Raw genomic sequence first — 255180 nt, forward strand, 5'->3', positions numbered from 1 at the left:
GTGCATTTTCATTTGGACGGTGTGGTTAACAAACAAACTGTACGCTTTCGGGTTACTGCAAGTCCAGATGTGCTTCATGAACGACATCAGCACACTCTTGAGTATTACAGTGTGGGTCACAATTTCCGGTCACAAACTGACTGGATCTTTTTTCTTTGAAGAAACTGAAAAAGTGTGTGTTATTTGAGCAGCTCCACAATAACTTCATTCCACAGTTTCTTGCTACTGTGTTGCTTTCCAACACACACCAATTTATGCAAAATGGAGCAAGGCCACATACTGGAAACAATGTGTTCAACACGAAGGTCATTTCATTCAGATTTTCATGTCATTTCTATGAAAGCCAATTTTGGCCTCCGCAGTAGTCCAGATCTCAGCCCACTTTACTTCTTTCTTCGGGGGAATCTAAAGGAAATAATTTTCCCAAAATGTACACATAATTTAATGGAGCCCAGACACCTTATTCTTAAACTTGCAGTGAAATCACATCAGACATGTTGCAGGGTTGTCTCTAACATCAGTATTTCTGTGAAGGGAGTTAGGAATCAAAATGGTGGATGTATTGAGGGTGTACTAAGTTAGAACAATTCTCCACAGAGCATTTTCCATGGTAGTATATATATATTCCTTAGAGTTTGTCTTAATTGTAAAATGTTTATTTAGAATCAAAATGGTGACACCTTGTGTGTGCCACAGTGTACGTCTTCACCTCACTGGAACCCACATTCAAATCCTGTTCATACAAAACCAACCAATAAACAATGATGTTGTTGTTGTTGTTGTTGTCTTCAGTCCTGAGACTGGTTTGATACTGCTCTCCATGCTACTCTACCCTGTGCAAGCTCCTTCATCTCCCAGTACGTACTGCGGCCTACATCCTTCTGAATCTGCTTAGTGTACTCATCCCTCTACGATTTTTACCCTCCACACTGCCCTCCAATACTAAATTGGTGATCCCTCGATGCCTGAGAACATGTCTTACCAACCAATCCCTTCTTTTAGTCAAGTTGTGCCACAAACTCCTCTTCTCCCCAATTCTATTCAATACCTCCTCATTAGTTATGTGATCTACCCATCTAATCTTCAGCATTCTTCTGTAGCACCACATTTCAAAAGCTTCTATTCTCTTCTTGTCCAAACTATTTATCGTCCATGTTTCACTTCCATACATGGCTACACTCTATACAAATACTTTCAGAAACGACTTCCTGACACTTAAATCTATACTCGATGTTAACAAATTTCTCTTCTTCAGAAACGCTTTCCTTGCCATTGCCAATCTACATTTTATATCCTCTCTACTTTGACCATCGTGAGTAATTTGGTCCCCAAATAGCAAAACTCCTTTACTACTTTAAGTGTCTCATTCCCTAATCTAATTCCGTCAGCATCACCCGAGTTAACTCGACTACATTCCATTATCCTCGTTTTGATTTTGTTGATGTTCGTCTTATATCCTCCTTTCAAGACACTGTCCATTCCGTTCAACTGCTCTTCCAAGTTCTTTGCTCTGTCTGACAGAATTACAATCTCATCGGCGAATCTCAAAGTTTTTATTTCCATACAGATTGAATAACATCGGGGAGAGGCTACAACCCTGTCTCACTTCCTTCCCAATAAATAATAATACCCACATTTTTATAGCATTCACTCCTTCCACATCATATGCTCCCTTTCGAAAAGCCTATGCATCCGAGGCAAATATATCGGTTCCAGCACCAAACCCCTTAACACCTACAATCTGCCCCTTTGCCACTTCCCTAGAAACGTTACTCACAAACAAATCTCTCAGACAGAATCCCTCTCTCACCTTCTGATTATTACAGCTCCCACTTCCAAAATCTCACAAGGACATCCATCGTTACACACTATTACCCAGACACTGAGTCCCTCTATAGTTTACTCCACAAAGACTACAACTTTCTCGAGTCGATTCCTGAAATGAGATCCTCCCCCCGATATATCTCTGTTGTTCTCTTTTTTCTGCTTTACACAACTACTTGTTCTACTCTGGTATGCAAAGAGTAATATCTTTACTGGAAAAATTGTACAATGGCAAAATAACTTGCGAGACAACGCATGTTGTTATACTGATTAACTTGTGTCCTCTGCACAGTATTTTATACAGGGTGATTTTTTCCACTGTGTACAAACTCCAGGGATTGATCAATGAGACAATAGAGAACGAAAAGATGTAATGAATTTATGTTCACAAATGCATGGTTTCCATGCTAGAACCATTTATTCAATCATACATTGTTACAGAGACTGTGGATTACTAGGTGCTGTACCATGCAGCCACAGTTACAGTACGTGTTAAAAATGGTTTCCACGTGCCTCAACACACACGTGTATGCACTGCAGCGTGTTCTGTCTCTCACGCTCACATCAGCCAGGCGGCATCTGAATGGTGTGAAAGGCAGAATGAATACCGTATTTACTCGAATCTAAGCCGCACTCGAATCTAAGCCGCACCTGCGAAATGAGACTCGAAATCAAGGAAAAAAAATTTTCCCGAATCTAAGCCGCACCTCAAATCTGAGACTTTAAATTCAAGGGGGGAGAAGAGTTTTAGGCCGCACATCCAAATCGAAACAAAGTTGGTCCATTGTAATACAATTTAGGTCGAATGAATGACGATACAGCTACAGTAGTTTGGTTCGAGTTTTAAGCTTAGCAGTTAAGCTTTACCATGTAGCCATTGCTAAGCGTCAGGTGCTCTGTCCGTATTTATACGGGTACCCTTCCTTTATCACGTGCTTCGTCTGGTTTGAATTGATTGCTAACTTTTCTTTGATCTGGCAAGTGCCGTTCTCTTTGTTATAGGTGTTCATGTCATTCTAACCTGAAAATGCATTACTGTACTGTGTCATGCATTGTTTGTCGCATTCTGATAATCAGTGTTAACGACCTGCCGCCGCTCGCGGCATGGCTTGCTTTTGTGCGTGCAACAGTCGCTTTTCTAAAAAAAAAAGAAAAAAAAAAGAAAAAATAAAAAAAATAAGAGCAATCGTCTCATTAGCGGAACAATGGCAAGAGACTGCTTGCTATTTGCTGTTACTTACACTGGTGCTTTCTTTGATAATGATCAACAAGAACCAAATAATAGACTGAGTATGACAGAAGATGTTCTGAACGAGAGCGTAGCGAAAATTTTTCTCCGGTTGAAAATCTTTGCAGACGCCTCTGTAGTACATTACATTCTGTACGGAAATTAGTCATCTTAGATTTAAAAATCTTGTCAATTGCCGTGCTTCATTTCTGACTGTATCACTATTAGGCATAAGAACAATATGAATATAAACATGACATGATATGTATATTATTCCGCGTTTGCTGTTGTCTCACTCTAGTTTCGTAGTTTATTAGGCAGACAGGATTTAAATGAGATAGCAGCAAACACGAAAGAATACATGGCAAAATGTTTATATTCATATTATTCTTATGGTGAAGAGAATACTGCAGATGATTCACAATTCATAAAAGTTCTTATTAGGAATGATCTCATGTCCCAGGTAGGAAAAAATTCAAACAATCTTGCCAGTTGGATTTTCGTAGTATGCTGAAATGCTGCTACATTCGGAACAATACGGAATTTGTATTTACTTCGTTGGATAATGTATGAAAATGCAGTGGTTGAAACTCGGGGTGGTGAAAAAAAGCTCGTCTTCCACTTTTTTTTTTTTTAATTTACTGACGCAGGGGTTTTGTCGCCAGTATTTATCTTTGTGCCTGCAAAGCATACCTGTGTAGCGCTACATAATTCAACAGAAGAAGTTGTGGCGGCACCTACCAACATTTTTCAGAACTGCCGCTTACTTTGCACTCGATTCTAAGCTGCAGGCGGGTTTCTGGATTACAAAATCTGGAAAAAAAGTGCGGCTTGGATTCGAGTAAATACGGTACGCTGCTCCAGTGTCTCCACATCTGGAATTGGCTCTGCATACACGATACCTTTGGGATGGCCCCATAACCAGAAATCAAATGGGTTGAGATCCGTTGAACGAGCAGGCCATGCAACCGGACCCCCTCGTCCAATCCATCGACAAGGGAAGACACGATTGAGATGCATCGGGACATTAATGGTGAAGGGCGCCGGAGCACCATCATACACCAGGGTCACTCCAAAAGAAATGCACAGTATTTTTTTTAAAATCCATCTTTTATTCTACATGTTTGAAAGTTTTACAGTGTGTAGATACATCCTTTAGGAACAATATTTTCATTTCTCCACATAATTTCCATCCCTCTCAACTGCCTTACGCCATCTTGGAACCGGCGCCTGTATACCCGCACGGTAAAATTCTGGACCGACCTGTTGGAGCCGCTGTTTGGCAGCGTGCACAAGGGAGTCGTCATCTTCAAACCTTGTTCCATGAAGAGAGTATTTCAGTTTCCCAAAGAGATGATAGTCACACGGAGCCAGGTCAGGACTGTAAGGTGGGTGTTTCAGTGTTTCCCATCCAAGTTTTGTGATCGCTTCCACGGTTTTTTGACTGACATGTAGCCGTGCAGTCTCATGCAACAGCAAAACATCCTGCTTTTGCCGATGAGGTCGAACACGACTCAGTCGAGCTTGAAGTTTCTTCAGTGTCGTCACATATGCATCAGAATTTATGGTGGTTCCACTTGGCACGATGCCCGCAAGCAAGAGTCCTTTGGAACTGAAAAACACCGTAGCCATAACTTTTCCAGCAGAAGGTGTGGTTTTGAAATTTTTTCTCTTGGGTGAATTTGCATGATGTCACTCCATTGATTGCCTCTTTGTCTCTGGTGAAAATTGATGGAGTCATGTTTCATCACCTGTCACAATTCTTCCAAGAAATTCATCTCCACCATTCTCGTACTGTTCCAAAAGTTCGCTGCATACCGTTTTTCTTGTTTCTTTGTGAGCCACTGTCAACATCCTGGGAACGCACCTGGCACAAACCTTTTTTAACGCCAACACTTTCAGTAATCTGCAAACACTTTTTTCCCCTATCCCAACGTAGCATGACAATTCGTTCACTGTGATGCGTCTGTCAGCAATCACCAATTCGTTAACTCCCTGCACATTGTCTGGAGTGTGTTTAGTACGAGGCCTGCCGCTGCGAGGACAATCCTCAATATTGCCGTGCCCGCTTTCATCACGTAACCTGCTCGCCCACCGACTAACTGTACTGCGATCGACAGCAGCATCTCCGTACACTTATTTCAACCTCTTGTGGATGTTTCCCACTGTCTCGTTTTCACAGCACAGGAATTCTATGACAGCACGTTGCTTCTGACGAGCATCAAGTGTAGCAGCCATCTTGAAGACATGCTGTGATGGCGCCACTCACAGGGACAGGTTGAACTAAGTTTGAAAACAAGTGGGAAGGATTTATCTACAAACTGTAAAACTTTCACACGTGCAGAATGAAAACTGTACTTTTACAAAAATAGTGTGCATTTCTTTTGGAGTGACCCCCGTAGCAGCCACATAACCTACGAATCATCAAAGGCACTTCTTCTAACAAGGGAGGCAAAGTCATCCACAAGAAATGCCTACAGTTCCAGGCTGTTAGGCAATGTGGAAGGAAGACTGGTCCCAAAATACGGTTGCCAGTTGTCCCGGCCCACCCATTCCAGCTGCACTGATGCTGAAGATTCACTGTCACCGTACCATAGGGGTTCTGTATATTAACCCGCAGATGACTGTTATGAAACTTCAAGATACCACTCCGTGTAAAGCTGGCCTCGTCTGTGAACACGATGGATGACACAGATTCTGGAATTGTGGTTGTCTGGCGAAGAAACCAGCGACAAACAGAACTGATCCCAATGTGGGAAGTCTGTCACTAGTAAGCCCTGCACCTATTGTAGGTGATAAGGATGGAACAACTGTCACGGAGAATGTTGCACACAGTCGTCTGGCTTACCCTGTACAGGTGGGCCGACAGCCTGGTACTGACACACTGGTCACCTTGCACAGTGTTAATCACATTTTACTCACAAGTCTCGTGTCTGAACATTTCAGGTACGTTCTTCACGATTCCTGCTTCCTCAAATGACGCTGTCTCAGACAAACGGTGAAACACTGGTACAAATACTGAATGCTGTGATTGTTATCGGCAAGGATAGGTCTCCTGACGCAACCTTGCTGCCTGCTGCCCATTGCCATTTGCCTTTCTGTAAGTGAACACCATGTTTTCAAGCTCTCAATTCGAATATGGAACCTTTGTATACAAAGCTGTATCGCATCCACCACAAGGTGAGTCAACAAGAGAAGTGAACTGGACACAAAATTATCAATTACTATGGCAAGAGAGGGACTAGGGCACGACATATGAGAAACAGTAACACCCTCCAGGAGGAAACCATGCATACTGTAACTGTGGCTATGGCTGCATGGTACGAGGTGCATTCAAGTTCTAAGGCCTCCGATTTTTTTTCTCCGGACTGGAAAGAGATAGAAACATGCGCATTGTTTTAAAATGAGGCCGCGTCCATTGTCAATACGTCCCAAAGATGGCAGCACCGTACGGCAGATGGAATTTTACCGCCAGTGGCGAGAATGAGAACTGTTTTAAATACTTAAAATGGCGACGTTTTCCTTACTTGAACAGTGTGCAATCATTCGTTTTCTGAATTTGCGTGGTGTGAAACCAATTGAAATTCATCGACAGTTGAAGGAGACGTGTGGTGATGGAGTTATGGATGTGTCGAAAGTGCGTTCGTGGGTGCGACAGTTTAATGAAGGCAGAACATCGTGTGACGACAAACCGAAACAACCTCGGGCTCGCACAAGCCGATCTGACGACACGATCGAGAAAGTGGAGAGAATTGTTTTGGGGGATCGCCGAATGACTGTTGAACAGATCGCCTCCAGAGTTGGCATTTCTGTGGGTTCTGTGCACACAATCCTGCATGACGACCTGAAAATGCGAAACGTGTCATCCAGGTGGGTGCCACGAATGCTGACGGATGACCACACGGCTGCCCGTGTGGCATGTTGCCGAGCAATGTTGACGCGCAACGACAGCATGAATGGGACTTTCTTTTCGTCAGTTGTGACAATGGACGAGACGTGGATGCCATTTTTCAATCCAGAAACAAAGCGCCAGTCAGCTCAATGGAAGCACACAGATTCACCGCCACCAAAAAAGTTTCGGGTAACCGCCAGTGCTGAAAAAATGATGGTGTCCATGTTCTGGGACAGCGAGGGCGTAATCCTTACCCATTGCGTTCCAAAGGGCACTACGGTAACAGGTGCATCCTACGAAAATGTTTTGAAGAACAAATTCCTTCCTGCACTGCAACAAAAACGTCCGGGAAGGGCTGCCCGTGTGCTGTTTCACCGAGACAATGCAACCGCACATTGAGCTAACGTTACGCAACAGTTTCTTCGTGATAAGAACTTTGAAGTGATTCCTCATGCTCCCTACTCACCTGACTTGGCTCCTAGTGATTTTTGGCTTTTTCCAACAATGAAAGACACTCTCCGTGGCCGCACATTCACCAGCCGTGCTGCTATTGCCTCAGCGATTTTCCAGTGGTCAAAACAGACTTCTAAAGAAGCCTTCGCCACTGCCATAGAATCATGGCGTCAGCATTGTGAAAAATGTGTACGTCTGCAGGGCGAATACGTCGAGAAGTAAAGCCAGTTTCATCGATTTCGGGTGAGTAGTTAATTAGAAAAAAAATCAGAGGCCTTAGAACTTGAATGAACCTTGTACAGTGCGTATTAGGCTGTAGCCTCATGAACAGAGTATGATTAAATAAATAGTCTCTGGTATTGAAACCATGCATTTCCAGACATACGTTCATTAGACCATTTTTATTCCATATCCTCACATGGATCAATTTCTAGAGTTCGAACACGGTGGAAAAAAATCACCCTGTATAGTCGTGACCACCATTAAACTGGCTGAGTACATTAACAGACATAAAACAACTATCTGCCTTGGGGACACTGAGTACCCAATTGTCGAGCACGCTCTACAGCTCGGCTCGAGGTGTTTCAGAGCCTGTTACACCACACACTGTATTTTGATCTTCCCACCCCATACTAGTTTTCCTGAGCTCAGATAATGTATGCTTCTTTCTCTCAGCTGATTGCAGACTGTGTTCGAAAAATGAACAGTTTAGAAGAAGTAGTGGTGACAGTTTCTGCAGGACCCACCCATCATTTTGCAGGACAGTGCTCTGTCACATGTGGCTCAAGATGTGACAGATTTTTTTCGATGAATAGGGCTGTGGAGTGATGTACAATCCACCAAACTCCCCATACTTCAGCCCTCAGAACTTCACCTCGATTCCTAAACTGATGGAAGCACTTCACAGGATTTGCTGTAGAAGTGCCACAGAGATACTTCGAGCAGAGGTAGACGGTTCCATTCAAATTACCGACACAACATGCACTGCTAAGTGTATCCTATGACTTTCACATGACTGGCAATGCATTATACACAATGCTAGTGACAACATTGAAGGACAGTAAAACTTTGAAACATATATCTATTATGTATAAGTTGTACATAAATAGTTGCCATTATTAAGCTACAAAACTTGAACAACACAAACAGAAAGGATCCCAATACACTTCCCTTGGGCACACCTAAAGTTTCTTTCACATTTGTTGATAATTATCCATCAAAAATAACATGCAGTGTACTCTCCACCATGAAATTATCAACCCAGTCACAAAATTCATTCTATCCCCGTATGATTGTACTGTCTTTAATAAGCACATCTATGGTACTGAGTCAAATGTCTTTTGGAAGTTATGCACCTACCTGACTCCCTTGATCTACATCTACATCCATTCTCCGCAAGCCACCTGACAGTATGTGGCAGAGGGTACTTTGAGTACATCTATCGGGTCTCCCTTCTATTCCAGTCTCGTATTGTTCGTGGAAAGAAAGATTGTCGGTGTCTTTCACGATTATTAAATGATCCTGTAACGAAGAGTGCTGTTCACCGTTGGATCTTCTCTATCTCTTCTATCAACCCTATCTGTTACGGATCCCACACCGGTGAGCAATATTCAAGCAGTGGGCGAACAAGTGTACTGTGACCTACTTCCTTTGTTTTCGGATTGCATTTCCTTAGGATTCTTCCAATGAATCTCATTCTGGCATCTGCTTTACCGACAATTAATTTTATATGGTCATTCCATTTTAAATCACTCCTAATGCCTACTCCCAGGTAATTTATGGAATTAACTGCTTCCAGTTGCTGACCTGCTATATTGTAGCTAAATGATAAAGGATCTTTCTTTCTATGTATTCACAGCACATTACACTTGTCTACATTGACATTCAATTGCCATTCCCTGCACCATGCCAATACGTTGCAGATCCTCCTGCATTTCAGTACAATTTTCCATTGTTACAACCTCTCTATACACTACAGCATCATCCGCAAAAAGCCTCAGTGAACTTCCGATGTCATCCACAAGGTAATTTATATAAATTGTGAGTAGCAATAGTCCTACGACACTCCCCTGTGGCACACCTGAAATCACTCTTACTTTTGGGAGACTTCTCTCCAATGAGAATGACATGCTGCGTTCTGTTATCTAGGAACTCTTCAATCCAATCACACAATTGGTCTGATAGTCCATATGCTCTTACTTTGTTCATTAAACGACAGTGGGGAATTGTATCAAATGCCTTGCGGAAGTCGAGAAACATGGCATCTACCTGGGAACCCGTGTTTATGGCCCTCTGAGTCTCGTGGACGAATAGTGTGAGTTGGGTTTCACACGATCATCTTTTTCGAAACCCATGCTCTGATTCCTATAGTGTAAATTTCTAGTCTGGAGAAAAGTCATTATACTCGAACACAACACGTGTTCCAAAATTCTACAACTGATCAACGTTCCAGATATAGGTCTATAGTTCTGCACATCTGTTCGATGTCCCTTCTTGAAAACGGGGATGACCTGTGCCCTTTTCCAATCTTTTGGAACGCTACGCGATTTTAATTGTTTTTCTATCCCTCTGTCATCTATTTCGATATCTACCATTCTGTCACCTGTGCAGCAATCTAGAGAAGGAACTACATTGCAGTCTTCCTCTGTGAAACAGCTTTTGAAAAAAAGACATTTAGTATTTCGGCCTTTAGTCTGTCATCCTCTGTTAAGTACGATTTTGGTCACAGAGTGTCTGGACATTTTGTTTTGATAAAATTTCTTAGGATTTTCTGCCAAGTCAGAACATAGAACTTTACTTCCGAATTTATCAATGGCTTTCAGGATGTTATGTCGAGAAAAGCATAAGCCAGGTTTCACAAAATCAATCTTTTCAAATTCAATGGTGGTCAGCATTCCATTCATGATATCCGATTTCTTTTGAGCTCAAATTATGCTCACTGCCTGTTTTCTCTGTTGTGCCCTCACCCCCCTGGCCCCCTTCATACATTCCATCTCTCATCCTCACTACAGGTGGCTTTCTATCTTCCTGGGGTTTGAGCAACTTGTCCTGCCTTTTTAAGCTCCCCAAAATCATTTCTCTCCCCTCCCAGTGAAGGAATTATTCTTTCGGTATGATAAAAAATTTGGCTTTGAATATCTTTTGTCACAAGTTTATTACTGGGTGTTCACCATTTTCACATAATACATTTTTGATGCAAGAGCAGCAGTAATTATTTTGGGATTAGCGAAAGTATTTTCAAGCAGTGAAATTAGTGAACCAGCAGTTTGGCTAAACAAAATGAGTATAATTCTGTCCTTTTTTTTATAGCTGTACTGGAAGATGAAACCAATTTAGATGATTTACTAAGAAGCAAATTGAAGCAAAACAAATTATTGCAATGATGGTGAAGAGCACTGGAGCACGATCCTTTATCACCTTGAGTAAAACCTTTTTTTATTATTTCTGGTTTACAAACTAAATCATCTGAGTAGAACTGCTGCAGATTTGATGAAGGCAAAGATGTAAGCTGCGACTTTATTTTAATTCTGGCTTACCAGAAGCAAGGTGCTGTGAGTGCACTCCAAATAAATTTTACGACATATCATAACCGTGCTGTTCCAAAATGTTTTAAACAGTGTTACTGTGCTAATCAAACTACTCTGAAAGAGTTTTGCATGCTATACTCACAGTTCGTAAATAACTGTCACAGTACATGAAGCATTTCCATTTCACAACAGCAACCAGAAGATACCTCCTTTTTATTATGTAGTAGGTACTTTTTCACAAAGGGAAAAGAACTTCTTTTCTTATCAGTTTGTTACTGGGCAACAAATATTCTGTTGGGTTTAGTTTGTTTGCTTTTATTTGTTGTGTAATATCTTTAAATGTTTGCTATCTGCGTATAGTCTGAAGATAGCTTTGAAATTCGCCTTATGATAAGAATAAATAGTATTTCAGTATTGTTCCCAATACCTTTGCATCCGTGATATTACATCAATTACATAACGTGACATTTTGACACAAATGCATACAGGATGTAAAGGAGCAAATTTTCTTTGGCCACGCGAGTGCACACGACATTCGACGCGAAGGCACATATCATGGCCGCACCTTGCCCTTTATTATAAGTTTCGGCAGGAATGTGGTGAGCCGTTGCAGTTCCTCCTGTCCGACACCCCGGCACCCGTAAACGGTGAGTGTCTCGAGTTCAGACAGCCGTCCCACCGTCTCCTGCAGCGGCACACCCTCCAAGTCGGACCCGTGCAGGTCGAGGTGCCGGAGGCCGGACGCGTGCCGCAGGTCGGAGTAGGCGGCGGGCGGCAGGCCGGCATTCTCGCCCACGTCCAGGGTGCGCAGCTGTGGGCAGTGCCGCAGGAACGACAGGTCGCGCACGCCGTCCCCCGTACTGCCGCCCAAGCCCGACACGTCGAGTCGCTCGAGAGCGAGGAGGTGCGGCAGCAGGTCCGTGGCCAGCTGCTGCCAGCCGACTACACCGCCGCAACGCGAGAGGCGCAGGGCACGCAGCCGCCCCAGGTGCCGCAGCTCCCGCACGACTGCCGCGTCCACCCACGCGCACCACGACAGGTGCAGCTCGGCCAGGCCGGGCGGCAGGCTGGCGGCACACGACTGGCCCCCCACGACCGACGTCCCCGACAGGACGAGCTCCTCCAACTGCGGCAGTGACCCCAGCACGGCGTCCAGCGAGACGTTGCGCAGGTCGCACCTCGTAATTAAAAATTATTTAGTTTTATTAAAAAAGAGTTATAACTGAAAATATTTTCTGTTAAAATGTTAACATTGAAAGCATGGAATAACTTTATAGTGCATTATCTTTTAAGTCAGGCTGTTCGCACGAAGATGTGTCATGCCACATGTGTTTGTGTTTGTGTTTGTGTGTGTGTGTGTGTGTGTGTGTGTGTGTGTGTGTGTGTGTGTGTGTGTGTGTGTGTGGCAACTAGTATGTTAGGCCTCATAAAAACTGCTCATACTGTGAGAACAATGGAAAGGTCGAATCAAAGCCTGAAGCATTTCCTTTAAATGACACATGTAAAGAGTCCTAAAACCCAAAAACAAATTTGCAAGTACGAATATCATTCTATTAGACTAAAAACTGTTTCCATCCCACCCTGCAAGGGTTCCTCTTTCACTATTTCCCTTGCCCTTTTCACTCCTCATCCTGCGTCTTCTTGTTACTCCAATCCTACTTCAAAGGAACTTCATTTCACATGCGTGTAATCTGTTATATGCTTACATCTCTTTTCTTTATTTCCCATGTTTCAGACGCAGAGATCAGTATTGGGATGCAGTAACTTCTACTTTCTTTTTTGTGTGTGTGGTTTCAGTTGCCCAAGACTGCAGTCGTGTGTATGTGTGTGTTACTTTGTTTTTTGTACTATGTCTTTGTTCCAAATAGGCTCCAAACACTTCGCAGGAATGCTTCTGCCTGTCTGCCACATTCACTGATCTCTCTCATTTCTTCCATCTTCTTCTATCACACTTCACAAGTACTTGATACTCTCCATTTCAATTGTTCACCTGCAATTCTTATTCTGCTAGTCAGTCTGTTTCTTTCTAGTTGTAACCAGGAGGATCTCACAACTGTTTACATTAAATTTCATTCCTTACTTTCTCACAGTTTCTTCTCAAGCATCCAGCTGTTCTTTAATCTCCTCCTTCCTGTTTCCCCAGATCATCAAGTCATCCACAAGCACCACTGCTTTCATCTTGTCTTTGCCAGTTTTTTTATTTATTTATTTTTGCCACCTTAGCCATTATCTCATCCATGACTGCAATGAAGAGGAGACATGACTATGCACTGCAATGTTTAACAGAATTTGTTTGCTAAACCAATCCATCCTTTTATTTCCCACTTTCGCACAACTCAGACTTCCACAGCACATCTCCTCCACTCTGCTTATTGTCTTTTCTCCACTCCTTTTTTTCTTCTAGTGCTTTCCAGACATTTCTTCTACACACTCTGTCGAATGCCTTAACGAAAAAGACCATCACGAGGTCTTCCCCAAATTCATAGTTGTGCTCCTTGAGCTGCCTCACTGCAAATGTGAAGCCAATAGTTGACCTCCCAAGTCTGAAGCCATGCTGTTCCTCTATCAATTTGTTCTCAATGCTTGTTCGAATTTTGCTCTCCAGGATTTTCTCATATACCTTGGCACATTATGGTATCAGAATGATTCCTCTGTAATTTCTACTATCCTTCCTATTTCCCTTCTTGAACACAGGGGCAGTTAGTGCCCTCTTCCAACCTTCTGGAGTCTTCTTATTCCACCAAACCGCATGATACAACCACTGTTTTGCAACTTCCCCTGCTGCCTTCAACATTTCGACATTTGTTTTTTCTGCATCTGGTGCCTTTCCACCTTTCATCTCGTCCAGTGCCATTTCTATTTCTTTCCATGTCATGTATGTATGTACAGGCACTTAAAGAAGATGGAAAGAAGAAGATACATGAAATGGAGATGTGAAGGAAACGACTAAGAGGAAGAAAAAGGAATAGATATCAGATGGCTGAAAGGTGTAGAGGAGTGTGCTCAAAAAAGAGGTGAGTACTGGACTAGAGTGAACACAAAAAGATGGTGGAAAAACAGAACTAGATGGCGAGGCTTATGTTCCAAAGAGACGCAGCCTGGGGCTGAAAACTGTTGAAGCACTATTTGTTGCTAATCTTTGACAAAATTTGATGTAAACAAACTCTCAGATTTCTGTGAGCTTTGTTAACTGAAAGAACTTTTGTGAACCACAATTTTCATTGAAAATGTGCCATATTAGTAAATAATTGTTTGATGTAAGCTGTTTCTTGGTATTTGCCTTAAGAATTTTGCTCTTGGTAGTAGTTTATTTTACAGACTAGTTTCAGACATTAGCTGTGGTGTTTATGCATATGCGAATTTCATATCATTATACTGCCACCTGCCTTACATATAATGCCTTTTAGCATATGCAAATGAAGATATTTCATAATAATCATGCAGAATATGACTATAGGATCAATCTAAATCTACATCTACATCTATACTCTGCAAACCACCTTGAGGTGGTACATCCCACTGTACCAGTTATTTGGGTTTCTTCCTGTTCCATTCATATATGGAGCAGAGGAAGACTGATTGTTTGAATGCCTCTGTGCGTGCAGTAATCATTCTAATCTTTCCTGACATTTCCTGTGCGAGCGATACATAGGAGGTTGTAGTATATCCCTCAAGTAGCCATTTAAAGCTGGTTCTTGAAACTTTGTTAATGGACTTTCTCAGGATAGTTTACCTCCATCTTCAAGAGTCTGCCATTTCAGTTCCTTCAGTATCTCTGTAACACTCTACCATGACTAAACAAACCTGTGACTATTCGTGCTGCCCTTCTCTGTATATGTTCAATATCCCCTTTTATCTGGTATGGGTCCCACACACTTGAGCAGTATTTTAGGATGGGTCACACAAGTGATTTGTAAGCAGTCTCTTTTGTAGAATGATTACACTTCCCCAATGTAAACCGAAGTCTACTATCTGCTTTATCCACAACTGAGCGTATGTGATCATGCCATTTTATATTCCTACAAAGTATTACTCCCAGGTATTTGTATAAGTTTGCTGATACCAACAGTGAGTCACTGCTATTTTAGTCATAGAACGCTATCTTTTCTCATTTTGTGAAGTGCAAAATTTTACATTTCTGAACATTAGGGCAAGTTGCCAGTCTTTGCACCACGTTGAACTCATATCACAATCTGACTGAACATTTACGCAGCTTCTTTCATTATAGATAAGTACATCATCTGCAAAAAGCCTGATTTTACTATTTTCCGCAGTGTCATTAATATATAAGATGAAGAGCACAAGTCCCAACACCCTTTCCTGGGGCACACCCAAAGTTACTTCTACATCTGATAATTACTCCAAGATAACATGCTGTGTCCTCCCTACCAAAAAATCCTCACTCCAGTCACAAATTCTGCTTGATACCCCATATGATCATACTTTTGACAATAAGCATAGGAGTGATACTGAGTGAAATACTTTTCAGAAATACTGCATCTATCTGGCAGCCTTTATTCAAAGCTTTCAGTACGTAAAGTGAGAAAAGTGCAAGCAGGTTTCACACGCTCAGCCTCTGATTTGATGTGTAGTGCACACTGACCCATTTAGGGGGAGCCTGCAGTTTTCAACCCTATGGCGCAAGTCCAGGAAGTAGTAGCCTAGCTTGTCACAGAACTTTTGAAGTCTCTGGTTCAGTCCTTCCGCTCAACTCAGAAGCAAAGGGCCACGATCAGTCCTGGGAAGAACAATGCTGCAAATTATGAGCTTCATTGCAACTCCACACACAGGGCTAGTATTCTCAACCATCTCTGCCAATCACTGGAATGACCCAAAAATGACTTGGGAGCCCAGACGACAGGTATCATTTGTTCTGACCTGCAGCACAATCTGCAGCTGGATGCACCCCGTTCCCTCAATGGCTGCTGAAATAGCCTCTTCAACATGTTGAATGAGACTCCCAGCCATACACACCGAGTGCATCTGGTGTCCTTTTCTGTCCCTTGCTGCCTTTTCCTGAAGGAGGAATATGTGTATGTGTATGTGTATGCAATCAGTGTAAGGTATGTAATATACACAATTTCCATAGGCAATTGCTGCACATGCAAAAATTGCTATGTATCACAGAATATATATAATGCTACACATCTAATCTGTATTACCTCTGTTAGCAGAACAAAGAAATGTGTTGTCATTAAAAACTACTAGTGAAATTTTCAGCAATTTTTTGTTTATTCAATTGGCCTGTTCACTTTAAATAATGTTTCATTATACAGAAATTACACGCGGCTAAATTAAAAAAAAAAAAAAAATAGTGTGGTGGAAAATATAATTTCTTACTGCCAGAAATGATTGTGTTGGCACCGGATGACTTTATGGGAGATGCACAACAAATGATATCCAAGTAATTTTCTGCCCTTTTGATCGCAGTGCTGAGTTAGCTGTGTGCAAATGAACACGAGTTTTTCCCACGTTGAACATGTGTTCATTCTTCAAAGTTACTTCAACTCAAAATCTTTCTCAAAATGTCAGGGAAACTTTACTGTAGCTTTTCCTAAAACAAGGCTGCCTAACAAATCAATGATTTCGCACACAGTAGCTTGTTTCAGAATGACTGACAATTGGAAGTGTGTATGAATGTGAATGTTCTGGCCGGACTTCAGTCTTTAGCGATGCCTCATTGGAAAATAATGAGCTTCATTGTTACTTTCACCATGGAAGTCAATATGAAGACTGTCTCAGCAAACTGGAATGTCTTACAGGAGTGTTCACAAAGCAACAAAGAAGCTGAAACTCACAAAGTAGCTGAAACTCTGCCTTGTCGCTTTCACATTTTGCATGAACTTCCAGAACCCGATAAGCGGAGAAAGTCTACATTACTGTCAATGATTCTTGCACCTTACTCACAACAGTGTTTTGGTGATGGATTCTGTTTTCTACTCTGATGAAGCATGGTTTCATCTATGTGGCTATGTAATCCATCAGAAGGACGGATATTGGAGTTCAGGAAGTCCTCATGTTTTCCAAGAGACCCCGCTACATTCACAGAATGTTGGAGTTTGGTGTGCAATTTCATCCAAAAGAATTGTAGGCCCAACTTTTTCTTGGAAATAATAGCAGCTGAACTTTACCATGACATGATCATGCAGTTTACTGCTATGTTAGTGGACAATGAATGATATTGTTGGCTGCAGCAAAATACTGCAACAGTGCACGAGGTGAATAGCAGCACGATAATGTTGTGCAAGTTCTTTGGGGGGACGTTATTTTACATGATCTGTGGCTGCCTAGATCCCCAGATTTATCTCTCTGCAACCTTTTTTTCTTTGGGGAAAAGTCAAGGATACTGTCTATAATAACAGCTTTCACACAACTGACCAACTGAAGCACAATGGAAAAGGTGTAATATACCGCATAAGTGTAGTGACCATCCAAAAAGTAGCAGCTAACATGAAGAAACGTATTGAGATGTTTGTTCCAGGACATGAAGGACATTTCCAGCACCTATTACGATAAAATATATATTGCGAGTACACTGATCATTCAAAACATTGTAACCACTGCCCACCACGATGTTGGATGCGACCTGGTGTCATTGCGGGAACATAATGCGGTAAGAAAGGTATGTAAGTGGAGCAGATCTGGACGCAGAATCACCCGAGTGGAGATACGGGCTACAAACAGGGAAATCCATTGAGATAAGTGTCTTTGACAAAAGGCAGGTTATTATCATTATGCAGAGACTGTCAAAGAGTATCTCAAAAATGATGAAACTGGTCAAATGTTCACAAGCTACTGTAATGAGCACCTGTGGAAAGAGGCAGGAGGACAGTGAACCTACCACTAGGTGCTAAATGGTGGGATGTCAACAACTCTTCACAGAATGTGGGTTTCGAAGGCCTGTCTGCCAGTAAAGTAGGATAGCTGGTGATCTGTGGCATCTCTGCCAAAAGAGCACAATGGTGGTGCACACACAATTGTTTCAGAGCACACTGTTCATCGTACACTGTTGAACGTGGAACTCTGCAGTAGACCACCCCTACATGTTCACATGTTGACCTAACGACATCATCAATTACAGCTGCAGTGAATTGCAGTGGGTACAAGACCATCAGGATTCGACCATCGGTCAACGGAAACATGTCAGAATGAATCATATTTTTGCTACATTAGGTTGACGGTCGACTCGACAAATGCCACCACTGAGGCGAATTGCGGCTCGAAACGTGCAGCATGCCACGGATGCAGTCTGATGAGAGCAGTGTTATGCTGTGGGAGATATTCTCCTGAGCTTGCTCGGGACCTGTGGTAGTAATCAGAGACATGCTGACAGCTGCAAACCACCTGCTTCCCTTCATGCTCAGTGTCTTCCCCAACAGCGATGTCATCTTCCAGCAGTATGATTGTCCATGTCTTGGAGCCAGAAACGTGTACAGTCATTTAAGGAGCATTATAGTGAACTCAGGTTGATATCTCGGCGACCAAATTTGTCTATACTGAGGCCGGTGAAACTTTGCCCTTGATATGTGTGTTTCAGGTTGGCAGGATAACAGTTTACCGAGTGAAGGTTGAGAAGCATGTGGTGCCAGGTGTGTGGCATGAATCAGTCCCAGTGCAGTAATCACTTCCTGTCATGACGTCAAAGCTCCCGCATTGCTGGCTTTGTTTTGTGTGTACATAAGCAACATATATTGTGGTTGGTTTCTCCTGAGTGATTGCATTGTTCTATGCTTCAGGAAATTCTGACATGAGAAAAAAGCCACAGAAAAGAGATCATTCGTACAATATGTTGTGTCAAGATGTGCCGCTAAACAGCCAGGCACTGGAGTTATTACAGAGAACTATTGAGTTTTATGAGCAGGGAGAGAATATGTAAGTATTCACGGACGGCCATCGGTTCCTGCCAATAAAGTAGTAAAACACACAGGAAAAACTCTTAGACTTATTGGAAGAACAGTAACAGGTAAGGGGGTGATACTGCAAAAGTTGAGAGATGGAGATGCAGGCCGTAATGATTCAGAGGCGTCTGGATTGGATAATGTAATTTTACTAACTCCTGGAAAGAAGAAAAGGCAGCCTCACCCCCCCCCCCCCCCCCGCCCAACAGACTTGGATTCCTTTCAGAGTGATGGTATTTGAGTCATCTTTATGCTTACTGCAGCAGGCAAGAGTAGCCTACCATAGCAAAGTTGCAATTATCGTTAAAAGAAAGTGAACTTTTCAGGGGTGGGAAAACTTCATTGAAAATTGTGCTGAAAAGTATGGGTTTCCATTACAAAGTGCTAGATGGATGGAAAGTCCTGTTAGAAAAGATGCATACTGTAACAGTTCAAAGCATATTCTTGCACAAAGCATAGAACAATGCAATCACACAGGAGAAACCAACCACAATATATGTTGCTTATGTACACACAAAACAAAGCCAGCAACGCGGGGCACAGACATTAATTCCATAATATGGCTAGACAAAACATGGGTTAATGCCAGGGAAGCTGTCAGTAAATGATGGATGCATGACACTCCAAGCAGTAGTGGTCATCACACAATGGTAAGAGGAGCTAGATTAATTGTGGTCCATGCAGTTTTTTCCATTGGTTTTGTTCCTGACACACTCTTAGCTTTTTGGTCGAAAAAGACAGGTAGTTACCATGAGGACATGGGTCACACATGATTTGTTGAGTGGTTCAGGAACCTTTTAAAACATCTTCCTATTTTCGTGGCACAAAGACTGTTCCATAAAATTTCAGGCATGCAGTCACATATTAGAAGAAGCTCGAAATTTTATGGAACACCTTTTAAAATAGTTTTCAGTTCCTACAACAATTGTGATGGACATTCAGTGATAATGAACAAGGCCACAACAACAAATGACCACAAAGAAGTTATGGTGCAGTGGTTACAGGCACAAAATATTGGTGCAGATATCAGCATGACGAAGTTTTTGTTATATTTGCTTGTTAATGAAAATAAGCCAATGATGCCTACTTACATAGTGGACGAAATCACCAAGGAGCAGCATCATACTGTAATAAGGATGCCACAATATCACTGCCATTTCAATCGCATTGAGTTAGTATGGAGTGATGTGAAGACATATATAAAAAACAATAATAAGTCCTTTACAATACTAGAGGTGGAAACGCTGTTGCATGAAGCTCTTGTGACTGAGGATGCAGCCTGATGCAGAAAAAAAGGTCGAGCACATTGAAAACTTATTCGAGCAGCACAGACATTGGAAGGTATCACTGGTAACCATGAACAGCTAGTGATTTATCTTGGTGATGACAACGATGAAGATGGTTTCACCTCTGATTCCAACAACAGTGATGATGGGGAGCTGGATGCAATTGTGTCATTGTCACCATAAATTGATGAGTGAAAAGCTATGAAAATTAGTTATTTATTGCATCAATGTCATAATAAAATGTAGGGTGAGAAGCTACAACCTCAGTTATTATTTATTTTGTAAACTATGTACCATACTGTTTCCAAGATATCGGTCATCATCAAACGTTTATTTCCTGTATTTCTTTGCTCCATTATCGAAGGTGTGTGCAATGTTATACTTGTATCTACGGTATAATGCAGTTGTTTATTTTCTGTCTTGTGGTAGCAACTCAAAAACAAATTGTTATTGCCCAGTAGCGTACATTTACGAGGTGGAATGGAAATCTGTATCGTCTGCTATGTATGTAGAGGCTGCTGTTGCAACATTGCTATTGCAGTATAGCCAACCTAACTTGACATAATGTGAACTGTCAAGTGCAATGTTTTACTGGCTCAGATATAATGTAAATCCTACGGAACCCATCTGGGTGGCCATCACCATGTATGAAAATCAATGGCCCATTATTTACACGAATTACATGACCTGTGTGTAGACATCTGATGCCACGTACCTCCACAAATAAACTATCGGATCCCTGACATGCAGAATCAGTGATGCATTCATTCCAAAGGCAGACAACTTTACGTTTAAGCACGTCATGTCACCAGAGGTTGAACAATGTCCTCATTTCTGTCCTTGTATTCTTTTCACTCTTTCTTCAACAACCAAGTCTCTTACAACACTTTTACAGACTGCATTGTGAGACAGTGTTGTCAAGACTTCTCTTTCCACAGTGGTTATTGTGTGGGTCCTACCTCCAACAACTAAAAATACTGTTTTCACCACCACAGGAGACTTCTCACTCATTACAAAATCATAACTGGGAAAAGAATGGTCAGATCAATCATCTCTGCCCATCTTCAAAGTAAAATTAATAATCACATTTGGTTTAATTATTTCTCCCCTTTCCTTCCTTTTCCCCTTTCTATAAGTGAACACTGAGTTATCTGCTTTTGTAGAAAGCATGGCAACAGTTTGTTTATCCTCCATGCCAGAGCCATCATTTTGTAATAGAAGAGGCATTTTATCTCATGTTTCTTTATATGTACAACTCCTTTCTTGATCATAGCTGGAAGATTCTTGTTATTGGCCTGCATCATTCCTGTGAGTTGCACATTCTGTTTCAATGGTTCTGTTAAAAACTGTCCTGCATGTTTTTACACTTTTGTAATGCCATATTCAGTAGCACACCATGGAAGCATTTCATTTCTTCTGCAGTAACGTTTCTCCAGTCCCACCATACTGAACACTGTGGAAGCAGGGTCACTATTGTTACTTTTACTGTAGCATACCTGTTCATTTTGTCTGCTATTTGTTGAAGTAGGTCATTTGTAAAAATTAAGTGAAACCAACAATATTATTACATTCCATGCTCAATTTTTCATTGTTTGATTTTAACTGAAACTAACCAACTCATGATGATGAAAGAGGACTAGCTTCACTGAAAACTCTCAGATCTATGACACTGCATCAAAACACTATTTGAAGCCATACCTCTGCAGAACACATCGTGCCTTGCTGGTAGTTGTGTTGCAGTAAGGAAGAAATACTGGTGGCCTGACCTCTTCCACTGACTCATCGAGTACCCTCTGCCTTCCCCTTTCTTCCATTTGTCTGCTTAAGGAGTGCTTTTAATCTGGCACTCGGCTTGATGCGTTCTGCCTTCTTACCCTCCCAAGACCTCTTCATAAATTCATAACACTTTTTCATTCCATTCCTCTGACTCTAATATTAAGGCTTCTCCATAAATATGTTTTTCATTATCAAGTGCTCCAGAGGCTAGATGATTTATAACTGTTTTTACTGTGATGATCCTGTCTTCCAAATCTCCCCTAGTTTCAACTCGCCAGTTGATTTTCACTTTCTTAGGGATAATAATGTTGAATATTATTGTGATAGATGTATTTTTGTCAATTCTATAAATGTGGTCATAGAATTTTCAGAACCTCTTTTGTACAGTGTTAGTTAGCTTCTCTATTCGCTAGTCAGATGTTCTTCTCTTCATCCAACTTCCATTTCCTTGTGAGGATCCTCATATTTTTCTAAGTATTTTCCAATTCTGTAACTTTACAGTGCTCTCTCATGGCTATGGTCTCTGATCATATAGTGCCCCCAGAATTGTAATGTCACAATTTCAGATTAAGTGAAATTATTTGTTTGTTAGAGAGTTGTTCCACATCAAGTGGGTCAGTGGCCCACAGCTAACCATTTGCAAACTGATGAAATTTTGCACATATGTTCTGTATACAATAAAATTGAACTTTGCATAATTTTCCCTCAGGATACACAGAACTTGTGGTTTCACATGGCTTTCTGTAAATGGCTCTAAAATATTATGTGAGCTCTAGCGCAATTGGGACAAATTTAAAGTGACTTAAAATTTAAACTAGTAGTAACACAAATAAGGTACACGGATCAGATGCACAATGTTTTGTGCTCCACACAATGTTAAAATTTCAAGACTGTGTGTGCTATGTGAGGTGAAAACTGGGTAAAAATAAATTGTGGCAATTTTTCAACCATTTTATGACTAGTAATTTTTTGACAAACAACTTATGAGTGCCCTTTAGCAATTATGCAGAGAATTTACTTGTGATCAATTCTACCAAAGTGATACAGTCTTGTAAGTATTCTGGAAGATATTAATGTGTTCTCATGGTTTTCTTCAGCAAATCTGTCCATACTGTAAGGTCACATTGTTAAATATTATCATGTCCTATTTAAGGACAGCAGTGATTAAAAAGGGAGTGTGACAGGGCTGTAGCCTATCCCCAATGCTATTCAACTGGTACACTGAGCAAGGAGTCAAGGAACCAACAAAATACAGAGTGTCCCAGGCGGAATGGTCAATATTCAGGGTTTGACAGGAATAGCGATTCGAAACAAAAAAGGCTAGTAGCCATGGGCACTTGTTCAGTACAAGGGATTTGTTTCACAATCATGAAGATGAACAAGTACTCGTGGCTCCTGACTTATGCACTTTAGAGTCAATCTTTACTACATTTTTTTGCTCTGGACGAGCATCTTATCATCTCCCTGAACACTGATGATTCCTTGTTAGAAACCATGTACATAAAGAGAGAATTAAAGTTCCAGCAGAAAAGATAATAAAAAAAAAAAATTTGAGACTAACTGATGCCACTGTTATTGTGTCACAGATATCAAAGGACTCGGCAGAGTGGATTAATGGAATGGTTGTTGTTGTTGTTGTTGTTGTTGTTGTTGTGGTCTTCAGTCCTGAGACTGGTTTGATGCAGCTCTCCATGCTACTCTATTCTGTGCAAGCTTCTTCACCTCCCAGTGCCTACTGCAGCCTACATCCTTCTGAATCTGATTAGTGTATTCGTCTCTTGGTCTCCCTCTACGATTTTTACCCTCCACCCTGCCCTCCAATAGTAAATTGGTGATCCCTCGATGCCTCAGAATGTGTCCTACCCACCGATCCCTTCTTCTAGTCAAGTTGTACCACAAACTCCTCTTCTCCCCAGTTCTATTCAATACCTCCTCATTAGTTATGTGATCTACCCATCTAATCTTCAGCATTCTTCTGTAGTACCACATTTCGAAAGCTTCTATTCTCTTCTTGTCCAAACTATTTATCGTCCATGTTTCACTTCCATACATGGCTACACTCCATACAAATACTTTCAGAAATGACTTCCTGACACTTAAATCTATACTCGATGTTAACAAATTTCTCTTCTTCAGAAACACTTTCCTTGCTATTGCCAGTCTACATTTTATATCCTCCCTACTTCGACCATCAACAGTTATTTTGAAGCTTCCTGGCAGATTAAAACTGTGTGCCCGACCGAGACTCGAACTCGGGACCTTTGCCTTTCGCGGGCAAGTGCTCTACCAACTGAGCTACCAAAGCACGACTCACGTCCGGTACTCACGGCTTTACTTCTGCCAGTATCTCGTCTCCTACCTTCCAAACTTTACAGAAGCTCTCCTGCGAACCTTGCAGAACTAGCACTCCTGAAAGAAAGGATATTGCGGAGACATGGCTTAGCCACAGCCTGGGGGATGTTTCCAGAATGAAATTTTCACTCTGCAGTGGAGTGTGCGCTGATATGAAACTTTCAATATCCTTTCTTTCAGGAGTGCTAGTTCTGCAAGGTTCGCAGGAGAGCTTCTGTAAAGTTTGGAAGGTAGGAGACGAGATAGTGGCAGAAGTAAAGCCGTGAGTACCGGACGTGAGTCGTGCTTTGGTAGCTCAGTTGGTAGAGCACTTGCCCGCGAAAGGCAAAGGTCCCGAGTTCGAGTCACGGTCGGGCACACAGTTTTAATCTGCCAGGAAGTTTCATATCAGCACACACTCCGCTGCAGAGTGAAAATTTCATTCTGGAAACAGTTATTTTGCTCCCCAAATAGCAAAACTCCTTTACTACTTTAAGTGTCTCATTTCCCAATCTAATTCCCTCAGCATCACCCGACTTAATTCGACTACATTCCATTATCCTCGTTTTGCTTTTGTTGATGTTCATCTTATACCCTCCTTTCAAGACTCCGTCCATTCCGTTCAACTGCTCTTCCAAGTCCTCTGCTGTCTCTGACAGAATTACAAAGTCATCGGCGAACCTCAAAGTTTTTATTTCTTCTCCGTGGATTTTAATACCTACTCCGAATTTTTCTTTTGTTTCCTTTATTGCTTGCTCAATATACAGATTGAATAACATCGGAGAGAGACTACGACCCTGTCTCACTCCCTTCCCAACCACTGCTTCCCTTTCATGTCCCTCGACTCTTATAACTGCCATCTGGTTTCTGTACAAATTGTAATTAGCCATTCACTCCCTGTATTTTACCCCTGCCACCTTCAGAATTTGAAAGAGTATTCCAGTCAACATTGTCAAAAGCTTTCTTCACGTCTACAAATGCTAGAAACGTAGGTTTGCCTTTACTTAGTCTAGCTTCTAAGATAAGTCGTAGGGTCAGTATTGCCTCACGTGTTCCCATATTTCTACAGAATCCAAACTGATCTTCCCCGAGGTCGGCTCCTACCAGTTTTTCCATTCGTCTGTAAAGAATTTGCATTAGTATTTTGCAGCCGTGACTTATTAAACTGATAGTTCAGTAATTTTCACATCTGTCAACGCCTGCTTTGTTTGGGATTGGAATTGTTATATTCTTCTTGAAGTCTGAGGGTATTTTGCCTGTCTCATACATTTTGCTCACCAGATGGTAGAGTTTTGTTAGGACTGGCTCTCCCAAGTCCGCCAGTAGTTCTAATGGAATGTTGTCTACTCTGGGGGCCTTGTTTCGACTCGGGTCTTTCAGTGCTCTGCCAAACTCTTCACGCAGTATCGTATCTCCCATTTCATCTTCATCTACATTATCTTCCCTTTCTATAACATTGCCCTCAAGTACATCACCCTTGTATAGACCCCCTATATACTCCTTCCACCTTCCTGCTTTCCCTGCTTTGCTTAGAACTGGGTTTCCATCTCAGCTCTTGATATTCATGCAAGTGGTTCTCTTTTCTCCAAAGGTCTCTTTAATTTTCCTGTAGGCAGTATGTATCTTACCCCTAGTGAGATAGACCTCTACATCCTTACATTTGTCCTCTAGCCAGCCCTGCTTAGCCATTTTGCACTTCCTGTCGATCTCATTTTTGAGACGTTTGTATTCCTTTTTGCCTGCTTCATTTACTGCATTTTTGTATTTTCTCCTTTCATCAATTAAATTCAATATTTCGTCTGTTACCCAAGGGTTTCTACTAGCCCTCGTCTTTTTACCTACTTGATCCTCTGCTGCCTTCACTACTTCATCCCTCAAAGCTACCCATTCTTCTTCTACTGTATTTCCTTCCCCCATTCCTGTCAATTGTTCCTTCATGTTCTCCCTGAAACCCTGTGCAACCTCTGGTTTAGTCAGTTTATTCAGGTCCCATCTCCTTAAATTCCCACCTTTTTGCAGTTTCTTCAATTTTAATCTACATGGAATGGTTAGTGTCTTGAAAAGATATTATAAGATGAACAGCAAGAAAAGTAAATGAGGGTGTGGAATGTATGGTCACTTTGAATCAGGTCATGCAGTGAGAAAATGAAACACTAAAACTAGTAGATGAGTTAAAACATTTTGGGCAGCAAAATAACTAATGCTAGCTGAAGTAGAGAGGATATAAAATGCAAACTGGCAATAGTAAGAAAAGTGTTCCTGAAAAAGATGAAGTTTTGAATGCTGAATATATGTTTAAGATTTAGGAAGTAATTTTTCTGAAGGCATTTGTCTGGAGTGTAGCTTTGTACGGAAGGAAAATGTTGACGATATGCAATTCACACAAGGAGAGAACAGAAGCCTTCAAAGTGCAGTGCTACACAAGACTGCTGAAGGTTACATGGGCAGATGGCATAGCTAATGAGGATGTATTGAACTGAATCAGTGAGAAAAGAAATTTGTGGCACAATTTGACTAAAAGAAGAGATCAGTTGACACAAAACATCTTGAGGCATCATCAGCCTGTTAATTGTGGGGGGATAAAAGCTGTAAAGGGAGACCTCGGCTGGACTACAGGAGGTAGGTACAAATGGGGTTATGTTGCAACAGTTCATTCAGCGATGAAGAGGCTGGCAGAAGATAGACTACCATGGAGAGTTTCATCAAAGCAGTCTTCAGACTGAAGCAACAACATCATTTTTGTTTCAATACAAACCACGTGTTTTTGCACTAGAAAAGGTTTTTGTTTGTTTTGGAGACCCTCCGGATAAAGGTTAAAGGAATGAACTCTTGATAAAGAAAAAGCATCCAAATGAAGAAAGCTCACAATAACTGTGTCCATTCTGCCAGAATGATGTTCATGCGAAATCTGTTGCTCTCTTACAGTCTTGAAAGGCTTCAGATGCCGACAGTGTTGCTGACAAACAGATGGAAACTGCAGAAAGGGTCAAATCAATTTTGCCAAGCCTTCTCAGAGGTTTGATAGATGATACATTTCTATAGCAAAATTGAAAAGCTTACATCTGAAATACATTTGTACCAGCTTGGACAATATTTGATACTGAAGACAGCTCATTTGTGGACCCATATCTACTGGGACAATTTTGCTTCTTTCACTCTAGTCAGTTTATACTATTAGATATGATTAATGCCCAGATTTACATGCAAATGTGTGACGCAGCCACGTTTGCACGATTTTGCCATTTGGGGAGTAAATGCATATTCTGACAATTTTGGCGACACACCTGCATGAAGTTAGACAGTTATATTGCATACTGTATCATTTATCTGGCCTCAGAACATACACTGCAATAACTTGCATGACAGCAAGATTATTAACATTTTTGCTATATGAATTATGCTGAAAGTGCGAAACATCAGTAATTCTACAAATTTTTGTTGCAGTCTGTTAACTCGTAATGAGCTTGAGCGCCCCAGGTTCAGATGGGTGGATGTCAATGGAAAACAATACATTTTGTGTCAAAAAATGTAAATGAAAGTAGGGTCATACTGTAATTAAGTGATGCTGTCTCATATATTGTTACGGTAAGGAACATAATTATTTTATCCTAATACACTAAAGCATATTACATGTTTAGCCCACATGATACACTGTTTAGCTGACACAGTGACTCTAACACATGACAATGTGAATAAGCTGATATCCTCGACAAATAAGGTAAATAGACACACAAAAACAAAGGTTTGATAAGTCAGACAGCATTAATTAAAATCACGCGCTGACTTTTTTCCTACTGAAGGTATCCTTAAAAGCACCTGCACCACCGCATCCTATTTTAACCAGATGGAGTACCTGAATGAATCCCACCATCTTTTACTATGATAATTTTGATGAAGATAAGTTGGTAAGAAACCATAAATACCCACAAATTTATTGAAGTTAACACCTGTTTGCTTCATTCTACTGAAAAACATTAAATGCAGTTTGTGGAAGTGGCATTCAAGAAAACACCTTTGAAGAATGACCCAACTTACATCAAATCAGATTTTGTGCATTTGTCAGCAGCAATACATTGGAAGCCACAGGTAATTGGTGGAATTCCAACAAGTATCGAAGAGGTTGAAAAATCTTTGCAATCATTCCGTGGAAAAGTGAGTGTTGCAGCAAAACATAAAAAATAAAAGTTATTACATCAAATCCTGATTCTGAATTTTTGAAGTTAACAAAAAAATATAAGCGCTCCTAAAATAGTGTAAAACATCTTGGATTTATTTTATGAGCATAACATGGAGTCATACGAGCAATGACATACACGACATAAAAAATAGTCCATAAAATACTTGAAAATGGCCTAAAGCTGAAAGTGTACAATTGTTGTTGCTGTTGTTGTGGTCTTCAGTCCTGAGACTGGTTTGATGCAGCTCTCCATGCTACTCTATCCTGTGCAAGCTTCTTCATCTCCCAGTACCTACTGCAACCTACATCCTTCTGAATCTGCTTAGTGTATTGATCTCTTGGTCTCCCTCTACGATTTTTACCCTCCACGCTGCCCTCCAATGCTAAATTTGTGATCCCTTGATGCCTCAAAACATGTCCTACCAACCGATCCCTTCTTCTAGTCAAGTTGTGCCACAAACTTCTCTTCTCCCCAATCCTATTCAATACCTCCTCATTAGTTACGTGATCTACCCATCTAATCTTCAGCATTCTTCTGTAGCACCACATTTCGAAAGCTTCTATTCTCTTCTTGTCCAAACTGGTTATCGCCCATGTTTCACTTCCATACATGGCTACACTCCACACAAATACTTTCAGAAACGACTTCCTGACACTTAAATCTATACTCGATGTTAACAAATTTCTCTTCTTCAGAAACGATTTCCTTGCCATTGCCAGTCTACATTTTATATCCTCTCTACTTCGACCATCATCAGTTATTTTACTCCCTAAATAGCAAAACTCCTTTACTACTTTAAGTGTCTAATTTCCTAATCTAATCCCCTCAGCATCCCCCGATTTAATTTGACTACATTCCATTATCCTCGTTTTGTTTTTGTTGATGTTCATCTTATATCCTCCTTTCAAGACACATTGTATCTGAAATAAAAAGAACCGCAGCTGAGGGCATCATGAAATTTTTCAAAAAATTCATCACAGGTGCAGACCCTACCACAGTGAAAATGATATGACTTGTCCAAAATTTCTTCATTTCAATACACATCTGTCAGTTCTTGTGATATAGAAAGGTCATTTTCCATGTACAAAAATGTTCTGTCTGAGAAATGCAAGAGACTACGTGGCAAAAATTTGGAGAAATGGCTGTTGTATCCTATTTTAGAAGAAAATAAAAACAAATAAAGAAAGTTATTTTCATACCAAATATTTTTATTGTTTTGCTGCTACAATGTGCATGCTTAAATATGAAATACTGCTTGAATGCAAGCACATTTTAAGACTTTACCATCTGTAAGAATACAGGTTCTAGTTATGATATATCATGGATACTGTACTTAGTGTCAGTAATGACAAATTCAAACAACCAGTTCTTTTATTTTTCCTTATTCTATCATAAGAGCATTTTGCAATGCCATAAATGGTTTCAACCAGCAAGTGATCATGTTTAGACTAAAGACACTGTGAAGGAACATTAGTGTTCACTCACAAAATTTTTATTTTACGTCTTCTTTTTCATACTAATAAGCTATGGTTTTCTCTTCCTGCCTGCAAGACCATATTTGATTCATATTTTATAATTTTGTATTTCATGACAATACATAGTTAATGCCAGACCAACGATGTGGTGGTGCCTCATGTGGGCAGCAATGACAACTGGAAGAGTATGATGGATTGACAGAATGGAGCCATTGGCTGACAGATGGCACTAGTGGACTGGTAGCATCAGGCAGTGATACCAACAGACATTAAAAGGCATAAACTGTGTTAAAAAGAATAATCTCTCTTTTGTGAGATGGAAAAGACAATACTTTATACATGAAAAAAAATGTAACTTGAGATGCTCGGCCATTTTGTCAATGTATAAAGTGTAATTTAGTGTTAAATATGAAAGATACAAATGTATTGTTTTGTCTCTGGCATTCTCTGTACAGAAAAAGGAATGGTATGTCAACTGTACTGAAATTTGTGACTATTGCACCTTGACTAAAAAAATATAAAAATTTATTCAACACTGCTGTTTTCTATTAAATAGAAAATAATCCAGGTAGTTACTGTTGGCATATTATCAGAGTCTGCAAACTGAGTAGAAATTAACTTTGAGTTTTATTTGCAGTAATATTATTTCATGACAAGTTAGACTACTGTGAAGACTTATCATCGTACAGTGCACTGATTTTTTTCCTCTCTTCACTGACATTGCCAAAAATGCACAAGGGAAAAAAACCAAGGCTTTTCCATACAGCACATTTGTGGCAAAATGAAAATTCTAAAAGTAGCATGAAGTTTTTACTGGCAAAGTTTCCTTACTGCTTAGCTGGATAAAGCATCTCATGAAAAATTAAATAGCACTATACTAACATGATACATGGAAGAACCCTGGAGATACTAAAAGGTATCAGACAGATTATATAATGGTAAGACAGGGATTTAGGAACCAGGTTATAAATTGTAAGACATTTCCAGGAGCAGATGTGGACTCTGACCACAATCTATTGGTTATGAACTGTAGATTAAAACCGAAGAAACTGCAAAAAGGTGAGAATTTAAGGACATGGGACCTGGATAAACTGAAAGAACCAGAGGTTGTACAGAGTTTCAGGGAGAGCATAAGGGAACAACTGACAGGAATGGGAGAAAGAAACACAGTAGAAGAAGAATAGGTAGCTTTGAGGGATGAAATAGTGAAGGCAGCAGAGGATCAAATAGGTAAAAAGACAAGTGCTAGTAGAAACCCTTGGGTAACAGAAGAAATACTGAATTTAGTTGATGAAAGAGAAAATATAAAAATGCAGTAAATGAAGCAGGCAGAAAGGAATACAAACGTCTTAAAAATGAGATCGACAGGAAGTGCAAAATGGCTAAGCAGGGATGGCTAGAGGACAAATGTAAGGATGTAGAGGCACATACCACTAGGGATAAGACAGATACTGCCTACAGGAAAATCAGAGACACCATTGGAGAAAGGAGAACCACTTGCGTGAATATCAAGAGCTTTGATGGAAACCCAGTTCTAAGCAAAGAAGGGAAAGCAGAAAGGTGGAAGGAGTACATAGAGGGTCTATACAAGGGCGATGTACTTGAGGACAATATTATGGAAATGGAAGAGGAGGTAGATGAAGATGAAATGGGAGACAAGATACTGCGTGAAGAGTTTGACAGAGCACTGAAAGACCTGAGTCGAAACAAGGCCCCCGGAAGTAGACAACATTCCATTAGAACTACTGATGGCCTTGGGAGAGCCAGTCCTGACAAAACTCTATCATCTGGTGAGGAAGATGCATGAAACAGGCGTAATACCTTCAGACTTCAAGAAGAATATAATATTTCCAATCCCAAAGAAAGCAGGTGTTGAAAGATGTGAAAATTACCGAACTATTAGTTTAATAAGTCACGGCTGCAAAATACTAACACGAATTCTTTACAGACAAATGGAAAAACTGGTAGAAGCCGACCTCGGGGAAGATCAGTTTGGAATCCATAGAAACGTTCGAACACGTGAGGCAATACTGATCCTACGACCTATCTTAGAAGATAAATTAAGGAAAGGCAAACCTACGCTTCTAGCATTTGTAGACTTTGAGAAAGCTTTTGACAATGTTGACTGGAATACTCTCTTTCAAATTCTCAAGGTGGCAGGGGTAAAATGCAGGGAGTGAGAAGAAATAAAAACTTTGAGTTTCGCCGATGACATTGTAATTCTCTCAGAGGCAGCAAAGGACCTGGAAGAGCAGTTGAACGGAATGGACAATGTCTTGAAAGGAGGGTATAAGATGAACATCAACAAAAGCAAAACGAGGATAATGGAATGTAGTCGAATTAAATTGGGCGATGCTGGGGGAATTACATTAGGAAATGAGACACTTAAAGTAGTAAAGGAGTTTTGATGTTTGGGGAGCAAAATAACTGACGATGGTTGAAGTAGAGAGGATTAAAATGTAGACTGGCAATGGCAAGGAAAGAGTTTCTGAAGAAGAGAAATTTGTTAACATTGAGTATAGATTTAAGTGTCAGGAAGTCGTTTCTGAAAGTTGTTGTTGTTGTGGTGTTCAGTCCTGAGACTGGTTTGATGCAGCTCTCCATGCTACGCTATCCTGTGCAAGCTTTTTCATCTCCCAGTACCTACTGCAACCTACATCCTTCTGAATCTGCTTGGTGTATTCATCTCTTGGTCTCCCTCTACGATTTTTACCCTCCATGCTGCCCTCCAATACTAAATTGGTGATCCCTTGATGCCTCAGAACATGTCCTACCAACCGATCCCTTCTTCTGGTCAAGTTGTGCCACAAACTTCTCTTGTCCCCAATCCTATTCAATACTTCCTCATTAGTTATGTGATTTACCCATCTAATCTTCAGCTTTCTTCTGTAGCACCACATTTCGAAAGCTTCTATTCTCTTCTTGTCCAAACTATTTATCGTCCACGTTTCACTTCCATACATGGCTACACTCCATACAAATACTTTCAGAAATGACTTCCTGACACTTAAATCTATACTCAATGTTAACAAATTTCTCTTCTTCAGAAACACTTTCCTTGCCATTGCCAGTCTACATTTTATATCATTTCTGAAAGTATTTGTATGGAATGTGGCCATGTATGAAAGTGAAACGTGGACGATAAATAGTTTGGACAAGAAGAGAACAGAAGCTTTCAAAATGTGGTGCTACAGAAGAATGCTGAAGATTAAATGACTAGATAACACAACGAATGAGAAGGTATTGAATAGAATTGGGGAGAAGAGAAATTTGTGGCACAACTTGACTAGAAGAAGGGATCAGTTGGCAGGACATGTTCTAAGGCATCAAAGGATCACCAATTTATTATTGGAGCGCAGCGTGGAGGGTAACAATCGTAGAGGGAGACCAAGAGATGAATACACTAAGCAGATTCAGAAGGATGTAGGTACTGGGAGATGAAGAAGCTTGCACTGGATAGAGTAGCATGGAGAGCTGCATCAAACCAGTCTCAGGACTGAAGACCACAACAACACATCTCTGGGATTTGTGAAGACAGCTGCACAAAAACTACTGTGTGTCATGCACATGAAAATGAACAAATCTGTAAAGAGGAGATGCACCCCATTAGTTCCATCAGCTACCACAACACAGTATTACAAGCATTACCAACAACAAATGAAGATGCCATTGTAATGGATACAAATGATGTAGAGTAAGCAGTATTTCACAGTTCACTGCTCAGTATAGATGACATTTTCAGAGGAACAACAAGTTTTGTTGTTGAACAGTATTTTTCCAGTCACTGACATGCACGTGTCATAAACACATTTTCTGGTAAATACCCATATGCCACAGTGACCGACAATTCAACAGTTACAAAATTAATCATCTATTTCTGTGACTGCAGATCAGTTACATACGAGGAGAGAACCGGAAGGCTAGCCACTCTGAAAGATGCTAAATAGGCTGAGATGGAGGATGCATTCACATTCAAAATGTTGAAGACAGTATCTGCCCAGTCTCAGATATTGATGCTCAAAAAGAAGTTAAAACTTCATGAATGTTCATGGTGTACATGAATTGATGGCGCATGGTTGTTGTGTATCAATACATCACTAAACAGTTCACTTTGTTTCTTAAGGCAGATGAACAGGATTGTCAGTTACTGCACTGCAGTGGCAGCTGTCACTTTTCTAATGAAACAACACATTTGTCACGTGAAAATTTTGGTGATCGAATAATCTCCAACGGATTACGGACCCCACGTTCTCCTGATTTAACACCTCAAAGCTTCTTCCTGTGGAGGCTACCTTAAAGGATGGGTCTATACCAGTGGTTCCCAAGAGGTGGTCCACAGACCCCCAGGGGTCTGTGAGCTATGCCAGAGGGGTCCGCAAGATGCTATTAGAATAAAAATTATTAAATATATTTCATATGATAACAGATTTTTTGTTATGGTCGCTTCCTGCACGAGCAGAGCTTTAGCGAATGCTATCTTCTGCGTCTAGCATCTTCCTAGAGCCAACTGACACTAACACACTCTAGTGCAAAACTAGAATTTAATAGAGGCAAATAGTTCTGCTGTATGCCGTTAGACAGCGTGCGCTGCCTTTTTGCAGCTGACAACTGACAGTCACTTTACACAGAAACTCGCATTTCAGATGACAATCGGCCATTGTTAATTTATTGCCAGTGCTTTCACAGACCATGTTGTTTACATATTTAATATTCTGTATTAAAACAGTAGTGTTTGTAAAGTGTTGTTTTTCGCGGAAGCTATAGTTCGCGTAATTAAAAATGGACCGTTGGTTAAAAAGTGACTCGTAAAAACGAGAAAGGCCCACAGAAACAAAGGACTCAAAGGTCAGACTGAACTCATCTCATTAAGAACTGAAAATTAAAACTAACTGTGTACTGATGGAGTACTCTGTTGTAACTGCATTTTTTCAAATAAATAATACCTTGTATGAAATTAGTGTTTTCTTATTTTTCACACATGTCTACTCAATGCAATCTCAAATGTAGTACACTTGAAACACCAATACACTCAGTTTTAATTTTTTTCGTGTCATTTTCAGTTCATACTCAATTTTTATTTTTTCAAGGGGTTTGTTATACTAAACACCCAGATTTGAAGACAAAGATTTTGAGCAATAATCAAAAATTTAACAATAACAATGATGGCTAAATTGAAAAAGTTTTAAGTTCAATATTTTTTCAATAACGAATATGTCAATGTTTTTTTCTAAGTACAAAAAATAGAAAACGTATAAAAAGACTCTTAATTTGGCTTTTTTAGGTACTTGATACTGTGATATGACAAGGTACCAATTGTGCCCGATGAGGGGGTCCTCGAGAAAATTTTGTTGGGAATCCCTGGTCTATACAGAGAGCTGCACATATTGGCAGAATTGAAAAAGCAACATGGCAATGAAGATTAACAACATCAGTAATAATGTGCTGCGCAAAAAGGCTTCAAGCACAGGAAAGTGGGTTTGTGCATGTGATACTGAACAGGGCAACAAATTTCGAGTACATGTAATAAAAATTTGTGTGAAGTTCTGAAATAATATACATAAATTACTTTATTTCTTTTTATGTGGACAACTTTTCAATCACCCAGTACAAGGCATACAGAAAAATGACGTTGGCAGCTAAAGCTTCTTTCCAAGTTTCAATTCATAATGGACACTGTGGAGAGCACACCACTAGGGAGCAGGTGTGTCGGAACATGTACACGAATCATCTGCTCTGTACGGTCACACCAAATAACTTTGCACCTGCAGACAGGCAACTCAATGAACACCTTTCCAAAGTGGGCTGCTGCCGTTGCAACTCCCAGGGTAGCAGCAGGTGACATCTGCCATGTCACAAAATGGTTCCATCTTGAACACCTGTAATGTGCAGTAAAAACTTGGAGGCATAATGTATCTAATGATATATGTCTGTTTTCTGTACGTCTCGTACTTTGCACGCAGCCGTCATCTGAAATCTGGGGGTACTTACAAATAACCCTGTACATGAACACACTTGATAAATCACTTAATGTCCACACACACACACTTTGTGATTTTTCCAAAATTTAGACAAACTCTCTTCAAAGGGACAGAAACAAGGTGTGGAAAGAGGTACCTGCAAAGATTCAGAGACCGGAGCTGCCCGAGGAACCCGAGGGTGCCGAAGGTATCCCCGTCGAAGCTGTCACAGTCCGCGAGATTGAGAGTGCGGAGGCGCACCCAGGGACGGAGGAAGGAGAGGTCGCGGAGGCGCCGATTGCCCGCGAGGTTCGCTTCCTCCAGCGAGGCGAGCCGGCACGCCGCCCCGGCCAGGCGCTCCCCCTCCAGGGCGCAGCCGTCCAGCACCAGCCTGCGCAGGGCGGGTCCCGCGGCGAGGCCGTCCAGTCGCACGCCGTGACAGCGGGACAGCTCGAGCTCCTCGAGGCTGACCGGGAGGAAGTCGACAGCGGGCAGTGTCGCGACGGAGCTGACGCGCAGGCGGCGGAGGTCGCCGAGGTCGGCCAGCCCCGCGAGGCCGCGTGCGCCCAGCCTCTCCGTCCACTGCAGGTGCAGTCGCTCCAGGTGCGGGCAGCCGCGGCACGCCGCCAGCAGGGGACCGTCCATCTCGACGCCCCGACTGCTCGCGCCCTCCACCGTCAGCGAGCGCAGCTCCGCCAGCAGTCCGGAACCCAGCAGCCGCGCCAAGGCGTCCGACAGTTCCGCGGACGGCCAGTCTGTCACGCCGTTGTCGACAGTCAGGGACCTCAGCTGGGGCGTACACCTTCCGGACGTTAAAGGTGAACCGTTACAGCCCAGCTTTGATACTACAAGGATACACTTGAAACTTCCTGGCAGATTAAAAATGTGTTCCTGACCGAGAATCGAACTCGGGACCTTTGCCTTTCGCGGGCAAGTGCTCTACCACCTGAGCTACCGAAGCACGACTCACGCCCGGTACTCACAGCTTTACTTCTGCCAGTATCTCGTCTCCTACCTTCCAACTTTACAGAGGCCCTCCTGCGAACCTTGCAGAACTAGCACTCCTGAAAGAAAGGATATAGTGGAGACATGGCTTAGCCACAGCCTGGGGGATGTGTCCAGAATGAGATTTTCACTCTGCAGTGGAGTGTGCGCTGATATGAAACTTCCTGGCAGATTAATTCTTCTTTCAGGAGTGCTAGTTCTGCAAGGTTCGCAGGAGAGCTTCTGTAAAGTTTGGAAGGTAGGAGACAAGATACTGGCAGAAGTAAAGCTGTGAGTACCGGGCGTGAGTCGTGCTTCGGTAGCTCAGATGGTAGAGCACTTGCCCGTGAAAGGCAAAGGTCCTGAGTTCGAGTCTCGGTCTGGCACACAGTTTTAATCTGCCAGGATGTTTCATATCAGCGCACACTCCACTGCAGAGTGAAAATCTTATTCTGGAAGGATACACTTATTTTTGCAACATGTCAAGTAACTAGCTCAGATTCGTGTAGGAGTATGTGAGATTAGATTAGATCCTGTTTACACTCTATGCACCCAAAAATGAAGGAATTCTTGTGGTTGTGGAACACGTCAGAAAGTATATCACAAAAAACAAAGGACATCTGAATATAACAGTCACTTCCCTGATCACCTCTCAGAAGATTGTCAAGATACATGAATACGTTACAATACACTGGAACCACTAACATTTATAGAATTAATACACTGTCAGTATGAAATCTAGTTATGCACTATTAATAAATTTATCATACACAAATTAGCTAATGTTGATTGTTGTGACCAAGCGCTGACAAAACTGAAATCTAGAAGACATTTTTACTTAAGGTGCCCTAACAATCCCTGCTTTCATTTATAGAGTAGCAGGTGTTCTCTACTAAAACGTCTTTCAAACTCCGTTTAAACTGTGTCTTATATGAAGCTAAGTTTTTAATGGTTGTTGGTAGTTTATTGAAAATTTGTATTCCTGAGTATTGGATCCATTTTTGGAACGAGGTAAGTGATTTTAGGTCTTTATACAGATTGTTCTTATTCCTAGTGTTGACACTATGTATTGAGCTATTGGTTGGAAACAGGCACATAATATTTGCAACTAATTTCATCAAGGAACAAACATACTGAGGAGCAGTGGTTAGAATACCCAGTTCTTTGAATTTGTTGAATTTACACCACTAACAAGACTTATACGTTTTTGCACTTGAAAAACTTTTGCTTGGTTTGACGAGTTACCCCAAAATATAATCTCATATGACATAATAGAATGAAGGTAAGGAAATGTTTGGTAAAGCACTCACTGCACTGTATCAAGTATTACACTATAATATATTTCCCATTGTGTTTATTTCTTTCACATTTATCACCTGTTATCCAACACTAACTGAAATTTGTAGGACGTGATATCATCAGGTAATAGACAGATGGTGATCTGCATTACTTACTACAAATTTTAATTGCTCAATCACAATATTTTGTCATAACAACTAAATGATAATGGGTTTCGATTGACTAGCGACAATCTGTAATTGTTACCAAAGTACAGTACTAACCACAGCTAATCCGTCACTAAGTGTAACTTGCCAATATGCATAGGCTGGTCAAATCCTGACTCTTAGCATAAAAAACAATCAAGAGACTAATCGCTGTGTGTGCTTGCCCATGACAACCACAATTTAGTAATTATAACTGACAGGTGGTGCACAAAGGCACACAGTTCAAATTTTGAAACACTACAGGAAAGTTCCATCATGATGATACTACGAGTGCAGTTCAATAAGTAATGCAACACATCTTTTTTCTGAAACAGGGGTTGTTTTATTCAACATTGAAATACACCAGGTTATTCCCCAATCTTTTAGCTACACAACACTATTTTTCAACGTAATCTCCATTCAATGCTACGGCCTTACGCCACCTTGAAATGAGGGCCAGTATGCCTGCACAGTACCATTCCACTGGTCGATGTCGGAGCCAACGTCGTACTGCATCAATAACTTCTTCATCAACCGCGTAGTGCCTCCCACGGATTGCGTCCTTCATTGGGCCAAACATATGGAAATCCGACGGTGCGAGATCGGGGCTGTAGGGTGCATGAGGAAGAACAGTTCACTGAAGTTTTGTGAGCTCCTCTCGGGTGCGAGACTTGTGTGAGGTCTTGCGTTGTCATGAAGAAGGAGAAGTTCGTTCAGATTTTTGTGCCTACGAACACGCTGAAGTCGTTTCTTCAATTTCTGAAGAGTAGCACAATACACTTCAGAGTTGATCGTTTGACCACGGGGAAGGACATCGAACAGAATAACCCCTTCAGCGTCCCAGAAGACTGTAACCATGACTTTACCGGCTGAGGGTATGGCTTTAAACTTTTTCTTGGTAGGGGAGTGGGTGTGGTGCCACTCCATTGATTGCCGTTTTGTTTCAGGTTCGAAGTGATGAACCCATGTTTCATCACCTGTAACAATCTTTGACAAGAAATTGTCACCCTCAGCCACATGACGAGCAAGCAATTCCGCACAGATGGTTCTACTTTGCTCTTTATGGTGTTCGGTTAGACAATGAGGGACCCAGCGGGAACAAAACCTTTGAATATCCCAACTGGTGAACAATTGTGACAGCACTACCAACAGAGATGTCAAGTTGAGCACTGAGTTGTTTGATGGTGATCCGTCGATCATCTCGAACGAGTGTGTTCGCACGCTCCGCCATTGCAGGAGTCACAGCTGTGCACGGCCGGCCCGCACGCGGGAGATCAGACAGTCTTGCTTGACCTTGTGGCGATGATGACACACGCTTTGCCCAACGACTCACCGTGCTTTTGTCCACTGCCAGATCGCCGTAGACATTCTGCAAGCGCCTATGAATATCTGAGATGCCCTGGTTTTCCGCCAGAAGAAACTCAATCACTGCCCGTTGTTTGCAATGCACATCCATTACAGACGCCATTTTAACAGCTCCGTACAGCGCTGCCACCTGTCGGAAGTCAACGAAACTATACGAGACGAAGCGGGAATGTTTGAAAATATTCCACAAGAAATTTCCGGTTTTTTCAACCAAAGTTGGCCGAGAAAAATAATGCGTTGCATTACTTATTGAACTGCCCTCGTAATAAAATTATATATTTTTGTTCTTGTCTCCATATTTTTTAAGTGTTATCATAATGTTAGTCTTTTTTATATGTGTTTTTCGAGATCGTAGCTGTGTGCCTTCCTGTACTGCCTATCAGTTATAAATAGTAAACTGCGGTGGTTGCAAGCAACTGTGTGTAGCAATTCATCTCCTACTTGTTTTTTTATGCTAACGGTCATGCTTTGACCAGCCTCTGGCCATTGCCAAGTTATGATTAGTGTGGTTAATTGAGACAAGTTATTGAAATTGTAAGTAGGTCCATACTTAATAATCTTTAACATATTTTACATGTTATTTGGTTATAACACTAACTGTGGTTAACTCCATAGTTTGATAGCAATTATAACTTAAGCATGGCATGTTACTATTAACGTTTTAATACTTCTACAAAAATGTATGTTGTGAAAATATTCTTAGGAGGTTTTGACATTAACTAAAAGGCAATTTTTATGTCGCTTTCTTTAGATCTGGGGATGGGTGCTATTTAATTGGTACCATGTTTGAGGAAACTGAATGTGCTCTGTGTATCGAAGTTGGATACATTATTTCATTTCCAGGATTACAAAACATGATAATCTGGATTTTGTGTATACACACTCCACTGAAATAAAAATTTGCAATCTAGAAAGATGATAATTCAGTCATGTAATCCAGCTTTTGCATGAAAAATGGAAAACTGTCAAATAAAATTTCTAGAAAGAAATCGAGACCAGTTATTAAAATTGTTCATATGTCCATACTTGCACATTTCAAAAGCAATTGTTTAACATTCATACCTTAAGAACTTTTGCGGAAGAAATTGTATTAGAAAACAAATGGTGTCAAACATTTTTCTCATTATTCATAGGATAGCACTTTGTAATGTTCTGCAAAACTATATCCATTTGGTCACAAAACAGCTTCCTGCTTCTTAGGCCATCTTCAGGTGACAACTGAAGGTCACACACACAGATAAACATGATATTATCTGTATAGAAGGTACAAAAATGACAGAGTGTTTACATAGGTAAACATTACTTTTTGGCATACAGAAATAATTATAGTAACTTAAAAAGGAGGAATGGGTAGGAAGCAAAGTTTTTATGTGGAGGTACATTTAACAACAGATGAGAAACAAGTTGAATTTACAGTTTGACTCTAGTATTTGTAATGAAAACTTAATTTAACAAAGGGGGAAACAGGAACAGAGTGTGAACCTTCAATACTAGGTTGGTAGTCTGTGTGATGTGTTTGCTGATTCTCAATATTTCTAGTAGGCTCATCTTTGCTCTCTTTTTTTTTTTTTTTTTTTTTTTTTTTTTTTTTTTAATTTTTAGGAACTTAAAACTTCACATTCTGCCTCATATGCATGGTTTACAGCTAAAATATGATCACAAACGTTGAATCATTCTTTCCCAGTTTCCGGCTTTTCTAATGTTCACATAACCTAATTGCCACAGCTGCACCTGACTGACCAATAGACACTATTATATACTGCTTGCAAGAGATTTTATATACACCACTCCACGCCAAGGGTTTTAAAGATTCAAACTGTAAATTCAGCTATTTCTCATGTGTTGTTAAATGTATCTCACTTTGTTCACACCCCCTTTTTTAATTATTGGAATTATTTTTAAGTGAGCAAACACAGTGTAATGTTCTCTTATGTAAACACTCTATCATTTTTGTTTATTCCAAACAAATAAAATCTGCCTAAGTTGCACATGATGTTTGTCTGCTTTTGCGACATTCAGCTGTCACCTGAAGATGGCTTGAGAAACCGAAAGCTGGTTCGCAGTCAAATAAATATAATTTTTCCGAACATTAGGAAGTGTTTTCTTTTCAATCATCATCATCATCATCATCATCATCATGTTCTGCAAGCACCAATGGAAGATTCAGTTACTTTTTCTCATTATTGTAAAACTTAATGTTACACTTAAAGTTTACATGAATATATAATTTTCCCACTATAATTTTGCAAAACTATTAATAGTAGCAATGAACTTCTCAATGGGCTGTTACATATAAAGGCCAGTGCAATGACAAGTGAGTGCTATGAGTTCTTTTTACTGTTGTTCAGGTTGGAGTTGTTTGCTCAGTTGTTGTAAAAGATTGATACAAAAAAAATGTACAAGTTATTTAACCAGTCTCAAATTATGTGTATGAATACATGTTTGAAGACAGCACATTACAAGACCACGTGAGCTAAAAAATCAGTGTTTTGTTCCATAGTTTTAAAATACAACATTATCAGCTCACTTAAAAAAAAAAAAGCATTGGGCCAGTTTCCTCGAATAAGTCTGTTTTTTTTTTTTTTTTTTTTTTTTTTTAATTCAACATACTCCCCTTGCTGTAATGTAAAGGACATAATATGATTACTTTGGTTAATCTGCACCGTGGTGTGACTGGAAGCAGGAGGAATTATATCTGAAGTGCTTGCCATTACAAGTGAATGTCAAATTGGCTTGAAGTCCATGTAGTACATGCTTGAACATGCTATTATTTGCATTCCAGCACAACTGCATATATTATGTAAGAATAATGCCATCCACAGGATATCCAACGAAGAAGACCCCGATTTAAAAATTGAATATCTTGAAAACTAAGACTGACATACAATTGCAATTAACATATGTTTATTGTGAAAGCTATATAAACTTTATACAGAAGTTTCGAAACAGATGCTAACAGATGGTGCTGCATGTCTCAATGCAAATAGATTCAGAAACCACACAGCCGGACTGAAGTTCACCCACTGTGACGGGACGATTCTGGCAGACAGCGCCTTCCCATGTGCCCCACAAAAGGAGTCAGATCAGGCAAATGAGGAGGCCAATTCATCAGTGCACCAATAAATTTGCAAGAGACCAATCTAACGACTTTCTTCCTGAAGTATGAGGTATGTTTTTTTAAGTAAGTACCATTTGAAATTTAAAAATGATGTGCTAAGATATGTCAATAATTTTATTTTTACATCAAAGCCTATAACTTAATCTACTTTACTGCATAATGTCCATCAATATTGAGGCACTTTTCATAACTTTGTACCAGTTTTTGAATACCCTCCTCATACAAGTCTGCCGCCTGACTTGTTAACCACTGCATCACCACTGTTTTGACTCCGTCAACATCTTGAAGACGCTGACCGCCCAGGTGTTACTTCAAGTGCAGGAACAGATGGTAGGCACTGGGCACTAGATCGGGGCTGTACAGAGGATGATCTAGAGTTTCCACTGAAAAGACATGATGAGATTTTTGGTCTGATTCGCCACATGCGGATGGGCATCGTCTTTTAGCAAAACGATGCCCTTTCTCAACTTGCCACATCTTTTGTTCTGAACTGAACGGCGCAGATTATGCAATGTCTTACAGTAATCTGCTGCATTGATTGTCTCATTATGAGGCAGAAATTACACAAGCAATACGCCTTTTCTGTCCCAAAAAACTGTGACGTTATTTTCCGGGCAGAAATTATTTGCTTAAACTTCACTTTTCTGGGTGAATCTGAATGCCGCCATTCCGTGGACTGTTGCTTTGATTCTGGTGTGACGTAGGCCACGCGTGTTTCATCACCTGTAACAATTTGGCTTAAGAAATCATCACCGTCGTCGTGGTACCGCTCGAGGAAAGTCAGTGCACTGTCTAAATGTTCATTTTGTGCACATCCGTCAACATTTTCGGTACCCAATGTGCGCACAATTTTCGGTAATTCAAGTGCTCGGTCACAATGCCATACAAAACACTACGAGAAAACTAGGAAAGTCATTCTGCAAGGAGGAAATCATAAAGCATCTATTTCTCTCACCTTATTGTCCACTTCCTGTACCAAACTTTCATTAATGACCAAAGGACATCCACTCCGTTGTTCATCGTGCACATTTGTGCAGCCATCTTTAAATACTCTCACCCGCTTTCTTACCATTCCATCACTCATCACTCATAATGTTTTCTCCGTAAACTGCACAGATCTCATGATGAATATTGATTGCTTTCAGGCCTTCAGCACTAAGAAATCTTATAACAGACCGTACTTCACAGTCGGCAAGACTCACGATTATCAGAGGCATCTTAAACACTCAGTACACAATGTAAACAAGGAAGAATCAGACTGTAATGGCGTCAGTGCATAGACAACAGATGTGGGTACCCAGTGTGTATGCGCAGAATGCCAAGTGCAGCGCTGCGGCTACGGTGTGGCAACATGGTACTTACTTAAAAAAACAAGCCTCGTATTCATCAAGAAAGCAAAACACTTGTCCGGTCTCATCTCGCAAGAAGAACTCTGTGCCTGGGCAATCCTCCAACGCTAGCCAAAATTGCAATGTAATGTTCACCAGTGATCATTTCTCACATGAAAAAAGGGTAAGTAATGCTTCTACAGCACAAATTTTAAGTTTGAGAGAATACAGTGGTTTGTTTTCACACAAACGGGGTTTACAAAACTTCAAAATCGCCAGTTCTGTTTATTCACCACTCGGTTCAAGCGGAAGTGTGCTTCATCTGCAAACCAGATGCAGCCAGCATCAAATCCTCCACTATCCATCAGTAAGAGAATCTGTTTCTCTAAGTCAGACCTCTGTCCCACAGCTCATACAGGTACAGAATGGGGGCTTTCCATTCTGAATGGAAACACATGTAAGTTCTGAGTATTTTCTGCATTCTAAAACACTTCAAACCAGTCTGTGTTGCAATTCATCAGATGGATTTCCTCGGATTTCACCGTATAATTCCAGAAACCTCAGTGACATTTTCAAGTGTAATTATAGTTTGCCTCAGATCATCATTCCCTGAGTAAGCGAAGGAACTTGCCCCCCTTCTTGCAGCGGTGTACCGTAGGTCTCTAGAAGAGCGTAGCGTTCGAGTCCTTCCTCGGGCATGGGTGTGTGTTAGTCCTTAGGATAATTTAGGTTAAGTAGTGTGTAAGCTTAGGGACTGATGACCATAGCAGTTAACTCCCATAAGATTTCAAACACATTTGAACATTTTGAGCTATTCGTCCATGAGACTCAGAGGGCCATAGACACGGGTTCCCAGGTAGACGCCGTGTTTCTTGACTTCCTCAAGGCGTTCGATACAGTTCCCCACAGTCGTTTAATGAACAAAGTAAGAGCATATGGACTATCAGACCAATTGTGTGATTGGATTGAGGTGTTCCTAGATAACAGAACGCAGCATGTCATTCTCAATGGAGAAAAGTCTTCCGAAGTAAGAGTGATTTCAAGTGTGCAGCAGGAGAGTGTCGTGGGACCGTTGCTATTCACAATATACATAAATGACCTTGTGGATGACATCGGAAGTTCACTGAGGCTTTTTGCGGATGATGCTGTAGTATATCGAGAGGTTGTAACAGTGGAAAATTGTACTGAAATGCAGGAGGATCTGCAACATATTGACACATGGTGCAGGGAAAGGCAATTGAATCTCAATGTAGACAAGTGTAATGTGCTGCAAATACATAGAAAGAAAGATCCTTTATCATTTATCTACAATATAGCAGGTCAGCAACCGGAAGCAGTTAATTCTGTGAATTATCAGGGAGTAGGTATTAGGAGTGATTTAAAATGGAATGATCATATAAAGTTGATCGTTGGTAAAGTGGATGCCAGACTGAGATTCATTTTTAGAATCCTAAGGAAATGCAATCCGAAAACAAAGGAAGTTGGTTACAGTACACTTTTTCGCCCACTGCTTGAATATTGCTCACCAGTGTGGGATCCATACCAGATAGGGTTGATAGAAGAGATAGAGAAGATCCAACGGAGAGCAGCGCGCTTCGCTACAGGATCATTTAGTAATTGTGAAAGCGTTACGGAGATGACACATAAACTCCAGTGGAAGACTCTGCAGGAGAGATGCTCAGTGGCTCGGTACGGGCTTTTGTTGAAGTTTCGAGAACATACCTTCACCGAGGAGTCGAGCAGTATATTGCTCCATCCTACGTATATCTCGCGAAGAGACTAAGAGGATAAAATCAGAGAGATTAGAGCCTGCACAGAGGCATACCGGCAATCCTTCTTTCCACGAACAATACGAGACTGGAATAGAAGGGAGAACCGATAGAGGTACTCAAAGTACCTTTCGCCACACACCGTCAAGTGGCTTGCAGAGTATGTATGTAGATGTAGATGTATCATCAGCAGCACTGCTCGTCCATTGGAATTTGGCGAAGAGCTTGCGTACAATTTTTGCGTTGGGTTCTTTTGAACTGCACCTTGTTACTCTAGGACTGTGTTCTAAGCTATGGTATTCCAGAAGCACCATGTTGACCAATGGAATACAGGATCTCAACTCCTCCTTTTGGTACGCTAACCTCCTTTCAGATTCCAATGATGGAACTGATTGCTCTGAACTGCGGCACACAATTTACAGGCACTATGTATTGCAGTCATAGTGCCGTCTGTTAGGGGGTTTCCAAACTATTTCTGAACTTCTGTACAACTTCTTTATAAAAATTTTATAGCTTTCACAGTAAACATACCATTTGTGGCAGTTGTCTACCAATCTAAGTCTATGAGATACTTAATTTTGAAATGAGGTCCTCATTTACTGGACACCGTCATTCTGTATGTAAAGAAAGATTACAGAGCAGGTTGTTCATTCGGAAATTGCATTTCAGTGTTTTGTTTCTGAGAAGGTTGTCTTACGCCTCACATACAAAGAAGTAGCATCTATTGTAACACGAGTCAGTCTGCGAGCTTTGAAACTGGCCATTTCCATGAGCAGCCAAGGGGGCAGGACCGCCATTCGCAGAGCCTCACACTTCACGAACCACTATGCCGTCACCACGCAGCTTCCGTTAATCCGCCTACCGCGACCTTGCCGGACACTATCTGCCTCACGGCCTCGACTGTCGCCGGGCACTGCTGTCGCACACCACAGACCCGTGCCTCATCGGACTTGGCAGTGGTTAAGCCGAGACTCTGACTGAACCTTCTTACTGGTGGATACAATGGAACTTTATTTCTAGTTGTCTAGAAGTGATTTTATTTTCCTATTACTAAGGCTTCATGTTTACTGACTAAATAAACTGTTGTTCTTCATTACCAGTGGCACATCAATCAGTGATTCCCCCTTGTCGTCACAGACGTACGAGGTATGTTCAAAAAGTTCCGGAACATTCATAATTTCGTACTCAAATGGCTCTGAGCTCTATGGGACTTTATATCTGAGGTCATCAGCCCCCTAGAACTTAGAACTACTTACACCTAACTAACCTAAGGACATCACACACATCCATGCCCGAGGCAGGATTCGAACCTGCAGTCATAGCGGTCATGCGGCTCTGGACTGAAGCGCCTAGAACCGCTTGGCCACACCGGCCGGCCACAATTTCGTGCCAACGGTGTGTTGGAGAGAAATGCATTTGGCATCCCTGCACACGTCTGTGTTTAATGTGCAACTGCCGGAAGTTTCATTATTGTATGTCTATTAGTTATTGTTCACTGCTATGTTGAGTAGAACGTAGTGTCATATAGTTTGCAGATTTCGAGATGGCAGAGTTAAAGGAGCAATGTGTCTGCATTACATTTTGTGTAAAACTCAAGAAAACCTTTACAGCGACACATCAAATGATGCAGGAGGCCTATGGTGATGAGTGATTAAGCCATACTCGATGTTACAAATGGTTCACACAATTTAAAAATGGCCAAACGGAAGTTACGCATGGAACAACGTGGGCAAGAGCCGTTTTTGGAAGGTGCCGTGGCTCACGGTCGGCAGCCCTCCGGGGCTATTGATATCCGCATGTAGAAGACAACTCTTGTTCAGGACTCTCTTCAATATCTACTGCCGACACCCGTCTCAGGAACGTCAACAAAATTGTGATTGCCAATCGAAGACAGACTGTCTAAGAGATTGCAGAACAATATAACATTTCAGTTGGGTCATGTCATGAAATCCAGACACAGCATCTCGGAATGCAACGTATAGTTGCCAAGGTCCCACAGGTCATGACTCGAGACCAGAAAGACAGTCACCTTACCATTCCCCTCTGCAGTCATCCTCCGTAATCTCCAGACTTGGCCCCAGCGGACTTTCTTATATTTCCAAAGTTGAAAACCGGTGATGGTGATGCGTGATTAAGCCATACTCAATGCTACAAATGGTTCACACAGTTAAAAAATGGCTGAACAGAAGTTATGCATGGAGCACCGTGGGCAAGAACCCCATTGAAAGGACAAAGAATTAATGACAGATGAGATAAAAGAAACTTCGCAGATGACACTTCATGCAATCCAGCAAGAGACGTACCAAGACCGCTTCCAAAGTGGAAACGGCATTGGGAGTAGTGTGTCAATTGTGGAGGATATCAAAGCAGACCATATATAATAAGTGAAAGATAAAAAATCAAACAACTGAAAATCCAGGATGGAATGTAACAACATTATGAAAAGGAAAGTTGCCACTCAGCATATGGCAGAGATGCTGAGTCACTGGTTGGCACAACAAAGAGACTGTCACAAATAAAGCTTTTGGCTCGGGAGACCTTCGTCACACACACACACACACACACACACACACACACACACACACACACACACACACACGTAGCTCACACAGTGGCTATAGTTGCCCGAGACTGCAGTTGTGTGTGTGTGTCCCCCATTAGAGTGAGTGAGTGAGTGTGTGTGTGTGTGTGTGTGTGTGTGTGTGTGTGTGTGTGTGTGTGTCTAGGGCCAAAAGCTTTATTTTGGGACAATCTTTCTGTTGTGCCTATCTGCAACTCAGCGTCCAGCGTCTCCACTACATGGTAAGTGGCAATTTTCCTTTTCATAATACTGTTATAAGTAAAAGGTACACGTAGAAAAATTTTGTGAACAAAGTTCTGGAATTTTTAGAACAGATCTTGTATAAATTCATACACAATTTATGAATGTGAAACTCACTGCATACACTGGGTTGACCAAAGTCATGGAATACATACTTTTGCCCAGCACAGTAAAGCAATTCAGCATCACATGGACTCAACAACTCGTTGGAAGTCCCCTGCCTCTACAGCCCTCCATAACTGCAAAAGTGTTGCTGGTGCAGGATTTTATGCTCAAACTGATCTCTCTATTACGTCCCATAAATGTTCAGTGGGCGCCCAAATAATTCGCTCTGTCCAGAATGCTCTCCTAACCAACTATGAGCAACTGTGGTCCAGTATCAGGGCACACTGTCATTCATAAAAATTCCATTGTTGTTTGGCACCATGAAATCCATGCATGCATATAGTCTCCAAGTAGCCAGAAATAAGCATTTCCAGTCAATGATCAGTTCGGAGTACCAAGTCCATTCCGTGTAAACACAGCCTATGCTATTACAGCACCACCAGCAGCTTTCACAGTGCCTTGTCGACATCTTGGACTCTTAGCTTCATGGGGGCTGCACCACACTCTAACCATACAATCAGCTATTACTGGGATCCATCTAACCAGGCCATGGTTTTCCAGTCACCTAGGGTTCAACCAATATGGTCACGAGCCCATAAGAGGCGCTGCAGCCAACATTATGCTGTAGCCAACGTCACTCATCTGCTGCCCTAGCCTGTTAACGCCAAATTTTGCCACACTGTCCCAACACATATATTCGTCATATGCCCCACACTGATTTCTGTGGTTATTTCATGCAGTCACGCTTGTCTGTTAGCACCGGCAACTCTATGCAAACGCTGCTGCTCTGTCAGTAAATGAAGGCCACTGGTCACTGCATTTCCCACGATGAAAGGAAATGCCAGAAATTTTGTATTCTTGGCACTGTGGATCTCGAAATATTGAATTCCCTAATGATTTCCAAAATGAAATGTCCCAAGCGTCTAGCTCCAACTACCACACCGCAATCAAAGTCTGTTAATCCCCCATGTGTGGCCTTAATCCCATCGGAAACCTTTTCACATGAATCACACGAGTACAGATGACAGCTCTACCATGCACTGCCCTTTAATACCTTGTGTCCACAACACTACTTTAATACCTTGTGCCCACAACACTACTGCCACCTGTATATGTGCATATTACTAACGCATGACTTATCACTTCAGTGTAATCTTTCCTTGTAAGCACAATGTGTTTCTCCTACCCAGTGCTTGATAAATACCCAGTAGTGTGACCTCCTGCAGTGCAGAGGGGAGGGGTGTGGCAACGGGAAGGGGGGAGGGCTGAAATTTGTTATTTTAACTATTCTATGTATTTTAAAAGTGCAAATATACCATTTGTACTAATAAAAAATAAAGTTATATCATACCAAATCTCAAAATTTGCAGTTCTGATTTTTTCTCATCTTGGTGCGTACTATCACAAATCAAGCACTGCTCCTATCTACACTACTGGCCACTAAAACTGCTACACCATGAAGATGATGTGCTGCAGACACGAAATTTAACCGACAGGAAGAAGATGCTGTGATATGCAAATGATTAGCTTTTCAGAGCATTCACACAAGGTCGGCGCTGGTGGCGACACCTACAACATGCTGACATGAGGAAAGTTTCCAACCAATTTCTCATACACAAACAGCAGTTGACCGGTGTTGCCTAGTGAAACGTCGTCGTGATGCCTCATGCAAGGAGGAGAAATTCGTACCATCACGTTTCCGACTTTGATAAAGGTCGGATTGTAGCCTATCGCGATTGTGGTTTATTGTATTGTGACATTGCTGCTCACGTTGGTCGAGATCCCATGACTGTTAGCAGAATATGGAATCGGTGGGTTCAGGAGGGTAATACAGAATGCCGTATCACTAGCAGTCGAGATGACAGGCATCTTATCTGCATGGCTGTAACGGATCGTGCAGCCACGTCTTGATCCCTGAGCCAACAGATGGGGACATTTGCGAGACAATAACCATCTGCACAAACAGTTTGATGACATTTGCAGTGGCATGGACTATCAGCTCCGAGACCGTGGCTGTGGGTTACCCTTGATGCTGCATCACAGACAGGAGCGCCTGCAATGGTGTACTCGACGACGAACCTGGGTGCACAAATGGCAAAACGTCATTTTTTCGGATGAATCCAGGTTCTGTTTACAGCATCGTGATGGTCGCATCCGTGTTTGGCAACATCGCGGTGAACGCGCATTGAAAGCGTGTATTCGTCATCCCCATACTGGTGTATCACCCGGCGTGATGGTATGGTGGGGTGCCATTGGTTACACATCTCGGTCACCTCTTATTAGCATTGACGGCACTTTGAACAGTGGACGTTACATTTCAGATGTGTTACGACCCATGGCTCTACCCTTCATTCGATCCCTGCAAGACCCTACATTTCAGCAGGATAATGCACGACCACATGTTGCAGGTCCTGTACGGGCCTTTCTGGATACAGAAAATGTTTGACTGCTGCCCTGGCCAGCACATTCTCGAGATCTCTCACCAATTGAAAACGTCTCGTCAATGATGGCCGAGCTACTGGCTCCTCACAATATGCCAGTCACTACTCTTGATGAGCTGTGGTATTGTGTTGAAGCTGAATGGGCAGCTGTACCTGTACACGCCATACAAGCTCTGTTTGACTCAATGCCCAGGCGTATCAAGGCCATTATTACGGCCAGAGATGGTTGTTCTGGGTACTGATTTCTCAGGATCTATGCACCCGAATTGCGTGAAAATGTAATCACATGTCAGTTCTAGTATAATATATATGTCCAATGAATACCCGTTTATCATCTGCATTTCTTCTTTGTGTAGCAATTTTAATGGCCAGTAGTGTATTTGGAGTGGTTATGCAGAAATGCATGTCTTTTGCACATCCAAGAATGTAGTGCACATCCTGCCAATTTGCCTTTTGTTGTCAGCTGTCCTCACAGGTTTGCAATTTTAATGACTAGCAGTAAATAATTCAGTCATTTTATAGCAGTTTTATGATCAAAACTGCTTGATGCAATGGGTGATTATGACTGAATACAGTACCATTCAGAATAGGATGAGACCATAGGAGTACTACAGTTGTCCTTTAGAGCAGTCAGTGAAAGAGAGAGCAGCTTATTCTTGTACTGTTGTAACAAATCATTTGCTGCATATGCCTGCATGTTAGTCCTGTTTCATACTGTGGTCACCGCAACCAGTTTCCAGCTGAAGGAGAAAGCAGGTGTTCGTCTGGCCTGAAGATGATCATCTGGTCTTACTTTAGTCCTTCTGAATGGGTGGTGGTCAGAGCCACCTAGCCTGATTTCAAATTGAGTGATTTTCCTACGATGATTGTTTTTCCCTACGTCCATTCCAGAGAAAATGACAGGAAGCAGCACCCTACAGAAGTGCTGTAAGTAGGAGCAGGGTACAACCAATAATAAAATGCCTAGATTATGCTTCTCTTTATGATTGGCTGGAAGACCTAAGTGTTAAACAACTTCGTGGAGCAGTTTCGAGTCCACAAAATGAGGGTGTTGGCCGGCAGTCCTCATGAGACTGAGATAGAGGGCTGTGGACCCACTGGGTTGGAGTTTATGTTGTCAGGCATTTATCGTTTCAGATGTCTGGAGATATTTTATATGCATAAATGACCTAATGGATAGGCCAAGCAGCAATTTACAGCTCTTTGCTGATGATGCCATGGTGTGCAGTAAAGAGTCATCATTGAGTGACTGTATGAGGCTATAGGATGCTTTAGGCAGAATTTCTAGTAGGTGTGATGAATGGCAGCCTGCTGTAAAAGTAGAAAAATGTAAGTTAATGCGCATCAGTAGGAAAAACAACACTGCAACATTTAAATGCAGCAATAGTAGTTTGCTGCTTGATACAGCCACATCAAATAAATACCTAGGTGTAATGTTACTTTCTAACATGAAATGGAAAGAGCAAGCCAGGTTATTAACAGGAAAGGTGAATGGTCAACTTTATTTTATTGAAGAATTTCATGAAAGTGTAGCTTATTTATAAAGGAGACAGCATATAGAACACTAGTGCTATCCACTCTTCAATATTACTCAAGAGTTTGAGAACCTCATCAGGTACGATTAACAAAAGATACTGAAGCAATGCAGATGCATGATGCTAGATTTGTCAGTGGTAGGTTTTATCAGCAGCAAGAATTACACAGATGCTTCGTGAACTCAAATGGGAATCGTTGGAGGAAAGACGACATTCTTTTCTCGAAGCACTATTAAAAAATTTTAAGCACTGACAACTGGGGCCGACTGTAGAATGGCCCTACTGCTGCCGACGTACATTTCGCGTACAGACCTCAAAGATAATATGAGAGAATTAAGGACTTGTATGAGGGCTTATAGACAGTCATTTTTCTCTTGCTCTGTTTGCAAGTGGAACAGAAAAAATGACTAGTACCAGTATGTGGTACCTTCCACCATGCATCACATGGTGGGTTGTAGGGTAAATAGGTATAGATGTAGATTTTGGGATGCCTTCACGGTTCACGAGGCTGCTGTTTTGGTACAGAAAACCTACAGAGTATTCAAAAGTGTGTTCCCATGTGTGGCCCTGGAATTCTGCTTGGGCACTTGGCAGATTTTCTCATCGAATGTCGCGAATTGGTGGGCACGGACTGGTTTGATATAAAGAGATCTCAGAGCAAAGCGCAGAGTAATTAGCTGGCTGGAGATGATGTTGCAGCAGTGGTGTACCGTAAGTCTCTAGAAGAGTGTAGCATTCCAAAGGATTGGAAAAGGGCACAGGTCATCCCCGTTTTCAAGAAGGGACGTCGAACAGATGTGCAGAACTATAGACCCATATCTCTAACGTCGATCTGTTGTAGAATTTTGGAACACGTATTATGTTTGAGTATAATGACTTTTCTGGAGACTAGAAATCTACTCTGTAGGAATCAGCGTGGGTTTCAAAAAAGACGGATGTGTGAAACCCGGCTCCTGCTATTCGTCCATGAGACTCGGAGGGCCATAGATACGGGTTCCCAGGTAGATGCCGTGTTTCTTGACTTCCGCAACACGTTTGATACAGTTCCCCCAACAGTCGTTTAATGAAAAAGTAAGATCATATGGACTATCAAACCAATTGTGTGATTGGATTGAAGAGTTCCTAGATAACAGAACGCAGCATGTCATTCTCAATGGAGAGATGTCTTCCGAAGTAAGAGTGATTTCAGGTGAGCAGCAGGGGAGTGTCGTGGGACCGTTGCTATTCACAATATACATAAATGACCTTGTGGATGACATCGGAAGTTCACTGAGGCTTTTTGCGGATGACACCTGTAGTATATCGAGAGGTTGTAACAGTGGAAAATTGTACTGAAATGCTGGAGGATCTGCAACGAATTGACGCATGGTGCAGGGAATGGCAATTGAATCTCAGTGTAGACAAGTGTAATGTGCTGCAAATACATAGAAAGAAAGATCCTTTATCATTTAGCTACAATATAGCAGGTTAGCAACTGGAACCAGTTAATTCCATAAATTATCTGGGAGTAGGCATTAGTAGTGATTTAAAATGGAATAACCATATAAAATTAATCGTCGGTAAAGCAGATGCCAGACTGAGATTCATTGGAAGAATCCTAAGGAAATGCAATCTGAAAACACAGGAAGTAGGTTACAGTACATTTGTTCGCCCACTGCTTGAATACTGCTCACCGATGTGGGATCTGTACCAGATAGGGTTGATAGAAGAGATAGAGAAGATCCAACGGAGAGCAGCGCACTTCGTTACAGGATCATTTAGTAATTGCGAAAGCGTTACAGAGATGATAGATAAACTCCAGTGGAAGACTGCAGGAGAAATGCTCAGCAACTCGGTACAAGCTTTTGTTGAAGTTTCGAGAACATACCTTCACTGAGGAGTCAAGCAGTATATTGCACCCTCCTATGTATAAATCGCGAAGAGACCATGAGGATAAAATCAGAAAGATTAGAGCCCACACAGAGGTGTACCGATAATCTTTCTTTCCACGAACAATACCGAGACTGGAGTAGAAGGGAGAACCGATAGAGGTACTCAAAGTACCCTCCGCCACACACCGTCAGGTAGCTTGCGGAGTATGGATGTAGATGCAGATGTAGATGTAGATGGGCTTACCTAGCATTACTCATGCCATTTCTTTCTGTGCAAATTTGAGTCTAGTGTTTGCGTGTGTCTTTTTCCCTACTGACATTAAGCTGTATTTCTGTATTGTTACCATGGAAACTATCACGGAGGATTGCTTGGAGCTAGTTGGAGGCTGTGATGTACGAGGGTGGTTTGAAAAGTTCTTGGAATCAACACGAGAGGTCAGCACTAGCGCAATGAGTTGTTCACGTGATATTCATTGGACTATTGCCTGTAAACACGTGCCACATCAATGCTCTTGGAAGAGAGCTGTGGTGGTTACGTGGCTCTGTTGTTGTTCCCGCGTAGAGATTAGCGAAGATGGGGGGGGGAATCGAGATTCGAGCAGTGATTAATTACTTCGTAAAGAAAGCTATGAAAGCAGAGGACCTTCATGCCGATTTCCAGAATACACTGGGAACTCTGCTCCTTCATATTCAACTGTTGCCAAGTGGACAAATGAATTTAAATTTGGTCAGGAGAGCTTAGATGATGAGCCACACAGTGGTTGGCTGAGATGTGTCACTACTCCAGAAATCATTGCAAAAGTGCACAAAATGGTCACAGACGATCGCCAATTCAAAGTGTGTGAAATTGCTCATGCTCGCCAGATGTCATATTAAAGGGTATATTAAATTTTAACTGAAGAATTAGAAATGAATAAATTATCTGCAAGATGGGTGCCACGACTTGACGGTGGACCAAAAACGCCTGAGAATGGACGTATCGGAACAACGTTTGGCCTGTTTTAGGAGAAACGAACAAGATTTTCTTGTGCCAGTTTGTGACCACAGATGAAACTTGGATGCACTACTATACTCGAAAGACAAAACAACAGTCAAAGCAGTGGAAACATGCTGATTCTCCGCCACCAAAGAAAGCAAAGACAATTCCTTCAGTGGGAAAGATCATGGCATCAATGTTCTGGGGTGCAAAGGGGATTCTGTTTGTAGATTATCTCCCCACTGGGCAAAAAATTACCAGAGAATCCTACGCTAACCTCCTGGACATATTGAAACAAAAGATACATGAAAAAAGGCCAGGTTTAGCAAGGAAGAAAATCATATTCCATCAAGACAATGTGCGCCCGCACACACATTTACCTGATATGGCTCCATCAGACTTCCATCTCTTCCCAAAACAGAAAATTTTTCTTTGTGGACGAAGATTCACTTAAAACAAAGAATTGATAGCCGGAGTTGACAACTACTATGCAAGACTGGAGGAAATTCATTTTTGAGATGGGATCAAGGCACTAGAACATTGTTGGACCAAGTGCACTAATCTACAAGGAGGCTATATTAAAAAATGAAACAAAAGTTTCAGTGATGTAAGTACATTTTTTCTGTTCCGTTGCGAGAACTTTTTAAATTACCCTCTTAACAGCCAATACAAAGTAGTGATTGAACACTAAGATTCCCTGCTAGTAAACCACCAGATACTGGGGGCATTTTTTCATACTTACATCATTTTATTCCACTATGCTGGGTTGTACTTAAATGTATTCCGTACATGTCATACTTAGTTTGAGTCAATTTCAGTTTTTATATTATATTACATATCGTTATTAGTCACTTGTAAATAGAAAACACACACGATTTTAATAGTTTTTAACTAAGCCTTTAGGAACAATAAGAAACAGAAGGGGGAAAATCATGTATCCACACATGTAAATAATATTGTATAATCCCTGTAAAATGTTACAATTGAATTTGAATTGGGTTGTATATAAATTATTATTATCAACAAGAAAACTGTACTGGTAAATTTACAAGCCTTTATGTAATTCATTATTTATTTATGAAACAATGGAAAATCCAGGATGGAATGTAACATCTTATCCACATTCCTCCAGAACCTCAAAAGCTTCTCCCCATTTGATTCACCTGGACCTACTCTGTCCAGCAAACCACCTTTCTAGATGTTGACCTCCACCTCAAAGATGGCTACATTCATACCAAGAAGTCGTTTCCATACAGCCTAGGGCGGTGTATTTTCGACAAAGGCCTTGTTGGCTGAAAGCTTATATTGTGACAGTCTTTTTGTTGTACCTATCTGCGACTCAGTATTTCCACTATATGGTAAGTAGCAATTTTCCATTATTATTTATTGATGGATATTTACAAAAAGTTGTACTTTCAAACAGTAAGACTGAAATTAAGTAACACAGATGCAACAGAAAAAGTCTGTAATGCTTTGTAAATCAATAGTTCTGAATTAACTTGAAAAGTTAACAATGATGCATGCTCTGGTGTTATTAAGAACATTATGAGAAGTTCACACACATGTAACTGAAGTCTCAGTTTTGGACTGATTATGTTTTGAGACCAATGCTTTGATAGAATGTTACAAAAATATATAAGATGTAATAAAATTTTGAAGTAATATGAAAAAGAATTGAATTTACATCTTCATTGGTGCAAGAAGTGTTGAGGATCCAAATCATTCCTTGACAGCTATTAAAAGCAAGCAGTATCTTTTTTTGTGTTTTTAAATGGGCCAGTCTGTGAGTAAGTAAAAGCACTACTCTAGCAGGGGCTTTATTATAGCCATAAAGTGCTCAAGTTTGAAATTCATATCCTAAAAAAATGTGCTTAGCGCAAGAGCTGGCCTGTTTTAAGGTGCTGTCAGAACTGTCAGTGGCATATGCATTCAAATCCAGTGATCAGATCGCAATGTTTCCCAAGAGCAGGTATATAGCAAAGGGACTTTTAATTAATGACTCTGGCATTGTGAGAAGTTCAAACATCAGTCAACAGGTGGCACTGCGATGCAGACTTGTAGAAGAGAATGTCGACTACAAAATACGCTATGCTCAGTATCTTAAAAAACTTTCAGGATGTGTATATCAACTGTAAATTAGATTGTCCACTAGGAATATACCAAAACAGTTAATTACCATGGCACACATCAAACAATTTTGAAACTCGCCATTTGTCACAAAAATGTACGCACAACGGTATTTGTGTCAGCTCATTTCAACATCCATCAAGATAAGACAAATTACATCTTTCTCTGCACTTTTGATTTATTTTAAGACAACTGAAAAATTAGGGATAAGACTGCTCAAGTGAGCACCTAATTAATAGCAAAGGATACCCCACAAGAAAAACAAAGATGAGAATGCTACATAAAACCACAAAAGTAAATAGAAAGATTTATGTATGTTTGCAGGTGGGGTATTCAGCTGCCCAATAATTGTTAAAATTCATGGTGAAATCTTCAGCTGCCATTTATTTTGCATAATTCGCTACTACACTCCTGGAAATGGAAAAAAGAACACATTGACACCGGTGTGTCAGACCCACCATACTTCCTCCGGACACTGCGAGAGGGCTGTACAAGCAATGATCACACGCACGGCACAGCGGACACACCAGGAACTGCGGTGTTGGCCGTCGAATGGCGTCGACATTTGTGCACCGCCGCCGTCAGTGTCAGCCAGTTTGCCGTGGCATACGGAGCTCCATCGCAGTCTTTAACACTGGTAGCATGCCGTGACAGCGTGGACGTGAACCGTATGTGCAGTTGACGGACTTTGAGCGAGGGCGTATAGTGGGCATGCGGGGGGCCGGGTGGACGTACCGCCGAATTGCTCAACACGTGGGGGCGTGAGGTCTCCACAGTACATCGATGTTGTCGCCAGTGGTCGGCGGAAGGTGCACGTGCCCGTCGACCTGGGACCGGACCGCAACGACGCACGGATGCACGTCAAGACCGTAGGATCCTACGCAGTGCCGTAGGGGACCGCACCGCCACTTCCCAGCAAATTAGGGACACTGTTGCTCCTGGGGTATCGGCGAGGACCATTCGCAACCGTCTCCACGAAGCTGGGCTACGGTCCCGCACACCGTTAGGCCGTCTTCCGCTCACGCCCCAACATCGTGCAGCCCGCCTCCAGTGGTGTCACGACAGGCGTGAATGGAGGGGTGAATGGAGACGTGTCGTCTTCAGCGATGAGAGTCGCTTCTGCCTTGGTGCCAATGATGGTCGTATGCGTGTTTGGCACTGTGCAGGTGAGCGCCACAATCAGGACTGCATACGACCGAGGCACACAGGGCCAACACCCGGCATATGCATTCAAGTCCAGTGATCAGATCGCAATGTTTGCGTATGTCGTATTTTTATGTGCCGTCGCGGGACAGACATTCTACCATTATTTAGCGTGGCATTTGATGAACATTATCATCAAATTATTGCGAGCATTCATTTAAACATTTAATTTGGACAGTTATAGTTGCATCAGCGCATTAGACTCTGAACTGCTCTGTTAGTCAGGTTGTGTGGATCCTTTTTTTTTCATCTGTGACTTTCAGAATATAACGAAGTTCTTTTTTTCACGGTCGTTTTTGATTATGAATCCCAGACAATCTCCTAATTCCTCAGAGCTATAAGCTGTAGCTATAAGTATATTTCTCAGATGAAGTGGGCGCTAGGAATTCTAATTACAGGCTTCACGTTTTGCTAATCACTTTCTGGTTGCCAAAATTGTAGTTAGAGAGCCAGTGTTGAGAACGGCAAAACAACAGCACAAATAATAGGAACATTTAAATAACAATAATTCTACCAGCCGCCCCACATATGGTTAGACGGCAGGGAAATGCATCTTTTCTACATAACATTCTAAATATAATTAACAATTAAATTTCAACCAGCCGCACCACAGCACCTACTCCCACAACCAGGCCCACTTTACCTTCGACCACCTTGACACCCTCATTTAAGCCCCTCTCTCTCCTTCCCGCATCCTTCCACCTCCAACCTCCTGGCACGTCAACAGGATCGTCTCCTCTACCTCAATATTCGTTCCCTCCTTGCAAACAAATACTTCTTCATGCATATCCTCTCCGAACACCAGGTTGACTCCTCACTCTTAATGAAACCTTCCCTCAATGCCACCATGTTGTCCGCACCTCTCCCTATCTCCTTCACTGCACTGACCATCCCCTTCACCTAGCCCGAGGTGGGGTTGCTATAGGCCACCTCCAGCATATCCCTGTCTGGCCACAACCCCTCCTCAATGACCCGACCGAACACCCTCTCCTCAGCCTATTTTTTCCCTCCCTCACCATCACCTGTGCCACTATCTATATCCGCCCTGCAGCTCCTCTCCCCTTCGATTTCGTTTCCCATGTTGACTGTACCTTCTCCACCTATGTGATCGCCGCTGACCTCCACATCCACAGCCGTGACGCTGCCACCCTTCGGTGGTGGCATCAGTTCCTTGCCACCAACCATAGTGACCTTGTCCCTCTCCCACAGCACACCCATCCTGAAAATAATGCCACCCCCGATGTTATCGTCACTTCCCCCAACCTCCTTGGTCGCATCGCCATTGACGTCCTCGATCCCGTTGGGAGTGACCATCTCGCTGAACTTCTCACCTTCTCCTCTACCCGTACCACTGCTGCAGCCACCCACCCAGCTGCCCATCCTAAGTCTGTCCATGACTACCGCTGTGCCTACTGGGATGCCTACAGGGAATCCATTGCCTTACAGGTCGAAAGCCACCCCCTCACATTTCACCACCCTGCTGACAATACCCATACCTCTTCCTTCCTTCAGAAGACCATCACTGACGCTGTGGAGGCTCATATGCCTACCAAACTCATCCACCCTCACCGCCCTACGCTTCCTCCACAGGCCTTCCTTCTTCTGCGTGAATCCCGCAGGCTCTACCGCTCCTTCCTCCGTACTCATGTCCGGGATACTCTCACCCACCACTGGCAATAACAGCGACACATCCGGAACATCCTTACAGCGAAGAAACGCTGGAACTGGCGCCAGACATACACATGCCTCAACTCCACCCACCCTGTCAACTCCTCCAGGTACTGGTCAGCCTTCCACTGCCTTACTGATAGCCATCCCACCCCTCATTACCCCATCCTCCATGACGATCGACCCTTTCCTGATAACCTCAGTAAGGCTAACCATTTTGCTTCACACCTATCAGAGGTCTTCTCCATTCCTGACGATCCTCATTTTGATTACTCCCTCTTCCCCACCATCCTTGGCTGTACTGACACCTCTGTCCCCCGCTAGCTGCTAGCTTCCTGTACATGGATCGGTTACCCCCCTCAGACATCAACACTACCACCACCACACAAGACATCACACTCATCCTCTGCTCCAAACACAACACCGCCCCTGGTCATGATGGAGTCACCTACCACCACCTCAAGGAATCCCCCCCATCCTTCCTGTCTGTCCTTGCTACCCTGTACGCAAGATTTACCAGAGCAACCATTCAAACAAGCACTATATGACTTGTTAGTTGCCCACCCATTCTACGAAATAAAGGATTTCATCAATTGTAATATTATCCAACCGATAACTCATTTGCAACAGAAATTATACAGTAATATAAGGATGACTTTGTAGGATTTCACCAATCGTAATATTACACTGTCATAACAAACCTATTGTTCTTTTGCAACATGAATTATATTGTATTATATGTATGACCTTGTCAGTTGTAATATTATACTGTAATAACAAATCTATTGCTCTTTTGAAACAGGAGTTATATTGTGTTATATGTATGACTTTGTAGGATTTCATCAATTGTAATATTATTTGGTAATAACAAACCTATTGCTCCATGCAACATGAATTATTTTGTGTTACATGTATGACTTTGTCTATTGCCATAATGGCCTAAAAACAATAAAATTATTCTATTCTATTGTATTCCTTCATTACTCTGTTCTTACTGCAACTGACTATTAACAATGCACCATTTTCTGACCCAGTGCCGATGTTCTAACCATTTGGGTTTTACTGTCTGTTTGCCACTGAACTATCAAATATTTTAACAGATACAGCACAAGCTGTAGATGTTATTTTACTTTTTTCCGACGTAGTTATATGACCAGTAAACTATTTTTCAGCATCTGGTTGTGAATAACCACTTCAAGATACGAAACGCAGGTTACAAGTAGCACGGGCTTAACTCTCAAACCCCTACCAGCTTAATCACATTTACGACTCACCACTCTTCATATTCCACCTATAAGTTCGGTTAACCTACTGATTAACCAAACTTTTCCAAAAATTAGCATAATAATTCTTACTATTAGGAATGAATTTTGACACGTATCAAAAAATATATATAGAATCAACCATCATATACGTGAAGCGAGTAGGAGATATAAGCACTATAAATATTTCAGATCCACGTTCGTTTATAGCCACTCCATAAACGACCAAAATAGGTGTAGTTGTGATATGAGTCTTACTGCATTTACAGCAACAAAGATCTTAAAAATAGGAAACAAATTACGAACTGCATTTGGTCAACTTGACCGGCGTGACAAAACATTAGTTTCTCGGTGTGGCCAACAGATGGCAGCGTAGCAGCGCCGTCTGAATTGTGTCAGCAGTACGAGAAAGCTTTGTTAAACGTTAACAGCACTAACTGTGGCATAATCATTTGCATACAGAAGTCGTCATGCTCTTCTCTCTTTGCTCTGTCCGTTCATTCATACGATTTAACAGCGACAATTACATCAAAATAGATTTACAAACCAGCATTTGTAGACTAAAGGTAAGGTGACAATATTTCTGACAGCCGAAACTGACACCAATTTTAATACTTGCTTACATATTAAATATACATACGAGCTTTCACACTCTTGGCAGGTCCTCGGACGCGTACACGTTTAGTGAACTTTCGCGCGCCGGAGTCAACGCCTCGTGCTTCTGTGTGTGCCGTCGTTTTGTGCTTAAGTCGTTCAGTGTTATTCATTTTGTGCACCTACGTTCACGTGTGACAATTTTCGTCTCTGTATGTGTCCAAGTGTCTGAACAATTTTATCTTGGACTCTACAACAGTGAACGGCACCGTGTATTTTAAAACGTGATTTTCTCCGTTTTTATGTCCACCATCTTTTTGTCTCTCTAATTGTCTTCATTTGTATGTTGTTTGTGTTTCTCTGAGGCCAAAGAACGGCGTAGTATGCTGGTGCAGGCCTGCCTGACGCCAGTAAACAGGTTTCAAAATAACGACAAAGAAAAAAAAAACTTTCACAGTATTACATCGTACTCAATGACTTATGATGCAGTATATTCATAATATTACGTGGTACAAAATGACTTATGATACATACAAACAAATAATAATAATTTTGTGACATATAATTAGCGTGGATTATACATCAGTGGTTCCTAATTATAGTTAATTTGTGTAACACTGATTTCTGTTGCTAGTTTTTTTATGATGTGTGAGATTTATCACTCACAGGATAAACTTTTGATCACTGTTTGTTAATGTAGCTAGCTACACTATAAAATTCTCCTTGCATCTGTAACTTTTTAGAGTTGTGGAGAACGTTTCCTCCGTTTTGAGGTCTTGTTATTCCCTTGGCATTGCTTGTGTTAACTTGTTACCAGAGTATTTGGGTCCTTTTTCAAAAATCTTAAGTCTATGTGGAATACACTGCAGTTGTTTTCTGTTCCTTGTGTTGTGTGTATGAACAGTCTCATTAGTCTCCAGTTTTGTGAGAGCATGTAAGGCACTCACAATGGTCTTGCATACATGCAGTGATGGAAACGTTGGAATGTTTAGTTCTTTGAAACAACTTTTACACAATTCTTTTTGCTTCTTTTTGAATATAATTCGAATGGCTTGCTTCTGCAATGTGAATATTCTCTTCATCCTTGTGATAGTTGAGTTCCTCCATACTGTGATTCCATATCACACATATGGTTCAAAAAGTCCATGATAGGCAGTGCACAAGAGGTCTTGGTGAGTATACTGAATCAGTTGTTTCATTATAACTATCACTGATCTTAGCTTACTGGAAACAGTATTTATCTGCTGTTTCCAATGTAGCGCACTGTCTATTGTAATGCCCAAAAACTTAACTGAAGCTACTTCTTCCAGTCCTTTTTCATCTAAGAAAACATCCATATGTTCTTCTTTTTGTTTATTTTTGAAGACCATGTACATAGTTTTTTTTTAAGATTAGTAATTAAGTCATTTTCAGAGAGCCATTGTGACGTACTGCTGAATGATATGAATATATTTTGCTCAATTGCCTCCAAATTATTGGTAACATTGAGCACAGTCATATCATCTGCATAAAGTATTTTGATTTCAGTTTCACATGTTTGTATATTATTCACAAATAAATTGAAGAGAGCAGGTCCCATTACAGAACCTTGAGTTACAACATACATAATGCTTCTAACATCTGATCTTTATAAGTTATTAATGGTTACATATTGCCTCCTGTTTCTTAGATATGATGTTATCCAGTGTGCTGCATGTCTACGAATACCAGCATTCTCTAGTTTCTTTACTAGAACTGTGTGTTGAACTGTGTCAAATGCCTTGGATAAATGAAGAAAAACTCCAGACACTACCATCTTGTTGTCCAAGGCCTGTGCAATTGATTCTGTTGATGATTCAGTTGCTGTTTCCATTGATTTCCCTTTCTGTTGTACATGCTGTGCTGGAGTTATTACATTATGGGTATCGAAATAAGCAGTTAGTCTGTTTAGCATGAGAATTTCTAATATTTTGGAGAAGCCTGGTACTAGCCTGTAGTTGCTAGGGTCATCTTGCTTTCCCTTTTTGTATACAGGTACAAGTTTAACTAATTTGAGTTTATCTGTAAATAGTACTTCTTGGAAAGAGTGGTTGGTAATATCCCGTAGTGGCATAATTACTTCTGCTGCCTCCTACTTGATTAGGTAGTTTGACACTTCATCATGTCCAACAGACTTTTTCGCTTTTAGCATTTTCATAACATATGTCAGTTCCTTTTCAGACACTGGTTTCTCGAACATTGAGTGCCATGGCTTATCTGTCATGACAGTTTGGTGAGTTCTTTGGCTATTATATCCATGCTTCAGTTTTTCTATTGCATCTGCATTGTAATTATTGAGGATGTTGGCACTTGTTGTTTTATCTGTGATTATTTTGTTATTTACTGTCATAGTTTCCATTTAATTTGTTTTCTGTGAGTATTTTTTCTTGCCTGTCTCAGAGTTAATGATATTCCAAGCTGCTCTCATTTTATTTGTTGATTTTGAAATAGTCTCATTAATTGATTTTGCTATTTCTTGTATTATCAACTGCCTGTATTTTCTCCCTGTTTCATTTCTCTTAAGGTAGCTCTCTGTTCAATTATTTCTTCGTGATCCACTGCTTTTTTTTGAAAATTTTTTTCTTTTCCTCTTGGTTTTTGTGAATGCTAATTTGAAGTAATGTGTTGTGGTGTCTTTCAAAGCATTGCCCCGCAGGGGGTCCACAACTCTTTTGTGGATACGTGTGTGGCGAGCACGGGGCCCCGAGCCATTGCAGCCTTCTTTCTCTTCCGGGCTGCATTTCCTTTCCCTTCCTCTCCTTTCCCCTCCATGCTCCTTTCCCCTCGCCCTCTCCTCTCCCTCTATTGGTGTCCTTGCTTATGTTGGCCCCCGCTATCCTCCTGGTTCTGTTGGTTTTACACTCCGGCTTTGTTGCGTAATCATCTCCTCCTTTTGGCATTCCTTGGTCCCCCTCCGGGGTTTGACCTCCATTCCAAAATTTCTCTTCCGTAGTGTGAGCCATTTGGGGAAGAGCACCTTACCTAGTGTCTCCGACGTGCGCCCTCCTAGTACATTCCACCTTTTCTTTTACGTCGTTGTCTGATGCTAGGGTGCATAGCCAGCGCGGTAGCCAGCCCGTGTGGTGGGGTCACTATGAACCCTTTTGGTTGAACCCCCTGAACACACAGGGATCACACTTTTGATACCTGAGCTGTGACCTCCTCATGCATGCCTTGGAGTGGTTGCTCGTCATCCTGGAGCATCGGAACTCCCGGCAATGGCCGCCATGCCAGACGGCCCTTGCTGTGGCTGGGTGGCGCCCGTGAGGAGAGCCCCTGATCGGAGTGGGTGGTATCAGGGCGGACGCTATGCAGATGAAACGCCTACGGGTCCAAAACTCTGGCCGTTCTTCTGCGGCCGTCTCTCTGCGTGGTACTGATTCCTCAAGTGCTGCTTCTCTTGCCCCTTCGGCCTTCCCTTCCATGGCTACCCCCTGGGAAGAGGGTCAGGCCCGTCGTCTAGGGGCAAAACCTTTCCCCCGTTATCTAGTTTGCACCAGGACTGATGGAGATACTTTCACCAGTGTCAAACCTTTATTCTTTGTGGAACACATTGAAGACAAGTTCGGCGAAGTGGACTCCCTGAGCAAGATGCGGTCGGGTTCGTTGCTGATAAAAACTGCTTCAGCTGCCCAGTCTGCGGCCCTTTGTGCCTGTACCCATCTTGGCACAATTCCTGTGTCCATTACCCCTCACCAGTCTCTAAATATGGTACAAGGTATGATTTTTCACAGGGACCTCATCCTTCAAACTGATGAGGAACTTCGGGACAATCTCGGACGGCGGGGTGTTCACTTTGTTCGGTGTGTTCAGAAGGATCCTAAAGATAATTGTATTGATACTGGTGCCTTTATCCTGGCCTTTGAAGGGGATACCCTTCCTGAGAAAGTAAAGATTATGGTCTATCGCTGTGATGTGAAGCCGTACATCCCACCTCCTATGCGGTGTTTTAAGTGCTTGCGTTTTGGCCACATGTCTTCTCACTGTTCCCAGGACCCTCTCTGTGGTGACTGTGGATGTCCACTCCATGAGGGGAGTCCCTGTGTTCCCCCTCCTGTATGTGTCAATTGTCATGGTAGTCATTCTCCACGTTCACCAGATTGCCCAGTATATAAGAAAGAAAAAAAGATACAGGAGTATAAGTCCCTTGATCGTTTAAGCTACACAGAGGCCCGTAAGAAATATGCCCGATTGCACCCTGTGTCCATGACATCTAGTTACGCCTTGGTTACATCTTCATTCTTTCCTCCCCCTTCCATACCCCCATCCCAGACCCCTCTCCTCCCCCCTTCCCCTGCGGCTCCAACACCTCCTACGGGCGCTGCTCCCCCTCCCCAGCCGGAGAAGTGTCCCAATTCTTTCGGCATCTGCTGGTCAAGGGCGCCTCTCCCGGGATGCCCCTTTCCGGCACCTTCCAGGTCAAAGGTCTGCTGCCGCGCGGCGACCGCGAGAGCCGTGGTCTATCGGCCCCCAGGTCGCCCTGTCTCTTTCTGTTCCTGATCTTGCTGCAGCTGGCTCCTTTATGCCACACAGCCCTCCTCGATCTCAGCCTGGATAGAAGAAGAAACATAAGTCCCGGGACAAAGAGCCTCTGGTGTCACCGGAGGTCCCTTCCCCGACTTCACAACCGGATTCTGACCTGTCGTTCATGGATGTCGCCCCCTCCTTGTCGGTGACGGGTGGGGACACGGTGGTATGACTGGATTTAGCGTGTTCAGCCCTCATTTAAACCATCGTTCTGTGGTTCTCCAATGGAATTGTAATGGCCACTATCGTCACCTTCCGGAATTGAAATCCCTTCTTTCGTCCTACTCTGCAGCTTGTGTGGTTCTCCAGGAATCTCATTTTACTGATGCTCACTCACCGACCCTCCGTGGGTTCCGTGTTTTCTGTCGAAATCGGGTCGGACCCTTGCGGGTTTCTGGTGGCATTTGTACGTTGGTCCGTACAGACATTGCTAGCACGTGGATTCCTCTCCAAACTACATTGGAAGCGGTTGCTGTTAGGGTCCACTTAGACTCTGCAGTCACAGTTTGCAATCTTTATCTCCCTCCTGACAGGACTCTTACACCTGCTGCCTTAACCACCCTTCTTCAGCAACTTCCTCCTCCGTTCCTCCTCCTTGGGATTTTAATGCTCATCATCCTTTGTGGGGCAGTGCCTTTCCATCTAGACGAGGTCTTCTTATAGACCAATTTATTTCAGACCACGACCTGTGCCTTCTTAATGATGGCTCCCCTGCTCATTTCAGTGCCGGTCATGGTACCTTTTCTGCCATTGATCTTTCTCTTTCTTCTCCCTCTCTCCTCCCTTCATTACACTGGTCGCCACACGACAACCTTTGTGATAGTGACCATTTCCCGTTGATTATCACGCTCCCTTCCCACTCCCCGATGGACAGGTTACCTCGTTGGTCTTTCCACCGCGCCGATTGGCCTCTATACACTGCACAGGTCGAGTTTTCTCCCTCTTTGTCGGGTTGTATTGATGACGTCCTACGTGACATGTCTGATGCGATTGTTCGCGCTGCTAACCTTGCTGTCCCGCGCTCATCTGGACCATTTCGTCGCCGGCAAGTCCCGTGGTGGAGTAGGGCCATTGCCATTGCCATCCGTGATTGCCGTCGAGCTTTGCAGCACTTTAAGAGGCACTCATCCATAGCCAGCCTTAATACCTTTAAGCGCCTTCGCACTAAAGCCCGTTATTTAATCAAACAGAGCAAGCAGATATGTTGGGAACGATTCGTTTCTTCCCTTGGTTCCACTGTCCCTCTGTCACGGGTATGGGCTACACTTCGCTCTCTCCAAGGTTGCCATCGGCAGTCCACCCTCCCAGGCCTTCACCTCCCAGATGGCATTTGTACGGACCCATTAGTTCTCGCAGAACATCTTGCGACCCATTTTGCAGTGGCATCAGCGTCAGCCTCCTATCCAGCTGCTTTCCTTCATCAAAAACAGCAGGCCGAAGCTCTCACCTTATGTTTCACCACTTGTGAGTCAGAATCTTACAACGAACCTTTTACTGAATGGGAATTTATTTCTGCTCTATCTTCTTCTCATGATACGGCCCCTGGCCCAGATTCCATTCATAACCAACTGCTTCAACATCTCAGTGCTCCACAACGGCAACATCTTCTTCGGGTGTTTAACCGTATCTGGCTCCAGGGTGACTTCCTTTCTCAGTGGAGGGATAGCATTGTGGTTCCTGTCCTTAAGCCTGGTAAGAACCCCCTATCTGTTGACAGCTATCGGCCAATTAGTTTGACCAATGTTGTTTGTAAGTTACTTGAACGGCTGGTAGCCCGTCGGCTCACTTGGGTCCTCGAATCTCGGGATCTATTGTCCCCTTACCAGTGTGGCTTTCGAGAGGGACGATCTCCAATCGATCATTTACTTCGCTTGGAATCCGCAGTTCGGCAGGCTTTTTCCCAGTGCTGCCATTTGGTTGCAGTGTTTTTTGACCTTCGCAAGGCCTATGACACGGCCTGGCGCCATCACATCTTACTAACCCTTCATCAGTGGGTCTTTGGGGCCCACTCCCGATTTTTATCCGCCAGTTCCTGATCCATCGGTCATTCAGAGTTCGAGTTGGTACTGCTTTTAGTTCTCCACGGACCCAGGACACGGGCATCCCACAGGGTTCTGTCTTGAGTGTCCTTCTTTTCCTCATTGCTATCGATGGACTTGTGGCCTCTGTCGGTCCCTTGGTCGCCCCTGCCCTGTATGTGGATGATTTCTGCATTTGGGTTAGTTCCTCCTCGATGCTATCTGCAGAACGGCAGCTCCAGGTGGCTATACGGCGTGCCTCTGCATGGACCCTCTCACACGGGTTTCAATTCTCTCCTTTAAAATCGCGGGTGGTCGACTTCTGTTGCCGTACTACGGTCCACCCTGATCCAGAGCTCTATCTCACTGCACAACGATTGCCTGTGGTTCCACAGTTTCGTTTCCTGGGTCTTCTTTTCGACAACAAACTCACTTGGCTGCCCCATATCAGACTTCTCAAGGTCGGATGTTTCCGTAAACTCAATGTCCTTCGCTTCCTTGCCCACTCCTCTTGGGGTGCAGACCATTCCCTCCTCCTCCGTCTTTATCGTGCTCTAGTTCTGTCTCGTTTGGACTATGGTTGTCAAGTTTATGGTTCAGCTGCTCCTTGTACACTGCACGTGCTGGATCCAGTCCACCATCGTGGTATCCGTTTGGCCACCGGTGCCTTCCCTACTAGCCCTGTTGATAGTCTCCTGGTTGAAGCTGGGATCCCCCCCCCTTTCTGTTTGGCAGTCTCAGCTTCTGGTGTCTTATGCCCTCACTATCCGTTCTTCTCCCACTCATCCTTCCTATTCTATCCTGTTCCCAGACCATGGACGTCGCCCACCCGACTCCCGCCCTGCGTCTCTTTACCGTGATTTTCGGCTTCCTTCTTTGTCCTGTCTTCCTCGCTCCCTCACCTCCACCCCTCCTTGGTTAGTTCCTCGGCCTCGAATTCGGATGGATCTCCGCCGCGGTCCGAAAGATTCCATCCCCCCGGTGGTGTTCCGTACCTTTTTCCACCAAATTTTATGGGAGTTTCGGGATGCTGTTGTTTTTTACACTGATGGCTCTAAATCTGCTCATCATGTTGGGTATGCCTTCACGTCCTCTGTTGGAACGGAAAATCATCTGCTGCCACCTACATGTGGAGTGTTTACTGCGGAATTGATGGCAATTTCCCGGGCCCTTACCTTTATTAAACAATCCCAACACAACCGCGTTTTGTTATGTACGGACTCGATGAGTGGCCTTCTTGCTATTGACCGGTGTTTTTCGCGCCATCCCTTGGTCTGCCATCCATGACCATCTCGCTGATCTTCACCGTGCCGCTTGTTCCATTGAATACCTATGGGTCCCGGGCCATATGGGTATCCCGGGTAATGAGCTCGCTGATCCTTTGGTTGGGGGAGCAGTTTCTTACCCCCCATTTTCTGTAACCCCTCCTGCAGCAGATTTACGGCTTCACATCAAATCCCACTTCGCACAGTCATGGGCCAATTCTTGGGAGGCTACTCCACTGTCTAATAAACTTCGTGCAATTAAGGTAACACCAGGCCCATGGCGTTCTTCCTTTCGCCTCTCCCGCAAGGACTCGACCACACTGTGTCGTCTCCGCATTGGCCATACCAGGCTGACCCATGGTTTTCTTTTGCGTGATGAGCCACCCCCGCTATGTGGTTGTGGAGCCTTCCAGTCAGTGGCCCACATTTTGGTTGAATGCCCCCTTCTTTTGGCTCTGCGTGCTAAGTACAGACTCCCCCACACTTTACCTTTGATGTTGGCTGACGATTCCCAGATGGTCTCTCTGGTTCTCGGTTTCCTCCGGGAGAGTGGTTTTTATTCTCAGTTTTAAAGTTTTTAATCTCTCTCTGGTGTTGGGGCAGGGCGGTGAGTGTTTGGGTGTCTCCCACTGTAGGCAGTGTTCAGAGATTCCCGATTCGCCTCCCTGACTGGAATCCTCTTTTTTCCCCTTTTACTCTGTTTTTACCCCTTCTTTTTAAGTCTTGGTTAGTCTTTCTAATCCCATACGTACTTTCTGCATTATAGCAGTTGTACCTTTTAAGTCACAGGTGGTCTTGCCTATGCTGCTTCAGCATGGTGTTGGGTTCGTTCTCTTGCCGACTTCCCTCATTTGTTTTTACTAATGACAACGTGACTGCCCCTTTACGTTTTTCCCTTTTTCCGTTTTATTGTTCTGATTTTTCTGAGATGTCCCGTTAGCAGAATGGAGTCTATTTGAAACAAGGGACTGATGACCTAGCTGTTTGGTCCCTTTACCCTCAAACAACCAACCAACCAACTTGAAAGCATTGTATTTTTCATCTGTTCCCTGGGCTCAAAACGTGTCCATCCACTGTTCTTTTCTTAACATCATTTTGAAGATGTTGATATTTTGTTGGCTGATAAGCCTAACATCTCTTTCTACACTTTTATCTTCCTTTTGTGAGTTCAGATTTCCATATACTTCACAAAGCTGACCAAAATGATCAGAAATTCCTGTTTGCAGAACCTTTGTTGTATATGCATTGCTGTCTATATTAGTGATAATATTGTCAATAATTTACTCAGTTTCCAAAGTCACTCTTGTTAGTTCCACAACTCTTGCCTTCATGTTGTATTGTAATAGCAGCTCCTCAAAGTTTTGCTTTCTCTATGTCACTGTTCCCATATCAATGTTAAAATCACCCCATATTACACAACCTTTCATTTTTTTTTTTTTTTTTTTTTTTTTTTTTTTTTTTTTTTTTAAATAGAGTTGACATTTTTTTGAGGATCGGTACACACAACATACTCTTGACTCATTGTAACCCATACCTGCAATTTCAAAACCTTTTTCTTTGCATTTTAAACTAAAGCGCTGGCACGTCGATAGACACACAAACAAACACAAACATACACACAAAATTATAGCTTTCGCAACCAACGGTTGCTTCATGAGGAAAGAGGGAAGGAGAGGGAAAGACGAAAGGATGTGGGTTTTAAGGGAGAGGGTAAGGAGTCATTCCAATCCCGGGAGCGGAAAGACTTATCTTAGGGGGAAAAAAGGATGGGTATACACTCGCGCGCACACACACACACACACACACATCCATCCACACATATACAGACACAAGCAGACATATTCAGAGGCAAAGAGTTTTGCATGTTTCTTTATGTATGTTGTTTTGGTTCCATTTATAATGAGATTGCTGTAAAACTGGTAACAACAAATGAAGTGTCATCTGCATACATGTCGACACTATCAGATACTGATTTGGTCATATCATTGACATACAAAATGAAAAGTAGTGGACCAAGAACAGATCCTTGGGGAACTAAGTATTTAACAATTTCATAATTTCAAAAGACACTTGTAATATTATTTTTACTTTTTGCTTTATTTCTACACACTGCATTCTATTTTCCAAAAACAATTTAATGATGTCTACTGCTTTCTCCCTTATGCCATAATGATGAAGCTTTTCTAATAGGATGTCATGGCATACACAATCAAATGCTTTAGATAGGTCCAGGAACATACCATAGACTTTCTTCTGTTCATCAAGTGCCTTAGTTACCAGTGCTACGAATTCAGCTATTGCTGTTTTGGTAGATTTGCCCTTTCTAAATCATGTTCATCATTCAGAATATTGCAAGTTTGTGTAAAATTTAATAATTTTTCATTGTGGTTTCCATTATTTTATAGAGTACAGATGTAATAGTTATTGGTCTGTAGTTTCCTGGGTCTTTTTTGCAGCTTCGTTGATGTATAGGGATTATTTTACTCTTTTTCAGGCACATTGTAAATATTCCTTTTTATATACATAAGTTTATCAGACTGGCCAATGGGTTTACTACCCATTGTAAATAGCATTTAATTAGTTTAGTGGATATACCATCAAGTCTCTGTGGTTTTTTTGTTTTGTTTTTGGAGTATGTATTAGTTTTACAATTTCTGATTCATTAGTTGGGGTCAGAAATAAGCATTTTGTTTCAAATGGAATTTTTATTGTGTTTATTTTGGAAATATTAATTTGAGTTATTAATTTATCCACAACTTCAATATAGTGTTTCTTTAAAATATTGCTGATGTTTTGTGCATCCCTCAGTTCCCTCCCTTTTACCTCAAGTGTTATGTTATCAGTGTTTTCCACACCTACACCTTTCCTCTTTTCTTTTATGAGAGACCACATGTTCTTAGTGATATCTGTTGACGTTGCTATCTTCTTTTCATAATATGTTGATTTAGTCTCTTTTCTCTTAGTTTTCTTCTTTTCCCTGTATGTAACCCTATTTTCTTGGGTGGCCTTAACGATTTTCACCTCTTCCATCTCTCTTTTTACCTCTACTGTGACCTAATTTTTATTCTTCATCTTATTTATTTCTCTATGTACTAATGGGCATGCAACATATACGTAATGGCCTAATGTTTTGCAGAATGATTCACCGACGGTACACGGTAAAAAAAAACGTAACCTCAGATGCGGCACTATGACAAAAGAAACATGACTGACAGACGAAATGTGAAATAATCACACAAACTTCATCACTATGTTCCAGGCATTTGAGTTTGGAAGAACAGTTTGTCCGCAGCTCGTGGTCGTGCAGTAGCGCTCTCGCTTCCCACGCCCGGGTTCGATTCCTGGCGGGGTCAGGGATTTTCTCTGCCTCGTGATGACTGGGTGTTGTGTGATGTCCTTAGGTTAGTTAGGTTTAAGTAGTTCTAAGTTCTAGGGGACTGATGACCATAGATGTTAAGTCCCATAATGCTCAGAGTCATTTGAACCATTTGGAAGAACAGTTTGCGTTTCAAACCTGTGCATAATCGGAGGACGCATGCCTTGAAATGAGAACAGAGTAAGGTGGCACAGTGGTGAGCACACTTGACTCACATTCGAGAGGACGACGGTTCAATCCCGCGTCCGGCCATCCTGATTTAGGTTTTCTGTAATTCCCTAAATTGCTTCAGGCAAATGTCGGGATGGTTCCTTTAAAAGTGAAAGTGCCCGACTGACTTGTTCCCTAATCCTATGAGACTGAAGCCCTCGCTGTTTGGTCTGTTCCCCCTAAAACAACCCAACAACCCTTTAAATGAGCAAGAGTTTTGAGAGGGAAAGGAAATGCACCCAAACCTGTGCAAACACCTATTGTCGTGTCAGTAGGTGGGTATCGCTCGCAGAGATCAGATATCTGGGTCGGTCATCGCCGTGCTGCATTTGTCTCATCGAGCAGTTCTCGACCTAAGTCTATACTGTGCTATTCATATTTTTTAAAATGCCATTTTATGTGTAGCTCTTGGTCCATTCCTATATCTACATCTATACTCTGCAAACCACAGTGAGATGCACGGCAGAGTTTATGCCTAATTCTGCCAGGTCTTAGGTTTTCTTCCCATTCTATTTACATATCGAGCATGGGAGGAATGACTGTTTGAATGCCTCTGTTTGTGCTGCAATTATTCTAATCTTATCCTCACAATCCCTATGTGAACACTATGTAGGGGGTTGTAGTATATTTCTAGAATCACCATTTTGTTAATAGACTTTCTTGAGATAGTTTATGTCTATCTTCATGAGTCTTTCAGTTCACTTCCTTCATTATCTCTGTGACACTCTCCCATGGATTAAACAAACCTGTAACCTTTAGTGTTGCCCTTCTCTGCACATTCATTATGTGCTGTTAGTCTATTTGGTACAAGCCACAGAGACTTGACCAATATTCTACAACCGGTCACATGAGTGATTTGTAAGCATTCTACTTTGTTGACTGATTGCACTTCCCCAGCATTCTACCACCTGCTTTATCCATGACTGAGTCTATGTGATCATTCAATTTCACATCCCTACAAAGTGTTTCACTCAGGTTTTTGTATGAAGTGGCCGATTCCAGCAGTGACTCATCAGTATTATAATCATAGAATACTGTAATTCAGAGAATAAGCAGTAGTCAAAATTTGAAACTACAGTGCCGTCATTATTGCCTAGTCCGCTACTCCATTACTAGAAAAGCAAGACTCACATGCCATGATAAATTAAAAAATAAGACAGTCCAAGAATAAGGCAAAAACTATTCAGAACATTATTTAACAAAGAAAACTAGTAATCCAGTGAATCTGAGCCCCAGGTAATAGTTCTCACAGAAATGGGGACACTCAAATCATTGGCCACCAATTTCAATCATTAGGGCCCATTTCCTCACAGTGGCTGCACCAAGTAACAAATAATAATGCAATACAGACGTGTTAGATTCACTTGTGCCGAAGCTTCATGCTACACCAGCAGACATTAGTTTCAAAAATACAATACCAAAGGTTATTACATAAGTCGTTAGCTCATTAAAAAGCAGCAGTTCTGCTGACTGTGTTCCAGCAGGATATTAAAATCTTGTGCTGACATGACATAACTACCCTCAAGTTATCTTTGCAATGAATCAGTCTCTTGGGGTATGTTTCCTGGTTTTCTTGTATGTACTTATTGACTCCCATCTAAAAAAACGAGATAAGGATAACCACCTCTAATTACAGATCTGTATCACACCTTCCAATTCTTTCAAAAGTATTTGAGAAAGCAATCACTGATGCTCTTCACTAATCAGAACTCATTAACCACCTTTCAGTTTGTCTTTTGTAAAGGAACCTCAAAACAGAAAGCATACTAAAGCTCACAAATGAAGTATTGAAAGAGCTGAACGAGAAAAATCTTCTACACAATAAAAGCATTTACTCTTCAGATATTTTTCCAGGTCTTCTTCAGTATGTGTTGGATTTGTGCTGCACTTCTAGATTTTATTTATAAATTTCATGCCCATACAGCGTACAGTTTTTCGTATTGTTTGTCTGTGGTTAAGTAATGTGTAGCTTTCTCATACTGATGCAAGAAGCAGTTTCCCTCAGAAAGTTGTGAGTTTATATGTACTTGGAGTGGATACCAGATCTAGTCTTCAAAATGAGTTTGCACTGTTATTTCTTTTTAGCTTCCATTATGACTCAGATGATCTTTTTTGTAGCCTAAAAGCTTTGAGTAGGCTAGTTTTTCAAACCCCAAGAAAATTATACTGTACCTAATGACTGAAACAAAGTGTGCATAGGATACAGCCTTTACCTGTTTGACAGCAGACTATTGCTGTTGAGTCATCTGGTTAGGGGATGACATCAAACTGAACCTTGCATGGCATATTAATATAATGCGAAAATACTGGTAGCCCTAATATGGATCCTTATAGAAGGCCATATTGTGTGTGTTTCCAGCCACAGATGAATTTCTCCTCATTGTTATTAACAGGTACTCATTGCTGTCTCTTTGCCATGTAATATGACACCCAGGTAAGAGATTTTCCTTGAAAACCATAGCTTGTCACCAGAATGAGATTTTCACTCTGCAGCAGAGTGTGCACTGATACGAAACTTCCGGGTAGATTAAAACTGTGTGCCGGACCGAGACTCGAACTCAGGACCTTTGCCTTTCGCGGGCAAGTGCTCTACCATCTGAGCTACCCAAGCACGACTCACGCCCCATCCTCACAGCTTTACTTCTGCCAGTACCTCGTCTCCTACCTTCCAAACTTTACAGAAGCTCTCCTGCGAACCTTGCAGAACTAACACTCCTCTCGGTCTGGCACACAGTTTTAATCTGCCCGGAAGTTTCATAGCTTGTCAGTTTTTGGAGAAGGGACTCACAGTTTGCAGGATTGAAAGCTTTGGTAAGGTCACACAAGATGGCTGATACACAGTACTGGTAGTGTAAAATAATACTGTGGGATGAATTATAATTTTCTATCTGATCACATGTAGGTCCTTTTGGGGAAAAAAGTTGTTTACAATGAGATAGGTCTATAGTTTCGCATTCCATCTCTCCTTCCTATTTTACGAACAGTATGTTTTAATCTGTCTGGAAAATGTTCATCAAAAGACTGTTGATTATGAAGAACATTGGATGTGGAGTACCATGATTGACAATTTTAATTGTGGGGTACCTCATCCCAACCCACTAAGTTAAAAAGTTTAGTGACATTATGATTTTTCGTAACATCAGAGATGGAAATGTGGGAAAATTTAAAGCCTGAGTTATTTCTCTGCCATTATAGGATATTTACTGGCTGGTGAATAGTCACTGGTTTTATTGAGATTTATCAACAGGTCAGTGAGGGATTCGAATACGGCACTGGATTCTTACTTATCATTAGTTTCACTTGCAGCACAATTTTTCAATTTAACCAATATTGGATAACCTTCTGCCTCCATATGCAGTTTCTTCATCTTAATTCCTTTTGCAACCCATGATCTACTTTTATGAAAATCAGTCAATACTGGCACAAAATGGAAGCATTTTACTGCATATAGACCCATACTCTGTAAACCACAGTCAAGTACATGGCAGAGGGTGCTTCCCATTGTACCAGTTATTAGGATTTCTTCCTGTTCGTTCCATATAAGGAGTGCGGGGAGAATTATTGTTTGAATGCCTCTGTGCGTGCAGTAAGTACTGTAATCTTGTCCTCATGATCCCACGTGAGTGACATTGTAGTATATTCCTAGATCATCATTTAAAGCCCGTTCTTGAATCTTTGTTAGTAGGCTTTCTCAGGATAGTTAAAATACTTACATGTTCAAGAGTCTGGCAGTTCAGTTTCTTCAGCATATCCGTGTTGCTCTCACAGGTCAAACAAACTTGTGACCATTCATGCTGCCCTTCTCTGTATATGTCCAATATCCCCTGTCAGTCCCGTCTGGTATGGGTCCCACACAGTTGGGCAATATTCTACATAGATTGGGTTGCACAAGTGGTTTTTACCCTATCTCGTGTGTAGACTGATTGCACTTTCCCAGTATTCTACCACTAAACTGAAAGCTGCCACCTGCTTTTCCCATAATTGAGCCTGTCTGACCATTTCGTTGATCATACCTTTACAAAGAGTACCACCCAGGTATTTGTATGAGTTGACTGATTCCAACTGTGACTCATTGATACTCTAATCACAGGATACTACATTTTTTCATCAGGTGAATTGAAGAGTTTTCCATTTCTGAACATTTGAAACAAGATGCCAATGTTTGTACGACTTCAAAATCTTATCGAGATCTGACTGAATATTTATGCAGCCTGTTTCACACAGGTTTTTTTGTGCCACTCGATTGATGTTTTTGGAGCGATGCTGGTTTGCATCGAGAAAGTTATTATGTTTGAGATACCTAATATCTGTGAGCTGAGAAATGTTCCAAGATTCTACAACAAATCAATGTCAAGGATATTTTATGGTAGTTTTGTGGATCGTTTCTACTATCCTTGTTGTAGACAGCTGTGACATGTGCCTTTTTCCAAGAACTGGGCACACTTTTATTGTTTGCGGGATCTATGATAGATTATAGTTAAAAGCAGAGCTAAGTTAGCTGCAAATTTAGAATTGAATCTGACAGAGAGTCCATCAAACCCTGGAGCTTTTTTCAATTTTAATGATTTCAGCTGTTTATCAAGACAACTGATGCTAATACATTGATTTGATTTGTTTTCATTTTAACAGGTAAGCTAAAATAATTTAGGTCTAACTCACCACTGCCTGCATCAAAAAAAAGTTTATTGTGTGGTATCGCACCCTATCTATCTATCTATCTATCTAGTAAAGCCAACTAGTGCCCTTAAATAGTGCAAGGAGTCCCTATATCAGTTTTTTGTAAGACACAATTTCTTGAGGTGTAGTTGTGATGAAGATTCTGTATCTTTTACTCTCCAGTGCCATGCATCCATAGGTTAGGTGTGATGCAGTTTCATCACCCTCATCACAGATCCTACTTTTATTGTCCTCTTCCATTATACTCATTGTGTGTGTAGGTGTTTTTTTAGTCCCATGGCCAGTCATCAGTCCAGTCATGAGTTTTATCTCTTTCCTGTTCAATCCCAGGATTACCGAGCTTCTAATAAAACATGGCATGGGCATTATTAAATTACCATGTTTTTATTTATGGACCTTGATGCAATATCTTATGTGATGTTTCCTAAGCCAGTTCCATAGTTCTAATTTAATCATAGCCTTGGTGATTGTCAGGGCAGGTTCCAGTCCAGTAAATGGTTATGTTGCCCCCATCCTATCCAGTCTGTCGGCTTGTTCGTTGACACAGATCCCTGAGTGGCCAGGAACCCTCACTAGGTTTACCCTTTTGCTTCCCCCTAGCTCCACCAGAGCCCTGAGGCAATCTGCAACAATCTTAGATCTTATTGCAGGCACTGCTAATGATTTCAGAGCTTCCTAGCTGTCTGAAGAGATGTGGACGCTATGGTCCTTGTAGCACCTACACATATTCTCCTCCGCACATGCCCATATTGCAGTAATTTCAGTATGGAATACAGAGGCCAGTTTTCCTAGAGAGATGATGCCCTCCAGTCTTGGTTGAAGCCCGTACACGCCTGCCCCAATGCCTTGGTCTGTTTTTGACCCATCAGTGAACCAAGTGATGTCACCCGTACGATGTCTAACTGTTTTTTCCCACTGCTCCCTGCTTGCAATTATTATATATTAAGGCTTGTCAAAGCAGATGGGAGTTATTGTATAGTTGTCTGCACCTTAGCAAGCCCCTTAGCTGCAACCCCCTGTTGTGCCTTCTTCCACCACACTACAGCCCTGTAGGAAATCCTAGGTCTGATCGCTGTGGTGTATATCCAGTGCATACCCCTGGGGCTTAGGCCCCAGTTTTTGCCACAAAGCCCTTGCAGTACACACTAGAGTACTTTTTGCCTTGGAGCAGATACTGTTAATGTGAGGGGTCCATGTTAACTTCTCATCTAAGGTTACTCCTGGATATTTCACTATCCCCTTCACAGGTAGAGTTTCATTGAAGAGCTTTAGATTCCAACTTGAGTGTTGAATATGTCTCTTTGTAAATGGCACCTCAACAGTCTTAGGATTAATCTGCAGATCCTGTTTAATGCACTAATTTTTAACAGTGCTCAAACTTTCATGTGCCATATTTCTAACTGTATCAGAAAATTTGCCAAGTATTACTACGACAAAGTTATCTGCATATCCTTGGCAGACGCAGTCTTGAATTTAAATCCATAATGAGTTCGTTCACCACTAGATTCCGCAATAGAAGGGACAAAACTCCTCCTCGTGGGCAGGCTATAGTGTTGTTAATTACCATCTTTTCGTTCATCATGATAGCCTCTACCTTCCTTCCACGAAGCATGGCCCTGGTCCACCCGCATATAGTGGTCCCCAGGTCAGGCACCTCTGCTGCCCTTACCATGGAATTGAAGGTCGTGTTACTGAAGGCCCCTCGATATCCAGGAAGATGCAGAGGGCTAGTTCTTGGAACTGAAGTGCTTTCTCCGCCTTCCAATGAGTTGGTGGAGAGCTGTCTCACATTATTTACCTGGTTGATATGCGCACTGGTTTGAATGGAGTGGGGCCCTACTTAGCCTCCTCTCCCCAACACATACATTAACCAGTTTTTCCACAGTTTTGAGAATGAAGGAGGACAGACTGATTGGTCTCGTATCCTTAGCCTTGGTATGATCAATTCCCCCTGGCTTTGGAATGAAGACCACCTTCACTGCCCTCCAAGCACTGGGAATGATTCCTACTGCCAGGCTAACCCTGAATAGCCTGCATAGGACTCACATGAGCTTGAAAAATTCCATCTGGGTCACGTGACTTGGATGGTTGGAATGTTCCCACCACCCAATTGATTTTATTAAAGTTCACACACACTCCTTGGCAAATTCGCAGTCCTCTCTTCGAGTGCCTGAGAACCATTGTCTCTCCAGGATCACATTGTGGACTGTGTTGTCTGGCAGAGCATATTAAGGAAAGTGAGTTTTGAGGAGCAGTTCCAGCGTCTCATGTGTTGTCTTTGTATATTCCCCATCCTCCTTCCTCAATGTAAATCCTGGATTGGTTGGTACCCTAGTGACAATCTTGTGCAGTCTTGCTTGTGCAGCCATGCTCTACACTTCCTCACAGAATGCCTTCCAAGATGCCTCCTTTGCTTGTCTGATTGCAAGATTGTATTTGACAAGGGCATCATGATATTTAGCCCATTGTCCTTTACTTCTCACAATATTAAACAGTCTAAGTCCCTGTTTTCTTTGCATTTCTAAGTTGTTATTCCACCAAGGCACACTCCTATTTGTGCACTTCTTGGTGATTGTGAAGTTGTCCCGATATGAGGTCACTACGGCAGAGGTAACAGCATCTGCTACTTCCTCCATTTCTACTGGATTCCTTATCGAGGTTTTAATTTCAAATAATTCTAAATCAAGGTCCCTCCTATATGTATCCCAGTCTGCTTTCCTGGGATTCCTTTAGGTCATGGTCTGTCTGATTCCCATTTCATCCTTGAGTTTAATGTATATGTGGTCTGATGTGGATGACTCCAGCACTACATGCCATTGTTTGACATGGCTGTCCATCATCATGGAAGTAAAGGTTTTGTCAATTACTTCTTCCCTTCTGCTATTCCTGAATGTGGGTTCATTGCCGCTATTCAGGACCTCTAAGTTGTTAGCTGAAAGGAGTTCAAGAAGGTACTCACCTCTACATCTGGTGTCCTTGCTGCCCCACACTAGGTTGTGGGCACTGGTGTCACATCCCACCAGCAGTTGGTCACCTTGCTGATGGAAAAGTCTCTACCAGTCTCCTCACCTCCAAGAGAGGAGGAGAGCTGTCTTCATAAGGGAGGTATGCTGATACCAAAACAGTTTCCCTTGTGATGCCTTCCACATACTGAAGCATTTTAATGGTCACTAAATCCCTAGAGCACAAATCCACCACTGGCATGAAAGAAATTCCATTTCTTACATAGATGCTTGTTCTGGAGTTTCTTAGATTTCTAGCATAGATCAGCTTACCTCCAGTGCCACTGAGGCCCGATACACCACCTTTATATAAATACGGTTCTTGTATCAGGGCCACGTCCACTTCCTGCCTTCTCAGGCAGCGACTCAGGGCTGCAGAGGCCCCTTTTACTGTGCTGCAGATTAAACTGACAGTGACCTGTGAGAACACTAAAAACAATTTCAGGTCCTGCTCTCGCATCTCCTTCAGGGACTTCTCTCCGACCTCCTCTACCAGGGTTCATCCTTCCAGTGCAGCCTTCTGGTTGACCAATCTTCAGTCAGTACTTTTGGGTTCTGGGCCCCTGTTTTCCCAAACTATGTCTTAGGAGAGACTTCCTTAAGGATCTTTGGTTCCCATATTGGTATCTTTGCAGTCTTAAGAAGCTCCACTGCCATCTTAACCAGCAACTTTGCATCTTTCCATTGGGATATCATGAGCACCTTTTCCTTAAGCCATTCCACCGTATGTACCCCCTCACAGACAAAGATGAGGGCACCACGATCTAGATAGACCCTCTGGAAGTTGGGTCTTGGGCCAGCCCCCCCCCCCCCCCTCCTGCCCCTCCACAATCTTTTCAAAGAGGGCCATCTGTACAAGTTCTTCCTGCTATGAGGTGATGGCCTTCCTGGATAACTGCTACCCTAATAAGCGATAGTGCAGTGCTATAGGTCTGTTTCCCTATTTCTTGCCTCAGTTTTTTCTGAACTCTCTTATCCAGGGAGGAGGGAGTCTCTGATTCCTCCTTATCTGCTGGCTACCTGTCTTTGACCTAGTGGGGGTCTGCTTATCACCTTCAACCTGAGACAATTTTTTTCCTGTAGGTCTTAGGTACAAGTCCCTTTAATTCCCTCCACTTGTCTTTAGGAAGCCATTCTTTCCCTTCCTTTTTCCACTGTTCCCTGAGTAGTTTCCTCCTCTGAGCCCCAGACAAGCCTTTGAGCTGATCTAGCTCCTCGGTTACAGTTCCCACTTCTGGCTCAGGTCTAGACGGTGATTCAGTAATGGGAATGCCTCCCATCAGTACTGACCCCGATGTCTGGATATCTGAGGTCTCATTTTGCCCCTCAATTTGATTTTCTATATTTTCTTTAATCATGTCCGTATTGGTTCCCCGAGATTTGGGAATCTACAAGGTCCACAACACATATATACGCGGTGTAAGGCTACTTACTCAGGGAGGTTGCCCGGTATCCCTGAGGCTACTTTTGCGACACATCTTCTCATGTGCCAGGCACCCCTCGGCACGGATCGCATCACACCTTGGGTTGGGTCAGGGAGTTGGGTAGGACTAGGAGTGGATGGGGCAGATGGGATGTTGTGGGGTACTCTTAGTCTGATCCATCGGCTGAGGGCTTTCCAGCAGCAGTAGGTCCTCAACCTTCGGCATAGCCCTCAGCTTCACGCAGATACGCAAGCCTCTCCATCCACACGGACAGTGCTTCGTCATGGCGGTGTCCCCCAGAGAGGATGCTAATACATACCTCATTTCAACAGTATGAGTATTAAACTGGTGCAATTCTCCTGGGTTTTCCTTTGTAAAGGAACATTTGAAAACAGAGTTAAGCATTTTAGTTTTTGCTTTGTTACCCTCAGTTTTGCTTTCTGTCTCTTTTGCTAGTTTCTGTACCCTAAGTGTGGTGACACTAACATTCTTTACGTATAACCAGAATAAATATTGTTTGACAATGTTCTGCTGTAGCACTTACTTAAGGCTTCACACGTTGCTCTCTTGGAGGCCAAATGTGTTTAATTTGGCACCTGTTTATTTATGATCATTTGCTTTGTTGTACACCTATTATGCAGCAATCTCTGTTTCTTTAGAAGTTTCTCTACTGTACCTGTATACCATGGGTCCCTCCCATTAGGAATAGTTCTACTGGGTACATATTTATCCAGTACTTGGTCAAATATACTTTTATGATTGAATATTCTCATTTATTCGGTTAAGAAGTTATTGTAATTGTTACCTGTAGAAATATGTTTCCTGATCAACCACATGGGGATCTTAGTTTTGTAATTACCTCAACATTTTCTAGGCTTAAGTTCCTACATATTTTTTTCTGTGCAGTCTGAATTTAGTTTTGATAGTGATACAAATTGCTCTGCATGGTCTGATACTCCTACATGTAGAACTTCATTCCTTTCACATTGCAATTATAACTGCTTACAACATTATCAGTAAATGTTGAAGCATTTACTGTAACATGTGTGTTGTTGTAGTTGTTGTTGTTGTTGTTGTTGTTGTCGTCGTCGTCTTCAGTCCTGAGATTTGTTTGATGCAGCTCTCCATGCTACTCTATCCTGTGCAAGCTTCTTTATCTCCTAGTACCTACTGCAACCTACATCCTTCTGAATCTGCTTGGTGTATTCATCTCTTGGTCTCGCTCTATGATTTTTACCCTCCACGCTGCCCTCCAATACTAAATTGGTAATCCCCTGATGCCTCAGAACATGTCCTACCAACCAGTCCCTTCTTCTAATCAAGTTTTGCCACAAACTTCTCTTCTCCCCAATCCTATTCAACACCTCCTAATTAGTTATGTGATCTACCAATCTAATCTTCTGCATTCTTCTGTAGCACCATATTTCGAAAGCTTCTATTCTCTTCTTGTCTAAACTATTTATCGTCCATGTTTCACTTCCATACATGGCTACACTCCATACAAATACTTTCAGAAACAACTTCCTGACACTTAAATCTATACTCGATGTTCACAAATTTCTCTTCTTCAGAAATGCTTTCCTTGCCATTGCCAGTCTACATTTTATATACTTTCTAATTCGACCATCATCAGTTATTCAGCTCCCCAAATAGCAAAACTCCTTTACTACTTTAAGTGTCTCATTTCTTAATTTAATTCCCTCAGCATCACCGACTTAATTTGACCACATTCCACTATCCTCATTTTGCTTTTGTTGATGTTCACCTTGTATCCTCCTTTCAAGACACTGTCAATTCCATTCAACTGCTCTTCCAAGTCCTTTGCTGTCTCTGACAGAATTACAATGTCATCGGCGAACCTCAAAGTTTTTATTTCTTCTCCATGGATTTTAATACCTACTCAGAAATTTTTTTTTTGTTTCCTTTATTGCTTGCTCAATATACAGATTGAATAACATCGGGGATAGGCTACAACCCTGTCTCACTCCCTTCCCAACCACTGCTTCCCTTTCATGCCCCTCGACTCTTATAACTGCCATTTGGTTTCTGTACAAATTGTAAATAGCCTTTCACTCCCTATATTCTACCCCTGCCACCTTCAGAATTTGAAAGAGAGTATTCCTGTCAACATTGTCAAAAGCATTCTCTAAGTCTACAAGTGCTAGAAACGTAGGTTTGCCTTTTCTTAATCTTTCTTCTAAGATAAATCGTAAGGTTAGTATTGCCTCACGTGTTCCAATATTTCTACGGAATCCAAACTGATCTTCCCTGAGGTCAGTTTCTACCAGTTTTTCCATTTGTCTGTAAAGAGTTCGCATTAGTATTTTGTAGCCGTGACTTATTAAAACTGATAGTTCGGTAATTTTCACATCTGTCAACACCTGCTTTCTTTGGGATTGGAATTATTATATTCTTCTTGAAGTCTGAAGGTATTTCGCCTGTCTCATACATCTTGCTCACCAGATGGTAGAGTTTTGTCAGGACAGGCTCTCCCAAGGCCGTCAGTAGTTCTAATGGAACGTTGTCTACTCCGGGGCCTTGTTTCGACTCAGGTCTTTCAGTGCTCTGTCTAACTCTTCATGCAGTATCATATCTCCCATTTCATCTTCATCTACACTCTCTTCCATTTCCATAATATTGCCCTCAAGTACATCGCCCTTGTATAGACCCTCTATATACTCCTTCCACCTTTCTGATTTCCCACTTGTGTACTGGTGAAAATTCAGATTTAGCCCATTAGTGTCTATCTGCTTTTCAATGTGAAATAAATTAATGTGAAATAAATTTGCCATCAGTACTTGCATCTGTGTTGAAGTCAGCAAATGTAACTATTTGTCATACATTTTTCCAGTTTCTATTTTATATAACAATGTTTCATATTTCTCTTAGATTACCAAGCTTGTGTGGTACCCAGGGATGTGATGTATTCTGACAATTAATATATTATATGTTTGTAACTTCCGTGCAACCACTTTCAATGTAATTCCTCCACTTAGATGGCCAAAACACTCTCTGATTTCATAGTCTACCGAGGACTGACCTAGTACGCAAGAGCTTCCATACCCAGCAGCTCTATATAAACTGGTAGCCAGTTCATAGCCTGTAAGTTTATTGAGGAAGTGGATATTTTTAATTTTAAGCTACTGTTCATTTAGAAATATTACCTTTACTGATAGTTTCATAGTTTCTAAATGAATTTGCATATCATAAAGCTTGCTACCCATTACTTCAGACCTACCTTAAATGTTCAAATACATAATAAAATTACCACTCCATACACTATCAGGTAAAGCATTTTTAAAATTACTAGGAGTTCCATTTATCTAATGACCGCACAAACATGGCTGACTTTGCCAGCCACTGGAGCCATGCAGGCCTGTCGAATGTATCCTGTGCCTCCCTGTTAGTGCCACAGTAAGCGCCTTTCCAGCCAGTGCCATTTGAACAGTAAAACAAACATCATGAGTCTGCAAATGCAGCAATGGCTATGCCGAAATACTCCAGTGCACAATGAGTGATCATTTATAATTTGTATGTGCGTCCAGAGCCCTCTCATGTTCTACAGAAGTTTTTAAATGCTTGAATTTCAAGTTATGATGCAACTCACAAGTTAGTGAAAAAATTTGGAAATGGGAAGTGCTCATGACAAGAAGTCCAGAAGCTCATCTTGATGGCATTGCATATCACTTGGACAATATCCTTAAAAAGTCTTTTGGACATCTTTCACATTGAACACAAATTTCATGTCCCTCTGTACAAAGAACTACTAAGCTATATGGGCTAAAGTCATATAAAGAAACAGTAGTGGAAGAATTTACCTAAACATGGTGATCGGGCTGTCCGCGTTAATATTTGCAAGTGGGTTTTGAAACGTGGCTGACAGTGAAGTTGGTTGATACCTCTTTCTGTTTTCAGATGAGGCACGACTCAATTTATGCGAGCATGTTAGCCCCCAAAACTGTCTATGTTGGAACACTGTCACAGCTATTCTGCTTCACGAGGAACCCATTAATGGCCAGAAAATAGTGTGGTGCATAGTTAGAGGTGACAGAATAATGGGCCCAATAATTTTAATGACACAGTTAACAGTGAAAGGAATGTGCAAGACTTTTGTAACCAATTTTAATGAGTAGAGTTAAAGAGAATGAAGCATAGTATTTTTTCAACAAGGTGCAGTAGAGGCTCATATGGCAAATTTTTCTTTGCATACAATTCACAAAGTATTTTAACAACAATATCTGGCACAGTTGAAGTCCCAATTTAACCCTATCAAATTTTTATTTGTAGGGAGCACTAAAGGCCAAAGTAGCACAACGAACCCACACATGTTACAGGAACTCAAGGATAATATCCATGAGTCAGTTCATTCACTTTCTTAAAGAGAAGTACATTGTGTGACAAATAATTTCTTCAGTAGATATGAGGAATGTGTGGAAAAAAAATGGCATGTACTTCCAGCATCTCAATGCATGACATAGGTGAGTACAAAATTTATTTACATATACACTGGAAAGAAAAAAAATCACAACACCAAAAATAATTAATGTAGAGTAATTAAAAATTGTAGGAATAGATTTGGCTAGATAATATTTTTAAGTAGGTAACATTGCAAGGTTACGGGTTACGTAAGTGCAAGATACCATTGCAGATATGAAATGCTGGTGAATTAATAAGCGGTGTAACCACCAGAACTTTGAATGCAAGCGTGCAAACGTGTATGCACCATGTTTTACTGGTGGTGGATGTCAGGTTATGGGATGGAGTTCTATGCCTGACACACCTGGTCGATACAGGGATGGTTAATACTGTTTGTGGATGAGGCTAAAGTTGTCATCCAGTGATATCCCACTTGTGCTCAATTGGAGCCAGATCTGGTTATCAGGCTGACTCAGGTAACACATTGACACTGCGTAGAGCACGTTTGCTTACAACAGCGATATGTGGGTGAGCATTATGCTGTTGGGAAAAAAACCTGGATTTCTGTTCACGAATGGCAACATTACAGGTCGAATCACCAAACTGACATACAGATTTGCAGTTAGGGTGCATGGGATAACAAGTGTAGGTCCAGTGTGTCTAACACACAGACAGGCTGGTTGCAGGCCCTCGACTGCCACGGCAACGAGGCAGAGGCAGCTTTCATCAGAAGACACAACATACCTCAACCCTGCCCTCCAATGAGCTCTCATTTGACACCACTGCAGTCGCAAATGGTGTCAGTTTGGGATCCGTGGAATCCGTGCTACAGGACGTCTGGCTCGGAGCTGTCCTCAAAGTAACTGATTTGTAACAGTCCACTGTGTCACTGTGGTGCCAACTGCTGCTCATATTGCTATTGCAAATGCAGTACAATGCTCTATAGCCGTACGCCAAACGTGACGGTCTTCCCTCTCGGTAGTGCTGTGTGGCCATCAGGAGCCCGTCTTCTTGCGACTGTACGTTCTCGTGGCCACTGCTGCCAGCAATAATGTACAGTGGCTGCATTCCTGTCAAGTCTTTCTGCAACAATGTAGAACTACCATCTAGCTTCCCATAGCCCTATTAAATGACCTTGTTCAGACACAGTGAGGTGTTGATGGTGGCATCTTTGTCACCTTAAAGGCATTCTTGACTAAAGTGCGTGTCATTTATGATGGCGGCCGAGTTTAGGTTTGTTCTGCGCATCAAAACACAGTCAGCCAATGAACAGAGAACGACGTTGCCAGAGCTTGACTGCAGTGCAGAGCATGGACGAGTGTCTTTAGTTTTAGAAATGTTCAGTCATAAATAAAGTAATTGAACAAAAGCGATGTCTTGATAGCAGACTTTCTTTTATAGAAAGTTTGGAAAAAGCATTCTTCATACCAATTGCTTCTTATTTTATTAATTAATTAAACCAAACAAGCAATAAGCCTCCTAATTCAAGTGATAACAAGGAAAGGTGTTTGTATCATTCTCACTAACCACTTTTTCGCAATAAAGAACAGCGTTAATTGTTTATTTCCTATTGAACTTCAACAAAACGTGAGTAATTCATAATCATACCAACAGTGTTTGTCGGTATTTTGCGTGATAGTTTAAAGTCCTCTGGGACATATGCTGAACGATGAGCTGCGTTAGCGAAATAGTTAAAGTGTACGACTGCTAAGCGAAAGGTTCTGAATTCAAACCTTGATCAGTGCTCAATATTTTCTTTATTTAAATACAATATCAAAGTGTCTTACTTCATGAATTTTATTCGTTTGAATGTAATTTTTTGAAATTTCTAGTGGCAACTGAAATCAACCATACAGAAAGTATGCACTGTGGACTTTTACCTCTGCAAATTCTGAAAATTTCGTGCAATGGTTTACTACATCTAGTGCTGCACAATAACTGCGCTGAACATCGAAACAAAATTAAGTCATTTACGGGGGGAAGGTATCAGTCAAGATGATGTGTAAAAATCAAATTTTTGGGCCAAATAGTTTTTGTGAAATCGAATGATAATGTGTGTCAAAGCAGTTGAAACATGATGTGTCTGCACAGGTGAGCAGTGCAATGATGACAAAATCACGCACATCGCGGAGTGTGGGGAGCACGTCTCTGTAGCTGTGAAAGGGTTAATGCGGCTGTGGTGGCTTTACTTCATAAACTGCGCACTTCCCCCTAAACGTTAGTTTGCGAACTATACTATGGCGTTGCTTCTCTTGGCGCGTACAACTGGCATCGCAGCAATCTCCCGCGTCTGGGCAGGCATGCGCGAACCGCCAAGATAAAAGAATTGAACTATAACATCATTTCACCATGTTCAATCTCAAAGGTAATTAATGCTCAGGACCATTATAGCGTGTATTTAAAGCAAGATGATGATACTGGCATCACTCCTATGTGACTGTCCCAAAATCGGAACAGCACCATCTTTCAGATGTTGCAACAAGCCTACCTACTTCAGTTTATGTCGCACATCTCCTCCTTGCTGTTACTCACCATCTACTGCACCACGTGGGCAATGATCAGATAAATGGAGGATCCTGTAGTTTGGTTGCAAGGTAAAGGTGTGTCGAATACTTGCTCTGCGTGTTAATAATGGGCCAGATGAAGTTTGGAAAATTAGCCCATTTCTCTGGTTTCTCTGCATGTTAGCATTTAAGGTAATGGCTTGTTTGTTTTTACAGCTGCTCTAGCACACTATTTCATCAATAGCTTTGTTTATATCTGATGTGATTCTCTTCTTACTAGATCCAATCAGTTATTGCCTGCATTGCAAAACTAGCCTTTTCATAACTGTAGTGATCAAGAAGGTTTACTACAGAATTGACCCATTCTTTTTCTACAGTGCTTATCACATTTCTGAATTTTACCCTAGGCTTAACAACACCTGAAGTCTCTTTAGCAGACTTTGATACAAAGTTTGAAACATTGCGTGCTTGTCTCTGAATATTTTGACTTGAATATTTTGACTTGATGTATTCATTTTTGGGTGCCTGCAGAATTGTTCTTTGCAGATTGTGTATTTGTTTTTGAAGGCCCACTTTTACACATGAGTCTTAACACATTGGTGCTATCTTCTGCATTTCCAAGTACAAACTTTTTACTGGATTCGTTTTGGATATGCATTACTGTTTACATCTGGTTTCAGCCATCTTTCTGTCCCTAGTACTATGTGGGCATTGTGACCGTTTATTAATGAGAGCAGTTCTGGGGCCTTTTAATAGACACTACTGCAGTTTACTATTACCACATAATATCGTTCCTCATCTGCTATTGTTAGGCAATTTTTATCTAAATTGTACTTTTTTATTTTTTTTCAATTTAGAGTATTTCTCTGTTACATATGAGCTAAATGTTTCAAAACTATTACTTTTGTCCACTTTTAAACTATTTTGCATTTTTATTTGTGACACTTCATCATACTTGAATTATTGAGGCCTTGTCTCTGATAATAACAGTGTTCTTTTTTTTTACATGTTTTTGTTACACAAGCAGCATACAATTATGAGTAGGCCACCATTACCAATATCATATTTGTTCTGCAACAGTTTTTGTGAAACCTCTATTTACAATTATTACTCTGGATACCTTTCTTAACTTTTTTGTAATGCACATTACAATTATTACCAAATTTTACTTAACTTTTATCAGAGCAGTTTACACCTCGTCCAATCATTGCCATCTTGTAAAACTCAACTATCAAACTAAAATGTTAAATGCCATTAACAGCATCCCGCTTACACAGAGGCAATCTTAACTCCTTAACAGTAAGTTGAGAGTTGCACTAATAGGCTCTGCATCAGGCATGAAAATAGCTTCAGAATGGATGAACATAACATGTGGATTGTCACAAGGATCATTACATGATCCACTCTTTTTTGTAATCTATATAAATGATCTTCCATTGACTATAAGGGTCAGTTCAAAAACCGTAATATTTGCTGATGACACAAGCATACTAACTGAGAGTCCAAACTGAGTCCTGGCGGTCATATCTTAGATGAGAGCTTAGTATGCATACAAGTTTTTTGCGGCTAACGGTTTAAGTCCTAACCTCACACAAACTCGTATTATGGAATTTCAAGCAAACAATAATTACTTTTTAACAACACAAGTAGACATTAATGGTCTTACACTGAAATTCCTTGGGGTCCTGATGGATAGTAAGTTAAAATGGTGCCAACACATACATAAGTTAATGAAGAAGCTCTGTTTGAATATGTTATGCCAGTAGAAGCAACTCCCATTGTGTTGATGTAAGGACCAGAGCGTTGGCTCATTTTGCACGATTTCTGTCCCTGCTGTCTTATGGGATTTCTTTTGTGGCAGTGCACCTAAAGTAAATAAAGTTCAGCACATCCGATAAGTAAGAATATTGTGTAAACCAGCTAAGTATCTTACACGGGTCTTTTTAAGGAACTTGGAATTCTTATGCCCGTTTTCTGATACATTTACTTCTTAACATTTTTCGTTGTTGATAATGATAATCAGTTTCAATTGAGCTGTGATATTCACAGTGAGAATAAAAGATGCAATAATAGTTGTCATGCAGACATTGCTTTGTTGTCCAGGGTGGAGAGTAGAGCTATCTATGCTGGTGATAAGATACTCAGCAGGCTCCCATCTAACATAAAGCCAAAAATTGGGGATCACTATCAGTTCAAAAAACAATTAAAAACACATCTTGTTACTCGCTCTTTCTGCAGATCATTTGAGTTTCCATAACTAGGGTATCTAAACTTCTGTTATGTACATGGCACATAATAGTGTTTCTTATGAAACTCCATAACAAGTAACAATGTACTTTAAACAGGGCTCAGTATTTATAGATGTAAAAATATTTTCTTTGAAAAATACAACAGTGAATACTAAGCCACTAATAGTGGATAAATAGCAGTCATGCAATATAACTAAGGATTTAGATGACATAAGGTGGAATAGCATTGAGCAGTTGTTAATATGGAATAGAGACGGAAAGATATTGGTCCATTCCTAAGTACTATACACATTTCTTGAACCTTTACATGTCATTCTTAGCAAGAAGAAATACTGCACAATATTTTGTTTATTTGTACACTCTACTAATGCAATCCAAGCTGGCACTATATTTCTGTGTTTCTATATACTCTGAGCAAGCAGTAAAGGAAACAAAAGAAAAATTCGGAGTAGGTATTAAAATTCATGGAGAAGAAGTAAAAACTTTGCGGTTCACCAATGACATTGTAATTCTGTCAGAGACAGCAAAGGACTTGGAAGAGTAGTTGAACGGAATAGACAGTGTCTTGAAAGGAGGGTATAAGATGAACATCAACAAAAGCAAAACAAGGATAATGGAATGTAGTCACATTAAATCGGGTGATGCTGAGGGGATTAGATTAGGAAATGAGACACTTAAAGTAGTAAAGGAGTTTTGCTATTTAGGGAGTAAAATAACTGATGATGGTCGAAGTAGAGAGGATATAAAATGTAGACTGGCTATGGCAAGGAAACCGTTTCTGAAGAAGAGAAATTTGTTAACATCGAGTATAGATTTAAGTGTCAGGAAGTCATTTCTGAAAGTATTTGTGTGGAGTGTAGCCATGTATGGAAGTGAAACATGGACGATAACCAGTTTGGACAAGAAGAGAATAGAAGCTTTCGAAATGTGGTGCTACAGAAGAATGCTGAAGATAAGGTGGGTAGATCACATAACTAATGAGGATGTATTGAATAGGATTGGGAAGAAGAGGAGTTTGTGGCACAACTTGACTAGACGAAGGGATCGGTTGGTAGGACATGTTTTGAGGCATCAAGGGATCACAAATTTAGCATTGGAGGGCAGCGTGGAGGGTAAAAATCGTAGAGGGAGACCAAGAGATGAATACACTAAGCAGATTCAGAAGGATGTAGGTTGCAGTAGGTACTGGGAGATGAAGAAGCTTGCACAGAATAGAGTAGCATGGAGAGCTGCATCAAACCAGTCTCAGGACTGAAGACCACAACAACATATACTCTGTCACTTCATAGAAGCTGTGCTTGACAGGTAATCCTTCACAATCAATTTGAAACTGTTTACTTCCATGTATTCACTTGTTTTATGTAATTCTTTATAAAATTCAGTGCCATGACATAATATGCCTTTCTGTAATAGTGGTGTATTTATCTGTTATACACGTACAGCGTATGGGTGTGAAAATTTATAACAAAGTAAAGGGAAAAGATTTCCTCACTACTAATTTATAATGCTTGATAAACATTTGTATGAGAAACAGGTGCAGCATAGTTGTTATTCAGGTGAAGAGTTCGCAAAGGACAATCTGAAAATTTGATTGGGAGAGAACACATACTTAAACTAATTGTCACACAGACCAGGCATTCAAATGTCAATATTGGCTGTGTCAAGTTTCTGATATGAGAGTGAGAAAATGCACATCAAGGAGTCCTTCCAAATGTGCAGACCAATATTGAGCATGTCAGATGTTCTAAACACACATCTGAATGTGGACAAATGAGATGGAAGAACATCTTCTAAGTTACTGGCAGGTCATCTCTTCATCTTCATCTACATCTACATCTACATCCATACTCCGCAAGCCACCTGATGGTGCATGGCAGAGGGCACCTTGAGTACCTCTATCATTTCTCGCTTCTATTCCAATCTCGTATTGTTTGTGGAAAGAAAGATTGTCGGTATGCCTCTGTGTGGGCTCTAATCTCTCTGATTTTATCCTCATGGTCTCTTCACGAGATATACCTAGGAGGGAGCAATATACTGCTTGACTCCTCGGTGAAGGTATGTTCTTGAAACTTTAACAAAAGCCCGTACCGAGCTACTGAGCGTCTCTCCTGCAGAGCCTTCCACTGGAGTTTATCTGTCATCTCTGTAACGCTTTTGCGATTACTAAACGATCCTGTAATGAAGTGCGCTGCTCTCCGTTGGATCTTCTCTATCTCTTCTTTCAACCCTATCTGGTACGGATCCCACACCGGTGAGCAGTATTCAAGCAGTGGGCGATCAAGTGTACTGTAACCTACTTCCTTTGTTTTCGGATTGCATTGCCTTAGGATTCTTCCAATGAATCTCATTCTGGCATCTGCTTTACCGACGATCAACTTTATATGATCGTTCCATTTTAAATTACACCTAATGCCTACTCCCAGGTAATTTATGGAATTAACTGCTTCCAGTTGCTGACGTGCTATATTGTAGCTAAATGATAAAGGATCTTTCTTTCAGTGTATTTGCAGTACATTACACTTGTCTACATTGAGATTCAATTGCCATTCCCTGTACCATGCGTCAATTTGTTGCAGATCTTCCTGCATTTCAGTACAATTTTCCATTGTTACTACCTCTCGATATACCACAGCATCATCCGCAAAAAGCCTCAGTGAACTTCCGATGTTATGCACAAGGTCATTTATGTATATTGTGAATAGCAACGATCCTATGACACTCCCCTGTGACACACCTGAAATCACTCTTACTTCGGAAGACTTCTCTCCATTGAGAATGACATGCTGCGTTCTGTTATCTAGGAACTCTTCAATCCAATTACACAATGGTCTGATAGTCCATATGCTCTTACTTTGTTCATTAAGTGGACTGGGGGGAACTGTATCAAATGCCTTGCGGAAGTCAAGAAACACGGCATCTACCTGGGAACCCATGTCTATGGCCCTCTGAGTCTCGTGGATGAATAGTGCGAGCTGGGTTTCACACGATCATCTTTTTTGAAACGCATGCTGATTCACACAGTGTAGATTTCTAGTCTCCAGAAAAGTCGTTATACTCGAACATAATACATGTTCCAAAATTCTACAACTGATAGATGCTAGAGATATAGGTCTATAGTTGTGCACATCTGTTCAATGTCCCTTCCTGAAAATGGAGATGACCTGTGCCCTTCTTCAATCCTTTGGAACTCTATGCTCTTCTAGAGACCTACAGTACACTGCTGCAAGAGGCGGGGGGGGGGGGGGGGGGGGGGGGGGGGGGGGGGGGGGGGGGGAAGTTCCTTCATGTATTCTGCGTAAAATCGAACTGGTATCCCATGAGGTCCAGTGGCCTTTCCTCTTTTGAGAGATTTTAATTGTTTCTCTATCCCTCTGTCGTCTATTTCAATATCTACCATTTTGTCATCTGTGCAACAATCTAGAGAAGGACAGCTTTGAAAAAAGACATTTAGTATTTCGGACTTTAGTCTGTCATCCTCTGTTTCAGTACCATTTTGGTCGCAGAGTGTCTGGACATTTTGTTTTGAGCCACCTACTGCTTTGACGTAAGACCAAAATTTCTTAAGATTTTCTGTCACATGAGAACATAGAGCTTTACTTTCAAATTCATTGAATGCCTCTCGCATAGCCGTCCTCACACTACGTTTCGCTCTGCGTAATTTTTGTTTGTCTGCAAGGCTTTGGCCATATTTATGTTTGCTGTGAAGTTCCCTTTGCTTCCGCAGCAGTTTGCTAACTCGGTTTTTGTACCACAGTGGCTCTTTTCCATCTCTTATGATCTTGATTGCCACATACTCATCTAATGCATATTGTATGATGGTTTTGAACTTTGTCCACTGATCCTCAACACTATCTGTACTTGAGACAAAAATTTTGTGTTGAGCCGTCAAGTACCCTGAAATCTGCTTTTTGTCACTTTTGCTAAACAGAAAAATCTTCCTACCCTTTTTAATATTTCTATTTACGACTGAAATCATCGATGCAGTAACTGCTTTATGATCGCTGATTCCTTGTTCTGCATTAACTGTTTCAAATAGTTCGGGTCTGTTTGTCACCAGAAGGTCTAATATGTTATCGCCATGAGTCGGTTCTCTGTTTAACTGCTTAAGGTAGTTTTCAGATAAAGCACTTTAAAAAATTTCACTGGATTCTTTGTCCCTGCCACATGTTAAAAACATTTTAATCTCCCAGTCTTTATCCGGCAAATTAAAATCTCCACCCAGAACTATAACATGATGTGGAAATCAACTCGAAATATTTTCCAAATTTTCATTCAGGTGCTCTGCCCCAACAGCTGCTGAGCCAGGGGGCCTATAGAGACATCCAATTACAATGTGTGAGCCTGTTTTAACCGTGACCTTCACCCAAATTATTTCACATTTTGCATCTCCGTCAATTTCCTTCGATACTATTGGACCTTTTATCGCTATAAACACGCCTCTCCCTTCACTGTTCAGCCTGTCTCTGCAGTATGCATTCCAATCTGAGTTTAGAATTTCATTACTGTTTACATCTGGTTTCAGCCATCTTTCTGTCCCTAGTACTATGTGGTCATTGTGACCGTTTATTAATGAGAGCAGTTCTGGGGCCTTTTTATAGATGCTGCTGCAGTTCACTATTACCACATTAATATTGTTATTCCCTGTTGCATTTTGCCTACTACTACCTCGCCACATTTCAGGAGGCATCTTGTCAGGCCTAGGGAGGGAATTCTCTAACCTAAAAAGCCCACATGTGCACTCCACGCGTACTCCGCTACCCATGTAGCCGCTTCCTGCGTGTCGTGCATGCCTGACCTATTCAGGGGAACCCTACATTTCTCCACCTGATAGCGGAGGTTGAGAAATTTGCACCTCAGATCTCCGCAGAATTATCTGAGCCTCTGGTTTAAGCCTTCCACTCGGCTCCAAACCAGAGGACCGCGCTCGGTTCTGGGAACGATACTACAAATAGTTAGTTCAAATTCCACCCCACGAGCGAGGCTTTTCACCTACACCAACTCGGCCAACCGCCTGTATGAACTGAGGATGACCTCTGAATCCAGACGGCAGGAGTCATTGGTGCTGACATGAGCAACAAATTGCAGTCAGGTGCACCCAGTGCTCTCTATCACCACTGGCAGGGCCTCCTCCATGTCTCGGATGAGAACCCCAGCAAGCAGACAGAGTGAACACTGGCCTTCTTCCCCGAGCTTTCCGCTATTTTCCTAAGGGGCTCCATCATCCGCCTAACGTTAGAGCTCCCAATCACTAATAAACCCCTCCCCCCGTGTGCCTGCTCGGACCTTGCTGAAGGAGTGGCCACATGTCCACTCACAGGCAGAGTAGGCAATGCCACACGGCCAGCCTTCACATTGACCCTCCACCTTGTGCGCCGCGAACACTGCTGAACCCGCCACTCCCCTTGGGGAGAGGGTGGCCCAACCGCGCCCGGTACCCGCAGGCATGTCTCGGCAGCAGGGACCGCGGGTGAAGCATGTAACACCTGGGGTGTACCATGCGACGCACCAGACTCCCCACTGCCGCTACACTCCGAGGCAGCAGCCTGAAGACGGCTGATCGCGGCCATCAACACGTTCAGCCGTTCCTGAACAGTGGTCAGCTCCTCCTGCATCCGTAAACAGCAGTCACACATACTATCCATCCTAAGAAATCAATTTACTATAGAGAGTTAATCAACTTTTAACTAGACTGCTGATTCACTAAAGGCAGCTGATAGCTGATTGAACTGTGGTTACTAGACACTTCTTGTTGAAAACAATGAAAATAGCAATACCTGTCTCTGGACTGTATTCAAAACAAACACTAGCACTACTGGCACTACAGCTGACTGAAGAGACTCTCTCTGTATTCAAAACAAACACGAAATCTATGGACCACTATTACTAGCACTCAAAAATTAAAGCTTCCTAAAAGCAAAAACACACAGAAGAAGAAGTGACAAGTAAGAAAAATACAGTTAATACTTAAATTAACGTAGCTCGCTGCACAGCAGATGTGACGCGGATGGCAGTTACGATGACACTGACACTTTTCTTTTTGTACTGTCAGAAAGAGCATCAAGGCCACTTAGAACATGAGATGAATTACATGTTTTGACAGATGTGATTAAAGGAAAGCAATGTTTGTACAGCTTGAAAGCTGCTATAATACATACTCCCACTGTGATTGTAACTGGATTGTTCGAAAAGTGAAAATCTTTCAACCACAGCTCTGCTGTCCAAAGGAGTGTCATGCAGAAATTGCAAATGAGCAGAGTGTGTTCAACATTCATACCAACAAGAAAAGAGAAAGCATGCAAAGTTCTTAGATTTGTCTGTTAATTATTTAGTATTTAGGGAAAAACAGTTAAATCGCCGCAAACTGTGTTTTTCAGATATACACACCAAAATTGTGAAATTTTTCATAAAATGGAATTTTTGGTTGAGCACTATATTCCACAAAAAAACTAAAACAACTCCATTGACATTCATTGCTGTTGGCCACAATTTTCAGGTTTGATATCTGCTTGCTTTTATTATGGACTGAAGCTGAGAAAAACTGCAGAGAGAGAGAGAGAGAGAGAGAGAGAGAGAGAGAGAGACTGTGTGTGTGTGTGTGTGTGGTGTGTGTGTGTGTGTGTGTGTTTGTTTTTGTACAATTCCTTCACATTCAATATATCATTCAAATTTTGTGTGGATATTATTCAGGAGTTAAGCATTAGGCCTATGAGTGCAAAGATGTGAATGGGAATACAAACTATTCAAGTAGTTTTATGCAGCAAGTTCTGAAGTGCATCTGGACGGATCATGCCTGTTCATATTTGTTGAAACCATCTTTGTCTAGTCAAGGAAATCTTGATGTTTCTGCATAACAATTTTTTACAACTAGATTTGCAGTGTTTGTCATATTCTGCATCAGCAGCTAAGTAGTAAAGCTGCTGCTAGGCCCTGCTGCACTAAATACAGTGAACTGGTGTTTATGTAGGGACCTTATTTCAGTTCTCTTTAATTGTGTTGGGACATTTTAGGTAGCATAGACATGTCAATTCCTGTTTTCCACTTATTGGTTGTGGTACTATTGTTGTAATGTGCTGAATTATAGAGTGCCGAAGAAATGACAGTTCTGATTAACCAGATAGTCTGCTTTGACTAACTGAAGTTTACTATTGTAAGGTTTTATTTTCTGTCCATTGCAATTTTAAGTGTTTAATACTTTGAGTATACACCTCCCAAAGTCAGACATGTATGGTTTATCAGAACCTTTGTTTTGTGTTTCAGGTAGAAGATAGGGATGAAGTGCCAACCTTTTCTACACTGGAAGTGCAATCTGTAGCAAATTATGTGGAGAGTTTGTGTAGCAACAGTAGTAATACAGGGTGTCCAACAAAGGACTCTCTAACATTAGAATCAAATACAACATTTGAAGACAGTGTCCCGAAAAAAACGGTTATTCTGAGACACAGATACATAATTCATTCAGTGCCAGGCGAGTTCAATCTATGGAGCAGAATGAGGATACGAAGACACCCACCACTCTGGCCTTTTTTGGTGCCATGTCATTAAGAACCGGAAGAGTCCTCGGAAGATATGAAATTAAGTGTTTTTCAACCATCTGCAAAACTGAAAAACCTGTTGGGTTCAGTTAAGGATGATCTTGGCCTGAGGAAATGTGGTGTGTACAAGATTCCTTGTCAATGTGGGGCAGCATATATAGGCCAGACATGCCACACGATACAAAAACACTGAGATGAACATCAGTGTCATACACGCCTACACCAACCAGAAAAGTCGGCAATTGCAGAACACTGCCTGAATACAGGACATTGCATGATATATGAAAAGATGGAAGTTTTATCACTGGCACCCTCTCTCTGGGACTGTGTCATTATGGAAGTAATACATATCCGTACAGCTGATAATCTCATCAACAGGGAAGTGGTATTTCAACTGAGTAGAGCCTGGAACCCTGCATTGACTGCTATTAAATCACAGCACAAAAATCAAGATTCTTCAATAACAGACTCGTCATAACATTGGTCTAGTACGGTCTTTGGTGAGAAACGACTGGTCACACTGTTAGCAAATGCTGCATACAGTGCACGCACAGGAGAGCCGCTCTGCGATTTTTGGCAGAGGGCATTTGAACGTGGCACCATCTAACTGCAAATAATTGCACATGCACGACTTCTGTGACTGCGCATACTTTGCATGCGTGTTCTAGAAATGGGGTGTCGATGTGCGGATACTGTCAGTCGTACCTAGCCACCGGCAAGGTTAAATCACCTGAAGATGTCGGACAGTTGCTCCGAGGAAATTTTGGGGAATTTGCACGTGATCCGTCAGCAAACCTGTGAAGACTATTTGCAACATATTTATATATATTTCTACATCCAAAGTGAGTAATACTCTAAACGTTCACTAAGGCAGTTCAAGTAATCCGCCTAAACATCTTTTTTGAAATTTCCTCTATCCTAGTTCTTGCAGGGAAGGATGTAAATAATTACGAGGGCGGTTCAGAAAGTAACCTCCGATTGGTCACAGTGCGGGTTGTGGGGGGAGTAGCGACGCCATCTGTGCGTTCACGCACTCAACAGGTCAGTCGGCATCAAGCCGTCGTCGAGTGAACGTCGTACCTGCGCTAGTTTAGTTTTTGTGGCAGTTTGAAATGTGTGCTGCAATAGAAAACCCCGCCAAATGTGAAGTGCGTGCTGTCATAAGGTTTTTTACAGCCAAAGGATATTCTGCAGCAGCTATTCATCGTGAGCTTTGTGCCGTGTACAGACCAAGAGTTATGAGTGAAGGAGTTGTCCGTGAATGGGTACGTTTATTTAAAAGTGGATGAGAAAAATTTCATGATGAAGAGAGGAGTGGTAGACCATCATTGGTGACTGACGAACTCGTTCAGACAGTTGATGCAAAAGTTCGTGAAAATCGACGTTCCTCAATGTCGGAGTTGTCTACTGGTTTTCCACAGATTTCTAAGACTCTCTTGTACGAGATAGTGACAGCAAGATTGGGTTACCGTAAGTTCTGTGCACGAAGGGTGCCCAAAATTCTTACCGACCACCACAAAACTCAAAGAATGGCCTCTGCATTAGACTTTCTGTCACGTTATGAGGACGAAGGGGAACCATTGTTAAACAGAATCGTGACCGGTGACGAAACCTGGATTAAGTACGTGAACCCTGAGACAAAAGAACAATCAAAGATGTGGGCACATTCAAATTCGCCTACCAAACCAAGAAAAGCCTCGCAAGATTTTTCTGCCAGAAAACTGATGGCAACGGTGTTTTGGGATGCAAAGGGGTGTTGTTGGTTGAATTCATGGAACGTGGTACGACCATTAATCAAGACGTGTACTGTGAAACAATAAAAAAGTTACGACGGGCTATACAGAACAAACGCCGTGGTATGCTGACTTCCGGTATCGTTTTTTTGCACGATAACGCCCATCCTCACTCTGCTCGCAGAACAACGGCCCTTCCTGAGTCCTTCAAGTGGGACATTATCAACCATCCACTTTACAGCCCAGACCTGGCGCCAAGTGATTATCACCTCTTCATGCATTTGAAGAAATGGCTCGGGTCACAGCGGTTTGATGACGACGAAGAGCTCAAAGATGCGGTCACAGGCTGGCTCCAGGCACAAGCGGGTGATTTTTATGCACAAGGAATTTCAAAGCTTGTGGAGAGATACGATAAGTGCCTCAATCGCTATGGAGACTATGTAGAAAAATAGTGCAAAGATGTAATTGTAAGATGTATATATTAAAATATTTTTATTTAACTTGGTGTATTTTTTTAAATCAACCGGAGGTTACTTTCTGAACGGCCCTCGTATATAGTTTAGGTCGACCCTAGCTTCACTTTCTAAGAACTGTGTGTAGCTCTTGGAAATATATTTTTCTTAAGATAAGAAACCAAGGGCAACAGCATGTTAGTGGAGTATTTCCTTTATCATCTGATGGAAGTGTGTTCAGACAAGCTACACTGAAAGAAAAAAATGGATGCAGAGCTGATACCACTTATATTGAGAAAATTTCAAGGTCTGTGTAATTAACTGTCCTAACTCGTTTTTGGGAATGAAGCTTACCTCAACTTGGAGATTTTGAGGAACAATTTCATTAGCAGACTTTTGAGGTATGGCAAGAGTCAGTACACTCATATGCACTGCAGAGTAAGAAAACACATTGTACAATGTGGGGCAAATAAAAGTGGCCGAGAGAACAGCTACACAGTACAAAGAAACACAGCAGAGGAAAGGATATACAGTACAAACACCCACTATCACAGATGTTGAAAGTGACCGCCATTCATCTCTTGTCACTTTTGGGTTTTGGTGAGCAAGCTGCTGAAGGCTGATCAAAGCTGGACTGCTGGATTTGCTGCAGTCTCATCCAAAGTGTTCTGTGAGGGTTGCTGTCATACACCTTAGGCTTGAGGGCTCCCCACAAAAATTATTCACACACTGACAGATCAGGTGACCTGGGTGGCCAGCAAGGGCCTTGACCAGACTGACTTGTGCCAACAATTTTGTCAGGTGTGAAGACTGTGTAAATGTGCTCAAGGCTCAGTTGGCTGTATGGGAAGATCCTCCTTGCTGTAGGAAGTAAGTGGAGGTCTTTTGCTTCTCCATTATTGCTGCCACAAATTCATGTCCAATCGTATACACTCATCTGGTTCACTTTTATTTGCTCCACCCCGTGTACGCATTTATGGTAATGAATAAATGGAGACTGCTGAGAACAGAAAAAAAAAGAAACATCCATCACCATAGCTGACCTTATAGTAAGCTGCATTTCTTCTTCTTCTTCGCTTTGTTCCACTTCTCTACAGGATCAGCACTGTTATAGTTCACATTGTCAGTGACACTTAGTGGCCGAGAGCCCTTCCTGAGCTGCGACTCTCCCAGGGACAGAATCTGTTTGTACAACATCTGTCTACATCTAGAGAAAACCTCATGCTCAAGTGTTAAGACATTTTCTAAATGTTTCCATAACATATATATATATATATAAAACAAAGATGAGGTGACTTACCGAACAAAAGCGCTGGCAGGTCGATAGACACGCAAACATACACACAAAATTCAAGCTTTCGCAACAAACTGTTGCCTCATCAGGAAAGAGGGAAGGAGAGGGGAAGACGAAAGGAAGTGGGTTTTAAGGGAGAGGGTAAGGAGTCATTCCAATCCCGGGAGCGGAAAGACTTACCTTAGGGGGAAAAAGGACAGGTATACACTCGCACACACGCACATATCCATTCACACATACAGACACAAGCAGACATATTTAAAGACAAAGAGTTTGGGCAGAGATGTCAGTCGAGGCAGAAGTGTAGAGGCAAAGAAGTTGTTGAAAGACAGGTGAGGTATGAGTGGCGGCAACTTGAAATTAGCGGAGATTGAGGCCTGGCGGATGACGAGAAGAGAGGATATACTGAAGGGCAAGTTCCCATCTCCGGAGTTCGGATAGGTTGGTGTTGGTGGGAAGTATCCAGATAACCCGGACTGTGTAACACTGTGCCAAGATGTGCTGGCTGCGCACCAAGGCATGTTTAGCCACAGGGTGATCCTCATTACCAACAAACACTGTCTGCCTGTGTCCATTCATGCGAATGGACAGTTTGTTGCTGGTCATTCCCACATAGAATGCATCACAGTGTAGGCAGGTCAGTTGGTAAATCACGTGGGTGCTTTCACACGTGGCTCTGCCTCTGATTGTGTACACCTTCCGGGTTACAGGACTGGAGTAGGTGGTGGTGGGAGGGTGCATGGGACAGGTTTTGCATCGGGGGCGGTTACAAGGATAGGAGCCAGAGGGTAGGGAAGGTGGTTTGGGGATTTCATGGGGATGAACTAACAGGTTACGAAGGTTAGGTGGACGGCGGAAAGACACTCTTGGCAGAGTGGGGAGGATTTCATGAAGGATGGATCTCATTTCAGGGCAGGATTTGAGGAAGTCTTATCCCTGCTGGAGAGCCACATTCAGAGTCTGGTCCAGTCCCGGAAAGTATCCTGTCACAAGCGGGGCACTTTTGTGGTTCTTCTGTGGGGGATTCTGGGTTTGAGGGGACGAGGAAGTGGCTCTGGTTATTTGCTTCTGTACCAGGTCGGGAGGGTAGTTGCGGGATGCGAAAGCTGTTTTCAGGTTGTTGGTGTACTGATTCAGGGATTCCGGACTGGAGCAGATTCGTTTGCCACGAAGACCTAGGCTGTAGGGAAGGGACCTTTTGATGTGGAATGGGTGGCAGCTGTCATAATGGAGGTACTGTTGCTTGTTGGTGGGTTTGATGTGGACGGATGTGTGAAGTTGGCCATTGGACAGGTGGAGGTCAACGTCAAGGAAAGTGGCATGGGATTTGGAGTAGGACCAGGTGAAACTGATGGAACCAAAGGAGTTGAGGTTGGAGAGGAAATTCTGGAGTTCGTCTTCGCTGTGAGTCCAGATCATGAAGATGTCATCAATAAATCTGTACCAAACTTTGGGTTGGCAGACTTGGGTAACCAAGAAGGCTTCCTCTAAGCGACCCATGAAAAGGTTGGCGTATGAGGGGGCCATCCTGGTGCCCATGGCTGTTCCCTTTAACTGTTGGTATGTCTGGCCCTCAAAAGTGAAGAAGTTGTGGGTCAGGATGAAGCTGGCTAAGGTGATGAGGAAAGAGGTTTTAGGTAGGGTGGCAGGTGATCGGCGTGAAAGGAAATGCTCCATCGCAGCGAGGCCCTGGACGTGCGGAATATTTGTGTATAAGGACGTGGCATCAATGGTTACAAGGATGGTTTCCGGGGGGTAACAGATTGGGTAAGGATTCCAGGCGTTCAAGGAAGTGGTTAGTGTCCTTGATGAAGGATGGGAGACTGCATGTAATGGGTTGAAGGTGTTGATCTACGTAGGCAGAGATACGTTCTGTGGGGGCTTGGTAACCAGCTACAATGGGGCGGCCGGGATGATTGGGTTTGTGGATTTTAGGAAGAAGGTAGAAGGTAGGGGTGCGGGGTGTCGGTGGGGTCAGGAGGTTGATGGAGTCAGGGGGCCTAAGGTTCTGAGGATTCCTTGAAGCTCCGCCTGGACATCGGGAATGGGGTTACCTCGACAAACTTTGTATGTGGTGTTGTATGAAAGCTGCCGCAGTCCCTCAGCAACATACTCCCGACGATCAAGTACCACGGTCGTGGAACCCTTGTCCGCTGGAAGAATGATGATGGATCGGTCAGCCTTCAGATCACGGATAGCCTGGGCTTCAGCAGTGGTGATGTTGGGTGTAGGATTAAGGTTTTTTAAGAAGGATTGAGATGCAAGGCTGGAAGTCAGAAATTCCTGGAAGGTTTGGAGAGGGTGATTTTGAGGAGGAGGAGGTGGGTCCCGCTGTGACGGAGGACGGAACTGTTCCAGGCAGGGTTCAATTTGGATGGTGTCTTGAGGAGTCGGATCATTAGGAGTAGGATTAGGATCTTTTTGAGGGCCAGACATACCAACAGTTAAAGGGAACAGCCATGGGCACCAGGATGGCCCCCTCGTACGCCAACCTTTTCATTGGTCGCTTAGAGGAAGCCTTCTTGATTACCCAAGTCTGCCAACCCAAAGTTTGGTACAGATTTATTGATGACATCTTCATGATCTGGACTCACAGTGAAGAAGAACTCCAGAATTTCCTCTCCAACCTCAACTCCTTTGGTTCCATCAGTTTCACCTGGTCCTACTCCAAATCCCATGCCACTTTCCTTGACGTTGACCTCCACCTGTCCAATGGCCAACTTCACACATCCGTCCACATCAAACCCACCAACAAGCAACAGTACCTCCATTATGACAGCTGCCACCCATTCCACATCAAACGGTCCCTTCCCTACAGCCTAGGTCTTCGTGGCAAACGAATCTGCTCCAGTCCGGAATCCCTGAATCAGTACACCAACAACCTGAAAACAGCTTTCGCATCACGCAACTACCCTCCCGACCTGGTACAGAAGCAAATAACCAGAGCCACTTCCTCGTCCCCTCAAACCCAGAATCCCCCACAGAAGAACCACAAAAGTGCCCCGCTTGTGACAGGATACTTTCCGGGACTGGACCAGACTCTGAATGTGGCTCTCCAGCAGGGATACGACTTCCTCAAATCCTGCCCTGAAATGAGATCCATCCTTCATGAAATCCTCCCCACTCCGCCAAGAGTGTCTTTCCACCGTCCACCTAACCTTCGTAACCTGTTAGTTCATCCCCATGAAATCCCCAAACCACCTTCCCTACCCTCTGGCTCCTATCCTTGTAACCGCCCCCGATGCAAAACCTGTCCCATGCACCCTCCCACCACCACCTACTCCAGTCCTGTAACCCGGAAGGTGTACACAATCAGAGGCAGAGCCACGTGTGAAAGCACCCACGTGATTTACCAACTGACCTGCCTACACTGTGATGCATTCTATGTGGGAATGACCAGCAACAAACTGTCCATTCGCATGAATGGACACAGGCAGACAGTGTTTGTTGGTAATGAGGATCACCCTGTGGCTAAACATGCCTTGGTGCACAGCCAGCACATCTTGGCACAGTGTTACACCGTCCGGGTTATCTGGATACTTCCCACCAACACCAACCTATCCGAACTCCGGAGATGGGAACTTGCCCTTCAGTATATCCTCTCTTCTCGTCATCCGCCAGGCCTCAATCTCCGCTAATTTCAAGTTGCCGCCACTCATACCTCACCTGTCTTTCAACAACTTCTTTGCCTCTACACTTCTGCCTCGACTGACATCTCTGCCCAAACTCTTTGTCTTTAAATATGTCTGCTTGTGTCTGTATGTGTGGATGGATATGTGCGTGTGTGCGAGTGTATACCTGTCCTTTTTTCCCCCTAAGGTAAGTCTTGCCGCTCCCGGGATTGGAATGGCTCCTTACCCTCTCCCTTAAAACCCACTTCCTTTCGTCTTCCCCTCTCCTTCCCTCTTTCCTGATGAGGCAACAGTTTGTTGCGAAAGCTTGAATTTTGTGTGTATGTTTGTGTTTGTTTGTGTGTCTATCGACCTGCCAGCGCTTTTGTTCGGTAAGTCACCTCATCTTTGTTTTTATATATAATTTTTCCCACGTGGAATGTTTCCTTCCATTATATTGAATCATTAATTTGAATCCAACAATTACGTTTGTTATTGTCACTGTTGCATTTCGAAATCTTTTCTGTCGTCTTATTTTCCTCTTTCTGTTTTTGCCAGTAGTTTCACTTTGTATTCACCTTCTCCTTTTTACCGTAATCAGCTATACTATTTTATCCCGCCTATATATATATACTCAATAATACGTAACCCACCTCCAAACCACAACCAAAAAAATTTTTTTTTTGGCCCTTTCAGCACTACCGCCGCTATAATATCCACCGTTTCTAGGTCACAAACAGCTCCTTTCACCTTTTAAACAACCATTTCGGCCAGTTCTAATAACTTTCGCTTTATTTCCATTTCCGTTTTTCCCACATCACTCATCATTTTTAGCCGCTTCCCACAGGTTTTAACGCCATTATTTCTTCGTCAGACAATTGTTAGCCTCATTTTCATAATCTGCCACCACAATACCATTCCTTTTAATAGACTACACGCAGTTTTTTCGAAATTTTCCCGAATTTCTCCGTCCTTTAACGTGTTTTGGCGGCAACACAACCACCTAACCTTTATGCACATCGTTGTCTACCAACCCAAGTCCAACATAGCCCAGCTGTAACCAACACCTTTTCGCCTTTTTTCATTCCAGATCTCCAGTTTCTTTCCGGTTCACCTTTATCTCTCCGCATATATATATTTTTATTTTCATTTTCATTTCACCTCATGTTACACTTTCCACCTTCTAATACCATGTCACCCTCACAACACCCCCACAATGACCCCATTAAGTTTTATTTACATTCCCTCCGCAAACATGCCTTTGCCCTAGCCAGATTACTCTCGCATATTTTATTTTCTCAGGCTTGTCTGACATTTGGCATTACCCCCAAAGGCCTCACACTCAAAGTTCCCATCTCTGGCTGCAACCCTTCCTTCCATCAGTCCCTATACCAGTTCCAAACTGAACAATCCATTGCCCTCACCCACCTAATCCTTCACCTACACATCAACTCAGCCAATGAACACACCCGTCAACTCCTATCCTTAATAAAAGTCCTTAATCTTTCCTCTCCCACATCCACACCGGCTGTTCAGAGCATCCTCCTACAGGCCAACCGTAAATTAGGACAGCATGCCACCCTCCACCTCAAAAAACTATCCAATCTCCTGGTTTCCCACCTCCGGAAAGGCAACTCACTCACCCTTCACAACCTTTCCAGCAAACCTCGACCTCCTCTCATTGCACACAAACCCAGTCTCTCCCATCTACTCAATCTCCCACTTCCAGCTCCACTCCCTCCAAAACCTCAAAATTCCGATCAACACAATCTGGAACCACAACACCCTAATTTAGTAGTTAACCTTTCCTCCAAACCTCTCTCCCAATCCGAAACCTCTGTCCTATCCAAAGGCCTCACCTTCAGCCCCACTCCCAGATTCAACCAAACAGCCCTCGTCAAAGATTTACTGTCCTACACTCGTACTCTCTGCTGGCAGTATCACTTTGCCACGAAGAAAAATGATCCTAATCCTACTCCTAATGATCCGACTCCTCAAGACACCATCCAAATTGAACCCTGCCTGGAACAGTTCCGTCCTCCGTCACAGCGGGACCCACCTCCTCTTCCTCAAAATCACCCTCTCCAAATCTTCCAGGAATTTCTGACTTCCAGCCTTGCATCTCAATCCTTCTTAAAAAACCTTAATCCTACACCCAACATCACCACTGCTGAAGCCCAGGCTATCCGTGATCTGAAGGCTGACCGATCCATTGTCATTCTTCCGGCGGACAAGGGTTCCACGACCGTGGTACTTGATCGTCGGGAGTATGTGGCTGAGGGACTGCGTCAGCTTTCAGACAACACCACATACAAAGTTTGCCAAGGTAACCCCATTCCCGATGTCCAGGCGGAGCTTCAAGGAATCCTCAGAACCTTAGGCCCCCTGCAAAACCTTTCACCTGACTCCATCAACCTCCTGACCCCACCGACACCCCGCACCCCTACCTTCTACCTTCTTCCTAAAATCCACAAACCAAATCATCCCGGCCGCCCCATTGTAGCTGGTTACCAAGCCCCCACAGAACGTATCTCTGCCTACGTAGATCAACACCTTCAACCCATTACATGCAGTCTCCCATCCTTCATCAAGGACACTAACCACTTCCTTGAACGCCTGGAATCCTTACCCAATCTGTTACCCCCGGAAACCATCCTTGTAACCATTGATGCCACGTCCTTATACACAAATATTCCGCACGTCCAGGGCCTCGCTGCGATGGAGCATTTCCTTTCACGCCGATCACCTGCCACCCTACCTAAAACCTCTTTCCTCATCACCTTAGCCAGCTTCATCCTGACCCACAACTTCTTCACTTTTGAGGGCCAGACATACCAACAGTTAAAGGGAACAGCCATGGGCACCAGGATGGCCCCCTCGTACGCCAACCTTTTCATGGGTCGCTTAGAGGAAGCCTTCTTGGTTACCCAAGTCTGCCAACCCAAAGTTTGGTACAGATTTATTGATGACATCTTCATGATCTGGACTCACAGTGAAGAAGAACTCCAGAATTTCCTCTCCAACCTCAACTCCTTTTGTTCCATCAGTTTCACCTGGTCCTACTCCAAATTCCATGCCACTTTCCTTGACGTTGACCTCCACCTGTCCAATGGCCAACTTCACACATCCGTCCACATCAAACCCACCAACAAGCAACAGTACCTCCATTATGACAGCTGCCACCCATTCCACATCAAACAGTCCCTTCCCTACAGCCTAGGTCTTCGTGGCAAACGAATCTGCTCCAGTCCGGAATCCCTGAATCAGTACACCAACAACCTGAAAACAGCTTTCGCATCCCGCAACTACCCTCCCGACCTGGTACAGAAGCAAATAACCAGAGCCACTTCCTCGTCCCCTCAAACCCAGAATCCCCCACAGAAGAACCACAAAAGTGCCCCGCTTGTGACAGGATACTTTCCGGGACTGGACCAGACTCTGAATGTGGCTCTCCAGCAGGGATAAGACTTCCTCAAATCCTGCCCTGAAATGAGATCCATCCTTCATGAAATCCTCCCCACTCCACCAAGAGTGTCTTTCCGCCGTCCACCTAACCTTCGTAACCTGTTAGTTCATCCCCATGAAATCCCCAAACCACCTTCCCTACCCTCTGGCTCCTATCCTTGTAACCGCCCCCGATGCAAAACCTGTCCCATGCACCCTCCCACCACCACCTACTCCAGTCCTGTAACCCGGAAGGTGTACACAATCAGAGGCAGAGCCACGTGTGAAAGCACCCACGTGATTTACCAACTGACCTGCCTACACTGTGATGCATTCTATGTGGGAATGACCAGCAACAAACTGTCCATTCGCATGAATGGACACAGGCAGACAGTGTTTGTTGGTAATGAGGATCACCCTGTGGCTAAACATGCCTTGGTGCACAGCCAGCACATCTTGGCACAGTGTTACACCGTCCGGGTTATCTGGATACTTCCCACCAACACCAACCTATCCGAACTCCGGAGATGGGAACTTGCCTTTCAGTATATCCTCTCTTCTCGTCATCCGCCAGGCCTCAATCTCCGCTAATTTCAAGTTGCCGCCACTCATACCTCACCTGTCTTTCAACAACTTCTTTGCCTCTACACTTCTGCCTCGACTGACATCTCTGCCCAAACTCTTTGTCTTTAAATATGTCTGCTTGTGTCTGTATGTGTGGATGGATATGTGCGTGTGTGCGAGTGTATACCTGTCCTTTTTTCCCCCTAAGGTAAGTCTTTCCGCTCCCGGGATTGGAATGACTCCTTACCCTCTCCCTTAAAACCCACTTCCTTTCGTCTTCCCCTCTCCTTCCCTCTTTCCTGATGAGGCAACAGTTTGTTGCAAAAGCTTGAATTTTGTGTGTATGTTTGTGTTTGTTTGTTTGTCTATCGACCTGCCAGCGCTTATGTTCGGTAAGTCACCTCATCTTATATATATATATATATATATATATATATATATATATATATATATATATATGTGTGTGTGTGTGTGTGTGTGTGTGTGTTTTTTTTTCTGTATGTAATTGATTAGCAATGGGATGTGGACAGATAATGTCTAACAAATGAGAAAGGTGAGATGCTGTTTTTATTATTACCTGCCGCTTACATAACTCGTTCAATATGAGCACTGGAGATGATGAAATGCAGCACAGTGCTGGACTTGCATCTGGTAGCCAAAATTGGAACCAATTTTTTTTCCAGTGCAAATTAGTGCAGTTCATATTGGCATATTTACCAAGTTTCACTGGCATACGATAATTACAGTCCACAATCGGCCTACATGAGTAGCTGCACTTTAATTATAACTGCCCAGTACTTCCTATTCTATTTGTTAGACCTACTTCTGCATTACTCCTATTTGATTTTGTATTTGTAATCCTGTTCTCACTGAAGCAGAAACCCTTTTCTTCCTGCCACCGCACTTTACTAATTCCCGCTACATCTATTTTCAACCTATCCATTGCTTCTTTTAAATTTTCTAAACTACCTACCTACCTTATTTAATGATTTCAAATTCCACTCTTTAACCCAACAAATGTCAGTTTTGGGTCCCCACCTCGAGATCCAAATGAGGGACCATTTGACTTCCAGAATATTTTATCCAAGTGAATGCAATCATCATGAAACCATACTGTGCCACCTGGAAAAATAACAGCTGTAGTTTCCCCTTGCTTTCTGCCATTTGCAGTTTTTGCACAGCAAGGGCACACTGGCTAATGCTACTAGGCCACAACAGTTGACCATAAGGACTGTTGCCCCTGCACTTACTGTAAAGACTACTGTCCCTCTTCAGGAACCACAACAAAAACAGTAGCCCTAGAGTCCAAGAAACTCATTTCAACAGTCTCCACTTATTATGTGAAGTGAGAGATTCAGTTCTGAACCTGGAGTATGGCAAGGGGATTCCATATCAGCCAAAACTACTCTCGGGACTTCTAGAAGAACTTTCCACGTATTATATTTGGAAAAATGAAGAAGTGTTAATAGAACGTATCTAAATCACCTTCCTTTTGTTGACAGCATTACATTGTTTGCTTCTAACTAAGATCAGCCTAAACAACGAAGGTAAGATCCCAATATAGTGAGTTTGAAAGTGGGTTGAAATTCAGTTACAACTGGCTTAAAGTAACGTATCATATAAGTAACATACAGAAAAAGGACACTGCAAATTAAGAATTAAAACATAGAATGTCTGGAAGAATCATCATATTCCTGATAATTGAGGATGATGACTGGAGGAACAGATAAAGAAATAGAGAAGAAGAGTGCCAAAGCCTTGGGATGTCTTTTGGTACACTAAACAGGGTTTCCAAAACTAAGCTGCTGATATGTCTCAAAAGGGAAGTTTCAAACTATTGTCATTACATTTTTACTTCTAGGAATGGGATATGTGGTGGATTTTAACCCATTAAGTACCAGTGTCCTATTTTGAGGACAGAGCACATATTTATTTATAAATACACTATAAATTATTGATTTGCAAGTATTGCTGTTCTACGTCATTTGTTGTTGCTTTTTATAACAAATGTATGCTTACAGGAAATTAAAAGCAATAAATCCTACCATTAATTGATTATTGAATACCAAGGCACACTTTTTGTTATTACAGGTATTTACTTTATCGACAATTTAGTAATATTTGAAATATCTGGCAAAGATCTTTTTGTGATTATTTACAGTCAACACTGTGTCTTTTGAACTACTTGCATTATTAGCTCAATTTGAGTTAAATTCATTGTTTTCCATTGATATAAAATTCGGTGTACTCGAAATAGGAAGCTGGGACTTGGTGTTATCATTTCAGTATTTGTATTGCTGCACATTCGAATATGAAACTCTGCTACTGCAGATGTATTTTCTTTTTAGAACGTGGTAATTTTATCAGATTTTGTTGCTGAGGTAAGGAAATTTTATAAATATATATTACAGGATATGAAGTTACTTTGAAATTTACAGTGTATTATGTAAGTATATTTATGAATACGTTACCCAGTAGTAAATAATACAGTTCCAGATGGACAGAGGTATTTACACATACCCTTTTCTGTAGTTTGTGATAATGTATTATTCTTTCATTTCACTTTATTTTATTACATTTTATTTCATTTCATTTTATATAGATTATAATGGCCTGCAGACGAGATAGATACCTCACTAACCAAGAAATAGAAGAAATAATAAACAGTGACGCATTCTATAAAGTGGTGTCAGATGATCAGGACCATACTGATGTCACCGTATGTCCTCCTGAAGTAGACTATATGACCAGCAAAGAAGAAGGTCCAGACGATGTTACTGGAACTGGGGAAGTCTCAGATGTGCCAGGGGCTATTGAATAACATTAACATTATGTTGCATCAGGGAATAACGAAGAAACTGTATGTAAAACTTCACTGCCAAGTACATCCCAAGTTTCCAGAAGTAAATCGAAGAATGGCCCTCTTAATGTCTGGCTCTTCTACATGGGAAAAAGGCACTGGATTTACTGGATTTAAGACGTGCTGTTACAGTTACATACCTGAAATTGGACACTGGAAGACCAAATATTGGATGTCCAATGGAATACCCATCAAGTCAGTTGAGAGTGATATCAGACATCAGGTTTGATGGAATTAGTCATATGATTGACATAAGAAACATGCAAAGAAGATGTGCAAGAGCTAAATGCAATGGGAAACCAAAAACATATTGTATTACATGCCGTATAACACTTTGTGTGAAGTGTTGTGTAATATAAATAGTTAAGACTTGAATACAGTTTAGTATGCTATATGATACTGTTAGATCCCAGTCTCCTATTTTGAGGACAGCCATTATATCAGCATGTATAAATATTCTTTGGCTTTTTTGTACTTATTGTGGTTCATACACTATGTACATTATAATTCAGGAATAAAAACTTTAATTTAAAAAAAAAATTAATTTGGGACTTAATAGGTTAAATGCAACAAGTCAGCGACAGGGATTTAAATGGTACAGACATCAATGTATTCATAAAAAAGACACTAATGAAACAATACATAAGATCAATGTATCAATGTAAATTCTAATAATATTTCTTATCAATATTTCTATCTGAAACACCAGTATCTATTGACTATTCTACATATCACTTCAACCAATACAAGTACTAAACTATGAACTATGTCTTCAATTTGCTGGTTCAGTGATCATCAAACAGGAGCAAATCAATTATTCCGTGTGGCCTGTGGTTCTCGGTCGTATTTTACAACAAGCAACTAACAGATGAATCCAAAAATGATAACTAATGTTAAGATCTGCTTTTTCTGTGCCACAACAAACTGAATTACACAGACAGTGATAGTTTTAAGATGTGCTTAATTTTAATTGACAGTGAGTCTGGCCATGAACTAAGTTGGCCACTCACCTCAGGGGTAGTAGGTTAAGTAGTGCAGCTGTTGTGGGGTTAGAAGATGTCTTCCAGTACTGACAATTCATGGGCATGTGCAACTTGTATCGATCAGCTGCTACAGTATAAATTTCAAACAGAAGTAACACGGAAGGCACATTACAGAATGGTCACCTTCGAAATGTAGTACTTATTTGCAGCAAGGAATATGAAATTAAATTAAGGCTGCTGTAATGCAACACAATGAACAGACAAAAAGCAATGTTCAAAACATTTGTGATCACATCTCATATTGACCACACATTTAAGTACATGTACAGTTACTGTTTTTAATCAGTTAATCATCACTCGCACAGATAACACAACCCTTCATCAGGCAACTATGCAGTCGCAACTATGGGGTCACTGAAGGTGGCAGCGAGCTGAAACAGAGAACAGTCGATAGCGAGCTTGTCGAACGGTAGCGAGCATTTAACTATCGGTACTTGGTGGGCGGAAGATGGCACCAGTTCCTGTCCCAAGAGCAATGAACCGAAGCCACAATGTTTGATTGTAGCCAATCATTGCTATTACAAAGTCTGCATTCATTATCCACAGCTTTTGTACTGTTGCAACAGCCGTGTAACTATTAATTATTGTATACACTGAAACACTACAAATGAAATACTGATCCATTTGTTGTAGATTTGAAAGATCGGGTGGTGCAGTATGCATACTGGAAGTATCTCGGACAGCAGAAATGGCTTATATGCTACCAGCCTCAGCAAAGATACGTACTGGTACTTCGTTGTGTATTAGTTATCAAATCACTATGAAATGCAGCACAGCAAGACAAAAACACAGAGGTGCCACAGCTATTAAGGTTGGCAGCAACTGGGAGCAACACACTAATTACAAAGTTTTCTGAATTGTGCCAATCAAGTGGTAAGTTAACAGGGAGCCAATTTATTCCGGTTTTGTTCTTCTTAGTACTGGGAACATTGAAATTAGGTCAGAAACTAGTTAACTTTCTTTTCCTAGAGCATAATTTCTTCTGTGTAATTTGAAGGTAAATATATTTTTACTTGCACTTTATTTATATATTAATCAATCCAATCCATATGCCATGTTTATAATTACATTGTTCTCTCTCTCTCTCTCTCTCTCTCTCTCTCTCTCTCTCTCTCTCTCTCTCCCCCCCCCCCCCCCCCCCCCTCCCCCAACCCTCCTTATTTCTTTCTGGTAAGGAAATTCTATGACCTAAATTGAAGAGTGAGTCTTTTCTCTTCTGCTGCCATGCTGATAAGGCTCACAAACAGGTTATTTTCAAAAAATTAAAAGTAATAGTAACTGGAGAAAAGAATACATTTCTGAATTTATTGTCCATACACAACCAAAATGAAGGAAACTTCCTGAAATCATTAGTAGTGGGTCTGGACAAGGGAATTTATCTTCATGCTAGAACAATGTGACGGTTATTCCTGAATATAAACCTTCCACATCTACTCCATCAGTAACAAGCAGTACTCCAGTTCGTCAAAGGATAACTCCGAAAGCTAGCAAATTTTCTCTCTGTTGTGCATGCCTATCAACAAGTCAACAGGTCTGCTTTTTGGCAAGTGGTATCCTATAATCCAAAAGTTTTTATAAATCAGCAACTTGCATTCAATCAAATATCAGTGGTTTAAAAAAAAAAAGAAAAGAAAAGAAAAAAAAAGAGCATTTCTACATGTTACGATTTTTTCCACTTTTAAGGTCTTTGTTTGTAACACCCTCACAGTTTCAAGGCAAGACAAAGTACAGCAAGAAAAAGATAATATGCACACACCAGCTCAAATATTTATGGAGATATACAGACTGTTTTTCTGTTTAGCACTTATTTATTAAAAACAGATATGTTGTACAACAATTACATGTTTTATAGGCCGCAGTAATGCATTAAAAGTGGCAAAATGCTTAGTGAAACATAATTCTATACCAAAAACAATAATAAAATTCCCACCTGGCAACAACAGTTGTCCTCCATGATAATCAGTGTGTGTCTCGAAATGCGCAGTTCTGTACTGTCAATAACAGATTGCCTTCTGAACTGACTGCTCTGCCACAGCTCACAGAAGACTAATCTATGTGGTGTCGTCTATAAACTTATTACACAAGCAACTGTTCTCAAAGACACATGTCTCCTGCAGCAAGCATTACACATATTCAAGCTCACTGAAAATAGAAACATCGCTTCATTGTCCACAAAGAGCCCTACTCAAATGTCAAACACTTTTTCTAATTAAAACTTAAATGTCTAGGAAAAGATATATCTGCAGAATTAAGCAAGCTTATCTTGTAGTGCAAATTAAGACTATAGATGATTATTTGCAACATATATTTACTCATGATGTAGTCCACAAGCACAGAAAACTGTCAGAAGCCATTTAAAGTTGCACAATGCTATCCACAATACATGTCAATCCACAGCATAGAGGAGGTGGGAGGGAGGGGGGGTGTGTGTCATGGTGGAGGTACACATCACAGCCCTCCACCCCACCAAAGGAAGGAAAAAAAAATCAATAAAAATATTTATATATGTACATGTACATCAGTTTTCAAACTACTACTCAGGTAACTTTTGGAGAATAAAGCAGCATGGAAACTAATACACAGAAAAACTGCAAGGAATCCTAGAAAATTACAAGCCACATGTAACCCAGCACGCTTTATACAGCTGCTTGCCTGTGCAGGACTGTCCACAGAAAATATTATAGCCAGGTACACAGGTGCACATTCACAGGCTGGCCCTGCCGGCTCTCAACAGCAAACCCGAAATGGTTAGCAAGCCTCCACAGGTGGGATCACAATCCACAGGGAGTTTAGAAAGATAAGACTGAAAAGGAAATACTGTCCACCAAATAAATAAATAAACAAACAAACAACAGGATGACTGGCTGCCCAAATGTAGGCAGAAAGAAACATCACATCTCGCACCCCCCCCCCCCCCCCTTTCCCTATTTATACTCTTACAATTGTAGAGCTGGACACACACAGAACAGTCTTCATAAGTGCAGTGCTGGGTGAAACACTGGTAATGGCGAGTACACCTGACACTGTCAAAGTATGTTGTTACAGTGCTTAAATTAATTGCACGACACACGTACTTCTTAAATGTTTGGGCAAATTCTTTCAGATACTGTTTTTCTCTGAATCACAGTTTCTTGGATGTTGAGCTGAAATTATGAACCAAGTATTACTACATTGAAACATTTTATATAAGATGATGATGTTAAAATCATGAGTGTATATGTAATACATTCAGAAAAATTGCTTCTCAATATGTCTAAAAATGTAACAATTGCTGCTTCTGGGCCAATGCTAAGCCATTTGATGCTCAATAAATACTATTATTATTATTATTATTATTATTGTAGTAGTAGTAGTAGTAGTAGTATAGTCTTGACATGTAAAGACCATGATTGGTTTAAATCTTTAGAACAAATGCATGTTTCACAAACATTTTTCCATTTAAGCCAGATGTTTTTCCATCGGTTCGCTGTGTCTAGTGCATTGTTTGACTATTTGGCATCAAATTTTCTTAAAAATGCAAATGTTAGTATGGCCATCCGCAGATTGTTCAGTTCTGTGTTGTCTTGTAGTTGTACACCTATTTACTCTAGAACTGTTATGGCATTCATGTAACCGGATATTCTCATTTTCAGTTTCAAATTTAACATGTGTTTTGTAGATTTGCAGTCATTCACTAATTCATTCATTCTTTGCAAAAAGCTGAAAAATCTAACTGTCTCTATATATGGTGATCATATTTTGTTTCTCTTTTAGAATACATTTCTTCTGCATACAGATCATGTTTCTATTATTAAGACAGTATGTTTTCGAGAGATTGTCCTTTATCTCCACTAGTAGACTTTAGGAGAGGATAAATACTTTACCACACCTGCAGAAAACAAACTAATCATGATATTCAATTTAAGGTCAATTAATACTGGGTATCACATCATGGAAAGCAGCATCCAATCCAATTGTGGTTGTATACAGAAATACCACAGCACACTTATGTCCAGTACTGTACAGTGAATCTCCTCCAAAATGTAAACACTTACTCAGCAGCGATGAACTGGCAATGGCAGAACTTACTACTAGAGATAGTAAAACTATGGACATTCTTACAGGTGGAATAGTAATTTCTACGTACCATAGGAAATTGAAAAGAATGAATAATGTGCTACGCAAATATTTTAAAATTCAAAATGAAGTTTGTGCGCTTCAGAAAATATATAAAAACATAGCGAACTGGTTTTAGGAAGCAGGATATGCTGCTCTATTACTGTAGTTTTTCAAGTCAGTTTATTTCACACAAAAAGTAGAAAACTATCTTGTGTGTGCGTGTGTGTTTTGCTATTTACAATGTCTCTTCTTTATCAGATATGAAAGACCACAGGCAAGGCATTTTTTTTTTTTCTCAAAGGTCCCTCACTGACTTCCGACAATGCTCAGAGTTGTTCTAAGTGACGGATGCCACCATGTGAAGCACACTGTGAACCGTTTTGGAGCGACTTATTCCATTTGTGTCAGATCACACAGTTCTTTCACCAACTATGCCAAAACAGACAAGTGAAGAATCGAGACAAGTTGTTCCTCAAAGTTACAAATTTTCACACGCTAACTTTAGAACAACTTTCAGTTTTCACATGAGCAAATACCTAGGTATTAAATTGCAACATATATTATCTATTGCTCTTATGATTTACAAACAGCTTGTTGCCTTCTCCCTGTTGCCTTGCATCTCTGGGGTTTTCCCATTTATTAGTGGTATCTCATTACTATTACATCAAACATAAAACAAGTTCTGTATTGACGAATTCACACAGGTAAAATAACACACATGCACACAATTAGACAAATTCAAAACCATCAGTCAGCAAAGTACACACATGAAATTTCTGCCAGTCCGTTTTGTACTGCGGTATACATCCCCTCTTAATGGTTTACGCAGTTGTCTGTTCGAACTTCCCATATAGTCCTGTTAACCCTTCTTTAGTACCTAACAAAAAAAATAATAAAAATTTTAAAAATGAAAAAATAAATTTAAAGTTGGCAAAGCTATGCCATTTTGTCAGGGTGGCATTTGGCATCCCTTTTTAAGGAGCTCTCCTAAAAACATTTCGCTTATGCAGAAAAGAATAATAAAAATGATGAAGACAGTACCAGCGCAACTAACTACCAAAGCTATTTCCAGTCACTGTAGCCGGTGTTTGTGTTCCCTATTAGAGATAGAGATAGAGAGAGAGAGAGACTGGTCCATTTGAAACAACTGAACAATTACACAACCTGATACACGGGCCAAGGTAAACATCCCTCTGGTGAGTCAAAGACTGAGCAGAACTGAATACAATAGCCTGTACAGCTGTTTCACCAGAAGATGCCTAGAAAAAACAAATGTGTATTTATATGTATCATAGCCCATGAATGTATTTGCCTGTACTGTTTCTTTTTGTGTACTTCTGCAGCCACTGCATATTGTCATTTCTAGATCTAATAGCAGTCCCCTTTGGTACAATACTTGTGCAGAATTTTGTTTGAATATTTTAATTTCTTGGCTTTGAAGGTAAATGGTACTTTACTGTTGCAAATACTAAACATACACAAAAATGGGCAACCTTGTGACCACTATTTCACTTTGTACCATGAGCACATAGCTTTTTGTTCTTGTGTGTGTTCTTGCATTGAGCTCACATCAGTGGTGGAAATTACAAATACACACATTACACCTGATCTGGTCACAAAGCTATTTTGTTTGCAGGTGGAAAAATATGTTAGCAAATTCCTTGAAAACTCATCTAACACACGGAGCTTTGAAAGCTGACTGAGGGATGTTGATATAAAGAAAATTGTTTGTGTCAACCATTCCCTAAAATAAAATAAAAATGAAATGAGTAACATTTTCTCCAGCCATTGGAAAGTAAAAAAAGTTATTTCGACAGAGTAATGGGGTAACTTTGTGACAGCATGTTAGTGTTGGAATTCCAAGTTCCAATATTTGGAACTAAGATGAAACCAATCTCATAGATGGTGCTTGTTCTTTGAAAGTAATTATAAAATTTGGTATTAAGTAACTGGAAAGAACTCAAAACTCCACAAAAACAAGTGCATCTCATGTTTTGTGGCAGTGCTGGTGGACAGTTTACTTCAGTACATGTAGGTACATGCCAAACATACATGGAATACCTCGGGGAAAGGATGTAACCCAAATATCAGACAACCATACACAGTCTGGAGGATCCAACCACACTGCATTTGAGGATAGGTTTATGAATACGATTCTCCCAATTCTGAAACACCAGGATGGGAAGACAGCCACCATTGGGGACAATCTTAGCTCCCACACAATACTTAAAAAACTAAATACTGTTGTACCAGTAGAAGAAAATTAACTGAGAAAATTGTTCACATTTGAAACCATGAAACTGAATTTAGTACACATGAGAGACTTGTAGCTTCAATGATACACCGCATTCATGCCTTTTAAAAAGGCACAAGGTACACACTCGAAATATTAATCTTGATGTAATGTGCTCTATACAACTTAATTCCACTTTAAACAAAATCAGTAAAGTAATGAAATATAGCCTCACTGTTTTGATGCACATTAAGTAAAATTTGAAGGCGGTGATATTTTGTACAATACCCTGTTCAAAAGGATTAATGATGTACATCACTACAATGCCATGACAAAAATTTACATTCATCATTCCACACTAAGCTCGTCTAGTACAAAAAGTTGGGCAGAAAGCAGCTGCCAATGTTTTTGATCACTTAATGTAAAATAGCAGACAGGCAGAAAAGGTAAACATGGAAATTGTTTCTACCTGACTGACAACATTATTCCGTAGAAGAATTACTTGTTAAAGTGCAACAGTAAATTCTTTTCCCTGAAAATTTCTAGTTTTCCAGATGTTTCACTATCATGTAATGCAGTCCACTTCACGAAATATTATGCATGCACCCTGCTGTACTAAGATTGACACGAATGTCTGAGGGCCCACAAAAATGACATCTTTTTTTGATTAGTTGAAAGGTGGAAAGAACAGATTGCTCTGAGTTACAATTTCTGCAAGTGTGTCAATCTGCGATTTTTCAATAAATCCCCGAGATTTATTGTGTGAAGATTATATCAGGACTGTCAAACTCCCAGCAGTTTAACAATTTATTAAGATGCGAGCATAAGTGTGTGAAAACTGAACTGGTGTACTACGAGTTGACGAGTACGCAGACAAGGATATGTGCAAAAGACTTACATAAGTAATTCTGTAATTCTAGTGGTTGTCTGCACTCCAAAACCTCAATTCCAAGTTTGCAGTGGGACTACATCACCAGGAGTGATATAGTATTGTATGCATAACCACATGTTTTAAGACCAAAACCCAGCACACATCAGGTGTGGTTATGTACTATAAAAAGTGCATGATAAATCAAATTAAAATACTCAGCATTCATGTAAATTTTAAACCTTTTAGTTATAGTCACAGCTGTAATTTCTTAATTTTGCAGTGGAATAAGTATCTTATGTTGAGCCAACCCATAAATAGCACTGAAGCTAACACATTATACTGTAACAGAGCTGCAGAGATTTGAAGTTAGCCTCTAATGACAACCTGACTGTAATAAACAGTTATAAATACCATCACATTTCTCAACATAAAACAGTTCTTTTTCATCATGGTCCCACACTCAGTGCTTTTAAATATCCTTTATTATTATTAATAGTAATATTAGAAGGAGAAATAATAGTAATAATAATAATAACAACAACATTACAAAGATGACGAACAGGTCCAATACAGGGAATGCCCACTATAACATTGCTCTTTCTCTGTATTCACAAGACAGCTGTTAGGCCAACGTGTAACAGGTACGAGCTTCGCAAAATTTATTTCAGATTTCTACATATTGAAACATACAAAAATGCATTATGCTATATACATATAATTTACCAAGTGCTGTGGACTACACAATTATACAAAATTAATATCAAACATGCATTTAAACTTCTAAAAAGCATCCATTTGTAAACAAGACTGCACATGACAGTACTGATAAAAATGACAGTTTAAAAATCAACCATATGATACAGTTGTTACATCTCTCTTAGCCCCTCCCTCCCGCTCATCCCAAAGACATTACAACACAACTTGTTAGTCAGTGTAACAAAATGAGAACTGATAGGACATGATGCCATATCAGTAGGAGTCTCCAGATACGCCTCCATTTACACAAGCGCGCGCGTCCCGGCACACCCCTCCCAGGTGGCGGACGCGCCGGCCGCAGACCTCAGACGAGCCGGCACTTCCACCCAGCACAGGCCGGAGCACCTTCACCACTGTCCTCTTCTCGCACGTGGATCGAACCCGGACCTCCTGTCTCCCACAGGCCGGGCTGTTCAATTATCTGTGAATGAAGTATAACCACAAAATTACTCAAACTTAACAGCTAGGACCTTATCACTTCTTCGATGCTTATTACCAGCAGTTCCCTAATTATTTGATGAGATAATAGCACACCAAAAACAATCTTACACATAGCCAAACATGGGCAATATTAGTAATATTATACTTTGGAAACTGTGATCATGAAATAAATTTTCACAATGTATTCCTTATGCCTCATGTAGACACTGTAACTAATAAGAATGGTTAAACCCATTCTAGCCTCTTAATGCTGCCAAAATTCTGCTATCATTACATTATCACTGTTGATAACACATTGCAAACAAGCAATTTGAAAGTAATTAAAATCATTAAAAAACAATGGAAACTCCAGGTAGGACTATCAACATGTAGAAAAACAAAGACTGCTACTTGCCGTAAAGGTGACATTAAGTTACAGACAAGCGCAATCGAAAGACACTTACACAAAGCTTTCAGCCACAAAATTCAGCAGCAAAAGAGAAAAACACACAATTTGTACCCAAGCAAGCACACCTCACGCAAACACGATCACCAACTTCTCCATCTCGGGCCAGAACGTAAAGCAGCAATATGGAAGTGAGGGGGAAGAATAAGGGATAGGAGAGTACAGGTCGGGGAGGGAGAGGACTGCTGTCTGACTGAACGTGCAGGGATTAGAATGCCAAAAGGACCAGAGTCAGGAGGTTATGGGTCAGGGAGGTGGGGAAAACAGCAGAACACTCGGGTTGTGAAGCAACCAGTGACACTCGGCATGTTATGTTCAGCTGCCCCCACACCCTACAGTAAAGTTTCCACCCCCCCTCTGAGCTATTATCTCCTCAACATTCTCTTCACCCACTCTCATTATTTTCCAACTTTTGCCAACAATCTCGCCCAACATTCCCCTCCCCCACTCCTTTTCCCCCCACCTCCACCCACCCGTACACTACTATCCCTTCCCCTCCCCCTCCACACTGCTGCTTCGATCCCAAGTGATAGTTGCACTCTGGCCCGAGCTACCAAGAGTTGGTGGTCACGTGTCTGCTAGGTATGCTTGCTTGTGAGTATGAACAGTGTGGGGTTCTCTTTTGCTGATTAAGGCCATGGCCAAAAGCTTTATGTAAGTGTCTTAATTACACTTGTCTGCAACTTAACATGGTAAGTAGCAATCTATCTTTTCCCCCACATTCTTAAAGTTTGTAGAATTCAGTTATAATCATTATCAATGATATATGGTTTATATCTAATATAAATAAAAAACAAAGAACAGAATCCAATTAAAATAAGAGTGAGTAAGCAATTACAAAGCATTATCCTGTCTGCCAGACTCAATTTTGCAAGGACTGAGTTAGTGAAATGAAACATTTTTATTAAATCTAGGTAACATACTAAAAGAATTTATATTCTATATTTTAAAAATAACCCACTAAAATGTAATTCTTATTGTTATATTTATTTATCTGATTATTTTCACCGTGAAGGAGACCGCTTTGTAATGAAAGTAATATATATCTAATGCCATTTTATTTTATGGTTTATTCAATGTTTTTTTTATGTCCTGTCAACTATCAAAGTTCATTGCAATTCTTAAACTTTCTGTCATTGTAGCAAAATGTACATAAGGCTCATGTGGAACCACTGTCGTTTGCCTAATTTTGCTCGAAGTGTCGAGCGCCACCTGTGCTGATCAGTTTAGTAACCATGTAATAGATTGTAAAAGGCACATAGTGTCAACTTTGCACAGTTGGATCTTGAAATAACCAAGACAAACTCCTAACTACATGTGGCATAAATTAATGTGAGAATTGCTTCCCACTTGGTCAATGTCTTAACACCAGGACTTGTGTTTGTTGCTGCTTCCTACAGCAACAGTAGCAAGCAGGTTAAGTATTTGATCAAATGGTTCAAATGGCTCTGAGCACTATGGGACTTAACATCTGAGGTCATCAGCCCCTTAGACTTAGTACTACTTAAACCTAACTAACCAAAGGACAGCACACACATCAACACCTGAGGCAGGATTCGAACCTCCGACCATAGCAGCGGCGCGGTTCCGGACTGAAGCGCCTAGAACTGCTCGGTCACAATGGCTGGCAAGTATTTGATCACAACCGAAGAACTTTCGTATAAAGCTTTTCACACTGGAAACATAAATGACTTGAGAGAGCTGCATAATGAAATACTTGATATCAGATTTGTTTAGAAAGTGACTACTTTTCAAGTAGAGTATTATATTTTTATTATTTATCACGTAGATAAGAAAAATTTGGTATTGTGCAACTGCATGTTTATTTTGCTAGTAACCAAACATGTTTCACTTATTTACATGAGGCACAAACCTTGAGCTATAAAAGTGTGATTTTGTTAAATGGGGGTCAAGAGCATAAGGAACAAGAGAAGATTATAACGACATACACCTATAAATGCGTTTCAAGAGAGGTATACCACATGAAGGTGGAGATAAAGGATCTTTGACAATATAGATTCGTAGGTGACAATTCCGGAAGTCTGTTCCAGCTCGCAGGAGTCATCCGTTCTCCACCAGATGCCAACGTCAGCTCTGGAGGTCGGCCCGGGTTCAGTCGGCACCATGGCTGACTAACTATGGTGAGAACTTCCAGCAGGACCGGCTGATGCGTAGTATCAGTCACAGGCCCTGCCCGGGAATGATACCCGGACTTCACGGCAACCCGGCGTAGTCCGTCCACGACGGGACCTCGCTGACATTGCAACGGACTGTTTACCAGCCGGCAATGCAGCAGGTGTCGGCAGCTGACACCACGGCGACACGGCTCTGTAGGCGTGCCCGTACGGAGGGTGCCGAGCGGCGATGAGTTCATCTCAACCGCAGAGCATATTGGCTTCAGTGGAACACTGGTGGCCTAAGGTTCGTGAGTGCAATCAGCGGTGCGCGTTGCATGCATTGTCGGAGAATCTACACATCAGCAGCCACGTGCAGGCATCCGCCGGGCTGGGCAGCGACGACGAGGGAGAAATTTTAAAAGAAAGTTCAATAAATAATTGTAAAACTCCACTCCATCTCAGTCTTTGGCGCAGCCACTGTGTCTGCTGCTAACAAGTGGAGCAAAAGCCATAACAAGTGGTGTCAGGCGCACCCACGCCACAACTGACTAGCACCGTGCTGAGCAACCGAGAAACACCGAATAAGGTGAGTCCAGCAACTGCCTTCTCTCTGTGTTTTCCGTGTAGCTAAGACATGTCGAGGGTAGCGTTAAGGGATGTGAGAGTGTCAGTTGAAAGGCCTAGCAGCCCTGTAGACTTATCACAGTTTTGTGGGAATGATAGTCACATTAACTTAGTACCATCTAAATGTGTACTGTGTGGATTAACAGGTCACGTCGCTCCTTGCAATAAATTTGTACCAAGCACTTGTGATGTTTGTGGCTTCTATGGTCATGTAATGGGGCAATGTGCTAAGTCTAGATGGCTTGGTAGGAATTCACTTGCTTCTGAGTTATACAATTTTATTTTTGTGAGGTGAGGTATACTAGCACTGAAAATGCCAGAGAAACATGCAACCTCGACAAGTAACACCGTAGTCGCACTGACAGAGCAAGTTAAGAAACTGAAGAAAAAAAAGTTGCGAAAGCAGCACATGCAGACGATGGAGCAACAATTCTTGCAAAATACTCCATCAGGCTCGGGAAGCGATAGAGTAGAATGCAAGGGTACTGTCTTTTCCGTTGTGGCAGATTGTTCAGCAGCTAATTTGATACCTTCCTTCTCGGGTAAAACATCAGAGGATGTGAATGTTTTCATTGGTAACGTACGTAGTACGGCTAGACTGTGTGTCTGGTCGGATGAAATGCGTTTGCAAATGGTGAGGTTACAGTTAGCAGGTGATGCAAAGACTTATGTGGCATACCACAAAGGGTTAAAGGATGCTACTGCGTTCACAGAGTTGGCCGAGGAATTATTGCAAAGGTTTAGGAAACAAAACACTGCCAGATTTTTTAGAGGAAAATTGGGGAAGATGATGCAGAAAACAGGTGAAACGGTAGAAGAATTTTCAGACAGAATTAGGAGAAAGAATGCACACGCGTATGAGTTATCGCAAGATGTGAGTGCAAATGAAGTTCCATTGAAAGCAGCAGAGAACAGAGCTTTAGACGCATCTTTGCGAGGGTTCTCTCCAGATTTTTCATACCGGATATGGATGGAAAATCCAAGTGACTTAGCAGCAGCATTGCGCGTAGCTACACATTTGCAGGATGTGGATAGCGCCACTAGAAGTCGCAATGAGAAGAAAATTTTTTCGTCTTCAAAGAGTGTTACCGTTGTGGGAAGCAAGGTCATTTTAAGGGACAATGTCGGGAACTACAGTCTTTCAATTGTCAGAAAATAGGGCATAAGGCACGGCTGTGTAAAGCCACAAAATGGGTTAATGATACAGCAGGTAAAAAACTGTTAAACAAAAAAAGGAGTGTTCCTGCCATCAGGAGGCATTCCCAGTAAAAAGAGGTACTCAGAGAGTGCACGAAGAGGCGGATTGTAGTTTGATGGTTTGCATAAAAGATAAGTGGCGAAGAGTTTTAGTGGATACTGGCGTGCATGTATCAGTTGTCAGTGTGGACCTTGTGGGCAAGAAAGGATTGGAAGTTCCGAGATACAGATTGTGCGCAGTATGTGATAAAAAATTATATGTACTAGGGACAGCACAGCTCAAGTTTAAGATAGGGAATGTGTTGTTCCGGGAGCAAATGGAGGTGTTGTCAACTGTGAGACAGGGATTTTCAGCGATACTTGGGTTGGACTTTCTGATTAAACATCACGCCAAAATTGACCTTTCGCAACATACGCTGAAACTCCATGGGAACTTGTTCTCAATGAGTACAGCTACTGCAAATGTTTCAGAGTCACAAGATGCCCCGTTAGCTACGGTGATACCAACTGAACTGCGTAGAAGCGCATTAAAGGTGATTTCGTGTGACGAAGTACGAACAGATACAGGGAAGCTCATCTGGGTACCGGTGTATGTCGATGTGCCACAGCAGGGGTTATTCTTGGTAGAGCCACTACCGAGTAATGAGGTTTTAGAAGAAAAGCATTGCTTTATTCGTAGGAGTGTATCACAGGTAACGGACATAAATGGCCAGTTTATGGTTCCGGTGAGTTTAGATAACTTCGGGCAGGATGATGTCGATCTGCCGAAGGGATTAGTAATAGCCACAGTGGAGTTAATGGATGAAGAGGACATCGATAGTTTGAGGCTAGATTATGATGTAAAGCAAACCGTCAGCACGTCTGCACTTCGTGACAAGGTAAAAATCATTTGAGAGGAAATGATCATTCAGGTATGGAAGCATTATTACTAAAGTATAAAGCATTGTTTGAAGCACAGGTTACATTACTTGCTACACCGATAACACAGCATCGTATTTCGACAGGGAATTGCGCTTCGGTGTATCATAACCCATACAGACTATCGAAACAATTACAACGAGTAGTAGAGCAATTAATAGAGCAACAACTGGAAGATGGGATAATCCAGCACAGTAATTGTCCTTGGTCTAGTAGCGTGGTCCTACTTCCGAAGAAGACACCGGACAGGTCAAAAAAAATTTCACTTTTGTTGCAATTACAGACATTTGAGTGAACGGACGGTGGCGGACATATATCTGATTCCGAATATCACAGAAACATTAGACAACCTAGGGCAGTGTAAATTTTTCAACACTGTGGATTTGCGAAGCGGTTATCATCAGACTGAAGTATGTCCATAGGACAGGGCAAAAACAGCATTTACGACACATTGTGTTCACTTCGAGTATAAAAGAATGCCGTTTGGACTAAGAAACACTACAGCAACGTTTCAGAAGTTGTTGGATGGAGTCCTTCGTGGGTTGAAACCGAAAAAATGCATGGTGTTTCTGGATGACACAGTTTTTTCAAGAGATATAGAGCAGCATGTGGAACGGTTAGAGGAGGTGTTTAAAAGATTAGAGGCAGCATAGCTAACATTAAGTTTGGACAAATGCCATTTTGCGCAAGCACAAGTAAACTATCTCGGGAATGTTATGAGTCAAAACGGGGTACGGACAGATCCTCGTCTCACTTCTGCAGTACGAGATTTTCCGGTTCCGCAAACGGTTAAACAACTGCAATTGTATATTGGTCTTGCGAGCTATTATCTAAAATTCGTACAGGGGTTCGCAGAAATAGCAAGGCCACTTGCTAAGTTGCTAAGAAAAGATGTTACCTTCCAGTGGACGTCAGAGTGTGGGAAAGCATTTCAACAGTTGAAACGGATACTGACATCAGATCCAGTTTTGAAGTTTCCAGACTTTTCGCGTCTAATCACGCTCTTGGGGTTGTACTTGGGCACGAAATTGATGGCAAAGAACATCCGATTGCGTTCGCGTCTCGTCAACTTAACAAGGCGGAACAAAATTACTCCAAATTACTCCACGACGGAGAAGGAATTGTTAGCGGTAATATATGGGATTTCGTACTTTCGATGTTATCTGTACGGTAGAAGGTTTAAGGTTGTGATGGATCATTCAGCTCTGAAATGGTTATTAGGTCTGAAAGCCCAGCGAGTAGGCTAGTGAGATGGGTGCAGAAACTCTGAGTTCGATTATGAGGTGATACACAAGCCAGGTGTGAAACATGCCAATGCTGATGCATTGAGCAGGAAAGTGGCAGTATTACAGGTAACAGGGGTGACTGAAGATGAGTGGAAAAGGGCACAAGCCGTGGATAGTGATTGCCAATTGTTCAGAAAGCAACCGCAGTTCCTAGTACAGGACAGGTTACTTTGCATGTCGCAAAATGCGGCCCGCACGTCGTCGTACCAGCAGCATTAAGATCTGAATATTTGCAACAGGTGCATGACCATTTTCTTTCAGGACATGACGGGAGAAGAGCTACAGATAGGTGGATAGTGGAGAAGTTTTGGTGGAGGACACGACGTCAAAACGTGGACGAGTACGTCAGGAATTGTGTGCCACGCACACAGCGTGCGGACTTGAGCCATCAAAAAATTCAGCTTCAAAGATTACCAGAGGCAGACAGACCTTTCCAACAAATCTGAATTGGTGTATTAGGCCCATTTAATAGGCGTGCAGCAGGGAATAAGTATGTGTTAACAGTGATTGACTACTTTTCTAGGTATTTAGTCATGGACGCATTACCAGATCAGAAAGCAACTACGGTGGCACAAGCTTTAGTTAATAATTGGTTACTCAGGTATGGGATACCTCAGTCCTTAATCTCTGATCAAGGTACTAATTTCACGTATGATCTGATGAAGCAACTGTGGAAGTTACTGAAGGTAAAGAAACTATGGAGTAGTACATTCAATTCGCAAGCAAACGGACGAACAGGGAAAGTGCATTGCACGATCGCTAAGATGTTGAGTCACTATGTAAATAGTCAACACACCGACTGGGATGTGTACTTGCAATTCACAACCAGTGCATACAATAGTTAGGTACATACGTCGACAGGATTGTCGCCGTAGGAAGTGGTGTATGGACGGAAGATGCTATCACCTTTTGACATGCTTCTCCAAGGCTGGGAGCGGAGGGCGAGCATGTAAGGCAATTTGCGAAAACCATTAGGGAAATACGGCAGAGAGTTAGACGAGCTAACATGAAAGCGTTGGAATGACAAGAACGGTTGGGAGGTACCACGAGGAAGTTGCCACAGTACAGAGTAGGCCAATGCGTGCTACTAGCTAATCCATACGTTCCAAAATGGAGAACCAAGAAGTTCACAAACAAGTTCCACGAACCGTACCAGGTAGTGGAAATGACATCACCTGTCAATGCAAAATTACAATTGCCTACCAAGATAACAGCGGTTCACGTTAGTAGAGTTAAGCCGTGACGCAGGATGGGGTACAAGTGGATAGTATGGGGTGTAGTCCTCTGGCAGCTGACAAGCTGGCCAAGTACAGGATATGCCGTTGCGAAGCGGGGTGTTGTTCGGGCAACAACCAGCTGTGGTCTTCACGAGTCGACGCTTCGGCTCGCACTCAGTATACTGCAGGTAAGGAACGAGATGTGGCAGCTACAGGAGGTGGTATCCAGTGTGGAAACGGTTGCATCTAAGAACAGAATATTACGGGACGTGCAAGAAGAGTACGAGGCTTTGGATAGGTCATGTAAGGAAATAAGGGAACAACTGCGCCAAGTCGCGAGCATGATTCCAGTGAGAAGAAAGAGTAAAGAGCGGTCGGTTGAATGCAGGTGGGAAGTTGCTGAAAACAATTTTTGGAACAGCGGATAGAGACAATATTGAGGGTTTGAACAATTCTTTAACAGCTGTTTGTGACAGCGAGGAAAGCATAGGGAAGTTAGTGGATATACACACAACAGAGATACGGGGATTAGGAACAGAGTCGTTGAATGTGACACGTGTGGTACGTGGGATGGCTACAGGGTTACAAGCATATATAAAACAAACAGGAATTATTGAATACGGATCTGGAACAGGTACAAACGCGATTGGATATAGTGGAAAGGAAGCTGGAAATGGCTAAATTGGTGCGGGAACTGTTTAACAGCATTGGTGATGCACGAGTGAATATGGATTAGTTGCAAGAGGCAGTACATCACGCATTGCACGAGCAGGTGAGTGTGAATGTTACCAGAAAAATTCAGACAGAGTCTGAAGCAGGCAGAGGGAGAGTTTCCAGAGGGGGCAGAGCACGTAGTGCCGATAATTGAAGTGAGTATGTCACTTTTTTAGCATATGTCTAGGATTAAGGTAACAACGGATCTAGTTAAGATGTATATAGAGATTAGATTTCCAGTAACTAGTGTGAGGAGACAGTATCACTGTTACACAGTGCATCCTTATCTGGTCAGATGGGAGCGCATGGGGAAGGGCGTACAGTTCAGGACACAGGAGGTTTTATTCATTTCTAAGGGGAGTGATACTCCTGCTACTATGTCGAGCTTAGAGTTGAGTAGATGTGTAACGGAGTCAGTTTCCATTTGTCCATCACGGGTTGTTATCACGGGCAAGAGGTCATGAGAGATCCAGTTATTTAGGGCAGAAGCAAGAGCTTCTGAGTGTCTGAGAATAATAGTGAAGCCTACGCCACATTTTCAACGCGTTAGGAGGCATTGGTTGTATTCAGTACTCGCTACGGAGAAGATATCAGCCAAGTGTTATGACAATGGGAATTGGACAGCAACCACGGAGATGGAATTACAGGACAGTGGTTTTCTCATCAACGGGACAAATTGTGAAATAGTAGGGGATCATTTCAGCTTACCAGCGACGGTCGCAGGTGTCACCAAGGTTACAGATACTCATCTGACGTACTGGCCAGATGAGTCATTCAGCATCGCTCCAGGAGAAAATTTGACGTATATTAACAACACCTGGGATGCTACTCTATTGCAAACGACAGATAAACTAGTAGATTCCAAGAAAGGTCAAATTTCAATGCAGCAATTATTAAGGTATGTGCAAGAGTACGATACCAGGCGGAAATGTAGAAATGAGCATTAAGATACAAATGTGTCAATAGGGAACATTTGTTGTGAACGAGCCTATTTTTTTGTTTGGTTTGTATGATATCTGTCAAGGATATTTAGTATACATCAAGTCATGGAACAAACAACATCATATGTTTTCATCGTGTTAATGTCGAATTTTGTACCAGAAAGTGATGATTTGCGGAAAGCATTAATTTTTTGTTTTCATTTGAAAAAAATTGCTGCAGAGTCACATCGAATGCTTGTCGAGGCATGTGGTGATCATACTCCATCAGAAGCAACACGCAAAAGATGGTTTCAACGGTTCAGAAATAATGATTTTGATGTAAGAAATGAAGAACGTGGAAGACCACCAAAAAAGTTCGAAGACGTCGAATTGCAAGCAATATTGGATGAAGATGATACTTTGAGTCAGAAGCAAATGGCAGCAATGCTAAATGTTGCACAACAAACAACTTCTGACCTTTTGTCAGCTATGGGAAGATCCAAAAATGTGGAAAATGGGTGCCACATGTATTGAATGAAAGACTGATGGAAAACCGAAAAACCATTTGTCAAATTTTGCTTCAAAGACATGAAAGAAAATCAATTTGAATCGAATTGTTACTGGGAATGAAAAATGGATTTATTTTAAGAATCCTATACGGGAAAAATCATGAGTTAATCCAGGACAACCATGAACATCGACTGCAAAACCAGATCGATTCGGCAAGAAGACAATGCTCTGTATTTGGTGGGATCAGAAAGGTGTGGTGTGTCACGAGTTTCTAAAACCTGGTAACTGTGAATATTAATTGCTACAGACAACAAATGAGGAATTTGAACTAAGCATTGATCGGAACAAGACCAGAATGGGCCAGAGGACATGGAAAAGTAATTTTTTTACAAGACAATGCACCTGCACACAAAGCAAAACTGGTTCAGGATACAATCAAAACATTCGGCTGGGAGCTGCTACCCCACCCGCCGTATTAACCATATTTGGCCCCTTCGGACTAATATTAGTTTTCATCAATGGGACACGCATTGGCTGAGGAACACTTCAATTCCTACGAAGAAGTCGAAAATTGGGTGTCCGATTGGTTTGCTTCAAAAGACCAACATTTCTATTGGCGTGGTGTCCACAAATTGCCAGAAAAGTGGTCAAAATGTATAAAAAGCAATGGTCAGTACTTTGAATAAAATGTTTTTACTTTTCAATTCAAAATTAGTGTTTCATTTTCACTAAAAAAAAACAACACGCTCATTTCATACTGGTACACCTGGTAGTGACCATTGGTATTTCAACCAGTACTATTACCGTGTCGATTGTATTTATCGATGTGGTATATGTCTTATTAAAATGGAGGATTCAGCATGTTAATGCAAGACCGCTCCACGAGATTCCTGTAGAATAGATTACCAGTAGGGCCTGAGTCAGGACAACCTGGATGTATTTAGGGAAGAAGTAGAATATAGGATAGAACTATAGTTAACGTATAGGGTAAATTCGGGGACGAATTTAATTTTTAGGAGGAGGCAGTGTTGCGGCCACATGTAGTAAGCGTTGCTTCGTGCAGTGGAGAATGGCAAAACAGAGGCATGCCGGTGACCGACGCGTTGCGCAGTAGGCAGGCACTGATAGCCTTGCTGACAGCAGCAGTCTACCAACAAGCTGACGCAAGGACGCACACAGATCGAGCGAAGCCAGGAGAGTGTTGAGTAAGGGGAAGTGAGGCCAGCACACTAAGTTACACTGCAATATACTGTGGGAGTAATAACAAAAAGTTACCACCGAGGGTAAAAAACATCCTCCTGCCGGATATAAATAGTGGAGCACAGGCAGCAACAGACAGAAGCCATTAGGAAGCAGTTCCCATCTGAGGACGGACGTGGTCTGTGTCCGAATGTTCAATCTCCGTAGGTGACGATTCCGTAAGTGTGTTCCAGTTCATAGGAGTCATCCGTTCGCCGCCAGATGTCAACTTCAGCTCTGGAGGTCGGCCCGGGTTCTGTCGGCACCACAGCTGACTACGGCGAGAACTTCCAGCAGGACTGGCCGCAGCGTGGTCTCTGTCACAGGCACCGCCGGGGACTGACGCCCAGACTTCACGCCAACCTGGCCCCACAGCACGTGGTCCGTCCACGACGGGACCTCACGGACTTCACCACTGACAGCTTCCCAGCCACCTGTGCAGCAGGGATTGGCAGCTGACCTCAGGGCGACGCGGATCTGTGGACGTGCCCGTACTGGGGGTGCCGAGCGGCGCTGAGTTCATCTCAACCACAGGGCATCCTGGCTTCAGCGGAGCACTGGTGGCCTGAGGCTCGCGAGTGCGATCAGCGGCGCGCGTCGTGCGCATTGTCAGAGAATCTCCACATCAGCAGCCAGGCGGAGGGATCCGCAGGGCTGGGCAGCGACAACGAGGGAGAAATTGTAAAGAAAGTTCAATAAACAACTGTAAAACCCCACACCGTCTCAGTCTTCAGTGCAGCCACTGTGTCTGCTGCTAAAAAGTGGTGCAGAAGCCAGAACAGTACTGGAATAGCACCTCAGCATCAAACGAAACTAGTAATCCTACCTAAAGCCCACAAAGGATAATTTACTTTCAGGAGAGAGGCACAATAGGGCAGTCTGCACAGCTGCGCACAGAAACCGTGCCAGGATGACGTAGTGGATAGTGCATCTGGCAGGATCGGATCCCAGTCTTGGTAAAAATTTTCATTCTTCACTTCAGTCTGCATACAAAAATTATGCGAGCTTCTACAAATATATGATTGTGAGTTGTCACTTATTTTCATTTTCCTATTCTTTTCATGTATTTTTTGGTTCTTCCATACACATCAGATGTACAAAGTAGATTCTTCCAACTGATAGTACATCACATTCATAAATTTCACTACACACAGTCTTTTCTGTTGCACAATGCACAGTGTGAAACTAACTTGCTGTATTGTTGACTGAGGGACCATGGGATCTGTAGAGAGTAAGACTGGAGTAGAGTGGGGTGGGATGTTGTGGCAGGGTGTGTGTGTGTGAGAGAGAGAGAGAGAGAGAGAGAGAGAGAGAGAGAGAGAGAGAGAGAGAGAGAGAGACTCGAAGTGCACATGCTTCCTTTTAATTTGTTACTTCTTCGCAACAGATTGAGTTCTTTTTATGTACACAAACACATTTTAAGTTGCAGCTGAAGAAGAATCCCTGAAAATAACATTCATTATGTTGAGCTACATTTGTGATTACTTTTTTCTGTCACACATATTAATCACTGATTGTTAATTGTTTTTAGTAATAATGGCCTGCAAAAGGTGAAGTCTATCAACTCACTTAACATGTACAATTACGAAATTATACATATTGAAACTTTGTGCACACATACTTAAGCTGAGCCAATTTCAAAGCCAGGGGAACAGAAATTCTTATGCAACACAAATTTCAAGTGAAACACACAGTTACATTATAGGAACATTTGAAAAATGAATACAAAGGAAACTGAAAGGCTTTTGACACTATACCACACAAGCAGCTTCTAACAAAATTGTGTGTGTATGGAGTATCGTCTCTTATGTGGCTGGTCTCGTGATTTCCTCTCAGACAGGTCACAGCTCGTAGTAATGACGGAAAGTTGTCACGTAAAACACAAGTGATTTCTGGCATTCCCCGAAATGTTCCTTATCTATATAAATGCTTTGGAAATAGCCTGAGCAGCTGTCTTAGGTTGTTTGTAGATGACACTGTCATTTATCGACTAGAACAGGCATCAGATGATCAAAACAAATTGCAAAATGACATAGAAAAGATATACGAATGGTGAAAAAATTGGCAATTGATCCTAAATAACCAAAAGTGTGAGGTCATCCACACGAGTATCAAAAGGAATCCCTTAAACTTCAGTTACACGATAAATCAGTCAAATCTGAAGGCCGTAAATTCAACTAAATACCTAGGAATTACAATTACGAACAACTTAAATTGGAAGGAACACACAGAAAATGTTGTTGGGAAGGCTAACCAAAGACTGCGTTTTATCGGCAGGACACTTGGGAAATTTAAAAGATCTAAGGAGACTGCCTACACTACACTCGTCTTTCATCTTTTAGAATACTGCTGCCCAGTGTGGAATCCTTACCAGATAGGACTGACGGAGTACATCGGAAAGTTCAAAGAAGGGCAGCGCGTTTTGTATTATTGCAAAATACGGGAGAGAGTGTTACTGAAATGATACAGGATTTGGGGTGGACATAATTAAAACAAAGGCGATTTTAGTTGCCGAGGGATTCTCTCACAAAATTCGTATCACCAGCTTTCTCCTCCAAATGTGGAAATATTTGGTTGACACTGACCTACATACGGAGGGCCGATCACCATGATAAAATAAGGAAAATCAGAGCTTGTAAGGAAAGATATAGGTGTTCGTTCTTTCTGCGCACGATAAGAGATTGGAATAATAGGGACTAGTGAAGGTGGTCGATGAACCCTCTACCAGGCACTTAAATGTGATTTGAGAGTATCTATGTAGATGTAGATGCAAGTAGATGTAGATGTACTGACAATCTTTCAAACTGTAAATATTTAGAATTACTGAAACCTTTGGTACGATTTTGAAGACATTATCGTCATAATACTTTGCCACTGGAATGTTTGTAACTGAAAGCAACAAAAAATTCTTAATTTCTTTATTCACAATTCTTTATTATGTCAACATTTTCATGTAAAATTCACAAAGTAATAAGCAATGCAATAAATTATTTGAACTGTTTGTTGCTAAGACACTTTTGCTGGCACTAAAAATTTTGTTAATATTTATTTTTCAAAATACTTCTGTAAACATAATCATGAGAATGTTTAAGAAGCTTCTAATCGCAATTTCCTATAGTAAGGGCCAGGACTAAGCCACTTGAAAAACTGGTTTTGTAGCCAATACGTTCCCAATTTCAATGAGATCATGTGCAATTTTGACAGCGTGACAACAAAAATTTGCACGATACGGGAGACGATGTTTCATCACTTAGTTGGAAAATACAGCCGTAACCCTAACTGCGAATCTAAGAACATCACAATCAGCAAAAATAAGCAACAGAAGTATTTTGAACTTCTACATATCACTCCTGTCATGAAATTATGCACTAGACTAATATGTAATAAAGCATTTTTCAATATTTTACTCACCTACTGTAGGAGGGTATGTCAGACATCAAACTAAAAGTAACACCTACAATAAACTTGGTCATTTCTGATTGCAACCTGCTTGGAGCTACGAATAAACCTCTGCGCGGACATCACTTCCTTAAGTTCCTCGGAGTGCGAGTGGGTGTCCTGTATTGGGTGCAACAGACTCCAGGAAAGTGGTTCTAGGAGGGTGTACCAGAGTTAATGGGGCTGAATCAGGAGAATATGGTGGATGTGGCAGTACCCGGATTCCCGTTTCACTGAAGGCAGCCATGGTTTCTTGACTTTTCTGAGGATGATCATTGTGTCGTAAAAGCAGTTATGACGGTGCACACACACTGCACAGCAAACTGTCCACTCACGTAATGACAGCAGTTGGGATAATGGGCTGACTGTGCAGGGATTATGCTTCTAGTGATTGTCTTGCCACCTACAGGTAGGCCAATAACTACATACTTTCAACTATAATGGTAAGTCAAATGACATACCGTGAATTATGGGGAACAAAATTGTAAATCAATATGGAGCGCCCCTTTAAATTACTCTCATCATTATTATAATTATAGAATATACACACAAACATTCCTCATGAATCTATCTATTAGTAAATAGGATGTCAAAATTCTTGCAGTAGTTCCAGAGATTAGCCCAAACACCACACACTACCCACAGTGGGGACCTGAATTTGTAATATGAGTGCATGTATGTAGTGGTATGTAGACAGACAGATACATACATACATTACATTACATACACAGTGTGGTCCATTGATTGTGACCAGGCCAAATCTCTCACGAAATAAGCGTCAAACGAAAAAACTACAAAGAACGAAACTTTCGTAACTTGAAGGGGGGAAACCAGATGGTGCTGCTGTAGGTCAAACAGATATCAATTTTTTTTTTTTTTTTTTTTTAAAATAGGAACCCCCATTTTTTATTACATATTCTTGTAGTATGTAAAGAAATATGAATGTTTTAGTTGGACCACTTTTTCACTGTAATAGTCACAAACATATGGCTCACAATTTTACACGAACAGTTGGTAACAGGTAGGTTTTTTAAATTAAAATACAGAACATAGGTACGTTTGAGCATTTTATTTCGGTTGTTCCAATGTGATAAATGTACCTTTGTGAACTAATCATTTCTGAGAACGCATGCTGTTACAGTGTGATTACCTGTAAATACAACATTAATGCAAAATTATGTCCGTAAACCTCAATGCATCTGGCAATACGTGTAACGACATTCCTCTAACAGCGAGTAGTTTGCCTTCCGTAATGTTCACACATACATTGACAATGCACTGATGCACGTTGTCAGGCATTGTCGGTGGATCCTTCAACTTTCCCCATAGAAAGGAAACTGGGGAAGTCTGATCTGGTGAATGTGCGGGCCATGGTATGGTGCTTCGACAACCAATCCAGCTGTCATGAAATATGCTATTCAATACCATTTCAACTGCACGTGAGCTATGTGCCGGACATCCATCGTGTTGGAAGTACATCGCCATTCTGTCATGCACTGAAACATCTTTGTAGTAACATCGGTAGAACACTACATAGGAAATCAGCATACATTGCACCATTTAGATTGCCATCGATAAAATGGGGGCCAATTATCCTTCCTCCTATAATGCCGCACCATACATTAACCCGCCAAGGTTGCTCATGTTCCACTTGTCACAGCTATCGTGGTTTTTCCATTGCCCAACAGTGCATATTATGCCGGTTTACGTTACCGCTGTTGGTGAATGATGCTTTGTCGCTAAATAGAACACGTGCAAAAAAACCTGTCACCGTCCCGTAATTTCTCTTGTGCCCAGTGGCACAACTGTACAGAACGTTCAAAGTCTTCACCATGCAATTCCTGGTGCATAGAAATATGGTATGGGTGCAATCAATGTTGATGTAGCATTCTCAACACAGACGTTTTTGAGATTCCCAATTCTCGTGCAATTTGTCTGCTACTGATGTGCGGATTAGCCGTGACAGCAGCTGAATCACCTACTAGGGCATCATCATTTGTTGCAGGTCGTGGCTGAAGTTTCACATGTGGCTGAACACTTCCTGTTTCCTTAAATAACGTAACTATCTGGCGAACGGTCTGAACACTTGGATGATGTCATCCAGGATAACGAGCAGCATACATAGCACACGCCCGTTGGGCATTTTGACTACAATAGCCATACATCTACACGATATCAACCTTTTCCGCAATTGGTGAACTGTCCATTTTAACACAGGTAATGTATCACGAAGCAAATACCGTCCACACTGGCGGACTGTTACGTGATACCACATACTTATACATTTGTGACTATTACAGCGCCATCTATCACAAAGCGAAAAAAGTGGTCCAACTAAAACATTCATATTTCTTTATGTACTACACAAATATGTAATAAAAAATGGGGTTCCTATTGAAAAAAAAAAACGCAGTTGATATCCGTTTGACCTATGGCAGCACCATCTAGCAGGCCAACCATAGTGCCATCTGGTTTCCCCCTTCAAGCTAGACTAGTTTCGTTCTTTGTAGTTTTTTCACTTGATGCTTATTTCGTGAGATATTTGGCCTGGTCACTATCAATGGACCACCCTGTATATATGTTGCCTGTGTAAGTGATACCAGTGATACAAAGTGGGACACAATCCTAAAAGGTTACCATTACTTGTAACTTTTACACATGTGTGAAATAGAATACTTATGTATGACTTCAAGAAATTGCAATAGCAGAATAAAAACTGAGCTCCAAGTGGAAAATATAGTCCTAGAACAATTCATACTGACTGGAAACACTTATTGTAATAAGCTAATTTTCTCTTCTGATATAGTATTTATGAATACCTCTACTACTCAAACTACAGTGGATTGTTGACAATTACAACAGTGATAAATGTGGTGTGATTATATGGTTGACATCCCCAGGTTTTCAGATGAACACCTTCAAGACCTACAGGGCTCCACACACACACACACACACACACACACACACACACACACACACACACACACACACACACACACACACTTCTAATTACTTCTGTTTTGCAATAAGTACTGCTTGTTGCAGAATTAAACCACTGTCCAATGCATTGCTCAAGAATAGTTTTTCATTCACTTTGGTAAAAAGAGCATTAATATCATTGCACAAGAATTATAGCTATGTACAAGTGCTTGCAACATTGAAAGTTTTCCTCCCTTTCATTAAGGGTGTTACGGACCCCACAGGAAAAAATCTTGACCTAAAGGAACATCATTGTAATCTAGAAACTCGTCTGCAAGATACAGCACCTAAAATTGACCAAGGTTGCTCGTAAGCTGCTGGAAAATGCACGAATTTAACTGATTCTGTGTAGCTGTGGGGACATGTACATGGGTACCACAAAAAGAACTACTAGAAGAACACAAAGGCAACTGTAGAAGAGGGGAGACTGACATATCAGGTGTTGCTGAACACGCTTTGCAGCCAGGATGGCACCACATTCATTTTGATAGGACTCAAGTATTGGCAAGCACAAGTCAGTACCATGAAAAGTTATGAGGCCACAGAGATTTTGAACACAGAAATTTCAGTACAAATGGGGACGTGAAACTGAATGACACAGATTCTGGTGTTGAAGAGGGTGTGTACTAGTCTTCCAACATGGGATGACATTAACAGCCAATGACAGCAACTGACAATGGTCAATAGCACTTGGGTCTCCAAAGCAAGTGACATCATGCCACTGCACGGGAGCATGCATAAATAACTTTGCTCCAGTCAGTAGTGAGCCAGGGTGTAAATTGGACATGCAAAGCAGCAAAGATACTCCTTGAAAATGCTCTTCCCTGGGTAGGGATGTAACATTGGATTTCAATGTGAAGTTATTCGACCACGATGTAATATCCTGGAGTATTTTATTAACTGTGACATTTCTGGTTAAGTTTACATTTTATGATAACTATTTTTGCCTAAATAAGGAGTTCCATCATTATAGTATCCCGTAGGGCAAAATCGAATGAAACTATAGAGAAATATTAACTTATTTATATGTCAAGTGAAACTATGATTCCAAAAACATTTCCAAGTCTCAAACACCTAGGACACTTATATACAGATTCAAGTGATGAATGAAAATCTGTACCAAGGCCAGCATTCAAACCCAGGTCTCCTATTCACTAGGCAGGTGTGCTAACCACGTCACAGCAGGTTTGCACAACCACCAGGACTACTTTATCACACGTACCACCTCAATCCAAATTCTCATTCACGCCTCAACCCAACTGGTGAATGGGGGTTTCGATTGAAGAGGGAGGCGTGCTATGGTAGTTCGTGCAGTTGTACAAAGCCACTGTGCCAGGATGGTGTACTGGTTAGCACATCTGCCTAGTGAGCACGAGATCCATGTTCCCGGCCTATGTATAAATTTTTATTCGCCACTTCAGTCTGCATATATGCATTATTTATGTTCTCAAAACCAACAATTATTTTTATTGCACACCTAGACAATCGTAAATATTTTATCAGATCACTATACACTTTTTCCACTTCAAGTTTTTGTCACAATGTGGAACACTGAACTTTCTATCCTGTTTATTTGTTTTTTTATTGGTGTGCTACATTTGTAAATGGAGGTGTATTCTTGAAAGCACAAAACTGGATGTTCTGCATTTTCCTAGGTTTAAAGCTAGTTCCTTTGTGTAAATTCAGTTTGTAATGTTTACAGGTACATCATTTACAATTTTCCATGTTGATGCGTTTTGCTCAGCTTTAAACTAATGTTTGCATCAACAACAAAAATAACTAATTCTATCTCCTGTGTCAAATAAAATTGCAGATTGTTAAATACAGTAAGAAAACCAATCTACATCTACACTTATACTCTGTAAGCTACCGTGCAGTGTGTGGTGGAGGGTACCTTATACTACTAGTCGTTTCCTTTACTGTTCCATCGCAAACCAAGCGAGGGAAAAGGACTATCTCCATACGAGCCCTAATTTCTCGTATATTTTCATCGTGGTCCTTATGCGCAATGTGTGCCCGTGGCAGTAGAATCGTTCGGCAGTCAGCTTCAAATGCCAGTTCTCTAAACCGATGAATGAATGCTGTTGAATGCCCATGCAGTTAAAGTGGTATTCCGATATGTATTACTTGAGAACCAAATGCATCTGCATCTTGTTACTTAAATTGAACTAAACCAGACATGCTGAACCATGTATGCCATAAAAATTAATTTCTCTAATAGAATGCTAAGACTAACACAATCAAATTCCTCTGGTAAGTCATAGAAGATATCAACTGGTGATAATTTATAAATAATATTATATGCTCTATGAACCATGGACTTTGCCGTTGGTGGGGAGGCTTGCGTGCCTCAACGATACAGATAGCCATACCGCAGGTGCAACCACAATGGACGGGTATCTGTTGAGATGCCAGACAAACGTGTGGTTCCTGAAGAGGGGCAGCAGCCTTTTCAGTAGTTACAGGGGCAACAGTCTGGATGATTGACTGATCTGGCCTTGTACCAAATGGCCTTGCTGTTCTAGTACTGCGAACGGCTGAAAGCAAGGGGGAAACTACAGCCGTAATTTTTCCCGAGGGCATGCAGCTTTACTGTATGATTAAATGATGGCGTCCTCTTGGATAAAATATTCCGGAGGTAAAATAGTCCCCATTCAGATCTCCGGGCGGGGACTACTCAAGAGGACGATGTTACCAGGAGAAAGAAAACTGGCATTCTACGGATCGGAGCGTGGAATGTCAGATCCCTTAATCGGGCAGGTAGGTTAGAAAATTTAAAAAGGGAAATGGATAGGTTAAAGTTAGATATAGTGGGAATTAGTGAAGTTCGGTGGCAGGAGGAACAAGACTTTTGGTCAGATGAATACAGGGTTATAAATACAAAATCAAATAGGGGTAAAGCAGGAGTAGGTTTAATAATTAATAAAAAAATAGTAGTGCGGGTAAGCTACTACAAACAGCATAGTGAACGCATTATTGAGGCCAAGATAGACACAAAGCCCACGTCTACTACAGTAGTACAAGTTTATATGCTAACTAGCTCTGCAGATGACGCAGAAATTGGTGAAATGTACGATGAGAAAAGAAATTATTCAGGTAGTGAAGGGAGACGAAAATTTAATAGTCATGGGTGACTGGATTTCAAGAGCAGGAAAAGGGAGAGAAGGAAATATAGTAGGTGAATATGGATTGGGGCTAAGAAATGAAAGAGGAAGCTGCCTGGTAGAATTTTGCGCAGAGTATAACAATCATAGCTAACAATTGGTTCAAGAATCATGAAAGAAGGTTGTATACACGGAAGAACCCTGGAGATACTAAAAGGTATCAGATAGATTCAGGAACCAGGTTTTAAATTGTAAGACATTTCCAGGGGCAGATGAGGAGTCTGACCACAATCTATTGGTTATGAACTGTAGATTAAAACTGAAGAAACTGCAAAAAGGTGGGAATTTAAAGATATGGGACCTGGATAAACAAAGAACCAGAGGCTGTTTCAGGTAGAGCATACGGGAACAATTGACAGGAATGGGGGAAAGAAATACAGTAGAAGAAGAATGGGTAGCTTTGAGGGATGAAATAGTGAAGGCAGCAGAGGATCAAATAGGTAAAAAGACGAGGGCTAGTAGAAACACTTGGATAACAGAAGAAATATTGAATTTAATAGATGAAAGGAGAAAATATAAAAATGCAGTACATGTAGCAGGCAAAAAGGAATACAAACGTCTCAAAAATGAGATTGACAGGAAGTGCAAAATGGCTACGCAGGCATGGCTAGAGGACAAATTTAAGGATGTAGAGGCTTATCTCACTAGGGGTAAGATAGATACAGCCTACAGGAAAATTAAAGACAGCTTTGGAGAAAAGAGAACCACTTGTATGAATATCAAGAGCTCAGATGGAAACCCAGTTCTAAGCAAAGAAGGGAAAGCAGAAAGATGGAAGGAGTGTATAGAGGGTCTATACAAGGGCGATGTACTTGAGGACAACATTATGGAAATGGAAGAGGATGTAGATGTAGATGAAATGGGAGATATGATATTGTGTGAAGAGTTTGACAGAGTACTGAAAGACCCGAGTCGAAACAAGGCCCCCGGAGTAAACAACATTCCATTAGGACTACTGACAGCCTTGGGAGAGCCAGTCCTGACAAAACTCTACCATCTGGTGAGCAAGATGTATGAGACAGGCGAAATATCCTCAGACTTCAAGAATAATATAATAATCCCAATCCCAAAGAAAGCAGGTGTTGACAAGACTTGAAAATTACCGAACTATCAGTTTAATAAGTCACAGCTGCAAAATACTAACGCGAATTCTTTGCAGACGAATGGAAAAACTGATAGAAGCCGATCTCGGGGAAGATCAGTTTGGATTCCGTAGAAATACTGGAACACGTGAGGCAATACTGACCTTACGACTTATCTTAGAAGAAAGATTAAGAAAAGGCAAACCTACATTTCTAGCATTTGTAGACTTGGAGAAATGCTTTTGACAATGTTGATTGGAATACTCTCTTTCAAATTCTGAAGGTGGCAGGGGTAAAACACAGAGAGCGAAAGGCTATTTACAATTTGTACAGAAACCAAATGGCAGTTATAAGAGTCGAGGGGCATGAAAGGGAAGCAGTGGTTGGGAAGGGAGTGAGACAGGGTTGTAGCCCATCCCCAATGTTATTCAATCTGTATATTGAGCAAACAATAAAGGAAATGGAAGAAAAGTTCGGAGTAGGTATTAAAATCCATGGAGAAGAAATAAAAACTTCTAGGTTTGCCAATGGCATTGTAATTCTGTCAGAGACAGTAAAGGACTTTGAAGAGCATTTGAACAGAATTGACAGTGTCTTGAAAGGAGGATACAAGGTGAACATCAACAAAAGCAAAATGAGGATAATGGAATGTAGTCCAAGTCGGGTGATGCTGAGGGAATTAGGTTAGGAAATGAGACAAAGTAGTAAAGGAGTTTTGCCATTTGGGGAGCAAAATAACTGATGATGGTCGAAGTAGAGAGGATATAAAATGTAGACTGCCAATGGCAAGGAAAGCGTTTCTGAAGAAGAAAAATTTGTGAACATCGAGTATAGATTTAAATGTCAGGAAGGCGTTTCTGAAAGTATTTGTATGGAGTGTAGCCATGTATGGAAGTGAAACATGGACGATAAATAGCTTAGACAAGAAGAGAACAGAAGCTTTCGAAATGTGGTGCTAGACAAGAATGCTGAAGATTAGATGGGTAGATCACGTAAGTAATGAGGAGGTATTGAATTGAATTGAGGAGAAGAGGAGCTTGTGGCACATCTTGACTAAAAGAAGGGATCAGTAGGTAGGCCACGTTCTGAGACATCGAGGGATCACCAATTTAGTATTGGAGGGCAGCGCCGAGGGTAAAAATTGTAGAGGGAGATCAAGAGATGAATACACTAAGCAGATTCATAAGGATGTAGGCTGCAGTAGGTACTGGGAGATGGCGAAGCTTGCACAGAATAGAGTAGCATAGAGAGCTGCATCAAACCAGTATCAGGACTGAAGACCACACAACAACAACAACAACAACAACAACAACAACAACAACAACAACATGCTCAGTGAAAATACAGTTAGCTGCATCAGCAAGGTGCCCCTTCTGAAATCTAAACTAAGTATCCTATACCTATACGGCGAGTGACAACCCTTGGGTAAATTACCTTTCCAAGTGTCCAAGGAGTGATACTTGGTGACATCTGTCGAGACCTTGTTCTAATTTAGAGGCTTAACAATGGCATGTTTTAAGCGCTCTGGGGGGAAAGTAAAAACAGAAATAATAACCCCACCAGACAAAATGTTGCTGAGAAATTCGGTTGTGTGTCTCATTCAGGATGAGAACTGAATGAATCGAGTCTGGTTATTGTAAACAATGGATGTGCATTTACATGGGCCATATTTTATGGCAACTTGTGGTCACAATAGTGTTGTCATCAAAACTAGTGCAATACATGGCAATATTGCATTATGGCTTGGCAATATTGCTGCCAGTGCAGTCTGTTGTAGACAGTTTCTGAGGTGTCCACCGAGGATGGAGAATGATTCGTATGGCCGGGCCGTACCTCTCTCTGCCCTTATCTGTAAATACCTCCTTCTCACTCTCAGCCCTGCTTCCTCTTTCTTACAACAAAACTGCTGCAGTACCTGGTCACATAATCTGAGCACTGAAAAAGTTCAAAAGTCAGAGTATGAATGTAGAGGCAATATTTCTGTTGTGTAGAAGAATTCAGAAATAAGCAAACAAAATTTATAAATACATCTACAGCCAGACCTACAGAACAGATAGTAATATATACAAAGAAAAGGATTTTTCTCATTGATACTGTCATGGTACAGGTAAAAGTGGCTTGGGTAAGTATAAAGCAAATGTAGTGAAATTATAGAAATGAGACATGAAATGGAGTTACTACACATTTACAATGAAAAATGTATTTACAGAAGATGTTGAAAGTGGCCCCCTGCAACATCAATACACAGCTGTTCATGTGTAAGCCACTCAGCTATACCCAGAGTAAGATTTGAATGTTGATGGTGACAACTTCAATGCTGATGTCTTTCAGTTTCAGTATTGTATGTGGATCTGTCTCTTAGACCTTGCTCTTCATGTGTCTCCATCTGAAAAATTCGCACAATTTTAGATCAGGCAAACACAGTGGCCACAGTAAATGTTTGCTGACAATTTGTGCCTCAGTGAAAACATCGTAGACCCATTTCACTGATACACAACATGTGGCACATTGCCCCATCTTGCTGGGAGCAACAGTATTGTCTTTCATATTCAATGAGTTGACCACAAAATGTGTCAAAATTTTCATATAAGCAACTGTGTTAAGGATAATAGCAAACAATATTGTTCAGTGATTCACAGTCCTGTCACAATGCACCAAATGCTGATTTTTTTCATCACAGAGTGGTTGCCGACACACTAGGTTAGGATTCTCTGTTGCCCAGTACCTCATGTTCTGTGAATTCACATGGCCGGAAAGATGAAACTGTGTTTCATCACTCATGACCTAATGGAAAGAGTCTAACAAACCTCATTTATGTTATTCAAAAGCCATGTGTAGTAATCTACTGGCTTCTGACTGTCATCCTCCCCTATTACTGCACAACCATCACACGATATGGCTTCCAAGTAAGACTTTTCAATGTTTGCTGGCAACTCCAACTTATGTGCACCTGTTGGGTCAATTCATGTGTAGACTTCTTTGGGCTCTGAATAATTCTTCAGCGAATGTCTGCAATAACAATTCTTATGTTAACTGAAGGAATTCTTCGTCCTTTAACATTTTGCACAGATCTGTACAAGTGTCAATTTTTATATAGACTATTGCCCTCTTTGCTGGTAGTCCTCTATCTGGATACTTCACCCCTAAAATTTTGCTCATATCCTTAATTGAACCTGTTCCACAATTTTAATTCTTTCTTCTATCAAGAAAGTCATTTTGCAGACTGCAAAGAGAAATATCTAACTTCACTGATGAAATAAACAAATGCTGATAGCAGAATGCTAACAATCTATTACCATATAAAACTGTCTATTGTTGTAGCTGTTTACTCTCTTTCAAAAGTCGAAATATTGCATTCACAATCAAAGAGAAGGTGAGCTACTTTCAACTGTGCCGCCCTGCATAAAAAGGTGGGATACGCACGTGTTTTTTGCTCTCCGACAGTTTGGCACTCTCAGATAGCACTCGCAGAATTGTTTACAATAAGAAATCTCAACCTCTGCAGTCCATGAAGGCCCAATGGTATCGACCAGCCACCATGTCATCCTCAGCCCACAGGCGTCACAGGATGCAGATATGGAGCGGCGTGTGGCCAGCACACCACTCTCCCGGCCGTATGTCAGTTTACAAGACTGAAGCTGCTACTTTCAGTCAAGTAGATCCTCAGTTTGCATCGCAAGGGCCGAGTGCACCACACTTGCCAACAGCAATCGGCAGAGCGGGTAGTTACCCTTCCAAGTGCTAGCCCAGCCCGACTGTGCTTAATTTCACTGATCTGATGGGAACCAGTGTTAGCACTGTAGCAAGGCCACAGGCAACTGTTTACACTAGCAGCAAATTTTTGTTTATAGTTACTGTCCAACTGTTGCTTGTGAGTACTTTCTGTAGCTGTGTGAGTCTTTTAAGCATTTACAGGCAGCAGGGCACGAGTGTGAGATAGCTGAGAGATCATTCTCCGAGATTTTTCAGTCTTAGTTCTATGATTGCAGGGAGAGGTTGCGATGCAAGAGGCTCACCTTGGAGCTACACTCAATACTTTTAGTGGGAAAGAAAACACACACACACACACACACACACACACACACAGAGAGACACACACACAGAGACACAGAGAGAGAGAGAGAGAGAGAGAGAGAGAGAGAGAGAGAGAGAGAGAGAGAGAGAGAGAGTGTGAGTGTGAGTGTAAAGGCCATAAAACTAGGAAAAAAAGGGGGGGGGGGCAGTCTTTTCATGGGCAAATGGTACAGGGTCCCAGACCGAGAGTACTGGAAAAGAGGTTGCACAACCATCCTGCCCCTGCTCCATGACTAAAGTAGAACCTTATACCTGGAAATAAAAGCCACTTTCATGGAGGAAACTGAGGACCAGTTCAAACATCCGTTAATCATCTAATATTAAATTTAAGGACTCAGGAAGACTATAACTTAGCACGAAGGGCCAAAAGAAGGGGACATTTCACAAATATGTGGGAGACTGTCAGTCTGGCCCACAATCACATTTTGAGGGTGGGTCATTACAGAGGAAGAAACAAGGGGTGAGCCTGGTATGACCAATGCATAGATTGCATAAAACAATGGACTCCAGAGAGGAGCAGAACGGAGAGTGCTAAACTGCAGTAGACTCCTTGATTGTGCGGAGTTTATTACAATAAACAGTAGTGCACCAGATGTTACTCCATTTATTGGCGAAGAGAGATTTGACGTAGATCCACATATCGCAGCTGGAATCATGAAACGAAGTGTGTGGTTGGTAAGTATCTGCTTCTCTAGCCAAACGGTCAGCCAGTTCATCCCTGGGATGCCCACTACTTGGGATCCTGAGAAAGACGACTGAACAGGCGGCACGGCCAAGGGCAGAGAGAAAGTCATAGACATCAGAGACCAAAGGGTGATGAGAGTAGCATTGGTCAATAGCCTGCAGGCTGCTCATTGAGTCTGAACAAATGAAAACATTGTGAAGGAAGGCCTGAGAAACAAAAAGGAGGGCTCTGTGAATGACTAGAAGCTCTGCTGTGAACACACTACACGATCCCACCAATAAATTGTGTTCTAAGCCAGCAGGAGATGTGAAGGCACATCCACCTTATCGATTGTCTTAGAACCATCAGTGTTAAAGATGGTGGCACACTGGAACTCTGCAAGTACGGCACATACAAGACGCCGGAAAACCATAGAGGCGACAGATCGTAGGACCCTGGAATAGACTGGTCCTAATCTAGACACCATCCAAGGGGGTATGGGAGGTGAGACAAGGTGCATTCCAGTGAGTGGATATGGAAATCCCGACGGGAAGGGGGGGGGGGGGGGGAGAGGAGTGAAATGCATGCCAACCGGCAATCCCACCCCATGGGTGGGAGTCAGGAGGGAGATTATCCCTCGGCAAAGAGCACAGGGTACACGGGATGGTCAGGGAATTTCCAAATAGTGATTGTGTAAAAACAAGGAGTTGGCTCCATCGTATGTGTAGAGGCGGAACCCCAGTTCTGTGAGGAGACTATCAACAGGACTTGTGTGAAAGGCACCAACAGCCAGACGCACCCCACAATGATGAATGGGGTCATGCAGTTTCAAAGTGAAAGGAGTTGCTGAGCCACAACCTGATTACCATAATCTAGTCTGGACAAGACCAGAGAACGGTAAAAATGGAGAAGAGTGGTACAGTCTGCACCCCCAAGATGTGTGAGCCAGGAGGCAGAGAGCATTAAGCTTCCGCATACATGTAGTCTTCAAGTGGCCAATGTGGGTACTACACCATATGCAAAAATCATCGACGTACAATGCCAGGGTAACCAGAGGCCCAACAGAGGTCACAAGCCCAGTGATGGCAATGAGGAAGAGTGTGATACTCAGCACAGAACCTTGTGGGATACTGTTTTCCTGAATCCGTGGGGCGCTGAAAGAAGTGCCAACTCGAACCCGTAAGAGCCTGTGAGATAAAAAACTCAGATAAAAATCTGAAAGGAACCCCGGTCATGAAGGGTAACTAAAATGTGATGGTGCCAAGCCTTGTATGTCTTATGTACGTCACAGAATATCACAACAATGTGCCGGCAGTAAGTAAAAGAATGTCGGATGACTTTTCCCAATCTGAATAAATGGTCAGTTGGAGATCGTCCTGCCCAGAAGCCATACTGATATGGGGACAAAAGGCCCCAAGATTCGAGTACCCTACATAATCTGAAGCTAACCATCCTCTCGAGCAGTTTATGAAGTATGTTAGTCAGGCTAATTGGGTGGCAGCTGTTGAGAGACGTTGGGTTCTTCAGAGGCTTAAGGACCAAGATGATGGAAAAAGCACCCATGACCCAAATGCGGTTGAAGACCCTGAGGAGCCTCTGGGGAACATCCAAGTGTTGGATCATCTGGTTGCAGATGGAATCCGGGCCTGGGGCCGTGCCTCGTGAAGAGGTAAGAGCCTGCAAGAATTCTCATTTAGTGAAGGGTTCATTGTAAGGCTCAGCATGGTGCAGGATGGGGGGTACGGGGCAGGGGGGGTGGGGGGGGGGGGGGGTTAACTCTGCATTTCTGCCGGTTTAAGGTAGTAGAATAGGAAAAGGACACCAATGCCGCCACGAAGTATGCTGCGAGGTGTTCTGCAAATACCAATGGATCAGTGCACAGAGCACCTTGGAAGTTAAGATCCTGGGCAGTTGATTGTCATTGGTGGTCCAAAAGGCTACGAACCTCGGACTAAACCTGCGATTAAGAGGCGCATATCCCCAGGGAGGAAACAGCATTCCTTTTAACTCTGCTTAGTAAGGTAAGGAGCCTTAGCGCAGATACTTTTGAAAGTGAGGAGGTTAGCTTGTGAAGGGTGCTGCTTAAACAGATGCAGCATCCGTCAGCGGTCCTGGACAGTGACTGCGACATCCTCAGTCTACCACGGTACCGGTCAATGGGGATATGGGGACAGCTGTGCCAGCAGCATGAAGAATAGTGGCAGAGATGCCTTGGACGACCGCACCAATGGAATTCGAGAAGGAGGTGCTGAAGTGCACAGCAGATGTATATATATACACGACAACTGGCCCTGCAGAAGTTCCAATGTGGCAGGCTGTCTGCCTGGCAGCAGCAGTGGAATGATAGAATCACTGGAAAGTGGTCACTGTCACAAGTGTCATCATGGGATGACCAATGTAGGGAAGCCACGAGGGCAGGGGAGGAGATCATGAGATCGATAGCAGTAAACGAGCCATGGGCGGCACTGAAGTGGGTAGGGGAACCATCATTGAAGAGACAAATCGAGGTCCGTAGTAAGTTGGTCAATTACGAGACCCCTATCTCTTGAAGTGACACCCCCCCTTCTGTCCTGAGAAACACTGGGGAAATGGATCCCAGGAGGGAGCCCAATCATCGGCAGGTACCGAAGAAGAGGGGCACTCTTCGGCTGGGGAGGGGAGCGGCTCCTGGACGGGAGATCGTGGGAACTGCAGGAGAGGGAGAGGGGGGGAGGGGGAGGGTGAGAGGGGAATGGGGGAGGGGACTCTGGTATCTAAGAGGTAGGAGGAAGAAAGGATGTAACAGACGAAAGTTGAATGTAGTGACACTGGATGGAGTCATTCATACTTTTGGTGAACGTCAGCATAAGACAGCTGATCCAGGGACGTATTCTTGGATCTTCTTTTCTCTCTTGTACGCTGGGCAATCTGGTGAGTGAGGGGAGTGGTGGTCAGCACAAATGACACATACAGGTGGCGGAACACAGTGGCTTCCTTCATGGAGTGGGTATCCAGTCACCACACACAGAGTGTCTGCCATACAGAGGGAACGCACATGCCCAAAAAGCAAACACCGAAAGCACCTCGTGGTGGTGGGACATACGGCTTCATGTCACATCTGTAGCACATAACCTTGACCTTCTCTGGGAGAGTATCCCCTCGAAAGCCAGAATGAAGGCACCAGTATTGGTGCGGTTGTCTTTGCAAACCCTCTGCACACGTCGAACAAAATGAATGCCATGCCACTCCAGATTAGCCTGGAGTTCCTCATCAGTTCGCAGGATGAGGTTCCTATTAAAAATTACTCCCTGGACCATATTCAGAGACTGGCGAGGAGTAATAGACACTGGGACAATGCCAAGATGACCACAGGCACAAAGAGCTGTGGATTGGGTGGCAGAAGCAGCTTTGATCAACAGGCACCCTAACCGCATCTTACTAAGACACTCCACTCCCCCAAATTTGTCCTCAATATTTTCCTCAAAAAAACAATGGCTTTGTGGCAGTGAATGTGTCCCCATCAGTCCTAGTACATATGAGGGAATGGGGAAAGTGTTTCATCCCATGACAGTGAACCTGGGTTGCGCAGTTAGAGGCGTCACGTCACTGACTACGCGGCCCCTCCCGCCAGAGGTTCGAGTCCTCCCTCGGGCCTGGGTGTGTGTGATGTTCTTAGCATAAGTCAGTTTAACTAGTGTGTAAGTCTAGGGAATGATGACCTCAGCAGTTTGGTCCCTTAGGAATTCACAAACATTTGAACACAGTGAGCCTGGCCCTCCTCCCGCGGTGTAGCCAGGGAAGGGAAGGCTGACAGGTCCTATAAAGCACCATTCAATGGTCCTTCACCATTAGAAGAGATGGCAGTTTGAGAATGGCTGGATTTTTTCAACTCAATATGTTTCATGCGCCATGCATCCGCCCTGATACCACCAACTCCGACCAGGGGCTCTCCCCGTGGACTCCAACCAGCCGCAGCCAGGCCTGTTTGGCACGGTGGCCACTGCCACGAGTTCCAATGCTCCACGAAGACAACCACTCCTTGGCATACATGGGAAGGGAATAGCTCAGGTATCAGTAGTGTGATCCCTGTGTTGTCAAGAGGGCTCAGCCATATGGGTACACAACAGCCCACCACACGGACTGGCTACACATGCTGGTGACCTAGCAGGGTGGAAGGGGGCTACAGCAGGGAATGGAGGAGAGAAGGAAGGGGAGAGAAATCCACACCGTAGGTGCTAGAGAGGGAGTTCTTCCCAAAAGGCTTGCACTATAAACAGGGAATTTTGAAGCAGAGGTCAAACAAGAGATGACCTAAACACTGAAAAGGATGAAATAACAGGCGGAAGGGGCAAAATTGCAAAGCAACACAGGCAACCAGGTGGATATCCAGATCGATATAAATCAGAACACAGAGAGAGGGAAAGGAGGGGCAACAAGGAAGGACCGAGAATAGGTAGGGAGGGAGGGCACGGTGAGGGAAATGCAGCCAAGGAAGGAAGAATTGGCTGCAATAGCTCAGGGCCCCGTGTGCACCACGCGCGAACTCAAGAGAGAACTACGAGCCTGTAGCCCGAGTAAACATTTCTGGCCCAGAAATATACTGCCACAAATGTTGCAGGTGAACAGTTGCCAGTAATATTACCAAAATGTGGTTATAATTCCAGTAGCTGGCAATTTTGACAGGCAACACTGTGGAACTATACTGTCAGCAATTTGAAATTTCTGCCTGTGTAAATGTATCCTTAAAGAAGTAAATAATCAACCACTAATTTAACTGACTCCTTGCACATGATTAACCCTGTGGTGCATGAATTTCACTGCATTGGACAACTTATAATGGTCAATTTTCTGGCATTTTTAATCAGTATTGAGGCTGCAAATGCTCTTAAGACACAACATCAGTAGGGAGTTTTTTTTTTTTTTGTTGTTTTAGGGCGCAAAACTTCTATGGTCATTAGCGCCCAGCCCGTGACGTAGAAAACAGGAAGAAAACGAAATTTAAAATCAGCAGCAATGGGAACAAAGTCATAAAATTTGAGAAACTAAAGGCAGAAGGAATGCTTAAAAATCCACTATAGAAAGGGGTTGGTTGTCCCCCCAAAAAAAGGCTTCAAATGACTGACGTCATTTCACTGTCACTAATAAACTGTAGGACGCGGTCAGCTGAGCGCGTGTCATCTGCTAAAATCGACGATAGATCAGGCGATAGCTGTAGACGGGAGCGTAACGGATTAAAATAGGGGCATTCAATTAAAAGGTGTCTGACCGTCCACGGCTGAGAGCAGTGGGGACAGAGTGGGGGAGGATCACCGCTTAAAAGATGTCGATGACTAAAAAGACAGTGCCCTATCCGGAGTCTAGCTAAAATTACCTCCTCCCGACGACGCGATCGGGAGGAAGAGGTCCATGCGCAAGGAAGGGCTTTCACTTCCCGCAATTTATTATGGGGAAGTGTTGACCAATGCGCATGCCATAAATGAGCAACTTGGCGACATAAACCGCTCCGTAGATCGGTAAACGGAAGAGACTGAATAGCTGGCCGAGGAAGAGAGACTGCAGCCTTGGCCGCTATATCGGCCGCCTCATTTCCACAGATACCAGCGTGTCCTGGGAGCCAGAGGAACGCCACTGAGACGCCCCCCAGGTGGAGCAAGCGCAGACAGTCCTGAATCCGGTGGACCAGAGGGTGCACAGGGTAAAGAGCTTGGAGACTTAGGAGAGAGCTGAGAGAATCTGAGCAGATTACGTACTGTATCCGCTGATGGCGGCGGATGTAGTGGACAGCCTGGAGAATAGCGTAAAGCTCCGCAGTAGTATAAACCGAACACTGGTCGGGAAGCCGAAAGTGATTTGGGGTGTCGCCAACAATATAGGCACTCCCTACACCTAACGATGTTTTCGAGCCATCGGTGTAAATAAATGTGGCTTCCGTCATTTGTGCACATAGAGCAGCAAATGCCCGACGGTAAACAAGTGTAGGGGTACCATCCTTGGGAAATTGACATAGGTCTCTGAGCAAGTCGATCCGGGGACGGAGCCAAGGCGGTGCTGTACCCCAAGTTGTCAAGAAGGTTTTAGGAAAGCGGAAGGAAAGAGAATGGAGCAGTTGACGGAAGCGGACTCCCGGGGGTAGTAGGGAGGAGGAGCGGCCTGCATACCCGACATCAAGGGAGGCGTCGAAAAAAAGGTCATGGGCTGGATTAGCAGGCATGGAAGACAAATGGCTAGCATAACGACTCAGAAGGACTGCCCGCCGATTGGGTAGCGGAGGTTCAGCAGTCTCAGCATAAAGGCTTTCCACAGGGCTGGTGTAAAAAGCTCCAGACACTAAACGTAATCCACGGTGGTGGATAGAGTCGAGACGCCGAAGAATAGACGGCCGAGCAGAGGAGTAGACTATGCTTCCATAATCCAATTTCGAGCGCACTAAGGCGCGATAGAGGCGGAGAAGGACCACTCGGTCCGCTCCCCAAGAGGTACCATTCAGGACACGGAGGGTGTTAAGGGAACGCAGACAGCGAGCCGAAAGATAGGAAACGTGGGAGGACCAGCACAGTTTTCTGTCAAACATAAGACCCAAGAATTTAGCGACGTCGGAAAACGGAAGGTTGACAGGACCTAGATGTAAGGAGGGCGGAAGAAACTCCTTACGTCGCCAAAAATTAACACAAACGGTCTTACTGGGTGAGAAACGGAAGCCGGTTTCGATGCTCCACGAGTGGAGGCGATCGAGACATCCTTGAAGACGTCTTTCAAGAAGGCTGGTCCGTTGAGAGCTGTAGTAGATCGCAAAATCGTCCACAAAGAGGGAGCCCGCGACATCAGGAAGGAGACAATCCATAATTGGATTAATGGCAATGGCAAACAGTACAACACTCAGCACGGAGCCCTGGGGTACCCCGTTTTCTTGGGAGAAAGTACGGGAGAGAGTTGTGTTCACCCGCACCCTAAATGTGCGCTCTGCCATAAATTCGCGAAGAAAAAGGGGCAGCCGGCCTCGAAAGCCCCAAGAGAACAGTGTGCGGAGGATGCCTGTCCTCCAACAGGTATCGTATGCTCTCTCCAGATCAAAAAATATTGCTACCGTTTGGCGTTTCCGGAGGAAATTGTTCATGATATAAGTGGAGAGAGCAACAAGATGGTCAACGGCAGAACGATGTTGTCGGAATCCGCATTGGGCTGGTGTTAAAAGACTGCGGGATTCCAGCCACCAAGCTAAACGGTAATTCACCATACGCTCCAAAACCTTACAGACACTACTCGTGAGAGAAATGGGGCGATAGCTAGAGGGGAGATGTTTGTCCTTTCCAGGTTTCGGAACGGGAACGACAATAGCTTCCCGCCATCGCCTGGGAAAGGTACTGTCGGTCCAAATTCGATTATAAAGGCGAAGGAGGTAGCGCAGGCTATGGGTTGATAAATGCAGCAACATTTGGACATGGATACCATCCGGTCCTGGGGCGGAGGAGCGAGAAGAAGAGAGTGCATGTTGGAGTTCGCGCATGGAGAAAACAGTATTGTAGCTTTCGCGATTTTGAGAGGAGAAAGCAAGATGTCGCACTTCCGCTGCACGTTTCTTCGGGAGAAACGCTGGCGGGTAATTTGAAGAGCTCGAAATCTCAGCAAAGTGCTGACCCAATGCGTTAGAAATTGCGACGGGGTCCACTGAGGTATCATGCGCGACAGTGAGCCCAGAGACCGGGGAGAAACTAGGCGCGCCTGAGAACCGTCGAAGCCGACTCCAAACTTCCGAGGAGGGAGTGAAGGTGTTAAATGAGCTAATAAAGAATTGCCAGCTTGCCTTCTTGCTATCGCGGATGACGCGACGGCATCGCGCACGGAGCTGCTTATATCGGATACAGTTGGCCAAAGTTGGATGGTGACGGAAAATGCGAAGAGCACGTCGCCGCTCACGTATTGCGTCACGGCATGCCTGGTTCCACCAAGGAACTGGGGGGCGCCGGGGCAATTCGGAGGTGCGTGGTATTGAACGTTCCGCAGCTGTGAGAATAACGTCGGTAAAATGTGTGACCTCATCGTCGACGCTGGAAAAGCGACGGTCATCGAATGTCGCTAGAGACGAAAAAAGTGTCCAATCGGCTTGGGCAAACTTCCAGCGTCGCGAGCGCATATATGGCAGTTGAGGCTGCAGTCGAAGGACACATGGAAAGTGGTCACTCGAGTGTGTATCATCAAGGGCGAACCATTCGAAGCGCCGGGCTAGCGGAACAGTACCGACCGCAAGGTCCAAATGAGATAATTTTGCCGTGGAGGCAGACAAAAATGTGGGGACCCCAGTGTTGAGGCAGACTAGATCCGCTTGGTGGAAGACGTCTAGCAATAGTGAGCCACGTGGACAAGGATGTGGAGATCCCCAAAGCGGGTGGTGGGCATTGAAGTCCCCAACCAGCAAATAGGGGGGTGGAAGCTGATCAAGAAGATGAAGTAGATCAGCTCGTGCCAGTGGTGTAGACGATGGAATGTATACTGTACATAGAGAGAACGTGTATCCAGAAAGGGAAAGACGGACGGCGACAGCTTGGAAGGAACTGTTTAAGGGGATTGGGTGATAATGGAGAGTATCATGGAGCAGAATCATGAGTCCTCCATGGGCTGGAGTGCCTTCAACAGAGGGGAGGTCATATCGGACGGACTGAAAATGAGGGAGAACAAAGCGGTCATGGGGACGCAGCTTTGTTTCCTGAAGACAGAAGATGACCGGCGAGTAGGATCGTAAGAGGATCGACAATTCATCCCGATTGGCGCGAATGCCGCGGATATTCCAGTGGATAATGGACATAGGGTGAACAGAAAATGGAGAAACGTGACCAAGGGTGCTGTCAACTCAACGACTGCTCAGAGCTTGCGACCGACAGCATGGAATGGCATTCAGTCGAAGGCAGAAGATCCTGATCCATAGGTTGGTCAGGAGCAGCTCCTGCCACCAACGATCGGCCAGGTGACCGGCCACCAGCAGTGCGCCTCGGCGACACGGAAGATGGCCGAGGGCGATTTCCGCCAGGTGGTGCTGTAGTTGGGACACGCCTTGGCGGAGAAGGAGAGGAACTGTGTTTCTTCGTAGCCTTCTTGGAGGTATGATGTTTAGATGAAGGAGGAACCGATGGTTGTGAAGTTGCAGTACGTAAAAACTCTTCACGAGAATGCTCTTTTTTCGAAGACTTGGCGTCTGACTTTTGGGCTCGAGATTTAGCAGAACCCGACGAAGGGTGAGCCATAGAGTGGGCAGGCGAAAGTGGTGAGGTTGAACGGGCGATCTTTGCGCTGGCCGATCTGACGACCGCGGTACTAAATGTGAGGTCGCAAGTCTGCGTGGCCGCCTCCTTTGTTGGCCGAGGAGAAGCAAGGACAGTGCTGTATTTTCCTTTCTGAGGCACGGTGGGCTGTCGACTGGCGAGTAACTTTCGAGCAGCAAAGGTCGACACCTTTTCCTTCACTCTTATTTCCTGGATGAGCTTTTCATCCTTAAAAACGGGGCAATCTCGAGAGGAAGCAGCGTGGTCACCCATACAGTTGATGCAGTGAGGGGATGGAGGTGGACAAGCACCCTCATGGGCATCCTTGCCACACGTAACACATTTGGCCGGATTGGAACAGGACTGGCTGGTGTGATTGAACCGCTGACATCGATAGCAACGCGTAGGGTTTGGGACGTAAGGGCGAACGGAAATTATCTCATAGCCGGCTTTGATTTTTGATGGGAGTTGAACTTTGTCAAATGTCAAGAAGACAGTGCGGGTGGGAATGATGTTCGAGTCAACCCTTTTCATAACCCGATGAACAGCGGTGACGCCCTGGTCAGACAGGTAGTGCTGAATTTCTTCGTCAGACAATCCATCGAGGGAGCGTGTATAAACGACTCCACGCGAGGAATTTAAGGTACGGTGCGGTTCCACCCGGACAGGGAAGGTGTGGAGCAGAGAAGTACGCAGCAATTTTTGAGCCTGGAGGGCACTGTGTGTTTCTAACAACAGGGTACCATTCCGTAATCTGGAACAAGACTTTACAGGACCCGCAACTGCGTCGACACCTTTCTGAATAATGAAAGGGTTGACCGTGGAAAAGTCGTGACCTTCGTCAGACCGAGAAACAACAAGGAACTGTGGCAACGATGGAAGAACCGTCTGTGGCTGAGACTCAGTGAACTTACGTTTGTGAGCAGACATAGTGGAAGGTGAGGAAACCATTGCGGAAGAATCCCCCATGATTACCGGCGTCTCCGATGGCGCGCTCCTCCCTTGTGGGGGCCCTCACCGAGGGCACACCCGCCTTAGGTGATTGTTCACACCTCAGGTCACACCTCCCGACAAACGGACGGAGGGACCAATCGGCACTTTCGGAAGGTATCAGCTCGGGTAATCACCCCTCCCTGGGCCTGGCCTTTACCAGGGGGTACGTACGTGTCCTACCTGTCTACCCGGGGCGGGGAATTACGCGTTACCCCGTCACCGGCTACGCATGGAAGTGCGTGGGTCGGCCTTCAGACACGCACAGGGAGGAAGAAAGAGAAAGGGAAAGGAAAGAAGAGGGGGTCTCAAACGCCGCAGCGGAGAAAAGGGTAAAGAGAAGAGTTAAGGAAAGGAGAAGGACAAAGGAAGGAAGAAGACATACAAGCAAGGAAGAAGAAGAATGCGGTACATTTACGAGCATCCGTCTCCGGACGTAGGCACAAACCATACTCCCAGATGGGGAGAAAGGGAAGGAAAGAGCCAGAGGTGAGGGGAGGAGTGGCGAAGATAGGGATGGGGAAGGATGCGGAATGGGAAGGTATGCAGCCCGGAAAGGAAGGAAGGCCACATTAGCTCGGGGCCCCGTGCTCGCTACGCACGTATCCACAAAAGAGTTGTGGATCCCCTGGGGGGATCAGTAGGGAGTGTCCACTGCAGTGAACTGGGTGCATTTGCAGCCTCAGGACTGATTGAAAATGCCACAGAAGCGACCATTAACAGCTGTCCACTGTAGTGGATAGCACGAGCCACAGCGTTAACTTGTGTTTGGTGTTCAGATCGTGACAAACGTTCTACCAGATACTGTATTTACAAATATAAAAGTTACATTAAAACATTCACAGACAAGAAATGTGGGAACTTTCATATTTAACACATTCAAGACACCACACGAGTCTCACAGACTCTGGCTATGCCAGCTGTCTCAAAACAGTTAAAATAATGACAAAATGAATCATTCACAAGAACAGAATCATCATTAATCATCATTGTTATCAATTTGAAACTACTACCTTATGCCTCTTTGCAAGTGCAACCTACATACACACTCTGCACACCGAAGTACAGCACGTGGTTGAGTATGTGTTACACACCCCTAGCCATTTCCCTTCCTGTTGTTCTAGCTAATATAACGAGGGAAAAGCAACTGGCTATATGCCTCCATACTAGCCCTAATTTTTCTTATCTTACGTTTGTGGTCCTTAAGCGAAATATATGTTGGTGGCAGTAGGCTCATTCTGCAGTCGGCTCCATATGCCAGTTTACTAAGTTTTCTCTATAGCATTCCTCAACAAGAATGTTGCATTCCCTCCTGGGACTCAGATTTGAGTTCACTAAGCATCTGCATAACACTTTATGCTGACTGAACCCACCAGTAACAAATTTAGCTGCACACCTCCGAACTGTTTAATCTGACAAAGTGTGGATCCCAAACACAGCAGTATTCAAGAGTGGGTCAACACCAGTGTTCTATACATAGTCTCATACTTTCCTAAAATTTTCCCAATAAATTGAAGTCAACCATTTGCCTTCCTCCCTGCAAACCTTACATTCTTGTTCCATTACAGATCACTTTGCTATGTTACGCCTAGTTATTTAACTGACAAGACCGCTAGGAGTAACACTACTAATACTGTATTCAAATATCAAAGTTTTGTTTTTCCTACTGATCTGCATAACTTACATTTTTCTTTATTTGGAGCTAGCTGCCACTGTTTACATCAGTTAGAAATTTCATCTGTTTCCTTGTATCCTCCTAATCACTCAACAACGCTTTCCCGAACACCACAACATCCCCAGTGAACAGCTGCAGACTGCTGCTGACCATATCCATCAGAACACTTGTGTATACAGAGCATAATAGCGGCCTCAGTGCACTTCCACTTCCCGATTAACACTGACCATCAAGGAAATATACTGGGTTCCATTACGATATCTTCGAGCCACTTGCATATCTCACAACCCGTATACTTTTAACTTAGTCAACAGCCTGTAGTACAGCACCGTGTGACACTTAATTCAGGAATATGTAATCTTCCTGTCACCTTTCATTGAAATTTTGCAGGATATCATGTGAGAAAACAACAAGTTGAGTTTGCATCAACAATATGTTCTAAAATTCATGTTTATTTGTGGAAAAAAGCTTTTCCATTTCTATGCCAAGGATATTTGTCTAATTCTGTGGGCCAGTTCTGTTAGCATCCCTATGTGCGGTAGTCACCACCTGTAGTCTTAAGTTTCTTGGGACTTTGCGGTGGCCAAGAGATTTGCAATAAACGCAAGTCGTCGTCGTCGTCGTCAGTCCTGAGACTGGTTTGATGCAGCTCTCCATGCTACTCTATCCTGTGCAAGCTGCTTCATCTCCCAGTACCTACTGCAACCTACATCCTTCTGAATCTGCTTAGTGTATTCACCTCTTGGTCTCCCTCTGTGACTTTTACCCTCCACCCTGCCCTCCAATGCTAAATATGTGATCCCTTGATGCCTCAAAACATGTCCTACCAACCGACCCCTTCTTCTACTCAAGTTGTGCCACAAACTTCTCTTCTCCCCAATCCTATTCAATACCTCCTCATTAGTTACGTGATCTACCCACATTATCTTCAGCATTCTTCTGTAGCATCACATTTCGAAAGCTTCTATTCTCTTCTTGTCCAAACTAGTTATCGTCCATGTTTCACTTCCATACATGGCTACACTCCATACAAATACTTTCAGAAACGACTTCCTGACACCTAAATCTATACTCGATGTTAACAAATTTCTCTTCTTGAGAAACGCTTTCCTTGCCATTGCCAGTCTACATTTTATATCCTCTCTACTTCGACCATCATCGGTTATTTTACTCCCTAAATAGCAAAACTCCTTTACTACTTTTAGTGTCTCATTTCCTAATCTAATTCCCTCAGCACCACCCGATTTAATTTGACTACACTCCATTATCCTCGTTTTGCTTTTGTTGATGTTCATCTTATATCCTCCTTTCAAGACACTGTCCATTCCATTCAACTGCTCTTCCAAGTCCTTTGCTGTCTCTGACAGAATTACAATGTCATCGGCGAACCTCAAAGTTTTTACTTCTTCTACATGAATTTTAATACCTACTCAGAATTTTTCTTTTGCCTCCTTTACTGCTTGCTCAATATACAGATTGAATAACATCGGGGAGAGGCTACAACCCTGTCTCACTCCTTTCCCAACCACTGCTTCCCTTCATGCCCCTCGGCTCTCATAACTGCCATTTGGTTTCTGTACAAATTGTAAATAGCCTTTCGCTCCCTGTATTTTACCCCTGCCACCTTCAGAATTTGAAAGAGAGTACTCCAGTTAACATTGTCAAAAGCTTTCTCTAAGTCTACAAATGCTAGAAACGTAGGTTTGCCTTTTCTTAATCTTTCTTCTAAGATAAATCGTAAGGTTAGTATTGCCTCGCGTGTTCCAACATTTCTACGGAATCCAAACTGCTCTTCCCCAAGGTCGGCTTCTACCAGTTTTTCCATTAGTCTGTAAAGAATTCGCGTTTGTATTTTGCAGCTGTGACTTATTAAACTGATAGTTCGGTAATTTTCACATCTGTCAACACCTGCTTTCTTTGGGATTGGAATTATTATATTCTTCTTGAAGTCTGAGGGTATTTCGCCAGTCTCATACATCTTGCTCACCAGATGGTAGAGTTTTGTCGGGACTGGCTCTCCCAAGGCCGTCAGTAGTTCCAATGGAATGTTGTCTACTCCCGGGGCCTTGTTTCGACTCAGGTCTTTCAGTGCTCTGTCAAACTCTTCACGCAGTATCTTATCTCCCATTTCGTCTTCATCTACATCCTCTTCCATTTCCATAACATTGTCCTCAAGTACATCGCCCTTGTATAAACCCTCTATATACTCCTTCCACCTTTCTGCTTTCCCTTCTTTGCTTAGAACTGGGTTGCCATCTGAGCTCTTGATATTCATACAAGTGGTTCTCTTCTCTCCAAAGGTCTCTTTAATTTTCCTGTAGGCAGTATCTATCTTACCCCTAGTGAGACAAGCCTCTACATCCTTACATTTGTACTCTAGCCATCCCTGCTTAGCCATTTTGCACTTCCTGTCTATCTCATTTTTGAGACGTTTGTATTCCTTTTTGCCTGCTTCATTTACTGCATTTTTATATTTTCTCCTTTAATCAATTAAATTCAATATTTCTTCTGTTACCCAAGGATTTCTATTAGCCCACGTCTTTTTACCTACTTGATCGTCTGCTGCCTTCACTACTTCATCCCTCAGAGCTACCCATTCTTCTTCTACTGTATTTCTTTCCCCCATTGCTGTCAATTGTTCAAACTGCCAAAAATATTTCAGATTTGTTCATTTTCTTCCATTTTCTGAATTCGGCCATTTCTAAAACCAGGAGAACTAGAAGATGAAGACAATAACTATTTAAAATGTCAAAATGTAATCGCAATACTAAGTAAGCGGAAGTACCTGAAAGCAATCGAGTAAAACACTGACTACTGGTGTAAACATCTAAACAGAAGAAATAGTTTAAAAATACCACAGCAGATGGCATCTGCAGACAGCATTGAGAAAACTAGTTCTCTAGATTCATCTGTGACAGATGCAATGCTAAACGAGAGTAAACTTTGAATCTGTTCACAATGCGTGAAGGTCAATCTAACCGTGTGACCTAAGAATAATGCCAACACACACAGGTAGTGTCTTTACAAGGAACATTACCTTCAGTCACAGCAATTTATTGCTCTACTTTAGTTCAAATCATTTCATAGGTGGCATTCAATTGTCAAGGACTACACTGATATTTCTGAATGTTACATCAATTTCAGCTCGCCACTTTTGACTAAGATATGTTTTGATGAAAAGCTTCATCTGCACTTATACTTGAAATGATTTAACACAGAACATAGTAAAACTACAGCTCCAAAACTTACAACAGAAAAATAAAATATTGTGAAAAAATAGAATATTATTAGTAAAAATATGACCAATCTAAACTACTGGTATGGACAGCCTATCACAAAATACCTGTTAATGACGATTCATTAAATATTAAATTTAGAACTGGGAAATTTCTACAAATTGGGAATACTGCACACTACTACCTGCATAGTTCCCTCCTTTTCAACACCAATGTATTGTTTCAACCTTTCAATATTGGAAACCTGCTTCGAACCATGACATATGGATGTTGTGCTGTGTCACAGTATAGCAGGCAAAAACAGAGAGCAGAACACAGATTGTATTTATTTTGCTTTAATATCAGTTTCTGGAGAATAGGTTGTATTGACAGTTGTATGTAGTGTAACCTAGGGTCTCTATCCTGATTCGAAGTAGTTATCTCACATTGACGAAGTCCAAAGTTGTAACCTTGTCATGAAAAGTACTGTCTGCAGGCAGCCATCATATCACTTCACTCTCCACTGCAGTGTATAATTTCTTTAAAATCTCTCTCTTCTATAAAAATTTTAATTTAATGTGCAATATAATAGGGTAGATAAAAAAATCTACTCATCAAGTGGCAGCACGAGAAAGAACAAAAGAGATTTGGAAATCGCAAGCTTTTGGAACCACTGGCTCCTCTTCATGTTAGAATAGTTGAAGGCAAAGTAAGAGGGATGATGGCAAAGGACTGGTGAGGTTCAAGAAACAAGGAGAGTTACAGAAAGTCACCTAACATAGAACCCTGGGTCAAGAGACTTTCAGGACGTTAAAGGGAAGACTGCCTGCACTGGATGAGATTTGAAACCTGATGACTTAGAAGGCAGAAGACAGGATAACAAACAAAACAGATTATTGGAAAGGGAGAGAAGGAAAGAAATAGTTACAGAGACAAAATGCCAAGACCACAGAAATTAACAAATTTAGACCAGGTGGGTGACAAGAAGCAAGCGTATGATTTAGCACCAGTACGTGCAGAGTTTTGAGTAGAACTCGGCACGGTGAAATAGGCACTCTGATCACAAATGTCATGTTGTGGAGCTTAGTGTAAAGTAAAACAAACCGCACCAACTTTTCCCCACTACGAGCTCTGCAGCACACGTCAACAATTCCTCGATCTTAGGCAGCAGTCTGATTATCACGAACTGACCGTTGCATGCACGCAAGTAAATACTTTTGCTTGTTGAGCTTGTTTGAGTCTAACAGCTGCTGAGTCGTTAAAGCCTCTGATGTCTCCAGTACTGGAAGGTGAAATGTTATGCAGATAAATATGCCTTGGGCCATGGCCATATGCCCATAAAGCAGTATAACTCTGCTTCTACATTCCCAGAATTAACATTCTCCCACCGTTTAAAATTTTTTTTATCGTTCCCACCAAATTTCCTATGTCCAGAACGTTAATTTGCACCCAATTCTGTGTCAACATATTTATAATTTTCCCACAATTTATGCATTACGAAAAAATGTTCGTGGAGAAAAAACAACGCTGGCATGATGTTGGCCATCCAGTAGTGTTCACAAACATTATGTGGTTAAGTTTCTCGACACCAAGGCAATATTCAGCAGATCTGAACCAGTAAATGTGTAAAAGTTTAAACAATTCGTGCCATATCTCCTGCCGCTGGCAAGTTCTACTTGATGTGGTGGCTGATGGACGGAACTATGTTCATTTGAATAAAGATATCATGACCAATTACAACCATTTCCAAACTGTCTACTGCACAAATGCAGTTTTGTGATTGTTGTGATCATCTTAACACTTTTGTCGAACCATATTTAACGAGCTTTGGCGTTTACCCGCTTGTAGCACTAGTTGACACCATGATTCACTTTGTGTTGCTCAAATGTTTTTAGTTTAAACACAGCACCAGTTATATATTTTTATCATGCTGAGCACTTGTTTTGAGAATTTATTCTCACTGCCAAGTGCAATTTTACATGTGTACTTTTTGTGATGTTAGATAAAACTAAGGAGGCACCATACCTGATAACCTCAAAAAGATGACTACAGTGCAAGAGATGCAGAACAACGCACATTTAAACACCACACAAAAGTCTTATGTACATATTTCCACTTTGCAACAAGAGAAAATTCTCGAAATTCATCATGCTAAGCATGGAAAAATAAGTACCTAGTGTAGTATTTCATTATATAGATACTGAATGGCAGCTGCAGGCTTCCCAAAAAGATATCCATTATGACATATGAAATTGTATTAAACGTTCTTACTTCCCAAACAGTTATCAGTTCCAGTAACATCAGTGGTTTTTATTAGATAATAAATCTTTTTTGGATGATAAAAAAATCCCCTACAAGTCCTTTGATGCCTGTTATGTACATACATCATACGTAAAGTGTGAAGTGTGAAAATGTGAGGTGGTATCCTTTACGCAACTTTTACAGCTTAAAACATTTTCCACATTTTACATCATCTTTTTAAAGTACTTTGAAAAGTGTAAAAGTGAGGTTTCACTGTTTCAGAAATAATGAAGGTTCAGTCCCTCAGCTGATGTGAAAATTGCAGAGAGGTTGGCACAACTATCAGGCTATGGTTTTTGAGCCTTCTGGAAGCCCATAGAGAGCTGCACTCCACAGAAGCCAAGTCCCCAAACCTCTGCTACACAGAACTGGCATTTCGGGTCGCAGCATGAAGTCTACTATTCATTTGAAGAAAATCATTCGATATCGGCAGTTCTGGAAACATTGACCATTATCATTCAAATCTAGCTGGAAAATATTCAAAACACTTCCCAGTAATTTACAATCCGCAATACATTATTGAAAAAATATATATATTTCAGTGTACCTTTCACAGCCACTCCACCACAGTGCCTTTAACTATGAGTTATCTCCGACAAATTTGTAGAGAGTCTTCGTTATCATCATCTTTTGATTACTTTTATCGCATGTTTTAACACTTGAGCAGAGGCACCGATGTATAAAGTGCACAAACTACAGGAGACATTGTCTTGTCCCACTTCTTCATTGTTTTACAATTGCAAGACCATAAGCTGCACTGAGGTTACAAAAGTCACAGGATAGCGATATGCACATTTACAAAGTATAGTAGTATCGTGTACACATTGTATAGAAGATAAAAGCATTGGCAGATCTGTCATTTGTGCTCAGGTGATTCATATGAAAACATTTCCAATGTGATTATGGCCACATGACTGAAACTGACTGACTTTGAATGTGGAATGGTAGTTGAAGCTAGACCAATGAGGCATTCATTTTCTGAAATCATTAGCGGATTCAATATTCCGAGATCCGGCATCAAGAGTGTACAGATAGTAGCAAATTTCAGGCATTACCTCTCACTGTTGCATAACACGTTGGCCAACAGTCTTCACTTAATGACGGAGAGCAGCACGGTTGGCACGGAGTTGTCAGAGTTAACACAAGCAACAGAGTTTGAAATAACTGCAGGACTCAATGTGGGATGCATAACGAAAGTATCCAGTTGCACCAAAATTTGGCATTAATGGGTTATGGCAGCAAACTACCAACGCGAGTGTCTTTGCTAGGAGCGTAACATAGCCTGGTTTGTTGGTTGGTTTAAGGGTTCGATGGGGGCTAAACATCGAGGTCATCTGTCTCCTACTCCAAACAGACATACTTGTAAAAGGCCTATACAGTAAAAGCGTAACCTGTGCACCCAGAGGGAGGGAACACCAAGGGGCATAGAGCTAAAACAAACACCGCAATAACACAAAAGAGAGGACACTTAAAAGGAGCAGAGCAAATAGTTGACTAGAGTAAAACAGACTACAGTGGTTGATGGATCAGGTAAAAGGTCAACCACTCAACTACTAACTAAGAACCTCCAGCTGGAAAGCGTTAGAGGTATCAACACAACTTGTTACCATAAAAGACATATTTTGGTATCCACATCACAAAAGTCGCTGGAGGGGGTGTAGCCTCAGAAATCGTACGAGAGCGCCCACACTAGAGTGAGTGATAAAACTCAGCTGCACGGATAAAACGTAAAACTGAGTCAGCTACAGAGGCATCGTCACCTAGAATTAAAGGAAGGGCAGCTGGTAAATTAAAGGACTGCTGCAAAGGGGAGTAAAAGGCGGCAGTCCATCAGAAGATGGACCACTATCGGCCCTGCATCACAGCGACACTCAGGTGGGTTCTCACGGCGAAGGAGATAGCTGTGGGTCAACCGCGTATGTCCAATTCAGAGACGGCAGATAACAACTGAGTCCCTATGCGTACTCCTCAAGAAAGAGTTCCATATGGCCGTGGAAGACTTTACCAGGCGGAGCTTATTTGGCGTGTTCAACACAGACCATTCAGAGTGCCAGACATCGCAGACCTTGCAATGTAGGGCTGTCCGGAGGTCTCTTTCCACGAAACCGAGCTCCAGGGGTAGCGAAGTAGTGGCCTGCTCGGCCAACCGATCGACACATTAGTTTCCTGGAATGCCGATGTGGCCCGGGGTCCACACAAACGTCGCCGAACGACCACACTCTGCGAGAGCAAAAACATCATCTTCAATACCGCACACCAAAGGGTCCCGAGAAAAACACTGGTCGAGTGCTTGCAATCCACTCAGGGAGTCACTGCATATGATAAATGACTCCCCAGGGCAGGAGGGAAGCCTGGCTTGTGACCATATTGATTGGACCTAGGCTGGAAAACCACAGCCTGGTCAGATTAGTCCCAATTTTAGTTGGTAAGAGCTGATGTAGGGTTCAAGTGAAGCACAAACCCCATGAAGCCACGGACCCAAGGTGTCAACGAGGCACTGTACAAGCTGACGGTGGCCCATAAAGGCGTCTGCTGTGTTTACATGAATCTGACTGGGTCATCTGGACCAACTGATCCAATCATTAACTGTAAATAGTTATGTTCCTCTACATGGAGACCATTCACAGACCTCCCAAAAAACAATGGAATTTTTATGGATGACAAGGCACCATACCACCAGGCCACAACTGTTTCCACTGGGGACTTCCAACGACCTGTCAAGACGCTGCACTACACCTGGCAAAAGGCGGTCCAACACGATATCAAAGCCCGCATCACATTGCAAGGCGGTCCAGTTTTCAGCCGTTCTGCACATCAACCTCCACTAGCCACTGGCAGCCAATAATATCCATTCTCTTTCTGAGTGGCTAGCAACGAGTTACAGCTGGACAGCAACAATCTCATTCCTACCTGCTGCACTGTTCCGGTACTTTGTGACAACTGAATTATTCAGTCAACTGTCAGTTTTTTTTAAATTTTTATCTTGTAGCAGTATAGGTGTGAATCTGTATCTGCAAATGTTTAGGTGTGAAACTTCCTGGCAGATTAAAACTGTGTGCCGGATCGAGACTAACTCGGGACCTTTGCTTGGGTAGCTCAGTTGGTAGAGCACTTGCCCGCGAAAGGCAAAGGTGCAGAGTTCGAGTCTCGGTCCGTCACACAGTTTTAATCTGCCAGGAAGTTTCATATCAGCGCACACTTTAAAATCTCATTCTGTTTAAGAGTAAAAAAAAATTGTCAGGCTTCACAAGCAGGCAAGGGGGATTATTCACCGCATAACTTTTTCAAATGTAAATTTGAAAGTAGATCTCCTACTGTTGATATTTGGAGACACAAAAATGTACTCCAGAACAATGTGGTGTCGGTAAAAGAACTGAAGAGAATTGTCAACGAAAGTGTCAGAGCTGTAGGAACCATAGAAAAATTTGGTTTCACGTCACCTGGAAAGCATCGAAATCCCAAGGAATCTGTAACATAAATGGATGGTTTTAGCAACCGCATGTTAAAGTGTTCCATGTGAATGATGAATGCCTGAAATTGCAAAAGCGTGTTAGAGTTATGCAGGAAAAAATTAACTTCAATGGTAAGTGCTTTGTCATTGTAAAGAAATTTAAGAAATTTGTTAAGAGAGTTTTTAGTTCAAAGAAATGACATAGATGCAGCACGAACTACATCCCATATAAAGATTCACGATACAAGAGAAGGAAGTATTTCAACAGTATGTTGCCTTGATGAAATATGGATCAGTTAGAATCATTTCAGGAAGATCTGCTGAAAAACTAGAGATGGTACAGGCGGTTTTCAAGTTTTCATAGGAACAGGTTCTCAGAATTATTCTGCATGTTGACTCCTCTTCTGGTTTTGTTTCCGAGAGTAAATATATATTTGTGTGTAAGAGAAACAGCAGTGAGTACCATTCGGAAATGAACACTGTCATTTTCGTGACGTGATTCACGTTTCTTTTCATACCTTGCTTCGAAGTTGGTCACTACCAGTTAAAATTCAATGGTTACAGAGAAAATACAGAGCATGAACACCTGGAAAGTGGATATTTTTTCCTGGCTTAAAAATAAAAACCAGATTCAGGCTGATCTCCTGCAGCTAGTTAATTTATACTAGTCATGTGGCGGAACGTACAAACTTTACTTCCTTGCACGTGAATGGGGTCACACAGCTTTGTGTTTACTCACATGACACTGTCAGTTTAGCCCTACTGAATTAATTTGGGCAAAGGATAAGGTTATGTGGGAGGGGGTGGTGGTGTGGGGGGGGGGGGGGGGGGTGAGGGGGGAATTCACCAACTCACTTGTGCACGAGGCAATACACAACATCCCCCCCCCCCTGTAGTGTGGGCACAGGCTGTGGGGCATACTGAAAAGCTTCAGAATGAATAATTTGACAGGGAAGTGATGATGAATATGGAGAATACAGCAACTCTGTGCAAAGAACACATGAGCATTTTTAATTGAAAATTATGAATTGCAGTCGTGTCTTTTTTATATCAGAAGTGAAGACCACCACATAAGGACAAACATGATACAGCATTAAAGGAAATTTGCTGTACACTAAAATCCTTTAGGCCACAGACAACAGTGGATGCAATGAAAAACTAAAAATATGAACTCTGCATTCTCACGATATTGAAAGCGAGAAATGTCTTGAGACCTAACAAAAGTTGTGCTGGTAGTCAGGATATTTATGCACCAGAAGTATAGTTTTCTGACAGACTTATTCACCAGTGGCACACAATTTAGGGTAGCTGATAACATCTCTGAAGAAATAACTGCTTCTCTCATCATCAGTGACCTGCTACATTAATTTCTATTGCACAAAACCCATTAGGAATCTATAATTATCATCAGTCATGCTCAAATTATACTCAGGAGGAAGAGCTGGTTGATACCTGAAGTAGAAAGTTCGAATATTTAGCGAGTCATGGAACATATATAAGAAAGACAGATCAGATGCCATAGGAGGGGGGCAGGGGGGGGGGGGGGGTGAGGGGAGGGAATTTACAGAGTAGTTGACAAAAATATTATCTCTACTGAGGTCAAATTTGAGTGTGACAGTGAAGTTATATGGCCACATATAACAGGTCTAGTTGAAATCAAGTTAATTGTTTAATGTTTTCATCTGCTACCCAATTTAGACATGACAGTTTTAGACTTATCTGAAGAAAATATATGCTCAGTAGGGTAAAAATACCCATATCATGCAATATTAGTTGGAGGCAGCTTTACCGTGTTTAATTTAAGTCACACTTTTTTTCCAGTTTTCATAATCCAAAAAACCACTTGCGACTTAGAATTGAGTGCAAAGTAACCGGAAGTTCTGAAAAATGTTGGTAGGTGCCTCCACAACTAACTTCTGCCGTCTAATATATGTAGCACTACACAGGCATGCTTAGCAGGCACAAAGATAAATACTGGCGTCAAAACCTCTGCGTCAGTAAATAAATTAAAAGAAAAGGTAGAAGAATGTAAACATTACGCCATGTATTCTTTCATGTTTGCTGTTATCTTATTTAAATCTTGTCTGCCTAATAAACTACGAAACTAGAGTGAAACAACAACAACAAACACGGAAGAATATACGTGTCATGTCATGTTTATATTCGTATTATTCTTATGCTGAATAGTGATACAGTCAGAAATGAAGCACGGCAACTGACTAGATTTTTAAATCTAAGATGACTAATTTCTGTGCAGAATGTAATGTACTAAAGAGGCGTCTGCAAAGATTTTCAAATGGAGAAAAAACTCTCGTTCAGATCATCATCGATCATACGCAATATATTATTTGGTTCTTGTTGATTATTATCAAAGAAATCAGCAGTGTAAGTAACAAAAAGAAATAGCTGTCTCTTGCCATTGTTTCACTTACGAGACAATTCCCCCCCCTCTCCCCCCCTCTCTCTCTCTCTCTCTCTCTCTCTCTCTCTCTCTCTCTCTCTCTCTCTCTCTCTGTCTGTCTGTCTGTCTGTCTGTGTGTGTGTCGCAGCAGCATGTACAAAAGCAAGCCGTGCCGCGAGCAACAACAGGTCATAAACACTCATTATCAGAATGCGACAAACAATACATGACGCAGTAAAATAATGCATTTTCAGCTTAGAGTGACGTAAACACCTATAACAAAGAGAATGGCACTTATCAGATCAAAGCAAAATAAGCAATCGATTCAAACCAGATGAAGCACGCGAAAAAGGAAGGGAACCAGTATAAATACAGACGGAGTGCCTGGCACATAGCAATGGCTAGTTGGTAAAGCTTAACTGTTGAGCTTATGGCTCGAACCAAAATACTGTAGCTGTATCTTCATCCATTCGACCTCAATCGTGTTTCATGTTACAATGGACCAATTTTTTTTTTTCGATTTGGAGAGGCGGTCTAAAACTTTTCTCTCACCTTGAATTTCGAGTCTCAAATTTCAGGAGTGGCTTAGATTCGGGAATTTTTTTTCCTTGATTTCAAGTCATTCTTCAGGTGCAGCTTAGATTAGAGTGCGGCTTAGATTCAAGTAAACATGGTAATCTGGTGAGTAGACTGCGGTATCTATGGATTCGCTACAGGTGGTGCAGGCAGACAGTCCTGTGAAGTACTTTTGAAAATGTTTTCCAAAAACTGTCTCCCTCAGCTAGTTTGAGAGCCCATACATAATGGAAATATTTTACAACCTGTAGTTACAAACAATCAGACTTTATCAACGGTGCCAATACAGCGAGAGGGATTAGTGGTAACGATATCAGACTATGATGGTTACCGACGTCAATAAATCAATAAGAAGGCTAGGAGAGTATTTTTGCTTGAGATAGCAGATAAGTAGCTAGCACCCCACTTTGACAATGAACAGACATCATGTAGTTTCAGTACGATGAACGCACAAGAGTTAAGGTTAAATCGCCCTCTAGAGAAGTATGTGTCAAGTAAGTGGATTAAGGATGGAAAACACCCACTGTGATTTAATACCAAAATTTGTAAAATACAAATGAAGCAAAGATTGAGTCGCTCTCAGTTAAAAATAGAATGTCCAAATGACAACAGTTAAAAGTTAGCAGACATTCATGGGCCCATGAAATCGTCAATGTGCGTAGCATACAAATATCACCATCAGACCTTAGCAAAAGATCTTGCCAAGAACTCTAGAAAATTCTGGTTCTCTGTAATGTAACATAGCGGGTCAAAGGCTTCGACCAATCACTTGCTGACCACTCTGGTGTGGCAATATAAGCTCGTACAAACACACTGTCATTTGAGCACTGCACTGACTCCCTTATGGAGGACATAGTAACGGACATCCCTGGAGTGGAGCAACAACTGAAGAGTTGAAAACAAGTAAGTTACCTGGCTCGGATAGAGCCCCAACCTTTTTTTACTGAGAGTACTTTAAGGCACTGCCCCCTTATTTAGCTTGCATTTGTCGCAAATCTCTCTCAAAGTGCAAAGTCCCAAGTGACTGGAAAGAAGTGTTTGGGACTCTTGTATATGAGAAGGGTGAAAGAACATTGACAGAATTACATAACATCATTAACAACCGTTTGCTGCAGAGTTCTCAAACTTGTTCTCAGTTGGAATATAATAGATTTCCTTGAGATTTTTGTCCATAAATCATCGTGGTTTTAGAAAGCATCACTCGTGCAAAACTCAGCTTGCCCTTTTCTCATACAAAATCCTGCTAACTATGGCAGATTCCATATTCCTAGATTTCCAAAAAGTGTTTGACACAGTGCCCTACTGCTGACATTTAACGGAGGTATGAGCATACAGAACAGGTTCCCAGATGTTTGCGTGGCTCAAAGGTACAGGAAGATGATGTCCTTGAATGGCTGTAGGAGGATATGAGGCACCTTTGACAAAATTTGCAATTGGTGTGACGAATGGCAGCTAGCTCTCAATGTAGAAAAAATGCAAATGAGCAAGAAAAATGAACCCTTAATGTCCGAATACAGCATTAGCAGTATGTCGCATGACAGTCTCTTCAATTAAATATCTAGGTGCAACATTGAAAACTGGTATGAAATGGAACAGGCATGCAAGGATTATAGTAGGGAAGGTGAATGGTCAGTTTAAGTTTATCGAGAGAATTTTAGGGATGTGTGGTTCATCTATAAAGGAGACTGGTCTAGAACACTAGTGTGACCCTTTCCTTATTACTGCTCATGTGATTGGGAACCCCAAGAGTGAATTAAAGCAAGGCATTGAGGCAATTCACAGGCGGACTGCTAAATTTGGTACCATTAGGTTCAATCAACAAGCAAGTATTACAGAGATGTTTCAGCAACTCTCAGAGGAATCCCTGGAAAAAAAAGCAATGTTCTTTGTGAGGAACACTATTACAAAATTTAGAAAACCAGTATTTTAGGCGGACTGTAGAACAATTCTATTGGCACTAACAAACACTTCACGTAAGGCCCACGAACATACGATGACAGAAATTAGGACTCTTAATGAGGCTTATAGACAGTTGTCTTTCCCTCGCTCTACCTGCGAACGGAACAGTAAAGGAAATGACTAGTTGCGGCATACAGCACCCTTCGCCAAGCACCATACGGCAGCCTGTGGAGTATAGACGTAGGTGTAGATGTAGCTCGCATTACTGATTGTGCTTTGCAGTTTATCTAACTGTAAGTGACTATCCATTCGCTTTAGCGCATGCTTTACTGTGCATTGTAAGAAATATTTAAATGACTACTTAGACACTGAGAACAAAGTTACACAAAGGCCCTACTGCAACGGCTCATAAGGGAGTGGAAGACACAATGGTTCATGCAACATACGGCAACACTGTTCACACTGACAATACCTGAATAGCTCACACTGGTATACTGCCGGTAGCCACAGTCCAATCTGTTCTCTATCAGATGCAGAGTATGAGGGTTGAGTGAAAAGTAATGCCTCCATCTTCGTTAATTGGGTTTGGATGGCAATATTTTAATAAATCAAACACAAAAATAACCCTCAGAATGTGATCTTTAATTACCAACATTCACTTTTCCACATAATCACCAGCCAATTGGATATATTTCTGCCTACAGTGAACATACTTTCTGAAGCTGTCACAGAAGAAGTCTACACTATTTCTGCAACCACAGTCTCACAGTTCTTTCAACTGTCTTCATAAGAAGTGTAATGATGTCCCCGCAGATCGTCTCTTTATCGGGAACAGATGGAAGTCAGTGCTAAATCTGGACTGTATGGAGGATACCATACACTGATGAGATTCAGTCTCTGAAGTTCTGCTGTGGTGGCATGTGAAGTGTGTGGTCTGGCATTGTCACGCTGCAGGAAAACATTTCCCTTTTCCTTTCCGACCCTTGTTAGCTGTCGTTTCAGAGTTCCCAGCATTGTGATGTAACGCTCTGAATTTATTGTTGCTCCACAATCAACAAAACCAACACGGGTAATACTGTCTGCATCCTAGAACACTGGCCATAATTTTTGCAGTGAGGGCCGCATCTTTAATATCTTTTCTGGAGCAAGTCTGTGTCGATATTCCACAGACTGACGTTTTGTCTCCAGGTCGTAATGGTGTACCCACGTTTCACCTCCTATCAATTGAATGGAGAAAGGAATCGCCTTCATTCTTTTAACGTGAGAGGAGTTCCTGGCAAATTTCAAGTCTGTGAACTTTCATTTCACGAGTCAGCATCCGGGGTATCCATCGTGCACAGATCTTCTGATAGCCAAGCAAAGCAATTACGTGACCCACACATTCTTGTGAAACGCCGATTGTGCTTGCGATTTGTCTGAGTGATACGATGATTGTCCTGAATCAATCTGTCAACATTTTGCTTGTGAAAATCTGTGGTTGGTGTCACAGGACATCCAACTCTGTCACACAGGTTAGATGTTCCCACATCAACACCTTTAAACTTACACGCCCAATAACACACAGTACTCAAATCAACACAATCACCATACACTGTTTTCATTCTCTGATGAATCTCCTTTGGGGTGGCACCTTCTGCTGTCAAGAATTCAATGATTGCACGTTGCTTCGATCACATTGACTGAGCATTTGTGCAAGGTTCCATACTTTACACTGTAACAAAACAACCGTTCAATGTTAAGGCTTCCCACCAACTGGAGCTGTAGAGAAGAGGCTACTGAACAGGCCCATACCTGCCGCATACCAATGCTGCCAACTGTTGAGGAGTTACAAAGGTGGAGGCATTACTTTTCGGTCGACCCTCATACTTTAAATTGCACTATAAATTAAGGTGGAGGGTAACTGTTAGTAACTTGACAAAGCCAACTACTGTGATGTCCTGACAGTAACTAATTCTTATTAAGGCATGCGTATTACACATATTTGATTTCAACATATGGTTTACAACTGGCACTGGTTAAAGTAGGTGTTGCCCAGGTCCCATTGCAAGTTGCAGGATGTACTACTTCTTTGTTTAAAAAATAAAATAAAAATAAACAGTGTCTAGGAGCAATGACAATTTCCAGTCAGTACTACTTCCACTGTTTCATGTAAGTGAAGGAAAATCATGGAACAATCAGCAACAAGAGAGTTGTAAGAAATTATAACACAAACAATAAGGAAAACAGACATGCCAAGCTCTCCATGACACAGGATAATTTTCCACCGGTGGCTATTAAAATGTTTAGTCACTCACAAACTGTAATGCAGTAGACGGAATTGTTGAAACCAGAAGGAAAGTTTTCTCAAACTAACCAAAAGCACTACACAGTTTGAACGCATTCTTTGACACGAAACAGCAAACTGGACTGCCTAAACAATGCACTACTGCACAAAAAGAAATGTTTTGTGAACACTTGTAAAAAAAGTGTTGTTAAATATTGCTAATTTGCTGTAATCTTATAACTAAATGTTTGTGTAATCTTAACTTTGCAATAATGGCAAGTTGCAACTCACAAATAACGTATCTATGGTGGTAATAAATAAATTGTAATAAAAGCAATACTCACGTACTGACAGATCAGCATCATTCTGTGTAAATTCAACCTAGGCATATTACCCACTACCTCATATTAGAATGGAACAAACTCTTCCTCCCTACAGAGTTAAGTCAGCATACCAGATTTACAAATTTTATCTTCCTTCATTTTCATTTTATAGCATTTCAAATTTTGGAGGTTTCTAACTTGCTACCATTTTGAAATTAAATCACACTTTTTTTTGATACTTTGTCCAAATATGTATTGAAATTTGGTGGTTATATATTCTAACAATAAGACAAGGATTGCAAACAAAATTACCTAATACCATTAAATAAACTGAACATGGGGAGAAAAATTGTTAACTCCCATTTTTCTGTTTCACTTTGTAGAAAAACTATTGTTCACCATTACACTGATTATCACAGGAAAGGCACGGGATAATCTCCAAAATCTGTTTTCAAAATAACGGCAAAAGCATGGGCTATCACAGGGCAAAATAAAATTCCTGAAGTTATTATTTCTGTGTGGTTTCTTTTCCACTGTGTTGGAAATTTTGGGTCTGGTTTTGTATTAGTTTGTCTCAAGATCTGTTATTGTTCAAATACTTATACGAATAATTATATGGAATTTTGTCTTTATGTTTTTAGTAACTAATATTTTGACACAAAGGAATTACAAACATTGGCTGAGTGGGCATTGATTTAAAACACTGGGGAATTTGTGCCGGAATAAGAGTAACCCATATCTCCTACTTACTAGGCAAAAGCACTGACCACCGTGCCATTCGGACACAGTTGTCATTCCAACTGCATGGACTAGCTTAGCATTTGCCCATCAGACCTTAATTCCTAACTTATCCACACACTACGAATGTAGTTCCATTTGCCCAGTTTCCATAGGAGTTCGAGTAGGTGTGTGTTCATAATGAAGTGATTCATTGGTCATCCTCACCTGAATTATGCAATAAGCTGAGAATTTTTGGTGTGACTGGAGGCAAGCTACTATAGTCCACGCAGTTGTGATGACCTCTGTGTCCAGTTAGCCCAGCAGTCAGCACATCCACCTAGTGAGCAGGAGACCCGGGTTCGACTCCCAGTCCAGCACAAATTTTCAATTTTCCCCACTGATTTAGATCAATGCCTGTTCATACCCAATGTCTCAATTCCTGTGTGTCTTAATTCACAGTGGCTGCTGAATCAAAATGGTGTGTTCTTCAAAAGTGTCCAAAAGAACAGTTAACCATATTTATATATACTAATATTTTGTTTAAAAGCAATGGTAGTAATGGTAACAAAAGTTATGTAGTGTTGAAAAAATGCATCTTGGTAACCACAGTTCCTGGTACAACAACTCTCTAGATACAACTTTCACAGGAGTAGGGTGCTCAGCTTTAAAACTGTACACACTTGATGCTACAAAATAAAACCAGCAGGAGATGAAATGCTGAAATTTGTTCTGTTAACTTATCACTGCAGGGAGAACAAATAAGCCTGGTTTGATCAAAATCTCAGATGCTAGGTGAGAAAATGCCTTTTTCTATTAAACTGAGATGGAATGACCCTACATGTCATTTCATACAGCAGGATCTGTACCTTCTGCACAAGGTCTTCAAAAGCCATCTGCACCCCTTCGCGCGTCTTGGCACTGGATTCTATGAACAGTGTTGCATGCCTCCGGGCGAAGCTCAGGCCTTCCTCTTTCGTCACTTCGCGCCGCTCTTGCTCCTGGAATCGACGATAAACTTGTTCACTGGCCGTAGTAAGCTAAACAAATTATCACAGAAGAGGAACACTGCTTCCACATTCCTATAAATATTGGACACTTTCTGCACAACAAATTCCCAAACAAAAGAGAGCATCAATATTATTAAATAACATTTCAGTTTATTTAGGATACAGTACTGAAGTTTGTATAGAAGCTAGACAAATCTTCAAAATAAAACTAAAAGTACATAGATCGAAGCCAGCAATGAGGTCATTCAATAGTTGAATAAATGCACAAAATACCCTATCAAAAGTCTCTGGACACCCCCTATATAATGTGGAATTACCCACACAATGTGTCTAGAGATGGACCCACCAGTATAAAAGCTGGTGGACTAACAGCAGAATGGGTCAGTCAGGAGAGTTCAGTGATTTCGTACTTTGACTACCGTATTTACTCTAATCTAAGCCACACCTTTCTTCCAGTTTTTGTAATCCAAAAAACCGCCTGCGGCTTAGAATCGAGTGCGAAGTAAGCAGAAGTTCTGAAAAATGTTGATAGGTGCCGCCACAACTAACTTCTGCCGTCGAAAGGGTCGAATATATGTAGCGCTACACAGGCATGCTTTGCAGGCACAAAGATAAATACTGGCGACAAAACTTCTGTGCCAGTAAATAAATTAAAAAAAGGTGGAAGACTGGCTTTTTTTTCTCCGCCCCAACTTTCGACCACTGCATTTTCATACATTATGCAATGAAGTAAATACAAATTCCACATTGTCCATCTTCGAATGTAGCAGCATTTCAATGTACTACGAAAATCCAACTGGCAAGACTGTTAGGGATGTTTGTCAATATGGCCAACTCTACGTTCTGAATTTTTTCCTACCTGTGACAAGAGATGGTTGCTAATAGGAACTTTTATGAACTGTGAATCACATGCAGTATTCTCTTCACCATGAGAATAATACGAACATAAACATTTTGCCATGTATTCTTTCATGTTTGCTGCTATCTCATTTAAATCTGTCTGCCTAATAAACTACGAAACTAGAGTGAGACAACAGCAAATGCGGAAGAATATAAATATGTCATGTCATGTTTATATTTGTATTACTCTTATGCCACATAGTGATACAGTCAGAAATGAAGCACAGCAATTTACTAGATTTTTAAATCTAAGATGACTAATTTCTGTGCAGAATATAATGCACAAAAGAGGCGTCTGCAAAGATTTTCAAACAGAAAAATTTTAGCTGGACTCTCGTTCAGAACATCATCTACCATACGCAGTCTACTATTTGGTTCTTGTTGATCATTATCAAAGAAAGCAGCAGTGGAAGTAACAACAAATAGTCTCTTGCCATTGTTTCACTGATGAGATGATTCCCCTCTTTTTTTTTTTTATTGTAAGTGGCGGTAGCGCGCACAAAAGCAAGTCATGCCGCGAGCGGCGGCAGTTCGTAAACACACAGTATCAGAATGCGACAAACAATGCATGAACCAGTACAATAATGCATTTTCAGCTTAGAGTGACGTAAACACTTATAACAAAGAGAACGGTACTTATCAGATCGAAGAAAAATAAGCAATCTATTCAAACAAGACGAAACACGTGATAAAGGAAGGGTACCAGTATAAATACGGACAGAGCGCCTGACGCATAGCAATGGCTACCTGGTGAAGCTTAACTGCTAAGCTTACAACTCGAACCAAACTACTGTAGCTGTATCATCATTCATTCGACCTAAATTGTGTCTCATATTACAATGGACCAAATTTGTTTCGATTTGGAGGTGTGGCCTAAAACTTTTCTCTCCCCTTGAATTTTGAGTCTCAAATTTCAGGTGCGGCTTAGATTCAAGAAAATACGGTAGTCATTTGATGTCACCTGGGACAAGCTGCCTTCCAAAGCTGCCAAAGTCAAGTTCAGTGATGTGTGTAGCAAATCTTCAGTCAAATTGATCTTTGCCTGCTTCGCACACAGTCATTGTGTATTGGCACTGTACTGTTTGAATTTAATTCTGGTTCTTTTACTGTATTTTCGTAACATGTACGACATGTAGTGTTGGATTTGTAATAAGATTTCGACTGCTGTGAGTATGGTCCTGGGCTCTAACCGGTTGGTGAGTAAAATATACAAGTCAGCATTATTGTCACACATTTCTGATATGGACTGGCCTGCCCTGAGCCCAACCTGAACCCAAACTTGTGAAGAGAATCAGTCATTTGTTCAATTAATATTTACATCAACGTAACATCCAATGATGTGTGTGTGCTCATAGAAAGTAGTTTTTAAGAACAGAGTTAAGCATTCTGACTTACTTTTGTCAAATGGACAAGTATCCACAACATTCTCTCTAACAACAATGTGATGATTGTTGCACAGACCCTGAAAGTTTTTATACAGAGATGGAAAAATTTTAAAATAAAAGTGTAGCTGATTATCACTGTTCCTGGCATCCACTAGTAGTACAGACCTCAGTATTCAAAGACCATAATAATTCATTTATCTGAAAAGATAAGAAACTTTTAGTTTAAATAAAGTGATGGGAACGCTGAGTAAGTGTTGGCACCACTAGTTTCAGCAACCAAAACAAACCAACCGTAAGACTTGTGCAAGGTGGGCTCTTAGAGAGCTTACCGTTCATCACAAAGAATATCTTTCGCATTTGCACTGAGCTCAAAAATCATTGGAATAGTGAGGTGATAATTTTTGGACAATATTTTAACCTGTGATGAAATTTGTATACATCCTTTCGAGCCCGAGTCCAAGCGTTAATGCGTTCAGTGAAAGCAGGCTGGATCATATGTGCATAAGAAATTGCAAACACAGCCACTGGATGGACAGATCATGTTGACCATCTTTTGGAGAGCCAGTAGTCCAATTATCTGTAATTCTTTTTGGAGGACCACCACACCATAAGCAGCATGCACTACTCTGGCATGATTGGACTAAGTCAAACCTGCACTGAAGAGAGCAATGCCTCGGTTGGCAGAGGAGAGACAAGTTTCTTCAAGATGACGCTCTACTTGGCATAGCACAACTGCTGCTGTATACTGCTGACAAAAGGTTTGGGAGTCCCTACATCATCTTTTTTACAGCCCTGATCATGACCCACGAAATTTTTATCTTTTTTATTTTAGGAAAGAACATGTGTGTGGCATGAAGATAAACATGCTACAAAGACGTGAACAAAAAATTATGAAGCTGGCTTTCAGACCACAATTATGAATTCTTTGCAAGGAGTATAAGAAGGCTTAGTAAGTTGGAAGAAGAACACAGAAGTTGGAGATTATATAAAAAATACATTTTTCATTGCAGAGCTATCAGTATGTTTATTTAATGATCCTCTTTCTGTATGAGGATATTTCTGCCTGACCCACCCCCGAATATGTGTGTGGGAATGATCGTGTCCAGTTAACATGGGCTTTTAAATGCATACTTTATGAGCTACGAGTATTTTTTCATCTTCGCAGTTGTGAAACTGCCTCTAAGTATGCATTTTTGAGCTAATGTTTACTGGATTTTTTTTTAATTTTTTTGGATCTCACTACACCTCAACATGTGCAATACTTTTTTAACACCCTGTACAAGGAAAAAATGTACAGTTTGATTACAGAACTGTTTCTGGTGGTGCGTATTAGAGCTAATTCAATTACAATCATATTTGTACAACTTACTGTTTACTTTGCTTACACTATCCATCCAAAAAGTTCCAAGACTGACTTAATTACTAGTGTGCAAGTGACATCGGCACAGTAACTACAGGGGCAGCTTGAAGTAACAACTATGCACATTCGCCCAGTCCCTTGTCAGTAAGCAGTGTTTAGTAGTGATGTACAACAGATGTACAGCTATTGTGATTCAACGCCATCATGTCAAGTTACAATGGAGCAACATTTCTAAATCAATTGCTCAAGACATTTTACAGAATATTTTGAAGAGAAAAAAAAGTGTGCACAATTTTTGCCTACACACCTCGACTCCCAAACAAAAAACAACAAAACATGGAGGCCTCACACGACTCCATTGGAATATGAAACAAAGAATTATTTTCTGGGAAAACAATAATCATGAGCGACCAGATTTTGTGTTAGCAATTCAAACCTACCACAAAATGACAAATGACAAACTCAATGAAGCATCAATGCTTTGATAACTAGATCCAAGCCTGTGTGACATGCAAGTTAAACAACTTCCCCAAAAAAAGGACATTTCTGACAGTTTCTTGTGGTTGTATGAACATTCTGTGTCCTCGACTCAAGTGGATGAGACTATGTAGAACACCTGAAGCATTAAAACCACCACCTTAAATTCTCTATTTTTTTATTAATCCAGTCTATAAACTTTTTGGACTGAGTAAGTCTTTAGCATCATGCCTTTGATGCTGGTTTTTAGTATATCAGTGTAAAAATAGTCTTTGCATTACTTAAAAATATTATTTTGCGAGTTTATCTACAATAAACAATTTGCACATTTAATTTTGAAAGTATACAGGGTAATTTTTTTACACCATGTACAAACTCTAAGGATTCATCAATGAGATGATACAGAACAAAAAAGATTTAATGAACTTCTGTCTGGAAATGCACGGCTTCCGTGCTAGAGACCATTTATTCAATAATACTTCGTTACAGAGATTGCAGTCTAATACATGCCATATCATGCAACCACAACTAAAGTACGCAAGGTTTCCTCCTAGTGGGTGGCACTACTCACCTTGTAGTGAATGAGATACAGCACTGTATACAATGGTTCTGTATTCAAATTGAGAGCTTGGTAACATGGTGTTTACTTACGGAAAGGCAAATGGCAATGGGCGGCAGGTAGCAAGGTTGTGTCAGGAGACACATCCCTGCCGACAATGACCTCAGGATGTAACAGTGTTTTCCCATTTGTCTGAGACAGCATCGTTTCAGAAAGCAGGAAATCGTGAAGAATACAGCTGAAATATTCGGACACCAGTCTTGGAGGAAAATGTGGTTATCATTGTGGAAGGCGACCACCATGTCAGTACCAGGCCAGTCCAAGGTAAGCCAAAGATGACCCCGCGGAACATTCTCCATGACATTTGTTACTAACCTTATCACTTACAGCTTGTGCAGGGCTAACTAGAAACAGACTTTCCACATCGGGAGCAGTTTCGTCACTGGTTTCTTCACCAGGCAACCGGGATTTATGTCATCCATCCTATTCAAAGATGAGGCCACATTTACACGGAGTGGTATTTTAAACTTTCATAACAGTCATTTCTGGGATAGTATGCAAAACCCCACAGTATGGCGACAGCAAATCATCAGCATCAGCGCAGCGGGAATGTGTGGGTAAGGATAACTGGTGACTGTATTTTGGGACCACTCTCCCTTCCACGTCCCCTAACAGGCCGGAGCTATCGGCATTTCTTGTTGGTGACTTTGCCTCCCCTGCTGGAAAAAGGGGCACTGATGATTTGAAGTGCTATGTGGCTGCTACATGATGATGCTCCAGCCCACTTCACTGTTAACATCCGGATGCATTTCAAACTTTTCTTTCCTAGTCAATGGACTGGATGAAGGGGTAGCGTTGCATGGCCTGCTTGTCACCAGATCTCGACCCACGCAATTTCTGGTTATGGGGCCATTACAAAGGCATGTGTATGCAGAGCCTATCCCAGATGTGGAGACACTGGAGCAGCATATTCGTACAACCTTTGACACTCTTCAGATGCAGCCTGGCTGATGTGAACGTGTGAGACAGCACATGCTACAGCACCTACAAGTATGTATTGAGGCACATGGAAACCATTTCCACCACATACTGAAACTGTGGTTGCATGGTACAGCGCATATTACATTGCAGTCTCTCTAACAACGTATTATTGAATAAATGTTCTGTAGCATGGAAACTATGCACTTGCAGGCAAAAGCTCATTAGACCTTTTTGCTCCATATACTCATCAATCAATGCCTAGAGTATGTAAACACTTGGGCGGGGGAAGTCACCCTGTATAAACATAGTTTAGCTAACATTTTTTCCGTGGACAAATAATGCCATCTACTACTACTACTACTACTACTACTACTACTGAAGTCTGCTACAAAAACAACAGATGTCAACAATTTAAAGTGTCTTATACTATGCTAATATACTATGCTAAATTATTAGGAAGGTTTGTTCAGATTTTTCTGGGTGCCACTCTTTCAAAACATTGAATTCCTTGGGAGAAAGTCACTAAAGCAGTTCACTCACCACATCTATCTTATTTCCGACAACCATTTTAACAATGTTTTGTCTGTTTGAGTACAAATCCAGTTCATTCAACCACGTCTCCAACCGATCAAATGATGTCCTGTTGCTGATGTCATAGACTAGAATGGCACCTTGTGCGTCTCTGTAGTAACTCGGCGTGAGGGTTCGGAACCGCTCCTGGCCTGCCGTATCCTGAAAATGGAGCACATCACAGTAATTTCTGAGGATGATCATGCAGGTCAGCGACAGTCAACCTGCTTCCTACAGCCCACTAGTGGGCCTTCCAGCTTTCATGGTGGGCAGCAGTGGTTTAAAAACAACTTCATTAGGTTTTCATAAAATTTTGACAAAGTATTTGTTAAGTAATTATTAATATGTGATTTAGCTTTATAAATTTTATACAGTGAAGTTACTTCCCTACCTTATACATCACCAGTCCTATGGAACCAACTGGCGGTTGGAAAATTTTACTACTAATAGATAAATACAAAGATGAGGTGACTTACCGAACAAAAACGCTGGCAGGTCGATAGACACACAAACAAACACAAACATACACACAATTCAAGCTTTCGCAACAAATTGTTGCCTCATCAGGAAAGAGGGAAGGAGAGGGGAAGACGAAAGGAAGTGGGTTTTAAAGGAGAGGGTAAGGAGTCATTCCAATCCCGGGAGCGGAAAGACTTACCTTGTGTTTGTGTTTGTTTGTGTGTCTATCGACCTGCCAGCGTTTTTGTTCGGTAAGTCACCTCATCTTTGTATTTATATATAATTTTTCCCACGTGGAATGTTTCCTTCCATTATATTACTACTAATAGAGATAGAAAAGTGTGTGGTAAGTATGTTGACTGGTTGACTACCCGTGACATAAGTACAGAATGAGTGTCAGGGTACAAAATATTTAAGAATAATGCTAGCACACACAGACACAATCCTCTGAAATGACATTCGTAAGATGAATTAGAAGTGTAATGACAGTGAAATGAAAATAACAGAACAATTTCACACAGAGTTCCTCAAGGCAACTTCTTTACTGGTACCCTTCAATGACTTTCCCTACAATATTGGTTGATTTTCATTCAATTAGTATCAAAATTGTTTTTCCATAAAGATATGGAAATCATGACAGCACATGAACACTAATTTTTTCAGCTAAAGACAGGGCATTTGCAACATCAGAAAATGTTCAGTGTTTTGAACAAAATTCTCAAACAGCTAACAAAAATAAGCATCAAAATTCTGCACGTGAATTGCATCAAATATATCAGGTTCCGTGAGCTATAGATATGACAAAATGCACAGCAGAGTGTCCAAGTCAGAATATAAATAATATTATGAATAGGACAGATTGCAACTCGCTGGAAATATTACACAATGAGCTGCAGATAGGCATGATGAAAAGACTTAATATCAGAGCTTCCATCAGAAAAGAAACATGCACACATTCACTGTAACATGTACCTCACACACAGCTGCTACCACAAAACACTCCAGCCAGACTGCTGAAGACTGCTCAAAATCTTACATGGAAGTCTTTTTGTGCGCCTGTCTACAGTTCAACATGTAATCTCTATGATGAGTAACAATCTATCCTTTTCACAACGATGTTTAAAACACACGGTGTATGTTAATACATAAAAATATGAACAATAAATGCTAATATGCTCAGGGACTATGATACCTATAAGCCCCATTCACACATCTTTCTTTGGTCTATGCATCATATAGTAAAGTAACTATACAGGATCTAGCACAACTAGAATATCACGCCTAGAGCAAGATTTAAAAAAGAATCACATGCACTACATGTATAATACATTTAGGGAATAGTTTTCTTAGAAACTAAATTATATGTGGGACAGGATGAGATCTTACAATTAATCCACACTTTTGTTCAGATACTCATCAACATCATAAGAAGTATGTAACATTCATCCCATAGGTATTGTTATTTCTAGTCAAAAGAGGTAATCTACTGAAATGTGGGTTACCCATATTTGTCATTCCACCTTATCTTCTGCTCGTTATTTGGCTCAACAGATGAATATTTGCCTTGGTTTGTGTGTCCTGTTTCTAAATTTCTCCATTCAATAGTAAAACAAATTTTAATTTTTTTCCTTCCCAATAGATTCTGTTTCTAGAATATCAATATAAGTGAAAGCTGATGTATAAAGTTTCTTGGAAATAGGTGTGGTGGCTGATTGAACTGGTATTTTTATTTTTCCTATTCTGTATAAGGAAATTTTTTCTGTTAGTAGCCCTCAAGAAAAAATGCCACATGCTAACACTCAGTGTGCAAGCCCTGGCTGAAGTGCATTTATGGTGTTCTACAGCCAATGAGAATCTCTCAATCTTTCAATTGTGGTCATCACAAATACTTCACTGTCTCCCTCTCAGGAAAGAAAAATGTGCACACATCCACCCAAGCAAGCACCTCAAACGCAACTGCTGTCTCCAGCCAGATGACTCAAACAAGAAGAGGTTCCAGTGTGGACACTACACATTATCCTTATTACAAGCTTCACGGCAACAAACACTTCTTTCCTCAGTGAAGATTTACCCTAGAATTGGCACCATTAGACATTTATGAGTGACAAGAGGAAAATATTTTCAACTTTGATATTCTTGTCATTAACAACACAAATGCATTACCAAAATAAAAACCAGTAACTAAGAGGGCTTTTACAGGAATAGCAGGTTTTTGATGGAGAAACAAAAAGTTCGACAAGTTATTTACATATACATTAAGCATCAGACTAGGACTAGAAATCAATATAACCCAAAACTCACCACCCCCTCCCCCTCACACTTTTTCGATGGAATGATCATAATCACATTTGTTATGAACAGGCTCCAGAACAGAAATGCAAATTTTTGATGCCATTACACACAAATCCAACAAACACAAAATTAAACAACTGTCTTGGCACAAACAGAAATACTTCGAAGAATATACAGATGTATCACATTATTCACCATATCCAAATTATTTTCCTCCCACATCAGAACTTGTTATTTTACTTAAACATGCAATTGAAAAGCCAAGTTTTTTTGCTCAAAGAGAAAGATTTTTGCACAATTAAAATTCAAAAAACCACTATCTTGGTAAAAAAACTAGCCTCCACAAGGGACAGTAAAACAATTTACAGGGTGGTGTCCTAGCAATCATTAGGCACCTTATCCAGTTTCAGAACCAGCACAAAATGTGTGTTAAATGATCACAGTTTCTACAACAAACATGAATTCAGAAAGCATTACACACAACTTAAGAACTTCTGTTAATTGGAATATCAAAATTTCTTCCCACACAAGCTCTGATTTCTCATAATGTATGTGGGTGCCAGCAAAATATTTTCACACTCCGAGGAGAAATTTGCCGATTGAAGTTTCATGAGAAGATCCTGCTGCAACGAAAAACACCTTTGTTTTAATGACCGCTGCCCCAATTAGTGTGGCACTCTCCCCATATTCCAAGCTGCCCTTTTTTGGAATTTGATGTTCTCTGTCAATCCAATCATATTTATAGTACCAATTACACAAAAGAAAAAATATTTAGCAGCAAAAAATGATAGTACAAAATTCACTGAATTGCGCCTCTCCCAGCCATCACACTGTTCATCATGAAAACTGATTTGGTCTGTTTTCTTGTACCTACGAAAAAATAAAGGGCTGAAACACATGAACAGAAATGTTTAGTCACTTAACAACATTAACATGTTAAGTGTAGGAGTCATCCATGTCCACTTCATACTGGCGAGTCCTACAATTTAACAACTTTATTACACATTATGAATTGAGACCGTAAACAAGAAATTTCAGAACGAAACGGACTTCCATTACGAAGTTCCAGTAGCACTAAATGAGAAACACAAAAACACTGGCAATAATGGTGCAGATGATGATAAATTAGAGGGATGTGAACAATCATAAAGACAATGAATGATGTGCTGAGAGAAGAAAGAAATGTTTTACTTAACAAGCTCTGACCTTATGACAAAGAAATTAATGGTACACTTTTTAAACACATCAGTGATAAATAAACAATGGAAAATCCATGATGAATGTAACAATATTAGAGAAGGAAAGTGGCTACTCACCAGATAGCAGAGAAGCTGAGTCGCAACAAGCACAATAAAAAGATTCACACAATTATAGCTTTCGGCCATTAACGCCTTTGTCAGCAATAGACACACACGTACGCACGCGCACATGTCTGTAGTCTCAGACTGTGGTTTCAGTTGTTTGAGACTGCAGATGCGCATGCGCGTTTTGCTGACAAAGGCCTTAATGGACGAAAGCTATAATTGTGTGAATTTTTCTATCAAAAAGAAACACTATCCTCTGCATCTTCTCCTGCCGTGCCCATGTGGAAGTAAGTTTCCGCCATTTACAAAATTTAAATATCTGTGTGTCTTAGTATAAAATTTTTCATTTTGGGTACCAGAAAGGGAACAAATTTCCAAACAACAAAGCACAACAATATTGTGCTTATGTACATTTAAAAATAAAGATAGAGTCTGAAAATTAAACTGTGCACCATGCTCCAACACTGGCAATCCCCAAAAGAGTGGCTGTAGCATATTAGAAGAGGGGAGGGGGGAAGGGAATGGAGAGAAGAAATAATATCACTGGATTCTCTGTGCAGATCAATTCTCACAATTGTCCATGCACATCACTAAAGGATCATTCCATGTTTCATACTACCAAAGTTTTGAAAATACAGGAAAGAACATTATGCATAATGTTTAGAATAGGTCCTAGGGAGCACCATCTCTTTAGTAAGCTCAGACTGCTGACCATAGGAAACCTGTGTACAGTTTGTAAAAAAATAATGGCATGAAAGGGGTAGTCAGTCAAAAAATTCCACTAATAGATAGACCTGTCAATTAACACATGTATAATTTGTCCTTGGCATGTAAAATAAAACCTTTGTCCACTATCTTAAGAATGCTTGTTGTGCACCATTTATATTTATATGCAAGTTGAATTTAATCACGGTAGAGTCATTCCATGCCAAATCAATATACTTTAAATAAAAATTTTACCTCACCCTCTTAGATTTTGCTGAAAGTTGGTATACTTATAGTGGGTGTTGAAACTAAGAAAATACCAAATTTCAATTTTTTACCTCAAACCATTCCTGAAATATGGTCATGTAAACTTTTCAAAAACTGGCCAAAAATGTGTGAACTGACTTTTTTTAAATTGCCCTAGGAGTTGCCCTAATTGAGCTAGAGAACTGGGAAAGGTGTCATTTTGCACCATTTTTCATGCTCTTTCCAGTGATAGGCAAAAAACATAGCTTCTAATTAATAAACTTTTTCAAAATGGTAATTAATATTTTGATTTATTTTTTTTACAAGAAGTACATAATTGAAAATTTTCAAAATATTTCCATAACTACTTCATACTGTTGTAAATCACATGGCAAAACAAATGTGGGATGATGGGTTCATTGTTAAAAAAATTATTCCGGACTCTTGTTTTTTCACTAACCGACCTTTAAGGTAGTACGTCAGTAGAGGGCCGTACACATAGGGCTTGATGTCTGTACAATTCAGAGGCTGGAGCCATTGTTGGATAGTCTGCATTGTTACCTTCTAAGGCTTTGTGTGCCTACAGAATTGTTGTGCACTGTTGTTTTAGTGCAAATCAATTGTTACCTCTGTGTTGACCAGTCTGTATGTTCATTTTCAAGTAAATCTATACTTTGAAGGACAGTTTATAAGTGGTTTTTGTATAAATATGGAACCAAGTAAAAAGTGCAGTGCTGTAAGAGTGCAGTGTTGTAATCCACTGAAGAAGTCAAATCATTTTATTGGAGACAGAAAAAAACTGAGAAATGTCACAACATGGATGCCCAAATTATTTCCTCAAATGCCAAGATTTGTGATAAATGTAGGAAAGATGTAACCAACTTGGAAATTACACCAGAGCCCATCAGTGATGAAAGTGTTTAAGAAGAATCTTCTGGATCAGTGAATCATCCGAGACCACGACCCTGACTTTACTCCAACTTCAGTAGCTGTTAAAACATTTAACACAACACTTCAAGAACTGTGTCATTCCCAATTGACAAGAGAAAACAAACACCTAGGCATTACGCCAAATCAAGAGTGAGAAAATCTCATCAATGACACGTAAACTTTTTGTTGCTCCTGAAACTTCGTCAGATACTGATGAATCCGTTCTTGAAAATCTTAAACGAAACTTTAAAAATTCTGTAAGTAGAGCAAAAAAACTAATGATTCTTACAAGTTTACCTGAAAAGTGGAGTGCCAGGAAAATAATGAGGGAATTTAATGCTCCTAATTACATTGTTCGGCAGTCCAAAAAAATTTTGAAACAGAAAGGATTCATGGAAGGTCCAAACCCAAAACCAGGGAAGTGTTTACCAACAGGAACTGTCAAAACTGTACATTTTTATGGAAATGATTAAGTTAGCAGGGCAATGCCAGGTATTAAATATTGTGTGACAATCACAGAAACAAGTGGAAATAAAACAAAAATATCAAAGACTTATTTTGTGTAACCTTAAAGAAGCTTACAAGCATTTTAAAGACAAGTTTCCAAACATAAAAATAGGTTTCTCTAAATTTGCTGAGTTGAGACCAAACCATTGTTTATTAGCTGGCCGGAGTGGCACACACACTGTCTGCATGTGCACAACTCACAAAAACATAAAATTAATGATAGAAAATGCCAAACTAAATACCATAACAAACAGCAGCTTAAACAATTACAAGCAGTGCAATGCAAAAATGCTTTTCAACCCATCATCAGTTGATTGCAACATGGGAAACTGAATACTGCCCAGGAGAAACTGTCAAACATAAAATTTTAAAATACTCTTTTCATGAAAACTTAATTGAACAAGTTCAGTTCCGACAGTGGATGTCAGCTGACCGATGTAATCTGGAAATGGTTCAGAAAACTTCTGAAGAATTCATAGATTTATTTTGTAGTAAGATGTCGACTTTGATTCGGCATGACTTCATTGCCAAGCAACAACGAACATTCCTTAACTCCATAAGAGAAAACCTTATGGAATCTGAATTTGTTGTCATATGTTATTTTTCAGAAAATTATACTATAGTTCTACAGGATGAAGCTCAACAACAGATTACCATTCATTTTTTTGTTAGCCTATATATTACAAACAGGAAGACATACTTGACCATATGAGCTTTGTCATTGTTTCTGATTGCTTGGAGCACAATACAACTGCACTTTACACCTTTCAAAAGAAGCTAATTTCATATCTAACAAATTTCAAAAGATTCCAAAAAAGATGTACTATTATTCTGGCAGTTCTGCCGCTCAGTATAAAAATAAGAAAAACTTCCTGAACCTTTGCCTTCATGAGGAAGACTTCAACATAAAAGCCGAGTGGCACTTTTCAGCCACAGCACATGGGAAAGGGCCTTGTGATGGAGTAGGGGGTTCAGTAAAGAGACTGGTAGCTCGTGCAAGTTTGCAAAGGCCATACCAAAATCAGATCCAAACTGTATGAGATCTATTTGAGTGGGCAGTAGATAATATCACAAATGTTGATTTTGCATATTCCACTCAAGAAGACTATGCTGCTTCAGAAATATTCTTAAGCCGACTTGAAGAGGCATTGACAATCAAAGGAACACAGCAATTTCACACTTTCATTCCCAACACTACATCAAAATTAATAGTCAAATACTTCTCAGATAATATGCACAGTTGGGAGAGGGAAGTAACTACATCACCAGACAAACTGAAGTTACAAGATGTATCAGGCTATGTCACCACTGTATATGGCAGAAACTGGTGGCTTGGGTACATTTTAGAAAAAAACGAAGAGCTTGATGAAGTGAAAATAACTTTTCTTCATCCATGTGGACCAGCTAAGTCATTCTCTTATCCTGCACATGCAGATGTCCTGTGGTGTCAGTTGTGGATGTTCTCACAAAAGTGAATCCATTTACTCCGACAGGGAGAACATACATTCTTAATGAAAGTTATGTAAACCAAACCCAGTCAGCTTTATTAAAATGTAATATGTGAAGTTTCAAGACAATTTATTGGGAAACTGCTTACAACTCAAAACTTAATTTTTGTCTCAGGTTAGTGGTAATGTATATTTTATAGAAAGTTGTTTCAAAATTATTGTTAGTACCTATTGTGTTAAATTTAGCTATGTACAGATACCTGTTACTCAAAAACAAGCATTACGTATTTAATTTGTTTAATAGTTCCATTTCAAACATCATGGACCAGAACTATTGTGTAAATACTTGTACTTATTCATACTTTATTTCAGTTTGTAGTAAAATACTCAATTTCTTGTTTTTGTTATATCAGTTAATATACTGTTAGTGAAGTTGTATGAAATTAAAATAAGCAATCAACTTAATTATAAAATATGCCGATTAGTTTTGGTTTAATAAGGTGATGTTTTGATATTTCTAATACTTTTTTTTACTTACCTTTCAGTATATTTTAAAGAAATTCCTGTTTTTTAAAGGTCGATTTGGTCAAACTATGCCCGTTAGTGAAACACAAGAGTCCAGAATAATTTATTTTTTTTTAACAATGAACCCATCATCCAAGATTTATATTTTGCCACGTGATTTACAGTAGAGTGAAGTAGTTATGGTAATATTTTGAAAATTTTCCAATTATATACTTTTTGTAAAAAAAATTAAAATTAAATCAAAATATTAATTAGTATTTTGAAAAAGGTTATTAATTAGAAGCTATGTTTTGTTGCATATCCTTGAAAGAGCATGCAAAATGACATCTTTCCCAGTTCTCTAGCTCAATTAGGGCAGCTCCTAGGACAATTTAAAAAAAGTCCGTTCACACATTTTTGGCTGGTTTTCGAAAAGTTTACATAGCCATATTTCAGGAATGGTTTGAGATAAAAAAATTGAAATTTGGTATTTTTCTTAGTCTCAGTGCCCACTATACTTATACCAACTTTCAACAAAATCTAAGAGGGTGAGGTAAAATAGGTGTGTTGATTTGACATGGAATGACTCTTTACTCAATATTTCCATTTACATCTTATATAATAGCTTTATGTGGTAACTCTTCAACTTAGTGACTTTAGTTTGTGTTTAACACTATACTCACTAGGCTATATTAATATCTATGGTATTTACAAATGGCTTGGACGTTAAATGTATCTATTCATTGAACACATTAACCACAGTTTTCAAAATGATGTGCGCCTAAAGACGAAGCCTAATTCATGTTGTATGAACAATGGACACTAAAGATTCTTAATTCAGTAATATCTATTCCTATTTACAATTCAGACAACCATCTTCTAAATCCCACACAAACTTAAGCTGGAATGAGTGAAGGGTTAGGTTTCCTAACTTGCCATGCAGTTTTAATCTAATACAAAGTTTGATAAAAAGAGGTGGGGCTAATCCCATAAAAAAATATTTTGTGATAAAAAAAAAATGCCAAATGACAAGGCAATTTTATTCGAAGTGACTACTCACTGCACTTTCATATTCATACCGATTATATCAGGGCCCATCTGTGCGAAAACTACATCGATAATTACACATTGAACCGCATATGAGAGTTTACTACTTGCAATGTAAATAAGAGTGTGAAATACCAGTCAGATTTACTCACCCATATTGCTAACTTTACCCAATTTCCGTTGACTTTTAGTTTCTTATGTCTGAAATCCACGCCAATTGTTAATGGTTGATCAGGATCGAAATTATCGTCCGTAAAACGCAATAATAAACTGTGGAGAAACATTAAAAAAATTGTACTTTTTCACTTATTGTATTATGCAAGAACAACAGGTATCACTAACATAAAAACAACCTGTCACCGAGAAAAATACCTGGATTTTCCAACACCACTCTCGCCTATTATCAGTATCTTCAGAGTAGTTAGAACTTCCTCATCCATTATCCGTAAATTTTATACACACGTCAAACTGTCACGAAGACTTAGAACCCGAAAATAAAAAAGAAACAAATACAATCAAGGGTTTCCCAAACAGCAAATAGGTACGAATATGAAGAACAGTTCACTTTACATTATCCGAAGATACGATCCTTAGTGTGACGGAATTAACAGTTGTCGTCTTGCGAAGTCAAATGCAACTAATACGTCCAAACAACATATTCGCGAACTACACGAATTCACATACCACCATATTGAACAACACAAGTTAGCAAACTGCAAAAGTAACAAGAAATAGATTTTTGAAAGTTACATGATATTTTCAATAGCATAAATGTTCCAATTGCTTCTCATATTCAGTTATTTTGATGAGGGAAAACTTAAATTTATTCCGTGTGAGCACAAACCTCGTTTCTATTCAGTTTTTTTTCTTTTAAATTATACCGGGCAGTTGGCATCCATTCATCCCATATCGGCTGTTTTCTGGTTGGATATGACGTGCATCTTTCAAATAGATATACGTAATACACATTGAAATTTAAGAATTTATAAATTCATTTTAATGAGCGGTAGCGCCTTATATCCACTAGATATTTGACGAAATATCACGCAGACCTTTTATGGGCGCGTTTAACAAGTCTATTTCAGTGATGATAGATATCTGTTCCCACACGTAAACATTACGTGTGGAATTAGAAATAAAAGTGCGTCTGTACGCTACGATTAGAAAAACAGTAAAATTTTTCAAAGAATCGTCTGTTCCGATACGAGAGTAAAATGTTTAGCTATAGGCATCAGAAACAGAAATCGAGTGTAATGTCTAATACTTAGTGATACGATCTTCACAAATAGTTTACGAGATATACTAAACCTATTTGTGTAAGAAAACGTGAAAAGATAACTTAGCCTTGGCGCTCCCTGTACATGAGTGGTGACCTATGATCCATTTCTACACTGCCTTCAACATAAAAAAGCCTGCGAACATAAACACTTTTTTACAAAATCCAGATACATTTCCACCACTAAAAGCCACCAAACGTTGCACACTAGTGCACCGGAAGACCAAGGAAACCTAGGTGTCTTGAGACAACATTTAGCACGTCACAAACGAAAGACTGATGTTAATGTTATCGCCGTTGACTCAGTATATTGAAGTTTTGGGGCCTGGCAAAAGAAAATGTTAACACCGAATCCAGTATTTACAGTATACATTCTTGTTAATGTAGAAATGATAAGATTTGCAAGTCTCAATGTACGAACAGATGCCTTTCTCGACAGTAAACAGAATAAATGCTAAATAATTATTTGATACCTAACCTCGGCGAAGCTAGAGCGAAGCACTGGGAAGACCCAAATTTCTTACGGCACTTAACTTCAGCCTCGTTGGTTAAGGGGTAACACAACTATGGAATTTTCAAAAAAATAGTTTTTTATTGGCTTGAAAGATGCTTTGAACCTTCTAAAATGCAGTGCCAAAACTATAACCCCAGAAAAATTTGTTCTAGGGAAGTCAGAGCTGTTCCTCTAGTGCCTCTATGAAACGAAACAGCCTCTCTTCGCCAACTCGATACCCACTGTAGCGTTTTGGTATAGATAAAAGCATTTCAAAGCAATAATACGTTAGCTTGGCGTCAGTACGAAAATGACAATTCATTCGCTTCGAATCGTGATGTTTGAGTGTAGCATTGACTTTTGATAGACTACTTATGATCTTATAGTATACAGTTTATCATTCAAATAAGAATGAGTGATGAGAAACTGTACTCAGGCAGAAAAGGTACGAAAACATCGTAGCCAACGCGGCGCAGAAACAATGTGTCATCAAAGTGCGCAAAGAATAGATATGAGGCTGAGACAAATTCATAAGGAGTCAGTGTCTCTGCTAAGAAATTGAAAGGCAGTGACCAGGATTCTGATGTGGATTACAGTCTGTGTTATTGGATTATAAATTTTGTTATCTTTTTCTCTGTTATTTCTCGACACGTGAACGCGCAATACAGAAATCATGTTGCAAGAACGTTCAGGAGATATGTCGCTATAGATATTTTAGAAGCATAATGATTGCTTGTCCACACTGCCCGGAAATTGTTATACCAAGTCGTAACTTTACAAGGAACGCATATGAAATCGACCATCGAAACGTCCTAGCAAAGCGCCTGCTCGCAGTAGGGCTAAATGGAATTGTAAAGTTTTGTGTTTTCATGGAACTGCAACGACCGAATTTCAATCGTTCTATGATGAGCTGCAACGGCAGCAGTACGACAGGCCAGTCAGGGGATAGCAGATTGAAGTAAGAGTTTTCTAAAATCAAAATTTTTCTTTTCGTCATGTCTATAGCATACAGTATTTCAAAACTTCAAATGCGTTTTTCTCGGAATATGATTTTGCAAAACGGCACGGAGCATAACTCCTTAATTTTCCGTCTGGATATTTGAAAATTTACATTTCAAAGCAAACAATGTAGATGATTTTCGATTAGTTAATTTAAATAAAATTTACCAACAAATGTGCTGGGGTGTAAAGTCAAACAATTGAGAAGAGGGCTGCGAGAAGACGCCAGCCAATCGCACACTGACCGACCCCTCTCCAGGAGTACAACGTGACAGTAGCAACTCCTTTGTGAAGAGGACATAACCGCCGAACCCGGCTAGTCACAGCCCAGTTCTACAACATCTTCAAGACTAGAAACTTTGATAGAAGCGTCAACGCTTATCACTTGTTTCTACTGATTATGTAACACGGACTTCGGAATTGTTATAAGAATAGCTTTCTTATTTTGTCTGTCGCCCTTTGTTTGTGGCACTTCTGTGTAATAGTCAAGGCTAAGTATTGTAATCTTTTCATTTTATAATAAAACTCACTAATACGATTTGTTAGAGTGTTTAGCGATCCGAAAAAGCAGGTTTCCTAGACACCCCATATTTGCGACCAGGCTGGATTTAACAAAATGACTGTTCTGTTATTCGTAAAAAATATTCAGACCCTCGCCAGTTACACAAAAATTAATACTTCTAAAATCTCCTACGTGGTTCTCTAGCTAAACTCGTGTAAATTACATTGGTTTTATTTCTTTTTTCCAGATTCAAATTAACACCACTCGCATGCCATAGATCAGCTCAAATTCAGCACGCCTTGGGAGAACCTCTGCAATGTCGCCATTCTGTAATATTTTGCGGCAAATTTTTTTGTAATGTACTTAAATATGTGTCCAATAACAAACCCAAGTAGACTACTGGCCATCAAAATTGCTACACCAAAAATAAATGTAGATGATAAACGGGTATTCATTGGACAAATATATTATACTAGAGCTGACATGTGATTACATTTTCACGCAATTTGGGTGCATAGATCCTGAGAAATCAGTACACTGAACAGCCACCTCTGGCCGTAATAACGGTCTCGATACGCCTGGGCATTGAGTCAAACAGAGCTTGGATGGCATGTACAGGTACAGCTGCCCATGCAGCTTCAACATGATACCACAGTACATCGAGAGTCGTGACTGGTGTATTGTGACGAGCCAGTTGCTGGGCCACCATTGACCAGACGTTTTCAATTTGTCAGAGATCTGGAGAATGTGCTGACCAGGGCAGCAGTCCAACATTTTCTGTATCCTGAAAGGACCGTACAGGACCTGCAACATGCGGTCGTCCATTATCCTGCTCAAAAAGGGTTTCACAGGGTGTAGAGCCACGGGTCGTAACACATCTGAAATGTAACATCCACTGTTCTAAGTGCCATCAATGCGAACAAGAGGTGACCGAGATGTGTAACCGATGGCACCCCATACCATCACGCCGGGTGATATGCCAGTATGGCGATGACGAATACACGCTTCCAATGTGCGTTCACCGCGATGTCGGCAAACACGTATGCGAGGATCACGATGGTGTAAACAGAACCCGGATTGTGATGTTTAAAGCTTTCCCGGCGTACTGATTGTTCCATAAAAACATGGGAGAGCTGCCGGATATCAGTAAGATTGGCCACTAGGGGAGACAAAGGACTCCCCATGGCGACACCATCAGATTGTTCGTAAAATCTTTTTATGGAGGATTTTGAGGAGAGAGCACTCGACTCTGCCACTTTTAAACCGACAGTATTTTGGTGGTACGTTGACGACACTTTTATAGTGTGGCCTCATAGTCTGGACCGTCTCCAAGAATTTTTACGTCACATGAACTCCATACATGACAAGTTAAAGTTTACCATGGAGATAGAGAAAGATGGTTGTCTGCCATTTTTAGATGTCTTGGTGCGACGGAAGAGTGATGGCACGCTTGGTCACTCGGTGTACAGAAAGCCCACTCATACAGACCTGTATCTACAAGCTACTAGTTGCCACCATCCAGCACAAACAATGGGCGTTCTCAAAACCTTGGTCCACCATGCCCATACTATCTCTGACGCCGACAGTCTTCAAGCGGAACTAGAACGCCTGCAAAAAGTATTTTTGAAGAATGGCTTTTCACCTAATCAAATGAACAGAGTGATGAAGACCTACAAACGACGGAACTAGGAAGAGGAAGAGGCCTTCAGGTCGACTGTTTATCTACCATTTATTGGGAATATTTCTTCACAGATAGGCAGAATATTGAGAAAGTATCAAGTGAGAGTCATCTTTCGCCCTCCTTCCAAAATTTCATCACTGGTGGGCTCCGTTAAAGACGACCTGGGCCTGCGTAAACCAGGTGTTTACAAAATTCCGTGTGAATGCGGCAAATCATATATAGGGCAAACAACACGAACTGTGCAGGAACGCATTGTGGAACACCAACGGCATACTTGCCTTCTCCAACCCACCAAGTCCGCAATCGCTGAACATTGTATTTCCACAGACCATTCCATGAATTACGACGACACAAAAATTTTGGCCTGTACATCAAACTTTTGGAGCTCGATTATCAATGAATCTGTGGAAATAAGATTGTCTGACAACGAGACACTCATCAATCGAGATAGCGGATATCAGTTAAACTCTGCTTGGAATCCTGTTATAGAGAAACTTCGTAGTCGACGTAGTTATCTGCATAAAGATGGAAATCGACCTGACACCGATACGCCAGGCTTTCAGAGTGGAGGGCGCGAGGCGCAGGGCACGGAGCCGTTATGAACACGCACGCTGAGCAGCGCATGCGCAATGTCAAATGCTTTAAATAGCGGAGCTCAGCGCGTTCTCACCTCCGTATCCATCAGCACCTTGCTCAACACCACCTCCTGCCCCTTACCCAGTGTGGCTTCCGACCCTCCTTCTCTGCTGAAGACCAACTCCTCAACCTTGTTCACCTACTGTCCCTCCAGCTCAACTCCCGTCGCTCCGCCATTTTTGTTTCCCTTAACCTCCAAAATGCCTATGACCGTGTATGGCATCCCGGTCTCCTCTTTAAACTCCAAACCTACGCCCCGCCTATCAATTTTGTCCGTCTGGTCGCTTCCTTCCTCTCGCACCGTCCTTCCTATGTCACCCTCCACAACACCAACTCCCGTATCTTTTATCCCACAGCTGGCGTCCCGCAGGGTTCTGTCCTTTCCCCTCTCCTTTATCTCTTGTATACAGCTGATATGCCCAAGCCACCCCCACCAGTCCACCTTCTCCAGTATGCTGATGACACCGCCTTCCTGGCTCTCTATCCTACCCTTCAACGGTCTCAACGTACCCTCCAAACCCACCTTAACCAGTTCACCACTTGGTGTAACCAGTGGTTACTCCATCTCAACCCCTCCAAAACCCAGGCAATCATCATAGGCTGCACCACTCGCTCCTTTCACCTCCATGATTTCTGCCTCACCCTTTATGGTCGTCCTATCCAGCACACCCCCACCCTGAAATACTTTGGCCTCACCCTCGACCGACACCTCACCTGAACCCCTCATCTCCAGACCATCCAGCAGAAAGCCCATTCCCGCCTCCACCTTCTGAAACTCCTGTCTGGCTGGACATGGGGATTGCATCCTTCTACCACCCTCCGCACCTACAAATCCCTCATCCATCCTATCCTCTGTTATGCCAGCGTTGCCTGGATCTCCGCCCCCACCCGCTTTTACAAGGCCCTCCAAATCCTTGAACGCCATGCGCTCCGCCTTGCCTTCCGTATCCGCCTTCCTTCCCCCACATGGCTCCTGTATGAACTGATCCCCTTCCCCCACCTCCTCCTGTTCCTTCAACATCTCCGCATCCTTTACATTGTTCGCAGGCTTGATCCCCCCCACCCTCTGGTTTCCTCCTTCCTCTCCACCCCCCGCCCGTTGCCGCACCTCTATCGCTGTATCCCTCCCTCTCTCCACCTCCACACCCTCCATCTCCTTCATCAGGGCAATGTCCAACGCCTCCCCCTCCTGGATGACGAACTTCGCCGTGACATCTACCCTTCCTTCCAACTATAACCTGGCCTTGTTCCCCCCCCCCCTCCCCAGGGCCCCCTTTTTCCTCTTCCCTCCTTCTCTGAGAGAGGATTTTCCTCCATCCCCCCCACCCCTGAGACCACCCCTGCACCCCATACTTGCCTCTTTCCTTCCCCCATCCCTCCCTACCTGGCCCTCTTCAGCGTGCCCCCCGCTCATCTCCCCCATCTCTTCCCCTCCTTCCCTTCTTCAGGTCTCCTTCCTCTCCTAGCGCCTGGCAGATCCTCTGTATTGATCATCATCAGTGTGCCACATCAGTGTTGTGTTTAGTGCTGTTTCTCCTGTGCGTCAAGATGTGTGATTTTAATTGTGTCCTGGCTTGAAGTTTGCCATCAGTGTTACGTTATGTGCTATGCCATCCGTCGATACCTTTATGCTCCAGTCATACTGTGCCTTGTGTTCTTTTAATCGTCGCAGTGTGTGGCTTTTTGTGTGTGCTACTTTTACACACTTTTTTATCTCCATTTTACAGTCACCCCGTTTTTTGTCTATTGCCTTCCATGATGTTCCCCCGTTTTTATATCTATGTTCACCTTATTCTCTCCTTTGCTGTTTTTAAATGTCTTCTCTTGTTTTTGTTCAATGTCTTTCGGCTGAAGAGCAACGCATATGCTGCTGCCAGCCCGCCCCAATGGGGAATTGAAATACAATAAAGAAAAAAAAAAGCGTTCTCGCCAGTACTACTACAGTGGCATTCACCTGAGGATGGCCAGAAGACTCTGCGCCGAAATATCGTGGCAGGAAGTTACTGATATCCGGCTGTTCTCCCGTGTTTTTATGGATGAACCTGGATTAATCGGAAAAAATGACGTTATGCCATTCGTGCACCCAGGTTCGTCGTCGAGTACACCATCGCAGGCGCTCCTGTCTGTGGTGCAGCGTCAAGGGTAACCGCAGCCACGGTCTCCGAGCTGATAGTCCGTGCTTCTACAAACGTCGTCGAACTGTTCGTGCAGATGGTTGTTGTCTTGCAAACGTCCCCTTCTGTCGACTCAGGGATCGAGACATAGCTGCACGATCAGTTACAGCCGTGCGGATAAGATGCCTGTCATCTCGACTGCTAGTGATACAAGGCCATTGGTGTCCAGCACGGCGTTCCGTATTACCCTCCTGAACCCACCGATTCCATATTCTGCCAACAGTCATTGTACACTCCTGGAAATTGAAATAAGAACACCGTGAATTCATTGTCCCAGGAAGGGGAAACTTTTTTGACACATTCCTGGGGTCAGATACATAACATGATCACACTGACAGAACCACAGGCACATAGACACAGGCAACAGAGCATGCACAATGTCGGCACTAGTACAGTGTATATCCACCTTTCGCAGCAATGCAGGCTGCTATTCTCCCATGGAGACGATCGTAGAGATGCTGGATGTAGTCCTGTGGAACGGCTTGCCATGCCATTTCCACCTGGCGCCTCATTTGGACCAGCGTTCGTGCTGGACGTGCAGACCGCGTGAGACGACGCTTCATCCAGTCCCAAACATGCTCAATGGGGGACAGATCCGGAGATCTTGCTGGCCAGGGTAGTTGACTTACACCTTCTAGAGCACGTTGGGTGGCACGGGATACATGCGGACGTGCAATGTCCTGTTGGAACAGCAAGTTCCCTTGCCGGTCTAGGAATGGTAGAACGATGGGTTCGATGACGGTTTGGATGTACCGTGCACTATTCAGTGTCCCCTCGACGATCACCAGTGGTGTACGGCCAGTGTAGGAGATCGCTCCCCACACCATGATGCCGGGTGTTGGCCCTGTGTGCCTCGGTCGTATGCAGTCCTGATTGTGGCGCTCACCTGCACGGCGCCAAACACGCATACGACCATCATTGGCACCAAGGCAGAAGCGACTCTCATCGCTGAAGACGACACGTCTCCATTCGTCCCTCCATTCACGCCTGTCGCGACACCACTGGAGGCGGGCTGCACGATGTTGGGGCGTGAGCGGAAGACGGCCTAACGGTGTGCGGGACCGTAGCCCAGCTTCATGGGGACGGTTGCGAATGGTCCTCGCCGATACCCCAGGAGCAACAGTGTCCGTAATTTGCTGGGAAGTGGCGGTGCGGTCCCCTACGGCACTGCGTAGGATCCTACGGTCTTGGCGTGCATCCGTGCGTCGCTGCGGTCCGGTCCCAGGTCGACGGGCACGTGCACCTTCCGCCGACCACTGGCGACAACATCGATGTACTGTGGAGACCTCACGCCCCACGTGTTGAGCAATTCGGCGGTACGTCCACCTGGCCTCCCGCATGCCCACTATACGCCCTCGTTCAAAGTCCGTCAACTGCACATACGGTTCACGTCCACGCTGTCGCGGCATGCTACCAGTGTTAAAGACTGCGATGGAGCTCCGTATACCACGGCAAACTGGCTGACACTGACGGCGGCGGTGCACAAATGCTGCGCAGCTAGCGCCATTCGACGGCCAACACCGCGGCTCCTGGTGTGTCCCCTGTTCCGTGCGTGTGATCATTGCTTGTACAGCCCTCTCGCAGTGTCCGGAGCAAGTATGGTGGGTCTGACACACCGGTGTCAATGTGTTCTTTTTTCCATTTCCAGGAGTGTATCTCGACCAACGCGAGCAGCAATGTGGCGATACGATATACCGCAATCGCGATAGGCTACACTCTGTCCTTTATCAAAGTCGTAAGCGTGATGGTACGCATTTCTCCTCCTTACACGAGGCATCAGAACAACGTTTCACCAGGCAACGCCGGTCAACTGCTGTTTGTGTTTGAGAAATCGGTTGGAAACTTTCCTCATGTCAGCACGTTGTAGGTGTCGCACCGGCGCCGACCTTGTGTGAATGCTCTGAAAGCTAATCATTTGCATATCACAGCATCTTCTTCCTGTCGGTTAAATTTCGCGTATTATTCCTCTGTCACCTATCGTTCCACAAAAATTTGTCAAGGCAATCCTTTTTTCCAAAATGGTGTAACCTTTTAAAACAAAGATGATAGGTTTGTTATGGCTGTAGAATACTAATGTATGAAACTGTTGCTCGGAAAGGCACATTTGAAAACATGTTTTTAATCACAGCGTTTCCACCAAAGTCAGCAACATATCGCCAAAAATGTTTATTGTTGCCACACTCCCCCTTTTACATTGGCGATAAACATTTCTAATTATGTATTCCTATAGTCTGCACTGAACTGGCAGCAAACATTTCGCGTTGTGTATTTGCAATAGCGCAACGCTATGACGATACTGTACTGAACGATACGAATAAATAATTAGTACTGGTACTGTAGAAGATGTGGCGGAAACGACATATTGTGTGAGCTGAATTTGGAAGTGGTTCTGATGGCTGTAACGTGACTAAGATGTCGCCAACTGATTTCAAAATTCTAATCAATATGATAGGGTCAGCTGTTTCAAAGAAAGACACAGATTTCAGAAAAGTAGTCCTGTGAAGCAAAGACATGTTGTCACTCTTTGGTTTTTAGCAAAACGAGGTTCCTATCAAAGCCTTGCACATTTGTTCCAAACTTCAAAGCCAGTCATATTTTAAATAGTTTCTGCAGTTTGTGAAATATGACAGAGCACAAAGAAACACTACCGCTGCATAGTGAGAGTAGACCAGTAAAGTGTTCTTTTGATCTGCACCGACACAGCCGTGGACGACCGTTTTTGTGTTCAGCCAGGACGATGTGAATGTCAGTAGTCCAGTACTAGCCTTGAACAATGTTCCAAACGTTGTTTCAGGACATGTTTTGAACTCAGTGTAAATGTGCCTTAATAATTCCTTGTATATCCTTTACAACTAAATAATGGAAACACGTAAGGTACGGTACTAGCTCCCTATTTTAAACTTCAGATTTAACCATGGGTCTACTTTCTCTCAGCGTCGGTGTATTACTGGATGAGCTTTCAAGGGGTAAGACTAGCGCCAATGTATACTATGTAATCAGAAGTATCCGGACACCCCCAACAAATTACATTTTTCATATTAGGTGCATTGTGCTGTCACCTACTGCCATATCATCAACCTCAGTACTCATTAGACATCGTGACAGAGCAGAATGGGGTGCTCTACAGAACTCACGGACTTCTAATGTGGTCAGGTGATTGGGTGTCACTTGTGTCATACGACTGTACGCGAGATTTCCGCACTCCTAAACATCTCTAGGTCCACTGGTTCCAATGTGATAGTGAAGTGAAAACACGAAGGGACACATATAGCACAAAAGCGTACAACCGACTTTGTCTGTTGATTGACAGAGACTACTGACAGTTGAAAAGGGTCGTAATGTGTAATGGGCAGACATCTATCCAGACCATCACACAGGAATTCCAAACTGCATCAGGATCCATTGCAAGTGCTATGACTGTTAGGCGGGAGATGAGAGAACTTGGATTTCATGGTCGAGCAGCTGCCCATAAGCCACACATCACGCTGGTAAATACCAACCGACGCCTCGCTTGGTGTGAGGAACGTAAACATTGGACGACTGAACAGTGGAAAAACGTTGTATGGAGTTACGAATCACGGTACACAATGTGACGATCCGATGACAGGGTGTAGGTATGGAGAATATCTGGTGAACGTCATCTTCTAGACTTGAAGTTCCAACAGTAGAATCTGGAGGCGATGGTGTTATGGTGTGGTCGTGTTTTTCGTGGAGGGGACTTGCAGGCCTTGTTGTTTTCCGTTGCACTATCACAGTACAGGCCTACATTGATGTTTAAACTACCTTCTTGCTTCCTACTGTTGAAAAGCAATTCGGGGAAGGCTATTGCATCTTTCAGCACGATCTACCACCAGTTCATAATGGACGGCCTATGGCGGAGAGGTTACACGATAGTGACATCCCTGTAATCCATCGCCTCGCGCACGACGTCTGCTGTTGCTAAGGATCCTGAAAAACACAATATCACGCGGCGCAAAGCGGTACTTCTGGCCTTCCTTCAACACTGGATGCTGACGACAGTGGAGCAGTGGCGATGGTCCATCTCGTGGATGCGACTATAGGAGGCGAGAAACAGTTGCAATGCTTCATCCCTGGTGTGCGCGGTGCGAAATTTGGCCATTTGCTGGTTGAAGGTTCTGGCAAAATGTTCCGCATCGCTTTCGGTCTGTGGATGAAACGGTGCACTAGTTAGATGTTGTATGGTATTGAAATCACAGAACGTTTCAAATTCATTTGACGTGAACTGAGGGCCGTTGTCCGACACTATGATTTCAGGCAAATCTTCGAGGGAAGAAATAGAGGACAATGCCTGAACTGTGGTACGTTAAGTTGTCGAGTTCAATGGCACAGCAAAAGGAAACTTGCTGTAAGACTCGACCACAATCAACCAACGAATGCTCCAAAAAGCTACCTTAAAGTCTACGTCCACATATTGCCATGGTGATTGCGACTTAGTCGAAGCAGAGAATTTTTGTGGTGGAGCGGAATGATTTTCCGCAGATGTGTGACACTGTGTCGTCATCGGTTCTACACTCATGCTCATTAATTAAGGATAATGTGGCATTACACAAAACTGGTGCTTATAGCATAGGCACATAGGGAACACAACCGAAACATATCTGTAAGTCCACGGTATTGGTGATAAGTTGAGAAAACAGTACCAAGACACATGCGCTACAAAACGCCACTGTTCCTGCCCACATACCCCGACATCAATATGGGATATGATCACCATGCACTTGTACACTGGCCGTACAACGTGTTGGGATACTCTGTTCCTGTAGGAGTTCCTGAAGTGTCGTAGAGGTTTGAAGACATTGTAATGGTACTTTATTTTATTTATTTCATGTTCTGTAGATCTCGTATTGTGAGCACATCACATGAGATGTGGAACGAGTCAAACATAAAAAACACCAAACATTCAAAAAGATACAAAACAGTCTTCATTAAATATATAAAATATGTTCTACATAACTGCATATAGTTAATACAAAGTTTAGAGGAAAAACAGATATTGTACATATAACAGCAGATTTCTTTGAGTGTTAATACAAAATTTCAAGTTTTAATTTGGAGAAAAATTGCAAGCACATTTCTTTGTTAACAAGATGGGTAATTCTATCTAAATGCTATTTCCCTTTTTGCATAATAAAACTCTTCTAATGTATAAACAGACATATTTAACAAATATTCCTTTAGTTTGCTTTAAAAAAAGATTCATTTTCTCTTAAACATTTTATCTGGTCAGGGGGATGGTTAAAAATTTTTGTTCCTGACCATTTGACACCTCTCTGAACAACTGTCAGGTTCTTAAGTTCACAATGAGGATTTTCTTTGCCTCTTGTATTATATTTGTGATAGTTCTTATATGATGGAAATAGTGCAGGGTTCTTAATTACAAAACACACCAGTGAATATATGTACTGGGATACAGTGGTCATTATTTGCAGCTTTTTGAAAAGGTTACGGCATGATGTCCTAGGGGGACATAGCCCTTTTCTGGGCCACAAAAATTTTCTTTGCCAAAGCTAAATTTCCCCAGAAGATAATTCCGTAACACATAACGGAGTGAAAATACCCCTAGTATGCGGACTTCATAGTGGTTAAATCTCCAATGGAAGACATCATTCTGATAGCATACATAGCTGAGCCAATTTTTTTAGGGGCTGTTGTATATGGAAGGACAAGCTCATTTTGCTATCAATATGTACTCCAAGAAATTTAGACACATCCATTCTTTCTATTGGTTGATTTCCACATGTTACATTTATTTCTCTCACTTTTTTTGTTTTTGTATGGAACTGGTTAAAATTTGTCTTACTTGAGTTTAGAGAGAGACCATTAACACTGAACCAGTTAATCACTTCAGAGAGTATGTTGTTAACTGACTCCTCGAAATTAACATCTGATTTTCCACTCATGGATATGGTGGTATCGTCAGCAAAGAGAGTAAATTTTCAAGGCAGGCTTGCACACAGTGGTAAATCATTTATAAACATCAGAAACAACAGTGGTCCCAGAATTGAGCCTTGAGGCACACCACATCTAATAGAAATCCATTCAGACTGAGTGGAGGTATCCCTTGACTCATCTGAGCTGTTTAAAATTACTTTCTGTTTTCTTTCCTGAAGATAAGATTGCAGCCAGTTACCTGCGACACCCCTTATTCCAAGTAGTTTGGCTTTCTGCATGAGAATGTGGTGATCTACACAATCAAATGCCTTTGATAAGTCGTAGAAAACACCAATTCCTATCATTTTTTGATTTAGACATTCAAGTACTTTATTTGTAAGTGCATACACTGCATCCTCAGTTGAACAGCCCCTTTGAAATCCAAACTGGCTCTTGTTGGTAAGTGTTCATTATGAGGTGTTCAGTAATTTTATTGTGCATTAATTTTTCTAGAATTTTAGTGAAGGCTGTTAACAGTGAAGTAGGGTGGTAGTTAGTGAGCTCAGCTCTATCACCCTACTTGTGTAGGGGCTTCACAATGGCATACTTGAGTTTTTCAGGAAAAATGCCTTGTTGTAATGAAGCATCAAAAATATGGCACAGATTATCACTAATCCATTTACATGAAAATTTCAATAAATTATTGGATACATTATCTACTCCTGCAGAGTCCTTACACTTTAAAGACCAGATGACTGTTTGAATTTCCTGTACAGTGATAGGATTGATGTACATTTCTGGTATTATGTTGGATTATGCATCCTGACATAAAGTCATAGCTTCCTCAACAGAGGGCTTCAGCCAATTTTTTGGGCTACTGACATGAAATGTTTGTTAAAAATTTCAGCCACACTTTTTTGATTTTCTATTAAGTTACCCCCATGCCTGATTTTTAGGTCATCTGTGCCGCTTGTTTTTGTCTTTGTCTCACTTTTTATAATGTTCCAAATTGTTTTCAATTTATTACTAGATTTATCTATTTTCTCCTTATGGAAAAGGGCTTTTAACTTCTGTATTACTTTCTTTAAAATTTTGCAGTACAATCTATAATGATTCCATTTTTGTGTATCATTAGTTGTTCTGATTTTAGCATAAATTTCTCTCTTAGTTCTACATGACTGTTTAATACCTTCTGTGATCCAAGGCTTACTTATGGAATTTGGATTAATGTTTTTGACCCATTTCTTTGGAAAATATTCTTCGAAAAGGGCAGAAAAATCATTTATAATATAGTTAAATTTATCATTAGCATTATCAGTGTTGTAAATAAAGGACCAGTCCATTAGCTGCAACTTACAGTTAAAGGATTCTTTTGCCTCTTTGTTCATTATTCTTATACATTTCCACTGGGGAGATAGTTTAACAAGAGGGTTAACACTGTAAAGAGTGATTAATTGACCATCATGGTCTGTGAGACCATTTATAACCTGGTTTACATTAATGTTCTAGTATCTACTTACATTTAAAAATGCATTGTCTATCATAGTTTGGGAATCTGGTGTGATTCTAGTGGGAAAATTGATAACTGAATTCAGATTATAAGTGAACATCACATTCTGGAAGTTACTTCTATTGTTATTATCAGTCAGACAGTCTACATTAAAATCACCTAAGGCTACAATATCCTTTGTTTTTGAAAATAAAACTGACAATACGTGGTTCATGAGACTAAAAAACAGTTTTATATTTCCTGATGGTGCCCCGTAAAAAGCTAGGACTATTAATGAATTGAGATTAGTTTTATTTCAGTAGCACATGCTTCAAAATGTTGGTCCCTACAGTATTTTGTAATGTCAACTACTTTGTAGTCAAAATTTTCCTTAACATATATTGCCACTCCCCCCATTTCTTTATTTACTCTACAGTATTGGGTTGCTAAGTTGTAACTTGGTAAAAAGGACATGATGCAGTTGCTAGTAACATGGTGCTCAGTGAAGCAAAATATCTGGGCATTATTTATACAGTCTTTCTCATTAATGTTGATAAGCAATTGGTCTATTTTGTCAGGGAGGCTTCTCACATTTTGATAAAAAATTGCCTGGGTGATTCTGTCACTGCTGTGACTGATGCTCCTGATAATGTAGCTTATGTTGACTTCACCTTTACAGGTAGACCTACTGCTTCTGTCACTGTTCTCTCTGTTGGCATGTTAGCAGGAGTTGTATTTACAGTACCATTGCTTTTGAAGTGGTAATCAACTGATACTGATAGCTGCTCAACTGTTTTTGGATACATCATTGGGATAGCTGTATTGTGAAGACTGTTATCTTGGAAACTGAGTCTTTCTAGTGTACATACAACTTTTTCACTGAGTAACCTTTTGCCACTTCTGTTCAGATGCATTCCATGTTTTGTGTAGTTGCACCTTTCAAGAAAGTGCACACTAAGAAAATGTGCATTTGGGTACATTTTGCAGATCTTGTGGAACTGCCTGTTTATGTGACCATTAAGGCACTCCAACCCCAGTTCTCGATACCAGTAATATCGTATTACATTTCTGCAAAGTAATAGACATATTTTTGTAACAATAGTCACATTTGGTTTTATTAATGTATAGGTACTCCGATGTATCGATATATTACAGTGATGTGTATTCATTTCTGTGAGACTGTCATAATCTTTGACTTACTTGTAACCGTTTTGGCCCGAATGTGCACAGAGCAGTATTTGTTTCACTTTGCAGAAGTTGTTATTTCGCTTTGTAAAAGAACAGTCAAGTCTTGTGTTTGGTTAAAGTGGAAATTAAATGTATGAAGATTGATACAAAACTGTTTTCTTGATGATGTGACAATTAAGAAGAAGTATATGTGAATTTACGAGAAGTTTAATAAATATGTGGATCGTGAACACCAAGTCAAAACTTATTTCTACCATGCCATTGTTCTGATCTGGGATTGTTTGATCATTAAGCATTTCCTGAAAAACGCATTTGTTAGGTCTTCAAATATTGCTAAAATACAGATCTGGACCTTCTAGCAGTCAAAGTGGAATCACCCTAGAATCAACAAGATGAGGCATAACAACTTCGATGAAATTTACGTGGGAATCCATTCAAGATAAGTGCCAAAATTAATGACTTTTTTACAATGATTCATTATTTCCATTCTGACGATACCATCCACAGTCAATAACTTTGTTGTTGCCGGATAAAGTGAACATATGCTGTGTGAGCAGCATTATTAAACTGATTTCTAACCTACTTTGCAAGTGGTGGTATTGTTAGAACGTGCAGCGATACGTCGTCTGAGAGCATTCCAGACGTGCTTGATGGGGTTTAGGTCTGGAGAACATGCAGGACATTCCATTTGCCTGATATCTTCTGTTTTAAGGTTCTCCTCCACGATGGCAGCTCAGTGGGGCCATGCATTATCACTCATCGGGAGGAAGGTGGGCCGCATTGCACCTCTGAAAAGGAACACACACTGGTGCAAAATGATGCCCAGATACACCTGACCTGTTACAGTACATCTGTCAAAGAGATGCAGGGGTGTACATGCACCAGTCATAATCCCACCCCACACCATCAAACCATGACCTCCATACAGGGCCCTTTCAAGGACATTAAGGGGTTGGTATCTGGTTCCTAGATCACACCAGATGAAAACCTGGCGAGAATCACTGTGCAGACTATACCTGGACTCGTCCATGAATGTAACCTCGGACCGCTGATCCAATGACGATGTACTGTGTTCTTGACACCCAGCTTTTCGGACTCTCAGGGGTCAGTGGAATGCACCTTGAAGGTCTCCGGGCGAATAAACTGTCTGTTCAGTCGTCTGTAGACTGTGTGTCTGGAGACAACTGTTCCAGTGGCTGCAGTAAGATCCCGAGCAAGGCTACCTGCAGTACTCCATGGCGTCTGCGGCCATTGATGGTGAGATATCGGTCTTCTTGTGGTGTTGTACACTGTGAACGTCCTGTACTGTAGCGCCTGGATACGTTTCCTGTCTGCTGCAATCGTTGCCATAATCTTGAGACCACACTTTGTGGCACACAGAGGGCTACAACATGCTGTGTTTGACCAGCCTCCAGTCGCTCTAGTATTATACACCTCATAACGTCATCAATATGTTTTCTTTGAGCCATTTTCAACACAAAGTCACCATTAGCACGTCTGGAAACGTCTGCACTCTTACTCGCTGCACTGTACTCTGATATGCACCAACACACCTTTGTGTATGTGGACTGCTGCCAGCGCCACTGTGTGACGACCGCAGGTGAAATGCACCGCACGGTCTTACACCGAGGTGATTTAAACCCGCAAACCGTGCACCAGAGCGTTGTTTCACCATGTATCAGCATTATCCTTCATTTATCAGCATGAGTGTATTTGGGTGTTCACACTCTGCCAAGTACAGCGCAATGTGCTAATTGTTTCATGTAAACAATCCCCTCATGTCCTTCATGAAATAATTACAACACTTCTTTTTGCAAAGCTTTGGAGACCAACACATGTGACTGTCCACTGTCATTTTGAAGAAGAATCACACCTTGCTGTATAATGAGGCTAAGCCAACCTGCAAAGTATCGGTGAACTTCAGGTTCTTTGTGCTATGCAATGAGTGAGGCCAAGGTGTACAAAGGTATTTTAGCAAAATGTTCAAATCTGCATCAGCTTCTGCGGCCTATGCAATTTTCCTGTAGTTCAGAGGAAAGGACTGAAACAAATCAGAATTGTGAGCATCTATGTGACAACAAGATGCCAGGAGAACCGTCAAAGTCTGTATCAGGAACAATCAGAAGACGTGAAAGAGTGTCCGCATTACCACGTCGAGTTGTCGGACGATATACAATCTTGTACTGGTATTGAGACAACAACAAAGCCCATTTTCTGAATTTTTTGCCAGTTCGGACAGGAACTGGATTCACCGGATGAAAAAAGGACTGCAGTGGCTTGTGATCCGTTACTAAGTAGAATTTTCTGCCTTATAAATAGTGGCGGAATTTGGTGACACCATACACAATAGCCAATGCCTCTTTCTGTATTTGTAGATAGTTACACTGAGCTTTGGACAACAGTTTTGATGCGAAATCAATAGACCTGCCTTTATCACCAAATCCGTGCGAAAACACTGCACTGATTGCGTAAGAGGAAGAGTCAACTTGCAACACAACTGGTTTGTCAGGATCAAAGTGAACCAAGCATCAGTCACTGAGGAATGCATCTTTAAGTTTTTAAAAAGCTTCTTGGTACTCATCTGTCCAAACGAAGAAGATGTTCCTGCGATGCAAGCGATGCAATGGAGCTACGACTTATGTATTATTCGGTATGAACCGAATATAATACTTGATTTTCCCTAAGACTGACTGCAATTCTGTGACATTGTGAGGAACTAGCAGGTCACATATGGCTAACAAGTGTGACTGAAGAGGATGTACATCTTGATTGTTTATGACATGACCATCATACTGCAACTCAAGTTTAAAGAAGTCACACTTGTCCAATCTACACTTTAGTCCTGCATCAGATAACACACAAAAAAACAAGCAAATTTGAAATGTGTTCTTCAAATGTATGACACGCCATAACAATATCATCCAAATAGCTTTGACAGCTTGGTACATGAGCAGTCAGCTGTTGGACCATTGGAAAATGGCGGGTGCAGAAGCACTGTCAAAAGGCAAATGCAATATTTAAACAAGTCCAAATGAGTGTACACAAAACACACGGTTTGAGATTCTTCATGTAATGACATTTGAAAATATGCATTGCACAAATCAATTTTTGAAAAGTGGCGACCAGCGCTTAATCTGTCCATGAGATCTACTGACAATGGATAAGTATCAATCACAGTTTGTGGATTGATGGTAGAGTTATAGTCAACACAGAGGCGAATACGGCTTGAAAGTTTGGAAAGCAAAACCAGTGGATTTGCCCACTGATTAGCTTGTATGGACTCAATAGCTCAGCTACATTGCAATTCTTTAAGTTCAGCAGTCACTGTGTCCCATAATGCAATAGGAACAGTTCTGGCCTGGCAAAATTTCGGGTGAGCATTTTCTTTTACAGTAATGGGTGTAACAAAATTTTTAGCCTTGCCTAAAGCTTCAGAAAGTTCAGGAAATTCTTTCAACAAACTAGCTACACTGTCTTTGGCGTTGAATGCAGTCACTGACAACACATTGTCCTGAATTTGAAAGCAAAACAAATCAAACGACTCAAGGCCAAATATGTTCTGACAATCGCGAGATTGTAGCACAGTGAAAGGCACAGTTTGTGTATGCGAGCGATACATGGCAGGCAAAGTACATTTTCCGAGAACAGGAATGTGTTGTCCATTATAAGCCGTTTACGTGGCTTGGCACAAGCATGTTGTTACTGCCTTCTGGGCCAGTCGTGAGCAAGGCATAACTAAACCCGAAAAATTGATGGCTGCTCAAATACTGATCATACTGATCTAGAATTTGCATTATGCAATGAAATCTGTTCTTCAAGTTTGACATCAGTTACACTACATACGATCACATCACGCTGAATATAAAGCACCACAAGCACATTTGAATTTACATTTCCTCATCATACCCCATATCACGTCGTTTCTTACGTGATATGGGGTCATACTCTGCAAATCTGTTATCCACTCGCGATAAGTTTGTTCTGACCTTTTCTTGTAATGAAAGAATTGGTACCTAGCTGCCTGCCGCAACACTCACTTGTCAGTCACAATAGTTATAGAATCTGCAACCTGATCATAGGAAAGTTCACTCGGAGTGGCGTCAGGAAACAATTTCTGAATGAGGCGAAAGACTGCACTTCCTACTGTTGACAAAAAGTAGTGTAGTTTCATTGCACCTGATACTTTGTGAGCAATGATGTGGGCTTCATACGGTTGCAAACACTTGATCCATTACTCTTCTTTTTAATTAAACAGGCGAAAAAGGGGTATGGATTTGGAGCTACAGTTACGGGATGTTGTACTGTGTTTGTTGCATTGTTTGCCAGTAACTGCTGTACCATGTTGAGAAGGGTTGCAATCTGCTGCATCTGAAACTGACACATCTGTGTTGGCTTCATTTCATCTATTGTTTGCAGCTGAGGCGCCTGAGCAGGGAATGGGAGAGGTGGGTTGCTCGTTTTGGAATAGGGAAATGCAATAAATAGACAAGACAAGCAATAAAAATCAGCACACAAGCTAAGAAAATTTCTACAACGCTCACCTGAAGACACTGAATAGAAAAAGACACTATAAAAGACACTATTAAAACATGTAAACACACCGCTGCAAAGAAAAGACAAGGTAGAATCAAGGAGCCAGCAAAACACAAAAGTGCACGATAAAACAGCTGGTTGCTCTTTTGGCAGGTTGTCGCTATGGTATTTGTTCATCTTGTCATGAATGTTGTGTCTAGGAATCCTGTATACTCGGTTCACTAGACAAACAATCTAACAATTCGTATTAATGAGTTTTATTACAAGAAGACAAGATACAACTACTTGACTTTTATAGATGTGTCGCAAGCAAAGGGCAACACACAAAATAATCAGTCTTCTTCAGAATACAAAAACACAAGTCTGTGCTACATAGGGATTCCTAATGAAGTGGCTGACGTTGACGCTGCTGTCAAAGTCGGTTGCTACCAGTCGGGCGCGGCGCTTATGTCCCCTTCACCTAGGGGCCACTGCTGTCACGTTGTCATGTTGGAAGGAGGTCAGTCAGTGTGTGATTGGCTGACCTCTTCTCACAGCCATCCCTTCTCTGTTGTTCCTGATTGGCGTGCCGATGCTGACTTTACATCTTAACAGCTACAGAATGAAAGATGTCTACATACAAATCAGTAATAATTCAATGGTTCATCGTAGCACAAACACAAACATACTAGCATATTCACAGCACTGAGATACAGCTATTCGAATATTAATGTAATATGTACATCTCAAAAATTGTTGGAGTTTCATGTCAACAACAAATGAATAAACTTTAAGATTAGAAAAAGAAAGATGAACAATGAAGGAGTTATCCGAATAAGATGGGAATTTGTAGATGTTATATGCATATATAGACAAATGGTTAGTGTTTCAGAAAAAATTGATGATTTATTAATGAGAAAGAGCTTCACAAATTGAGAAAATCAGTAACACATTCGACCATTTTTTACCCTTAAAGCCCAGTCCACACGCAACGATCTGTCTGCGCAGATGTCGACGCAAATGTCTGTACATGCAAAAGATCGCTGCAGATGTGGTGTGTTCACACGACACAAACCCCAATCTACTACACGCCCGCCATCTGTTGGTGTAGAAAAAAAATATCAGTGGCAAGCGACTACACTCCCCGTAAACGTCAAAAATTTAATTCAGTTATTTTGAAATACAGAAATGGATGATGTGGTCTCTGTTCGCAACTTGTGCTGCAAAAAACATTCAGACCAACCGAGGGAAACAGAGAAAGCTGTCAAAATGGGCGTAGACAGTGACTGCTAAAGCGAAAGCAGTTTTCTCATGTAAATTTACTGCGAGAGTTGCATGGCGAACCTAACGACTGGCGAAATTATTTGCGGATGGATGTCGAAACTTATAATTATCTCTTAAAGCTTGTAACCCCTCATATAATGAGAAAAAATACTTTTATAGAAAAGAGTAATTTCTCCTCATGAACGGCTAACAGGAAGGAGCTACAAGGATTTGGAATTTTCAACTGCAATATCGAAACAAGAGTTGAGTGAAATAATACCCGCAATTTTTCAATTAGAGCATTGTATGCTGCTGTCTTTTTGTCTCAGTCACTATATTCTTTACTTTAATCTTCCACAAACATGGGTGGTTTCTATATATTCCAATGAATTCACTTACAAACTTTCGAGAACACTGACGAGTATCAGCCAGTTTAATGCCCTGTGCGCACAAATTCAAACACTAGACTGAGCAAACAGCTGTTTCGCGCCAGATTTGCGGCGATCTCCTGTCACACGCTCCAACTTGTCTGCGCAGATGTGGTTTGAACCGACAGATTTGAGAGGTTTCGCTCAAACCTCCAACTCCAACTTCCAGGTTTGCACACACCTCAGGTTGGTGCAAATCTTCTGTCCACACGCAACGATCTGTCTGTGCAGATGTGATGTGCGCAGACATTTGCGCAGACAGATTGTTGCATGTGGACGGGCCTTAAGGAAGCAGTTCTTCAGCTTGGCTTCGACTGATAAACTTCTCGGCTTTCCTCCTGAGGGATATTGTGCCAAATTCTTTTCAATTGTTGCATGATATCATCAATATCCTGAGACAGTTGGAAGGTCCTGTCCATAATGCTCCAAACGTTCTTGTTTGGGGAGAGTCCTGTGACCTTGCTAGCCAGTGTAGGGTTTGGAAAGGGCAAAGACACGCAGTAGAAACTCTCGCCATGTGCAGGTGGGAATTATTTTGCTGAAATGTAAGCCGAGGATGGCTTACTATGAAGGACAACAAAACGCGGCATAGAATATTCTCAACATACTGCTGTGCTGTAAGAATGCCAGAGATGACAACCTACTGTGAAAAGAAATGGTACCCCAGATCATCGCTCCTGGTTATTGGGCCATATGGCAAGTGACAGTTATATCCCACCACTGTCCAGAATGTCTCCAGATACATCTTCGGTGTGGAATCGCATTAACTGGAGTGGAACTGGCTGGAGTGATGAGGCCAGCCTCGAATTAAGCCCCAGTGACCAGCAAAGATGTGTCTGGAGATGCCCAGGGAGGAGGTGGGGTACCAACTCAACTGTCTTCCTCCATGAGGGATGGTATGGGGTGCCTTTTCATTTTATAGCAGAACCTTTTGGTTGTCATCTGTAGTAAGCGGTACATCGACAATACTCTTTACTCTATTTTGTTGTCCTTCATGGCAAGCCATCCTGGGCTTACATTTCTGCACAATAGTGCTCACCCACACATGGGGCGAGTTTCTGCTGCTTGTCTTAATGCTTGCCAAACCCTACCTTGGCCAGCGAAATCGCCAGATCTCTCCAGCTGAGAGCCTTTAGAATATTATGGGCAGGGCTCTCCAACCAGCTCGGATTCTTGACGATCTAACGAGTCAATGTGACAGTATTTGGCATGGAATTCCTCTGGAGGACATCCAATAACTCTTATCAGTGCCAAGCCAAGCCAAATAACGGCTTGCATAAGGACCAGAGGTGGGAGGTGGACCAACACATTATTGACTTGCTCAATTTATGAAGCCTCTTTCTTTTGAATAAATCATCCAATTTTTATGAAATTGTCTGTCCATGTACACCACATCTGATAGTTTCCATCCCATTTGGAGAATTCCTTAGTGGTGCATCCTTTTTTTTTTTTTTTTTTTTTTTTTTTTTTTTTTTTTTTTATTGAGTGAATTATCACACTATGCAATAAAAACTAATAACTGCTGAATGCCACATGATATCTTAATAAACAAGATATAGGATGACTGTCTAGCTCTACAGCTATCATTCCTCGATGCCTCACATTTATAACTATTTCTATATTTGAGCTATTACCATTTCATATCTTTATTATGTAAATATGTCATATAATCAAATCTGATCAAATACTGATAATTAACAACTAATTTATTTAATGACTAGCCAGTTTGGCCAGCATTAAAAACAATTGTAATTAATAAACTGCAAATTGTCCATACAGTGTGCTGCTATTATAGGCTGAGTGTAAGGTTATGTTTCTATACAGCTGGCCAAAATCATTTATTTCATATAGTCTAAATGTTTGATCAATATCATTTGTTCTAAGCCAGTATGTGCTAGTTACGTGACAAATTACCTATGTGTAAGTTATTATAAATGTATGTAGTGTTTGGCACATACAGAATTGTAGGGCAATGAGTTGTCACTTGAAACAAATGTCTATTTTGCATGTTTGTTAATGATCAAGTGGTAGTCCATTTCTTAGATTTTAAGTAAAACTGTAGTTATAGGGGAGGAATGGATGTTGTCAGTGGAATGAGTGGTTTGATACTCAAGCATTGTGATTGATTCTGGAGAGCTAGGATGGATTCGTGAAGCAGTTTGATGACATTCTGTGATGACTGGCCAGATAATTTGCACATACTTACGAATTTTCCAAGTAACGTGGGACTTAGTCTCAGAGTCTGTTTTAATGACCAGTCATCTTTAGTTACACAACGAGGGTTCTCCTGCCATTCAGTTTACACATTTATGCCAACTTTACTGCAATAGATAAACATTATTAGTTTTGTTGTATATTTAAACGAAACTCTGTAGTACTACCATTCATAACAGTTTCGGTGTGTTGTTTGATTAATCAATTAATCAATTGATAAATCAATACATACACCTTATATATTTTGTCGTTGGCTGTATAAAATGTTCATTCTGATTCAACTTATTTTCGTTTATTGCTGTTACTATTCTTTCATTCATTCATTTCATATAGACCATCTTTGGACCACGTTATTTCAACTGCCGGGCTTTACATGTTTTGATGTTTGCCCAGTGCTCCCGCATTCATTCTCGGTGTTGCTGCTTCCTCTCCTAGGTCCAAGCCTTTCCTGTTTTTAGTTCTGGCTTTTCTTGGAAAACTCACGATGCCATAAGTTTCTCCTTGAGTGGGACACGCTACAAGATGTCATCATGGGTGATCCCCACTTCTTTAAGATCTTTCTCCACCTCTGTGAACCAGGCCCATATCTTTTTCTTCTCCTGAAAGTAGGTGATCATATGATTGGTAAGTATTCCAGGGCTCATTTGGGTCATATGTCCATAAAACATAATCCTTCTTTTCTGCTTACCTTCTCTGTGTGGGAATACAGTTCATGATTATGATGTCTTCTGTATTTCCCATTCTCTTTGATGGGACTTAAGATCTTTCTCAAAATCTTCCTTTCCCTGGCCTCCAGTTTTCAGTTAGGCCTTTTTTGTTCATTACTAGGCATTCAGAAGTGTAAAAAAACCTCCGGATGGATAACACTGAAGTAATGCCTTAACTTTGAATTGAACGATACTGATCTTTCGTTGTAGATGTTCTTGGTTAAATGGCAAACCATTTCCAGTTTGTTCATGTGTGATATGAAGGCTTCTTTCTCTGATAAGGTGGCTGTTATCCATTCTCCGAGATATTTAAACTTTTCAACTTGCTTAATTTTGCCTTGACCCACTACAAGCTCCCTTGGTGGTGAATTTATGTTCGTTATAAACTCGGTTTTCTCAAATGAAATTTGGAGGCCAGTCTTCTGTGCTTGTATGCTAAGCTCATTAATCTGTCTCTCAGCTGTTTCCATAGAATCAGAAAAAAATTGTAAGATCATCTGCAAAAGCGAGACAATCGATTTCAAGATTTTGTTTCTTGTAACCCAGCCTGAGACCATTTTTAATCCCTTGGTTTTCCAGTTTATGCACCACTCACGAATCACATTCTTGAGGGCACAGTTGAAGAGCAGAGTTGAGAGCCCATCTCCTTGCCTCACTCCAGTCTTTATTTCAAAAGCTTCTGATGTTTCTCCCCTAAATTTCACTTTTGAGGTTGTGTTGGTTAGTTCTTGCTGGATTGTTGCTTTGATCTTCTTGTCTAGGGCGAGTTCTTCTAGAATTTTGATCAGGGTTTTACGATCAATCGAGTCATATGCCTTTTTGAAATCCACAAATTTACTACTGTTATTATTATTATGCTTCAAACTGTGTTACTTGGCGGTTCAAATCGCGTGCCAATGCTTGGATAATTCGACTGCAGGATCACAGGTAAACTACAATACTTCAGTGAAATTTACTGCTAGGATGAGAGCAGATGTATGCGGGTCATTCTACAACAATAAATGAGCCACTTTTATTAATAGGGCTGTACATCATCCTATATACCAGACATGCAACAAATACCTCGTACTATTTGCAGTGAGAAAAAACCATTTTACAATACGTACTTATAATGATCACACTACTGCACTGAAATTGCACAGCAGTCACATTATAGGTTATATTTGCATTATTTGATATTATTAGTAATGTGAGCACATCAGCTGCATCTACCAAGAAATTTATCAATAGAGTTGAAGGGGTTGGTCACCAATAAATTCTTTAGCCTCCTCTTAAACCGACTTTTATTAGTCGTTCAACATTTTATGGCTGCTGGCAAGTTATTGAAAATGTGTGTTCCTGAATAATGGACTCCTTTCTGGCACAAAAGAGTAAGTTACTTTAAATCTCTGTGAAGATTATTCTTATTTCCAGTACTGATGTCATGAACTGAGCTGTTGATTTGAAAAAGAAATATAATTTTAATGACAATTTTAATTAAGGAACAGATGCATTGAAAAGCAGTAGTTTATGTCCATATTACTCTAAATAATTTTTAATGATAAGTCTCAGTAAGGATTAAATATATTGAGAAGCAGTAGCTAATGTACCTAGTTTTCTTAAATCAATGACAACATTGTGAAACTGATGGAGCAGTGCACTATGGAGAAATGTCACTCCATGATCATAGATGTTAACAGTCAGCTTCCACAGATATTGTAATCCCTGCTGCATGAAATAGTCGCAAACACCAGCTGTTCACCGAGCGAGGTGGCGCAGTGGTAGCACACTGGACTCGCATTTGGGAGGACGACGGTTCAATCCCGTCTCCAGCCATCCTGATTTAGGTTTTCCGTGATTTCCCTAAATCGTTTCAGGCAAATGCCGGGATGGTTCCTTTGAAAGGGCACGGCCGATTTCCTTCCCAATCCTTCCCTAACCCGAGTTTGCGCTCCGTCTCTAATGACCTCGTTGTCGACAGGACGTTAAACACTAACCTAACCTCACCTAACCAGCTGTTCGAGAAAGTATGTGCCAGGTGGGTGCCATAAGATCTGATGTCTGGTCACAGACTGAATCAGTTGGGGCATCACTGACATTTCTGTGGTGGTACCATGATGATGGAATGACTTTCTCACAGGGTCATCACAAGCCATGAGGCACAGATTGCCCACTTTACCTCAGTAATTGAGCAACAGTCTATTCATTGGCATCACAGTGGATCTTCAGTTAGCGCTGTAATTCAACAGTTCACCAGTCAGTGTGGAAAGTGATGTGCACAGTGTTATGGAACAGGAAGAATGTTCTACTCATTGCCTTCCTGACCAGAGGTGGAACAGAGAACGCTGACCATTAGTGTAAACCCATTGTAAAACACGATGGGTCCTCCAAAACTAAAGGCATTGAATGTTCGATGCAGGTGTTGTGCTTGTTCATGACAATGCTCGCCCACATATGTTTTGGCGCCCAACAGCTATTCTGAATGGCTTTCGCTGGGAGCTGTTTGATCACCCACTGTACAGTTCTGATCTTGCTCTTAAGGATTTCCATCTTCTCTTGTACCTCAAGAAATCCCTGTCCTCCAGGCAGTATTTTGGCAACGATGAAGAGCTGAAGACAACAGTGACATGCTGGTTCTATTCCTTGTTGGCAGACTTCTGCAATACAGCATACAAAAGTCGTTCCCGTGACATGGAAAATTTTCGTGACAGGCGGTTATGCTTTCGCAAACGATATTTCATTTCACAATATCAACTCTTAATGAAGGATATTTCTTTCTGATCTGTCTTCCCGACATGTCTAGCAAAGGTGGCACAGATAAAGTGTCCGAGGTGGAAAGAACGACCTCAACGGTAAATATAGTGGCCCCTTAGGCGATGGCAGGAATAAAATTGATGATGTAACTACGTTTCTTGTTTAAAAGTAAGGAAACTTTAGTGCTGGACGAGCATCGTATCGGTACACTAGTAATGACGCCAGTCATCGGATTCGTTCTGTCACTGGTGAACTAAATTAAAGAATGTGAATCCTGCCATCGCCTATTGGTTCACTAAATATACCTTTCAAATTGTTGTTTCCATCTCTAATGCTTTATTTGCAATTCCTTTGCAATAGAAATTGAGGACATTGATAAGGGAGGAATTTCCTTAATTAAGAGCTGATATTGTGAACTGAAATGTCTGTGAAAGTATAGAAGATACTCACTGAAATTTATCGTTTAGATCAGGCCCCCACAACCGCATGAGTGGTCGACTGTGAAGAGCGGACAAATTGAATAGCTGGGCGGCGGCCATTAGAGTGGTAAACTGACGCGCGGAGTTTGAATGTTTATACATCGCTTTTGGTTATAAAATGCCTTCCCTTGAGTTAGGTCGCAAACATAATGCCTCATTTAAATGCTTTACTACAATATACTTTTTAATTTATGAACAAACAGCAACTAGTCACTGTTAATGAATTTATCTTACGTACTACATGGAATCAGCCGTAGCTAAAACTTATGTACTGCATCCCTAGCGTTTTTCGTAGTTCATTTACGATAGATGTACGCAAAATGGATCAAAATACTCAAAGATTTGCCCACTATATTAATAGATATTTTCTGATGCTACCTTGCTTTAGATTTTATGACGAGAAGTGCGTTACATATGGCATAGTGTTTTGGCAACCCACGACCAAATCATCAAGTTTCAACCTAACCTAGACCATGAAAACACTACCGATCAGCCAACTTTCTTCAAAATGATCAGAACATATAAAATGGTATTCTGTCGGTCGGAAATTTTGCCTCCTGACAGCGTGTAACCATTTTTGTAACAGCTGTGGTTTTGAGAAAGGAAACCTGCAAATAGATGCACAGACATTATGCTAATACCGTGTTAAAAAACATTTATTAAGCAAGTGCACTGACATACGAAACAACTTAAAATATTCACCCACCTGTGAAATGTATTATTCGTTCTTTTCTCGACTTTATTTGTACAATTAATCGCTGCGTAACTCTTCACCATTGTACTTCTTTTGATTGGAATGTACAGACAGTAGACTTACGAGTAACAAATACTGTATGTACGCCCCAACAAATATACAACGTTGAATCAGGATCTTCATAAACAACAATACTACACAACACATCAGACTACAACCACTATAATGGCGTCCAGCCGAAGGTTCAAATTGTCCCGCGACTGCAGCGCCATCAGTGAGTATAGTTATTTTTTACAAGGTCTTTGGTCTAGATCGACAAATGTGGGCCAGAAATAGTTTGAAAACGTGTCATGCTCGCACGATGTTGTCGCTATTTATTGCATGCACAGTTATGTGAACCCAGATTTCATTGCGCATGAACTGGCCCTTTATTCTTGTCATTTGTTTTCTGAGTAGAAATATTGTTTTGAAATACGTATGCCAATAATGAGAAGGACTAGTTTCTGCAGTGTGTTCTTGTATTCGCACGAAAATAAGAGGAATTAATAAATCATAAAACAGGTAAAAATATGAAATAATCAAGCTCATTGGGGGAAAGTCGAATGGGTTTAGTCTTCAATATTCAGCTAATTGGGAAATATGAATATCACTTCGGGAAATATCCATAATTCCATAACATTATTTAGCTTCTTTTCATGAGATAGAATTGCAGAAGAGCGCTGATCTCTATAGCGAGAGATATTGTACGCGCAACCAAAGTTGACACTCGGAGGGGTGGCTGATGGGAGGTACTGCAAAGGCATTTCTTATTCCCCATCAACCAGCACGTCGAGTGTCATCTTTGTGCGATTTATATGGGTAACATTCATTTCACGCTAAGTGAGGAGAGCCCTACGTCATAGTGATGTAGGCACGCGTCATGATGTTTCACGAGATGTCCGATCGACTGTTGTGGGTATGCTGTATTCATCGACTGTTGTGTGCCTCTTCGATATGCATTGCTATTTGTTTATCAGACATGGGCAAACTGAAACACACAACTGTTTCGAAACAAATGAGACAGTACCTGAGTACCATATAATGTTTCGAAAAGCTGTTTCGATACAGTGAAACAGTTTGTGTTTCGTAATTGTATAGGCCTACACATTATATCATATTGGGTGTCTACTGTATAAATATTGTCTCATAAACACAAATGAGGTGCGAGAGCGCCAATCATAATGCAGAAAGTATGAAAATTTCACTTAGGTGTCTTGGCAGTTCCGTATTTCCTGCAACAAATGCGCCGTTTTCGTGTCATGTGACTTTCATGTTTCCCAAATGGCTGAGGTCAGAGTTTGTATGTTTGACATAATAGATTTTGCCGAACAAGTTTCCCTGTATTCTAGTGCCTAATTTTGATAGGTTTTATGAGTGGTGATCTTTATGTGCTCTTGAAAAGGTATATCATGGGATACAATTTATTGAGATAGCATTCTGGGAAGCAAGACTCTGAATTTACATTCATGAGTGTGCCACTCACACTTTTCTTATCATTGTTAAATTTTCCATTGTTTTCGGTATGTTTCCCCGAAGTATAAAATCCTGACTAAAATTTAAAGCAATTCACACGGTGTAATGCCTTTGTGATATCTATATCATGGCAAATTTGGCTCTACACCACTTACAATTCTTGTTATGGAAGTTTGTTCGATGTACAGGTATATGGCATTTCCTCAAGTACTTAGAGCAAGCACATATATTATCATTTTATTACAAACTCCCCCAGGAAATCAGAGATAAGGTTAAGTTTCTGTTGAAATGCCATTTTTATCAAAGTATCTGAAAGCCAAAAACAAAAGTATCAAAGTACCATTGTTGATTTGCCTGAGAATCACCTAGAGGATAGATCCACTTGCTAGATCCAAATACTGAGATGTCTGTCATCTTTAAGCACCAGATACCCACTGCATCTTTAACCAAATAACTGGCACAACGCCCAAAGTTTCCTTGAACCTTCTCTGCTTCAGTCACACTTTTCCCATTAAAAAACTTCCGATTGTTTGTAATATGGACGAATGTGATAATGTTCCGAGGCATTAAGAATTTTCTTAAAAGCATATGAATGTCAGCCACACACCTAATAGGAAAATTTATGAGTAACTGCACATGTTGTTTATCAGTACACAAAGGATGACGTTCCTTTTACAGAAAGTTTGTGACCAAAGAGTGTGAATGATTCTTGTACTATGTGATGTTTCATATGTGATGGTGGCATACTGTGTTTATTCTCTCAATAGACATGGCATACATTTTGTGGGTGTATGGCAAGATTCCTGTAGTTATTTCCATACTGAGTGAAAATCATACAAAAAGTAGCTAAAGTGGCACAGTACTCACTGTTTCCAGATGCTTAAAATGCTGGTAAATGTGACTTATTTGTCGTTTTTTCACAATATACAGCTTATAAAGAAAAATAAGAGAAGAGATAGAACCGTTCAAAGTATTTGTTGTTCTGTGGTTCAGGACTGTTTCTCTTAGTTTTGAAAATACGGATAACAAAGCTACTCATTTTGCATATATTACCCTTTTTATACAGTACTTTTACTTTTGAAATTTTTAATCTTTGTAGAAATAATGTATTTGTGATTTGTGAGAGTCGTTCTGATATGACACTAGCAGATTTAATTATGACTGAAACAGATACCTCATTGATCACTGAAGATGTGTTGATCTTCATTGTTTCATTATTCCAAGAACTTTTAATTTGTGACACTTAACAACATTATCCTATCCATAAAGCAATTTTCACTCAGGTTGACTGGAGTATTAATGAAGTAATCATTTATGTAATTTGCTAGAGTAAGTTTTCTGAGTAACACCCAGTGATCGTGTTTTATAAGAATGTCATCATTTCCAATATTTTTTTTATTTCTGTTTTTTATTATGTGCCATATTGCTTTTGGTTTGTTTTCTGCAGTAGTAATGCTGTCAAACCGGGTAAACAGAAACGTCCGATTCCATCCCTCCTCTTAGACCAATGACGTCACCAATATGGCAAAATGACCATTCACAACTACTCCCATACTGATCTTATTACGTCATCACGTAAACATGACAACAAATATGAAAATAGATTGAAAAACCACCAAACAGATATTCCTCCAAAAATATAATGAAACTACTGGGACAAGAAGGGGAAATTGGATGTTTGTGTGTGGGGACAAAAATATACACACATGCCACTACACCAAATGACAAAAAACACTAAAATGACAAGACCCCACAACCTTCCCAAATTCCACTACACACACAATCCACTGGAATCGATCACTTCCCTTGACCTATATAGGCCAACAGAAACAACCAATACCACATTATAAATCTCAAAACTTTCACCACCACCACATTTAATCCTACTACAAAAACACCTAGAAAATCAAAATTGGAATTGAACATTCCCCTGACCTGTTATCCTTAAGACATCGCCACATATAGCCATCCCTGGACCAAGATGCTGGAACTTTAATAAGCCTCATTTCTTCACAGCACACTGAACACTTAACGACTTCAGCCAAGAGGCCGAATAGCTGAAGAAATTTTATTAGAGACAACACACTGTCCCCTATCATCGCCGACAACCGAAAACTATTGACCTCGTCCGTCATATCCATACCTACCAAAGGCATAAACAAAGCAATTTCCACTGATACCACACACATGCAATGTTACCAAGCAAATGAACCCCATACACCACATAACACACTACCCATAAACACACCACCAGAGAGCATCACCGATCACATCAAAACGACACCTACAAACACGTCACTCTCACAAACTAAACTCGGCGCTGTTGTGACGTCACACTCCACAACAGCCTTACGTCATGGATCAAAGCCGACAGGTGGAATTGGACGCTTCCGTTGACCCTCGGAGCCTATGCTGTCAACCACTACAATCACCTCCAGAGTGACCATTACTGTTTGCTGTGAAAATGAAAATGATGGTTTTAATTGTTTAGATTAACTTGAATATAACCTGTTTTAGAATCTGTACAGTGATAGTAAGTGCTGCTGTTACAAAACACGCAAATTAATAGCATAAATGTTAAGTGTTGATAAGACGTATTTCAGTCAATATTTGTACTTGGCGTCCATGATGCGAAGTTCTGGTAATTGTAAATTTTTCAGCCTTTACAGAGAAAATTGACTGTAATGTAAGTGCTATACTTCATTTTGGGAACAACTTCGTACACAGATTTACAATGAAGTGGGGAAAAAATATTCAAAAGAATGCTCACATTTGGTAAATAGTTAATGCTACATACTGATAACATTTACACAGTTCCATTTACAACTGAATTTAGAGTCAGTGTTGGCTCAGTTGCTGTCAACATTATTAAGGGCATTATCAAGTGGCCATCAAGGGCAGTAAGTGTGTGATGATCGGACATGCATTAGAAGTTTCGATTTGATCTGAATGCAGGTACAATTTGTGCAATATGTACAATTCCTGCACCACATCCAGTGCAGTGGGTGATTATTTTCCCTTAGCCTAACAGAACGAGACAGCTCTCTGTCACTATGGCAATGTGTTGAAAGATTCTGACATTTACCAAGGTAATTCACTTGAGTAGTTATTTATGCAGTGGCTTTGGCTAACTTTCATAAGTAACCGTTTAAACGGTGTTTAAGAGAGTTCACATTAATATAGCACATTCTCATGCAGCATGCTAGTCTTTTCTGTCTGATTTAACTTTTCGCTCCAGACGTAAATATTCAAATGATATATTGAGATATTTATTAGCTGCTGCAACATTGTCCCATGCCGTATAAAATTAGTGAAGTGTCTACAGTAACAGTCCAAAATTCACAACATAATTCAGCTCATTTTTGCAGCTTCGCCTTCTGCTGATAAATCTCCAATGTATTCTTGAAACTGCATACAGTTTGGAATAACTGCCTTAACTAGTACCACATTTGAAGCTGAAGAAGTTCCTCTGCAAACCTTCAATTGTTGAATTGGATTTCTTTTCATACAGTGTTTCTAATTTTTTGAGCATTTGATTGGCTGACTTCTAATTTGCTATTTTCCTGGCTGTCTTGTTGCCGACATTCAAACCTGTAAAACTGTGTGAGACAAGATCTCAGTTAAGGACTTTACATGTTCAGTTCCTCGACCTGTTGGTTCAACTTCCTGTCCTTTTGCTACTGGATGCAATTTTTTTGACTTAAAGTTAAATCTAGTTTAAATCACCAAATGACATTTGTGTGGGGGATCCTCTGACAAGTACCAGTAATGACTAAATAGAATCTACTGATAACACACAAATTTGCTGTCAGTGAACTTAAAGCACACAGCTGGTTTTTCTGATTGCTCTTTGACTGATGGCTGACAAAATGATTTTGCAACTTTCATTTACCAATGCTAACTTGTCAGCTTTCCAACAGAGTGGAGCACACATATATTTGTACATATCCTGGAACTGGGAAAGGGCCCATCCGTGGTCTCTTCCCATTAACCTATTCCCTTGGCATGCATCTGTTCGGGTTGTCAAAGCTCACATGGAATGGAAGTTAGAAAAACATGCTCTCTTACCACAGACAGTATAGTTTTTGAAAAGGAAGTACTACCATGGATAATCTCAGTATCCTAACACTGGACATCAAACACACGTTTCTGGTAAAAGAATATCTAATAATAAAATTCATGAATTTACTGCCCTCCAGAAAAGTTCTGGTGCTCAAGTTATTCTTGGGTCCGAGAGCTGGCTGAAACCAGAAGTGAAGAGCTCTGAGATATTGAGGGAGCCACGGAACATATATTGGAAAGACAGATTAGAGGCCATAGGGGGAGGAGTGTTCGTTACAGCTGACAAAAAATAGTGTGTCTGTTGAGGTCGAAATTCAGAGTGACAGTGAAGTTGCCCAGTTGCATATAACAGGTGTAGCTGATACCGACTTAATTGTTGGATGTTTTTACCAGCAACCCAACTGTGCTGTAACAGTTTTGGAGTCATCCAAAAAAGTCTACAATCAGTAGCACAGAAATACTAAGATGATGCAATCCAAGTTCGAGGCGACTTTAACCTACCAAGTATAGATTGTGTGTGGGGGTACAGACAGACAGTAATGCGAAATACCTTTGAGCATGTTTTCCGAAGACTGTCTCTAGCAGCTGGCTCAGCAGCTCACACAGAATGGAAATATCTTAGATGTTGTAACTACAAGTAGACCACATCTTACCCACAGTGTCAGTACAGAAACGGGGATTGGTTATTATTATAGCAATTATGGTTACAATTCCGTAGAAATGTTGGAACACGTGAGGCAGTACTGACCCTACGACTTATCTTAGAAACTAGATTGAGGAAAGGCAAACCTATGTTTCTAGCATTTGTAGACTTAGGGAAAGCTTTTGACAGTGTTGACTGGAATACTCTCTTTCAAATTCTGCAGGTGGCAGGGGTAAAATACAGGGAGCAAAAGGCTATTTACAATTTGTACAGAAACCAGATGGCAGTTATGAGAGTCAAGGGAAATGAAAGGGAAGCAGTGGTGGGGAAGGGATTGAGACAGGGCTGTAACCTCTCCCCGATGTTATTCAATCTGTATATTGAGCAAGCAATAAAGGAAACAAAAGAAAAGTTCAGAGTAGGAATTAAAATCCGTGGAGAAGAAATAAAAACTTTGAAGTGCGTTGATGACATTGTAATTCTGTCAGAGACAGCAAAGGACCTGGAAGAGCAGCTGAACGGAATGGACAGTCTCTTGAAAGGAGGATATAAGATGAACATCAACAGAAGCAAAATGAAGGTAATGGAATGTAGTTGAATTAAATCAGGTGATGCTGCGGGAATTAGATTAGGAAATAAGAGGCTTAAAATAGTAAATGAGTTTTGCTATTTGGGGAGGAAAATAACAGATGATGGCTGATGTAGACAGGATATAAAATGTAGACTGGCAATGGCAAGGAAAGTGTTTCAGAATAAGAGAAATTTGTTAACATCGAGTATAGATTTAAATGCCAGGAAGTCGTTTCTGAAAGTATTTGTATGGAGTGTAGCCATGTATAGAAGTGAAACGTGGATGATTAATAGTTTAGACAAGAAGAGAGCAGAAGCTTTCGAAATGTGGTGCTAGAGAAGAATGCTGAAGATTAGATGGGTAGATCACATAACTAATGAGGAGGTATTGAATAGAATTGGGGAGAAGAGGAGCTTGTGGCACAACTTGACTAGAAGAAGGGACCGGTAGGTAGGCCATGTTCTGAGACATCGAGGGATCACCAATTTAGTACTGGAGGGCAACGTGGAGGGTAAAAATCGTAGAGGGAGACCAAGAGATGAATACACTAAGCAGATTCAGAAGGATGTAGGCTGCAGTAGGTACTGGGAGATAACGAAGCTTGCACAGGATCGAGTAGTGTGGAGAACTGCATCAAACCAGTCTCAGGACTGAAGACCACAACAACAACATGGTTATGAAAATTAATAAGTACATCAAGAAGGCTTGGAGAATGTTTCTGCTAGACAGAGCAGATAAGCAGTTATTAGCACCTCACTTAGTGAATAGATTTCACTTAGTTTCAGTATGATGGACATAGATAAATTATGGGGAAAGTTTAAGCAGATTGTAAATGATGGTGTGGGGAGTTGTGTCCTTAGTAAACAACAACAACAACAACAACAACAACATGCTCAGTGAAAATACGGTTATCTGCATCAGCAAGGTGCCCCTTCTGAAATCTAAACTAAGTATCCCATGCCTACAGGGTGAGTGACAACCCTTGGGTAAGTTATCTTTCCAAGTATCCATGGAGTGATACTTGGTGACATCTGTCGAGACCTTGTTCAACTTAGAGGCTTAACAATGGCATGTTTTAAGCGCTCTGGGGAAAAGAAAACACAAAACTAATGAACCCACCAGAAAAAATGTTGCTCAGAAATTAGGTTGGGTCTCTCATTCAGGATGAGAACTGAATGAATCGAGTCTGGTTATTGTAAACAATGGATGTGCATTTACATGGGCCATATTTTATGGCAACTTGTGGTCACAATAGTGTTGTCATCAAAACTAGTGCAATACATGGCAATATTGCAGTATGGCTTGGCAATATTGCTGACAGAGCAGGCTAATGAGGAGGTATTGATAGAATTGGAGAGAAGAGAAATTTGTGGCACAACTTGACTAGGAGAAGGGATCGGTTGGTGCGGCATATTCTGAAGCATCAAGCGATCACTAATTTAGTATTGGAGGGCAGCGTGGAGGGTAAAAATCGTAGAGGGAGACCAAGAGATGAATACACTAAGCAGATTCAGAAGGATGTAGTTTGTACTGGGAGATGAAGAAGCTTGCACAGGATAGAGTAGCATGGAGAGGTGCATCAAATAAGTCTCTGGACTGAAGACCACAACAACAACATGGTTATGAAAATTAATAAGTACATCAAGAAGGCTTGGAGAGTGTTTCTGCTAGACAAAGCAGATAAGCAGTTATTAGCACGTCACTTAGTGAATAGATTTCACTTAATTTCAGTATGATGAACACAGAGAAACTATGGGGAAAGTTTAAGCAGATTATAAATGATGGTGTGCGGAGTTGTGTCCTTAGTAAATGGATAAAGGATGGAAGAGACCCACCATTGTTTAATAATGAAATTCAGAAGATGCTGAGAAACAGAGGCTGTTGCACTCAAAAGAGAACGCACAAATGACAACAAGCAGAGGCTAGTAGAGACTCATGCATCTGTGTAAAGATCCATGTGCAAAGCATATAGCAGCTGCCACTGTCACACCTTACAAGAAGATCTGTCAGAGAACCCGAGAAAATTCTGGTCCTATGTAAAATCGCTAGGCGGGTCTGAGGCTTCCATTCAGTCCCTCGACCAGTCTGGTGTGATGATTGAAGATAGCAAAACAAAAACTGAAGTTTTAAATTTCATGATTGAGAACTCATTCACGCAGGAGAATCGTACAAACGTACCATCATTTGACCATTGGACAGTCTCCTGTACAGACTACGTAGTAATATGGATCTCTGGCATAGAGAAACAATTTAAAGATCTGAAAGCAAATAAATACCAGGCTTTACGAAGTGTACTCTGTGACATTAGCCCTTTACCTTGCATTTATCGCAAATTTCTTGCCTAGTACAAAGTCCCAACTGGCTGGAAAAAGATTAGATGAGATTCAATTTTTGTTCCACTGACCCAGAAAATGAGATGATTCTCATGGGTGTGGAACATGTCGGAAAGTATAACATAAAAACACAAAACATTGGAATATGAGGGCTATGCCGAAAGATTTTAGCAGAATGTGTGAAAAAAAAAATTATTTGCAAAAAAACGTTTACAACTTTTCAAAATACTCTCCATTAGCACGTATACATTTTTCCAATCTCTTAAACCACTTAGAAAATGTATCAGTCCAAGCTTCTTTTGGGACTTCACTTAGTGCACTCTCGTATGCTGCAATGGCCTCTTCATCTGATGAAAACCACTGCCCTCGAATTTTTTTCCTTAGTCTTAGGGAACAGAAGGAAGTCACAGGGAGCCAGGTTAGGTGAATAGGGGGGGGGGGGGGGGGATGGGGTAATATTCACACTTTTTCCTTCTCCAGAAAGTCCATCGTTCTGGTAGCCCTGTGTGCAGATGCACTGTCATGATGCAGCAGAAGGTGCCCACTCTTGGACTTTGGATGCTGCGACTTCCATGTGGCGATGACTTTTGGAAGACAATTGTTCACGTGCCATTCAGCATTGACTGTACGACGTGTGTCCAAGGTCACAGAGGTGAGATGACCAATCTTTCTGAAAAAAGTTGCCACCATCTTTTTTTTCCAGAGCTCCGACTTCGGCGAAGTTTTGTGAGTGGTTCCTCCCCTGGAAAGTACCACACAGAAGACTGTCTCTTCGTTTCAGGGTCATAATGGTAGACTCACGTTTCATCACCTGTGATGATATTGTAGGTGTCTTGGGACTTCCCTCCATTGAATTTTTCGAGCATGAAAGGACACCAGTCCACTCTCGCCTCCTTTTGGCTTTCTGTCAGGGAATGTGGCACCCAATGGGCACATCTATTAGTAAGGCCTAAGTGACTATGAACGATGGTCTGTGCTGCTGTTGATCCAATATTTAGGGTCCTTTCAATATTGCAAAATGTAAGATGTGGATCTTCTTTGATCATTTTCCTCACAGCACCAATGTTTTCAGGAGTCACAGCCGTTGCTGGCCGACCAGGATGAGGTTCATCTTCAATTGACTGCCGACCCCTCGAAAACTCGCAAAACCAATTTACAACTGTGGCCCTAAAAGGGGAAGCTACACCAAAAACACGCAGCAAAGAAGAATGGCATTCTTCAGCACTTAAACCCTCTTTATAATCATAAAAAATCATGGCGCGATAGTCGCGGCGCGACATCGCCATCCTGCACTGTCTCTGACTCAGCACTGCCTGTGCAGTGTGCTTTCTTACCGCGCTAAGGGGGGGGGGGGGGGGGCTAGCCAGGGGCTACGCGCACACGTCCCAAGGTCGAAAAACATCACTCTTTCGAATGAAAACAATCCCATTGTCCTCTGCCTTACGGTTTACAGGTTGCTAAAAACTTTCGGCATAGCTCTCGTATAATACTCACTACCCTGATCGTTTGTGAAGAGATTGTCGAAATAGGTGAATACAGGTGACTCCAGTGTATAAGAAGGGTAAAAGAACAGACGCGCAAAATTACAGACCAATATCCCTAACCTCAGTTTGCTGCAGAATCCCTGCAAATATTCTCAGTTCGAATATAATAAACTTTCCTGAGACTGAAAAACTTATGTCCATGAATTAGCATGATTTTAAAAAGCATCACCCATTCAAAATTCAACTTGCCCTTTTCCTGCGTGATATACTGTGAACTATGGATGAAGGGCAGCAGGCAGATTCCATACTTCTAGATTACCAGAAGACATTGTGCACAGTGCCTCATTGGAGGCTGTTAATGACTTTTAAATTCTTTTAATTTTGGTACTTTCTGCAGTCCATTTTCCTGGAAGTTCTTTATCCTTTTCAGAAAACTACAGAGATTTTTTTAAAGCCAAAATAAAAAAAGAAGATTTTTTGACAGTTATTCACATACAAATCCCCTTAATTAATCGAATTCAGTATATTGCCCTTGACAGAAAGTGTTCATCAGAGGCAGTGGTATCATCAGGAGTGCCCCCGGGAAGCGTGGTAAGACTGCTGTTCCCTACGTACCTCTTCCGGTGTGCCCCAAGGCTCCGTCCTCTCCCCCCTTCTGTACATTTTGTACACGGCGGACATGCCGCCGCCGTCAGCCCCCGTCCACCTTCTCCAGTTTGCCGATGACACCGCCTTCCTTGCCCTTGCCCCCACCCTACAGCGCTCCCAACACCTTCTCCAATCCCATCTTGACCGGTTCACCACTTGGTGTAACCAGTGGTTGCTCAAGGTCAATCCCACCAAAACCCAGGCGATCATTGTAGGCAAAACCACCCCTTCCTTCCGCCTCCTTGATTTCTATCTCACCATCTGTGGCCGTACTATCGCCCTCACTCCCACCCTTAAGTACCTTGGCGTCACCCTTGACCATCGCCTCTCCTGGACTCCCCACCTCCGGACAATCCAAGCCAAGGCACGCTCCCGACTCAGTCTCCTCAAGCTCCTCTCCGGCCGTACGTGGGGTCTGGACCCCTCCACCATCCTCCACACCTATAAATCCCTCATCCGCCCTATCCTTTGTTATGCCCATCCGGCTTGGATCTCCGCCCCCCTACCTTTTATCAATCCCTCCAAATCCTTGAACGTCATGCTCTCCGCCTCGCCTATCGCATCCGTCTCCCCTCCCCCATGCGGATCCTGTACGATCTCATCCCCTTCCCCCACCTCCTCTTTTTCCTTGAAAGGATACGGATCCTGTACACCTCCCGCAAACTCGATCCTCCTCACCTGCTCGTCTCCCCGATCCTCTCCCGACCCCGCCCGCTGCTGCGCCTGTATTCGCACGTCCCACCCGGTCTCCATCTCTCCACCGTCCTTACCCTCTCCCAAGGTGGCTTCCGCCAGCTCCCCCTCCCTGATAATGCCCTCCTCCCCTCCATCTACCCCTCCTACCAACTTTGACCCTCCCGCCCTCCTCCTATGCTTACTCCTGTGGGCACCCTCCCTCCCTTCTCTCCCTTTTCCCTCCCTCCTCCTTTTCTCCCCCCTCCTCCCCCGGGCCTCCCCTCCCCTGTCCCTCTCCCCCTGCCCCCGTCTCCTCAGCCATTGACATCCTTTTTTTCCCCTCTCCCCCACCTCACCCCTGTTCCCCTCTTGGCAGGTCCCCAGACTCGCACATGCTAAGTGGACATTCGCACGCCGGAGATCACCGCCAGTTTCGTGTGTGCCGTCATGTTTAATGTTCAGTGTTCACCGTCACACTCCATCGTTCACCAGTGCCATCTGAGACGGTGAGGAGGACAGGGAGATGGTCGCTACCAATAGGCTCCAGGACATCCACCGTTATACGGCCAAGGAGGTTGGGGGAGGAGAGGATAACATCAGGAGTGGAGTTGGATTCGGGACGGGTGTGCTGGGGGATGGGGATGAGGGCGCCTTGAAGGGAGGAGAGGAACCGATGCCACTGGGCAGCGGAAAGACTATGGATGTTGAGGTCGGCGGCAATCACGTAGGAGGAGATGGTACGGTTGATGTGGGAGAGGAAGTCGAAAGGAATAGGGACGTTGGGGTGGACATAGATGGTGGCGCAGGTAATGGTAAGGCCGGGGAAGAAGAGACTAAGGATCAGGTGTTCGGTGGGGTCGGGGAGGAGAGGTTGGAGCCGAACGGGGATCTGGCGGTGGTGACCAATGGCAACTCCGCCACGCGCAATTGGGAGGGGATTATCGGAGCAGTGGAGGAGATAGGGTGAGGTGTGGATGGAGTGGTGGGGTTGGAGGAAGGTTTCATTGAGGAGGAAGGCATCCACGCGGTGGGTGGCAAGGGTGTGCAGGAACAGGTTTTTGTTGGCGGGAAGGGAGCGGATATTGTTGAAAAGGATACGTTGCTGTCGCGCCATGACAGGGATTTAGACGAGGGTGTCAAGACGAGAGAAGGTGAAATGGGCCTGGTTGTTGGAGTAGGTGGCGTACATTTTGAGTTGGAAAATGGAACGGGTGGCGATGGAGATCTGTTGGAGGGTGTGGGGGCGCTGAAAGGGATGGACATTCTGAAGGACAATGGTGAGGAACCTGATGATGTCCTCAGCGGTGGGGGGGGGGGGGGGGACGAAGGGAATTGCCAGGAGGGGTGCGGGCGTCCAGAGGACGGACAGGGACGGTGAGTTCAGGAGAGGTCGGAGGGGGTCGGGCTTTACACTTTTGGGAGTAAGTGGGTTGGGGGAGATTGCAGGTATTGCAGGAGGGAGGGGATTGAAGGTTAGGGCACTGCCGGAGGAAGTGCGCTTGCCTACAATGCGGGCAGGTGGGGGCCTCGCGGCACTCAGCTGTTGGGTGTGCGTTATAGCGCAGACACCTCTGGCAGCGCAGGGATTGAGGAGGGGAACTGGAGGGGTCGACCTTGTAGCGCTGGTTGAAGAGGAGGGCACCCTCCTTCAGGAGACGGTCAGTGGAGGGGGCGTCCTCGGAGAAAACCCACATAAGGCGAGTGGGGCCGGCCGAGTTGAAAATGCGGCGGACCGCCCGCACCTCCAGCGTGGAATGCGCCTTGAGCTCCGCCAACACCTCCTCCTCTGTGATCGACGGACTGAGCCGAGTGATCATGGCATTGAGGGGCGGCGGGCGACGCGGGGGTTGGGGTTGGCGGGTAGGAGACGGAGAAGGAGCAGGGGTGAGTGAGGCGTTGGGGCCAAAGCGGGTGATGGGGAGGTGGGAGAGGATGTCAGTATGGAGGGTTGGGCTGGGAGAGGAGATGAGAACAGAATCCCGTCTGGGAGTGAGGAGAGAGATGGGGGCACCAGGGAAGTGTTTGCGGAGGAGGAGGGAGAGGTTCTGGGCCTCGAGAAGGGAAGAATCGGGACGGGAGAGGAGGTATTTGTATAAAGAGGGGGGGAGGAGGAGGAGGAGGGAGCAGGGCCAGGTGGGGAGACATCCATGGCACCCTGGGGGGAGGGGGGGAAGGAAGACGGGGTGGGGCCTTTTTGGGAGTGGAGGAGGTGGTGGTGCCACTTGGGCGTTTTATGGCGGCAGAAGGGCGGGTGGTGATATGAGGGACGGGAGCGATAGGGAGGTGGTGGGAAGGGACAGGTCCCGGCGTGGACGCAGCAGTCGGCGCCGGAGATGGTGACGGTGAAGGCGACGGCGGCGGCGGTGATGGCGAAGGCGATGGGGAGAGCTGGGCATGGACAGTGGCCCGACGAGCCACCACCCTAGCTGGAGCGGCAGTGACAGGCTGGAGGAGTGGGGGGAAAGGATCAGATCGAGAGGAGCGGGAGGAAGAAGCTGGAGATGGGGCGACAAAGAGCAAGGGCGAAGGGAGAGTGAGAAGAGGTGGGATGGAAGGAGGGCGGTGTGACTGGGCACACCATGTTATAGTGGTGGCAGAGGTGGAAGGGGAAGTATAAACGATGGCTGTGGTGGTAGCGGTGGCGGTGGTGGTGGTGGGGGTGGGGGCGGACATGACGACAGGGAGAAAATACGCACAGTACAAAAAAGAAAGGACACAAACTGGGGATAGACGGACGAAGACCAGGGACGGCGACGGCGACGACGGGTGGCAGGAACGCCGCAGCTGCTGCTGCTGCTGCTGCCGTGGACGGGGCCGAGGCTGCTGCTGCTGCTGGCTGCTGGCTGCTGGCTAGCTGGACCGCTGCTGCTGCTGCTGCAGGAGGACTGGTTGGCTGCTGCCGGCTGGACCGCTGCTGCAGACCGGGACCGGGACCGGGACCGCTGCTGCTGCTGCTGCTGCTGCTGCTGCTGGACTGCTGGCTGGCTGGCTGGCATCTGCAATACACCTAACGCTTCGGTTAGAACCGAATGGTCAATCGAAGGTCGGTATCCATTCGGATTACCGCCGAAGATGAGAGTACGAAGATACAAGACAACTTAGGGAAAATTTGTAGTTGGTGTGATGAATGCAAGTCCGAATTGCAACATTATGTATCCATCGGTGTTAACTCACTTTAATGAATGGACAGAGCAAACAGAGAAGTGCACCATGACTTCTATATACAAATGATTATGCCACAGTTAGTGTTGCAAAATTTTTGCAGTAACGATTGTGTCGTGCTCCCACAGAGTAGATAGCGCTGCTGCGCTGCCATCTGTTGGCCACACTGAGCAACTGCTCTTTGTGGCACGCCGCTCAATTGCATCCAAAGGCAGTAGTTAATTTAATTTTCTATTTTGAAGTTCTGTATCACATTAGAGGAAGTAAGACCCATATCCACAAGTACACATGTCTCTGTTGTTCATAGAATGACTGTAAACTAACGTAGGTCCGAAGCGTCTCTAGTGAATATATTTCATACTCGCCTAACGTCTATCATGGTGAATGCTATATAGTATATACATTATTGACATGCAATTGGTCCCTCCAGCTCAACTCCCGTCGCTCCGCCATTTTTGTTTCCCTTGACCTCCAAAATGCCTATGACCGTGTATGGCATCCCGGTCTCCTCTTTAAACTCCAAACCTACGCCCTGCCTACCAATTTTGTCTGTCTGGTCGCTTCCTTCCTCTCGCACCGTCCTTCCTATGTCACCCTCCACAACACCAACTCCCATATCTTTTATCCCACGGCTGGTGTCCCCCAGGGTTCTGTCCTCTCCCCTCTCCTTTATCTCTTGTATACAACTGATATGCCCAAGCCACCCCCACCAGTCCACCTTCTCCAATATGCTGATGACACCGCCTTCCTGGCTCTTTCTCCTACCCTTCAACGGTCTCAACGTACCCTCCAAACCCACCTTAACCAGTTCACCACTTGGTGTAACCAGTGGTTCCTCCCTCTCAACCCCTCCAAAACCCAGGCAATCATCATAGGCCGCACCACTCGCTCCTTTCGTCGCCATGATTTCTACCTCACCCTTTCTGGTCGTCCTATCCAACTCACCCCCACCCTGACATACCTTGGCCTCACCCTTGATTGACACCTCACCTGGACCCCTCATCTCCTGACCATCCAGCAGAAAGCCCATTCTCGCCTCCGCCTGCTGAAACTCCTGTCTGGCCGGACATGGGGATTGCATCCTTCTACCATCCTCCACACCTACAAATCCCTCATCCGTCCTATCCTCTGTTAAGCCAGCGTCACCTGGATCTGCGCCCCCACCCGCTTTTACAAGGCCCTCCAAATCCTTGAACGCCATGCGCTCCGCCTTGCCTTCCGTATCCGCCTTCCTTCCCCCACACGGCTCCTGTATGAACTGATCCCCTTCCCCCACCTCCTCCTGTTCCTCCAACATCTCCGCATCCTTTACATTGTTCGCAGGCTTGATCCCCCCCACCCTCTGGTTTCCTCCTTCCTCTCCACCCCCCGCCCATTGCCGCACCTCTATCGCTGTATCCCTCCCTCTCTCCACCTCCACACACTCCATCTCCTTCATCAGGGCAATTTCCAACGCCTCCCCCTCCCGGATGACGAACTTCGTCGTGACATCTACCCTTCCTTCCAACTATAACCTGGCCTTGTCCCCCCCCCCCCCTCCCCATGGCCCCCTTTCCCTCTTTCCTCCTTCTCCCAGAGCGGATTTTCCTCCGTCCCCCCCACCCCTGAGACCCCTGCACCCCATACTTGCCTCTCTCCTTCTCGCATCCCTCCCTACCTGGCCCTCTTCCGCGCGCCCCCCGCTCACCTCCCCCATCTCTTCCCCTCCCTCCCTTCTTCAGGTCTCCCTCATCTCCTTGTGCCTGAGAGATCCTCTGTACTAATCATCATCAGTGTGCCACATCAGTGTTGTGTTTAGTGCTGTTTCTCGTGTGCGTCAAGAGGTGTGATTTTAATTGTGTACTGCCTTGAGGTTCGCCGTCAGTGTTACGTTATGTGCTATGCCATCCGTCGCTACCTTTATGCTCCTGTCGTAATGTGCCTTGTGTTCTTTTAACCGTCGCAGTGTGTGCCTTTTTGTGTGTGCTACTTTTAAACAGTTTTTTATCTCCATTTTACAGTCACCCCGTTTTTTGTCTATTGCCTTCCATGATGTTCCCCCTTTTTTATGTCTATGTTCACCTTATTCTCCCCTTTGCTGTTTTTAAATGTCTTCTATTGTTTTGTTCTATGTCTTTCGGCTGAAGAGCAGCGCCTATGCTGCTGCCAGCCCGCCCCGATGGGGAATTGAAATACAATAAAGAAGGAAAAAAAAAAAAAAAAAAGGACGTGCAATTGTTACTTATGTGATTGTTTCCTGTTTGATGCATGTTCAACATTTGTGTAAACGGATTAGAAACTCGTTAATTTAATACCGACTGTTGTGGAATTGTTCTGTTGAGGTAGGGGATTTGAACAGTCGTTACTAATTAACTATGTAGTAGTGATGGGTTAAACTGCGATTTTCCGATATGAGTGATTTCTGTGAATGCTACGTCAGTACTTTATGTAGTGAGTGAAATGTTTGTAGTGTGTCTGCTAAATCATTTGGTAATTCATATGGCCAAAATGTATTACAATACAAGCAGGTAGGCAATATCGCAATATTGAAGGTCGGTCGGTCGCAAAAAGCACTTACCAAATGACACTGAGAAGCCACAGGGCCCATATACGCAGTTGAGCTAAAAGTATCTCCGTGCGAAGGGAGAGAGGAAGTCGTCTAAGCCAAGCCGTCGGGAGGTGCTTCATTTCCCAGCGTTTTTTCCCATATAGAGAAGACCAGTGTTCATCCCAGACGGCCACAATGTTCCTTCTTGCGGCAACACAGTGATCATCTGAAGGAACAGAATGGGTTAAAGGCTTATAGGTACTGCGCCCCACTCATCAAAGAATTTCACCCGGAACAAGTCCCACCCACCCATTCACCCCTGGTTTTCCCGATCTTTGTTGGTAGCACTGGGTATCGTTAACTTTCAGTTCACCCACGTGGTTTACCGCGTTCGGCTGTACGTTGCGGTTTAACGTTGTCTTTTGACCCGTTTAATATAGTGCAGTATTTGTGCGTTCGGTTGTCGTGCGTTATAGAACTATTTGCGTGTGAGAAGTGTTTTGTCGTGCGTTATAGAACAATTTGCGTGTGAAAAGTGTTTTACTGCTCTATATTGTATCTTATATTAACTTTTTGCGTTTTTCCGTGTGTCGTATATTTTAAAAGTTTTTTACAATGAGTTCTTTTAAATGTGAAATTTGCGGAAACGAGCATAATTACCGCAAGACTGAAGAGACGTATTTCCGCAGTCCACCCGTGGAAGCTGAGCGAAATGATGCCCCCTGCTACAAATAATGAACGTTCATGTACACACCAGTGCTACTTATACGACAAGGATTTTACTTGTGAAGGTAAATTAAAACGCCAACAAAATATTAATGGCGAGCCGCAACGAAAAGGTTTAGGTGTACGTTTGAAACCGATTCTAAAAAGTGCTGGATGGATCATTTCCAGTCTACACATGCATTTAATGTGTGAAACCACAAGTTTTAGAATTCCCAGTGAAGAATTTTTAAACTGGACAGAAGAAAAGCAATGTGCGACATATTCCAAATTCGTTAAAAGCTGTGGCACTAAATTTGGCCCCACATGTTGTTATGTTTTCCATCGAGCAGGTCGTTTTGTCTCCTCAGGTGATAAGAGCAGACATCTAAAATTGACAGGGAGCAGCAAAATCAATGGAAAGTGCCCTGAAGAGATTAAAGTACAATACAAGGAAAACACCACATTACTTTTGTGTCCACTTATGTTGGCTACGATCTGGACCTAAGCCATCTGAATCTGACAGAAAATTAACAGACGAAGATAGCTGAAGACATTGCTGTAGGAATCCCGTTCCATACTGTCCTCCAAAAATTTCAGTTAATAGCGCAGAATTCAAATTTGCAGAGAGTGCAACTTCCAACGATGCAGGATTTGCATAACATTGCAGCTGCATATAACCTGTCTTCGAAGTCAGTCAGATATCCCAATGATGCAATCAGCATTGAAGCTTGGGTGTAAGAAGTGCAGCAAAGTGACAATCCACGTGTATTGTTCTGTAGGCCTCAAGGAACAAGTAATGATCTGCACCCTGTACCGAGAAGTGAAGACTTTGTGTTAATTATAATGAACAACGCACAAGCTGCAATATTAGCAAAATACGGAACTGATTTTATTTGTGTTGATGGAATTCATGGCCTGAACGGCTATGATTTTAAATTTACCGCGTTACTTGTACCGGATGATATGAGACAATGATTTCAGAGTGCTTTGAAGTCTCAGATTGGACAGATTCCCCCAAAAGTATTCGTGACAGATCTGGCAGAATTGTGTAGTATCGCTTGAACAAAACAATGCAACCTCCTGAAATGACTTTTCTGTACCTGGAATGTCGATAGAGCCTTGAGGACCAATATTGACAGCAAAATTCGAAATTTGGACAAGAGAAACGAGGTCTACAAACTTGTTAAGTAGTTAATGCTGGTAAGAGACGTTACTCTGTTTCAAGAATTGTTGATAAAAGCGCTGCAGAAACTCAACAGCGATTCAGAAACGTCAGAATTTGGTCACTGTTTAAAGACATATTATGAGAAAAATGTGAAGTGTTGGGCATATTGTCATAGGATGTGAGCCAGAATCAACACAAACATGCAACTAGAGAGTATGCATAAGACCATGAAGTATATACACGGTAATGCAGAGCAGATGAAATCTTTGGATAAAGATATATCCGTATTGATGTCACTTGTAGCAGCAAAGCTGTTTGACAGGTTTATTGTCAATGTGAAAGGAAAATTAACAAGTAAAATGAAAAACATTCACCGTAAGCACAAATCCAGTATTTTGATAAATAAGGACTCAATTAGGAATGCAGGCTGAGGTTGCGAAGTACCAGCCACAAAATCACATGAAGTTTACCTTGTAGAAGAAAATAATATCCATTGTAACTTCAAATTTAGTGTGTACTGACAGTAAAGTGTGCATTTTTACTAGGCATTCCTGCACTTGTATTGATTATAGCATTAAGTTAAATATGTGCAAGCATATACATAATGTTTGCCAACTAGAGAGTACAGAAGAAAATACATTTTAAATTTCTGAATTACCATATGTACTAGCTACAAATGTTGGAGACATGTCTCTCATTAATGAGAGAAAAGTGATTCTGAATCAAGTAGGTGGAAATGCTAGTTCCTGCACCCCGGAAGCCCTGGCAGAAGACAAGTTAAAAATTATTTCCAGGTTTTCAGAAATTGTTTCTAGTATGTCAGCTACTGAAGTTCAGCTGGCCAACAAAATGGTGACTTCATTGAAGGCAAATGTAGGTGCTGTTTTGCACCATAGTGGTATCTCTTACATTAGCCCACAAAGAAGTCACGAGAGAGAACTTGTGCTGCAGAGGAGACTGTTTTCAACAAAGAAGACACTTTCCTCACACCGCATGCTCATGGCAGTTCCTGGTACAGAAAAAACCAAGATACTGAGAACACTTCTGGATGAAGGTTTGTACTATTAATTTGCAACTATTTGCTGTTAATATTAAAATATTTTAAATGTTCATGTGCACAGATCTGTTGTGATTAGTTCTACAACGCTATGTAGTATGAACATTGTGACATGAAAATCAGTTCACATTTTTATCATTACATAGCATGTCTCATACAAAGAAAGATAGTGACATAAGTGCCCTGTCAATTCCATCTCTTTATACAAACTGATAATCATAATCTAGATTATAATACATATGTAGTTACTTCTTTAGGTAGACAATATTTCACGTGGTTATCATTGGAGACAATAATCTATTATGGTAGTGCACATGGTGTTAGTTCTTTAGACAGATCGGCCTACTACTTGACACGATTATCATTCGGTACATTTTCTACAGTATGATATAGTATCAATAACTTTCAGATATCTTCCCATGTCTGCTTCAGTATTATTATTATTTGTCATACTATCCCTTTCAGGCTTTATTTATAAATTTCATGTTCATGTGATGTGTAGTATTTCAATGTAGTTTTAGTCTGTGACCAAATCACTCTCCCTGAAAAACGTGTGGGTTTCTTTTTAGCTCCCATTATGGCCTGGATAGTCTAAAAGCATTCAGAAAGTTAATTTTCTCAGAACTCCAAAAAATAATACTATAGCTACTGGCTGAAATAAAATATGCACAATATATATATTTTAAACTTTAATCAGTGATGTTATTTATAGTGTTCATGACTTTGTTTTGTGGCTTAGTATGCTGCCTACATGATAACTACACAATATATTTTTAATTACTGGCACACATATCTCTTTGACACAGGTTATGATGTACAATTTTTTTGACCAAATAGTGTATATCACGTATAAATTCCACGGTTCGACGGAAGTGTCCAATTCCACCCGTCGGCTTTGACCCGTGACGTAAGGCTGTTGTGGTGTGTGACGTCACAATGGCGCAAAGTTTAGTTCGTGAGTGTCGTGTGGAGTATTGGGTTCATTTGAGTGTTAGTCGTTGACTGGTTTTGCCATGGTGCTGACTGTGTGTCTAGTGGAATATTTTGCAGTGATTTGACAGTGTAGTTTTTTTTATGCCTAAGTTACTGTAGTGTCGTTTTTGGTTCGCCATGTGTGAATTTTTTATATTACTGTTGTTATGTCTTTGTTAGGTATGGATATGACCCAGAAGATTAATAGTTTTCGGTTATGGGGGCTTATGGGCGACACTACCTTGTCGCTTATAAAGTTCCTGCAACTTTTCGGTCTTTTGGCTGAATTCGTGCAATGTTCGTTGTGTGGAGAACCTATGAGGCTTACCAAAGTTCTGGCATCGCGGACCAGGGACAGCTATATGTGGAGATTTAGGAAGGGATAACATATGGTGCTCCATACGTAGAGGTTCCTGGTTCGAGATATCTAGGTTGGGCATGCGTGACATTGTGTTGATGAGTTATCATTTTTGTTATCAATCCTCACACTGTTTCTGTGCACATGAGATGAGTGTGAGTGAGTAAACGGTTCTTGACTGGTATTCTTTTTGCCGTGTGGTTTGTTCTGAATATATTAAATACACAGGTAAGTTGGGTGGGCCTGGGGTAGTTGTAGAGATTGACGAGTCACAGTTTGGGAGGAGAAAGTATGGGAGGGGTAAGCCTATGGTTGGTATATGGGTGTGGGGGGGGGGGGGGGGCTGTGGTATCAGGGGCTGGGTCTTCAGAACGTGTTTTTAGGGTTGTTGAGCGACGTACAAAAAGGGAGTTAGTGGGTTTGATTCAGGAATATGTAGAAGAGGGTAGTAATGTAGTTTTGGATGGGTTTTCTTCTTATAGCGGTTTGGGTCGGGAAGGGTACCAGCATTTAGTAGTTAACAACAGTGTCGAGTTTAAGAATTATGGGAGTGGAGCCTATTCTAGTACTATAGAGGGGTTTTGGGAGGCTGTTAAATCTGTTATTGGGAGGGGGATAAGGTGCTCTTTTAACCTTCAGGCTCATTTAGATGAGTACTGTTGGCGGAAGAGCATCCCCGAAGGCAATTGTATTTTTAGATTTTCTTTAAGGGCTGTCAGTAAGGTGTATTGGCTGGGGTGTTGGCTGCAGCTCGGGGGGGGGGGGGGGTGGGGGGCTGTTGGTTAGGTTTGGAGAGGTAGGTGGGTGGGGGGTAGTCGTGGTTTTTTTAAATTTTGTTGTGGAGGATTTGTTTTGTTGTAGTTTTTTTTTAGTTGTAGTGTGTGTTTGTGTGTATAGTTGTGTTTGTGTGTGTCCTCAGTGTGATTGTGGTGTCTGACCTAGAGGGCAGCACTGGAGCTTTTTTGTGGCGAGTGTGTAGTTTTTGTTTATTTTTTTTGTCTGTTTAGATGGTTGGTTGAGTGTGTGTGTGTGTGTGTGTGTGTGTGTGTGTGTGTGTGTGTGTGTGTGTGCGGAGGTGGGGGGGTGTTGTTGTTGGTATTTGTGATTTGGTATTGTGAGTTGCTGTCGATGTTTATAAGTGAAGGGAAGTATTCAGTTTCAGTGCATGGTTGTAACTGTTGTTGGTTTGGTATTGGTAGTTTCTGTTGATCTATATATGTCAAGGGAAGTGTTAGATTCCAGTTTTGTTGGTTTGTTGTGTTTATTGATGTAGCGATAATTGTGGATGTCGTTGTAGTTTTGGGTTTCATGATTTGGTAACGGTAGTTTCTGGTGACGTATATAGGCAAAGGGAAATGTTCAATTCCAGTGGATATTGATTCTAGTTGTTTTTGGGAAGGTTGTGGTCATTTTGTTTTATCATTTTTTTCGTTCGGTTTATTGGCGTGTGTTTATTTTTAGTTTGTCCATTCCCAAAAATCCCAAATTTCCCCTGCTTGTCCCATTAGTTTCATTATATTTTTGGAGGGATTTTTGTTTGATGGTTTTTCAATCTATTTTTGTGTTTGTAGTCATGTTTACATAATGACGTCATAGTCATGATATGGGAGTAGTTGGGAATGGTCGTTTCCGCCATATTGGTGAGGTCATTGGTCAAAGCAGACGGGTGGAATCGGACGTTTCTGTTAACACAATTCCACAGACTATTTTGTGGTAAAGTGAACTATTTCTGGTTTTGCATAGATCAATTATTATTTTACTTGCTGTGACGTGCTGCTGTCTTTCCACCCAGTAATTCTATTAGTATTTCTGGAACCTGCAAATAAATTCGAACTAAGGAGTACGCAATGATATGTCATGCTTGGTTCAGTCTGATATCATCCTCTACGCTGATGACTCACAAGTAATAGGCTACTATAACACATGAAGATTTAATCTGCGATATTGAGTAAATACTTGGAGAATCAAGTGCTTTCTTAGTATGGCAGATTAAGTATTAGCAGTTTCTAGCAGAACTAATAGAATTACTGATTTATCTTTTATTTCTCACATATGCAGCACCATGTTTCTGTTCTATGTATGGAAAATGATTTAAAATCCTATACCTGTCAGTACGTGTGTGCAACAAACTTTGAGTCAACCAAGGCAGCAACAGCTCCAACATAGCACACCAAATATGAGTTTAAATCTGTGTTACGCACAGTACTGAAATGCCTTGAGAGTCATCCCTAAATTCACATATGCTCAATGTTACTTTTCCGATCCGATGCAGTATGCCTGCATTCTGATTTAATTTTTACTTACAGCATCTGTCAGTGAGTCTGAAGAAAGAGTTCATGACATATCATGGCAGCAAGAGCTTCCACACGGCACACCAGGTATGAAAGTACACTACTGGCCATTAAAATTGCTACTCCATGAAGACGATGTGCTACAGAAGCGAAATATAACCGACAGAAAGAAGATTTTGTGATATGCAAACGATTAGCTTTTCATTGTATTCACACAGGATTGGCACTGGTGGCGACACCTACAACGTGCTGACATGAGGAACATTTCCAATCGATTTCTCATACACAAACAGCAGTTGACTGGCGTTGCCTGGTGAAACATTGTTGTGATGCCTCGTGTGAGGAGGAGAAATGTGTACCATCACATTTACGACTTTGATAAAGGTCGGATTGTAGTCTATCGCGATTGCAGTTTATTGTATCGCGACATTGCTGCTCGCGTTGATCAAGATCCAATGACTGTTAGCAGAATATGGAATCGGTGGATTCAGGAGTGTAATATGGAACGCCTTGCTGGATCCCAACGGCCTCATATCACTAGCAGTCGAGATGACGGGCATCTTATCCGCATGGCTGTAACGGATTGTGCAGCCACGTCTCGATCCCTGAGTCAACGGATGGGGACATTTGCAAGACAACAACCATCTCCACGAATAGTTCGACGACGTTTGCAGCAGCATGGACTATCAGCTCGGAGACTGTGGCTGCGGTTACCCTTGACGCTGCATCACAGACAGGAGTGCCTGCGATGGTGTACTCAACAATGAATCTGGGTGCACGAATAGCGAAATGTCATTTTTTCAGAGGAATCTAGGTTCTGTATACAGCATCAGGATGGTCGCATCCCTGTTTGGTGACATCGCAGTGAACGCACATTGGAAGTGTGTATTCGTCATCGTCATACTGGCGTATTGCCCGGCGTGATGGTATGGGGACAGTGGACGTTACATTTCAGGTGTGTTACGACCCGTGGTTCTACCCTTCATTCGATCCCTGCGAAACCCTACATTTCAGCAGGATAATGCACGACCGCATGTTGCAGGACCTGTACGGGCCTTTCTGGATACAGAAAATGTTCGACTGCTGCACTGGTCAGCACATTCTCCAGATCTCTCACCAATTGAAAACGTCTGGTTAATGGTGGCCGAGAAACTGGCTCATCACAATACGCCAGTCACTACTCTTGATGAACTGTGGTATTGTGTTGAAGCTGCATGGACAGCTGTACCCTTACACGCCATCCGAGCTCTGTTTGATTCAATGCCCAGGTGTATCAAGGCCGCTATTACAGCCAGAGGTGGTTGTTCTGGGTACTGATTTCTCAGGATCTATTCACCCGAATTGCATGAAAATGTAATCACATGCCAGTTCTAGTATAATATATTTGTCCAATGAATACCTATTTATAATCTGCATTTCTTCTTGGTGTAGCAATTTTAATGGCCAGTAGTGTAATTCAGTGTTACACACGATGCAGAAATGCCCTTTGAGTCATCCCCAAATTAACATATGCTCAGTTTTACTTTTATGTTCCAATTCACTATGTCTGCACTCTGATTTAACATTTACTTTCAGGGCCTGTCGGTGTGTCTGTGTGACACAGTGTCACTGAACTATGGCAGCAACACATCCATCCCTGTAACTGTATGGTCAGAGAGATCAATAGCTATAGAGTGGCCCAGGTGTAATTCTCGGTCAAGTCGGAGAATTTATCCTCTCGGGGGCTGGGTGTTGTGTTACACTTACCACCATTTTACCTTCTTTTGAGATGCAAGTCATCAAAGTTGTATCAACTCATGAAGACTTGCAGTTGGCGGCTGAATGGTCCTGCATATTATCTCCCGGTCAGAAATGCCATACGGTCATTTCATTTCACGCTAGGTATGAAACGGATTCTATGTTATCCACGTTACTGAAGTGCATCGTAAGTCATCTCTGAATTCCTATATGCTCAGTCAGTTTAATACAGGGTGATCAAAAAGTCAGTATAAATTTGAAAACTGAATAAACCACGGAATAATGTAGACAGAGAGGTAAAAATTGACACACATGCTTGGAATGACATGGGGTTTTATTAGAACAAAAAAAAACTTAAGTTCACAAAATGTTTGACAGATGGCGCTGCACAGCGAAACGTCAGTGACAATCGTGTATAAAAGGAGCTGTAATGAGAGAGAGAATCAGATGCACTAGCAGTCGCAGCATGTTGACATTACCTGAAAGGCGCTTTTAGTGAGGCTGTATTATCAGAATGGGGAATGTGCTAGTTCAGCATTGCGATCCTATCACTATAGGAAGGGGATTCGAACGGGTAAAGGTCCTCTGACAAATGCAGCTGTGGCGAGAATGATTTCGAAGTTCGAAGCCACGGGTTGTTTAGACGATAGACCCCATGGTGGCCGACCGAGAACAAGGCGTAATGCTGCTGAGACAGTTCATCAAGAAATGGAGACTGTAGCGGGTTTGTCTATGCATGGGGAAGTTGGTGCTCATCCAATCGCACGTTGCACCGGCATTCCATACACTACTGTTTGGTTGGCACTTAGGCGTACCCTCCGATGCTGTCCGTACAAAATCCATCGGCATCATGCACTGTTACCTGGCGATTTAGTGAACCGCAGGGCATTTACGGTGTGGGCGTTTCAAAAGATGGTGGAAGATGACGATTGGTTGAGTAACATGTTGTGGACCGATGAAGCTCATTTCACACTCCGAGGGTCTGTCAACGCCCACAACTGCAGAATTTGGGCTACCGAAAACCCTAGAACTGTCGTGGAAACTCCATTGCATGACGAGAAAGTCACGGTATGGGTTGGATTTACCACATCTACCATTATCGGGCCTTTTTTCTTCGAGGAAATGCATGATTCTGGTTTTGTAACTGCTACCGTGACGGGTGATATGTTACAGAATCGCATCATCCCCAGCCTGGCTGATAAACACCTGCTGGAATGTACGATGTTTATGCAGGATGGCGCTCCACCTCATATTGCTAGACGCGTGAAAGATCTCTTACGCGCGTCGCTTGGTGATGATCGTGTGCTCAGCCGCCACTTTAGTCATGCTTGGCCTCCCAGACCTCAGTCCGTGCGATTATTGGCTTTGGGGTTACCTGAAGTCGCAAGCGTACCATGATCGACCGACATCTCTAGGGATGCTGAAAGACAACATCCGACGCCAATGCTTCACCATAACTCCGGATATGCTTTACAGTGCTGTTCACAACATTATTCCTCGACTACAGCTATTGTTGAGGAATGATGTTGGACATATTGAGCATTTCCTGTAAAGATCATCATCTTTGCTTTTTCTTACTTTGTTATGCTAATTATTGCTATTCTGATCAGATGAAGCGCCATATGTTGCACATTTTTTGATCGTTTGTATTTTTTTGGTTCTAATAAAACCCCATGTCACTCCAAGCACGTGTGTGAATTTGTACCTCTCTATCTACATTACCCCGTGGTTTATTAAGTTTTCAGTTTATACTGACTTTTTGATCACCCAGTATATTAACAATAAATTTTAATATTTTTAGGAGAAAATGCCTGGAGTGCTTCATCAAATCTTGGTTGTATGTTGTTCATATTATGGTCTCTCCATTGAAAACTTAGTAGCTTATGAATTTTATTTTCATGTTATTTCTTCACTTACAATTGCACAAATGTTATGTCCGTAAGGATGGAGCTGTCCACAGATGTTTTAAAAAAATTATAGTATACCACTTAACTCTCCCTCACACTCTAATATCAGCACTTTGTCAGTGAAATTAATTTAAGTTGTAGAATATCCAGTGACAATGGTACTGCCATACATATAATAACAAACAATTTAAAATGGGAAGTGCTTTTTCACTCATATTGTGGTGAAGTATACATGTACAGCTCAAAAGTTTTTCCAATGTGTTGAAAATTGATTTCAAGTCACTGTTGTGAATTACAATAGATTTAAAGCTTATACCAACATACAGAATTTTCAGACTATTTGGAGTGAGTGTTAAATTAATAAATTGCTAGGTGTTAGATTTTGCCAGATAATTAAGACACATTACAAAAAATGTGCACAGTTGGCATCAGCTGTGCCAGGTACGTACACGGCAAATGTAAGAGAAGACAATTTAGCAATGAATTGTTTAAATACAAGAACTCAGTATTCAGGTGAATAGCCTATGAAGAAACATACATCTGTGAGAGAAAAGGCACTGAAAGCTACAACTGAAAAAAACCTACTGTCAAAGAATAACCTGCTTGGAGAAAGTGGAACCATAGTATACTTGAAACCTAAGTTTCAGAACTCAGACAGTATATGTGAAACTAGCACAAATATTGACTATACTTCCAAAGGGCATCAAAATTACTTTGTTCTTGCTACATCGATCCAAGCTATTTTTGCATGTTATTCACCGAATAGTTTTGCTGAAAAGTTTTAGGGGTGGAAGAAGAACTAGCACAGTTTGAAGAATGTGTTACAGCCGTGAAACACTAGCATTTATTTCCCCCATATGTGCTCTGTGACAAACATACACAACATCATTATTATTTTTAAAAAAATGGTTTGAATGACGTTTACGAAATTAATAAATCTGTTGGTTAACAACAGACAGATTATTGTATTGGAAAGTATTTGTGCATGTTTCTAAAAGGAAATATTTGAGCCATACTAAATTTAGAGTACAGTGAGTACTGTTTTTAGTTAACAAGAATAAATACAATACTAACCACCGTTGATTAGTATGTTTATGACTAATGTAGAAGAGAAGCAAATTCTGCAGAGAATAGGGCATTAATAAAAAGAAAAATCTTTATATGCACATTAAAATAAGAGTTTGAAACTGCATCAGAGTAATGGCCACAAAGGACGAAACTCAATAAATGTACCAAGAACTGTTCTTCACTGTTTGATAGGAAAAATAAAACTACTATAATTTTTTTTACAATGTTAATTACCATCCCACAATTGGAATACAGTCATTTTTTGAGTACTCTTCCTGCCTATGTAATCTCAAATAAGCCAAAAAGCTGTAGTCATCCTATAAGCACTCAACCATATCTTCTGCTGTACTTTATCCACATTCCCCAAGCATGTGTTCAAATTCTCAGTATGAACTAATAATTCCAAACAATTCTCACAGTCAAATTCATGATTACAAATGCTGAATGCAGTCCTTGCAAAAGCAAGCAGCAGTCCAAATTGGCTGGATTACCATATAATGTGGTGAACATTAGCCAATCAGCATCAATATTTCAGCATCAATATTTGGGCACAGTCTGACAATGTTGAGACAGTACACAGTAGTTGAACTGGCTGTGGCAACTTCTGTGAACTACATTACTTACCATGTTTTGGTGCAGGAGCAGCCTTATGTCAGTTTTATTTTGCATTTTAAAGAGCTGTTGAATAATAGTTAAAATAAGATGCATCTTTAAACCACGTATTTGTAGTGATTCTTCAGTTTCTCCCAGCGTATTTGTTGCTCGAACAGTCCACGGGTATACTGCTGGTTCATAGTGTCCAACGGGCACAATATTTTGGTGATCAGACATGTCGCCATTGTCAGGTGCGCTGACGAACTGAGCTCCATATCGGCCGCCCGCCCTCAGGAGCTCAGTTCGTCAGTGCACCTGATGATGGCGACATGTCTGATCGCCGAAATATTGTGCCCGTTGGACACTATGAACTGGCAGTATACCCGTAAACTGTTCGAGCTACGTATTTGTAGTTCGTTAATGCATTGTTATAAGTGAATATGGATTCGGCCTACAATGAGAATTATTACACCCGTTGACATACTTCTCTGGAAATGCTATATAGTTTTGTTTTGAGGAACATTCCATCTGCTGAGTTGGAAGCAGGTTGTCCCCTACTGAAGGAGGCTTACCACCTACCGAACAGTCTACCACCGGCGACCACAAGCAGAGTCGCGATCGATGCAGGTTAGCACACAAATGGGTGTCATGACGGCCTCCTAAATTAGAGATTGCTCTCAACAACATCGAGAGACACAGACACCCCAGGTAGATCACCACAAAGGTCACCCTGAGACGAAAGGCAAAAATGTGATATCGGCTAACTGCACGACACAGACGATGGAGGCTACCTGACGAACAGAGCCTGATCAACGTGAATGGTGAACATTGACCAAATAGTGATAACTGATGAAGTGATTGACTACGAAGGGTGGCTGGCATAGCAGGAAGAACTGAATCATAATATTAGCAACTTCGAAGAAGATGAGACAATGGAGA

The 255180-nt window shown here is 41.9% G+C and overlaps 3 protein-coding genes across 6 annotated transcripts; 1 reads left to right on the plus strand and 2 right to left on the minus strand.

Annotated features, from left to right (window-relative positions):
- Positions 1-11477: 11477 nt before the first annotated feature.
- Positions 11478-54897, minus strand: LOC124553412 (F-box/LRR-repeat protein 14-like). Its single transcript, XM_047127276.1, has 3 exons — positions 54891-54897; positions 35983-36670; positions 11478-12102 (listed from the first exon to the last, which is right to left on the minus strand). Exons 1-3 carry the CDS (start codon positions 54895-54897, stop codon positions 11478-11480), a joined length of 1320 nt encoding a protein of 439 aa, XP_046983232.1.
- Positions 54898-62252: 7355 nt separating this feature from the next.
- On the plus strand, positions 62253-114111 carry LOC124553817. Of its 4 annotated transcripts, none has more exons than XR_006968140.1 (3): positions 62253-62448; positions 87281-87471; positions 99420-99885. XR_006968140.1 is itself a non-coding variant. In XM_047127800.1 (3 exons), the coding sequence occupies exons 1-3, from the start codon at positions 62353-62355 to the stop codon at positions 113418-113420; spliced, it is 330 nt and encodes a 109-aa protein (XP_046983756.1). In that variant the 5' UTR covers positions 62253-62352; the 3' UTR covers positions 113421-114111. The 4 variants fall into 4 exon arrangements, 1 of the variants encoding a protein (XP_046983756.1); XM_047127800.1 differs by lacking the exon at positions 87281-87471 and adding an exon at positions 113395-114111 and having other exon boundaries at positions 99420-99627; XR_006968141.1 differs by lacking the exon at positions 62253-62448 and adding an exon at positions 62621-62985.
- Positions 114112-122532: 8421 nt separating this feature from the next.
- Positions 122533-196126, minus strand: LOC124553629 (ras-related protein Rab-18-like). Its single transcript, XM_047127491.1, has 6 exons — positions 195981-196126; positions 195783-195890; positions 195563-195680; positions 185939-186130; positions 179596-179727; positions 122533-123074 (listed from the first exon to the last, which is right to left on the minus strand). The coding sequence occupies exons 2-6, from the start codon at positions 195848-195850 to the stop codon at positions 122958-122960; spliced, it is 627 nt and encodes a 208-aa protein (XP_046983447.1). The 5' UTR covers positions 195851-195890; positions 195981-196126; the 3' UTR covers positions 122533-122957.
- Positions 196127-255180: the final 59054 nt, after the last annotated feature.

Source organism: Schistocerca americana, chromosome 11 (genome assembly GCF_021461395.2).
Source record: "Schistocerca americana isolate TAMUIC-IGC-003095 chromosome 11, iqSchAmer2.1, whole genome shotgun sequence".
Taxonomy (NCBI): Eukaryota; Metazoa; Arthropoda; class Insecta; order Orthoptera; family Acrididae; genus Schistocerca; species Schistocerca americana.

What these genes read in the sequence shown, in the direction of transcription:
- LOC124553412 (XM_047127276.1), bottom strand. An exon ending in CGGTCTCTGAATCTTTGCAG is followed by an intron (nt 12,103 to 35,982) that starts GTACCTCTTTCC and finishes TTTAATTACGAG; the next exon opens with GTGCGACCTGCGCAACGTCT.
- LOC124553817 (XM_047127800.1), top strand. Translation starts at nt 62,353, where the DNA reads ATGCTCTTCTCTCTTTGCTCTGTCCGTTCATTCATACGATTTAACAGC. An exon ending in CCAGCATTTGTAGACTAAAG is followed by an intron (nt 62,449 to 99,419) that starts GTAAGGTGACAA and finishes TTTGTGTTTCAG; the next exon opens with GTAGAAGATAGGGATGAAGT. An exon ending in CATAATTCATTCAGTGCCAG is followed by an intron (nt 99,628 to 113,394) that starts GCGAGTTCAATC and finishes CATTTTATATAG; the next exon opens with ATTATAATGGCCTGCAGACG.
- LOC124553629 (XM_047127491.1), bottom strand. Translation starts at nt 195,850, where the DNA reads ATGGATGAGGAAGTTCTAACTACTCTGAAGATACTGATAATAGGCGAG. An exon ending in AGTGGTGTTGGAAAATCCAG is followed by an intron (nt 195,681 to 195,782) that starts GTATTTTTCTCG and finishes GTTTCTCCACAG; the next exon opens with TTTATTATTGCGTTTTACGG. An exon ending in GGGTAAAGTTAGCAATATGG is followed by an intron (nt 186,131 to 195,562) that starts GTGAGTAAATCT and finishes CTCCATTTTCAG; the next exon opens with GATACGGCAGGCCAGGAGCG.